Source organism: Wyeomyia smithii, chromosome 2, assembly GCF_029784165.1.
Source record: "Wyeomyia smithii strain HCP4-BCI-WySm-NY-G18 chromosome 2, ASM2978416v1, whole genome shotgun sequence".
Taxonomy (NCBI): Eukaryota; Metazoa; Arthropoda; class Insecta; order Diptera; family Culicidae; genus Wyeomyia; species Wyeomyia smithii.
Window position 1 is genome coordinate 279,381,595 of NC_073695.1, and position 288,358 is coordinate 279,669,952.

The 288,358-nt window shown below is 39.8% G+C and overlaps 14 protein-coding genes across 26 annotated transcripts; 6 read left to right on the forward strand and 8 right to left on the reverse strand.

Annotated features, from left to right (window-relative positions):
- Positions 1 to 11,832: 11,832 nt before the first annotated feature.
- On the forward strand, positions 11,833 to 13,989 carry LOC129720976 (organic cation transporter protein-like). The gene is made up of 3 exons (XM_055672961.1): positions 11,833 to 12,387; positions 12,447 to 13,570; positions 13,623 to 13,989. The coding sequence occupies exons 1-3, from the start codon at positions 12,224 to 12,226 to the stop codon at positions 13,982 to 13,984; spliced, it is 1,650 nt and encodes a 549-aa protein (XP_055528936.1). The 5' UTR covers positions 11,833 to 12,223; the 3' UTR covers positions 13,985 to 13,989.
- LOC129720978 (major facilitator superfamily domain-containing protein 8-like) lies at positions 13,972 to 48,214 on the reverse strand. 4 transcript variants are annotated; one of them, XM_055672965.1, is made up of 3 exons: positions 47,948 to 48,214; positions 47,237 to 47,892; positions 13,972 to 14,689 (listed from the first exon to the last, which is right to left on the reverse strand). In XM_055672965.1, exons 1-3 carry the CDS (start codon positions 48,128 to 48,130, stop codon positions 14,053 to 14,055), a joined length of 1,476 nt encoding a protein of 491 aa, XP_055528940.1. In that variant the 5' UTR covers positions 48,131 to 48,214; the 3' UTR covers positions 13,972 to 14,052. The 4 variants fall into 4 exon arrangements, with proteins under 4 accessions (XP_055528940.1, XP_055528937.1, XP_055528939.1 ...); XM_055672962.1 differs by lacking the exons at positions 47,237 to 47,892; positions 47,948 to 48,214 and adding exons at positions 37,569 to 38,224; positions 38,288 to 38,803; XM_055672964.1 differs by lacking the exons at positions 47,237 to 47,892; positions 47,948 to 48,214 and adding exons at positions 26,437 to 27,092; positions 27,157 to 28,108.
- A 326-nt stretch (positions 48,215 to 48,540) lies between these two features.
- LOC129720974 (major facilitator superfamily domain-containing protein 8) lies at positions 48,541 to 51,950 on the reverse strand. 4 transcript variants are annotated; one of them, XM_055672958.1, is made up of 5 exons: positions 51,776 to 51,950; positions 50,558 to 50,746; positions 49,834 to 50,492; positions 49,072 to 49,767; positions 48,541 to 49,010 (listed from the first exon to the last, which is right to left on the reverse strand). In XM_055672958.1, exons 2-5 carry the CDS (start codon positions 50,738 to 50,740, stop codon positions 48,842 to 48,844), a joined length of 1,707 nt encoding a protein of 568 aa, XP_055528933.1. In that variant the 5' UTR covers positions 50,741 to 50,746; positions 51,776 to 51,950; the 3' UTR covers positions 48,541 to 48,841. The 4 variants fall into 4 exon arrangements, with proteins under 4 accessions (XP_055528933.1, XP_055528934.1, XP_055528935.1 ...); XM_055672959.1 differs by having other exon boundaries at positions 51,820 to 51,926; XM_055672960.1 differs by lacking the exon at positions 51,776 to 51,950 and adding an exon at positions 50,998 to 51,021.
- A 1,326-nt stretch (positions 51,951 to 53,276) lies between these two features.
- Positions 53,277 to 55,362, reverse strand: LOC129723420 (feline leukemia virus subgroup C receptor-related protein 2-like). Its single transcript, XM_055677626.1, has 3 exons — positions 53,895 to 55,362; positions 53,657 to 53,834; positions 53,277 to 53,600 (listed from the first exon to the last, which is right to left on the reverse strand). Exons 1-3 carry the CDS (start codon positions 55,202 to 55,204, stop codon positions 53,409 to 53,411), a joined length of 1,680 nt encoding a protein of 559 aa, XP_055533601.1. The 5' UTR covers positions 55,205 to 55,362; the 3' UTR covers positions 53,277 to 53,408.
- Positions 55,363 to 60,476: 5,114 nt separating this feature from the next.
- Positions 60,477 to 61,416, forward strand: LOC129723781 (uncharacterized). Its single transcript, XM_055678199.1, has 3 exons — positions 60,477 to 60,641; positions 60,799 to 60,968; positions 61,034 to 61,416. Exons 1-3 carry the CDS (start codon positions 60,599 to 60,601, stop codon positions 61,088 to 61,090), a joined length of 270 nt encoding a protein of 89 aa, XP_055534174.1. The 5' UTR covers positions 60,477 to 60,598; the 3' UTR covers positions 61,091 to 61,416.
- A 2,103-nt stretch (positions 61,417 to 63,519) lies between these two features.
- Positions 63,520 to 66,901, forward strand: LOC129723779 (exocyst complex component 1). The gene is made up of 4 exons (XM_055678197.1): positions 63,520 to 64,388; positions 64,454 to 65,583; positions 65,642 to 66,152; positions 66,215 to 66,901. The coding sequence occupies exons 1-4, from the start codon at positions 63,699 to 63,701 to the stop codon at positions 66,560 to 66,562; spliced, it is 2,679 nt and encodes an 892-aa protein (XP_055534172.1). The 5' UTR covers positions 63,520 to 63,698; the 3' UTR covers positions 66,563 to 66,901.
- Positions 66,682 to 67,923, reverse strand: LOC129723780 (DNA-directed RNA polymerase III subunit RPC7). Its single transcript, XM_055678198.1, has 3 exons — positions 67,545 to 67,923; positions 67,354 to 67,482; positions 66,682 to 67,297 (listed from the first exon to the last, which is right to left on the reverse strand). Exons 1-3 carry the CDS (start codon positions 67,695 to 67,697, stop codon positions 66,917 to 66,919), a joined length of 663 nt encoding a protein of 220 aa, XP_055534173.1. The 5' UTR covers positions 67,698 to 67,923; the 3' UTR covers positions 66,682 to 66,916.
- A 939-nt stretch (positions 67,924 to 68,862) lies between these two features.
- On the reverse strand, positions 68,863 to 70,920 carry LOC129723276 (uncharacterized). 2 transcript variants are annotated; one of them, XM_055677397.1, is made up of 3 exons: positions 70,131 to 70,920; positions 69,468 to 69,991; positions 68,863 to 69,393 (listed from the first exon to the last, which is right to left on the reverse strand). In XM_055677397.1, the coding sequence occupies exons 1-3, from the start codon at positions 70,585 to 70,587 to the stop codon at positions 69,034 to 69,036; spliced, it is 1,341 nt and encodes a 446-aa protein (XP_055533372.1). In that variant the 5' UTR covers positions 70,588 to 70,920; the 3' UTR covers positions 68,863 to 69,033. The 2 variants fall into 2 exon arrangements, with proteins under 2 accessions (XP_055533372.1, XP_055533371.1); XM_055677396.1 differs by having other exon boundaries at positions 69,468 to 70,075; positions 70,131 to 70,919.
- A 7,052-nt stretch (positions 70,921 to 77,972) lies between these two features.
- Positions 77,973 to 82,446, forward strand: LOC129722809 (glucose dehydrogenase [FAD, quinone]-like). Of its 2 annotated transcripts, XM_055676577.1 has the most exons (5): positions 77,973 to 78,986; positions 80,767 to 80,987; positions 81,050 to 81,867; positions 81,924 to 82,164; positions 82,278 to 82,446. In XM_055676577.1, exons 1-4 carry the CDS (start codon positions 78,352 to 78,354, stop codon positions 82,119 to 82,121), a joined length of 1,872 nt encoding a protein of 623 aa, XP_055532552.1. In that variant the 5' UTR covers positions 77,973 to 78,351; the 3' UTR covers positions 82,122 to 82,164; positions 82,278 to 82,446. The 2 variants fall into 2 exon arrangements, with proteins under 2 accessions (XP_055532552.1, XP_055532551.1); XM_055676576.1 differs by lacking the exon at positions 82,278 to 82,446 and having other exon boundaries at positions 81,924 to 82,175.
- On the reverse strand, positions 82,356 to 88,745 carry LOC129720650 (glucose dehydrogenase [FAD, quinone]-like). The gene is made up of 3 exons (XM_055672139.1): positions 88,483 to 88,745; positions 82,821 to 84,453; positions 82,356 to 82,761 (listed from the first exon to the last, which is right to left on the reverse strand). The coding sequence occupies exons 1-3, from the start codon at positions 88,743 to 88,745 to the stop codon at positions 82,564 to 82,566; spliced, it is 2,094 nt and encodes a 697-aa protein (XP_055528114.1). The 3' UTR covers positions 82,356 to 82,563.
- Positions 88,746 to 109,893: 21,148 nt separating this feature from the next.
- Positions 109,894 to 113,950, forward strand: LOC129721786 (glucose dehydrogenase [FAD, quinone]-like). Its single transcript, XM_055674732.1, has 4 exons — positions 109,894 to 111,027; positions 111,526 to 111,746; positions 111,807 to 112,624; positions 113,031 to 113,950. The coding sequence occupies exons 1-4, from the start codon at positions 110,411 to 110,413 to the stop codon at positions 113,400 to 113,402; spliced, it is 2,028 nt and encodes a 675-aa protein (XP_055530707.1). The 5' UTR covers positions 109,894 to 110,410; the 3' UTR covers positions 113,403 to 113,950.
- Positions 113,592 to 236,625, reverse strand: LOC129721785 (calpain-11-like). Of its 4 annotated transcripts, none has more exons than XM_055674728.1 (12): positions 235,530 to 236,625; positions 221,789 to 222,778; positions 170,446 to 170,553; positions 145,663 to 145,701; positions 134,401 to 134,681; positions 134,135 to 134,337; positions 115,817 to 115,957; positions 115,602 to 115,755; positions 114,673 to 115,548; positions 114,150 to 114,612; positions 114,039 to 114,094; positions 113,592 to 113,975 (listed from the first exon to the last, which is right to left on the reverse strand). In XM_055674728.1, exons 3-12 carry the CDS (start codon positions 170,528 to 170,530, stop codon positions 113,949 to 113,951), a joined length of 2,325 nt encoding a protein of 774 aa, XP_055530703.1. In that variant the 5' UTR covers positions 170,531 to 170,553; positions 221,789 to 222,778; positions 235,530 to 236,625; the 3' UTR covers positions 113,592 to 113,948. The 4 variants fall into 4 exon arrangements, with proteins under 4 accessions (XP_055530703.1, XP_055530702.1, XP_055530704.1 ...); XM_055674727.1 differs by having other exon boundaries at positions 235,230 to 236,625; XM_055674729.1 differs by lacking the exon at positions 170,446 to 170,553 and having other exon boundaries at positions 235,230 to 236,625.
- Positions 119,807 to 133,961, forward strand: LOC129721787 (glycoprotein-N-acetylgalactosamine 3-beta-galactosyltransferase 1-like). Of its 2 annotated transcripts, none has more exons than XM_055674733.1 (5): positions 119,807 to 119,990; positions 120,056 to 120,756; positions 131,794 to 132,217; positions 132,276 to 132,502; positions 132,560 to 133,961. In XM_055674733.1, exons 2-5 carry the CDS (start codon positions 120,726 to 120,728, stop codon positions 133,168 to 133,170), a joined length of 1,293 nt encoding a protein of 430 aa, XP_055530708.1. In that variant the 5' UTR covers positions 119,807 to 119,990; positions 120,056 to 120,725; the 3' UTR covers positions 133,171 to 133,961. The 2 variants fall into 2 exon arrangements, with proteins under 2 accessions (XP_055530708.1, XP_055530709.1); XM_055674734.1 differs by having other exon boundaries at positions 120,265 to 120,756.
- A 41,248-nt stretch (positions 236,626 to 277,873) lies between the features above and the next one.
- Positions 277,874 to 281,021, reverse strand: LOC129722062 (somatostatin receptor type 2-like). The gene has a single exon (XM_055675284.1). It carries the CDS (start codon positions 280,252 to 280,254, stop codon positions 278,674 to 278,676), a length of 1,581 nt encoding a protein of 526 aa, XP_055531259.1. The 5' UTR covers positions 280,255 to 281,021; the 3' UTR covers positions 277,874 to 278,673.
- Positions 281,022 to 288,358: the final 7,337 nt, after the last annotated feature.

A 288,358-nucleotide genomic window follows, 5' to 3' on the forward strand; every position in this document is an offset into this window, starting at 1 on the left:
AATTTATAAGCTAGTAATCGTGTAATTAAATTATAATTGCGATTATCACTTATTTACATATGCACACTCCGAGCGTAAGCAGGCTTCGTTTACAGAAGCTCACAGTTCGCGGCGGCTGCCAACGAATCTTGATCGAAAATGTCCGTGCTACTAGCCAAGCTTGGATGTGGATGTTGATTGAACGGTGCGAGCAGTCCTGCATAGCCAGTAATTTATTAATGTTGTTCACAGGAGGACTCGCTATCGGTTCAAGATTTACGGTAGCAGCGTTCGTCACTTCCTAATCTCGTTAATCGTGAACGCAAAAATGCCGTTTATTTGACGATGATGGAATGGATAGTTTTTTTTCTGGAGCGACCTAACCTGTGTGATAATAATTAGTTGTGAATAACTTAAGATTATGGTGTTTACGCCTGACAAGATGCAAAAATATAATCTAAGTTCTAGGTGGCAAAAAAGGCAAAGTCTTGGTACTACATTCCAATTCGGAACTTGACCTTCTGTTTATTCATACACTGAATTCGCAGCCGACTGTTTAGTGTACAGGACAATTGCGGGACTAGCGCTACGATCATACTGACACTAACAGTCTCTCCCGAGCCGAGACTCGAACCTACGACGACTGGCATGATAGGCCAGCATCGTACTTCGAGACCAACTGGGTTCTAGGTGGTAACCAGCCTCAAATTTTTGTTCTAGAATAACATTCATGAAAGCCTTTTGGCATCAAAAGAGAAAAATTAGAAACAAGCAAACAAAGTTTGTCCACGAACTTCCTTTTTAGAGTTGTCATACATACTGTATAGCAAATGGGCAACCCGCGTAAGTTTTAGTGTAGAACCGCAAGTTTTTCGCTTATTATTCGTAAACGTCTACAGACGCAGTTTTCGCTACAATTATGAGTTTATAAACTGAGGAAATCTTTTTCGCGACTCTTCCTTACAATTTACATATTCTACAATTGCATTTGTACTTTTCAAGCTGTTCATGCATTTATAATTATTGTAACATGCAAATTTTCTGTACCCAAGAGCTTTTCTGTGCTATTTTATGTAATTAATTCAATCAAATTTATCAAGTTTGAATCATACGTTTTGATAACAACAGTTTTATTTGTCCAATATATGTATGGGGCCATCCACATTCCACGTGGACAGATTTTAAACGATTTTGCCTCCTTCCCCCCCGTGCTCATATAAATTCTAAAAGTTTTGTATGGATCGTGGACATTACAGTAGTTGTCAACAAAGGTTAACCTCTTAGAGTTTGGGTTCTACTCTTTTACGTCTACACCAAAGGTTATTTAGTTTTATAATGGCTTACTTTATCGTTTGACGTTGTTATGAATAACGTTTAGATATTCATCGAGAAATGACCAAGTTTTAATACAAACTGAACAATAAAGCTAGAGAAAAGATCGATCTTTCATATGTTATGCTGAATATGCAAATTATGCTTGCAGTTAATGAGTAATAATAGTTTGAAGGTTAGTTTTCGAAGTAAAAACTAATTCACTACGTGCGAAGTTCACTAAGCACCATTTTCATACAACCTAGCGCCCATGCGGTGCCTAGCGCAAACCGAAGTAACTTGCGTGCAAGTCACCAACTATGTGGTGTTGGATTGAAAACGAAACGAAGAGCCGGAATAGGGTAAACTGAGCTTGTCCGTACTGTCGGTTGTGGTGTTACATTTATCCACCGCCTAAATCGAATATATCGTCAGTTGACCTCAAAACTGGCACAACTCAAAATTTTGCAGTTTTGAGTTATCGATGGCAAACGATGCCAAATACTATAAAGTTTCATCTCACAGAGACCCGTTTCAAAATTCACAATGATTCCAGAAATATAAGTAGTTGTGCCTTTATTGCACAAATCTAAAATATCCCAAAAAAGGACGGTTAAATGAGGTTATAACTCCTATCACTTGCTTATTACATGCACATTATCAGTGCTGATAAAAGTCATTTTCCCCAGCAAAATTCTTCGAAAATTAGAGCCAATCATTTTCAATTTTCACTTCCAATGATCGCAGCACTCTTTCAGATACACTAGATTTTTGTCCTAGTAACGTGCTGTTATACTCAGATGAATTAGATCGCGCGCATCGTTCACGGTTACGGAATAAAATTTGACGACAAATCCAGCCAAATGATCTTCACTTCAAAACGAAAAAGAAAAACAAACAGTCCACTCAACCAAAATGAACCTCACCGAAACACTTTTTCACTGACACTGACCGATGCCTTGACAATCTTCGTTAACTGATAAACTGATTTTGTTGTCTTGATTCCATCGCATGAAATATAATGAGGTGTTTTGACAGTTCACTTCCATGCAAAAAGCGGGAAGGGAGAATTCTGAAAGGATTGTAAAAAAATAACGTTTATGGATGCTTTTTTTCACTTTCACTCAAGAGTGTCAACAAATATCAACCCTGCAAATGATAGACTCGAACAAGTTCAATTGAAATGGGAAGTCTTAAAATTGGATTTTTTCACGAAAATGAAAGAAGAAATTTTCGATGCAAATTTTCAAACGCGTTTTTCTCGAAACTATGAATTTTGAGTTGTGCCAGTATTGAATTCAACTGACGATATCTTTTGTCATCCACCATCCATTTTTCATTTCATTTCATTATTTTACTTTAAAAATCAAGCCGTTAGAATATGGATGGTAAAATTAAGTTTTCGATTATTGTTGTGGAAATGTCTTTTTTCGGAGTATAGAAATCAATACTTGAAACATTTCTTTAGACAATATAATGACAAACAACCGAAAAATATGGACAATAAATTGTTTTTAGGAGTAGACCTGCGCCGCCGAGCCACCGACTTTTTGCATACGCCGCACTGGCAGTAGCCATCGATAATTTACTTTGAAAAATAATTTAGAAAATGTGCTATAATATTGCGAAAGTGAGGATTTACAAGACTTGTAAAATGAAAGAAAAAAATTTCACAGATATTTTCCAGTAGGGCATGCAAATACTTAGAAATTAATTAGCTAACTCATATGACTCTCATAAAATAGAGTATAAACTGAAAGGAAATGTGATATTAAGACAGTTTTGTTGAACATAGGTTCGAAGGAGGCATAGTATGTCAAACAAGTTTTTTTGTAATTTTTCCTTATTTTCGGCAATATGAAAAACATAAAGTTCTGCGTTGTTCTGCTATGACACTATTATTGTACTAAAATACAAGGTATTGGCTAGTACTAAACCAAAAATCAGCTGCTACTAGTTGCGACTTACCGAGTAATTCAAGTTTTCGTAACGATTGTTTTCATGTCAATTAATGTAAAAAATCGTTAATCAGCAGGGTCCGTATTGATGTTTTTTGCCGGTGTATGCAACACGACTATAATCGTGTTCGGGGGTCTTTCAAAACTGACGTCCAGTAGTATGAAGACCCCTCAGAAATAATTATTAGCTCTAGGAAACAGTTTGTTATTGGATGACCAGTGTCTTAAACGAAAGTAAGCGTGTAGTATCTATGCCAAATGGAATAAAACATAACAAGAGGAGCTCTTAGAAAGGGAACATGACCAACTAATCTTTAATTGAACAATGTTCCTATTTGAAATATTTTGTCACAAACAATAACATTAAAATTATATTTTATATTGTTTCTCAAAAATGATGACACATTATAGGTTGGCAAAAAACGATACAAAGGCAACAACAAACTTCCAATAATTCATTTCATGATGACTCGGAAATTCGAATATATCTGAAATTGAAACATATGTACTTAAGTCCCAGCTATGATTCATTACTGAAATTTTGGGTTTATGAATAATGAAAATAATTTTATCTCGTTAACGGTCCGTCCTACAGTTGTAATATGTTCGACAACTTTATGTCTATTGATGATATAAACTTTCCCGAAGCAACAAAATGGCTAGAACCATTTATTCAGAAGATAGATGTCAGCGCCATCTGTAAAAAAAAATTAAAGCTGCCTGAATACATTTTTTAAAAAGTTGTTTCTGTGGTGAACAACATTGCCGAAGACATTGTGTGGTTTTGTCGCGCCAACGGACCAATTTGTCCCACTGTGCGCCGCCGCTACCGAGAAACTTTTTACACGCCGATTATGATTGTACATGCTGGATTTATTTCTGATTCTAGAATTATGAGAAATTTCTTCTACCGTTTTTCTACTATTTTTGTAGCGTTTTCTGGATACTCCTTCAATTTTCAAAATTAGGCTTTGCATTAAAATAAGTTTTGTGCCTTCATGGCAGTACCGCGTCACTGAAAAAAGACTTTCTAATTCGCGAACGGTATGTGGTCTGCAAATTTATAAATTTCACGACCTTATTGCCAAAAAGCACTCTCCACTACGTAAAATGTCATCATCAAATGCTAAATATTGTACAGGATGAGGCAAATTCATCAAATCAATGATTAATTTTTTGTATGGCTAATGAATATTTATTGAGAATGGCGATATTTCTATTTAATTTTACTGCAATCGGTTGCGAACACAGGCGATTCAGTTGAAAATTTGAAATCTTCATGTAAAACTGAAGATAATGAGGTAATGGTCTCGTTTGACGAAACGGATTCATTCCCTAGCGTTCCAGTCACTTGAAACCTAGAAGAGTTTATTAAAAGATTGGCTAATTTCTCAATATAATAGCATTTGGAAAAAAAAATTGTTTTACTTTTCGAGGTAAATTTTACAAAAAAAAAAAACAACACCAAAGAGAAATCCTCTTTCTGCCTTCTTATGTGTGCTTTTCAAGGCAAGCATAAAAAATAAATTGGGGATAAAAAACCTCTTACAAATCCGTTGGCAAGGGTATGTGAATAATATATATGGTATTTTTTGTAAAGGGGCGTAACTTGATTTTTTTTTCTATAATACCCACCAAGATATGTAGTTTACAATTGAAAAAGAACAAAACATTGCCTTTGTTTCCTAGACGTTGTTGATGTCAAAAAGTCTTAAGGACTTAAAATTTGAGATTTCAAGGAAGCCCACAAATACAAAATGGATAATATTTTTAACTTCTGTTCATTATTTCTAGCATGAAATGGCTTCCTTCCATTAATGACCCACTGGATGAAAACTTTTTTAGCCAAAAATAATGGCATACATTTTTTAAATCGACAGACTAATCGGTTACAACGAAGCCATTTTGAATAAAAAGAAGCAATCAAGAGCAACAATTGATCTCGAACCAGCGTGTAAGCTCTCGATTGAGAAGAAACGCAATAGGTAGGAATTTTTGCGATGATTCATGACAATAGATGTAACTGATCAATGTTACAAACACTTCTGAGTCCAATGGGACACCGCCGCTAATTTTTGCTAATAAATCACACCAGTGAGCGCAACTGTTTGTGTATTGCCATCTATTAAAAAATTGTTGAAATTATCGATTTTTTCATTCACACTAGAACTAGATGTCGTTGCTTGGCTAAGAGTATTAAAGCGGTTCATCGTCAGATGGAAAGGTTAAAACTTGATAGTAAAAAGCCAGAACAAAATTTTATTGCTTCCCTTTGAGCCCTTAAAAATTCTAAACTTATCGGAAGTCAATTACTGGTGACTCCGCTTATCGTATTGCATTTTAAATTTGTATGAAGATATCTAAGAGATAACTTGCTTTTTGAAACCTTGAACCACCTTAATGAGTATTGTGCGCATCTGCTTTCAACCACACAGCTCTCGCCCTAATTTTGATCTGTTGTCAAAATCAACACAACGGGCTCATGGACGAATGGTAGTAAGACTCAATGGAGTTATATAGGAAAAACATGTGTTTTGATAAAAATAGATTGCGTTTAGTGAAAGTAAGTACCAGAAAGATAGAATAAAATGTATAGAAGACCTTTGATAGCTGTACTCTCAGTCAATGAGCAAAATACTCGGAGAAATTTCGATTTTACTACCACTGAAAAAGCGCCATCTCTTGCCATTGAACATGTTTTCGGGTGTCCTATTGGCAGTCAGTAGAGTGCCTGGTGCGAGTTGTCCGAAGCGCTTTAAAACGCAGCAGTCGGTCGGTAAAGTTTTGGTTAATATTTTACGGGATTCGCAAGACGGAATATTCGTCGACTACCTTGAGCATAGTAAAACAATCTATAAAAAATATTATTACGCAATCTATAAACAATATTATTGCACACATTAGTAAGACAATCTATAAACAATATTATTGGACCGATGAAACGTTGAAATTAAGGACAAAATGGCCGCATATGGTGGAAAAAAGTGCTACATGCTAAAATTACGCTACAAATTGTTTCTCTCCGTTTTCAGCATTTCCTGTTCTCTCATTTAAAAAAGTGGCTCTTTGACAAGCAATTCCACTCGAATGAAGAGCAATGAAAAATCAAGTTTGAAGGACTTAACGCGCAGCACTACAAAATTGGCATCGGAGTGTTAAAGGATTCTATTTACTTATTATTTATTTATTGATTTATTTATAGTGAAATTAACATATGTCTTTCGTCACTCTAGAGCCCTCAGATAGAGACTATATTAAAAAAATGTTTTTAGATAAAAAGATTGTTTTTTTATTACATGGCCTGAAACTTTTAAGCCCATTTAGCAATCACCAAATATCCCGAAAATCTGATAGGAAGCTTAAACTGTTTTAAGCTCTATTCATCTGCTTTATCTATTCGACATCTCCTTCACTCCAATGATATATTATCGTTTTTTACGACTATTAAATAATACACATATTATAATACACATATTTGCTTTTTTAATAACAAAAACGCCGTATTGCTTTGAAAAAAAGAAAATTTCAGGTGTCAAAAAATACATAATTGCAAAATAACATTTGATGGTATAACAGCATTTTGTGTAAATCTATTTAGGGGATGGAATTATTGCGTATCGTTCTCAAAGCCAACAGCAATTAGGTACGGAAAGTGTTGGTTTTGGATAGCAATCATAACTAAATAAAAGTGATACCTTTGGTGTTAATGGCATTTTTGAGATTTGGGATTTCGAGCTGAAAATTCTAAATAGGAAGTCTGTTTCAATAGAACACCTGAAAAAATGTCCAATGGCAAGAGATGGCGCTTTTTCAGTGGTAGTAAAATCGAAATTTCTCCGAGTATTTTGCTCATTGACCGAGAATACAGTTATCAAATGTCTTCTATACATTTTATTCTATCTTTCTGGTACTTACTTTCACTAAACGCAATCTATTTTTATCAAAACACATGTTTTTCCTATATAACTCCATTGAGTCTTACTACCATTCGTCCATGAGCCCGTTGTGTTGATTTTGACAACAGAGCAAAATTAGGGCGAGAGCCGTGTGGTTGAAAGCGGATGCGCCAGGGGGGATCTATCTGTCAAAAATCGTGTAACCAACATATTCGGCAACATGGTGTTTGTTTTGGTTTTTGTTCCTTTTGGTCATGAAATTGATCGATGTGAAATATTATAGAATTGGAATGTTTTTCATCGACACTCGAGAAACCGCGGAAAACTTTCATGAATGTTGTTTAGCTATTCACATTTTCCCCCATTATTGTTCATAGTTACAAACATCATGGACCAACAAACGTCATGGACCAGAGTTGATCTGCGATAACACACACATATATGAAATTTGACAGCAGTGAATCCCCTCTGGGATGCGCACAATACTTATTAAGGTGGTTCAAGGTTGCAAAAAACAAGTTATCTCTTAGAAATCATCATACAAATTTAAAATGCAATACGATAAGCGGAGTCACCAGTAATTGACTTCCAATAAGTTTAGAATTCTTGAGGGCTCAAATGGAAGCAATAAAATTTCGTTCTGGATCTTTGCTATCAAGTTTTAACATTTCCATCTGACGATGAACCGCTTTAATACTCTTAGCCAAGCAACGACATCTAGTTCTGGTGTGAATGAAAAATCGATAGTTTCAGCAATTTTTCAATAGATGGCAATACACAAACAGTTGCGCTCACTGGTGTGATTTATTAGCGAAAATTAGCGGCGGTGTCCCATTAGTATTTAACAGCATTTACTGCAGCGCCCCTAGTTGTCACATCGAGGTACTATTGACAGACATTTTTATGTATACCGAGAAACGATGAAACTATTGAAGCCCACATTCTAAAGTTAACGACAATGGAGCGGGAGCAGAAATATGGTACTCAAACGTTATCGGGAGACCCTTACATTAGATCGTACAAAACAAATGAAGCGTAAAGGTGGAACATATGACCGGAATTTACAGGAAAGGTAATCCAAGGGACCCCCGGGCGTGATTAGGCAAACAACTTCACGGCGAAGCACAGTGAGCTTAGGGGAGCTTCGTACAGTGTTATGAAAATGACTGCAATACAATGACAGCAAATTTTTAACTGATTCGGCTCTCATTGTATTGCACAGCTCTCTCCGTTTCCCATACGTTCGGTAAACAGTCCGACAGCAACTGACGACTGCACACATGCAACTCCATACGGGCTGTTAGTTTTCATCTCCTTATGTCTGTTGTTTATTCCAAGCTGTCGTAAATGACAGCCTATAATCTTCCGACATCCTGCAGCACAAATCCGAGCGGGATGTCAGGTGATTATGATACACGACAGTAAGGCCGATGAAAGAATGAAAGAGAGATGGTGCGAAGCACGTTTTTCTTACGTGGAGAATAATATCAACAATGGAAACGGTTCGCTTTGTATTCCCCACCAGCCTGTGAAAAAGGAGAAACGAAAAAATGCGAGTCAATGACAGCCGCAGCCGATCAGCAGACTGTCACACTGAGCAAACTAGGCTGTCATGTCCGAAAGAACAAAATACATGCGCAAGAATGAACTGTCGTACGCAACACAAGACAGTTTCTTTGCCTTGTTTAAGCTGTAGCTGTATGTGAGCTCTCATGAACAGCTCATGCATGAGCAGCGTTGCCAGGTAATTTTTTAAAAAATCTGGAAAAGGCAAAATAAAAATCTGGAAAAAAACTGGCAGTCATTTCGTGGGGTGAAAGGTTAATTTTTCGGATAAAAGTCTTGGTGTACGCAAAATTTGAGGTGACAAAATTGCAAAATTTCGCGCCAAAATTGAAGTGATGACCTTTTTGCGGAACAGAGAAAATAAAATCTGGATAAAATCTGGATCATCCATGAAAAATCTGGATAATTTGACATCAAAGCTGTTTACCTGGATACATGTCCGAAAATCTGGATAATCCAGCTAAATCTGGATACCTGGCAACGCTGTGCATGAGGCTGTTAGAGTGAAAAGAGAGAAAAGTCATCAGTATAATGTCGCTTTCCAGTCATTCTCCTAAGCTTGGCTTTGTAGCCGCAAGGTTACAGAGTCCGCTTTGATAAGCGGGTGGTCGTGGGTTCGAATCTTAGTATAATCAGGCCGTTTGGTTGTCAAAGGACTTTAACATGAGTTTTTTTTATTCTCAGGCTCGCCACTACAAACCCTTCCTTCAATCCATCCTACAAAAAAATAGTCCCCTTATAATAAAACTGGTCTGAGTAAAAGCTCTCTTCAGGGGATTGTAATCAAGGTGCGGTCTAGGCTGGAGGAACGAGGTTTCGATAAGACTCCTTCCTCTTGACAAAGTAAGTCCTTTTTATAATAAAACTGGTCTCAGGAATATATATCCTCTACAGGCAGGGAATTGTAATTGGCGATATTGGCACGGGAAACGAGGTTTTGATAAGACTTCTTACTCTTGACATAATTAGTCCCTCTTAGAATTAACCTGGCCAGAGAGGAACGTTAGGTGAAGCCTCAGACCAGCGAAATGTAATGTGGTAATATTGGTAGGATAGAAAGAGGCTCGGTATAGTAGTAGTGATACTACCAATAATATGAAGTGCGAAGTACAGAAAACACCTTGGCAATATTACAATAGATCAAATGTCTCTGGTTGCAGTGATGAGTCCACACAGAGGAAAACGAAACAGTAAGGTTATGTATCAGGACCGGACTATCTTTTTAGATTTTCATATCACGTTTTCATCATTAATATCGCAAGTAGTCATAAAAAATGAGTTTATTGAAAACAGTCCATCTGTCTAGTTTACAGAAATAATTTGACTTGAATTTATTTTTATAGGTATATCGTTTTTTGTATCATAAAATTTGTATCATGATCGGACCACAAATAGGATCATAATCGGACCAACTTTTTTTTTAAATTCATTTAAAACCGAATTTTTCAGATAAACAATTTAGTTGTCTATAACTCTTCTGAATATTTTAAAATTGAGGAAAAAGTTTTTCTAACAAAAACTTTTTCATGAATTCTGCGTGAATTCCACCATTATATCAAGCATAGGTGAAGTGAGGCAGTGAAGTCTCAGAAGTAATCTGGTCCGATCTAGATCCAAACAGGTTTTCACATTTCACGAAAAGTTCCAACTATAAAGCAGATATTTGGGGAAAGAAGTGTTTCCACTAGCATTACTTAAAAAATCCTAACGAAACTTTCGGAACATCATCAGTTGGAGTTGTTTGATGATACTGGTAAATATTTATAGTAATTTTTCATTAAACAGTGGATCAATCCATTGGTACGATTATGGTACAACACGCTACAGTTCAGTGAATTAGCATCCATGAAGGCTTGCGGTTCGTGAAGAAATACGAACGAAAATTCAATTTATAACCGTTGCGAGTACTTTTAACTCTTATTCAATAAATTATGGTACTCAAGAAAACCCGTTTATAATTGGAGGAATTTTATTCTTGTTTGTACAGAATTTGTAATATTGTGTTACGGTGAGGTATGATGACTGAAGATCAACCCTCTTCTCTGAAGTCTTGTATTTCTACGGGCACCAAACAGTTTTCGCATGAATATTTTTATATATTTCACAGAGCAAAGTAATGTCAAATTTGTAGAGCGTTAATGGATCCGCTAATATCTAAATGTGGTAGTCAAATTATGTCTTATATTGAAGAAAACAGCCTTAGCAATCGATTGGTAGGTATCTGTTCCACGGAAAATGTCAGCAACATGTCAATTTTGCCACAATTCCCCCACAATATTGAAATAGATTTATCTCGACGTAGGATTGACTTAAGTTACAACAACAACAAATCAACATGTTTCTCCGCCTTTTGCGTTAAGAAAGTTTTTAATTGCATAATGTTTCTCAGGATTTTTTTGGAGATGTCTTGCTGCAAAAAATCGTTCTCAGGTCATTAATAAACCTTTGAAAAGACATCCTTTTATACGTTGTTTCTTCACTGAAACATGTCCTATTTTATGCGATCAAATCCCAACGGAAACAGGCTTTAACTTTGTGCCGTTATCAATTAAAAAAGTCAGTTCACTACCACTAACACTGTCTATAAACTTCCTACCAAATTAGCGATACTCCGCTAAATTACTATCTAGAGCAGGGGTTCCCAGATTATGCTACACGAAACTTTTGTGCCAATTGTCTTGGCTTGAAAAAGAACTCCGCCGAGTAAAAGATATGGGAACCTCTAATTTAAAGTGATAAAGTATGATGGCTAGACATTGAAAAATTCAGATAGCTGATTTTTGTATGAGGATTCAGACTACGCAATGGACGCAATTGACAAAAACTTGGTCGTATAACTGTCGTTGATTAAAAGAAAACTCGTAGTTTAAAAGAATTGTTTTTCTACTACTACTCAGTAAATGCTACCTCCAGTGGTGATTGACCCAGAATCGCCAGACAAAGATACTAACGAGTGAACCTCGCACGGGAGATAAAATCATCGATGCGCGTCAAAACAACCACCGACCTTAAAACAGCTGATAGCCACATTGAACGTACATTGTTGGTGGGATGGATTGGGGTAAATTACTGTGTCTGTGTTCATCGCATCGGCTCGGCAATATTCAGTTTGATTACAGCTACTGCCCCATTCAGTACTCACGACGATTCTTAGACAGCGATTTATTAGCCTAATTCTGCTGCCGGTCGGTGCGGCACAGACCTTTGACCGGCGCGATTCGCGGTTGATTGTTTTCAATTGTGTTTCAATGAATGTTCGATTTACGATTTTCATACACACATTCCAGTTGATCGGCAGTATCGGCTGGCACAGAGATTGCAAAACAGGTGAATGACAGTTTACTGCCCACGAGCATGGCAAGGCGCATGCGCTACAATTACGCTTCGTCCTGAAATAGATTCGTTCATTCCAATTTCGCTGTAAAATACGCATGAGGCAATCGTCGGCGTGAATGTCGTGTTTTGTCAAGTGAAAACATCGTATGAGGACGGTATTTCTTGTCGCTGATTACAATGCCACAATCCGAAGATGACATTGATCTTGACGGAGTGCTGCGCCAAATCGGCCAATTCGGTCGGTTCCAAATTCGACAATATGCCTTCATGGTTATTCCCATAATATTCAATGCTTTTTTCACTTTGAGCTACGTATTCACCGCGGGAAACTTGAATTACAGGTACGTAGGATGGTTCAACAATAAAATTAGATTAAAACATTCATGAGTCACTTTTGCAGATGCCAAGTTCCCGATTGCGATGATGTAGTTACTAGCTTTCATCCAGGATGGCTTAACAACTCTACGCCATTTCATGATGGTGAACCAGCCCAATGTGAACGATATCTTCAGATTAGCAATACGAGCTTAGACGATTTCTACTGTGATGCCAATGCCTTTGATAGAAGTAACACAATTAAGTGCGACAATTATATATATGAAGATGAAGAAGTAACAATAGTGAAAGATTTCGATATACACTGTTCAGAAAACGACTGGAAGCTAACCCTAGTTGGTATTATCAACAACATAGGACAGTTTGTGGCACTTCCGATTGCAGGGTACCTATCAGATCGCTTCGGCCGACGCTTGGTGCTGTTATTGAGTGTCGCCGGTAGTGCAGTATTTGGTGTAATCCGGTCGTACGCAACCAGTTACGAATGGTTTCTTATAATGGAGTTTCTCGATCCAGCCATCGGATCTACCATGTACACCACCGCTTTCATCCTCGCTCTGGAACTAGTGGGTCCTAAAATGCGCGTATCCGGAAACAACGTGATCTCTTGTGCCTTTTCATTCGGGGAAGCCAGCCTCGGTTTACTGGCGATGTTCTTCCGCAACTGGCGAACGCTGCTAAAAGTACTTTACATACCAGGCATTGTTTCGTTACCACTGTTATGGATGACGTCTGAGAGTGTTCGTTGGTTGATCTCCAAAGGTGAACGTGTGAAAGCTATCGGAATTCTTAAGAAAGCTGCTAAAATGAACGGAAAAACTTTACCACCGTCGACCCTCGAAAGCTTCTACCCGAGCCAAAGCAGTGAAGAAAAATCCGATCTGAAGGCTAATGCAGGGTTCTTCAAGTTACTGGGTGAAGCGTTCCGAAACCCGGGTCTTTTGTTGAGGGTTGCCAATTGCTCTTTTTGCTGGTTGACAAACGTTCTGGTTTATTACGGATTGAGTCTAAACTCGGTGACTTTAGCCGGAGATAAATATCTTAATTTCATTTTGGTGTCGCTGATAGAGCTTCCGGGATTTCTCATAATGCAACTGATATTAGACCGTGTGGGCCGCAGAATAACTCTGTGCACAACGATGCTGCTGTGTGGTTTATTCTGCTTCCTCTCCGAGTTCATTCCAACAGGTAATTTTACACCTTCATCATCTACCACAAATTTAAAATAATCTTACCCTAGGTAACGCTTGGTTGAGTCTGATAATGTTTCTGGTAAGCAAAATGACCATTACCATGTCATTCGGAACCCTGTACATCTACACGGTTGAGATCTTCCCTACAAACCTGCGTCAAAGTTTGCTGTCTGTTTGCTCAATGTTTGGACGAATTGGATCGATGATTGCACCACAGACGCCGCTGCTAGCTAAAGTGTGGACCCCACTGCCAATGGTTATTTTCGGTACGATTGGTATTACATCTGGTTTGGCAATTCTACAGTTTCCAGAAACACTCAATACTCAACTACCTAACACAGTACAAGAAGCAATGAGGATTAACATGACGGAAGAAAAAAATAATAAAAGCATGAATGAATTTTCCTAGTAAAATGAATTTATTCACTATTACACGAGTACAGATCACAGCTACAAATTTAGTGAGACCTTCTATTGTTAAACATTAAGTACTTTGAGTTCTTCTGCTGCCTCCACTGGCGCAGGTTGAGTCGGTGATAAACTGTTCCGATAGACCCACATCCAGAGGAAGATCAATCCAGAAAGTACGGCACTTGCTCCAAACGTCCAGTACGTTCCAAGTATCACATAGACAGTAACCGAAGCGGGGCCTACAATTCGGGCGGCACTTCCCGCACAGGTCAACAGCGCCATCCACGTTCCTTGTGGTCGTGGACCCAACAGCTTCGAGAATACGGCCTGACTTAGCGTTGTTCCGATAGAGAAGGACACACAGAGCAGCGTGTACGAAACCGTGAACTGTGCTATGCTAACCGGCGGTATCGACTGACACCATTCCTGAGACACCGGACAACCGATGGTACCATTAACGGAGTCCACCGATTCGCTGATTGTTTGCGTTCCGACTGGGATCATCAGCAGTTGGCTGAGGAACAACGCAAACATTGCACCGTACACAAGAACGTTAGTTTCGCCAAATCGTTTGCACAATGGATCCAGCAGCAGGAACAGTACACACGATATCAGGGCACCGGCTGTCATCAGGATACCCAAGTAGAACAGCGATTCCTCGTTGGTCCATCCGAACTGATCCAGGGCGACCGGGGAGAGAAGGCTGCAAGAGGAAAAGAAAATATATTCGCTTGATGAAAAAAAAACTTGCACTTGCGTCGCGAAGTCTTAACTGATAAGGCCAATGTCTTATCTGATGAGAGGAATTCGATGTCTGCACATCGTTTGAGAGTAACCAGTTTTGACGGGTGATTTGCAAGAATTAATCGGTTCAAAGAGTGTGATAATGCCACAGACTAACAAACCTAACACTTCGAATATGTTTACGGTGAAAATTCCATGTTAGATCTACGTAGATATTATCAGGCGAATCTAGAGAACACGTTAGTTGATATTGATGGCTTTTTCTGTTATATATGCATTCTAGTTCACCCAGTACTTATGTTTTCAAGATACAAAATTCATTGAAGAGTATATAAATTGGTTTTTCCATCTCAAGTGTGCACACCTCATGACCTTCTCACATTTGGCTCAAAATTTGAAAAATTGTTCACATGAGGTGACTATAAAAAAAATACCAACTTTGATGCCGATTGAACTCCCTCACTCCATCCCTTTTTTGGTGAAAGTGCAATTTTTCGTCAAAAATCCTTATTTTCTTTCTTTCATTGCTACAAAACATAACGTCTAGAAACAAACTGATACATGGTTTTCTAAGAAAATTAGTCAAGAAATCCAACTAGAATATCAGTTTCGGGCGGCAGTGTTGCCAAGTATTTTATTTCAGTATTAGAAAAATTGAACTGCATTTTCGACAAATGAGTTAATTTCAAATTTGACAACTTCACCGTATTCCTGAGAAAACTTTAGACGAAAAACATCTATCATCCCGAGGTATTATGAGCAGATCTCGAGTTACAGCATAGAAAAATAATGTCACATTTTCTCTGGTTTGAGTAATCCTCTTTTTTAAGCCTATTTTATATTCCCGGCTATATTATATCAATAGACATATTAAAAATCGCATTTTGAAGAAAATCAGTCAAGGAATCCTACAAATATATCGGTTTTGAAATGCAATGTAGCCAAATATGTTATTCGAAAAATTAAATTGCTTTTTTGCAAATGAATAGGTTTTACCAATACCCATCATCCTTAGGTATTATGAGCAAAAGTCGAGTATTTTCATTGAACATAATGATTTTTTTTCTAAATTATAATAATTTCAATTCTTATTTTGCTAATATCCTTGAACTATTATGATTATGGAATTGCAAGGAATTTGCCAAGAAATTCAGAAAATTTGAAAATTTGGACCGGAAGTGTTGTTTGGATATCCATGAAAACAGTTTTTTTATTATTTATAATTCCTGCGTTGTAACTCCAACACCATAGAGGAAGTTTTTTTTTCTGAAATTTCCTCTAAGAATCTGCTACCTAAACCTAAACTTGAATCCATTCAATTTTTTTCTCAGTAGATACAACATTGTCAGCAAAGAACTTCAAATTTCTGAGCTTCGGTAAAATTTCCTAGTTATTTTAATAATATTTATTGTTTGGAATCATTATCATTCATAAAATTAGAATATTTTAAATATGAAAGATTCAAGCTCTATAACCATTCTTGTAAATTTTCGTACCGTTAATAAAGCTAACATTCTCGGAGACTTTTATGAGTTTTCCGTAAGTAAATGTAGAAGCGACGAACTTGGTGTGCAATTTTTCTGCGGTCTTTTGATGCACTTCTGCATCTACTAGGGGCACCAAAATTCATAGGAATGGTTGAAAAACTATAATATTTTTAGGGCAAATTTTTTGAGCTTTATTGCAACTCGTTTTTTCGTTTCTGTTGACCAGTGTTATTATTCGTCAAGCATTAAATAATTTGAGAATCGATTCCTCAGTAAACTTTCATCAATAAAAAACATTTTTGAGATATTTTAACACTTCTAGTCAAAATTTATATATTTTCTGAAATTCTTGCCTAATTTACAGTTCCAAAGTTACTAGCAAATAAAATAGGAATTCTAAGCAAAACAGAAAAAAATAACTTTAGTTTTGCTCCTTATACCTCAGGATGAAATGTGTTTTTCATGTAAAATTAGCTCGGAAACACGAAAAAATTGTCAAATTTGAAATCAAAATTTACTCATTTGCCGAAAAGCGCAAAAATGTTAAAATAACATAGTTGGCAATACTGCCACATAAAACTGATATTTTTGTTGAAACCCTGGATTAATTTTCTTGAAAAATAATGAATCAGTTAGTTTCTAGACAGTATGTTTTTGCGGCCATAATTAAAAGGAAGCAAAGGATCCGAATGACAAAAGTTAAAAGATAAAAAAAGAAAACAATGGCTTTCGATGAAAAATTGCACCAATCGGCACCAAAGTTGGTAGTTTTTTACAGTGACTCTATATGAACAATTACCTAGTTTTGAGCCATATCTTCTCTCCTGCACACTTGAGATAGAATGGCCCATGTATTCAGCAATTCCATACTAAAGGAATTTACCCGAGCATACTGAAAATCGCCATAGTTCTTCTGTATCGAAAAATTTCAGACCAATACTTTTTGTCACAGAGTTGTCTAAAGATCAAGTTTTTTATAATTTTAAATTTTCAAAAACTTGTAACTCTTGAGCCGTTTAACCGATTTTAAATCTTTTGATATAAAATTAAATATAATTGTTGGATCTTTCTAGAAAAAATTTCACGGAGGTGTATAATTTAATTTTGGAGATAAAATCATTTCAATATTCAATGTCTGCCTCAACCACCATGCGTCTCCATTGGGAAAAGCCACTGTAATACAAAAATATCAAACAATAGATTCTCCTGGATCTTGAATTTTTCAAAACGGCAAAATACAATTTGTATCATGATACTGGATTGCAGTCGCTTTTTTCCATGAAGACGCATGGTGATTAATGTGGACATAAAAGATAGAAAAAATCCCACCTCCAAAATAGAAAATATATATGCACCTCTGGTAAATTTGACATTTAATGTAAACATTCCTGAGGAATCCGAAAAAATATCAAATGATGAGTTCACCTGGGTCTCAAACCCTCCTTAACGGCAAAAAAAAAACGGTTTGATCATGACTTTCACATGGTTATTGTTATTTTAAGCACATTTTGATAATATTTCAAGGATCCAATACTTATCATCAGTTTGGTGCCAAAAGCTTAAAAACCAATTGAATGGCTCGAAAATTTTGAAAAAAACTTGATTTTTTTATTTGAGTCTGTTTCGCATTGTAACAAATATGCACCATTTTGATTGTGCATAAAATTCAATAGTAGACTTTATTGCTACTATAAGCACAATTGCCGACATTTTATACTTTCACAACATCGGTTTTCACTTGTTTCACAGGTACAAAACAATAATGTAAAACAATTCCTGCGAATCCGACCAGGTTCTTGAAAACAATATCGAAAGTATAATGAATTTAAAATTTTTGTCCTTCTATTCGATGAGCATTTGACATTTAATTTGTTTATAATTACAATAAAATACAAAAGAACCTTTATCAATTCGTTGGATCTTTCAGAAATTAAAGAATCGAATTTTTTTCTAACAACTACAATGAATAGCAGGAAAATTCCTCCACACATCCAAATGAGTGTCAATTTTGTAAAAAGAGAAAGAGTCTCGTGGTTTCCAACGTCCCTGTCTGGAGTTTTAATGTCACTTTTTTCCTTGAAACCCCAATAACGACGTCATTGACGAAGACAAAAAGTTGAATATACAACCAATTGACACTCTAGAACAATATTTCATCAGTTCCAATTCAACCAATTAAATATCCAATAAATTCCAAGCCCGAATCACTCTACAGTGCGGTGTCGACTGGTTCGACAGTGTCATAAATAACCAAATCACTTACGTTTGATAGCCCACATACGCAAACATCAGCAGCGAAAATGCCACCACCATGGTCGTAATCGAGAAGTACTGCAGCTGGACCGACTTCCAAGTTTCCTTCGCGGTGGCAGCGCCTTGACTCTTCATTGCCTCTTTCACCGCGATTGGACTATCGACGAAAATTGAAGGCATCAACAGCACCATATTGATCAATCCCAGGATGGCACAAATCCATCCAGCAACGGTATACATATTGACCTGGAACCATCCCAAAAAACTGAAGCCATTCTCGCCTAGCTCGGCAAAAGCGGATTGGAATATTGGTCCCACCATCAATCCTAAACTTTGCGCCAGCGCCATATAGGAAATCGTTTTGGTTCTCTCCGACACTCTGGTAGCTGCCGAGATGTATGCCCTACATATCGTGACTGCAGATGTTCCGACTCCCACCAAAGCTCTTGACAGTAATAGGATGTATTCTCGATGGTCCTCAAACTCTCCAAGGACTGCGTACAGCACATTCCCAATAGTGAAGATAGTGGACAACAATAGTATCGGCACACGGATTGATGACAGCTTGTTAGTCCACCATCCGATAAAAGGACTAAATATAAGCTGCCCCAACGGAGGAACAGCGAACACATACGCCAAGAATACCTTGCTGACCGATGGCTCCAGCTACAATCGAAATTATTCAACTCAATCAATGAAGCCACTAAGTGATCAAATTTTCAATAGTTACACTTTTTAAATAAGGCCAAATCCCGGTGGCGACGATTCCAAACGCCAGAAACATAAGATATCCCGTGAAATACAACACGCGAATGGAAATCCAACGCTGTCGGTATTCGGCTTGTGTTTCCAGTCCAAGAATACGCTCCTTCTCCGGTTGCTTCAACGATATCCATTTCAAAAACTGTGCCATCACTTTCACTCAACTGACCTTCCCTAACAGGGAAAATTCGCTCACGAATAAACAACGTGAGTCAACACAATCAGAACGGGAGAACGGGTTTAAGAAAAAAAAAATACACCTTATCCGTTGTAATAACGCTTCGGTATTGAACGCTATCTTATCGATCGGGAGTGTCCTAATCGAATGTGCAGCCCGGCTCGCTCGACTACCTTTACTAAATTTTTTATCAAAGTAGCAGCAAATAGTAGTATCTAGCTAAGGCAGGAGAAATCTATAGGCAAAGGCTGCAGAATGTGTTCCGGCCAGCGAACCGCGAAAGCGCCCGAGTGTTACGAGCTTCGATACTGAAATAAATCATGAGTTCTAACACCGATAGGCAATCAGCGGGTTTCAATGTGGACGTACAGCGGGATACAGTGGTCAGAACTCGGCAGTGCGATAAAACCATTGTATGGTTTTTTTAATCTCACCTTCAAAAACTCACTATACACAGAATTCAATGCAAGTTGGACTTGAAAAAAGTGTGACACAACAAAGTTGCAGTACTTGGTAATTACCCTCACATGTTTTTCATTCAAATAGAAGTAAAGCCATATAAAGTAGTGATTCCGCCGCTTCCCAATCAACTGGATTCCTATCATAATACAGTATAGCCTTTGTTTCACTAACACAACATCCTTCTACCCTTGTCAGTTAGAAAGTTGACAGTAATAGCACGAGAAACAAATAGTGATGAAACTAATGTCATGAAAAGGGTTCAAACGATGAAGGCGCATGTGCTTTTTTGCAGGATAGCATGTGTTCGAAGCATGCACATCCATATCCTGTATAACGCATTATCATGATAGGACCATCAACAAACCCACTATGCGCAGCAATCAGCTGCCATCGATGACGTATTAGACGACATGGGAGATAACTCGAACAACATGACTTGCACTGACCGCCACAGTTGCCCACATATGCATATAGCTAAACGATTGAAAAGGGTAGAATCGACACGCAAACCAATTAACTACGAATTGAACAAAGTCCCGCGTTGTAGTTGTCGGACTAGTGAACGACCAACCGCTGCACTCTTCCCATAAATTTCTATGGGAATAAACAGACGCCGGTCTGGAACTCAAGTTCATATGACACATTTGATAACGGCGCGCGCAGGTACGGATATTCGGCAGCATCCGAAGTCACAAGTGCGCCCACTTTGCTAAATTGCTCCGTTATTAAAATGTGATCTTCATTTTAACTGATGCTATCGAAACCTGGCACGTGCTGGGAGCCGGTGTAGAAATGCAATTACCTCGTCCCTCGCCGTTTGCACCGTCATGCAGAATCGAGTGATGTGCCATTTTGTTGCACATCCCCTTCGTGTGCGGATTCCACTGAGTGGATGGTGATCGCGTCGTCGGGGTATCGGTGGATTAGAGTGATTCAGCGTTGTCTGTCGCAGGTTGGGTAGTTTAAAGTAATGGTAGGGATTGCATTTTAAAATGAATTTTGAACTCATTAAGCCTATCACTTCGAAAACTCAATTCTATTGAAATGCTTATGTTGAATGTTCTAAAAAACTTTAAAATTATTAGATATTCGAAAATATCTCAAATATCTGACATTTATACGAAAAAAAACATTCGAAAATCTTTATTCTTATTTTCTTTTTAAAAACATTAAAATTGTGTGAACGGAAATAGAAGTAGTTAGTTGCGATAAAAAATGTTCCTTAAAGGATTCACACTAGGCTATACTATACAAAGCGTAGGCAGTAAGGATCACGAAATTCCGTTGACAACCGAAAAATAAATTTATTGATTACGATGCTATAGTGCTCTCGGAAGTTCAACTCCAAGTCAAGCATAGCTCCATTGAATGGGATGTTTTTCTCCTTGCAGAAATTTTTACTGAGCATTTCGATATATATTCTGTGGCATCTGATAGTCGTCAGTAGGAAATTTTCTAGTCGTCAGCTTACACAATTTTGCAGCGGCCAAAACTGGTGAATATCAGTGTTGTCGAAATTACGACTGGACATTGAAACTATACCAAAAGGGATATTTCCAAGCGCGTCCTCAATCTGTTGATGGCTGCACACTGCGTCGTCAAATACACTAGTAGAGCGCTTCACAAATAAGTTGCAAATTCCTTAAACGGAGCTCGAAGTTTCGCTGTTCAAAAACATGCAAGTGCTCGCTTGCATAAACTGCTGTTTAGTGGCGGAGTTACGAATTGTTTGAGTACTATCGCAAAATTCTAGAACGGAGTTCAGACAGCGAAGGCATCTGTTGGTCCACGAATGTGTCATCCTCGGGCGACGAGTTGGTACGAATCTCGGGAAAAGCTTTGTGAGAGTTGCGTTAAAAATTGAACTACCTCGTTGACATCGGAAGCGTTGCAAACTCTCAAAATGAATATACTTGCCTATGCAAGCACAATGAAAGAGCTTCTCTCTATCATCAGCTTCAGAAAAAACAGCTCACGTCACGCACTGTCAATGCAGCTTACATTGTAATAAAGATATGAGTCCATGAAAATATAGGAGAAACGTGTTTTTTGCTATCATCAACGATAGCGCTTACCGTAAAACGCACCTGCTGCTTAGAAAAACCATTGCGTAGTTCAATCAATGGTGAATTCGAGAACATCATGCGAACTATTGTTTATCGAATGCCTATGGAAATCGACTTTTCGATTTTTTTCATTTTTTCGAAAAAAGTCCCTATGCAAAACTTCAGCTCAATCGTCCTTTCCTCGAAGCAGGTATAGTCAAAAAATTCTTCCCTACAGATAGACAGACATTCGATGCAACCTTCCGGTGCATAAACTGAAATAGTAAACTTTCCCGTCATTCCTTCGACGGAATGAAGTAGTGCTTCTAGACACCTTGTTTTCCATGAGAAATAGTGGCGATAGCATGTCAGTGAAAGAAAAGGCAACGAAAAATAAGTAGCGATAAGGTTCCTTTCTTGGTAACTATAAGTGATAGAGAAAACTCTTTTTGAGTTTTCAGCAGGATCTAGTGGAAGAAATGTGTTTAATAAAATCAAACTTGATTTCGGGCGGTCATTATTCTCTCTGCATGTAGGGGATTTATGTATTCTACGCCCTTGCCAAAGCCTGAAAAATTAAATTCGCCTTTACAATCGGGCCTCGGGAAGTCGTACATCTGAGTGATCGAAGTTTCAAAGTGTTTTTAAAACGCATAAATCGTCAATTCTGGGCTGAAAAACTCACAGAAAGTAAATTTTTTTCTAAACATTTCTCTGACGTAACATCTTTTACTTTAACATTTTTAAGACATTTGACTCTTAAGAAAATAGATTTCGACATTTTCATGAAATCTATTTACATAAAAGACAAGTTTTGTATGTATGTATGTATGTTCCAGCATAACTCTCGAATGCCTGAACCGATTTCAACCAAACTTGGCATGCTTGTTCTTTGTACAAAAGAAGTCGTCATAGAAATATTGGGCAGAGGGAGGGGCACACTCCAAAGGAGGATAGGGTCCTAATTGATAAGAAAATCAAGTTTTTTCATGCATTATGAGAACTTTGTGAATGAATACGATAATTTCCCGGCCTTTGGTCTGGAAGCCCAAAATTGATTTTCAGAAGCTGTAAATGGGGAGGGGCAACTATTAAAGAGGGAGGGGGTTTAATTGATAAGAAGGTCAGGTCTTATAATGCATTATGGGAACTTTTTGAATTAATACGATAATTTTCATGGCCAGAAGTTGATGGCTAGCGACCGGAATATGATGTCCGATGTTTTTCTAAAGAACAGATAGCGACTTTCGGTTTCTGGGAAGCTGTCTAAAACTGTGGAAAACGTTTACAAACCCCCCAACATTTGTATTTCCGGAACCAGGATGACCCTTAGAAACCAGAAAAAAAAGTCCAACGATATTTTTTAAATTCAAGATGGCGACTTCCGGTTTCAAAATTTTGCGAAAAACAAATATAAGCTCTTTTTGCTTTTGTCGACAAGCATACATACTCTGACAATCTATATGAGAGTTTACGTGAGTGAGTCTATCACTATTTTCTATTACTATAAATAAGTCACAGGGACAATCCATTAAGCAATGTGGAGTAGATTTAAGATCATCGTGTTTTTCCATGGTCAATTATATGTCGTTTACTCGAGGGTTGGCTCACCTGGAAATTTATTTATTTTAGCTTTTGATGGAGAAACGAAAGATGTGGTATAAAAACAAGTTTGTAACTAAAATAGAATGAAATATATAAAATGATTGGTTGGTAAAAAATATTTAAAAATAAAGAAATTTAAAAAAAACAGCAATTTTTTAACGAGCAAGGCCGGGTAAATTCAGCTAGTAACTAATTAAATTTGCATTTAACTGAGCATTGTACCATATCTTTTTTTAAAGGGGGGGATTTGTTAGAAGCTTATATATTCATGATAAATATTATTAAATAAATAATGTGTGTCCAATCACAAATGGTGACTTCTCAACACTGTTTGAAATTTGTAATTTCAATTGTTTTTGTCGAGAATTGTTAATAATTTTATTTGACATAGCTTATAATGTTTCAACACCAGTAAGTCTATGTAATTCGAGTGTACCAAACCAAGGAGGACGCTTCAAAATCATTTTCAGAATTTTATTCTGAATTCTCTGAAGCGTTTTCTTCCTTGTTGAACAGCAACTTGACCAGATCGGTACAGCATAAAGCATTGCTGGTCTAAAAATTTGTTTGTAAATCAAAAGTTTGTTCTTTAAACAAAGTTTAGAATTCCTGTTAATGAGACGACATAAACACTTTGTATATTTGATGCACTTGGCCTGTATACTCTCAATGTGCTCTTTGAAAATAAGTTTTTCATCGTAAATTAGTCCCAAGTACTCAACCTTGTCAGACCAACTTAAAATAACCCCATTCATCTTGATAACGTGATTATTGTTTGGCTTAAGGAAAGAAGCCCTAGTCTTATGGGGAAAAATTATCATTTGAGTTTTAAAAGCATTGGGAGAGATTTGGGAGTAGGAAGAAAAATTGGGAGTTGGCATTGGGAGTAGGAAGAAAAAATATCTAAACTTTTCTGCAATCGACTGCATATGACACAAAGACTTTTTCCTTTTACCGAAATGCTTGTGTCATCGCAGAACAATGACTTTGTGCATCCTGGAGGCGAATCAGGAAGATTTGAAGTGAATATGTTGTACAGGACTGGACCCAAGACTGAACCTTGAGGCACACTTGCTCTGACAGGAAATCCATCAGATTTTGAATTCTAATAGACAGCGTGCAGAGTTCGATCAGTAAGATAATTTTTTGAAATTTTGATTAGGAAAATTGGAAAATTACCAGTTTGCAATTTCACAATCAAACCTTTATGCCAAACACTGTCGAATGCTTTTTCTATGTCTAAAAGAGCAGCTCCAGTGGAATAACCTTCAAATTTGTTAGTTCGTATCATATTAGTAACTCTGAGCAATTGATGAGTAGTGGAATACCCATGGCGAAATCCAAACTATTCATCTGCAAAAATTGGATTTTTGTTGATGTGTGACATCATTCTGTTAAGAATAATTCTCTCAAACAGTTTACCTATTGAAGAAAGCAAACTCGTTGGTCGATAACTTGAAACCTCAGCTGGATTCTTATCCGGTTTTCAAATTGGAGAAATTTTAGCATTTTTCCATAATTTGGAAAATCTGCAATTTTCAAGCAGCAAATGAAAAATTTTACTAAAAATTCCATTGTACTTATAACTTCCATTACACCGGCTTCTTGCACAGGCAAAATATCAAAAGGGTTGTCGCTGCAGACTCTCGAATTGTCCGAGAGAGATTGCTCTCTCTTTCTCCTCGTAGTGAGCGCGGTTTCTTTTTCGCCCTATCATTTCAGGTGACATGAAAAAAGTTGAGAACAAATGTTAAATTCAAAAGTAGGTAGTCTTGATAAAGACTGATGTGGAATAACTTTCAGGTAGTCTTCAGAAGACGCACAGACAAAACACATACTTCGAAGCTATAGGCAGTCGAAGACCAGTCCACAAGCAACCGAAAACACGTCTGATCTGTAGGACAGTTCAAGACGCACTGATATACCATATCAAATGGCAAAATCTGCCAATCTCCAAAATGCATAGGCATGAATAACACTTGGTAATTTGCTTATATAGAGTATAAACGTATACGGAAATCGAAAAAAAAAGAAAACAAAATATAGTGTTCATACCTATATAAACTACATGCTTTGAAGAATTTTTCTCAAAAATTCAAAAAAAAAGAAAACAAAATATAGTGTTCATACCTATATAAACTACATGCTTTGAAGAATTTTTCTCAAAAATTTGTTAAGATCGGTGGAATAGAACCTGATTGATTGTCAATCTTCTTGCAATAAAATAAATCATTTAATTCAACTTTTAATAAAAGTATTGGAATTTGACAATCAGATCAGATTATTAAACACAGACTTTGCGGTCCATCAGTGTATAAGACACTTGCGTTCCTACTGACACTTCCGAGCCGAGATTCGAACATACAACGACTGTCTTTTGTTAGACTAGTATCATTCCTTGAGACCATTTGGAACTTTATTTGTTAGTTTTCTATTTTTGTTGCGAAACAAGGTTGAAAAATAGAATAGAATTTCAAACTGATATTACATGTTTAAGAAGTACGCCTTTCACAATATTGATCACAGCACGTGGGACAAAAGCGAACACGAGCGGCTAAAACTATATGCACTCAATTGAACCAAATCGCACATTCAACAGATTAAATAACAGATTGCTATGTAATAGTGAGGCCAGTGTTAACAACAAACGCGTCGATACATGGCAACTGCCGTTCGTCGCTCATGTATTGAATACTCAGCATTACACGTGCTCGAGTATCCGGCGTCTTTCTCTCACAGCTGCTTGCGCTCAACCGCGAGAGTATGAAAACTCGCACCAAAGACTACAAATTTCAAGAGTGTTCAACCGTTCGTCATATATAAGAAATTAATTATACCAATGTTGTTACATTGATTCATTCTTCACGTTATTTCACTATTGTTCCAATTTCAAATCACAATCACATGTACTCACGTTTGAAAAGCCGCATAGATGAGCATCAGTACAGCGAACGCTACACACATCAGAGTGATAGGCAGATAGCGAAGTTCCGTCGTTTTTGAGTCCTCCTTTTTCACGGTGGTTCCCTTACCGCTCATCGCTTCCTTCACTGCGATGTTATGATCACGGAAGATAAAAGGCATCACAAGAAGTAAATTTATGCATCCCAACAAAGCGCAGAACCATCCGACGACGGTGTGCATGTTGATGCGAAAAAGCCCAGGTATCCGAATGCCTTCCTCACCAAAGCCCGAAAAAATGGGCTGAATTACAGATGCACTAAGTAATCCCGTTGTGTGAGCCAACGACAGGTAGGACGTAGTTCTTGTTCGTTCCGCCAAGGTTGTGGCTGCTGATATGTAAGACCTGTATATTGCACAAACCACCATGGATATTCCAATCAGCACTCGCGAAAGCAGAAGAACGTATTTCTGCTGCGATTTAATTTCATCAGCTATAGCGTACACCAGTTCTCCTGCTATGAATGACAGCAGAAGTGGAACTAAGATCACTCGAACTGATGGCAATCTGTTGCTCCACCAGCCTAACACAGGACTAAGGACCAGTTGAAGCACCGAAGGTACTGCGAACAGATAAGCCAGAAATACCTTTCCGGCCTCTGGATCCAGCTGAAACAATTGACAATTGAATATTCAGCAACAAGAACTGCACTGGAATTTAAAAACTGCTCACAGTTCTGAGATAGGGCCACATACAAGTGGCCACAATTCCGAACGCTAGATACACCAGATATCCAGTGAAATAAATTACTCGGATCGAGATCCATCTCTGCCGGTACTCTTTTTCCGTCTCCAATCCTAGCAGTCGATCACGTTCTGGCTGTTTTAGGGCAAATATGTTGCTTAGAGATTCCATGGCTTTCGAGTCAGACAAACCCGCCGAACCAAGACAATTTCACCAGACACTAAAAAATCCGTCCGTCGTTATTGCGCTCCTTTCTACACTGACTGGTTTGGACCGGTTTTTCACGCCTCATGTAACGCCATGCGTTGTTCCCCAGTTAATAATGAACAAACGCGCACCACTAGATAAAGTGTTCAAAACGTTTCACATAACGAAAAGAAAAAAACAACACTGCTTGACCACATACATCTCGCTTGTGAATTTTGGGAAGGACAAACTAACCCACTAGAACGCCGAACGTTCCATGCTTCGGACGCCAGAAACGCGCACTGCTGACGCATGCGACTCTATTTCCACCTTTTTTTGGTGAATTCTTCTACCACACGCGGCAAAATGTTTTACTTTTAGTAACTTCAAAAGTGATTGAACAGCTATTGGTAAATATACGTTTGCGTATACGTCAATTGAACGCATGCTGCGGTGGTTCAAAATAGAAAGAAAATCCGCTGCAGCCAAAATTGACCGATTTGTATTATGCCAGCTCAGAAAGGCGCTGTGCGTGATAAGATCATACGCGTTGCAGCCCTTATACAAAATGGGTTAACGGGTAGAAAGAAAACCAAAAAAAAGATGATTACATAACGGACAAGTTTCATGGATACGAATGACACAAAATGTTGTACTGATGAAGTTTTTGAAAAACTTGGGATGCACGTGTTTCTGGTAGATCTCTTCCATGAATGAGTAGAACATCATGGTTCTCTTCCAGCGAAAACAGGTAGCAACTACCACTGTTGAATAATTTATAGTTTACAAAAGAAGATCATTTTGAACGCAGTGTTAGTTCTACAAGAATACAGTTAAAGATCGTAGGAACATCGACTGTCAAGTCAGTTATCTTACAAATGCGCATTCTTACGACTAAAGCCCTATTTAGAGTTCCAAGCGAAGTGAAAATCTCATACAAAATGTTCATTTTTTCACGCTCGTGAAAAATGCAACCTGCAAAAATTTCACTTCACTTGGAACTGTAAACAAATTCGATCCAGCGAAATCGAAGGTTGTGGATCTCATCTCTTTCCCTTGGGTTTACTTTTTTCACGCATGCAAACGCTAGTGAAAAAAGTAGCAGCAAGCCACAGCCAATTTTCACTTCGCTCGGAGTAAATTCGTGAATTTCGCTGCACTTAAACTGTAAACTGCAGGCTGGTGAAATACCTGCGTGTTCCACAAACGGGTTTTCACGACAGATTTCGCAAGCGAACATTTACGCTTTTTCACTTGTCAAATTTTTCACTTCGCTTGAAACTGTTAACTATGCTTAATTGACTAAGTGAGCAATAGTCAAAAAGTTATTGGCCGTGGGTTCACCACAACAAAACCAACTTTAATCGTTATATAAATAGTTGATTCATCCCTGTGAAACCTGTTCTAAGCGTCAGAAAATAAAAATTCAGCCGAATACGGGTTTAGGCTGGTATTATATTAAATCGATAAGCTTTCTTCTTTCGAAAAATATAATATAAATTTTCTGTCTTGATTTTCGAGAATCGCTATTATGATTTTGAGCGTAATCAGACCAGCATAAGTAAATAATTTTGAATAGCATAAAATGAAAAATAAAAAAACCTCTTCTTAATCTGACTAGCTTCAGCGAATCTGGAGAATTTTAAGCCTTTTAGTGATAAGGCTTAAAATTCTCCAGATTCCAGGTTTTCCCTATTTTCAAGCAATCGTAGAATACAGTCAGTTTTTTTACGCGGGGGATAAATACCCCCTAATGACCGCGTTAATTCAAAAACCCTAAATCCGAGACGCTCTACGACCAATATCTAAAATTGTCCCCTTTGACGGTCATTCCGGATCCTTCCTTTACTCAATAAACACTTAGACGTTTTCAGTTTCCAACTCGCTCAATTTCAAAAACCCGCGTAAAAAACCGCGTTAATTCGAAAATCCGCGTAAAAAAATTGACTGTATAGCGGAGTATTTGGAAAACCAGCAAAATTGTTCCCTCTTCCCTGGCCGCAGGTTTGTAAGGCTTCTCAATATGTGGAAAGCAGTAGCGTATCTAGGGGGGTGCGGTTGGTGCGGTCCGCACAGGGCCTACCACTCAAAGGGGCCCCAAAATCTTGCAAACACCGAACCGGTCAACATGCCCATCTGAACTCAACCTCATGTATTGGTGCTCGCCACTCTGCCCTCGCGATCCACACGGACAGATTAAATGTGATACCAATGTTCATTTTTAACATGATCATTGTGATTAGACTGACGCCGAAATTGAGTGTTTTCCGATCGCAGAAAACATTCGATGCAACGTGGAAACACGTAACAAAGGAGCGATTTTTTGCGATGCTGAAAACGCTATCTAGGGTATTTGTTTAATTATTCATCTCATTAGCCCGACGATCATGAAAAATGCATGGAGTAAACACCAGATTTACACGCAATCGTTGAACACATTAACAAAATATGATAACATGTTCCCACAGAATCGCCCATCAATGGAAATTTGGTAAACTTAGCTAGTTTTATCCTGAATTTTGTAAAACAAACAATTTTTCACAACACTCCTATACTCATCTCAAAACCTAAACCACTGCTCAATTACACAGTGCAACAAAAATAGATTTTTTTTCTGCCTTGGCTTCTATATATAATTTTTTTGTGTATTTTTATGCAAAACTAAATTTCCCCGAGTTTGAACATATTTCAACTTAAGGGGCAACAATGGCGCCATTATGAATTTTTGAGAAACCGGTAATTTTTGATGTTTTTTCGACGCCATTTTGTTTTAAGACCAAATATCAAAATTCTAAGAGTTTGTCCACATATAAGCATCTTTTTACCCACCTTTTGGAAAAAAACAGATCTTAAATCGGACAAAAACTGAGCTCAAAACGGTGATTCTACGAAAACAGTTTGGCATAATTTTAGTATATTTCACAAAACAAAATAATATCGATTATTTCTGAGCATTAATGTTATCAGCAGATGAACCTATTTTTGTATTGTAAGGAAAATGGGGCGAAATCGACATTTTGCTAACATTTTACGTAGATCAGACACCTACCATTCGATTTCTGAGACTTTTTTTACTCTAGATTAGATATTATTTGACTACCACTTTGAGATATTAGCGAATTAATGTTCAGAAATAATCGATATTATCGTTCTTTGTGAAATACACTAAAACTATGCCAAAACCGATTTCGTAGAATCACCGTTTTGAGCTCAGTTTTTATCCGATTTAAGATCTGTTTTTTCATAAGATGGGTAAAAATATGCTCATATGTGGACAAACTCTTAGAATTTTAATATTTGGTCTGAAAACAAAATGGCGAAATTTATTTTCGCATCTAACTTCATCAAAAAATCATACATAGAAGCCAAGGCAAAAAAATTGTTGCACTGTGTTATTCATCTCACGAAGCCCCCATATTCATCACACAGTTATTCACTTTGTTAATGAACGTAGCCGCATACCGCCGTAGTAGGTTACCTAAGTATCCGCTGTAGTTGTTTAAGCGCATATTGGTAGTCTCGGTATCCACTGCAGTGCAGTCGATTTATGTCAATTATGTAGGAATTATTCAAATTTAAAGGTAAACATTTTGAAGATTAAAGTATTCTTAGTGTGGTGAGTGATTTTGCTTAGTGATTATTACAAAATGTAGTCCGCAAATGATTGAAATACTACAAGGTATACAGCCCTAAAGTTGTATGAAATGGTGACGTGGGACTAAACACTGTAATTAGGGGATTTTTTGTTACAAAATATACAGAGTCTGCAGACAGAATCAATGTGTTTGCTCAGCGACTGTACGTATTTTTATTTTCAGCCTCCCTGGAAACCAATTTTTGGAATATATTCAACAACACTCGAAAGAATTTCATTTATATTTGGCGATATTATGCCTGTAGTATTTTTTTGTGCAAAAAATATGTATTTGACAAGGCTCAAGCATATCGTGCTTGTTGAAGAAGCACAAAAAAATTTCTCGTAATGCGTCAAAGTCAGAATTAACTCTATATCCTCAAAAACCAAATCCAATAATACTTACGTTATCATAATGAATGGTTTTGTCTTGTTTAACTCTAATTGAATCAAATCTATAGTATGGATCTTACTTTCAAAATAATATGGAAGCCTTTGCAAAGGTTCATCAATTGGCAAACAGAAGAAAATATTTTAAACAAAATTATTGACAAGTTCCAGCAAAAAATCGTAGCAATCCACATATACATTTTTTTTTTGCTTGACAATTTTTTTCATTTTCCTACAACTACATTCGCTGCATTACGAAGACAGGAAATATACGTTTATTATGGTAAAGCTTAGAATGATCATATATCATCTAACTTCTCTGAAATGTAAAAGAAAATATGTACGAATCTTACTAAAAAAACAAAAAAATCACAAGCATTCGCAGGCTCTCACTCTTCTATAAATGTATATATTTAGGAATTTACTCTTCCGATACTATCCGGTCACGATTATTTAGTGAATATCAAAGTTAAAATTAAATAAATATCCGTTGCAAAAATTTACAATTCATGTTGAGCAATTTATGGTAATCATATTTATGAGATAAACTTTCAATCACCATCAACAGCAGCATTGCAGTTTTTCCTCAATTGCATACGAATAGAAATGTACGAACAAAAGTGTACCACTGCAATACGAATAGTACCGCTGCAGTACGAATAGAAGTGTACCGCTGAAATGTACGAATAGAAGAGTACTACTGCAATCATAGACGACGAGAGACCTGCGGTTCTTTACTCCACTGGTACTGTTGCTTTTACCGGCATGTTTTCTTTCAAGACATCAGTTTTTATTAGGTTCTTCAGAACCTAACACGCAGGTTTAGAAATTGTTCAAGGATGGGTATTGTTTCAAACTTTTAGGAAAACTTTTACCTTCGAGACATCATATTAGTCTAAGCTCATGGAAGCAAAAATAAATTGACCTATTGGGACGGGGACACTCTGTCAATTTTTATTACGAAATTGATAAAGGGAATATCACAGGGAACGGATGGTGTCCATTCACGTCGTCTGTGCTAGGAATGCTCGCATGTAATTGGTTCATTATTCGCGTAAATTTGTTATTGAAATTTTTCATCAATTTTACCGCTTAGCAATGAAATTAGAGTGATAGTTAGCATATTACAAAATTGTTATACATTTTATCTATCCAACAACATATTGGTTATTATAATCCATCATGTGGTTATGCTGTTATTAACGTTTGAAATCTGACGCAACATTTGCCCGTTTCATTCCCAATTTTACAGAATGCATCCCAGTATAGTAAACAAAGACGTGTCCCATGTCAAAAAAACTTTGGTTGGCTGCTGAATGAATCCCGTTGTAGCCGTATAGAGCAATGGGTGGATTTCGTTTTCTTGGTTAGATGATCGAAATAAATGAGTTTTTCAGTGTAGATGCCCGACTATAATAACAAATTCAAAGATTTTAGGTAAGTTTTTGAGGATTCTACTTCATGAGATATCTGAAGTGAACTAATAAGAATCCATTCCATGGATCAAATGATTGGTTTAGTTAGAAAATATACGTTTTTTTCTAGTTTTTAATTAGGTTTACGTTTTATAATTATTGGTTGAGCTGAATAATGGAACAGTTCCCCTATCTGTGTTGTTGTGTTTCTAACATGAAACAGAGCGAGGGAAATAATCCGCGTCCGCGCGTGACTATATAATTTCTGATTTTGCCAATTAAAAAGCACGGAAAGTGAGTATCTAAATTAATCTTATTTTCGATTTTGCGGAAAACGGAATAAACAAAGTAGAAAAACCTAAATTTTTTGTTTGTCTCAATTCCTTTCATGAAAGAAACAACTGCCCAGTCATTTTCATTGGGGGCCCACATTTTTGTTACCGCACCAGGCCCACCAAACCATAGCTACGCCACTGGTGGTAAGAGCAGAGTGAATATTCGCCGCTTTCTTGTTGTCCAGCATGAGCGCTGCGTGTGGCAAATTTTTTCACCACTCTTCTTAGAATCAATACACTTGCTGCTTACACCACAGCTGAGCGGAACAAGAGTGGTGAATTACTCTAGTGAGCACTGCTGATATAAATTCGATAGTATTCGAAAACCAAACGGGCGCACAATGATCGGAAAATTAAGATTCAAATCCAATTGTTGATTTTCTACTGTATTTAGACGGTATCCATAAATTATGTAACTCTCATAGTGTGGAGGGGGTAGCACTATGATTTATTACATAGGAGAGGAGGAAGATAGGATCAACGTTATGTAACAAAAAATCTCTGGAAAGACTCTCTAAAAACGAGCATTTTTATTAAACAAATTCCTCTACTGCGTTACGTAATTTTTATGTGGGGGTGGGTGTTGGCGTTACGTTTTGTTACATATGAAGACTGGGGTCCATAAATTGTGTTTTTGCATTAAGTAATTTATGTATGTCGCCTTAGATGATTTTATAGTATGAGAAAATTGTTGGAGTACCAAGGGGCTGACCATACATTACGTGAATTGAGGCAAATCTCTTCTGTTTTTGTTTGAAACAATAAAATAAACTCGTTTGTGTATACAAAGAATAACTATATTAATTTTACGTTTTCTCAAGGTTTTTTGAACCACATTGGTAAAGGTTAAAATCAATAACTCTTCCTGTTTAACACTTGCGTACCTGACCCCTCCAGAGCCGAAAAAATAAAAAATCTTTTACCTGCCGTTCCGCAAGATCCAAACCGAATTTTATTGAACTTTTTTTTCAAAAGATCATGAATTTATCATAGTTTTTGGGACAGAACATTTCGAAATTTTCCGCTGTTCCAGATTCATCGAGAGGAACCGTGGGGTAAATACCCTTCCAGAGACACAGGCTATATTGAAAACGGTAGCACAACCTTACTTACTATTTATAAAACTTTGAGTTTTTGCAAAACAACACTATTGGCATTCGGTATTTGGCCACTTGGAAGACTAATGGCCGTTCCTGTCCGAGTTCTTTTATATGCCGCAAGCTAGGTTTCAGAACCATTCCCGAAACTCGGCCAGTAGTGGCCAAAACACGTCCAAGTGTCCAAATACCGATCACCAATAGTGTTGTTGTGCAAAAACTCAAAGTTTTATAAGTCGCAAGCAAAGTTTCGCTACCGTTTTCAGTCTAGTCTGTGTCTCTGGAAGGGTACTCACCCCACGGTTTCCCTCGCGAAATCCGGAACAAGGGAAAATTTCGGAATGTCCCCTACTGTTCCGTAAACTATGATAAATATGTGATCTTTTGAAAACGGTTTAATCAAATTCGGTTTAAATATTGCGGAATGGCAGGTGAATTTTTTTTTTTGTTCTAAAGGGGTCAGGTACGCAAGTGTTAAGGGAGATAATATAAAAACCCCTAATTGCCTGCAAACATACCATAACAGCTATACTAGGATTTTATTTAATCAAACATACTCAAAAAAACTGTTTTTCTTCATTTCTGAAAGAGGTAACTTTGAAAGCATTTTTTAATATCATGTATAATGCTTTCATTCAGAAATTGTGAAAATTGTGCTCACTTTTGAAGCTAATTTATACAAGTTGGAATCCGGCTTGAAAACGGTCAACAGTAGGCTTTCGCTCGTAAATGTAGAATAACCGTTGTCTCTCACACAAAAAACAGATGGGCAATTGACACTCGCGCATCTATGAGATGCACACTGTCATTCGTTTGGCGATGTTATTTTGGCCTATTTCTGTCTACTTCGTTCCATTTATGATGAGAAATTTTTTTACAAGATCAATGATATAAGTAATTCTCATTTCTAGAAAGAATGTCTAAGTACGCTTGAGAAAAAAAAACGTCATGGTCGCGAGTACTCGTTTGATATGTTTGTTCAGAATTGCATTTAAGCAGCGAACCTTGCCACCGCACAGTGGGGAATCGCTGGCCATCAGCCAAAAAAAATTTTTTTCATTAGCTGTTTCATAATATTTTTCCTTTATTGCTATAACATTCAAGTGTCTAAATCCAAAATTTGGGCGCAGTATCATAAAATCTGAATTTTTTATGACTTTTCAAAGCTGGGCGAACTGACGGTTTTTGTCTTTTTCTTGAAAAAAAGTACATTACTTTGAAACGCTCTGTAGCTTCAATGATAACTTGGATTTTTTTGACGTCAAAGGAAAAGTTGTTGTAAATATTGTGCAAAACAAACCCTTTTCATTAGATATTGTAAAATTGGTCATAGTAGGCCTGACACTAGAAAAAATAAAAAAAAAACGTGGTTTTATGTAGAAAAGTAGCTTAAAGGTTTAGTTGCCGCAGTTTGCCACGGTTGTGACTACATTCAAAATTTAGGTAAAAACGTAAGCTTTCAAATGCATACTGTCCGCTGCTGAGCAAAACTGCGCAAATTATCACTTTAGTGATAAAAGCGATAGCAGATTTTTTTAGTTTTTATTTTAGAAGTTGAAATTTCATCCAGGATTAATTTTAATCATAACCATGATACCCCACTAATGAAAATGTATGATATCGTACTCAATCCGTAAGGATAAAATAAAAATTTGGGCAAAAATCACAAAATTTATCAATAAAAAGTTGTAAAATAAGTGTTAAACAAGAAAACAGTAAACAAATCTGAAATTTGAATTATCTCAAACTTTATCACCTTCTGCAAATTTAAACGATACTAAAACCATTCAACCCTTTTCAACTTATGATCATGAAATTCGTTAAACTGATTGAAGTGTCAAATATTGGCAGCAAATTCATACCATCAAACTCCGGCCAACAATAGCCCGTTTGAAAATTGCTTTTGCTTCGCACTCGTTTGCATACAAAAGTAAAGCACACATTTTGCTTTATGAGAAAAAAAAAAACAAAGAACAGTCGTCGCCCTCCGCATCTTTTCGTATTCATTTAGAACGTTGTGTCATTCCAGTGTCTTAGTTTTCAAATTCATAAATTCGTTGAATTTTATTATGGAGCCTTCAACTTCAGCGGCACCACCTAATTCAATGTCTAGTAAGTTGTCAACTCATAGTGTTATACATGTATTTAAATGTACTCATTCAACCATAGAAACCGGATTAGGAAGATAACATATATACGAAACAATGGAACATCGAAAATTACTAGAAGAAATGAAAGTTGCAGCCAAAGACATATTTCCTGCTGATAAGTATAATGAACTTCATATTTTCTGGAAACAGTTCAACACGAGATTTAAGCGATCACAGCGAAAGATGATGATACTGTTGATGATTTTTCAATTTGTAATTAGTTTGTATTACTTGTGTTGTTTTAGTTTATTAAAAAAATATATATAAATTTAAGCAAAATTTGTTTAGTTCGAAGGGTCGTCCATAAATTAAGTTTTTTTTTTTTTCAATGGAAAGGACGCCCGGTGGCACTACTTGTGGTCAAAGATTATATAATTCTATAAAAAAGGAAAAAAGGGCCAAAAAATATTAAAATTGGCTTTCGTGCTTTATGGACGGCCCCAAACAAAAAATGGATGCCAAATTCGTGTTCAGCGCCCCAAAATTATGTAAATACCAAGTTGTTGTCGCATTTATCGACACTTTTTTTGCTTGGCCAGCCTTTGTATGGAGTCGCCCCACTGTGCACCGCCAGAAGAAAAAAAAAACAGATCTAATAAACATGCCTATGACACGGTCAAGCATAATACAACGACAATAAGAAATCAATAATCTCAAAAACTGTACCAATTCTAATCATATTTTTAACTGTAATGTGCTCGATGGCTGATCGAGATAATTTCCAGTCAAAACCGACGCTAACATCAGGTGTAAATTTTATTGCAGTCAGTTTCCGATAAACAAACAATCTTTCGACACGTGTTTTCAATGCAGTGGGTCATCTTGTTTGAGTCAGTAAATGCCAACGAGTGATTACATCATCATTTGAACACTGCAAGTATCACAGCTTGTTTTAATTATTAGCTGAAATAACAGCGTAGATAGGATAAATTAATCCTATTAGACAAATTGAAATTGCGCATAGCAGCAGTTATTAGTCCCAGAGCACTTGAACTACCCAAAAAGGTTTCATAAGGCATTTGATGTAAAAGCAAACGAAAATAACTGTTTTGAACAGCAACAACAAAAAACAAAACAACTTTTGCACCCTATGAAATCTCTATAAATTGAACTTATCACCAAAACAACGATTATTGAGGCAATAAAAGTGATAGAAACACAAGATACTATACATCTGTTCCATATATACTCACGTCTGGAAGGCCGCATAGACAAACATCAGCAAAGCGAACGCTACGCACATTAAGGTTATCGGGAGCCCTCGTAGCTCCATCGATTTGATACGATTTTTCATGAAAACTGCCGCATTATCCGAGGTTGCCTCTTTCAACGCGATATTGAAATCTTTGAAAATGAACGGCAGCATAAGAACTAAATTAACAACTCCCAACAGCGCGCAAAACCATCCTACAGAGGTATGCATGTTGACACGAAACAGTCCTGGAATGCGGAATCCTTCTTCGCCCAAGGCAGAGAAAAACGGTTGTAACACCGACGCACTTAAAAGGCCAGCCACGTGCGCTAAGGACAAATAGGACGTAGTTCTTGTTCGTTCGGCTACGGTGGTCGCCGCGGATATGTAGGAACGGTAAATGGAACAGGATATCATGGAAACTCCTACCAGCACTCTCGACGTTAAAATCACGTATTTTTGGTGACTCGTAAATTCCTCGGCAAGTGCGTAGATTATTTGTCCAGCGATGAAGCAAACCAAGAATGGAATTATTAAATATCTAACAGAAGATAACTTATTGCTCCACCAACCAAGCACCGGGCTGCCCACCAACTGCAGAACAGAGGGCATAGCGAACAGATAAGCCAAAAACACCTTTCCAGCTTCCGGATCCAGCTGCAATCAACAATATACAATTTATTGAACCACTTTTCCACTGTAACTTTCGATGTATCTCACAGTTTTTAAGTACGGCCATAAACAAGTCGCTGCAATTCCGAAGCCTACATATACCAAATACGCGGTAAAGTACATCACACGAATAGAAATCCATCGTTGTCGATACTCGGTCTCAGTCTCCAAGCCTCGCAAGCGATCACTATCAGGCTGATGAATGCCGAAAGTCTTTGCAAAAATTCCCATTTCTTCTATTTGAACAGCAGATTCACATTTAATCACATTCCAATACCCTCTGCAGGAGATGCTCACCGATCAGAGCCACAATTTACTCTGACATCGACGAATCGTTGCCAGAGTCTTTTCATGGCACATGTAATTAACGCCTTCATGGCAATAAAATCCAGCTTCAGATTAATTCGCGATCGTCATTCGTCACCGATAAGACAACTCTCTATCACACACTAGCTTTAGAAACCTGTCAATTGAGACGGTCTATAGCCCAAAAACATTTGTTGGTACCTTCACTCCCGTCGAAGTAAATTTTTTTCGTAACCATCCGCATAATATATCCTCGTAACCTCATTTGACCTCAGTCAGCTACTCCTATTGTATCCCCATATAGCTAATCCAGAGAGCAATGCTGAACAGTAAACACTATTCGGAATCAATTTTGCTCTCATTCTCTCTTTCTCTGTTGCCCGCGCAGTTACAATTAAACAAGCAATACTGACAGTGAGTGACTTATCCTAAGGGAACTATTTCTATGATAATCACATTTTGAAATATTGCAACAACGTTGCTGCCACTTGAATTCAAATTTATGTTACTGTTCAAATAAAAAAAAAAAATAACGATGCCACGAAGGTTATCGCTCCTGAAAGGCGTACGAACAACAAAATATAAATACTTACGGTGTTTCTGGTACATATATAACGTATACGTCTATTGCCAAAATCAAAATCTGACCTCCGTCAGCATTTTCCCATATAAATCAAATAGCTGTTCTGTCCTGTTTTGCTTACAGCACGATGATGGAGCAGTGGATCATCGCATCGGGAACATCATCAGGAAGGCAAATGAGCGGTGGTTTGTTTTTGTTTTGCAATCGAAGTCTAGTCTACTTCCTTCAACGGACAAGAGGAACACCGCACGATATTAATTATAAGTGTGCGCGCATTTTACCTATACTATTTCTAGTGCCCGTTCGTGGGTGTTGCGTGTCGATAACCGCATGCGTATGAATATCACCATATGCTAAACTGTCGCGTCGGATGACTTAATTTTTTTCTAACGATCACACAAACCGGCCGTGCGAACCGAACAAAATTTATTTATTTCCACCATCAGGAGAGATAGACAGATTTGCTCTGCCCATTCTTCACTGAACTTTATGATCACTCTTAAATTCTTTGTGTTAATTTGAGGTATCCACCATAAGTTTGATAATTGTTTAGTATGCTGAATTATTCAAAATTATATCATAAGAATGATAATGACGAAACCTTTTGCTGACGCTTCTAGCATAACGAAGATGCTACTCATGGAAACAATTATAGCAGACCTTGAACTAACGTGTGTTATGATACTGTTGCACAATACTTGTGCCGAATGAGTTGCAAGATGATTACCCAACGAAGAGTGCGATTTGATGCTCAATAAGAACAGTGCAAATTGAATTTGATAAATAATGGACCAAGGAAATCGTTCAAATTTTCTCAGAGAGTTCATGATCTGAGAGTTTTTTAAAAAAGCAAGCAAATTGTGTGCTGAATCAATGACTAAAAAAATTAGTTCGGAAGTTGCAAAATTCAAATAATTTAAGCTGATACCTTGACGATTCTTTTAACTCGAGTATCTTTAATCCTTCACCGACAATGCTTTTAGAAGTCGGTAAACAACGGTAACAATCAAAACGGTATCAAGTGGTTGTACAAATTTTGTAAGTTTATATCGTACAGGCGAGAAGTTTAGTCATCCCCGTTTTGAAAAAGTGGTTACCAGACAAGACGATTATTTCTTGTGGCAATTTTTTTTTAATTTAACAAAGATTCTATTTTTGTTGCAATAAGAAAGAGCAAGTCTTCAACATTCTCATAAAATCATGTGTGAACCGGTTCTTCAGATGCATATGTGAAAGTGCACACTTAGATTTTATTGCCGAGAACTCAACAGCTGATAAATTCAGCGAAATGTTCTACAAGTTTTCGGCAGAATTTTCAAGAACTTCGGCAAACAAAATTTAATACCTGCTGGTTCACGGTAGATCGATATATTTGCTGAATGTTCGTCGAAATATATTGCTGACATTTGTTAGAAATTTCGCCGAGCTTCATCAGCTGTTGGGAAGTTTGCCGAGATAAATTAAGTGTGTGGCAGAAATAAATTCAGCAATTTCAAGAAAAAAGCTCTATCCGGTTTTTTTCTGCTCCGATCATAACGTATGCGTTAAAAAATGGACTTCTTTCGGATGATGGTGAAAAAAAGCTAAAACAGATAATTGAGTATGATAGCAAAAAAATTCTTCGCCTTTCGGCCGTTAACCGGAACATTCGCCATGACGGACGAAAACATGCGTGTAGGCATGGTTTGTGGAAGAAACTTCAACTTGGTGCTCACTTCCTTTGTGGGAGAAGCAATATACGAAGTACCCTGCCAGTCGTTGCCATCCAGGGTTTTATAGGTTTCATCACCATCACCACCGCCATGTTGTGATTCGCCAGCCCTGAAACTAGTGGACGAGACGGCTGCTTCCTGACATGTATGTTCATGTTCGCCAGGTACTTTTCCTCTGTTTGGCCGGTTGCATCGACCTCCCGGCCAAGCCCACGCATGAGCGATGTAGTCACTTTTCCCTCGGTCTTCCTCTTCAGCTTCCTTTGGAGCTTCTTTTCACTCAAGGTCGTTGGCGGTCCGGAATCTGGCTTTCTTTTAATGCTCTGATTGTTGTCCATTAGAGCCAAGATGTTGTAAATACCGAAACGGGCGTATTCGGTGTCCACGAACTGCCCCACGATGTCCATTTTCGACGCGACAGGGTACCGTTCATTGAACGCGCACACTACTGAACGTATTAGCTTCACTGTTTTCGCCATCACGGTTACAGCTCGTCTGATAGAGTTGTCAATTTTTTTCTGCTGACTCATGGGTCAATATGATTGATGATGGCTGCATGCTTCCAATTCCGCGGGCACTCGGTGCTCTGCAGATCGTGCTTTATCTGGTCCACCTGTCTCGCTCTTTGCGCCTCTTATCTTCTTGTTCCTACCGGATTTGAAGCGAACACCAATTTTGCAGGGTAGCTATCCGGTATTCTAGCTACATGCCCTGCCCAGCGTATCCTTCCAGCTTTAGCCACTTTTTAAATACTGATTCATCCTACGTCTCCAGACTCCGTTCTCCGGATGGTTCTTGGCACCCGACGTTCAAAAACATCGAGTGGTCGCAAATCCTCCTTGAGCATTGTCCACGTCTTATGCCCTTAGCGAACGATACAGACTTGACGTGGAGACTCAGGCTTTGCGACCGTAGTTTTCTTATGGAGCCCATAGTAGGCGCGACTTTCTCCGATAATACGCCTTCTAATCTTCCGGCTGGTATCGTTGTTCTGAGTTACCAGAGAGCCGTGGTACACAAACTCGTCGAATATCTCGAACTCCTCTCCGTCGATTGTTACCGTATTACCTAATCATGCATTTCGCGCTCGGACCCGCCTACGAACATATGCTTTGTTTTCGACGCATTAATATTCAATCTGACCCTATCTGCTTCACGTTTCAGTCGAGTTTACTGGTCTGCCGCCGTCTTAAATTTTCCAGCAACAATATCCACGTCATTCGTAAACAAATAAATTAACCTGACTTGTTGAAAATCGTGTCCCGCATCCATCACTTTGTCGAAGCCCTGTGAGACTCGGAGAGTTTCGAAGTTCCACTCTAAATGCGTCTAAATCAGTCTTGTCTGCTCCCCCGGAGAGCCATTTTCGTTAAGAATTTTCCATAACTCTTGTCGGTTTATTGTGTCGTAGGTGTCTTTAAAATCAACCAAAGAATGGTGTGTAGGGGCTCTAAATCCGCAGCACTTTTGGGGGATCTGCTGCAGTGGAAAGATTTGGCCAGTCGTAGATTGTCCTTCTATGAAACCGGTCTGGTATGGTGACAGGCGTTGAGAGATGATCTGGGAAACACTTTCCTCCGGTAGCTGTAGTGGACTTGCTGCCTCCGTTTAAGTCTATATCGCTCCACATTCTAACGGGTGGCTGCGCTGCGTTCTTCTCGTCCAACACCTGCCGGCATTCTTCGTCAAACCACTCGTTACGTCGATTCGGTTGCACGTGTCCAAGAACTTTTTCCGCAGCACTGTTGATAGCTGTTCCAACAGCGTTTCAGCGATCGTCACCCTCTTCTGACAGCGCAGCTTCGAGTTATGACGTGCACTAAGCTGCGACGTCGTGTTGCTTGAAGCGCGCGAGGTTATACCGTGGCGAGCGACGTTATCGTATGTTATTCACAATGGATAGTTTTTGGTTTCTACCTTTGCGTGACGGGCAAGTCGACTTGCACGGCGCCGTGTAACGCTGTAACCAACGCAATGGGTGATTTCCTGATGGCGGCGAGCATCTTCACAACCTCCTCCTGGCCAACCTGAGTGTTTTAATCCCCAGGGCATTCACCAACTACACGTAAAATTCGTCTTTGTTATCATGGGTACTTCCAAGATGTGGGCACAGGGCACGTTAATAATACTATTGTTGAAGAAACGGCCTTTTTAGCGCTATGATGTTTTCAATTCCTCGGATAGCACGCGGATACTTCTTAGGAAGTTGAGAGATCGGCAGTTCCATGTTGCAAGTATCCGATCGTTTGTACGTTTTCGTTGTCTAGGTCATAACCGATTGTTTCGGTCCGTAATTAACGTTATTGTGTTCGCGTTCGTTTCCATTTTTTAATGGTGCGGGCTTGCAAAGCCAGCTACCAACATTGTTTGAAGTCCCGGGCACCACCAGGATATGGAAAAAAACATTGCGTTACTTAGAACGCTTCCGTTGGTGTTGATCCCAAGAAACTTCCTTCCGAGGAAGGAAGCCCCGTACCATGTCAGCATGCGACCAGCAGTCCCATCGGAGTTGGTTACCCGATCTTTCCACTAATGTTAGATCCACTTAATATTTGATCGCAACTTTCCAATTAACGGTGGCGCCATTGGTGGCAGCTACCAGAAACCAATGACAGCGCAGTGATGAGGAAGGTTTGTTTACATAATGGTGCAGGTTCATCAATTCGCGTTGACGGTGTTGCTGATATTTGTTTGGTTTTTGCATGCGAAACAGAAGGAAGGAAATATTTTTGCTTTTGTCATCACGCACATTTTGACAATTACATATGAGTGTTCACATAGGTGCGAACAGCCTTCAAAATCTCTTTCAACACGAATAACCCGAATGGAACATGAATGTCGAGAGAAAACTTTGCACACTCACGTTGAAAATCCGTCGTAGTCGGGTGCAAAAATTGCGAAGTACCTCAAATTCCCCCAATCAACCGTAAACAGCGTGCAGAAATGATTCAATGAAACTTTGACGCTGGATGGTGCGGATCACAGCAACCGCAGAAGTGAAACGATTGACAATAAGCAGCAACGATTGAAAGTCTGCAGGGCAGAACGGACAAACCCTGAGATCATCCTGCGCGATTTGGCTAAGAAGTTCTCGGCACCGTACAGCACTGTTCGATGGATCTGTTAGCGTGAAGCCCTGCGGTCGTTCCACGCCAGCAAACAATCCAACAGGACCTTAAGGCTGTATGAGCAAACCTTGACCAAATTCGACAGCTACATTTTAATGGACGATGAGACATATGTAAAAATGGATTTTGCGCAGCTTCCATGACAAAAATTCTATATGTCCAAGCGCAAGGGTGATGTCACCAAGCGGTTTCAATTCGTTTTTGCTGACAAGTTTGCTCCCCAAGTAACACACGTTGGTATAGAATAGTTGACGTTACCTATTCCATGACATCGATATCACCAGAAAAGCGCAAAACATGAAGGCTAGTAGAACAAGTACCGATAACTGCATGAAAGCAAGCCAACTTGGTATAATTAAGTGGCAAAATACATCTCGAGTACTAATACGGCAATGCGCAAATCTGTTGCTATGGCAACTGTTAACCAGCGCATGCGCAAATGTGTTGTGTCTGCGCAGTGCAACTAGATCGACAATTGCTTTTATCAGTGGCAGTTTTAATTGATTATGATGACAAAATATAATATTCAACCTTTCAAAAAGAGCTGTTTCTTTCGCTTGAATATTGAAATTGTTTTCACATAGTTTCAATGTTATCTGGATATAAAATCTAACAAAACTAGAAAACGTTGTTAGATATACAATAACAAAAAACTGAAGTGATATTGGTTACACTGCAAGCGTTTTGTTTATCTTTTGATGGCGCGTTTTGACCCGCTTCGAATAAAGAAATCGTTCATATAATTTAAGTGTTAATTTGATCAAGTAAGTTTAAGTCGGGTGCATTTTACAGGTACGTAGTGTTGTTATTAGATGTTAATATCTTATTAGTTATTAGTTTAATATCTTACGAAAAGACCAAGTGATAGTGATTGTCATTCTTGAACTCACGTTATTAAAAACATCTCCAAAACCAGAAAAACCGACCTTGTTTTCGAAATGCGGTTGTATTAATGATAAAAAACAACGTCAAACACAATATAATAACACAAGTTTTCAATTGCGCTTGTAGTACACTTATATGACTACTTTCGTTGTTACTTATTTTCTAACATGTTTTGTGTGTTACTTGGGTCGGAAGCTAATGGTGTGGCAATCATTAATGGCCAGGTATACAAGAAACAGTGCCTCCAGAAGCGGATTTCGCCGTTCATCCATTCACACGACGGTCAGGTGAAGTTCTGGCCTAACATGGCCAGCTGCCACTACAGCCGGAAAGTCGTGGATTGGTACAAGGAGAATGGAATTGATATCATCAAAAAAGGGTTGCCCAAAACATTGACTTTTTCAATTTTAAATTTTCAGGAACTTTTGAGCCGTTTACCCGATTTAGAATCTTTTGACGTCAAATTAAAAATAATTGATGGTTTTTCAAGGAAAAATTTTATACCTTACTTTAAATAACCTTAACTATGCGTAACTTATAAAGTAAACCGTTTTTTTTGGGATTTTGGAGGGTTTTATACTCAGAAGACCATATTGTTTGATATTTTTTTAGATTTCTAAATGAATTTCACCTAGACTATCAAACTTCCACGGAAGAATATAAGACCCAGAAGACTCTTAGTTACCATACCAATTAACTCCAGGCTGATTCCTTTCTGTTCGAAGACCAAGTCGTTCGAAGCCATGTCGTCTGCGGAGACCCCCGATAGGCCATTGTCCACTTGATCGAGCGGCTTTGCTCGTGTAGATACCCACTATATGTATCACACCATTTAAACGGATGTTAAATAGCAAGCCGTCTTGCCGTAATCCCCTTCAAGATTCGAAGTTACTCGACAGTGCTCGAACTACGCACACCATCGTCGACCTAACCAACCCAGGATACCCTATCATTTGATATTTTTGCATTGCGATAACTATTTCCAGTAGAGACGCATGGTAGTTATGGTGGACAAAAGCCAAGCCTTGGTGCTACATTCCGATTTGGAACTCGAGCTTCTGTTTCTTATACACAGACTTCGCAGCCAACTGTTTAAGTGTACAGGACAATTGCGGGGCTAGCGCTACGATCCTACTGTCACTAACAATCTCTCCCGAGCCGGGGCTCGAGCCTACGATGACTAGCTTGTTAGACCAGCATCGTACCTCAAGACCAGCTGGAAGGGTTACGGTGGACATTAATGAATAAAAAGAACTCTATCTTCGGAATAAAACAATTTACCTCCGGGAAAATTTAGTGTGCTATGCGAAAGTTTTCTAAGGTATCCAAAAAATATCAAACAACAGGAATTCATGACTCTCAACCTCAAAGAAACCAAAAACGGTTTGTATCAGAAAATTCGACGACTCAAAATTTATAAGTTTTGAAATTTTATGAAAACAGTCGATTTCTTTGGCAAGTGTCACCCTAAGGCCCAATAACAAAATACAGGTCCTACAATTTTTCGATGGAGAACAACTACAGCGATTCTAAGAATGAACGGAGCAAAATAATTTTATAATTTTTTGCATGAATTTGCTGAATAATTCTAATTCTCACTAGTAAAGATAAGTTATGAGTTTCGGGTTATACAGAACTGCCCACTGCATATGTTTGGATCCGGACGTGGATCAAAGTGTTAAATCTCTATGCTTAACCAAAATGTCATTAAATTAATTTGTTAGATTTTTCGTTTAAATCATAAGTAACTCAATCGCATTGCTATGTGATAACTAATTCATCACAGCATCACAAGTAAACGCAAGCCACACCCGCTAGAAGTTTTCGAGTGGCGCCTTGTTTAGAAATCCAATTTACGTTTACGAAAATATTGAACTGCATTAGGCATACAGTTCTGGCTGAGGAATTTCGATTTTCGTTACAATAAATCGCGTGAGATCTACAGGCGAATCATAACGAATACGACAAATACGTACAATTATCACATAACAATTAAAAGTGTTAATGTTTTATTTATAGCTGGGCACAGATTGATCTCTGTTTGTTGAGCTAATTTAAAAATAACCTTTTTCCTTCTCAAAAGTTACATTTAACGCTGTGACAATTTACAAGGTAAACGTAGAAATTATTACTTTGAGTACATCGCAAACTCATGGTTTACTCAAAAAACTTCTTTCGGTGTTTAAAACATCCTAACTCGCTGCAGAGTTACGCTAGTTATCACTGTCTCTTCGTGCATGAGATGATCATCAACGTCCACTAATTGAGCGGAACATCAAATCCACGTGCTGTTTACCGGATAAAGGTATAACCAAACCAACAACTTGAGTTTGCTAATCAATTCCACAAATACGATTTAAATATGTACTAGGAAGTGACTTACGTTTGAAAGCCAGAATAGACAAACATCTGCAACGCAAAGGCCAAACACATTAGACCGATCTGAAAATATCTCAGCTCCAGTGACTTCCATAAATCATTGCAGAGCCCGGTATTATGCACTTTCATCGCTTCCCGCACCGCAATATTGTGATCCTTGAATATGAACGGCAGCATCAGAACCAGATTGACGCATCCAAGCATGGCGCAAAACCATCCAACGGAAGTGTACATATTGAAGCGCAGCGTCCCGAACGCAAGGAATCCGTGTTCTCCAAAAATTGAGAACACGGGCTGCATTGCCGATCCTGCCAACAATCCGACAGTTTGAGCTAACGATAGATAGGACATAGCTTTTGTTCTCTCCTCGATTGTCGTGGCTGAGGACATATAGGCCCTATAAATAGTACAGGATACAGACGATAAACCTATGAGCCCTCGCGACAACACAAGTATATATTTTCTGTTTGTTGGAAAGCACTCGAGAATAGCATACAGCACGTGACCAACAATGAAAGCAACCAATAAAACGGCCATTGGCAGCCTTACTGATGAAAGTTTGTTCGTCCACCAGCCAAATGCTGGACTGAAGATCAGCTGAAGTACTGCTGGAATTCCGAAAACATAAGCAAGGAATACTTTTCCAGCATTAGGGTCCAGCTGAAAACATAGGTGTCGTTAATTTCTAAGAAACGTTCAAAAATATGTTACCTACAGCATTCAAGTAGGGCCACAGCATAGTTGCAACTACTCCAAACGCCAGGTATATAAGGAATCCCATATAGTAGATAACTCGAATTGAGATCCATCGTTCACTGTATTGGCGCTGGGTCTCCAAACCCAGTAGACGGCTACTTTCGGATTGTCGAAGAGCAAAAAATTTATCGAGAATATCCATATTTTCGACTGTTCTAACTATCACAGATTAGTGGAAGACATACTAGGTAAATCACCCGAACTTCGCTACCGAACCACATGTAATGCGCACTCGCACTAAGAAGGTGCTTGATTGAGTCTGCCAATCAATGCCGATTTTGAGTTTCGTCAGCGATAAGAGTGACACCGGTATCAGCGTACAACTTCAAGCAAAGTCATTACATCGTAGCAGTATATTATTGTTGATTTGTCATAAGTAAATCGAAACGACAGCAAGTAGAATCAAGAGGTAAGAATTTTGTTTGGGCTCAACAACGCCGTTACGTCATCATAAACCAAACTGGTGTTTTAGTTTTGGCATAAAATTAAGTAGTAACGTCAATGCAGCTGTTCACTGGCTCACTTCCTCACTATCGAAAAAAAAAAAAACGATTATGCAACCTACACATATTTATTTTGAATTCTCATTAGGGTAATCAACTCGCTAACTATGCTACGATAGATGAAGTATATAAATTCTTTTGGCATGAAATCGTCTGTAATTGTACGAATTTCTAAAGAAAGAAAAATTTACCTAAAATGTAACTTTTCAGACTTTACTCGTATCAGTATCACATTTTCGTACATACAACATGTATTTATGTCAATATCAACACTACCCAACACGCAGTTCGTAAAAGCTTCTAAAACATCACTTTAGAATAAGGTGAAAAATTGTCGAATCGAGTCAGACTCAACTGGGATTGTCGAAAGCGGGCTGTTTCTGATCTTTGTAGGATCCGTTAATGTTTAGTTTCTCTACTTCGCTAGGTTCTACCTTTCCGACGTTTTCCTTCCTATTCATTGTCTGCAACTCCCGGCCTGCCAGAGGATTTTCGCTGCTTATTGGAGTCAATCTTTTCCTACGCAATCGATATAAACATCTATTAGAGCGAAGAAATAATATTAACACTCAACACTTACCGCACAAACCAAAGCCATAGCATTGTGCCAGCCATCATCATTGCAGTTGAACCAAATGTCCAGTACAGTCCAAGTTTTGTATAAATCGTAGACAGAAAAACTGGTCCCATTGCTCGGGAGAGACACCCGGAGCCAGTCATCAAACCCATCCACGTGCCTTGCGGTCGCGGCCCAAGAACTTTAGAAAAAATGGTCGTAATAAGTGTCACTCCTATCGGATAACCAATCGCCGTGAAAGCGTATCCAATTAAAAATTGGGTGATTGTCATTCCTTTGGTGGTTTTGCACCACTCTTGTGATGGGGGACAGCCTAATAATTCGGTTGGCTCGTGCGGTCTACCAACTGAGGAGTTATCGCCGAAATCAAGTTTTGTCAAGTTGGAAAATACTTCCGAGAAATTAGAACCATAAACATTCATATCTGCTTGTTGCTGCAAAACAAGAGTTTCATTGTCCGGAATGGCCAACTTCGGTGGGTTGTCTCCCATCGGTATATAAACGGCGCGTCCCAACACCATTAGAAAAAATCCACCCCAGAGCAGAACGTTCTGTTCGGGAAACTTTTTACACAATGGCCCTATCAGGACAAAAGTTACGCTGGCAACGATCGCACCAATGGCCATTACCCAAGCCATATAATACAAAGCTTCTGCCTTGGTCCACGCAAACATGTCCATGGTGAGTGGAGTAGCTAGTCTAGAATTTTAGCAATTTTGTTAGATAGATGTATTATACTAAAAAACATATTTTATTGCTACTAACGTTTCAAGAAACACGAAATTAAAAACAAGAATGAAGAAAGCAAAAATCAACGACCAAGCTGATACATAGTCTGGCTTCATGGCTTTCCAAGTTTCCTTCTCCGTTTCCATTCCTTGTTGAATCATAGCTTCCCTAGCAGCAATTCTTTTCTCCTCAAATATAAACGGAAGAAACAGGCAGAAATTCATAATCCCCATCATCACGTTTATCCACCCGGTAGCCGTGTACATATTTAAATACAGTGCACTACCAAACAATGAAAAGCCACGATCTCCTAGTGGAGTTACGACTCCTTGCAATGCCGGTCCTACAATGAATCCCAATGTTTGTGCCAATGACACCATAGACACCGCAGCTGTTCGCTCTTTCAGTTTGGTGGCAGCAGATAGATACGACCGGCAAACAGCAATGCTGGAAGAGCTTACGCCGATTAGAAATCGGGAATACAACATCCAATACTTATGATGAGACGTGAAAAGTTCTAGTGTTGAATAGATTCCACTGGCAATCGAAAACAGCGCTAATGAACACAATAGTGGTAGTCTAATTGAGCTTAGTTTATTACTCCACAGTCCTATCAGAGGACTAAATATCATTTGTCCAACCGGATTGGCACCGACAATCCAGCCCATAAATTCTTTTCCAGCATGCGGGTCTAACTGCAAAAGTAAATGTTAACGTGTATTGAGATTGGCAATGAAATATATTTCGAAAAAATACCTACCTTATCCAGATAGGGGCACACGCCTGTCAAAATAATGCTAAATCCGAGTGACATCAAAAACATTGTGTAGTATATAATTCTAATCGAATTCCACCGAGCGGTGTATTCGGATGCTGTTTCCAGGCCATCAGCTAAGTCTTCTGGCGAAGGGCGCTTGATGAAACAGCGTTTGAGGAAGTCCATGGTGATCTGTAGAGTAAAATCCATACATTATTAGACATAACAAAATTTTACTTGTTCTTTATACACGTTTTATTCTACGCGAGAAACTACTTAATCGGCATATCATAATCAAGCTACAAACAGACGAATAAACTGCTGCACTAGATACAGTTTGTTTATTTAAAAATATCCGTCACACGTTTTGCCGACAAGCGGTTGGCAAACGATGTATCCTCTGACATTATCTTTTATGCACTTGTTGATCGCGTTACACTTACAAGCGCTCGTTGCGTCGAAAATAAGAAAACAGCTTAATTTGCAGCGTTGCAGTAGACAGCCATATATGCATATTCCTACGATATTCATGCACCAGAGCGTGTGCCACTAAAGTCTTTCTGTGAGACTATACACAAATGCACAGGGTAAAACCGGTTATTTATCACTCTACTCGATCATGCGGACGTTCCGCAATTGAATTTACATCTTGATTCGATCAAAACCCGCTGACGCAGAGCAATTAATAAACGATCGGTGAAATTAAATTACCCACTAGTTAGCAGTGATTGGCAGTGATTTTTTTATTTCGGTATTATTGATGGCTTCTGTTAAGGACTTTAATGCATTAATTCTCTGCAGCAGTCCCTAAATTCAGTAAACGTATGATGCAGCTTCCATAATCGCTGCATAGTATGTAGACCTTCACTTCCTATCTTGAATATGTTCAGCTGATAACGCTTATCACTGAAGCGAATAACTTATGCATATCTGCTGTTGTCATATTATCTTCTATTTCATCCATTTCATGCTGGCAGCTCAGCAACTGTCAGCGCACACCTTTGCAAAGTTTCCCCTTTTCTGTGACAATCTTTGAGAAAAAAAACCGTTCCTTTCGAACAAATGAGATACCAAAATAAAAGCTCGATATAGTAATCATATACACTTACCACTAAAAATAACTATTCTTCACCGTCGTGCCAGTTCTACCGATTAATTGGCACGTCAAGCCAATTACTTGTTTCTTATCATTACTGCAGAATGTACAGGATGAAATAATACCTATTTACTCCACCGATGAACCATACGACGAAAAAAAAACTCACTATCAGCGTATACTGGTCATCGTGACGGTGAAAATAGCAAAGCAGCACGAACGATAACAAACGCGGAAGAGTTGAACTTCCAGAAAACAAAAGAAAAACCCACCAGCACGCTCAACACCCGAAGCCACACTGAACCAAGGAAAAGCAGCAACACAACGGCTTAATGTGTGTAACTGTAAACCGTGTAAAACTGATTCAAGTGGGACGTGTAAACAAACAAATCCTCACAGGGTTATCACATACACAAGCATAACACCAGCAGCCGCGACCCAAGTATTATGACAGTTCTACAAGGTATGCTACATTTCTGTCTATCCACGCACACAAACAAATCTCGTTATGAAAAATTTCGCGTTTTGTATGGAATTCAGAACATTTTTGGAAATTTCTCGTTTCATGTTGTTTTATATCTGATTTTTTTGGTTGGAGAGTGAATCTCCAGTTGAAACACACTAGAAATTGATATTAATTTAGATTTAGTGTGAAAAATTGTGACAATATGTCGAAATAAAACATATAAAAATGCTATATTTCTAATAGTTGGAGCATAATCTTAGTCATTGTCATAGCTCATGACTTTTGTTACTGTATGAAACATAAGCGACTCTATTTAGAAGCGTTATTAGAGTACAAGAAAAAAACGAAAAGTGCAAAAAGGTTACCGGCAAATTGATGAAAAACAGCATATTTTACCTAAACCGCAGCATGTTTATGTATTCCCCACAAATAAAACATGTTTCAACATTATTTCTATAACTTTTCAGGTAAGTATGTTTTATAAGTTTAGTTTAAAATGCAAAATCATTTCAAATTTCATACAAAATTGGAAAAAGTTAATAACGATCACTAATACTAATGCATCGACGTGAATAGCATACCTTGTAGAACTGTCATCATACTTGGAGCCGCGACAGCTGAGTTCAGTCACATTTCGCCAGGTAGAACACAGATGCCAGATTTATTTCGCCGTTTGAGTTTAAAATTAAGGTTGATATTTGAATGTCCAGCAAAATATTTTTACGGAGTTCAACGTTTCAGTGTACTTATTTTTTCCAAAACTGCGATGAATGATAGGTTCACTTATCTTGAGTCTCCACATTGCATTTAAAAAACTTTTTTTTTCATAAGTAAAAAACGCAACATCTTGTAAAGTCACTCCACATATGTTCGGATTCCGGAATCTATGTCAATAGTATTGTCGCGCTAGCCTGTTCATAGTGAATAGAACTCTTTAATAACGAAATGTTACATCTAGAGCACAAAACGATCTTAAAAGTGATCGACACATAAAACGTGAAACGCCCACAAATTAATTTCTATGTACTTATCAATGCTTTCATGCTCACAAAAAGTACTTTAATTGTATAATAGCTAGAAAGTGGATTCTTTCAAGAGTTTTTCAGTTCGATTCAGTCGATAATATGATGTCATCATGAATATATGATTAGGAATACAAGTTGGAGTTGGTGAGATTACACACCTTCTATATTCTATCTGACGTCTCACAAAAAAATACTATCTCGGTCTTAGCTACCAGTGGGGTCATATAAACATTTACGATACGGTCGTTGTTTTGTCTTTCGACACCATTAGCTGCAGTCATCTATTTTGAACGTTAAGGGTGCCTCTTCGTAGCTTACAGTGTCCAGGAAGGCAGTAGCGTCCTCCGCTTGCTCTTTAGCAGCTTCCTGTTCGATTTCCAAATGAGTGTTATATCTTCGCAGTTCAGACTTAATCAATGATATAATATTCGCATCAATCATCAGAAATGCAGCAAAGACCTAAAATCGTAACATTTTCATTGATATTGTTAAAAATGCAAAATTTCAAGTTTTACCATGTTTCCTGTGAAATCTCCTAGTATTTCTTGCAAGCCGGAAATTAACAACGTAACAACAATTCCGAATATTTGGGTAGAAATGTTCAGAATTCCAGAGACGGGACCGTCGGGTTCGGGAAACGTCAGCTCAGCCGCAAACTCATACCCAATCGGCTGAAAGCCTGTCATAAAGAAGCTACAGAAAAAAAACTTATTTCGCAATGTAGGTTGAACTTTAACTTTGTTCATAACTTACCCAAGAAAAATAGATGCAACCGACACCAACTTTTTCGATCGACTCTCTAGAGCCAATGCAAATATCACCATAGTAACGGCCGACAACCGACATGCCCAGACTGCGGTGGCTTTATATTTATGCATCGTATCCAACAGATATCCGAACACCATTGAGCCGACCAAACCAAGTACAATCAGAGCCAACCCAATCCGACCAGCATCCGCTTCCCCGGTTGGAAAATAGTTAGTCACGATTTGATTTAGCAGCGTAGAAAAAGCATTAAAAATGCCAACATTGATTCCATAAGCTATCACTAAAATCAAGTAGTTGTCATCTTGTAGCAGTCTACCCACCGCGGGCCAATAGTCCTTTCTTTTAGGCTTCATCGTTCGTTGTAGAGCTTGCACGTGACTTGGTGCAAATTCAGGGGCTGATTTGAATACGGCAATTACCATACAAGCAACAACAGTTGAGATTCCTGCCACCGCCATCAGAAAAATTTTCATCTCTACTCCTATTCGAGCGATATCTTCATGATTGTTGATCACTATCGGGGTGAAAAAGAATCCGGCGGCAGTACCAAGTTGTGCTGCAAAGACCCCAAATGCACATACGGAAGATGCCTCTTCAGGTGAGAACCACGTCGATGCCAGTCTCGATGGAATGCTGAGTAGAAACACTTGCGAGAAGGCAGAAACGACTTGTCCCAAAATGACCATCTGGAACTGGGACGGACTGACAGAAAACACTTTAATCCACGCTCCAATCGCTGTTCCTACCGAACCAATTACAGCCGTCTGTCGCATATTACGGATATCCATCATGTAAGATATTGGAAAAACACATACAACATACATAACCATGAAAATCATCGATGTCCAGTCCACCCATACAGAGCTTATGTTGTAGTATCTCATTATAATATTAGCTACAATACTGTACTGAATCCACTGCACATACGAGATTGCTATGCTGAGCATTCCAAGTACTAGCATTGCCCATCGTCGCTTGTAAACTTGAATATGCACCGAGGTGAAACTGTAGTTCTCCGGTATCGTCAACGTAGACTGAGAGATACTCCGCGTTATCGAATGGTACGATTTCTCCACCGCAGTGTGCACAAGAATATCCTCGTAACCATTTTTCTTCTGCGAGTCCAACTGTTTAGGCTGGTGAAATCCATTATGAAGTAGAGGTACACACAGATAGTTTTGATTCTGAGTCGGAATAATTGATGTAGAAAGTGATTTCTTCCGATCCAAATTATTGGCGATCTTCAATGACTGCACCAGTAGACTCTTCTCGTGGAAAACTCGTTCGTTCTTCATAGCTTTAATTTCGCGAGTACAGAAATCGAACCGCGAGCGGCTCACTTCCGCAGCGTCAGCATGCGAGAGTTGCTGATGAGCAACTGGTCAATATCTTTTGAAAATGCATTTACAACTGCCATTCGTCAGTGCCTGGCGGGACAACTCAAGGTAGACGAATATCTGATAAATTTGTTTTCATTGCTTATCTACTACCGGTGAAGATGGCGGGCCACACATTTTCACTCAGATGAAGCTGGGGCGCATTTCTGTTTGCGCAGTGCGATAAGAGATATAACTGTATGAGCAGAGCAAGTATCTCTTGTGCATCGCACAGTGCAGCAAAATGTCGCTTAAGCGTGTACCTGGAAGGATTATTGCGATTTCACTTCTCCGAGAAGACGTCACGCGCTTGATAGAGAAAACTAGAACGATCATTCGAAGATCTTGTGACCTTTCTAAATCCTGCGGCTTAGTTTACACGTGCGAATGCGCTTGCTTTCGTTTTGGTTCGTTTTAGGCTGTGTCGGAAACGAACAAAAGCCTCTAGTTTTGATAGTCGGATGACGAATCGAAACGACTTTGGATTAGGACAGACACAAAGCAAAGACAAAAAATGGAGACGACGCAATCGTGACGACAACTCAACGCTGAATGTAAAATAGCTTGTGTTGACAATTATCCAGATTGTAGAATGATATATTACATTATTGTTTACACATGTTGCTACCTGTCGACTGGAGAAAGGTGAAATCTTATCAAGAACGTGCGTGAACTTTTAAATCGTTTCATTATAGCAAAAACTAGCCACAACACTCAACGAATAGGACTTTTTCTAACAACGAAGAGAACACACCTTATAATTTCACTGTTTAATAAGTAGTACTTAAGTAAACAATTCTATGTCAGCGACAACAAATTACCGAACAAATATGGGTTACCTTTCATTCAACAGGAATCTTTAAATGAAGAATGTCATTCCATTTTGATAGATTCAATGGATTGATCAAAAGAAATTAGCTTGTTATTGATTTTGAAGCTCAAATCTAGAGAGTGAACTAAAGAACATTGGCAACAAAAGTAAGTGTGCAGCACGTCACCAAAACAAACTAATCTATTATCGAACAAATTATGCAAAAACTTTTTTTTCTATTCCATTGCGCTGAACTTAAACTAAAACTTGGATGACGATTAATTGATTGATGATTTTGAAGTGAATCACAAGGTTGATGTAGAACTACATAAGGTTTTGTGTTACATTACTTGTAGTGAATATGTTTAAAATTTTGTGCAAAAGAGGAGTTGAAGTGCTACCGAATTTCAGTATGCACATACATCACTGAACAGTAATGAACAAACGTTAAACAACGCAAACAAGTTTCAACAGTCAGAGTGCATGCAGACTAAAATAACATTTTACTTTTATTTCTAGCACAAAACGAGAAAATATTAAATCTTCAATATTTTATTTGCTGTTCTTTTAAGGACAATTGTTTTTCAATTTCATAACATTATATATTGATTGCATCTGTATGCTACCCCGAAAGAGGAGATTAAGGCATTTTTTCTATAACACGATTGAAAGCTGTTTTCACACCATATATTTGGAATGCCAGCTCCCAAAACGTTTGTGTGTTGTCAAAATACGGCAACCACATACATACGACATACGTAACACTCAGGAAGAAATCTTCCAAAAAAGTTGGTACAAAATGAACTACTCGAATGGTACCACACCCTGAATAAAATCACTGTTTGAGTTGTTTTTGAAGGCAGTGTACCTGCGCAGCCCTGCATTTGTCTCGTTCCTACTCGAAAAATGCTGTATTGATTTTGTAAATAAATTTTTGACAGTTCCTTATGGGATTTTCTTTGTAGCTCAATAAGGCCGAGAAAAAGAAAATTCATTTTGATCATTATTTATCGAGCAGTTTGACAGGGCAAGGTACGGAGTACTATGGGGCAACGTGTACCAGAGAAAAACGCCAGTGTTACGTATGTCTTATGTATGAAAGTGCCGCTACACCAGCTGGCCCTGCCACTATCGCTGCTGATACCACTGCTGCTGCTGATGCTATCCGCTGCCATTGCTATCCGCTGCACTGCTGCTAAAGGCCCAGTTACACACACGGCGTTGACGCCTTCTCCATACAAAATAGAAGGCGTGATCGTCATCAAAAGGTGTTATTACGCCGTGTGTGTAACTGGGCCTTAAGTAAGGACTGTTGTGGTCGCTGTCCAGCACTAATATGAGCAGTTTCGGCTAAAACAGGCTCTTATATAGGCTAAATAGTACATTCCAAATTACTTGGTCTATAATTCTGTCGACCATGCTTGAGGAAGCAATTACATTACGGCCAATCAGGGGTCGAATCGTTTTGACAAAGATTGACAATTTTCAATAGTACAATAGTTCGAATAATAAAATTACAGTTTTCTGCATTTGGGAGGATTCTTAGAAAATTTTGCAATCGATTGCTGCACACCTTATAATTTCACTGTTTCACAGAACGAAGGAAATCCATCAAAAACTAACCGATTTATTAGCATTTGAAATTGGACATATTTTCCAATTTTTCCAGTTTTAGATTTTCATTTTACATCCCTATGTAGCCGAACCTTCTGAAAGACGTAGGTTTACGTCAAAACACAAACACTGTGGGCAGAGCTGGATTTAAGGGGGGGCCCGGGCCCCGGGCCCCCACATTTTTGGGGCCCCCACAAAACGAGAAAAAGTTCTTTCCTCTATCAAAAATGAGATTCAATCAAAAGTTCAATTTACAGCAAGAAAATTTGAACAGATACATGCCTCGTGAAAAAAACATGTTAATTCAGAAATCCGCTTGATAAACCGCTTTAATTCAAAAATTCGCGTAAAAAACCACGTTAATTTGAAAATCTGCATAAAAAACCTTTTAGAGAAAATCCGCGTGAAAATAAGCTAACCTTTTTAAATGTTAATTCAGATAAATTTTCAAACGCAAGTTTGCAAAGTTGCTTGGTTTAATAAGACCTACACACCCACAATATTCGATTGAATTCTGCTAGAGTGCTGCAAGCTCAAAGAAAATTAGTACCCAACAGGGAAAAAACCGCCAAAATCAACACCCATACTTAATAAATGCATACCTCGATGATTCCTTGGCGAATTTTCAATCTTTGGCTACCAATAAACCCGAAATAAATTCTGATTTATTGACAACATATAAACCTAAGTGAAACAGAATGTCAGAAAAAGTTCTACGCGTTGCAAAAATGTACACTTTGGCACACACTCCGGAAATCCGAAACATTTCCAGTGACCCTTGGTCACGTCCAGTTCTCAAGTAATACTAGGAAACTTGGACAGTTTTCCAGTAAAATGAAACCTGTTTTGTCAGAATTGATTCATTTTTCGTGAAGCTTTGGCCATTTAAAAATTGACAGAATTTTGCCTGCTTCAATTATTTCCCTTATTATACAACCTTCAAAACGAACTTCGGCTTGAAACTACTCCGTAGAAAGCACTCCCGGCGTAAAACCCGAAGACTTTCCAAAACAAACTGTTTAACTCGTCCAGTTGTTTGAATTTTCAATCGCAGTATCGTAAGATTTGTCATTCAAGGCCTTAACGTTGCGGTTGCGTTTGCGGCAATTTGACAGTTAGCCCATACATTTACTGTCACATTGACGTCAACGCAACGCAAACGTATCCATCCTATTTGGGCCATCTCTGTCTCTGTTTCTAACAAATTTATTTAGCAAAATTGCATTTGTCGAATAACGTTTGCGGTAAAAAAATGGACAAAAATTGCCGATTTTTCATGGGTTTACCTTTAACCGCACTGACGAAACTACTGATGCATCATCAATCATAGTAACCCATGAGTAAGCAAAAAAAAATTGACAGCTCTATCAGTCAAACTCTAACTGTAATGGCGAAAAAAGTGAAGCTACTCCGTTCAGAAGTGTGCGCGTTCAAAGAACGGTACCCCGCCGCGTCAAAAACGGACATCGTGCGGCACTTTGTGGACGCCGGGAATGCCGGTTCTGGCATCTACAACATCTTGACACTATTGGCCAACGATCAGAGCATCGAAAGAAAGTCCGGTTCCGGACGGCAAACGACCCTGAGCGACAAGAAGCTTCAAAGGATGCTGAACAGGAAGACCGAGGGAAAAGTGGCTAAATCGCTGCGTGCACTTGGCCGAGAGGTTGGTGCATGCTCTAAATCAGTGTGGAGAACATGGACATGCATGCAGGAAGCGGCAGTCCCGTCCACTGGTCTCGGAGCTGCAGGCAATGACGCAGCAACAGCGGTTGAATTAGATGGTCAAGTCGATTTTCCCGGTGAATCGCGGCGCGGCAGTGGTATTGGACGACTAGACCTATCTCACCCTGGATGGCAACGACTAGCAGGGCTCTTCGTATTTTACCTCCCCCACGAAGGAAGTGAGCACCGAGGTAAAGTTAATTTCACAGACCAAGTTCCCCAAGAAGGTGCGGCTTTGGCTGACAATCAGTGAGAAAGGGATGTCAAAGTTGCTCTTCTTTCGCTCCGGGCTGGCCGTGAACGAAGAAATTTATAGTACGAAAGTGCCTGACAGAAGTTGCGTCGTTCATCAAGGAATACCATAAGCGCGAAGACACGGTGTTCCTGCCAGATTGGACGTCGGCCAACTATTCGAAGCGATCGTTGGAGGAGATGGAGCGGCTGAATATCGATGTGGTATCAAAGTCGGCGAATCCGCCCAATGTCCCCCACCTGCTTCCCATCGAGAATTTCTGGACAAACTTGAAGCGCAAGACCTATTCCAACAAATTTGTCGCGAAAACGAAGGAGGAATTAATAAAAAAACGAAGAAAGAGCTTAAAAACACGGCTACACGCATGTTTTCGTCCGCCATGGCGCATGTTCCGGTTAACTGCCGGAAGGCTGCACGCAAGGACGTAATATTTTTTTGTGAGGAAGCTAACATGATAACCTTCCATGGGAATTAAATCCAACTGAATTATCTGTTATAGTTCTTTTTTCATCACCATCTGAAATATTTTTTTTCCATCACCATCTGAAAAAAAAATTTTTTTACCGCAAACGTTAGCTATCAAATTATCGATACTTATCAATAATATCGATAAAAGCCCCGGAATTCTCGATAGTTATCGATGTTTGTTTTGGGCGATATTTCCCATCACTATGTATGAAATCAACACCCCTTTTAAACCGCATGCTACTGTAAAAACTGCACGCCTCGAGCACTCAAGCACTGCAATCACTGCAATGCGTCTGCTCGAATACAGTGAGCAGCAATGCTGTCAGTTTTTGCCAGCTGTCAAATAAATTCTCATTCTTCCCGTTGCTGCTCGGATCAAACAAGGGCTTATATTTTAGTGCTGGTTGGTGCTAATTTTCGATTATTTCTTGGAAAAAGAAATATGCAGGCTGTACGTCCCCTTGCTAATTTGGCGGTACGCAACGGTAAGCAATTTAGCTTATACGAATAAGTTTGTGATGCGACAGTCACTAAGGGTTTTACACATTACATCGTTACATAACCCTTCGAGAATGTATCGTTTATCCCTTTGCTTTTGCGACACCAAATTGAAAATTAATATCATATTTGATTTCATTGCAGGTGCATTGCTCACTCGTAGCTACCATGGCCCCAGCAATTTCCGCGTGTTTACCATGAATGACATGCCCGTACCGGAGGGAGATTTCTTCGAAGAACATCGCCGCAGAAACCGCACTTATAACGCAGTACTTGGAGCTGGAATCCTCGTGTTCGGCATCACCTTCACTATCGTAAGTGGTTTGAGATATGAAACTAGTAGCAGTTTCTTCTTTTTCTCTATGTTTTCATTTTACAGGCGAAGGAATCTGGACTAATCTATTTCAACTACTCCCCACCAAAGAGCATCGATTAAAAAGTTACAAATTTTTATTCGTGTTTAGCAAGCAGCTGATAGCGCGTTGTAAATGTAATAAATAATCTCAGTATCCAGCTCTAAGTGCTTTGTAAAAATTGGCACCGCTTTGTGATGGAACACTTGAGTCGGAAGTCGGAAGTGATATATTTTACTTTTTCGCTATGTGTACATCTGTGTTCATCAGTTCTATTATTTGCCAAAGCAAGTTTAAAAGATTGGATAATATCGGAAGTTTCAATCTCTGTTGCACCCTTAAATTTAATAATTATTAAAATGGTAAGTTAGACTGGAAAAATATACTGAATTAACTTGAATTGCGAAAACGAATTTGTATTTTTTGAGTCCAACATAGTTCACAAAATATAATACGAATTAGTAGGCTTACCAGACGTACCGTTTTGAACAGGGCAGTACCGTTTTCTCGACCATATCTGATCGGCGTGCGACCTGACCGAACCAAGCGCCATTTTTTTGAAGATTGAGTTTTTAACACTAGTGGATGTTAAAATTGATAATCTATATTTCATGAAGAAACGAAATCATTTGAACAGTTTATAACGGGATTAAAACAAAATTTCTCTGCAGCAGCTTGCAGAAAGCATACGGGGTTAATAAACTTTGATCGCCGATTACTCGAAATAATGTTTTTGGCGCTTGGTTTGGTTTGGTCGCACGCCGACCATTTACCCGTCCCGTCTTTTCACCATTTTGTACCGTTTTTTGGATACTTTTTGAAAAATTTTCGAATGAAGCTTCAATGAACACAGAGTCGTGAAAGTTACAAACCGTTGGGTTCCAATATTTCACGAAATAGAAAATATATTTTTACTTTGCCAGGAATTTGTTGAAGTTATTGCATACTATTTGTGCCTTCCTGGTAGTATCACGCCTATTCTCTATCGCAAGCGGCATGGGGACTGATGAAAAGTAACGATTGCAAGTTGAGACCATGGGAGCCATGATAATTGTTAAGCAAAATTTCGTTCTTTTTTTGTGACAAATTTCACGATAATTTTTCAAAAATTTCACTTAACTATTACTTTGTATCGAATGAGGAAGGTTCAGCAAAACAGTCAGTGCTTTGGGTAATCAAAATTTTCAAAAATCTATCTTCCCAAGTGTCCCGTTTTTGAACCCATTTGTTCCGTTTTTCTTCCGAGAAAACCTAGTCAGCCTACACACTTAAAATAAAACACCGAATTCGGTAAAATTTTACCGGAATTACAACAGCTGAACGTTCGGTGAAATCTTCAGTGTTTTCGAAAATTACCGAACAGTTTGTGAAACCACCAACCGAGTGGTCGGTAATTTTCGCAGCTTTTTGGAAATGTTCCAAACCGAGCAGCCAGTAAAATTTACCGGAAGAAACTTGAAAAATGAACAAAAATAACGAACGCACCTGTAAAAACACCGGTGGCAGAAAAAGTCGGTTATAAATAAGCCTGCCGGTACCGTCTAAAATCCAACTAAATTAACCAGATTACTTACGAAAAATGCTAGCGACTCGTACATCCATTAACACTTTCCAAATTATAAATATCCTATGTTTACGCACAACAATTAAAACAAATCAGCAGCACCAGTAGAAAATATTCGCGTCTTGCACGATTGCACGTATGAGAAAAATGGCCACCACATTCACAGTTTGGCATTTTCACAGGTTTTTCGGTAAAAAGTTACACAAATTTCGGTAAATGTAAAATTAAGCCAATATTTCAGTAACAGTTAACAGAATTATGGTAAAACTTACAGATCTCACAGAACAGTCGTTAATTTGATGCTTTTTTGCAGGAATACCGGTATTATTACACTTTACCGATGGATTATTGTAAAAAAAATTACCGAACGACTTTTTTTGAATTAAGTGTGTACGAATTAGGAACCTTATGAATTTAATGTGGTTGAGACTTCATATGAAATCTCACCTAAGTCGCATTTATGACTAAGATGATAATCAGAATAACCCTTAGGCCGTGAACATACTGGCGCGGCCTGCGCTACGAAGGTGGCTTGCCTTGCCGCAGGTTAATGTACAGCTCTACTTAGGGCTGTATCACATACATAAGATTGTATGTGGCTATACATTAAGCTACGGCAAGGCGAACCGTCTTCGCAACGCAGGCCACGCCAGTATGTTTACGGCCTTAAGGCCCAAACGCAATGGATACGTTGCGGTTGCGTTTGCGGCAATTTGACAGCTAGCCCATACATTTTCTGTCAAATTAACATCAACGCTAAGCAAACGTATCCATTTGGTCCTTTACAATTCCCAAATAGCGTTCGCTTCAAAGTTCCCCTTCTCAGCTTTAGTCTAGCTGGACGTGCTTTGTAAATTACCCCAAGGCCATCAAGTACTGCTCATGAACTCATATAGTAGATTTCAGACAGATCGCGAATGGGAAAAGTTTATTCCCTGCTGTCAAATTGATAAAATGTCAACAATAACATTCAGTAGCTTATCGGATTGCAAAATTGTGTAATTTTTCGTCTAAATCTTGTTTCCAAAATCGATTTTATGCGATCTTCTGTTGTTTCCACGACTGTTGATACTCATTCCAGCGTCGGTTAGTACGTGCGTCGTAAGGCTGCATCGAAAAGTGCAGAAATGGCAGCCGGTATCAAGTACCACATCCAACGGGAAGTTTTCGACGCGTTAGACGAACGGATTCTGTCGGTATGCAATGTAAGCAAATTACTCAAGAAGAAAAAAGCATCCTACCTCTGTGTTGTGTCCACCACAAAGCCCAGGATTGTGATTTCGATTTGCCAAGTCAAACAGTACGACAAGGGCGTGTGGAAGAAGAAACGAACGTGGACGCTGGAAGACGTGAAGGGGGTGGACGGTAGAAATGAGTCACCAGAAACGCACGAATTTGATCTCAGCCTGGAAAAGGTTTACCGTTGGTTCGCGGCAAATTTGCACGAACGACAAAATTTTTTAACAGTTCTTTGGAAACAATTGCAAAAGTATGTTCCTGCAGAAGAGAGGCCAGTTTTCAAGAACATCCCGAAGGCTTGGCTCACGGAAAGGTCACCGGAAAAAACACTCAATGAAAAATTTGCTACAATGGGGGCGGGACCACCGGGAGTGGACGAAGAAGATGATGAAATGGACGAGGTGGAAAGTGAAGATTTCCATGCATTGACGGAAAAGGAAGAAACTAATCTGAGCAAATTAATTGGTGAGTGTGACTACGCTATTAGTAATGCAGAGCAATTTATGGAGCAGCTCGGAAAGAATCTACAAGAACTCGATGGAGCTAATATTCAGAGTGTATTAGCATCCGAAAAACAGGTGACATTAGTTTTGTACAAACTATCGATTCCTTAAAAAAAATCGTTTTATTTTTTATTTCAAAGGTAAATGCACTTATGGATCAGATCGAAACAGCAATTCTAGAAGCAGAAAAGGTCGAAAAACGATTAGACGATTACGACGAAATTCTTTGTCACATTCGAGATACTATGGAGAAAATGGGGGAAAAGAATCAAATGATCGAAATTGCCAACACTAACAATGTAAAGTTGTTGAGCGAACTGGAGAAAGTCGTCTTCCAGCTCGATTTGCCCCATGTTCACCAGCTGGCTCTCACGGACACGGATCTAACTCCCAAGGGCCTCCCAGCGGCTATTGCTGCTGGAAAAGCACTACAGAACTCAATGAACAGCGATATTAGTCCTGCGTTGCTTCGACTGACAGCTGTCCAAGATCAGCGTAAACGTTTCGAAAAATGGAAAGCAAAATTTTCACAAACAGTTAGTCGTCATCTAAACAATCTGTTCATACATTTGGGTAATCTAGGAGACTCACAGAGTACCCATTCGAGCGAATTATCACTACCGAAGCACAACTCTGTTCACAAAGAGTTAACCGCTTACGCGGAACTAATGCACTGGATGAAAGCAATGGACCGGAAAGCGTATGATGCACTAATAAAAGTTTATACAAGTTCACTGAGTAAGGTTTACGACCGAGATATTCGAATTTTCTTTGAAACGGCAAAAGCGTCGATATCGGTTAAACGGTTTGGATCACGAGAGGACTTGAACAGTAGTTCGATGAGTAATAAACTTAAATTGGGTCAACAGAGCAGTAAGGTTCCTTCGCAACCGTATGGTATTCTAGGGATCAATCGAGAACTTTGGGGTCCAGGTGCTGAACCTGCCGAGCGGCAAAAGTTCGACTCCATCTTGGAGAAAGTACTAGCGGAACTAGAACCGGTAGCACTCAGTGAGCAACACTTTTGTATTGCGTTCTTTCAACTGGATGTAATAAGTCCTACCGGAAAGAACACTCAGACTACGCTGGATGTAACGACTGCTCTCCAAGACAAGGAACGGGATGAGAAAGACACTGCTCTGGCTATACCACAGAAGCGACTAGATCGACAGATAAATGAGGAAGTACGACGAATGATGGGAGAACTGTTCAGCAATTTGGAACAGGAACTGAATAGTTTTATTCTTAGTTTTGAGAAGCTTGACAGCTAGTAAGTTTCTTCGCAGATATGAATAAATTCAGATTGAAAAAACTATTTTTCATTTCAGTTATTCATTGTACGTTCTGGTGCGTCTAACGCAGCACGTAATGTCCGCTCAGGATGCGCATTCATTTCTCAGCATGACATTTGCCTCAGCTTTAATACATGTCAAGCGAAATTTCGATAAATTTATGAACCTCCAACTGCAGTCAATTCAGGAAGCCAAAGTTCCGAAAAGATCCAAATGTGGACTATTACCTTACGTGGAGAATTTCGAAGAGTTTGCTGTCACCGCCGAGGCTATATTCAAGAAAACAGAACGGCGGAACGATTTGGATCGATGGTTTCTCAAACTGGTCGAGGCCATCTTCGAACATATTCCACTGCACGCTATGGAGCATCCTAAAACGCCACAGCAGGTAGTGAAAATGGAAAACTACCACAGAATGCATTCGCTGTTGTCACAGTTAAAAGTGGCTGTTCTAGAGCAACTAAAAAAGGACGCAAAGGTGCGCTATAACGATGCACTGAAAACATATGTGACAAAATATTTTGGGCGTCCATTGGAAAAATTGAATGTAAGTGAACTGAAATCGTCATTTTATGTTCTTACATGACTCAAAATTTGTTTTATTTCCAGCAATTCTTCGAAGGTGTCCAGCAGAAGGTGCAACAAGGTGTTAAAGAAACGGAAATCAGTTATCAGATGGCCTACTCGAAGCAGGAACTTCGCAAAGTAATCGCACAGTACCCAGCGAGAGAGGTGAAAAAAGGTCTTGAACAACTTTATAAAAAAGTAGAGAAACATCTCTGTGAAGAGGAAAATCTACTGCAAGTAGTTTGGCGTGCAATGCAAGAAGAGTTTATCGCACAGTATAACTCACTGGAACTTTGGATACAGCGGTGTTACGCTGGAGCTATGATCACTCTCGATTTTACGATCAAAGATATTCTGGACTTCTTTTCGGAAATTGCGCGATCACACTAACAAGGGTTAAAGATTATGCATCGTTTTTACTCGTAGATTTACATAGCAGAATGCCGCAGAAACATACTATTCCAGTCCTGATGCCGACTAAATCATTAAGTTCTAATTTATAAGTAATCTCTACTTAATGTTGCACCTTATTATATTTTTAACGTTATATTTACACACCTTAGAATCTAGCGTAAACCGACAACTGTAAGTAATCGAACAAATAACTATAAGATGCATCCCACATGCTGGAACGCAACACACAATTAACAATTATTTTGCTTTATACTGGAATCAATTAAATTGTATAAAACTGTTCAACTGTTAAATAAATAGGATTATAGACATTTACTGTTAGTCGAACGTTTAATAGACGGGCCCATCGTCTAGATTGTCGTCCTCCTCGTTATATGCCTCCCCATTGTCAAAATAATTATTTCCGTAGTCGTTTTCGTCGTCCATCTCTTCATCTACTACATCCTCTTCCTGCTCGTCATCATCCTTATCATCCTCGGAATCACTATGCTTTTCCTTCTTGACCTCTGCGTCAAGAAAAGATTCTTTCTTCTCTAACGCACTTAGTTTAGCGTTAATGTCCACAACCTTAGAACGCTTAGCAGACTTTGTTTCGTCACCTGCATTACCAACAGGTTTACTTCGTTTGAATGTTGGCTTCAGTTCGGCAGGCATCATGCTCCAGATGAAACCTCCATCCTGTTTTCGTTTAGGGTCATTTTCAATTACATTCTAAAAGGTTCAGGATAATTACTTAAATGTTCAGGGCCAGATTAAGCACAACCTACAACAACTTTGTCCGAGTATCTCTCGACAGGACTTTTGGAACATTTCACAGTTGTATAATATGGAGATTCCCTTAGGTACGAAATGAAATCTTCCTTCCACAGGATTTTGTAGTCCCGATCGGGGTTTGACTATAACACAAATCTTCAAATTAGCATAAACTGTGGATGATGATGGAATATTATAAATGTACCTCCAAAGGAACTGGTTTTGATTGTAGTATTGGATAAAGTGGTGGCGGAGCCGCCGAGGACACGGTTTGCATTTCATTTCTTGTCACTCCCATCGATTGCAGCTGTTCCTGGGTTAGTGTGCCGGTAGATTTACCACGACCCCTTCCAGCCATTTTTGAATCAAATAGTAACTCTTACAATTCTCGTTTGAAATTGTCTTGAAATGTGTACTATGAACACGGTACGATAACTATAGTTTTTTGTAAGACTACTTGAGAACGTAATGAGATCTCGACCGACTTTAGACAATGCAATCCATTAACCAAAATTTGGCGACATGGATCACAAACCTCGCAAACGGCCTCAGCCTTCTGCCTGACAGTAGTGAATTACGGTTAAAAAAAAAACATATGTAAACAATGATAACTCCGACAAACTTCGACTAATCATTCAGGCAAGAGTGAACAATTTCTAGCGTGAACCAACAAAAGGGCGTAGGTATGTGTAGAATAAAACAACCGTTTCTCTCGATTTTTGATTCAAGCACTTTGATGTCAGATCCTTTCCAAACTGAAGAACCCAGATTGAGCTTGAGCTTGACCAACCGCACAATTCGTAGTTGCTTTTTCGTAATGGATCTAAGTTAGTGACGTTGCATAAAGAACCGCATATAGATGGCTATCTTCCATGCACAACAGTTCAGTAGCTTATGCTCTTTTGTACGATCGATAACGGCGCCGGCTGTGTCATTACGATCGGTTAGGGAGGAAAGGAAGGAAGTGTTACAATCATTTCTACCAGGAACCGAGTTTACCTCTGCATCTCTACCGGTGCAATGAAAAGGAAGGTATTTTGTTACTAAGGAGTATTTTATTTACTAAGGAGCGGCAATTATAATTGGCTGTGGAGGTGTATCAATTCATTTAACTGAGTGTCGGGTCTACACAATAAAATTTAATTGCCGAGAACTCAACAGCTGATAAATTCAGCGAAATATTTTGCAAGTTTTTGGCAGAATTTTTATGAACTTCGACAAACGAAATGTCTATATTTACTGGCTCTTTAATTATGCATGAGGAAAGGGTCAAGGGGGAGGCCTAACGTGAGAATAAATCTATCCGTAAAATTCTCTAAACTGACAAACCCAGATTGGTTGACATATTATAAATATTCTTTATGATATCCACCATTGAATTTCTTTATGTGAGTATAAGATATTTTTATCTTCACCAACGTACAATCAGGTACATAGTTGTATGTTAGTCTAATGATTATTTGAATAAAACCAATCAAAATCAAAGTTTCTAATCGAAGGATATTTCGAAATTGTTTATTCAAAAATATTTTTTAGTTTAGCTACGTTCAGTCACAGAGAATCGCCACAGTGAGTCGTAAAACAGAATTGGCTATTGAGATTACATGCTAATGTCCCTGAAAAAAGGCATAAAAATTATTGCAAACTCTCAGCGTTTTTATTGTTACGACATTGGAACGGAGTATAGGAATACACTATTTCATTTTTTCAAACAAATGTCTAGAGCTTGATGCGCTCAGTTTTGAATCCCCATTCAGCATGTGCTTCAAAATACGCTTCTCAAACGCTTCCTTGGACAAACCTGTAAGTGCTTCAATAAATTTATCCATCTCGGAACTGAATTGTTCTCTGCTTTGTGTTGTCAATCCCGGTACGCTACTCATCGTCGTCGTCGTCGGAGCTGTGGTATAATTCGCCACCGGAAATAACCTATGCCACTGCCGGTTCAAGAAGGGCGTATTTAATCCAAACGGAATAATACGAAGGCCTTTCACACCATTCAGATAAAAGTCACCGCTAAGCAGCGTTTTGTTATGCCTAGTAATAGCTGATCTCTGCGGAACAAATGTGAATGTCGTTACTAGGTGTATACAAAATAATGAAAAACGGTTATTTCATGTTTACTGACCTTCTCAAACCGTCTGAGCTTGTTGTGAACATAGCATGTCCAATATTGCTCACTTCCAACGAATTTCATACATTCCGGCGTATGCTGATCGTGTAAAGTGAGCTTCAGCTGTTTGAACATATCGCAACTGGCAATTTGGCTGGCAATTTTTAAAGCTGATGATAGAATTTTAACGCTCTCTTCGTGGTCGGGAATGTAGTGTAAATCACCGGAGGAGTATATAGACGGCACAAACCCAATCCACAAGTGACTGTTCGAGTTTGCTTTTCCTACCAGCATGTTTAATCTAGCATCTGGGGTGTGTGTTCCTCTATCACGAGTTTTATTAGTGTTCAAATATAGTTCAGTAGTCAGAAGAGTCGGATTTTTCTGCAGATTTTTTCTCCCTTTCGTGTATAGTACTGGAGCCAAGATCGGACTTCCGAAACTTACATCCAAAGGCATCCCTACCAAAAGATCAGCGAGCATTGTTTCCGAGATGATTGATGCAACTGATAAGTGTTTGTAGTCATTCGAGCAGCGCCCTGAAATAACCATCTCTTCGTTCACGTAGATGTATTGCTTTGAATTGTTCAGTTCGATTTCAATGCCCAGCATTGACGCAGCGGCTGTTTAAAACAGTTATTGAAAATGACGATTGAAAAACACGTATTTTTATCTTACCCGGATTGTATAATAATCGAATAATTCTCGCCCCGGTTAATAACTTCAAATTTGGATCTATAGCGAGTAAAGTTTGATGCTCGTCAAGCACAGTTCCACTGGTGTTCTTATACACAACACCAACTCGCAGTCCTGGCGATAGCGGATCAACAAACTGGAACTTCAGTTGGTGGGCACTTTCGGCAAACTTACTCGTCAATGACAAAACAAAAGGATCCGATTCAACGTTCGAAAGCTCCGTAATGCAATCACATTGGTTCGAATTCAGCACAAGAACCGTTTTAAGCGGTTCGCGCTGAGCAAGATGAAAACCCAAGCTCTGTGCCACATGATCACTTCCAATGATTATATAGTGATAGCTATCTTCCAGCGTAATTTGGGAGGACTTCTTCGTGAAAACTTCTTCAGCACTGAATAGAATCACATGAATTAACAGAATCCATTTGCTGTTCGTCATTGGGGCGATCTTTCGAACGGTATTCACTTGTGTTATATAGAACGAGTACGGAGCAACTGTGATGTTATTTCTGATAGAAACAATGTTTCTAGGTTCTGAGAGAGTGAAAAGGTTTATTTTGAAATGGTTTGTTTATACAAACTAAAAGAGGAGTCGTGATTCTACTATAAATTTATAATTGTGTTAGAACTAATGCAACTTGATGATGAACCTAAACTCTCGAGCAAGAGAAAAAATCCTCAAATGTTGAGTTTGAAGGTAAAAGCCTCAACGACAACATATAAATTCAATGTCAATGAGGCGTTGAAAGCATATGGAAAGGGATAGCTTAAACTAGCATTTCTCTACTGCAAACAAATGGCTTCAATTTGCATAGTTTACCCTTACACACGTAATACACACAGAATTGACTTCACCATGTCCCTCCCATGCTCTATTTCCCTCATCACGGTGAACATGAACAACCACTTTGAAGGTTCCACACAAGTGTGGAGTATTCTCCAGCGCTACGGTCATATCTGATTCGCGCATAATTCATTGCAGCAAGTGTGAAACAACGATATCCATGCACACGGCTTTCTTGTACGTGGTCATGGCCCGTGTCCAAACGGCAATTACAACGGGACGCTAATGTACGCCCCTGTAGAGCAACACACGCGACTCACCGGGCGGTTCGACCAAAACAATAGCGAAACGAAACGCGCCCAGAAAGCGGTCAGCTGGTCACTACTGGCCGCAAGCCATCAGTCACAGTGATCTACATAGACACACAACAAGTGCACTTTGTCGATGACCGATAACGACTCCCGCCGCGCCGGTTGGACTGAGGAGCACAGTTGCGTACATTTTTTTCGCGTTAAACATCTAATTTCGCGGTATGCTGCGTGGTTCTGCAGACATGAACGGCGCGTAATTGAACAATTTCGTCTCTCTGACGCGCCTGGAGGCTTGTAATGAAGCCGCAGCACAACATCAATCAGGCACAATTTATTAAACACGCTTGGCTGGGTGGTTAACAGGTGGGGGAGGGGCCGCATGCAGCTGGTTGTTTATTAGTTTATGTGGTTTTGTATGTTGATTACCTATGTTTGGGGAGACGGCGTGAGTATAATTGGTGTTATTTTATTCCTAATTCAAAATATCAACTGCATTTGCAACAATGTCCTAAGAGTTACTATTCGGGAAACTCAATTCCATAAGCTGACAGAAATGCAACTAAAATTGTCACTATATATACTAACGACGTTGAAGAACCGGCATGACAGTAAAACAAAGATGCATACTAACTAATTATTATTTCATTGTAGGAGACAGAACAATCACCGGGACGATATTTGGAACTTCCTGAGTTGCTCATATTTCAAACTAAAGCTCCTGAACTGAACGGCTGTTATTAATGAACGATAATCCATTTGGACAGCAAATGCCAGTCTTGTTCTCACGGTTCACGTAAAAATTTTAAGATCTTAACACTTAATGATCAAGCATCTTTCAAAAAGCAATCTCATAATTAAAAATGAAGTTATATCAATCATTAAGCTGCAGAATCCAAACAAAGAACATGCAAATTTGTTAAGATATATAATAAAGTTGCCATTACATTAGATAAATCAAAATTTTGAATGATCCCTTGTTACGCGCTAGCCAAGCAAACAGAGGAAGCAAAGACCAAACGACTTTTGCTTTGGTAGAATAGTTCAGCACCTTTTAACTGCGAATAAACGATTCGTGAAACCGGTTGGTTCTATAAACTCGGAGAAGCGTAAGTATATTACCAATGCGCAGTTATTTGATGAATACTATGCCTTATGAAACAAGACTTTACGACGTAAAGCTGATCAGTGACTATCATGGGAATTAAAATTAACCCTTTCCCGCTCATACTACAGTTGACAGTAATTTTAGTTAGTCTACGAAGTGTTCAGCTTGAATTTTCTCGTGAAGCTATAAATTTCAATGATAAACCTTGTGAGCGGGAGAGGGTTAAGTTACAATTTCGGGCCGGTCCGATTTAATTTCGATGCGGTTCAGTTTCAACCTCTGGGAACAAAAGTGGCTAGTTATTATGAAGCGCTGCGTTGGTTAAGAAGCCAACATACTGTCTTAAACGAATAATCGAAACAGTTGGATGTATCAAATAAACAAACTTTTTTGCACAGTATTGTCACTTAATTTGAGTAGACTAAAAATAACTAAAGTCGAGAAAAAAAATACACTAAAGTTTTTTTTCCGCGTAGAAAAATCACGTTAATTCTGGAATCTGCGTAAAAAACCGCGTAAATTCCGAAGTCCGTGTAAACGAAACTTCATTCGCTAAAGGTTTTTAATCATTTCTGCTAAATACTTGCAAAAAAGAATCTAGATGTGTTATTTACACTTGCGAATCGAGAAGAGAATAAAAAAAATATATATAAAAAAGTTAGTCCGAATCATTTGTTTTCATGTTATTCCTGGAAAACTAACCACGGATAATCCCTTTTTTTTTGGAATTTGCCTCCATCGTAAAAATTTTTTTCAAGGTTAATTTTTTTCTGGGGAAGGTTTTGGTCATGCATCAATTTTGGTCATACTGGTATTCCATTATAATTGGTTAAAAGGCATGGTTAATTATTGGGTTGGGGAAAAAGAAGTATCATATTTTGTCAGTAGATGGCAACACTTAAACATACACGCAAAAGTTGGATGGTGCGAAACCAGTACAAAATTGTGCGTTTTAGCGCAATAGTTGATGTAATTCGGAACCAGTACAATGATGGCGTGTTGGGCATAACGCAATTAATGCTCTAGCGTTTCTCCAATGTATTTGGCAGCTCCAAAATACTACACCTAAACAGTTTCAACTGGTATCGAGCAGCATTGCAAAGCGAGCGAGAAGCAAAACCATTCTCCTCCTTTCTGCTTGAGAACGAGACATATGCTACGCTTTTCAAGTCTTTTGCACACACGCTTTCGAGATACTTTTTCTTCTTCATGCATTCCTCTGAATAGCAGCAAGCACGCACCGACAGTATGAGTTAGACTAACAACACTATGGCATCAAGTATGTACAGCACGGGTGTCTTGCTCATTTCGTGAAGCAACGAAGTTTCGCCTTGCGCGTCGCAATCCGAACCGAAAGAGAAGCGAAAGAGCAACCTGCAAATTGTATGTGATGTGTCTAGTCTAGTCACTAATACACTCGACGTGAGAAATAAAGTGTCGGTATATGATACATATTCTGATTTCATTCTATGTCAATGTATTCGCAGTACAACTGTTGCGTTATGCGTTTCACACATTTATTGTGCGATTTCTGTGCAACATTTGTGCGAATCGGGAAGACACAATGATTGTACAAGACTTCAACTTTTGCGTGTAAGAAGGACTTATTTTGTCAAGAGGAAGGAGTCTTATCGAACCTCGTTCCTTCTACCAACACCGCGTCACAATCACAATTTCCTGAAGAGGGACTCAATGCTTCACCTTTGGTCAGGTTTATTATGAGTAGGACTTATATTTTTGTCAAGAGGAAGGAGTCTTATCGAAAACTCGTTCCTCCAGCCAAGACCGCGTCATAATTACAATTACCTGAAGAGAACTATTATACGTTACTCAGAACAGTTTTATTTTAAGAGGGACTTTTTTTGTTAGGATGAAAGTCAGCAAGGGTACCTACTATAGATTTCAGCTTGAAGGAAGGGTATGTAGTGGAGAGCCTAAGAATGAACCCATGTTAAAGTCCTTTGACAACCAAATGGCCTGATTCTACTAAGATTCGAACCCACGACCACTCGCTTATCAAAGCGGACTCTGTAACCTTCCGCCTACGAAGCTCTCATCAACTTGTCTACTATTTCCGATTTGTATTCCTGGTACACTTCATGGTTCATGCATTTACGTTAAACACCATTTTCCAGTTTAACGCCGAGGATTGAGCGCATGATTCTACGCTTAAAAACACCAAAAGGTCGCCGACCAGCCTTTTCAGTGTCCATATTTCGTAGCCATAGAAGGCCACCGGAATCCATGGTCACAAATGTACTCAGGTGAATAAATTCGTCGACTACTTCAAAAGATTCTTCATCCATCACCACCGCAACACCAACATCCGACGGTCTACCACGCTCTCTACCAGCCAGAAAGACCTTAGTTTCGGCAGTGTTTATGACAAGCCCTTTTGAGAGGTCCAAAGGCCTCTTTTACCGCTTTACGATTATTATAAAAGATGTCGATATCGTCTGACAGGCACAGATTTACCAAAACTCACTCTCCCGAAAGAAGACCGAAAGGTTTCATTAGAAGAGCGGGGATTAACACGAGTGGCACGATACTCTAAAAGTCAGTTCAACTGTTTGGTTCCGCTGACGATATCGATATTGTGGCTCGGACCTTTGTGAAGATGACGGATACGTACATCGGATTAAGAGCCTAAGCCAAACTGATTGAACTGGTCATCAATGCATCGAAGACGAAGTACATGACAGTACTCCCACCTCGAGTTCAAGTTGGTGGTGATGAGATCGAGATGGCGACGAGTCCGTCTACCTGGGCTCACTGGGAACTGCCGACAACGATATTAGCAGAAAAATTCATAAACGTATTATGGTAGGGAATCGTACATACTCTGTTCTCCGGAAGACGCTCCGACAGAGTAGAATTCGCCGCCGTACCAAAATAAGCTTGGTTTTTAAACCAATTTGTCAGGAACGAGACGGAGAGGTGCACAGCGGGCAAGGTGGATCGATGAGGTGGAAGATGACCTACGGACCATACGCAGACTGCGGTGCCGCTTCTCTGCACGCCAGTATAGCACCTTCCAATGCGATGTTGAACTTGACAGCCCATCACCCTTCAAACCATGTAACGTCATGAAAGCGTCCAATGTCTGTCCGACTACGCTGGCGCTTGATGTGGAACCATCAAGAGTGTCTTGGATCAGTCTTATTAATTTTGTTGGAAAACCATGCTCCCGCATTATCTGCCGTACGCTGCCCTGAAGTCTCTGAAAAGTCTGCAAGCTGTGTTGTATAAATTTATCGAGAATTTGTCGCAAGACTTACATCTGGTCCGTGATAGAGAGTCCGCCTCGAAAACCATATTGGAAATTCGCCAACAAAGGTTTACTGCAACTGCCTAAGTCTATGGAACAGAATGCGGTAGAGAGTTTTGTACACGGTATTGAGAAGATTTCTGCCTCAGTAGTTACTACAAGCCAGGCGGTGGCCTTTTTTGTAGATCGGGCATACGAGACTCTCCAACCAGTCCAAGGGCAATTCTTTATTAGCCCACATTTTCAGTATGATCCGATAAATGGCACAATACAGTTGTTCGTTCCCGACTCAGAAAAGCTGGGTGAGAATGCCGTGCTACCCAGCTACCTTGCAGTTCTTAAGCTTTTTAACTGCTTTCTTCACCTCGTCCATGTTTGGTGGATCCACAGCTTGTCCATCGTTTTCAAGGTCAATCCTGCTCCTTTCGACGTCTCTGTCTTCCTAACTGTTCAACAGGACACTAAAATGTTGTTTTTAACACCTGGCTACCTCTGATTCATCGGTAAACAGATTCAACGTTTTTTCAACGAAGGAATCTATTTTCATTGGCTTTACCTGCTCTATATCTCCCTACGCTCTTACATGTCACAGCCGTAGCCAACGTGTGACTCTTTTCATACGAAGCTCTCAGTGTTTCTGTATTCAGCGACAGGGGCCGCGGAGCTGAAAAGGTAGGGAACCACTGCTCCAAACAAAAGAAAAGAAAAGTTGTATCTTAGTTATTTGCTACGCAAAACAGAAGTTTTTGACAACAGTTTCAATATTTGTTATTAGAAGATAAGAACTGTTTCCTGTCCCATGACCAGACTGGAAAAAAGTACATTTGCTGTGGATTGTAACAATACGTGACAGCAACCGCTCCCGAAGACTCGTACACACTGCTGTAATCTCTTGCTTCTTGTCGTAAGCTCGGCACGAACGCTTTTGGCAAGAAACCGCACCACGCAATATATGCTGCTATTTTTTTGTTAAACAAAATATTCTTAACATTTGATTTGGTCAAATTAATCGATCAATTAAAATACTGTTTAGGAGCTGGTGCTGGCGAAACTAGTTTTTGCTTCAGTAGTACAAAAAAGAATCTGAAGCTTAGTAAGACACTAAGTTATTGGGCTGAATGGTAGCAAACATTATAGTCATTTGGAAAAATAAATGAAAAATATAACATTATATTTATATTACTATTCTAAGTTACTAACTTACGCTGGGATAAAATACCACCGGATTGCCTGCGGGCCTCGTGCGATGCGTTACTCGATCGTCTGCGGCGAGTGGTCAAACTCAAGGGTGAACAAGTTGAACTTGACCCGTAAGTTTTAGAAAAGTGATATGTTTTCAAGTGAAATTGAAAGAATTTCAATTAAAATGTAGCACTTCAATTGCCGGGCCCTGTAGTTTCACTTCGATTTTACAATGTTCTGTTTATCAGTAATAAATTTTGAGGTTTTACCAATTGAAACTGTTATCTAAATTTGGGCTTCTTCATGAAATAAACACGAAATTCTCTTAATCCGAAACTTGTATAAAACAAATTCCTCATGAAAGAGAAGGACAACAAGAGGGAGAGCGAAAGAGAGAGCATTGGATATTATATTTCAATACATTTGCAAAATTATGTATGCAAAATACACTTAAACTGCGACAAAGTGCGTTCTGACGCAACAGCAGAATAAACTAAATGTTCAGCGTCGGAAAAATAGTTTGCTCGTATTTGACAAAAAATGCAACGCTCCAACCGCTTAAGCTGGCCACAGCTGGTCACTGATGCGCAACTGGCCAGTGTCTGACAATCCCAACCCGGTAAAAGCATCGATTCAACGCCTCAGCGGCCAGTGACTTCGATGAATCGTTTTTCGTATTAAGCGTTCCGATAATTACAAATATCCTTCGACGTATACAAGTGTAGGTTCTAATATTTGATTCAATGAAATAAGAATACAATTAAACAAAAATGTTATTCGATTGTCATCCAAGATTGAAAAGTAACATACAATAACTGGAGTTAATCAATGTATTGCTTTCGAATTGTTGGAACTCAATTAAAACAGGAAAGGCACATGGTCATCCGGAGCCTACAATTTTCATTTCAATTTAGCCCCTGCCGTTCGCCCCTCTCCCTCTACATGATTTTGCAGAGATTTGTGTGATGCACAAATTCGATCGCGTGGCTTAATGAAAGAAAAAAAAAAAACACAAATCGAGCCCACTTCATTTGGCTTGACTGCCACATTCTTACCTTTGCTCGTCGTTGAGTCCACCAGCTCTGTTGCTCCCCGCCTGATTATGACGGTACGCCTGCATATCTACCTGCAAGCAAACTTTAGCCTGCGGGCCAGTCAAACATTGCCTGTCCACCCAAGCCGACAGACGTACGGTCAGTCCGGTCTGGAGGCGCGATTGTAATGTGAGCAATTTTCGAAGACAGTGGCTCAAACCGTTGGTAAACGCTACCGCGAGCAGTGTGACCGTGTACGAGCAGACCATCGTGAGGAAAGAAGTTTTTTTTGCGAGTTGAATTTTATGATTTGTGGAAAGCAAACACGTTAGATGGAGAGTGGCATTTTTGAAAGCGAGGCTGTGATTTCAAACATAAAGAAGGTGATACACAAAAAAGTGCTTAGCGAATATTGCTGGAATCCGTTAAAACCAGTTGTGTTTGAGGTTAAGTGTTCTCTTGCCCCAGTTTAGATTTTGAAAAACTTACAACAGAATAAGTTTGAAAGACGAGCTCAAAATGATGGGCAAAACTAATCCTTTGAATGTCGTACTGATCGGACTGTTGTTGGAATTGTGTAGTTTTCGAATGTTCGTGAATGGATTTTTAAATTTTAGTTCTGTGTTAGGTATTAATTTTGGAATAGCTGATTTGTTTGAAATAAACTACGGACAGCCTGCTTTAAGACCGGCTTATGACTATGTGATTGTTGGCGCTGGCCCGGCAGGATGTGTTTTAGCAAACCGACTCTCTGAAGACCCCTACAGGACAGTGCTGCTTCTTGAGCTTGGAAAAGGCGAGATTCCGATAATCACGGACCCACCCTTACTTGGACCTACGTTGGCTTCCACTGACTATAACTTCGGATACCAAACTGAGGTCCAAAAATATGGTTGTCAAGGTATGCGTGGTAAACGGTGCAGTTGGGCACACGGACGAGGAGTTGGCGGATCTTCAATCATAAACAATGTGATTTATACCAGAGGTAACAAACGAGATTACGACAGCTGGGCACAAGCCGGAAACCCTGGCTGGAGTTGGAATGAGATCTTGCCTTACTATCGGAAGCTAGAGCGATCGAACATACGAGACTTTGGGAATAATGGCTACCATGGCAAAGATGGACCGTTGTCAGTGGAAGATTGTCCGTTCAGGTGAGTGGGATAAGCTTTCGATGTCAACCGATTGTGTAACAAGGCACGCGGCAGATATTTTTATTAATGTTTCGGTCGTTCGGGAGCTTAGTTGATGGTAATGAAACTGGATCAGTGTTGCGTAAAAGACGTGTTGTTCGAATACCAGTTTATACCTGCTTCAATTGGCGCCAGACCGGCAGCTTCCAAATAATCTCAAAAGTTTGGCTCTGAGGTGAACTTGTAAATTTAAGGAGTTGCGCAATAACACATACGTATCGAATGCAAGATTTGTTAGTGACAAAGCGTGACTGATTGTTTAGGAACATCAATCTTGATCAAATCTGTAGAGGGCCAATGCATTTCAGTGACGTTTTCATTTTTTTTTATTCTTTGTGTGACGAAAAATTGGTGTCATTTATTTTAAATTTTGAAAACACATTATTTTTCACATTTGACATCAAGTTCAAAATAACACGTAAAACAAATTTATAAAAGAGTGTTCTCTTTGCAAGACACTTGAAATTGACATTTAAAAAGGCTTCGCAAATAATTTCTACGCAAAAGATGTAAAATCAGAGCTGTCATACCAATTTCAACAAAGTCAATGAATTTATCTTCTCGACATCAAACTTATTCGATAACCATTTGGAATTACTTCTTTTAAAACGAGCTGCTCGAAAAAGGTGATAATTAGACAGTAAGCTTCACTCCGCGTTTTGTTCACGGGAACTGTTAATTGGTAGGGAAACATTTATATTAATTTGCATCGTAGGTTAGTCACTGTAAATTTTAATCGCGTGCTTAACGTCACATTGTAAATCAAATTGTTTAAATTGGTAATTGCCTTATATTTACCTTTTTTTAATTTCATAAGTTTGTTAGTTCAACAGCTATGATTTGCCAGTTTTCATACTTTCTCTACAAATCAGTAAAAGCTTCGAAACCTGGTATTCTTCAAATCAGATAAAGTCTTTCTTTTCGAAGTTTGAAATTAGAAAAAAAAAGTTCAGAAAAATTTATAGACTTGCGATGAGAAAGACTTTTGATGAACAAAAGATTTTCTTAAATGAATGTAATCAACGAAGTACCATGACTGAATTTAAATGCTATTGTAGCAATCACACTTGCAAAACATGGATCAACTCAGGCCAAAACGAAAGAGTTATGAATAATTTAAATGTTGGCAATTTCCCGTAGAATTGCTCTTTGTGTTTTCACTTACAAGCTTTCGGTAATACGCTGAGTCAAAGTGTAAGTTTGTATGTAACGTTCAAAGATCTTTTCTCCAGCAATTAAATAACGAGGCGATCAAACAGAAATTGTCTGCCAATAAACAAATTTGTTTTGATGTGATACTGTCAGACCGAATCATGACATATGGCAACACAACACTATGCAGAATGAATTTTAAAGCAGGTTCATACCAAATGAATCCAGTGTCTGAGATCGTTAGCTTGAATAAGCAGGGTTTCGTTATTTGTTTCTTCTTCTTTCCTTTTGTACTATTTTTCTATTCTTTAACGCATTAATCATGTATTCATCTATCACTTCTTGAACACCGATACTATTCGGATTTTTTTTATTTTATTTTTATTAATTATCCGTATTTGTTTTCAATCTTTGTGCTCTAATGTTGACCAACATTATATGTAAATTTAATTAACAGTATAGATACCCAAAAACACATTCAATACATCGTTCCTAGAGACTAACTGGCAGGTCAAAAGTGTTATCATAAAACTTTCACAATAATAAAATAACAAAATCACAAATTTATCCATTTCCCTTTTACTTCCAGAACTGAAATAGCTGGAGCCTTCGTAAAAAGTGCCCAACGGCTTGGCTATCCCTATCTGGATTATAACGCCGGGGATCTCATCGGAGTGTCGTATCTGCAGGCACACACCCTGCGTGGGCACCGTGCCACCGGCGGCAACGCATATCTGAAGGACATCGTCAATCGACCGAACCTGCACATCATGACTCGCTCCTGGGTTACCAAGGTTCTGATAGAACCGCGTAGGTTTGTACTTAGTATGGTTGTTAACAATGATACCGATGCTTTGCTTTAACACTTTCAGATAGCAAAGTGGCCAAAGGGGTGCAGTTCGTGAATGGAAAGAAAACCTTCACGGTTAAAGCGACCCGGGAAGTTATTCTTTCGGCAGGAGCTTTTGAAAGTGCCAAGTTACTCATGCTGTCCGGAGTGGGACCCGCAAAACACCTTCAGAAGCATAATATTAAAGTGATTCAGAATCTTCCAGTCGGTAAGCAGGTGACAGAGCACGGCGGAGTCTACGGACCAGTGTTTATCGTGCATAACGATCCGGATGGGTACACTAGTTTGGAGAACGTGACCACAATTCGAGAGTATTTGCAATTTATGAAGGGCCAGGGACCTCTGACGACAAATTCCGTGGAAAGTTTGCTATATGTGAAGTCACCAGTGGCGGAGGACCCCGATCCTGGACTGCCAGATGTCGAAGTAATGCAAGCATTCGTCTCGTTCGGATTCGATACTTCTCCATCAGTGAAATTTGCCTATCAGCTATCGGATGAATTGGATCAAGCGTACTTCCGTCCTCTGGCGAATAAGAGAACATTTATGTATCTACCAATGTTATTGAAAGCACGGGCCAGAGGACAGGTACGGTTAAAGTCAACAAACCCTTTCCATCATCCTGAGTTTAAATATCAGTACTTTGAAGATGAAAGAGACGTGGATGCATTGGTGTATGCGATTCTTCAAGTCATAAAAATAACCTCACAACAACCGTTTGAGAAACTAGGAGTGGAATTGTATAAAAATAAGGTCCCTGGTTGCAAGCACCATAAGTTCAACACATTGGAATATTGGCGGTGTCATGTCAGAACAGTGACCGCAACTTTTCAACATCAGGTAGGTTCGCTTGTACCCTGGTCGATACAACTAATATAATAGTGCATTTATTTCAGGTTGCGACTTGCAAAATGGGACCAGCTAGTGATCCGCAAGCAGTGGTTGATCATCGACTCCGTGTGCATGGTATTAAACGACTTCGAGTAGCCGACATCGGCATCATTCCTGATTCACCTACCGGCCACACCAGTGCTCATAGTTTTTTGATTGGTGAGAAGGCCGCGGATTTGATCAAGCAGGATAACTATCGATAAGGCTGTCGAATGAAGTCGTTATAGACTTTTTCGAAAGTTTTTAGTATGTATATAAATAAGATAAAATAAAAAATAATTAGAAAAAAATCAACAATTTATTTTGAGGATATTTACTGTTACAGGCAATTAAAAAAACTACAAACATTTTTTCTGCAGGTTCGATGTTTTGACCTGATTTTCACAAATGGACTACGCTACTTCGAACATCGACAACAACGCTACGCATTTTACACCGTTCACGCATATCAAAACAAATGTCCGTACCGTAATGAACACCGCGGCACGCTTCAGCAAACGGCCGGCTAATATCGAACATGCATTGTGGCCTCAAACTGTAAGTTCTTTCAACACTGATCCACTTTTATGATGCGGTGTTATGGGTTGAGTACGTAAAAAAAGTATACAATGCTATTCGAATAGCGTCGTGCATAATCAACTTTGATTAAAGTCCGTTGTCACTTTTAACCATATCTGCTCCTTTCTCCCCAATCATATACGCTATTGCGGCCGTGTGAGCTGTAGGAGGTGCTGGAGCTATTCCAGCATCGGCAACGCGAAGTCGGTTCACTCCATGCACTCGCAATCGAGAGTCGACAACCGCCGCAGGGTCCGATGAGGGCCCCATTCTACAAGTACCGACCTGAAAAAAATGGTTCAATTCAATTCTATTTTCAGTGTAATTCAAACTGCTGCTCTCACATAATGATGGTATGTCGCTGTTAAAACCCGGACATAACAACGCCAATACTGGTCAGAATTGAACTCAAATTGCTCACAGCCTGGCACCTTTTTGGAGTACAATCTAACGCCGAGGTCGGTGAAAGGTTTTTGGCTGGTAATGTTAATTGCTACTTTGATTCCGTAAACTAGCGCATCCAGATCACGTTCGTCTTCAAAATATTGATAATTAAAAACTGGGTGATCGTATGGGTTAGAAGATTTTAGCTTTAACGATCCTTTAGTACGAGTATGCATCAACACGGGAAGATACATGAAAGCGCGGACGTTGAAGAGTGGTCTAAAAAACGATTCGAGCACTCGTTTATCCAGTCGGAAAAAGTCCTGTACCCCTGGAGTAGGGTCATCTCCAACTTGAATGGCTATTTGGCACAATTCTACGTCTGGCCAATCGGGATCCGCAGGATACGGAGAAAAAGGAGTTTTTATATATGCTAACCCTTCAGCAAGGGCCGACGTGAATGGACCTTTACTAAATAAATATTTAATCACGTTTGGTACATTGATCAGAGCTTCAATGTTGATGTTTTCATCGATCGTTCTATCGACGGTGAAAACCGGTCCAATTGCACCCGGGTGTTCGTACAGAGTTTCTCCGACAGGCAAATCTTGAATAACATCCACTCCCATATCGCGTAAATGCTCTTTAGGACCAATGCCAGATAACATTAGTAGTTTAGCACTTTCGAATGTACCAGCAGATAGTATTACTTCTCGCTTCGCCTTCACTTTGAATGTTTTCTTATTCCTTGTGTATTGAACACCATTCGCAGTTTTTGTATTCGCATCAATCAAGACCTTAGTCGCCCAAGCTCTTGTTAAAACATGTAAATTCTTTCGTTTTCGAATAGGATTCAAAAGGGCCCGAGCTGCCGTCCATCTTAACCCGCGCCGTGAAGTGTATTGTGTGTATGACACTCCAATTTGATCTCTACTATTATAATCAATATAAGGCAATCCGACCCGTTGAGCACTGCTAATGTAAGCCGATACCAATGGAGTCTGATAAGGCGAATGCTCTACCGCTAAATATCCACCCTTGCCGTGAAATCCGTTGTATTGGAAATCCCGCAAATTCGCATCTTCAGCTTTTATAAAATACGGAAGAACATCGTTATAACTCCAACCTGGATTTCCGGATGCGTTCCATGAGTCAAAATCTCTAAAGTTGCCTCGAGTATAAATCATATTATTGATGATGCTTGAACCGCCAAGACCTCGACCATAATGCCACGGACATCGTTTATCTTCCATTCCCAAACAAGCTCCAGCTTGGGGCTCAGTCACATATCCAAAGTTATAATCCGTGCTGGGTTGGTAGAAAGAAAGTATTGGAATATCTTGAGTCAACAGAATTTCCGCTTTGCCAAGTTCCAACAATAGTACATTTACGCTAGGATTTTCCGACAGGCGATTCGCCATAACACATCCGGCGGGACCTGCTCCGATGATAATGAAATCATAGGATTTTCGTATCTTTGGATTCGGGTCTCCATAATCTAGTCCCCAAACACTGCTAAAATCAACGTAGTCTCCTAGTGTGGCATTTCCATCCTTTCCTAAGCTGGTCAAAATCTTGACAACTTCGTTGTAACTTTGATGAACTAGCGCAAAAAACACTAAAAGTTTGAAAGAATTGAACCGTGTCATAACTTATAACCGCACTCATGCAATTTAACAATCAAACTGAAATGCAACTCAATCTAATCCGTGCGTGCCTACCTACTAGCATAGAAACCGACGTTAGGTGTCCTTCAGACGCGATCGGTAGCTGTAAGCGGCGCGATGCAAAGGGGGTTGTTGTCATTAGTTCAACGGTTTGCCACTTTCAGCACAGAATACAACAATGTATAGTGTTCTTTGTCTAGCTTAGAGTGAAGTAATCAAAGCAGGAAGTTTCGACTCGGCATAGCTATGATATGAATATGATCGAACAACTTTCAAAAAGTGAAAATTGGTCCGAGGATTGGATTAACTGGAAAATTTCACACAACTTTGATTCTCAATTCATTCAGGTAGAAGATTTGCATCCCATCCGCTATAAAGTTCAGTTTAATAGTCAAGGCCTTTATTACGTTGTCATAAGTCTTCCTTTGTCTAATTGATAGAGAGAACCATGCAACCACAAACATTCTTCAATCTCGTGGTAAGTTGGGCATTCCACGAGTGACGCAAAAAGATATACCCACAGCCTATCGAAATTTACAATTAAATCTACTAATCGTCCATAAAAAATATGCGTAAGCGACACCTAGTGGCAAGCACGTGAACTGTTATGATGAACGCCTTCTATTTTGTATGGAGAAGGTGTCATTACGTCGTGTGTGTAACTGGGCCTTGAGAAGCAATCATTTCGAGCCAGACAAATCGAAACTGTGTAAACTTTAAAAGTTGTTTAACAGTTTAACCTTTGTAATTATAATCACATTATTTATGAAGCAAAGTTCTGATCTTTTGGCCGTTTTAGCTCTCGAAAGCCATATTTGTCATCTTTACAGAACAGCTAAAACATGAAGAATCGATTGAAAAATGACCGAGTTAAAAACAAAAATGTCAAATAGGATGTCGCTGTCGCAGATCTAATACCTAGTTGGTGTAGAAGGTGATGGAGCAACTAGCGTACACAGCAAGTGTTCAAGCTCTTCCGCTTCCGAAAGATCCGCTAACAGGAATGTCAGTTGAGAAGTTCTCCGTCTCGATGACGACTGGGTAGAATCCTCCATACAGAGGTCCCGGGTAATCGGCATGAACCCGCTGCCAAGGAGCTGTAGTCGGATACCGCGACACTCGTTCCGCTTTTGGCGAAGACCACGCTACGAATGTGCAGTCCAGTACTTCACGAAGCTAACGATCTCCTCGTCCAGCCACGGCCAATACAGGAAGCTTCGTGCGATCACCATCATTCGTTGTACGTCTGGATGGCTTTTATAGAGTTGAGTAAAGCACCTTCGAAAGATCGGAATTACCTGTCTGACCCCAAGCATAATGCCTTCTTGAACGACTGGCATAGCTTCTTGACGATCGTTGTACCGAGCCTTTAATTTCCGACCTTGATTTAGGTCAGCCATCGCGGATGAAACGAAGAACTAAGTGGCATTTGGTTAGTACTATCGACCGCTACTGACCACAAGTTTTCCTCCAGAGTGGTGCATGCGATGATCACGTCCCATCCGACTTGGTGTGCTGGTCAACGAGGCAGAACACTACGTCAGCGTTACCAAGTTTGTCGGTCAGAACATACTCAATGGAGAAAAAGAGTAGCGACAGTTCCCACCGCTTGGTCGATTGGCCAAAAACCTTAGCAGTGGTTGATGATCGATTTGTAGGTGGAACCGACTCCCGAAGATAAATTTAAGAAATTAGCGCTATTCAACCTGTGTAAGCGCTTGAGATGCATGCTGGATCAAAGTGATCGTGACCATTTGGGTACTTGTGGCTGATGGTTGCCCCAATACCAATGGAGGAGGCATACACCAAGACGACTATTTCTTGCCTCGGGTCATAACGTGCTAGAAGAAGCTCCAACGACAGTATTTCTTCAAAATTGTTGAGCATTTGCTGGCATTCGCGCGTCCGTACGAACGCCGTTGGGTTTTTCAAGAGCTCATCTAGCGGGAATCCGAGTAGTGATTATTGGCTCCCAGGAAGGAGCGTACTCTCGTGATGTCCTTTGGCGGCGGTAGTCTCCGGCCATAATGTGAATAATGTGAATCCGAGATTGCGCTGATATCGTCCTGGTAGTCTGCGGTACAGCTGCTGGAATGCGCCCGGAGCAGTTTTAACACCGGAGAGCAACCTCGTCCACTTCTATTTGAAAGAAAGCGTCCAATCAGTCAATCTGACTGAACACAGTGCGATTGGAAAGCTTTGAGGTGATGTCTTGCGGTAGCGGAAGGGGATACTGATGTGGCTGGAGCCGGTCATTCAATCCGGTCGAATAATCCCTACAGATGCGAACGCTACCCCTCGCTTTATGCACCACGACTATTGGAGCTGCCCACTCGGAAAAATCGACTGGTGAAATGACCTGCAGGCTTCATTGACTGTCGGCAGCAAATCTTGGTACGAAAAATGGGCTTGTACTACTCCACCAGCAAAAGTTGGACCTTAGTTTTAGTGAAAAGTCCCAGTTTCGAATACGCCCTTCTGCAGGGAAGCTTTACCTATACAGTATATGGTATCAGTATACTGCCTATATTCGCATATCAGTCCCATCTGGAAAATCATCGAGTTGAGAAAACAGCGCTTGAAGATATTTTTCTTGTTTTGGGCATTTCAGCTGTTTGGGGTGGGTTATTCCTATTTTTACGACATAATGTAATGAAACAGACCTTAATCATAACTTCTTCATTAAAGAATTGCCTTTTTCGTGACAATTACAATGTAAAATAAGGATCGAGTAGCAAAATAATCGCATACCAGTCTCACTTTCAACCGCTCGGTGTAGGAGTAGTCATATTTTTCTCAAGTATTTTGAATATGGGCATACGTTTATGGCCGCAGACAGCTTCTAAATATGCTGCATGGAGAATGACGGAGACGTCCACCCTTTACTTACCCCGACTTTAAGGTCGTCGTTGAAAAAGCAAAACATGAGGTTGAAGTCTTGGATATGCTACTGAATAATTTCCTTTCTTACGTCTTCAGTGTTTTCAAATTACGTGTAATACGTACTATTCCGCATTAGCCCGTGCATTTAGCAAATTGGAAAAGTGGTATTGAGAGAGGGAAGTTTCTAATTTCATTACAACAATGACTTGACGGAAGACGACGGCGATGAAAAGACGTGCAAGCTGTTTTTCGCTAAGCAACTAAAAACGATTTCTTCTGAGTTCTGACAATATCAACTTGAATGATCATTTAAAGTGAGCAGGTCATCCACAGAAAATAAACCCCTTACAGAAAACAGCATTGCTCAAGGCTATTATCCCTCTGATTGACGAAACCAATAACTTTTCGGGAACGAACTTTCAAAAAAAGTCGCAGTTTCAGTGTCTACTTAAAATTTACTTTTGTATAGAATTTATTTTGAACAACCTTGCATTTATTAATTATTTGATGAATTTTTAACAGTAAAAAGCCTGAAAAACAGCACCAGATATTTGTTATATGGATTGAATTAAAAAATATGACCAAACTCAGGAAAAACATTTGGTGGGACTGATATGCGATTATTTTTAAGATGGGACAATTTGACCTCACATTTTTTTCTGACTTTTTCAAACAAAACATACTTTTTTGTTTCCTCAATCGATAGTAGAGCAAGGAATAGATGGAATCTGATATTTAACTCAAAAACGATGAAAATCCATATGGGACTGATTTGCGATTATGGGCAGTATAGGCGTACCAACGTAGTTGCAAAAGTTATCCATCGGTAATGACTAGACCACAAACTTTTGATGAGATACAGCCACACGATACATAATCTTCCGTCGATTGCAGTGACGCTTTTTAACGTCCAACGTCCCGCGGGCCGAATAGTCCCTTTAATTTCAACACCGTCTCATTAAAACTGAAATCTCTTTGAGTCTTAGGTAAAATGTAACTGACGTACTTATAGTCTGTAGTGCTCGTTTGTCCTCAGCGTCTTTCTCGAAAAAGATCTTCGTATCTGGCATACCATTTGACAAAGGTAATTTGGTTTTCTTGATCGTACTGGAACTCTCGGATATTTCCGATCAACGAGTCCAGAACCACCTCCGGATTGGGAGGTATGGTCACTTTCATTGCTGCTGCATGAAACCGTGTACTGCTGAGCGAACTGTTGCTGCAGCTGAAGGAATTGATTGGTGACGGCCTGTTGTGAGCTGTTGCAAAATCTACATGATGATAGCATCCGTTCGTTGCTGTTGGGTCAGGGAACAGGCTGTTGCTGCTACACATTGTGCTGACAAGGTGGATTTATTCCAGGTGGCACACTTGGTTGTGGCACTGGATCCGTCATGGAGCTGTAGAAGCAAAACAATTAAGATTCTCGTGAATTTAACGAGATCACTACCGAGAATCATCGCCACTTTTATATCCGTGTGACGAGGTAATTAAACGGGTAAATATATTTGATTACGGTAGAAAGTAAAACAAAACTTATCAAATAATTAATTATGTTTTGGTGAAATTAGTACTTACTTACTTTTACTTACTTTGTTGGCTAACGGACCGTTTGCCGGTCTAGGGCCGAACGAATTAGAGATGTCCAGCTTCTTCTGTCTTGGGCAGCCGTTCTCCAGTCTCCTCGTACACCAGCAGATCGTGCATCTTCTTTCACCGCGCACATCCACCACGTGCGAGGCCTACCACGGAGCCGACGGCCTCTTCCTGGTTCTCTACTAAAGTTAGTTTTGGTCAGCTCTCTCGTCAGGCATTCTGGCTACATGTCCAGCCCACTGAAGCCTGCCCCGCTGTATTACCTTCACTATATCAGCATGTTTGTATACCTGGTACAACTCGTGGTTTATGCGTCTGCGCCACACTCCATCTTCTAGTTTACCGCCAAGTATCGATCGCAGAACTTTACGCTCAAAAACTCCGAGCACTCGTCGATCAGCTTCCTTTAGCGTCCATGCTTCATGTCCGTAAAGGGCCACCGGGAGTATCAGCGTCCTATACAGCGCTAGTTTTGTGCGAGTTTGCAAACTACGGGACCTTTGCTGGTTACGTACCCAGCAAACCAGAAGTCGTATAAGGATGTAAATTCTGAGTCGTTCAAATGTTCATGTAAAGTTTGAAATTACATAAGATCAGTGGTGGGCACCGCTAACCGAAAATTTAGCGACGCTAATCGCTAAGCCGCTAACCGGAAAATTTAGCTCGATAATCGCTAAACGCTAAACGCTAAACCTACATTAGCGGAACTTTCGCTAATCGTTAATCGCTAACTTATTAATATGTAAATAGTCGTATCGCTATATTCATTGCTCGTGGTTTGTTAAATTTGGATTACTTTAATCTTCTGTGGTAAAGCAAACGTAAAGGAGACAGTTACTTTAGAGAGCGATTTACAATAAAAGGATCACAAAACGGTGTTCATACAAAAATTATTCAGCTTGCATAAAATATAAATATTTTCATAAAAATTAAATTATTATCTAAATCGAAAAAGTAGAACCAAAGTTGTCATAATTCCAAGCGCATTGCAATCTACAAAAGTTCTTGGTGTACCGGAAATTGAATCAATACTTTGAGCTTGGACTTCAAAATGCTCCTGTGGCTTGTACGATAGCTGGAACTCCATTCTAGGGTAAAAAACTGACTTGCACTTGTGTCTTAAAGAGAGGAACTCTTGAAAGTTAAGACAATTGAACGTTGTTTGAATGAAACATACTTTTCAAACGTAACTTTCGCAGTAAAAGTATGTTCATCTCGGAATCGCTTCAATGACCGTTTTTTTATTTTTCATTTGAATGATATAAAATTTTTAAAAATCACGTTTTGCTCAGAAAGTTACACTCTTTTCCCTGATATGAAGGGTATTTTTTTGCTATTTGGTTTTTCGTGTATTCAGATTCACAGTTCACGCGGGAATTCTGACAGCTGTCAAAGTCTAATGTACTCAGTTTGGTTTGCCATTTCACCATGAACAGACTTACGCCTGAACAACGCTTACAAATAATCGAATTTTATTACCAAAATTCGTCCTCTGTGAAAAATGTTTTTCGCGTTTCGCGTTCAATGGCGAAGCTCATTTCTGGTTAAATGGGTATGTTAATAAGCAAAATTGCCGCATTAGGATCGAAGAGCAACCAGAGGCAATACAAGAATCACCAATGCACCCAGAAAAATGCACGGTTTGGTGCGTGTGAATCTGGAAGCTGGAGGCATCATTGGTCCGTACTTCTTCAAAGATGATCAAAATCGCAACGTTACGGTCAATGGCGCTCGCTATCGCGCGATGATTTCTGATTTTTTTTTGCCGGACATGGAAGAGCTGGGTCTTGTTGACATGTGGTTTTAGCAAGACGGAGCAACGTGCCACACATCACGCGAATCAATGGACATATTGCGGAATGAGTTCGGTGAGCAATTCATCTCATGAAATAGACCGGTGAATTGGCCACCTAGATCATGCGATTTAACACCGCTAGATTATTTTTCGTGGGGCTCTCGTCTATGCGGATAAGCCAACAACAATTCCACCCTTGGAAGACAACATTACACGCATTATTCGCAAGATACCAGCCGAAATGCTCGAAAAAGTGACCCAAAATTGGACTTTTCGTATGGACCATTTGAAACGCAGCCGTGGCCAACATTTGAATGAAATTATCTTTAAAAAGTAAATGGCATAAACCAGTTCATCGGCTCAAATAAATATATCATACAGTTTTGTAATTTTTATGCGTTTTTTTTTAAAGAAAAACCAAATTCTTGAAAAATCACCCTTTATAAAAATTTTAAATCCTTGAGTAGCTAAGCAATCCAATTCACAGTCTTTCTAAATAGTTCTATCGTCGCTGCCCTGCAAAATTTAGCGAATTAGCGGTTAGCGTTTCGAAGGCCAAAATTTTAGCGACGCTAACAGTTTCGCTAACCAGCTCAAAAATTAGCGAAATCGCTAAACTGCTAACTGAATATTAGCGTCGCTAATTAGTGATTAGCGAATTAGCGGAATTGTGCCCACCACTGCATAAGATGCAACATTAAATTTGTTTATATCGTAAAAAAAATTTAAATCCTATAAAACGCAATATTAGGTTATATATGAAGCAATTTAACGCGTCATATAAAATTGTAAAATGCGTCATTCCTCTTAGTCGTATAGAATGCAATTTGAAGTTTCAAATGAGGCCTGCGAAGTTATACAAAATCGTAACCAACTTTTTTTCACAATGTACGTATATATGTCATAAAAAAAGATAAAGAATAAAGAATATGGCCTCCAGATTTGTACACATAGGCTCATTTCATGCATCTTATATGGTCATTTTTTACCAAACAAGGGTTCACTTAACAGAGTTGAGCGCGAGTTATATGAACCAATTTGTTTGCAGGGTAGTCCGTAGAAGGCCCTGTTCGCAGCTGCAACTCGTCGTTTCACTTCACGGCTCATATCGTTGTCACATGTCACTAGTGTACCAAGATAAACGAATTCGTCAACCACTTCAAATCGTTCCCCATCTATCTCCACCTCAGCACCAACGCCACGGGGACTCCCACGCTCTCTGCCAGCTACCATGTACATCGTTTTGGCAGAGTTAATGACAAGTCCCAATCTCGCTGCTTCCCTCTTAAAAGGTACGAAGGCCTTCTCCACGTCCTTACGGTTGATACCGATGATATCGATGTCGTCCGCAAAGCCAAGAAGCATGTGAGATTTTGAATGATCGTACCGTTTCTTTCCACGTTTGCGATCAAGAGCGATATTAAACAGTAAGTTGGAGAGCGCAACCCCCTGTTTCAGTTCATCCAACGTTACGAATGCGGCTGAGTTTCACCAGCTTTCCGCACGCACGATTTTGATCCCTCCAGCGTCATACGACTCAGCTTAATTAGTTTCGTAGGGAAACCGTGTTCCAGCATGATCTGCCACAGCTCGTTTCTTTTCACTGAGTCGTATGCCGCCCTGAAGTTTACAAACAGATGGTGAGTCGGTAAGTTGTACTCCCGGAACTTATCGAGGATCTGTCGCAGGGTGAAGGTATTCGCCAACAAAGAATTCCGTTAACGCTCTCAGTCTGAAGAACAGGATACGGGAGAACACTTAATAAGCGGAGCTGAGCAACGTTATGCCTCGATAGTTGCCACAATCCAATCGATGGCCCTTCTTATAGATCGGGCATATGAGGCCTTTCAACCAGTCGTTCGGCATTTGTTCATCCGCCCAGATCCTTAGTATTGTCTGGTGGAGCTCATAAAACAGCCGCTCGCTTCCCGCTTTTAGAAGTTCGGCCGTTATATCGTCCTTCCCAGCGGCCTTGCCGTTTTTCAGCTCACTAATCGCCTTTTTCACCTCCTCCTGTTATGGTGACTCCACAGCTTGTTCGTCACTCATAATCGTAATCCTGTTCCTGCTCTGCTCATCCGGTTCCTCACCGTTCAATAGCGCCTGAAAATGCTCCTTCCACCTGGCTGCAACCGTCGGTTTATCAGTAAGCAGGTTGCCGTCCTTGTCATTACACATGACCGGCACAGGGAAATTCCTGCTTCTGACTCTGTTGACAGTTCTATACAATCTCCGCACGTCGTTTTGAGCATAGCAGCTATGATGAAATTAGTATAAACCTGTATAAATTTTTTAAGCTCTATCTTTTTCCTTTCCATAGGTTGAGAAATGACCGAGTGGAAATAAAATGGCTGAGATCAAGAAAACGGTATTTCGACCATAACTTCAAATTTGAAGTGTGTTTGGAAAATTTCTAGTATGAGCGAATGTTACACTCAACAAGATCTACACCCCACACTAGGTCACATCATAAGTTCTAAATCGCTGTAGCGTGTCATGTAGAAAACTAGAAACTGGTCTTTTTTGTCACTTACTATTTGATAGAAGGCAATTTTCTTAGAAAATTCTAATTACTTCTGAAGAAAAGATTGGTAGCTGCATGATGACAAGGTTTGCTTTGACAAGCTTCATGGTCATGGGTTCGAATCTTAGTAGAATCAGACCATTTGGTTACCAATTGACTTTATCTTAGGTCTATTCTTAGGTTCCTTACCCTTCTTCAGGCCAGATTAAACGCTGTGATACTTTTGATGACTTTCCTCTTGATAAATAAATCCCTCTTGTTGGCATAGCCTGGACTACCTAGGATGTGACTTAGGAAGGACAATCTTTTAAAAATATTTCATACGTCATTTAATCAAATCACTAATACCAAGAGCCACTTATTATAAAACTGGGCAGAGAAAGTCTTTCTAGTGAATTGACAGAAGGAAAGAAAGCCTAGTAGGGGAGGATTGTACAAAACGCACCAGTTAAGCATTTGCGCGATTTACAGCGCTTCAAATCATTTCAAAGAGACATTGAACGTGTAGGATGATTGTAGGATCTATTTATCATATGTTTATGACGAAGTTTATTATAAAATACTCGATTTCAATGCCTTGTTTGGTAAAAATTATCATTGCCGCCAAACAAGCCCGTGAGCAAAACGCACCACAACAAAGGACAGTATGCTCCAAAGCAGTGGGCTAATATGCCACTAGCAGAAATCAGCACGCGAAGTGAGAAGCGCTTGAAGTCTCGAAAGTAAAATCAAAAATAATGGAACATGCTCTAAATTGTCAAGCAATCTCCAGCAAGCTCTTCATAGTGCATTCTGCCCAATTTTAATTTTGATTGTTTTTAGGAAAAACTGACGAATGTTAGTGAAATAATTTAAAACACTCATAGTATTATAAACTCCAAAAGTGTGAAGGTTAGGGGAACCATAGTTTTTCGTATTATTTTCAAGTCAGTTAATCATAAAACCTTAAACAAAATTCATGAATAATTACATGCTGGACAAAGCCACAGCCAATTGCACAGTTTTTTTTAGTATTTTGGTCATTATGGCACACTTTTTTATATGAGAACTGTAGAGAAGCTGGGTTTTTATGATAAAAGCGAAGAATATCGTCATAAAAAACCACATGTGTAAGTATTTTGGGGAATTAATAGCATGGGCCATCTTACCCAACTGGTGCGTCTTGTACGGTTCTCCCCTATATAGTAAAGCAGTAAGCAGGCTTTGATTTGCTCCTCAGTCAAATAACCAAAACTATAATCCGTTACTGCTTGGATCCGGCACTTTGTTATCAATTGTATCAGAATCTGGGTTTAAAACGAAGTGCTTTCATTCAGTATAACAAAAATGCTCACCCTGCCTTCTCTATCGTTAATTTAAATAGCAACAAAGTGGAGTACAACATAGCAGTAACAGCAGCAGCAGCAACAGGGTTGTCTCACAGCAGTTAATTCCACTAAACAAACGCAAACGTGAAGCTCATTTTGGTACCTTGGTACAGTTTCTTACAGGATAACGGAAACTGACTGTATTCTGGGAATTCCAAACTCTTCCTACTTCCGAAAGTAACACAGCCTGTGAAGGATTTTCAGCTAATCAATCAGCAACCACTATTCCTTAACAACCACAATGAAATCATATGATTTACGGGAGAAATCAATCAAGTTTTGCTATTTCACCGCATGTACCGAAATCCTCGAACTTGACCTTAACCTCGAACTTAGCAGTAAAACGCCAATTATTAGCACAGCCGAACAGTTTGCCATTGCGTCGGACCCACAACGGGTTTTCTTCTCACTTTATGCTTTCAAAACGGATCGCGAGTTTGATATTGAACTGAAGTTGCTATCGAAGTGATAGCAAAAAATAAACGGCTGCTACCTGGGGTATTGGCATGCGATACTTTCCAGACTATGTGTAGTTATGCACAGAAATGATCATCGAATGTTTATTTTAATGTGATTTAAAACTGTCACATTCATACGTTTTATAGTGAAGCGAATCTGGACCATTGCAGCATCCATAAGCAATTTCAACATTGCATCGAGCTGTAGGGAGGTTTTTAGACACTGCTTGATGCAGTATTAAAACATGAAGCAGTTATTTATGAGCTGCTTTAACTCTAATCATAAACGTTGAATTTGACGATTATGAAATATAGCTAGATAGTGGAATTATTTTTGTAGTGAAAATTTACTGTTGAACAAATTCGAAAGTCCTTACTCTTGAACATAAGACTAATAGTTTACTTAGGCCAGAACCGTACCTTGAGACCAATTATTTCTCTACCGTTGATCGCAAAACAGTCATTAGATGGAATACTGATTTATCGTCTCCTAAGTAGACGAAAAGTATAGTAATCGATGCCTTGAGCTCCTTTCAAGCGGCTAAATATGTTACTCAATTTGCCTTTTTCATCCATATGACCCACTAGCGTCACTGCCTACTACTGAAACCAGCTCAGTGGATGCAAGTTTACTACCGCGTGTACTTGGTCTGAATTACACCGGCTCTAGTGCTATCGTTCTTTGCTCCTTTCTAGAAAAGCTGTTTAACCGGTCAACAGCGAGAGTGAAAAAGCGGGTACCGTTTATAGTGCATTTTATTGCTTTCTATGCGAAATGCAATATTGATCCCGCCCAGACACTAGGCTAATGCAGTTAGCCATCTGATGCTGGATGCAGTTCTATAGCAAACGTTGGCCAGTACGGTCCATAGAAAGGAAACGCGCGTAGTTCGTACAAAAAAGGATGCGTACTGTTTGACGGAATGCGTGCGGAATTTATAATTTTAGCTTGAAGAAACAATACAACAGAACGAAAAATGATGCTCGTGACGGTGTTACTCGCCTTATCGGTTATCTGTCAGACGATGGTTGAATGCTCAATCGGTGGTAGCGCGAATTTGACCATTGGGAATTACGTAGATTTCACCCGCTTCTGGGGTATTCACTATGGAGAGCCAAGGTTACGGAAGAGCTACGATTTCATTATTGTAGGAGCCGGCCCTGCCGGATCAGTACTAGCAAATCGACTGACCGAAGATCCAACGGTGACTGTTTTGCTGCTCGAAGCGGGGAAGGGAGAACTCCCCATATTCACTGATATCCCGCTAGCGGCTCCCAATCTGCAAGCGACGGATTACAACTTTGCCTACGAAAGTGAGGTGCAAACCATCGGATGCCAGGGATTGCGTGATAGGAAGTGCAGCTGGCCGCATGGTCGTGGTGTGGGAGGCTCCTCGATTATCAACTATATGATTTATACTAGAGGCAACCGACGGGATTACGACGGCTGGGCTCGAGCGGGAAATCCTGGCTGGAGCTGGGAAGAAATTCTGCCGTATCACATCAAAGCCGAGCGCGCTAATATCCGGGATTTTGACGATAACGGATTTCACGGTAAACGGGGTCCTCTGTCCGTCGAAGATTGCCCGTTCAGGTTAAGTATGCAAATCTAGTGCAAGGAAAATAGATTATAAATTGTTGTGAATGGTTGTTTCATGAATGGAAAGTGGTCTATGAGGTGATTCAGTCAGTGCAGAGAACACAACCCGAGGATTGGTTATGCAATTGAATTGCGTGCATACGTTATTACAAATAGAGAAAAATCGGTATAAAACAGGTTTGATCGTGCTATGCTGACATATTTTATTAGTGGGAAAACGCAACGGTCATTCTGTGCCGAACACGCATCAGTACTGGACGTGTTTGGTGATCGGTCCGATAGAGTATAAAACAAAAGACGTGTGAACAAGTGTTGGCATTGTTTGCCTGGTCGAGTGAAATAAATCCGGGTTCAAGGTCGTTCCTTTGTGCAACTGTTTCGCATCGTGACTGCCAGCTGGTGCGTAAGCCGATTTGGCTGCTGGCTGGATTGTGCTACAGCAGTGGACGAGACACAAACGAGGAAAAAGAAGAAGCCATCAGTGTCAGCGAGTTGTATCGCTGTGTGGAGTGATCTCACACCTGGCTCGCTGCTGGTGGCTGTTTGGTGCTGCTGTATTGGTGCTGCTGGCTGTAACGGCTGCTACTTCGAACGATCGGACAACCAACCTTACTGGAAGGGAGAAATAAAAAGGTACGTGTTCTTGTCAGCGCTAGTGCGCTAAACTTAGCGCGATGGATGTAGATCCCTCGCCTCCCGCGCCACCATCCCCGAACCCCTCTGACCCTGACCCTTCTGTTACCCCCTCCCCTGTTCATTCTTCAGTCCCCCCTCGCCCCAGGCTTTACCCAGACGGAGCCCAGGGCAGCTATACTGTTTATTTTCGGCCAAAGGCAGGACCGAAATCGAAAAAGTTGAACCTCTTGCAGATTTCTAAAGACCTGACGAAGGAGTACAAGGGCGTGACCGAAATTTCCAAGGTCCGGCCTAACAAGCTCCGTGTCGTGGTCGGTAACCTGAAAGAGGCCAACGATATAGCTTGCTCTGAGCTCTTCACACGCGAGTATCGCGTTTACATACCCGCACGAGACGTGGAGATCGACGGTGTCATAACCGATTCGAGTCTGTCCGTCGAGTGTATACTGCAAAGTGCCAAAGGGTGCTTTAAGAACAAAACGTGTCCCGAAGTAAAGGTGCTCGACTGCAAGCAATTGCGGTCAGCATCGATCATCGGTGGCAAAACAGTATACACTCCGTCAGACTCATTTCGAGTTACGTTCGCCGGGTCTGCACTACCAAGCCACGTCTCGATCCACCGGGTTCGTCTCCCTGTGAGGCTCTACGTGCCCCGCGTCATGAACTGCCTGAATTGCAAGCAGTTAGGCCATACAGCCGCCTACTGCTGCAATAAGGCACGTTGTGGCAAGTGTGGGGAGTCTCATGCGGAAGATTCTTGCAGTGTTAACGCTGAAAAGTGTATTCACTGCGGAGAAAATCTGCATGAGCTCTCGACATGTGCGGTGTACATGCAGCGCAGGGATAAAATAAAACGGTCTCTCAAAGAGCGTTCAAAGCGTTCCTACGCTGACATGCTGAAGAAGACCGTTACCACTTCTCCCGTTACTTCGAACCCCTTCGATCTGTTGCCCTCTGAGGAAACCGATTCTGACGATTCACCAGCGGGAACATCTTACGCCAATCCTGGGGAGTCTAGAAAGAGGAAAAATATTTCCTCTCCTAAACTTCCCAGAAAAGGTCCTAAGATTTCTCAAAGTGAAATGAAAGTTACAAACAAACCAAACAGTGCTGCGGAAAAACCGAAGCAAACTCCTCCTGGGCTGGCAAATTTAAAGTCCCAGAAGGAGTTCCCAGCACTGCCAGGAACATCTAAAACCCCAGTTGCTCCTTTTACACTCCCAGTTGATGAAACAAACTCTGGATTAGTGAAATTTTCTGACATTGTGGACTGGATTTTTGAAACTTTCAATGTACCCGATCCAATTAAAATTTTTCTTACAGCATTCCTCCCAACAGTTAGATCATTTTTGAAGCAGTTGACTGCCCAATGGCCTCTCCTTGCAGCGATTGTATCCTTCGATGCCTAATTCAACTGCGTATATGAAGGATTCTATCTCTGTCTTACAGTGGAATTGTAGAAGTATTTTACCAAAAATTGATTCGTTTAAAGTTTTGATAAATAAAAACAAATGCGATGCATTTTCCCTTTGTGAAACTTGGCTTACTTCAAATATTGATCTCAACTTCCATGATTTTAATATTATTCGCCTTGATCGAGACACCCCATATGGAGGAGTACTTTTAGGGATTAAAAAGTGCTATTCTTTCTATCGTATTAACCTCCCCTCGATTCCAGGCATCGAAGTTGTCGCATGTCAAATGACAATACAAGGTAAAGAGCTTTGTATTGCCTCAATATATATTCCCCCCAGAGCACAGGTTGGGCAACGGCTGCTCTTTGATTTAATAGAACTTCTTCCCTCGCCACGTTTGATTTTGGGAGACTTCAACTCTCATGGCGTGGCTTGGGGTTCCCCATACAATGATAACCGCTCCTCTTTAATCTATAACCTTTGCGATGACTTCGACATGACTATTTTAAACAACGGTGAAATGACACGTATCCCGAAACCTCCAGCGCGCCCAAGCGCTTTGGATCTATCCTTATGTTCGACGTCGCTACGGTTGGATTGCACATGGAAGGTAATCCTCGATCCTCACGGTAGCGACCATCTGCCTATTCTTATTTCAATTACTAACGGGTCAACTCGCATGCGACCAATTGACATTCCGTATGACCTCACACGAAATGTCGATTGGAAGTTATACGAGGAAATGATTTCAAAAGCGGTCGAGTCGATTCAACATCATTCACCACTTGAAGAATACAACCTCCTCGCGGGCTTGATTCTCGACGCCGCGTTGCAAGCCCAAACGAAGAAATATCCCGGCGTAACGATCAAAGAACGGCCTCCCACTCCGTGGTGGGACCAAGAGTGCTCCGATGTCTACACGCAAAGATCCGACGCGTTTAAGGCCTACCAGACGGGAGGTATACCTGGCGACTATTTACGGTATTCGGAGCTTGATACCAAGCTTAAAAGCTTGGCTAAAGCAAAGAAACGTGGATATTGGCGTCGGTTCGTGAACGAGACGTCGAGGGAGACATCGATGAGCACTCTTTGGAACACAGCCCGAAGAATGCGGAATCGCGTAACGGTCAACGAAAGCGAGGAGTCTTCAAGTAGGTGGATATTTGATTTTGCCAGGAAAGTATGTCCGGACTCTGTTCCTGAGCAAAATATTGTTCGCGATGCGTCTCCGGGCCACGACGCGATAGAATCACCTTTTACGATGGCAGAACTTTCAGTTGCCCTCCTGTCCTGTAACAATAACGCGCCTGGATTAGATAGAATCAAATTCAACTTGTTGAAGAATCTACCCGGCAATGCCAAGAGGCGCTTGTTGAACTTGTTCAATAAGTTCCTGGAGCAAAACATTGTACCGCAGGATTGGAGGCAAGTGAAGGTGATCGCCATCCAAAAACCAGGGAAACCAGCTTCTAATCACAACTCTTATAGGCCGATTGCAATGCTATCCTGTATCCGGAAATTGATGGAAAAAATGATACTCCGTCGTTTAGACCACTGGGTCGAATCAAATGGTCTACTATCAGAAACTCAATTTGGCTTCCGCCGTGCCAAAGGGACGAATGATTGTCTTGCGTTGCTTTCAACAGATATTCAGCTGGCGTATGCTCGTAAAGAACAAATGGCGTCTGCGTTCTTGGACATTAAGGGGGCTTTTGATTCCGTTTCTATTGACATTCTTTCGGGTAAACTTCACCGACAAGGATTTTCTCCAATTTTGAACAATTTTTTGCACAATTTGTTGTCCGAAAAGCACATGCATTTTACGCATGGCGATTTGGCAACTTTTCGCATTAGCTACATGGGTCTTCCCCAGGGCTCATGTTTAAGCCCCCTTCTTTACAACTTTTATGTAAATGACATCGACGAATGTCTGGCAAATTCATGCACGATAAGACAACTTGCAGACGACAGTGTAATCTCTGTTACAGGAGCCAAAGCTGCCGATTTGCAAGGACCATTGCAAGATACCTTGGACAATTTGTCTGCTTGGGCTTTACAGCTAGGTATCGAATTCTCTCCGGAGAAGACTGAGATAGTAGTTTTTTCTAGGAAGCATGAACCTGCTCAGCTTCAAACACAATTAATGGGTAAAACGATTTCTCAGGTTTTGGTACACAAATATCTTGGTGTCTGGTTCGACTCTAAAGGCACCTGGGGTTGTCACGTGAGGTATCTGATGAAAAAATGTCAACAAAGAGTGAATTTTCTTCGTACAATAACCGGACAATGGTGGGGAGCCCATCCAGGAGACCTTATAAGGCTTTACCAAACAACGATATTGTCTGTTATTGAATACGGGTGTTTCTGCTTCCGCTCCGCAGCAAACACACATTTGATCAAACTGGAGCGAATACAATATCGTTGTTTGCGTATCGCCTTAGGTTGCATGCAGTCGACCCATACGATGAGTTTGGAGGTTTTAGCTGGAGTACTACCATTGAAAAACCGCTTCTGGAGCCTGTCTTCTCGTATTCTAATCAAATGTGAGGTCTTGAACCGTCCCGTGATTGAAAATTTTGAAAGGTTAATCGAACTTAATTCTCAAACCCGTTTTATGACATTGTATTTCAATCACATGTCCCAAAATATTAACCCTTCTTCGAATATTCCAAATCGTGTCGACTTATCAAATACTTCTGATTCTACTGTGTTTTTCGATACATCCATGATAGAAGAAACTCGTGGAATCCCGGATCATTTACGCGTGCAGCAGATCCCTAAAATTTTTTCCAATAAATATCGAAACATCAACTGCGACAATATGTACTACACTGACGGATCACTTCTTGATGGGTCCACTGGCTTCGGTATCTTCAATAGCAATTTAACCGTCTCCCATAAGCTCGATAATCCTGCTTCTGTTTACGTCGCAGAATTAGCTGCAATTCAGTACACCCTAGGGATTATCGAAAAAATGCCCACGGACCATTATTTCATCTTTACGGACAGTCTCAGTTCCATTGAGGCTCTCCGATCGATGAAAGATGTTAAGCACTCTCCGTATTTCCTGGGGAAAATACGGGAACATCTGAGTGCTTTATCCGAAAAATCTACTCAGATTACCTTAGCGTGGGTCCCTTCTCACTGCTCGATACCGGGTAATGAGAAAGCGGACTCTTTGGCTAAGGTGGGCGCAACAAACGGTGATATTTATGAAAGACCAATTGCCTTTAATGAATTTTTCGCACTTGTACGTCAGAATACGATCATCAGTTGGCAAAATGCTTGGACCAGAGGGGAATTGGGAAGGTGGTTACATTCCATAATCCCCAAAGTATCGACGAACCCGTGGTTCAAGGGGTTGGATGTAGGTCGGGATTTCATTTGCGTGATGTCCCGGCTTATGTCCAATCACTATAGATTTGACGCGCTCCTCCGTCGTGTTGGGCTCGGGGAAAGTGGTATCTGTGCCTGTGGTGAAGGTTATCACGACATAGAGCATGTGGTTTGGTCATGCCCTGTACACCGTGACGCCAGGTCTAAATTAATAGCTTCCCTGCAGGCCGAGGGTAGACAGCCGGCTGTTCCTGTTCGTGATGTCTTGGCGAGCCGTGACCTATCCTACATGTCCCTTATACACGTTTTCCTGAAATCCATCCACGCCCCAGTCTAGTCCCGTTCCCCTCCGTCTACACCCAACAAAACGACAAGAACACGTTTGAACCTTAAGCACAAAACCAGCAACCAGACCCCGCACAATAGAACCAGGACCCAAGGACTACGAGCCTCTGTCCCAACTCACGACATCGTGGCTCAGCAGAACGAATCCATACATGCCATTCGACGATTATCAGACGACCATTGAACAACAAAACACTGATTGGAAATCCCATGCTAGTTTTAAGTTAGACTTAATTTCAGCTCGTAGTCGGCAGCGAGGATAAAAAATTTGCTTTAGTTTTTAAGTCATCAGATATAATTGGCGCCGTTAAACATTAAATTGTATTTGTGCCGTGTCAAATAAATGTTATGTGAAGAAAAAAAAAAAAAAAAAACGCAACGGTGAACAGGAATCTTTCATTCACTTCAAATCAATTCGCTTTTCACGTGATCTGAAATATTACCTTATTTATTGGTTTTTAATATTTTCAAAAGAAGCTTTTATTACAACACGCGCATGTACGAAGGATTATTCGTAAAATAATGAAGTAATAAAACGATAACTCTTCCGTTAACCTTTCATGACATGCTCACTGCAACAGCTGCGCAATCGTATAAAATATATCTCTTCAATGTATGATGTTAACGTTATTTCCGATCAACGAGTCCAGAACCACCACCGGATTGGGAGGTATGGTCACTTTCATTGCTGCTGCATGAAACCGTGTACTGCTGAGCGAACTGTTGCAGCTGAAGGAATTGATTGGTGACGGCCTGTTGTTATTGGAGCTGTTGCAAAATCTACATGATGATAGCATCCGTTCGTTGCTGTTGGGTCAGGGAACAGGCTGTTGCTGCTACACATTGTGCTGACAAGGTGGATTTATTCCAGGTGGCACACTTGGTTGTGGCACTGGATCCGTCATGGTGCTGTAGAAGCAAAACAATTAAGATTCTCATGAATTTAACGAGATCACTACCGAGAATCATCGCCACTTTTATATCCGTGTGACGAGGTAATTAAACGGGTAAATATATTTGATTACGGTAGAAAGTAAAACAAAACTTATCAAATAATTAATTATGTTTTGGTGAAATTAGTACTTACTTACTTTTACTTACTTTGTTGGCTAACGGACCGTTTGCCGGTCTAGGGCCGAACGAATTAGAGATGTCCAGCTTCTTCTGTCTTGGGCAGCCGTTCTCCAGTCTCCTCGTACACCAGCAGATCGTGCATCTTCTTTCACCGCGCACATCCACCACGTGCGAGGCCTACCACGGAGCCGACGGCCTCTTCCTGGTTCTCTACTAAAGTTAGTTTTGGTCAGCTCTCTCGTCAGGCATTCTGGCTACATGTCCAGCCCATTGAAGCCTGCCCCGCTGTATTACCTTCACTATATCAGCATGTTTGTATACCTGGTACAACTCGTGGTTCATGCGTCTGCGCCACACTCCATCTTCTAGTTTACCGCCAAGTATCGATCGCAGAACTTTACGCTCAAAAACTCCGAGCACTCGTCGATCAGCTTCCTTTAGCGTCCATGCTTCATGTCCGTAAAGGGCCACCGGGAGTATCAGCGTCCTATACAGCGCTAGTTTTGTGCGAGTTTGCAAACTACGGGACCTTTGCTGGTTACGTACCCAGCAAACCAGAAGTCGTATAAGGATGTAAATTCTGAGTCGTTCAAATGTTCATGTAAAGTTTGAAATTACATAAGATCAGTGGTGGGCACCGCTAACCGAAAATTTAGCGACGCTAATCGCTAAGCCGCTAACCGGAAATTTAGCTCGATAATCGCTAAACGCTAAACGCTAAACCTACATTAGCGGAACTTTCGCTAATCGTTAATCGCTAACTTATTAATATGTAAATAGTCGTATCGCTATATTCATTGCTCGTGGTTTGTTAAATTTGGATTACTTTAATCTTCTGTGGTAAAGCAAACGTAAAGGAGACAGTTACTTTAGAGAGCGATTTACAATAAAAGGATCACAAAACGGTGTTCATACAAAAATTATTCAGCTTGCATAAAATATAAATATTTTCATAAAAATTAAATTATTATCTAAATCGAAAAAGTAGAACCAAAGTTGTCATAATTCCAAGCGCATTGCAATCTACAAAAGTTCTTGGTGTACCGGAAATTGAATCAATACTTTGAGCTTGGACTTCAAAATGCTCCTGTGGCTTGTACGATAACTGGAACTCCATTCTAGGGTAAAAAACTGACTTGCACTTGTGTCTTAAAGAGAGGAACTCTTGAAAGTTAAGACAATTGAACGTTGTTTGAATGAAACATACTTTTCAAACGTAACTTTCGCAGTAAAAGTATGTTCATCTCGGAATCGCTTCAATGACCGTTTTTTTATTTTTCATTTGAATGATATAAAATTTTTAAAAATCACGTTTTGCTCAGAAAGTTACACTCTTTTCCCTGATATGAAGGGTATTTTTTTGCTATTTGGTTTTTCGTGTATTCAGATTCACAGTTCACGCGGGAATTCTGACAGCTGTCAAAGTCTAATGTACTCAGTTTGGTTTGCCATTTCACCATGAACAGACTTACGCCTGAACAACGCTTACAAATAATCGAATTTTATTACCAAAATTCGTCCTCTGTGAAAAATGTTTTTCGCGTTTCGCGTTCAATGGCGAAGCTCATTTCTGGTTAAATGGGTATGTTAATAAGCAAAATTGCCGCATTAGGATCGAAGAGCAACCAGAGGCAATACAAGAATCACCAATGCACCCAGAAAAATGCACGGTTTGGTGCGTGTGAATCTGGAAGCTGGAGGCATCATTGGTCCGTACTTCTTCAAAGATGATCAAAATCGCAACGTTACGGTCAATGGCGCTCGCTATCGCGCGATGATTTCTGATTTTTTTTTGCCGGACATGGAAGAGCTGGGTCTTGTTGACATGTGGTTTTAGCAAGACGGAGCAACGTGCCACACATCACGCGAATCAATGGACATATTGCGGAATGAGTTCGGTGAGCAATTCATCTCATGAAATAGACCGGTGAATTGGCCACCTAGATCATGCGATTTAACACCGCTAGATTATTTTTCGTGGGGCTCTCGTCTATGCGGATAAGCCAACAACAATTCCACCCTTGGAAGACAACATTACACGCATTATTCGCAAGATACCAGCCGAAATGCTCGAAAAAGTGACCCAAAATTGGACTTTTCGTATGGACCATTTGAAACGCAGCCGTGGCCAACATTTGAATGAAATTATCTTTAAAAAGTAAATGGCATAAACCAGTTCATCGGCTCAAATAAATATATCATACAGTTTTGTAATTTTTATGCGTTTTTTTTTAAAGAAAAACCAAATTCTTGAAAAATCACCCTTTATAAAAATTTTAAATCCTTGAGTAGCTAAGCAATCCAATTCACAGTCTTTCTAAATAGTTCTATCGTCGCTGCCCTGCAAAATTTAGCGAATTAGCGGTTAGCGTTTCGAAGGCCAAAATTTTAGCGACGCTAACAGTTTCGCTAACCAGCTCAAAAATTAGCGAAATCGCTAAACTGCTAACTGAATATTAGCGTCGCTAATTAGTGATTAGCGAATTAGCGGAATTGTGCCCACCACTGCATAAGATGCAACATTAAATTTGTTTATATCGTAAAAAAAATTTAAATCCTATAAAACGCAATATTAGGTTATATATGAAGCAATTTAACGCGTCATATAAAATTGTAAAATGCGTCATTCCTCTTAGTCGTATAGAATGCAATTTGAAGTTTCAAATGAGGCCATTTAAGATAGCCTGCGAAGTTATACAAAATCGTAACCAATTTTTTTTCACAATGTACGTATATATGTCATAAAAAAAGATAAAGAATAAAGAATATGGCCTCCAGATTTGTACACATAGGCTCATTTCATGCATCTTATATGGTCATTTTTTACCAAACAAGGGTCCACTTAACAGAGTTGAGCGCGTTATATGAACCAATTTGTTTGCAGGGTAGTCCGTAGAAGGCCCTGTTCGCAGCTGCAACTCGTCGTTTCACTTCACGGCTTATATCGTTGTCACATGTCACTAGTGTACCAAGATAAACGAATTCGTCAACCACTTCAAATCGTTCCCCATCTATCTCCACCTCAGCACCAACGCCACGGGGACTCCCACGCTCTCTGCCAGCTACCATGTACATCGTTTTGGCAGAGTTAATGACAAGTCCCAATCTCGCTGCTTCCCTCTTAAAAGGTACGAAGGCCTCCTCCACGTCCTTACGGTTGATACCGATGATATCGATGTCGTCCGCAAAGCAAAGAAGCATGTGAGATTTTGAATGATCGTACCGTTTCTTTCCACGTTTGCGATCAAGAGCGATATTAAACAGTAAGTTGGAGAGCGCAACCCCCTGTTTCAGTTCATCCAACGTTACGAATGCGGCTGAGTTTCACCAGCTTTCCGCACGCACGATTTTGATCCCTCCAGCGTCATACGACTCAGCTTAATTAGTTTCGTAGGGAAACCGTGTTCCAGCATGATCTGCCACAGCTCGTTTCTTTTCACTGAGTCGTATGCCGCCCTGAAGTTTACAAACAGATGGTGAGTCGGTAAGTTGTACTCCCGGAACTTATCGAGGATCTGTCGCAGGGTGAAGGTATTCGCCAACAAAGAATTCCGTTAACGCTCTCAGTCTGAAGAACAGGATACGGGAGAACACTTAATAAGCGGAGCTGAGCAACGTTATGCCTCGATAGTTGCCACAATCCAATCGATGGCCCTTCTTATAGATCGGGCATATGAGGCCTTTCAACCAGTCGTTCGGCATTTGTTCATCCGCCCAGATCCTTAGTATTGTCTGGTGGAGCTCATAAAACAGCCGCTCGCTTCCCGCTTTTAGAAGTTCGGCCGTTATACCGTCCTTCCCAGCGGCCTTGCCGTTTTTCAGCTCACTAATCGCCTTTTTCACCTCCTCCTGTGATGATGACTCCACAGCTTGTTCGTCACTCATAATCGTAATCCTGTCTCTGCTCATCCGGTTCCTCACCGTTCAATAGCGCCTGAAAATGCTCCTTCCACCTGGCTGCAACCGTCGGTTTATCAGTAAGCAGGTTGCCGTCCTTGTCATTACACATGACCGGCACAGGGAAATTCCTGCTTCTGACTCTGTTGACAGTTCTATACAATCTCCGCACGTCGTTTTGAGCATAGCAGCTATGATGAAATTAGTATAAACCTGTATAAATTTTTTAAGCTCTATCTTTTTCCTTTCCATAGGTTGAGAAATGACCGAGTGGAAATAAAATGGCTGAGATCAAGAAAACGGTATTTCGACCATAACTTCAAATTTGAAGTGTGTTTGGAAAATTTCTAGTATGAGCGAATGTTGCACTCAACAAGATCTACACCCCACACTAGGTCACATCATAAGTTCTAAATCGCTGTAGCGTGTCATGTAGAAAACTAGAAACTGGTCTTTTTTGTCACTTATTATTTGATAGAAGGCAATTTTCTTAGAAAATTCTAATTACTTCTGAAGAAAAGATTAGTAGCTGCATGATGACAAGGTTTGCTTTGACAAGCTTCATGGTCATGGGTTCGAATCTTAGTAGAATCAGACCATTTGGTTACCAATTGACTTTATCTTAGGTCTATTCTTAGGTTCCTTACCCTTCTTCAGGCCAGATTAAACGCTGTGATACTTTTGATGACTTTCCTCTTGATAAATAAATCCCTCTTGTTGGCATAGCCTGGACTACCTAGGATGTGACTTAGGAAGGACAATCTTTTAAAAATATTTCATACGTCATTTAATCAAATCACTAATACCAAGAGCCACTTATTATAAAACTGGGCAGAGAAAGTCTTTCTAGTGAATTGACAGAAGGAAAGAAAGCCTAGTAGGGGAGGATTGTACAAAACGCACCAGTTAAGCATTTGCGCGATTTACAGCGCTTCAAATCATTTCAAAGAGACATTGAACGTGTAGGATGATTGTAGGATCTATTTATCATATGTTTATGACGAAGTTTATTATAAAATACTCGATTTCAATGCCTTGTTTGGTAAAAATTATCATTGCCGCCAAACAAGCCCGTGAGCAAAACGCACCACAACAAAGGACAGTATGCTCCAAAGCAGTGGGCTAATATGCCACTAGCAGAAATCAGCACGCGAAGTGAGAAGCGCTTGAAGTCTCGAAAGTAAAATCAAAAATAATGGAACATGCTCTAAATTGTCAAGCAATCTCCAGCAAGCTCTTCATAGTGCATTCTGCCCAATTTTAATTTTGATTGTTTTTAGGAAAAACTGACGAATGTTTGTGAAATAATTTAAAACACTCATAGTATTATAAACTCCAAAAGTGTGAAGGTTAGGGGAACCATAGTTTTTCGTATTATTTTCAAGTCAGTTAATCATAAAACCTTAAACAAAATTCATGAATAATTACATGCTGGACAAAGCCACAGCCAATTGCACAGTTTTTTTTAGTATTTTGGTCATTATGGCACACTTTTTTATATGAGAACTGTAGAGAAGCTGGGTTTTTATGATAAAAGCGAAGAATATCGTCATAAAAAACCACATGTGTAAGTATTTTGGGGAATTAATAGCATGGGCCATCTTACCCAACTGGTGCGTCTTGTACGGTTCTCCCCTATATAGTAAAGCAGTAAGCAGGCTTTGATTTGCTCCTCAGTCAAATAACCAAAACTATAATCCGCTACTGCTTGGATCCGGCACTTTGTTATCAATTGTATCAGAATCTATGAAATCATATGATTTACGGGAGAAATCAATCAAGTTTTGCTACATCGGTTTACTGCATTCTTCACCGCATTTACCGAAATCCTCGAACTTGACCTTAACCTAAAACTTAGCAGTAAAACGCCAATTATTATCACAGCCGAACACTTTGCCATTGCGTCGGACCCACAACGGGTTTTCTTCTCACTTTTTGCTTTCAAAACGGATCGCGAGTTTGATATTGAACTGAAGTAGCTATCGAAGTGATAGCAAAAAATAAACGGCTGCTATCTGGGGTATTGGCATGCGATACTTTCCAGTCTATGTGGTGTTATGCACAAAAACGATCATCGAATGTTTATTTGAATGTGATTCAAAACTGTCATATTCATACGTTTTATAGTGAAGCAAATCTGGACCATTGCAGCATCCATAAGCAATTTCAACATTGCATCGAGCTGTAGGGAGGTTTTTAGACACTGATTGATGCAGTATTAAAACATGAAGCAGTTATTATGAGCTGCTTTAACTTCAATTTTAAAAGTTGATTTTGACGTTTATGAAATATGACTAGATTGTTGAATTATTATTGTAGTAAAAATTTACAGTTGAACAAATTCGAAAGTCCTTACTCTTGAACATAAGACTACTAGTTTACTTAGGCCAGAACCGTACCTTGAGACCAATTATTTCTCTACCGTTGATCGCAAAACAGTCAGTAGATGGAATACTGATTTATCGTCTCCTAAGTAGACGAAAAGTATAGTAATCGATGCCTTGAGCTCCTTTTCAAGCGGCTAAATATGTTACTCAATTTGCCTTTTTCATCCATATGACCCACTAGCGTCACTGCCTACTACTGAAACCAGCTCAGTGGATGCAAGTTTACTACCGCGTGTACTTGGTCTGAATTACACCGGCTCTAGTGCTATCGTTCTTTGCTCCTTTCTAGAAAAGCTGTTTAACCGGTCAACAGCGAGAGTGAAAAAGCGGGTACCGTTTATAGTGCATTTTATTGCTTTCTATGCGAAATGCAATATTGATCCCGCCCAGACACTAGGCTAATGCAGTTAGCCATCTGATGCTGGATGCAGTTCTATAGCAAACGTTGGCCAGTACGGTCCATAGAAAGGAAACGCGCGTAGTTCGTACAAAAAAGGATGCGTACTGTTTGACGGAATGCGTGCGGAATTTATAATTTTAGCTTGAAGAAACAATACAACAGAACGAAAAATGATGCTCGTGACGGTGTTACTCGCCTTATCGGTTATCTGTCAGACGATGGTTGAATGCTCAATCGGTGGTAGCGCGAATTTGACCATTGGGAATTACGTAGATTTCACCCGCTTCTGGGGTATTCACTATGGAGAGCCAAGGTTACGGAAGAGCTACGATTTCATTATTGTAGGAGCCGGCCCTGCCGGATCAGTACTAGCAAATCGACTGACCGAAGATCCAACGGTGACTGTTTTGCTGCTCGAAGCGGGGAAGGGAGAACTCCCCATATTCACTGATATCCCGCTAGCGGCTCCCAATCTGCAAGCGACGGATTACAACTTTGCCTACGAAAGTGAGGTGCAAACCATCGGATGCCAGGGATTGCGTGATAGGAAGTGCAGCTGGCCGCATGGTCGTGGTGTGGGAGGCTCCTCGATTATCAACTATATGATTTATACTAGAGGCAACCGACGGGATTACGACGGCTGGGCTCGAGCGGGAAATCCTGGCTGGAGCTGGGAAGAAATTCTGCCGTATCACATCAAAGCCGAGCGCGCTAATATCCGGGATTTTGACGATAACGGATTTCACGGTAAACGGGGTCCTCTGTCCGTCGAAGATTGCCCGTTCAGGTTAAGTATGCAAATCTAGTGCAAGGAAAATAGATTATAAATTGTTGTGAATGGTTGTTTCATGAATGGAAAGTGGTCTATGAGGTGATTCAGTCAGTGCAGAGAACACAACCCGAGGATTGGTTATGCAATTGAATTGCGTGCATACGTTATTACAAATAGAGAAAAATCGGTATAAAACAGGTTTGATCGTGCTATGCTGACATATTTTATTAGTGGGAAAACGCAACGGTGAACAGGAATCTTTCATTCACTTCAAATCAATTCGCTTTTCACGTGATCTGAAATATTACCTTATTTATTGGTTTTTAATATTTTCAAAAGAAGCTTTTATTACAACACGCGCATGTACGAAGGATTATTCGTAAAATAATGAAGTAATAAAACGATAACTCTTCCGTTAACCTTTCATGACATGCTCACTGCAACAGCTGCGCAATCGTATAAAATATATCTCTTCAATTTATGATGTTAACGTTTTAATCGGCTCTTCTGCAGGTCGAAAGTTTCGCATGCGTTTGTGCGGAGTGCCCAGCAAGCCGGCTATCGTTACCTGGATTACAACGCTGGTGAACACATTGGGGTATCCTATCTGCAGGCAAACACCGAACGAGGGTTTCGGGTGACTAGCGGCACCGCATATCTGACTGATGTAGTGAATCGCAAAAATCTGCACATCCTTACCAAAGCATGGGTCACAAAGTTACTAATTGATCCTGGTAAGAAATAATAAACTTTTCTTTCCTAACTATCGTTTTAATACATCTTGTTTATTTCAGAAAGCAAAGAAACAAAAGGAGTACTATTCACACACAACAAAGAATACATCACGGTAAAAGCAAAACAAGAAGTAATTCTTTCAGCTGGCGCCTTTGAAAGTGCCAAACTGTTGATGCTTTCAGGCATAGGACCGTATCATCATCTTAGTGAGCTCGGAATCCCGCTTATCGCAGATTTGCCGGTTGGGGAAATCCTTTACGAGCACCCAGGCGTGTTTGGTCCCATTTACCTCGTAAAAGCCCCGATTGATAATTTCATTCAACTAGACGACAACATAAACTTGAGGAATATTATTAAATTGCTCAACGGGCGCGGGGTCTTCACAACCAATTCCGTTGAGAGCCTGATGTATGTGAAGACACCTTTCGCGGCTAGCCCCGATCCTGGTCTGCCGGACGTCGAAATCATGCAAGCGTTTACTTCGGTAGACTTTGATTCAGGTCCAGGGACTGCCTTAGCGTTCCGGTTATCCAACGAAACATATGACGGTTATTTCCGACCCATCCGAAACATACGCTCCTTCCAGTACCTACCGATGCTGCTGAAACCACGTTCCCGTGGCAAGCTGCGGCTGAAATCGCAAAACCCGTTCCAGCATCCCCGCTTTGATTTTCAGTACTTCACGGATGATCGTGATATTGAGGCACTGGTTTACGGCATACGGGAGGCGATTCGCGTAACTTCACAGCAGGCATTCCGCAAGCTCGGTGTAGAACTCTATTCGCGCCAAGTGCCAGGCTGCGAGCAGTACCAATTCAACACGCACGAATACTGGCGATGCCATGTGCGCACTCTGACAGCCACTTTCCACCACCAGGTGAGTAACAGTCGGTCAAGTTTCACGCTTAACTGGTTTGCTGGGCAGGATTCTGTCTCCCGCCGCTCATGTATAAGCTGTTGACTTTTGGTTGTGTTGCATTTTTTTTACGTCATAGAAGTTCAGTATGCACTATGCTTCGCTAAACCGGCTTTTAGACGCAGCTTGATCGATGTGATTTAAAATACTTCACGCATGGTTATTTCCTTGTCCATTAGGTCAGCTCATTGATCTTGGCGCACGAGTTCAGTATGTCAGTTCCAACGGAACCTGTTTTTAATCGATGTTTGATATGTGTTGTTTTGCTTCAACAATAAAACAGTTAATGGTTGAAATGAAGTGCGAGAAATAATGACATTGAAAATTTGAAACAAACGTCAAATTATGGCTTTTCACTTCGTTTTAGGTCGGCACCTGCAAAATGGGTCCCGCTAGCGACCCGGAAGCGGTGGTTGATTCCAGACTTCAAGTGTACGGCGTCTCTCGCCTCCGCGTGGTGGATATCGGAATCGTCCCGGAACCTCCGGCCGCACACACAGCCGCGGTTAGTTTCGTGATAGGCGAGAAAGCTGCTGACATGATTAAGCAGGATTTGGCTCTGGGTACTATTGGCAAACGGGTGGAAAAATTGCCGGCACCATACTGGGAAGCGGATGTAGCGGCAGCGGGTGCAAACGATCAGTACCTGTATGAATTTGGTTCGCTGAATGAAGATGATTTTTTTGGTTTTACGAGGTTCAAACGATCGACGAATGTGTCCCAAAATAGGTGGAGGTGAAATTTTATTATGAAGTGCTCAAGAATAACATTACGCTTATTGTGTTCATGTGACAAAAAGTCAAAAGAAAACAGTTTGTATTATATGATCTCAAAATAGAGTGTTCAGTTGGAGGTGGAAAGAAATAAATTTCGGTCCGTTTTAGATTCTTGTATAACTCCAAGCTTCTCATAAATAACATTTATTACCATAACAACTGATTTCTGATGAAATATTATATATATGCTCTCTTCTAACAAACATATGTTAACTTTTAGTTTAGAACTAATCTTTTGTTATATAAATTATTTATTATTTATAGTTTTACAGAAATACTTTTCAGTTTTTAATACTTGCTAATTCATATTCTAGGATTTTTGCGTATATTAGGTTCAATTGAGTGTTGTGTTCAGTATAGAGACAATATAGATGGACAGGTTTTATGTTTTGGAATTTGTATTGCATTGCTACCCAGTTAGGCTTCTATTGTCACCGGTTTTGAATTTGCGTGTCGTTGTTATCTTTGGTTGTTTGTTGACAGTCGTCTCCCACAAATAGATTTCGGTCTCACGAGTAGATTGTCATCAGGATCATCTGAAAATCACAGTATTTTAAGTGGTTTACCCTTGGTTAATTGTCTATAGTATAAAACTATACCTCTTCCAATGACAACGGGCTAGCTTTCGCTTTGGCATCCAGGCTATGGTATCGTTCTGAAATTAAATTCATTAAATTGTTGCCTTCGAGTAAAGCCCAATTTATACCTACCGTGAGCTAAATGAAGTCTCGCCATTGACAGCAAGTAGCCTTCCAATGTGATTTGTCGATTTCTAGTGAATCTGCTGACTAAGGCTTCCAAAACTTTATTACTAGCTGTAGATCCGCCAGCCCACAGCAAACCCCGCAGACAGTATGAAGACACTTTCGATGCCCAAATTCCTCGGCTCAGCGTTGCTGTACCCGACGAAGATGGTCCACATCGTCGGAAGGCGGCCTTCCAGAATCGCATAAGACCTATAAGTGCGGGAACATGTTCGATAGAAAGTCGTCCTCCCAGCGCTGGATCACGCAAAGCCAACATTCCTCGGCACAGTTCCAGGGAGGGTCCACAATTAATTCCACCCAGCCCTCGAAAACCACGATTATTGCCCCCATGGGTTTTCAATATCGACTGCAGCTGTGTTGCGTCGATTTCGTGAGGATATCTCGCTCGAAGTTTGTACAAAATTCGCTGAAAAGAAACAAAATGAGTTTCAAAACGCAAGTCAAGAAAAAAATATAAAATAATTACTGCGTCGATCGTCCGTTCATCACAAAACTCCGCCGCAATATTGCTGATCACCAGGTTCTCTTCGTTGACCTCCCAAACGTCAGTATGCTGATCGGCGAAAATTCTCAGCAAAAATCGACCTTCGCGGTGTTGTTGTGAATGGGGCATAACAACAAAATCTCCCGAAGGCAGCGCAAAAAATGTGGCTATTTCTCTCAGATTGGACAACGGAGCGAAGTCCAAAGGCATCTGTTCGCTGACATATTGGGGTGTCACCCGTTGCATTCCTGGCGGAACTTCATAGATCGTGAATCCAATCTCGTCGTCCTCATAGTTTCTACTCCGGTAGCATTCATACTTTTGCGCTACCGCTACTACTACGTGTGCTTTGGCAGGGTGCCCCGCCGGTACTCGTATTCTAAACTGTGGATTTGTTGCCGTCGTTTCGATAAACTTGTGGGGCCCTCCAGCGTTGAAACCGGAACGCCATTGGCGTACCGCCAGTGCTGCTCTCCATGGAGTTCTCGTGTGCAGCCCTGGCTCAAGAGCCCAATCATCCGGTCCAATATGAGCCAACCAGATGACAACAAATCTGGACAAAAATTCACCGACGGACATCCAAAACTCGCAATCATTTGAAGACCTGGAAGACAGAAGTTCCCGATCTCGCTCGTTCAGTGCGTTCCATTCCCAGCTTCGTTCGGACCAGGCACCGCACCAAACTCCACCCCATTCGCCACCAATCCATGGGCTCCGTAGTCTGATTAGGCTGGTATCACCTGACTGGCCACTGACTTGCGAAGAATCGGAAGAATTGGCACGTACTCTCGCTAACCCAGTCACACTGTACGGATGATCCGATAGTAATCCTGAACGACGCCGTTTTGTTTCTTTTTCCTGAAATTATATTTTGTATTAGTGGTTATCAATCTAATGTTGAGTAATCCTACCACTCCACTGATTGCAACCAACAACGTTGATCTTGGCACGGCACCCCCTAGCAGGGGTCCACTCGGAGGTACACTTTGAACGACCGCTCCCGTTAAATCTTGCAGCGCCCGACCGACTGTTCCGAATTTGAGGAATGCGTATCCTCCGTATAATCTGCAAATGAAGTGTAAGCATTAGTAAAACTGTTTCAGTCTATAACCGTGGAGTATCTCACTTGGCATAAGCTTTCTCCAGTAAGGCAACCCAGAAGACGTCCGGTTGCGAGCAGTGCATGTGAGCAGGTCGGTCGCCTCGTGTCGGCAGCCGATCGTCGACGCGAACTTCGATCCATTTGCCCCATTGCCAGAAGCGGAATCTGAAAGAATTAAAAAAAAAACGTTGTAGCAGATTGCGATTCGCTAACATTTTAAATGTGAAAAGTATACACGCGGATTGGCTACTTGTGAGAAGTTATCGCACCAAGAAGAATTGATCATCATCAAGGTAAACAAGGAAATAATTTTCAGTTGACACTTCACCAATATTCGTTTGATAAAGTAGTTTTTTTGACGTAGGACTACGTCTTTGTTTTATATACTAGATTACACTTTGTGAAAATGAAAATGAAACTGGCAAATGTTGCATCAGATTTCAAACGGTTATAGCAAGCGAACGACTTAATGCATCTCAGTCATTTATATGTCGGTGGATAGATAAAATGTGTAACAATTTTTTGATATTATGTTCAACATTGTTGCTTTACTGCTTAATGGTGGAAAAAGGTGAAAAGTTTCAAGGTCAAGCTTTCCCATACATCTTCCTTGTTCTTGGCTTGCTTCCCAAGCACAGATAACAATAACATGGACGAAATAAATTCCACTGCCTACATATTTTGACTCAACAAAGTGTTTTGGTTTGTTTGTCTTTGTCTAAGCTGCGTGGCCACGCCTTAATGGTAAAAATCTACGCTGAACTCGATACAAAAGATTGCGTGTGGAAAATTCAGCTTCAGTTTAGTTTGTTCCACAATAGCGGGTGCGGTGCAGCTGTTAAAGCTTTGCGACATTGAGAAACGAGAGCTGCATACGAGTCAACTTCCAGGCACCGCGGAGCATGTTACCTTTATTCTGCACACGGCAGCAACAATAACCATCGTACGCTGCAGGATATTTTGCTGGCACAGCTGCTGGAGGGCACAGCGGAGAGCAAATTTTATACGCGGCCAACAAAATAATCGATGCTACCGGTGGTGGTGTGATTATAAGCATTCTGTAGCAGGCATTTCGAGCTGAAGATTATCGAATCGGTTCTTTTTAGATCTATAAATGCTCGAAGATAAGAGGTATGAGAATTTTCACAACTACTCCTAGTGTGAAATGTTCATCTATTTCTCAATAAACATTTTTACAATAACGACCAGGGCGCACCAAAGATAAACGGTAGAGTTGCCTATGAATAGTTTATCACAACAAGACATAACCCTCATTTCAAGAATTTTCACTGCTAAATTGAGTGATTTTCCGGTTTAATTGTTTGTTTGTGTTCACTCGAACACCGTTATCAGTCAAATATTAGCAACGATAATTAGTTAATCTAAGAACCAGAGTGATTTTCGCAGCGGGAAAGCAAAAACTTTCTTTTGGTGCTTATGAAAATCACTCAGTAGTATCGAAAGTGTTTTAGTTTGTTCCTCTTTCTCGAAGCTACGTAGCCACGCCTTAACTGCAAAAATCTGCTCTGAACTCGATACAAAAGACTGCGTGTACAAAATTCAGCTTCAGTTTAGTTTGTTACACATAAGCGAGAGCAGTGCAGCTGTTAAAGGTACGCGACATTGAGAAACGAGAGCTGCATACGAGTCAACTTCCAGGCACTGCGGAACATGTTACACCTTTATTTTGCATACGGCAGCAACAGTTACCATCGCTGCAGGATATTTTGCTGGCACAGCTACTGGAGGGCACAGCGGAGAGCAAATTTTATGCGCGGCCAACAAAATATTCATGGTGCGATTATCAGCGTTCTGTAGCACGAATTTCTAACTGAATATTATGGAATCGGTTCTTTTCAGAACTATAGATGCTTGAAGATAAGAGTTATGAGAATTTTCGCAACTGCTACTAGTGTAAAATTTTCATGTATTCATGCATCGTTAGTTTTAAAATAACGACTATCAAAAATAAACGGTAGTGTTACCTATGAACAGTTTAGCGCAGCATATAATAATATTTAGTTTAGCATATATTATATATTTAGTCCTACGTCACCATTTCATACAACCCCTAGGGCTGTATACCTTGTAGTATTTCTATGAATTGTGTGTCAAGATCAAACAGCTTCATTGTGATGGAAAGTGCGAATTAGTTTATAAAATTTGAATAAGTTTTTGCATCTTCTGAAACACGGAAATTCTGTCACCACGATGCAAATTCGTTTTTACATTAGCTGCGAATTTATTGATTACCAATAACCATACGTCACTGCATTTCATCGCTAGGGCTGACAGTAGGTCTGGCATCAAACGGTCGCGATTGCAAACTAACTAGCCGCACATCTTCTCACGCATTGAGATATTTTAATTGTATTTTAATTCCTAACCGACCTTGGCCGATCCGATTACCTGGTGCGATGGAAGACTCTTCCCTTGGTTACGACGGTGGAGGATATCTTTTCAATCAAAAAGCTAATAGAGACACGTCAATGCTCATTTGAAACTACTGAAACGTCACATTTGCAGCAGACGTGTGAAGGTTTTTTTTATACAATAAACAAACCTGTTATTCATTTATTCAGTAACCAATGCAGGCAATTAGGTGTTGGTGCTCATTAATACCAAATAGTGGAGAACGTAGGAACTGAACAGCTTAGAAATTTTTTTTAGGCTTTATATTTTCAAACGACGCAGCCGTCGTCCTAGGATTTTGTAGAACGCCAAAACGACAGAGGTCAGAGGTCGCATAAACGTTTTCAAGACCGCACCTTACTACATTAAAATCCGGTTGGACAGCGCAGTTTGGCGGGATATTTGATTATTAATTACTTTATTGGTTGCGTAATATGATGAGTGTTATATACCAACTAAACATTAAGCTGTCTACACAAGTCAGCGTCTTCTGGTGTCACGACACAACCGCTAGTTTGTATCCATAGAGGAACAAAAAATTCACATACGATCATCTTATAACCATTTCGTCTTCTTAACACCCTCAGATGGTACAAATAGCTTGGGTCATCAACGGGGGGATGATGAATCTTTATTTTTTCTCTATACACATTTTACGGTCAAATTCATTTCGACCTCTCGGCGCTGCAACACTCAGCTGGAATTGCCACTTGACACAACCAAGTATCTTTCGTTTGGTTCATCGATACAGCCTCTATGAGGAAACGGGCAGCGTTTTTCTTTGTTTAATCAGTCGTTTCGCTAACATTTTACTATGCATATTAGTTCTCGACCGGTTGGACAGTCTTCGATGACTCCATCGATCAGATCGAGCAGACTATCCTGATGCAATAAGAAGCAATGATAATTTTTAGTGCCGCTTAGTGCAGTGATCTGCCGATGAAATGCGAATTTTATTATACCTAATTAATATTTTATTTACATATATTTCAGACTTGGTATCAATAACTAAAAAAACAACATCAAATATCCCCGGTTTTTTAATAGATTTAAAACTTTCCATAGCAGGAATTTTGCTAGAGTAAAATATTTTCAAACATTGGGCATTGAAAGCAAATAAAAATGAACCTTCTCTACGGTTAATCTGAAAACGGGAAATATTCCCGAAATAAAAATCACTGTCTCTAGCACTTTAATCACTTTTAAATTGATGAACTTCAAATTCTCAATCGGTAGCTAAGTGTGTACCAAATATTTGATTATCTGTGCAATGCATTGCTATTTAATCTGTGCTTGAATAATACCGATACCCTCTTAAACGCTAAGATACTATTTAATGCTGATTTAGTCATTGACCGACTAATTCTGACTAGTTAATGGCTTTGTCATTTGATTTTATCGCTGAGGTGTTAATTGAACTTTGGTAATGTTAAAATGTAGCCGCCTTTGAGATTTAGCATCACAAGCGGTATTGATTACCGTCTGCCATATATGAACCAATCGTAGTGGTCATATGACGTCTGCCATATATGAACCAATCGTAGTGGTCAATGAATATTACGACACAAACATCATCTCGCCAGCAGTCAAGGTCGTTGAGTGTCCGGTTTGTCAAATCGTCACAAGATCCATTAGATCCCGGTTTCCCATTTGTTGCGATATATGTTAATTTGAAAACGATAGAATAAATCTACATTGATGAGATGCCGATTCTACCTTCACCCTAAACACCTCGAGCCACGAGTCGCCGTAAACGGTTCCTAATCACGATGTTATCCATAATTTAGTGAGTATTGCTAGTGTGGTTTCGTGACATCGTCACATCGCGGCAGTAATGTTTTCATATGTTAGGTCTTGCTGGAGAACACCGAATGAAATCCTACAATATTCGGTCAAATTATTGCTGACATGCAATTTATTTTGAAACCAATGCCATAAACAACTATTTAAAAACAATCAATTGCCGAATTTGGTAAATCGTGACACCAACAAGCAATTCGAACCAAAACTACAGTACAACCTAACCCAACTGCAACCTATTCACATCTGGTTCCTACTAGACGCAGCCTCTATCCGCTGAAACCATAGCCATAATCATTCGAAGAGGAACTAGCCTTACGCCAGTCGACGACACAGGGCGCGGAGAGCATCTTCAACCACCAGCAGAGACAAACCGCCAGGAGGAGGATACTCGTAGCTGGCAAAGCCGATTGAATAAGGAGGCATCTTCATTGCGGTTTCAAATCTCGCCACAGATAGAACGCTTTTGGCAAACTCAAGTGCACGCGACCGGTTCTTTGTGTGACTTTTAGACGTTTTAATTTATAAATTTTCGCGTTAATTGTTACTTGTGAAGCAGGTAACATGTTTAATCTACAGTTGATTTGTTCAGTGCTTTCAACCAATAGTTAACAAATCTATATTATTAGCACGAAAAGTGTTTCAAAGAATGAAAATTGCATTGAAAGCTAAAAATTGTGTGTTTCAATAAAACTTATAATGCTAGATAGTAACTAAAACAATGAGTGCCGCGCAGCTTAGTTTATTCCAAAGTGAGTATAAAAAGTGAAAAAAGATTGGTTTTACGAATATATTCATAATGAGTAACAAGGAACTTAGTGAGCAGTGGTAAATCATGAATCCAGTACACAATATCAGTGCAGATATTTTTCAGTGCTTTTGCTTGAATGTGAAAAACAATTGTAAACGACAGTGTTCCTTTCTATCATCACAAGGAGATATTTCACCTTCGTGCAATCCGTCGTTTTTTCATTATTCGTGAAATAATAAAGTTAAGTCATCCGTCAGGCGCAGTAAAAACGTGTTCGTTTGATGTTTACCGTTTCAAATTTTCTGAAAATTTATTGTTACTGTAAGTTTTATTGTGTGAACTATAATGTTGTGAATTCGGTTTGGGTACTGTACAGGGGCATCACGCGACTAGTGATGCATGGGAAAAATACTACCCCGAAAGAAACCGGCTTCGGAATGTCCACTCTAGGATCAATTTTGGTGTTTCATTTTGATAACACTTGATATTTGATTTTGATTTTTGCTTTATCGAAAGAACAATGAAAATCATTTGATTAGTTTTTCAGAAAATGTTATTGAGTGACTGTGAACGAAGCGCGTGAATTATTTCATCAAAGTATGACAGCTTGTTACAAGGATTAAAATTAACTGTGTCTAAAGAATGCTGCGTTCACTGGAAGTGAATATTAAAAAAGATTGGTAGTAATTCTCGAAAAATTCCAGTGAAAATGATTCTTGTCAGCACTGCACAGTATGCTCAACACTGGAAAATTGTTAAGCTATTGGATAAAAAGATTTCATATGTTAGCTCTATCAATTACCAATTAACGGCGATACATTTTTCGGTTAGTGGATTAATGTTTAGTGTCACTTAATTTTTCAATTTTAAAAACTAGAACAAATATAACAAACATATGGCTGCGTGAAATTTAGATTCACTTTGTGTCCAATCCAGCCTCTCTTAAATCCAGATATGATTTGGCGAACAAATCCGAAATTGTTTCAACTTAAATGTATAATGTCAAATTCAAGTTTACGAATTTCTCCTGTAATTGAAAAAAATATACCTAAATGCGAAATCCTTAATTCACCATTCTTTCAATATATTAGACATACCCCATCATATAGCATGAAATATGATTCATCAGTATAAAAAGGTACCAGAGTATCAATTTCCCGGAGTAAACCCAAATTTGCCAGCTAGTTACGGGGTGCGATACTGGCCTGTCTAGCTATTCGTACTATAAAATTCCGACACAGGAGAGACTAAGCCCAAAAACCGGGTGCGCCTCCAGGAGGAGCGGCCCTAACATCGTCTATACTCCAGAGAAGCGACAGAAGTAAGACATGCGATGTCTCGTCAGCTACACCCAAGACGGCAGCCCCGCCACGAGACTAGCCATCACCACCCTAGTAAGGTGATATGGCAAAAACAACACTTTACTACGATATTCAAGAAGAAAAAACGGATCGGAACAATCGGCAGTGACCTAGGCGACGAATAAAAGACACCGACTGGAAGCTCGGAACATGGAACTGTAGATCGCTAAGCATCCCGGATGGCGACAGGACAAGATCCTACTAAATCAGCTGGAACCCCGTCACTTCGGCATCGTAGCGCTGCGGGAACTTTGCCGGAAAGGAGAAAGTACGAAGGATGTGTGGTCACAGAGCCTAGTACTACCAGAGCAGCATCACAACAAATGAGCGGGGTATCGGCTTTATTGTGTTGGGCAGGATGCAAAGTCGTGTGATCAAGTGGCAGGTGATCAGCGACAGGATGTGTATATTGAGATTTAAAGGCCGGTTCTACAATTACTCCATCATCAATGTGCACTGCCCGCATGAAGGAAAACCCGATGTTGAAAAAGAAGCCTTCTACGCACTCAGATGGTGGACGTCTACGATAGCTGCTCGCAGCGAGACCGGTGATCAGACACGAAAGTCTGCATACCGAGACGAACAACAACGGGCAAAGATGCGTAAACTTTGCAGCTTCCCGAGGATTGGTATTCCGAGGTACATTCTTCCTCCGCAAGGACATCCACAAAGCAACTTGGAAATCATCTGACCAACGAACAATAAACCAAATTGACCATGTGCTCATCGAAGGACAGTTTTTCTCGAACATCACCAATATACGCACCTGCCGGAACACTTAGTTGCGATTTGTATGCACTAAAAACTGTCGACTGTCTATCAGTAACGACATAAACCGATCCCCGCGGCTCAATATCAAGCAGCTACGGAACCGCAAGCTGCCGAAGTCTACGCGCAACAGCTTGAAGCGGCACTACCCACGGTAGAGGAGTTCGGCGCAGCCTATCTCGAGGATAGCTGGATCATAATCCACACGGCCATCAACACTAGGAACAGAAAGGCCGAGTGGCAGAAACGACCGGTATGATGGGGAATGCGTGGCAGTGATGACAAATACTACAAGGTATACAGCCTATACACAGCCTATATACAGGTATACAAATACTACAAGGTATACAGGGGTTGTATGAAATGGTGACGTAGGACTAAATATATAATATATGCTAAACTAAATATTATTATATGCTGCGCTAAACTGTTCATAGGTAACACTACCGTTTATTTTTGATAGTCGTTATTTTAAAACTAACGATGCATGAATACATGAAAATTTTACACTAGTAGCAGTTGCGAAAATTCTCATAACTCTTATCTTCAAGCATCTATAGTTCTGAAAAGAACCGATTCCATAATATTCAGTTAGAAATTCGTGCTACAGAACGCTGATAATCGCACCATGAATATTTTGTTGGCCGCGCATAAAATTTGCTCTCCGCTGTGCCCTCCAGTAGCTGTGCCAGCAAAATATTCTGCAGCGATGGTAACTGTTGCTGCCGTATGCAAAATAAAGGTGTAACATGTTCCGCAGTGCCTGGAAGTTGACTCGTATGCAGCTCTCGTTTCTCAATATCGCGTACCTTTAACAGCTGCACTGCTCTCGCTTATGTGTAACAAACTAAACTGAAGCTGAATTTTCTACACGCAGTCTCTTGTATCGAGTTCAGAGCAGATTTTTGCAATTAAGGCGTGGCTACGTAGCTTCGAGAAAGAGGAACAAACCAAAACACTTTTGATACTACTGAGTGATTTTCATAAGCATCAAAAGAAAGTTTTTGCTTTCTCGCTGCGAAAATCACTCTGGTTCTTAGATTAACTAATTATCGTTGCTGATATTTGATTGATAACGGTGTTCGAGTGAACACAAACAAACAATTAAACCGGAAAATCACTCAATTTAGCAGTGAAAATTCTTGAAATGAGGGTTGTGTCTTGTTGTGATAAACTATTCATAGGCAACTCTACCGTTTATCTTTGGTGCGCCCTGGTCGTTATTGTAAAAATGATTATTGAGAAATAGATGAACATTTCACACTAGGAGTAGTTGTGAAAATTTTCATACCTCTTATCTTCAAGCATTTATAGATCTAAAAAGAACCGATTCGATAATCTTCAGCTCGAAATGCCTGCTACAGAATGCTTATAATCACACCACCACCGGTAGCATCGATTATTTTGTTGGCCGCGTATAAAATTTGCTCTCCGTTGTGCCCTCCAGCAGCTGTGCCAGCAAAATATCCTGCAGCGCACGATGGTTATTGTGGCTGCCGTGTGCAGAAAACAGGTAACATGCTCCACGGTGCCTGGAAGTTGACTCGTATGCAGCTCTCGTTCCTCAATGTCGCAAAGCTTTAACAGCTGCACCGCACTCGCTATTGTGGAACAAACTAAACTGAAGCTGAATTTTCCACACGCAGTCTTTTGTATCGAGTTCAGCGTAGATTTTTACAATTAAGGCGTGGCCACGCAGCTTAGACAAAGACAAACAAACCAAAACACTTTGTTGAGTCAAAATATGTAGGCAGTGGAATTTATTTCGTCCATGTTATTGTTATCTGTGCTTGGGAAACAAGCCAAGAACAAGGGATATGTATGGGAAAGCTTGACCTTGAAACTTTTCACCTTTTTCCACCATTAAGCAGTAAAGCAACAATGTTGAACATGATATCAAAAAATTGTTACACATTTTATCTATCCACCGACATATAAATGACTGAGATGCATTAAGTCGTTCGCTTGCTTTAACCGTTTGAAATCTGACGCAACATTTGCCAGTTTCATTTTCATTTTCACAAAGTGTAATCTAGTATATAAAACAAAGACGTAGTCCTACGTCAAAAAAGCCTGGGTAAATTACCTGATGGTAAGGACGAGAGAGAACCTGGTCAAGTACAGACGAGCAAGAAACGACATGACCACGATCCTGAGACGTAAAAAGCGACAGCAGGAGAATCATGATGAAGAGCTAGAAGAGCTAACACTTGCTAGAGCACTGCACTGGGTCATTTCCAAGATCTGGGAAGTGGAAAAAATGCCGGAAGAGAGGATGGAGAAAGGCATCTGATCTGCCCATCTATAAGAAGGGCGACAAGCTGGAGTGCTGCAATATCGTGGCATTACGCGCATCAACGCTGCTTATAAAATACTCTCCCAAGTATAAAATCTCCCAAGCTGCAATATCGTGGCATTACGCTCTTCAACGTTACTCATAAAATACTCTCCCAAGTTCTATTCCAACTTCTAACGACTTTAACCAGAAGGTTCGTGAAACAGTACCAGGCGCCTTTCATGGGAGCCCGTGCAACAACGGACCAGATATTTTAAATCCGACAAATATTGTAAAAATGTCGTGAGTACAACGTGTCCACGCATCACATTTTTATCGACGTTCATCGAGAACAGCTATGGCAGTTCATGCACGAGAACGAGGATATTTTCTCGGATAAATTGACGCGGCTGATCAAGGCTACCATGACTGGCTACGTGCGTGCTTCGAGGATACTCTCGAGTCCCTTCGAGTAATGCCGAGGATTGAGACAAAGTGATGGACTTTCTTGCTTACTTTTTAGCATTGCTCTCGAAGGTGTTATACGAAGAGCGGACATCGCCACGAGTGGCACGATTTTCACGAAGCGAGTTCAGCTCATAGGCTTAGCTGATAACTTCAACACCATAGTACGAAACTTTGTGACGGTGAAGAAAACCTACACCAGACTAAAAGCGGAAGCTAAGCGTGTTTGACTGCTGATCAATGCGTCAAAAACAAAGTATATGAAGAGAAGGGGCTCCAAGGAGAACAATGTTAGCCTCCCACCCCGGATTATCGCAGACGGCGATGATCTTGAGGTGGTAGACGAGTTTTTGTACTTAGTGCCGCTGGTGACCGCTAACAACAACACCAGCAAAGAGATTCGCAGATGCATTTAAGCGGGAAATCGTGCCTACTCTGCACTTCGTCAGACACTGAGATCCAATCGAGTGCGCCAGCGTACGAAGCTGAAACTGTACAAAAAAACTAGTCAGACCGGTGGCCCTCTATGGCCTAGAGACGACAACCCTGCTCTCAGAAGACCTCAGCGCCCTTGGAGTTTTCGAACAGAAAGTGCTGCGACTCATCTACGGTGGAGTACAGACAGACTGTAGAATTGGAATTGATGGAATAAAAATCAGCCTAATTTGAAATCAAAGTGTGCCGATAGTGAAAGCAAAGACTAACAGCCATAACACTTCGAGCAAATTTTCAATCAATACATCGTAATACATGATAACGGTAGTTTACGTAAGTAACAATAGCACCATCTGCCGTCGTGTTCGCGCTGCGTTCAGTATCTCGATAGAAGCACTAGCGTACATACATGTGTCAAACTAAAATCCACATAAATGTATGAGATTGCATGACAGCGCCCCAGACGGTGTTGTCGAAATGATCGTTTTTTGTGGTGATGGAGCTAGGTTCCAGTGTTACGTCTGGTAAAGGTTTTCACAATCTTCTCGGGATTTCAATGCATACTACGAAAAAATAATACTTTGCAGACTATTGTCCCCTTTCAAAATTGCTCATGATTTTTTTAATCATTAACAACCGGTTGCCTCAATACTGCCGTGAGATGATAAAGTGACGTAAAGGACATTTTTTCGAATATGGGTTTTTCGTGCCAATTTGTTCATTATTCGAAGACCTATCTTTTGGTATCTTCCTTTTCGTTGTTACTTATTGTTACTTGACGTCCGTTTTGTTCAAAATTCCCCTTAAATTCGCATTAGGATTTAAATCGCTGCTCCTGGAAACCCTCGTCACTCTTCCGTCACACTCGGAGTCGCTTTCTCTTGGACTCGTCCAAATAAATAACGCGCTTTCAGAACTCCAGCGGCTTGTTGAAAGGGTCCTTCGCAAACTAAGGACGATTTTTGTTCGTGGTGCGGGTCATCGGTCGCTTTTTGGCGAAGTAGCTCCTCCAAATGGTGCGATTGAAAAGCTCCAACCTTTCTTAAGTCGCCTGAATGGTCATTCGTGGGTTTTTCTTTATTTCCCGGATTATTAACAGGTCCGTTGTTAAGTCAGTCTTACGTTTCGGTCCTCTTCCCAGTCGATCGGCCACAGAAACAGAGCTGTCATGCGTCGTCGAAGTAGACCACACCCCATACTTTCCAGCAATGTGTTGTTGAGACTTCTTACACTGGAAGTCACGCACAATCAAATTTCAGACCTGTGTGGAGAATTTTTACCCTCTAATTTTTTGAAAGCTTCCTCAGCGTCAAAAATGCGTCACTACGCCCGAAAAGTTGACTAAACAGCAATGAAAATTGTGTTCTGTCAGATGTAAACAACCAGCTGTCAAAACCGAGGGGTACATGAATAAAAATACACGGTGAAAAAAATTCACGCAAGTAATTGTCATACCCCAAAAGTACCAATTCCGGATTTTTTGACGTAGAATTACGTCTTACTGCAACATACACAGGGGGCCAGTTTCATTACAGGGATCCAATTTCAAAAACCAAAAACATCGAGAGCGTCACAAAAATTGTCCATTTTCAACCGTTTTAAGCTCAGTCAGTTTCCAACCGGTTTTCGTCATTTTTGCAGCAAGCGATTGGAAAATCAACCAAGCACCCGTCCAAATGGAGAAAGTTGTAATCTGATTCTTCGAACTGTTGTACTATTGAAAATTGTCAAGCCTTGTCGAAACGCAAATGTCGACCTCTGATTGGTCGCACAATGCTTCTTTCCCTAACAAGGTCGACAGAATATACCTAGTTGACTAAGAATGCGCGCTTTGTGTTTTATGTATAATCCATTCCATGATTGTGCCGATACCACACGGACTGCTGGATGGCAGCAGATAACAGAAATGCAGCACTTACGCTATTGCGTCTTAGAACAAAACGGTTATAGTTCGACATCACAATTTCCACCTTCATACTCATGTCTACCGTCGGCAGCATAAAACATGCACGATCTGCTTCCATGCGACTTTAGTCATATCTATTTTTTCAGTTATCCCAATCCACAACGTGCAAAAAATCTATGTCAGAGCGGATATTGCGCGCTATCTGGACCATGAAGCATTTATGCGATAATTATACGAAATTTGCAACTACAGCAACCAGTCTTTTTCAAGGCTGCCAAATATATTTGGAAGAGCATAATGAATGATTATTGCTAAATTACAACTTTGATAACAGTTTGATGCTGCTGCAATTGCCCAGCAGTGTGATGTATACTACGATTCATTAACACTGTGCATCACAAGCAGTATATGCGAGACAAATCCGATTCCAAACAGAAAAGTTCAGCCAGTTCTGCTCACGGCGCTGAGTCCGTTTTAGAAAATTCATAACACTTCATTGACAAATATGTAACGTCTTAAAGAAGACGGTTGTTACGAGAACGGAAACATCTTCTTCCTTCAAGCCGTGCAACACACGATACATGTTATATTGTTGCCTTCATAAGGCAACAATAGGTTGACAAGAGGAATGTAACAATTTACTTGGAGCAGCAAACGTACGGCGGTCTGAGCCTTGCGGCAAGTGTAATAGTAGAACATTTGTTGTAATCCACCAACCGGGAGGCAACCGAAAATGTTTCTCCTTACACCGAGGTTTGACCTGTTGTGACGAATTTCCTGGCTCCTTTGTCGCTTGCCTCTGGTGCCATCTCAATGATGATACATTTGTTGCCAGGTACACAGTTGACGATAAAATAATGCGCTTTCACGCTCAAATTTCGCTTATATACCGACAATCTGTGAGCAGCGTAGCCCATCCTCTTTTTTACGAACGTGGTAGAATGATATAACTGGAAATAATTTTTCCAGTTATCTCATTCAAAAACGTGCGTAAAAAATCTTTGTCAGAGCGGATATCGCGCGCTATCTGGACCATGAAGCGTTTATGCGATAATTGAATGAAATTTGCAACTGCAGCAACCAGTCTTTTTCAAGGCTGCTAAATATATTTAGAAGAGCATAATGAATGGTTATTACTGAATTGCAACTTTGATTGCAGTTTGATGCTGCTGCAATTGCGCAGCAGTGTGATGTATATTAACACTGTGCATCACAAGCGGTATATGCGAAACATATCCGTAAATGTCAATTTACTAAGTTTTCATCATTACAAACCAGTCACTTCTTACAGCATCTCGATCATACTCATGGTTCATAACAATTTACAGAAGGGGCATCTTTGCCGATTGAGGATTCCGGCCTTTCTCTGGTTAAACTCCGTCTTCTTACAGTATCATGAAATACAAACAATCTTCATATTCATATACTTGACCATGAATTCCGACGATTCCTTCGGAAAATTAAAATTCTTTCTGCTTTGTTTATTTTAAACATTTAACAAGGCTGAAATTATTAACTGTTACTGCAAAGTTCAATTTTCTGGTAAATACAACTAATATCAAACATTTATGAATTGATTATACGATTTTTTTTATGTTTCTTTCAACAGAGTCGACTTGAGCACATCGATTAGTGCGTTTTCGACGTAGAATTATGTCTTACGGCAACATATATAGGGGTACAAACTGTAAAACCGAAAGCATCGAGAGCGTCACGAATATTGCCCACTTTCAAAAGTTCTGAACTCAGCTAGTTTCCAACGGATTCCGTTTATTTTTAAAGTAAAAATAATATACGAAACAAATACGGAAAAATATATCGAGTGTATTTCCAAAGCTATTGCAAAAAATTATTGACATAAGACAGGCTGTCGTAATTCTACGTTAACCTTGCGGTCGTTTCGTATAAACAACCTCTTCCACTTTTTTTTTTGTTATTCCAAAAAATAAATCAACGCAACTGGAATGGCAAAATAATCTGCTTATTACCTACTTTTACGTAATATTGACTGAAGCACGAGAAGTTTTAGAAAAAACTTTTAATATTGGCACATTTCGATTCCAAAAGGGGTGAAAGTTATTGCGCCTAGTAATAGTACAACAGACTAATTTTATTTTATTATCATTTAACATTCAGTAAAGTCGTTTTTTTTTTGAGATTTCACAGTCAGGCGCCAGCCTGGCCTTGATTTCTTCTTTCTTTTGAAAGATGTTGGTTTATATACGGTATCTGTACCAATTTTGTATACATCAACCTTACCAGCCATTGAATTTTTTTATCTGGAAACTATTGGCCGTTAGTCTCTAGATCACGTATTAATTTTAGTTAGTATTACTTTATAAGAAACCTTAATTAGAACACCTACCCCGTGACTGGTAGTATTGCTATTTGAAACATTATTTATTTTAAATACTTCTCAAATGTTATACCTGTAAAATATATCATGTTTCGTATGGTCACAGAGAACAGACTTCATCTTATTTGCAAAAGATGTGTAAAAACTTGCAACCGTCTTTAACCAGTAAGTGGTAATGCTCCCGCTATGTGGCGCTGTCGTCACTCACAAACCAAGCAATGATATCGATAAAACATCGATACTGCAATATTTATGCAGTGCAACTGGGGCACCACAAGACAGATTTCGTTAGTGTATTAACGTATTTTGATTCAAATATTTACACACGATTTTCAAATTTCTTTATATGAACATGAATGTCTGTTCTCTGTGGTATGGTGTTGAGTTTTTATAAATATTAATTATTTTCACAAACAAACATTCTCATTTCACCCCAACTAGCAGACTAACAGTTGACTGCGAGAGCTTCGTAGCCGCAAGGTTACAGAGTCCGCTTTGATAAGTGAGTGGTCGTGGGTTCGAATCTTAGTAGAATCAGGCCATTTGGTTGTCAAAGGACTTTAACATGGGTTCATTCTCAGGCTCTCTACTACATACCCTTCCTTCAAGCTGAATTCTATAGTACCCTTGCTGACTTTCATCCTAACAAAAAAGTCCCTCTTATAATAAAACTGTTCTGAGTAACGTATAATAGTTCTCGTCAGGGAATTGTAATTGGCTGGAGGAACGAGGTTTCGATACGACTCCTTCCTCTTGACAAAAATATAAGTCCTACTTATAATAAACCTGACCAGAGGTGAAGCATTGAGTGCCTCTTCAGGGAATTGTGATTGTGACGCGGTGTTGGAAGGAGGAACGAGGCTCGATAAGACTCCTTCCTCTTGACAAATTAAGTCCTTTTTATAATAAAACTAATTCAGAAATATTTACCCTCTACAGGGAATTGTAATTGGCGATATTGGCACGAAGAACGAGGTTTCGATAAGACTCCTTCCTCTTGACATAATAAGTCCCTCTTAGAATAAACCTGGCCAGAGAGGAACGTTAGGTGTAGCCTTAGTTAGGCAATTGTAATTTGGCGATATTGGTAGGATAGAAAAGAGGCTCGGTATAGTAGAGCAGTAAGCTTGAAATGTAAAGGTAAACTCTCACACACAAGCACGAATATAAATTAAAAAAAAACCGTATCATTCACTTCAATAGTGATACTGCCAATAATATGAAGTGCGGAGTATAGAAAACACCTGGGCAATATCACAATAAAAACAGTTGACTGCGAAGTCTGTGTATAACAAACAGCTCCAAGGCTGTGCTTTGGGATAAGTTAAAACAAAAGTACATTGGGGCAGTTCACGCGACAAATAAACACGTCACATATCGAAGTAATACAGAGACATGGAAATATAATCTTCTCATTAAAATCACATTGAAAAATTCAGCGGTTTTGTAATGCATTTTTGTTTTCTTTTCAGGAAAAACATCCATCTCCCGCCGACAGCTAACATTCCTTACCGGGATAACGGTAGCATGTTTATTCACTGTAGTATCATTACTGCAGCAAAAGCGAAACGATCTTCCCGAACCCTATCGCTCGGGATTCGCGGATGACCATCAGCCTACGGTCAGCCTAACCGATAGCGTTCGCATCCTGTGCTGGGTTATGACCAGTCCAGCTAATCACGATACCAGAGCGATTCACGTCAAACAAACTTGGGGAAGCCGATGTAACAAACTGCTGATAATGAGTTCAGCTGAGGATGAGAAGTTAGGAACGGTTGTCCTGAAGGTTACCGAGGGCCGCCGAAGTCTGTGGAATAAGACCCGAGAGTCCTTTCGGTATGTGTACGAAAATCACCTGAACGAGTATGATTGGTTCTTGAAGGCGGATGATGACACGTAGGTAATTCGAATTCAAAGCACTTTGTTCAATGTTTAATGAAAATATTCTTATTAGGTACGTGATTGTGGAAAATCTCAGATATTTTTTGTACTCATATTCTTCGGAGTATCCTATATATTTTGGCAGCAAGTTTCGCTTCCCGCAGTATGTCAGTCAGGGTTACTTTTCTGGTGGTGCCGGCTATGTGCTCAGTCGAGAAGCGTTAAAACGGTTCATAGAACAGGCTTTAGACAAGGCCGAAAATTGTTCCGTTGTCTTGGAGACTGAAGACCTCGAAATGGGTACGTGCATCCACTATTTTTAAATGAAGAATATTTTTGAAACGTAGTTCAATTCAGGAAAGTGCATGGAAAGCATCAACGTTACTGCCGGGGATTCCCGGGACCATCTGGGGCGAAAAAGGTTTTTGCCCCTGGAACCAAAATTTCACCTCACTTCGAATCCAGTGGATGATCCGGACTTTTGGTACAATTATTATTCATTCTACGAGCCGTTTTACGGGTTAAAATGCTGCTCAGACCTTGCCATCAGCTTCCATTACGTACAAGGTCCGCAGATGCACGTAATGGACTTTCTAATATATGGACTACACCCGTACGGTTTGGTTTATAAAAATCCCCCACTGCCACCAAAGAAAAGTTGGGACGAAGCGAAAGCCGTTGCTGGACCGTATCCTGCGAGAAGTACCACGGTTAGAACGACGAGTTCAAGTGAAAGCTCAACAGCTGTTGATGTGACCGAGAAGAACGAAAACGGAGTTTCGGAAAATGCTTCTGAAGCTTTGAATTTTAGTGAGAGTGCAACTGAAGCGGAATTCGTCAGCAAAAGTAGTTCTTTTGCTGACACTGATGGGATGAATCTGGACGATTTTGCCAATCGGATTGTCAACGACAAAATATTAATGCAAAAAATAATGGAAAAATTGCAGAGTCAGCAAAATGCAGCATAGTCCCAACAAAAAAAAACTGGATGTCACTGTTGTACATATCGTTTTAATGTCTTCGCCATACACAATGCAACAAAAAAAATAAATTTTACTTAGTATTCACACGCCTAATATAGACATAAGCGAACTTCTCCTTGTGAACACAAACTCTCTGATTTAGACATACAATAGGATTAATATAAAACATAAATACAAAGCGTGGCGCAACAACCTCGCACGTGTCATTGGATTCATTCGCTGACAGTTCGGAACTAAGCGAGAGCAAAAGCTTTGTAGTTTTATTGCATATCTGAAGGCGTTTTAAGCTCATTCATTCCAGCTGTTCATTCCAAACACCCAACTTAAGCCTACGGGGCAAGCCGGGAAAACGAACAATTAAAATCGAGCATTTTATAGACATAAATATAAGTAAAATTTATGAACACAATTTGCCAGCGCCGCTTCGAAATGACTCTTTCGAAGCAGCAGATTCAAGCAGGTTATGGGCGCGATGACTGAAGTCTCGCTCGTTTCGCAAGAGGACTACTCCGGAGATGGCGACAAAGAGGCATTGCTGGGAAACGCCAACTCGTACAAGTCTAAACGATGCTATTAAGTTGAAATTAGCTTGTTTGGTCAGCACCAATGACTATCTAACCATAGTGAGGTAGGAGTCACTGCGGTTTTTGAATCGCTCTCTCACCTATCGACACTGGGGATTAATTTATCACAACTATTAGCGTATTGAACTGCGACAAATGGTTGTCAGTAGTAAGAGTTAAACCTATTTAATACACGTTGCTCGGGTCAAATCATCGGGCAGATTAATATGCAGCTTCTGTTTGCTGTAAATGATGCAATGTTGCAAGTTGGTAAAACAATAATTGAAAAAAATGTTGGAGCAATAGTCAATCAAATTGGCATTGAGAAAAATTTTGAGCATCGCGTGTAAAAGAGTTTGAGACAAATCTACGTAAACGTAACTTACTTGAACATCCCACAATAACCATTTGATGTATCGAAAGTCTGTTCAGGTGGGACAACCCTTTCCAATAGCCTTGGTAGTTGGGATAAACAACCAAGTGCAGCCAGTAAACTAGGATCTCCTGGGCCGACAGGTTCCGGAAGCTCTCGTGCGGATAGTGGAGTACCAGGTGGGGATAATCGAAACTGGGGACGGCCACACATGTCCTACAAATAGATTGAAATCATGAGCATCGAATGTCGTTTTCATTAAAAATAACTGCATCTTACATGTGGCCTCATCCATACGATTTGTTTCTTTTTCGAAAGCGTTCTTGTGGTCGGTGGAAACTCTAAATCCTCGTGTAGACCACCGGGTCCCCGTGTGACTATTCCGTTAATTCCATTGATGCCGTTGTGGGGCCGTCCGTTCGGAATTGTACCGTTGACGCCGTTGATGCCATTATGACCGTTGATACCATTGGATGTGATAACTTCGGCCGAACGCGGCCTGGACAACGTCGAATTATGATCCGTTCCGTTCATCCAGGAGCGCACTTTTGGAACACCATCTAGAAAGGAAGAGTATTTTATTAAGTCACAAACTTTGATTTTACGCATGTGCTATTACAAAAATATTTGTTAGTATCTATCGATTTCAATACGACTAACTGTAAGAGCACACAGTGCAACAGCGATTTGGTTTGCAACAAGGTTCAACCCGAAAAATTATGCGAAGGCATCATTGTTGATAGCTTCAGCACACGTTTAAACTTATCTGTTGATCGGGTTGCACGTTTGTCTAAACTACTTATCAACAGTGAAAAATCGCTCACTTTACTACCTTGCTAATAATAATTGTTCAGATCAAAACGATAAAGCGAACAATCAAGGACTGTGCTCTATTTGTTAACCAACGAAATCAACAGCAGTTTCACTCTTTTAACAGCCCCATCACAACTCTGTGCCAACTGTGTTAAACCGATTACAAAGTGGTGGAGTATTTAAGCACAGGAAATATTGCAACGACGCTGAGAAAGATTTGGCAGAGTCTACACATTGCGTTACCATTAGATTTCAAAAGCGCGAAGAAGCACGAAATAAACAAAAATAGGTTATCTACTCAGCTGTCAGCAGAAGATCTCCGAAATTTGTAACAGTTCTATTAACTGGATTGCAAACTGTTTGGGTTTTGGTGACCGCACCTTAGCATACGCAAGTTAACACGGTAGTGCAAACCGATAATTTCAATTTTCATTTTAAATTATTACTATTATTAAACATGATCGAAATCAGTATTCATATGAAGAAAATTGAAAAACTTTGTCGTTTATAATGACAATGAAGGGCACATAAAATATTTGTTGGTGAATACAGTGGTAACATGATACTGTTGTAAGTATAAAAAAGTTTAACAAATAAGTTGGATTCGTTTCAACATTCACGTAATGCTGTTAGTCTCGACTTACATGATTATGGGTTGAGGGAGTAAATTCTGTAAACAGATTACAAGAATCGAAGCAAAATATAAAATGAAGGATTCTTGTAATCAATTGAATCAAACAGCAAAAAAGTGCAAAACATGGTACAGCCAAAAGATATACATACTTTGAAGCATCCCCTACGAATTGTTGGGAAAGCCTAAGAAGACAAAACAGAACATCCAATAGAAAATTCAGGTTCAAGTTAATGTGATGCAGATTCAATAAACCTTATTTAAAGTTTGACTGTCCAAAACCGTTTTTTAAAATATAACTTTTACTATCACATTTCAAATCAAGATTATTTTGGTTGATAATTAAACTGATTGATATTGATAAGAGGAAAGATTCACAATATAAGTAACTTATTCATCCTCCTTAGAGTTATTAGAAGTACACTTTTCTTTTCATATTGCTTTTGATCACCCTTCACGAAATTATTGCTTTTATAGTTACAACTACCGAGTAACGGGTGACAACTAATATTTGGGATTTTCTTTTAGGTTCTCCTACTCCACAACAAACACGATCAAAGAGATATGAGTGTAAAGCTCACTCTCTCCTCCTTACGACAGTATTTTTTGTGTTTAGGTGTGCTCAGTTCTGTTTAAAATAGCATCGAAACAAGAAGCATTGCGCAAGTGCATTGTACAGTTTCAACTGAACTGCCCAAAAATTTCGGCAAAAAGTTCACGGTAAATTATTTTAATACCGAAAATTCTCCGGTTTCGATTGTGTATAAGAGTAGTGCCAGACTAAAGGACTTTGTTCTTCTCGTCTGAAGCGTGGCTCAAACCTAGGGGTTTGGCAAAAATCAAGCTGTATACCACAACGAATGTTTGAAGAAAATTTTGACTTTATTTCTTCATAAACACCAGGTCCGAAAGCATCATCATAGTACGCCAAAATAGCTTGGTAAATGGCTACCCTAATAAGATAGCATATTGAAACCTAACCTAACCACGAGCAACGAAATTAGAAATACAGAACGGAATAATCGACAAAGACCTAGGCTACAAACACGGAAACAGAAAACGGTGAACGATTGGAAATTGGGTACTTGGAACGTCCGAGCTTGCTTGCTCGAAAACTACAGTTACACGGAGTTGAAATCACAGCGATTCAAAGGCTCGGTGGCCAAAGTGAATTCCGTGCAGCAGACTCTAGGGCACACACTTTTTTCAAGTACCACGTCTACTACAGTGGCAGTAAGGTAGCGGAACGGAACGTCAGTTTCGTAGTACTGGAAATCAGAGAACATGTAGGGTAATGTTCACGGTGCCTTGGTGGGACAAACAGTCTAAAATCAGCGAAAAAATAGTCGGTAACTTTTCAATAAAGCAACACGTACTTCAGACTGGACTCAATATAGAAGTGCCTTAACTGAATATAGCAATCAAACTAGAAATTGTGCAATTGTGTGAATCTAACGAAAGAACATCTGTCGTTTCCAGATTACAAAAGACTCCAAAAAGATCATTATTTTGATCTTGGCGAAAGCATCACGACGGAATCTATACTAGTTGTCCTCGTGATCAGTGGGAAAATGTACTAAGCGATGACAGTTTTTTGATGACATCCGAGAGCGTCCCTCTATGACAGTAGTGGTATCGGCAAAATAAAGACAGCCGACAGATAAAATATGTTGCGACTATAACATTGCCGTCTAGTTCCCCATACACGAATGTTTTTTTTTGCTGTTCACCCTATTCCCTTGTCGACGTTAGCATTTGTGGTTATATAAAATTCAGTATGCGATACACAAATCCTTCAGTGCACAGCCGCTCTATTGCCGAGTTTGCTTTTCTTTGCACGGAGGCTGTCGGTAAGGGGCCCAGCAGTCCTAATGCTTCTTCTTTCCACAGCATTTTTTAACAGCCGTCACATGACATTCATCCTAGGCAAATAAAAAAAAAGGGGGTCATCGGTGGATTCGGGCTGTAACCGAAACGCGCTGTTTGTGTAGTAAGGACACGAACGTCTGTATAAACAGCTTCTTCTCTTTTCTACATTCGCAATTCCGAAGACATCCTCCAAATAATGCCGAATCGACACACGGACTACATTTTTCGTTTCCTGATGTGATGCTCTGTTGCCAATACGTTCTCAATGTGACTACCGGACTGCCAGCGCGGATAGCTATGACGAACAAACAGCAACAGAAAACATATCCTTAGAAAACAGTAAAAAAAGTGTACCATTGAGATGCCTGCTCGTGTTACCTTGGATTTAATGATGGAAACGTATTTTCCAAGTTAAGTTGTAAAGGCGGACTCTGCTGTCTCTGTTTCAGGTGAAAGTTATTCTTTGCAGACTTACTCAAAGCCTGATAGAACAGGAAGACCTGTATCAGATATGGCGGATGAAATTTTTACGAAAACCAGAGTGGAAATGCGATAAGATTCCTTGAGCCTTTAAAATCTACAGGTGTAGATGAAATGTTTCCAGCATTGCTTCAAAAAGGTGAAGCAATACTAGTTTCGTCTCTTATTGAGATTTTCAAGGCAAGTTTGAGATTAAACAAAAAAACAATGGAAGGTAGTGAGAGTGATCTTCATACCTAAAACGGGAAAGTGTGATAGAACGCATACAAAATCGTTTTTATCGGTTTTGTCAAAGACTACAATACTGATAGAACGGACACGTAGACGGGATTATACAACAACACTTATTGCTCTTACTTAATATATTAAGTAAGAGCAATAAGTGTTGTTGTCTGGTCCCGTCTACGTATCCGTTCTATCAGTATTGTATTGTGAAGCTCTTACGTTAGCACTACAGTTGAATCGCTTTATAGCGACATCGCAAGGGACCGTCGTTATAGAGAAATGTCGCAATAAAACGAATAGTTTTTTATGAATGTAGAGCAGAAGGGATCATTGAGAATGTCGCTATAGAGAGATTTGTAGCTATATAAATTGTCGTAATAGAGGGATTCGACTGTACCTCAATAGCTACAAGTTGTCAAAGACTGTTGGAAAAGCATTGAATGATTTCATGAATCCATATTACATGCAAACAAAGCCACTTTCAAATTTCCAGACTTATCTGGTCTTCGGTTTGGACGATCTTCTGAGAAGCTTAGAAGCTTAAGAGTTCGAGGGTGTAGGTTTTGCGGATGACATTGTCATCTTGGTAAGAGGAAAGTTTGCAATATAGTTTCGGAGAAAATGCAAGAGGCTCTAAGCTATATCCAGTCCTGGTGTATAAAAGAGGGTCTTAACATCAATCGGACATATGCTGTATTCATACCTTCCACTAAAAAGAAGAAATTTAATCTAAAAACTCTCATTTTTGGGAATGGTGAAGTTCAATGAGTGAACAAATTTTATAGGAGTTATTCTCGATGCCAAGCTGAACTGGAGTGCACATCTTGCCTATGCAATAAACAAGGCAGTCAGTGCATTATGCTTGTGTTCCAAGACCGTTGAAAGGCTTGAGACCGAAAATAATGATGTGGATATTCACAGTTATATTCTACAGGGTGACAAAAAAGTCCGGTCACACAGGAAAAATCTCAATATTTCAAAGAATAGGAAGAAAATCAGAATCTGGCTTTCATAGCTTTATTCAGTAACTCATAAAGATACTTCACAGACGATAGGAAGAAAATCAGAATCTGGCTTTCATAGCTTTATTCAGTAACTCATAAAGATACTTCACAGACGATATCTCGGAATTACACCACCTTTCTCTGATCGCACCAGCTTCAGGCGTCTCGGAAAGTCGTCGCAAGCGGCGCGCACGTGCTCTATTGGCATCTCGTCCCAGATTTTCGTGGTAACTCGCTTGAATTGCTCCAAATTTGTTATTTTATAGTCGTTCAGTTTTGACATCATGTATCCCCCCACGAAATAATCCAGAGGATTCAGGTCCGGAGACGACGGAGGCCATTCATTCTTCGAAATGAAATCGGTCAAGTTTTCCTCACACCACGCCTGAACAACCTTTGCGTGTGGGATGGAGCGCCATCTTGCTGGAAGCAGTAGTAATCTCTTCAAACAATAGTTCAGCTTGAGGCAGAACATTTCTATTCGAAGGTCCAGGTCCAGATAAAAATAAGAGGCAGCTTACCTCTCTTGAAAATGACTCCCCAAACCATCACTGACGTCTTATTTTGGAGCCGGGAAACGTTCCGCTTGTCCGTAGGAGCTTGCTGGAGGCTCACACTCCAAACTCGATTTGGCGATTGACTGTTTGCTCCAAAACGAACAGCTTCTCGTCCGAAACAATAATCTCGTCATCTGCGCGCCAACCGAGCAACTCCCGCGAGTGTTGGTACCTCTTGTCCTTTGTAGCATTGGTAACCCCATGAACCACCTGTTTTTTGTACGGTGTAAATTTTAAATCCTTGCGCAGAAGCAGGCGGATTGATTTTCGGTTCATTTAAGGTTTCGAATCCGGTCTCGTATAATCTTTTTCAGCCTTGGAGTTCTCACAGACCTTGGTCGTCCAGATCGTGCCTTGTCCTCGGTGCCTCCGGTCTCTAGGTACCGATTTATGGTCCGGTACACGAATTTCCGGTTGATTCCGAGCGGTTTTAGGTGTTTATATATGTGTCCGGGTTTGTACCCTTTCACATATTCAGCGATAACAGCTGCTCTTAACTCTGCCATGGCTCACAACTCAATGTAAACAAACTGCACAGAAACGAAACTCTGCCACTTTGGGTAGCAAAGTTAACCCTTTCATTTGACATATAGATGGCACCAGAGAAATGCAACGTGTAGCCTACAGGCGACCCAAAAAAAATGTGACCGGACTTATTTGTCACCGTGTACGTTACAGTTATATTATACGTCCAAAACTGACCTATGCTTCGTTAATGTGATGGCTAAAAAACGAAGGGGCTACTGCTAAAAGAGAGCTAGTTAAAGTTCCACGACTTGCACGTAGGTATTACGGTAACAGGAGCAATGCGCATCAAAAGCTCTGGATGTAAATCTTCGTAGAATACGGGCAACTTGAAACGGAGAAGAGTGCTCTGAGACTAAAAGATCGAAAACTATCTTGCCAGGTGATCTTGTGGGTCACCTGAGTATAATAAACTTTTTCAAAAGAGGGCCAGTGATGAGTATGAATGAAGACTAGATGGAGCCTCATGACAACTATGACTGACTGGGAAATCGGAGTCCCTGATGTCCGTCCCGGCTCAGCGATATTTTTCACAGATGGCCCAAAAACATATTGAAAAACTGATGCAGGAATCTTCGGCCCTGGAATTAATATTTTAGTGGCAATGGGACACTAACCAACAGTGTTTCAAACAGAGATTTTTGTAATTTTGTTGTATGTCAAAAAGTGTTCCCAAGCTAAAAGATTTATAACACCAAACGTAAATCATTAAAAAAAGCTCTTAGAACTCAGCAAAAGAGCTCTTTGTACATACGTTGGCCTAGTGACGGGGTACTGTCCGAGTAGATATCATTTAAAGAACATTGGACGGGTTCAGGATGATATCTGTCGCCTTTGCAATATGGAAAGCGAGACATCGGAACATCTGCTGTGCAGTTGTGGTGCATCATTAAAACGCAGATCAAGGTGTCTTGGCAGTGGCTGTTTACAGCTCAAAGAGATTTGGTCTTTGAATCGCGGGAAGTTGACCGGCTTCATAAACTATATTTTACCTGACTGGGAGTAGTACCTGATCACTCAACAATAGTGGTCATTGCAAGGGGACAGGTATAGCATATGACAAAGCATGAACACGAGGAGCAGGTGTCAACCAGGACAAAGGACAACTTTGCTAGAAATGACGTACGGGTCAGAAGCAGAAAGTTCCCAGTGCCAGTGATGTGTAATGACTAGGTCGGCAACCTGCTTACGGATAAAGCGACGGTTACAGCCAGGACGAAGGAGCAAAACAGGAACAGGATGTGGATTATAAGCGAACAAGCTGTGAAGCCGTCAACTCAAGAGGTGCTTGAAAAGGCGATTAGTGTGCTGAAAACGGCAAGGCCGCTGGGAAGAGAAGTATCTCGGCCGAACTTCTTAAAGCGTGGAACGAGCGGCTGTACTATGCGATTCACTAATCATACTGAGGATCTGGGTGGATGGGTTAATCTGGTTCTCGACAGGAGCGTTCCTCGACGGATCAAATTTTCACCCCTAGACAGATCGTCGATAAGTTCTGGGAGTTTAACTTGCAGATTACTTGGACGCTGAGGGAAGCTGATCGACGAGTATTCGGTGTTTTTGAACTTAACCTTCTACGATTGGCAGGCGGTGATTGGAAAATGGAGTGTGGCGCAGGCGTGAATGAATAAATTAAGCAATCATGCCATAGAAGCAAACGTTCCAGAACAACTACTCGTCCCCATTTGTACCCAAAGTACGCAAGCCAACAAAACTGTGTCGTCCAATCGAAGATTTCTTTGGATGTTTCAGTTATTTGATCCCCAAAAATTACAGGGGAACAACGAACTGCAAATAGTTAATTGGTAGAATCAAGAGATGCATTCGTAGGTCGACGTGAAGGTCGTACACCACTCTTGCTCCGATGTCATGAAAAAACTTCGTCGGAAAGTCGATTTCGGACTTTTCGTTTTTTTTTTGTTAATAATGATGATAATAATTTATGAGTGTGGTCCCCGTGGCTCTGTGGTTAGCGATGTCGGTCTGCTAGATGTCCCACACGGGTGTGATATCTGCAAATTTTCTAGACTCAGCACTGGGGCACGGTGTATCGTTGTACTTATCCTAAACATGCAAAATGTGCCAAAAACAATACCGATAACGAATTTTCTCAAATAATCTAATCTAGTTGATCGAGACCGCTATCACCCCCCAGGCTAAGCGTGCGATATTGTTTTTATCTTCATGAAAAATAAATCAGTATTTAGCAGCTGTAGAATAAAAAAATCAACAGCTGATTTCTTGACGTTAACATTTGTCAAGTTCTGTCCATGTCTCAAAATACCAAATTAATTATTATTCGAAAACGCTAAGATTGGTTTTGATTACACTGCTTACAACTGGTTTTGTCCTTAGAGCTCAAACTGAGAAAATGAAAGATTTTATATACCGTTCCTGAGAATTATGGTGCTCTTGGCTGGATCAAATATGTGTCAAAAGGCCGCAGAGTAATAACTCGCCGGATTCGTCGTTTCTCCGCTTACGGGAAAACTTCATTGAAATCTCTTAATTTTTTTTTCGGTTGGACTCTAGAGCTCTAGGGCAAAACCTGTGTTGACTGCTGGTCGACCATTGTTATTTTTGTTATTTCCAGTCGGCCATGAGTTGATAAAAAGTGGAATTTCGGCACGTGGTTAAAAGGCTTGACGAGAAAGGAATCATTGTGAATCAATCTTTGAAAATGCAGTGCTAATTAGCATCAACGTGTGAAGTCTATCTTCAGATTGACCAAACATCCGGTAATCTACGGAGAAGAGAATGCAAATCAACCGACTGAACTATAATCTGATTTTTTGTTATTATATCAACAACAATTACATGCCAACTCCATTCGGAATAGTTTGCATAAGACCTAGCACCAAAAATTTTGGCATAGCCAAAGATATTCTACAAAGCTTTTCATCGTCATCTTTTCAATGCAAAATACAGATACGAAGCTGAGATAAATTTGCGAAACTCTTGAATAGCGTGAGTCTCATTGTCGATTTTAAGAACCGCAGGAAACCGCCATTAGAATATATTTTCTAATACGTGTGATCTATGGCGATGGGTCTTCAGTCCGCCTTTACCGGTTCCATATATGTCGTGCGGGCGGCCAAACCATTCCTTGGGAGTAGCTCAGTGAATGGTTCCGTTTCGTTACACCTAAACCCAATCGACGAAAACAGCAAGTCACTGCCTACTAGTCAGAACAATGCAGTCTAATTCACGACTCTTCGATTCTAGACAACTCCACCCCCCAAAAAAAAACAAAAATGAAGGCATGTTTCCCAATGATGTCATTGTGAGATATTTTGACGCAAGCAATTAGTTCACTGTGGTTTCCTGCTACAATATTAGTTCCGTTACATTTAAGACAATGAAATTCTATTTTTTTTGCAGAATTCTATTACACAGAAAAAAAAAATCGTTGAATAGTGATCGCAGCTTGTTTAGCTGTTACTTCTTCTGTTTTGACATAGCTTCGAATTGAAATCTTTTAAACACACTCCGACTCCGATGAAGGTCATAAATTATTTTATTTAAATTCATAATACAGTTGAGCTGTCATAAAGTCCATGTTTAGGCATCTAATATATTTAAATTCAAACCCCCGCGGAATCTGCTCGATGATACGTGGAATTCGAACGGTTGGAATCGAGATACCGGAGCAATGCCCCCTAGCCTTCTGCGGCACTTTTATCGTCTAAGAAATGGGGTAAAATTGCTACTCTGAAGAAGACACGTTTCGACAGCAATTCGACAGACAGTCATCCGAGTGTGCAAGGGACCACCTGATATATACTGCGTACGTAATCGGATACCAACGATGTCGAAGAAACGTGACGGAATGGCCAAGCGTGCGTCGTTAGCGCACGGTTCGCCGATCACACCGCAAGGTCCGCTGCTTTCCGCCGTGTAATCGAATCTTCTGCATTGTAGTGAGTGACTGGCCGCCTGGCCAGTAAGCCGACCACCGGCAGCCATCATGGCCCACTGTTGCCGGCGAAGAATAAGTCAGTAGGTCATGTGTACGAATGTGACTAGATGAGAAATGGAGGAATCCTCCGTGGAGGCGGTTTCTGGTGGGAAATTATCTCGCGAAAGGGAAAATGAAAGGTCTGCAATTGTAAGTAATGTTGCATTTGCGATGACCGTCTATGTTTATGCTTTCATTTATGTGCCGCTAAATTAATTTTATATGATCACGATATAGTAATTACTGGCTTGCCTAGAGGGCAACTAGTCGCCCTTTAACACTTTTTTTTATTCGTTTTCAGCCATTTTAAATCTTTTAAATTTTTAAAGTAATTAGTTAGAATGAATATAAGGAAACAAGCTACTCTTGGAGTGTCTCGCGCAGAAAATTTTCTCATTGCATCAATTAAAGATGTTTACATTTTACACATTTCATGCATCGCAACGGTTACACAATTGTACAGCAAACCAAACCCAGCTCGAGCTTTCTCTGTTAATCCGATTCGGTAGCGGTTCAAGACGTCCCTTTCCCTGCAGCTGACATCGTCATCATAATCATAACATCGTCGCCAGTGGTCAAACTATGTCAGCTGTTGTTGCGATGTGTCGGCATGAGGCTGTAAATTTATTCCAAGGTGTGCAATGGAGTACGTACATCAGCAAGCAACATAACTGAAGCATGTAGTCTCGTGGAACCAGCAGGGACACGGTTATGGGAAAATGTTGTAGAAGTAAACTTCCCCGAAACAAGCAGCAAAAATCATCAGCCACGGTGGAAAAAGTTACGAACTGGCGCTTACAGCCTAGCGCCACCGGCAGCTGTTGACCAGCGAAGGAACTGACAGGAGGACGAGGTACATAACTATGCTGCTGCAGTGGTGCAATCGAAAGTGAAGACTACGCGAGAGGGAAAAATATATCTGATCATATATTTGCTTCCTTATTTGGGAGATATGTTGTGTTGGAATGAATGCTGTGTCGGTTATAAGGTGCTGACTACAAATCCGTTGTGTTTTTTCCTTACTATCGTACTTAGCGAATGGGCACTGGTGGTGATCTTGATTTCGAGTATCGGACACCTTTTTCTGCTGGCAATTCGAACGAACAGGCGCAGTGTATTTCATTGTAACGATTGGGACTGTGACTTCAAACGGTTCGTTCGCGGACCGGCGCATGGGCAACTGTGGGAAAATTATGAATCCATTGAACCAAGCTAGTGTCTTTTCATAAATGGATAAAAAGGTAATTTATAAAGCCGATAAGTGAGAGCATTTCTGTTGTTTGATTAATGTATGTTGTGATTTGCTCAGACGGTGTTCAAACGTCGATTCCTACCATGTGTATTGTTGCTCTTTAAATATATCACATTATTAACTATTGAGAAGAAAAATGAAAGTTGTAAGGCAAATTCAATTTTGACTGTGAACTGCGCTTATATTATAGGCGATCGGGAATGATTGGTTTTCCGTTTGCTACTTACTGCCTTGGAATCCTTTATTATCATAGGCGGAAAATTCACCTGAAAAAGAAAGAGAAACTTTGATTACTATTTGCAACACCCCACGAACTACTTATTATCCGGATAATTAAAGTCACTCAAACTTGCAATTCATTAAACACACCTCTTCCCAAGCGACACCTGCTCAGGCTCACAAAGCAGCTCATTCGACACAACAGTGTAGCAGTAACTCTCAACCGCTGGCGAACAGCCAAGCAGTCATACAAGCGAAAGTAATTAACCCTTTCGCCGGCGCTAATGAGGGTGCCAAAAATATCCAGATACAAACTATTCAATCTGTGCAGTTGCTCACACTGTTAATTTTCTGTCGAAAATTTACATGACCACTAATATCAACCACCAACAAGAGCCTCGATAAATAGAGGGAGAAAGTAGTAAGACCGTACAGCCCACCGTCAACCTGTTTGATGAATGAATAAGCCGCACCGCGAAGAAAGCCGACGGGCAAAAGAACAATTAACTCGACTGCAGATTTTAGGCAATTGGAGAGCAAAACCCATTTTTTCACCAATAAGACTGGGAAGCTTGAGCCCATGGTCAAAAAATAGATAAAGAAACGGAAAGCGAGACGGAGATTTTTTCTGAATGAGTGTGATTAGACTAGACTGCGTGTGAAAGCAGGGGATTATTTTTGAATGTAACTGGGAAACAAACCGGAGGCGTTTTGGCGGGGATTGGCGAGAAAACCAACCTTGTCCCATGCGCACGTGTCACGGTCACAGCGAATCGAGACACGCATTGTAGATGCCCAGCCAGAGATGACTTTCACATTTTCGGATCAATTTTCAAGGGTACCCTAAGCGCGTCGTTCCTCAGCAGGCCTCCGGGGTGGGCCGGATTCGACGGGTTCGGAAATTATTGGCCGCGGGAGAAAATTACTATCAATCATTTGGCTGTGCGTTTAATTAATCTCGCCGTAGGTGCGTAACGTTTTCACACAGTTGGCACCTGCGACGCATGGGCACAAAAATTCTTACTGGTCAACGGGTTCTAGGGGGTATTCTGTGTATGAGCATTAACACCTCCGACACAGAGGATGATTACCAATGATGTTGCAAAATTAGAGACGGTTGGGTCGTTCTTCGTGAGAACGATTCACGGAATCTCGAACAAATCAACAATTCAAACGCTTCAGTGGGCGGTGTATGGAGGTATGAACTGAACGCCTTAACTTCGGAGTTATTCCGATTTATTTTTTCTTTCAAGTTGATGGGAAAAGTATCTTCCAATTGGAAGTTAAAAAAATAAAACAAACTGAAAAATAGAATCCTAGAAATTCCAATTTTTTAGTAGAAAGCTTTTATTATCTAGAAAGGTTTTCTAGAGAACGTCTTAAAACATATCTCAATATTTGACATATTTTATATTCCAAATAATAACGCTGAATGCTATTTACTGATTCTTTAAATTCATAGAGGCACAATCTGAACGTATCAAAATAGCAATTAATCTATTGGAAGGCTGGCCGGTTGCGCAGAGATCGAGAAATATCCATATCGGGCGCGAATTTGTGTAGAAAAGATCGCACCATCAACCTCGATGGATCCAGATCAATTCCTTTCCACTAACACTAATACCTTCCTTTGATACTTGTGGATGATACAGAGGATTCCTCGGTCTCTAGTAGCAACAAGTATTAAACTAACACTCCCGATATCCCTTCCTCTATTGATCTGCATTGGGCGTGGCCAGCTACGTTATTGACCAGTGAAAAGAAAAATCACCAGGAATTGTACACTGAAAATGGCTTGCTACTCCTAGGCACCATTTTGACGGTTCTTTGTGCAATTTCAGCTGATTCTGGTCAATCGCGGGCAACACACGGGCGATCAAATATGCTATGCTATGCTATGCTATGGAAAGCTCCAACAACAGTCACTGTCATTGAGATCTTCCTGGTTTTTCAAGAAAACTTTAATTCGCTTGAAAAACTAAATTACTCTAACTGTTGTTGCTACATGAAATACATGGTTTTTGAAAACAGAGTGTCGTAGAAACTATTACAAAAATTAATTTCACGTTTAATGGAGTAATTTTATCAGTTTCAATGCGCACCGAAGTAGCAAAATAGCATTTTGAATATGAATGTCTCACGTATGATTTTGAAAAATAGTAGGAGGGTAGTATCCAAGACAGGACCACATGGTAGACGTGGAACTACGTAAATTATTATACATAAATCTTCAGTTACATAATAATGGTAGCGCGGATGAATGAATATTAATAATGAATGAAGAATTTTATCAACCCGGAACTGTGGTTAGAAACCGTGAGATCAAGATGCGTGAGTCGTGTGATGTTCACCATAATTGAATGCATAGCCAGAGCTATATACCCTAACCCGATTTCAAACAGAAAAACTCAGTAAGTTCTGCTTCCAATGCTGACACAACACAAAAAGGATGTAACGTCTTGAAAAGACGACTATAGTTTGACATCACAGCAAAATTTCAAACTTCATACACATGCCACCAGTTAACGTCAGCGCGGACAGAATTTTCCCCCAGTCGCACATCGGCAATATGCAACACGCAACAGTTGCACTCTTGGTATATGCTTCTATCCGACACGAGAACATTTCGATTGTCTTTCTTCCAAGCCGCAACACGACACGATACGTGTTATATTGATGCGTTTGTGAGAGCTCCATTGGTCCGGCTCCGCTGGAAGCCAACATAAATTAAATTTATTTTGCGTATTGTGAAACTGGGACAAACTGTGAGAATTTTAAATAAAGGCGGAGTAAGTCAGAAGATAGCTAAAAATAAACACCAGGAATAGAAAGTGAGCTCATGATTGTATAATCGCTGATTTTCCAATTGATTTTTAGTTAATGTTTTCACTGGTTTGCAATAGAAAAAATGCGCTAATTATTCTATCAGAAGTTTAGGGAAAACTTCATCAATCGATCAAGTGTTCAAGATCTGTTTAGTAAAAGTCACACTTCATGCATGGCGCAAGGCAAGTACAATTCTGCCCTATACCATCATGTTCTCAGCTCTGAAAGCAAAATGGTGAATGGTTGAATGCTGTGAAACTCAACCAAAATGATTGGTTTCCAACTCAATGTTTCATCAAGTTACTATTGAAAAAATATGCTTATTATTATATATACACTTTTCGATCAAGATATTGGCGTTTAAAATCTCTTCAGGGGTATTGTAACATAATGTGCATTTTAAGAAGACATATTTTCCTCACAATGTCCACGGGATGCCACCCTACTAAAGTATGTCGTATCTCACGCCAAAAAAAAAAATTTCAAGTTAGTCAACGCAGGTTTTGCCCCAGTGTTTCAATGGGAAAAATATGAAAAATTATAGCTTTTCAGACATTCCTGTGAATTTTGGTGCCTTAGCTCGAAAGCGCGTCAAAAACCACAGAGTAACTGATGGCTGGGTTAGTCGCTCCAAAGTTTGCTTAGGGAGAAACTTTATTTAAGTCTCTGAAGACTTTGCGCACTTCCGACCTGGCTCAAGGCACCAAAATTTACTGGATAGAGCTTGAGCTTAGGTTTGATGACCGCACGTTTCGTAGTTCCTCCTCCGTGATCGATCTGATTTAGTGAAGTTGTACAAGGAACAACTTCAGTGTACAGCAATTCAGTAGCTCTCGCTTTGTACGGATCGATAACGGCGCCGGCCACGTCCTTACGAACGTTAGAGTAAAGAAGGTTGTTGTAAGGAAGGAGTTGTAACAGCCGTTGTTGTCGGAGACCGAGTTTAGTTCTGCATCTCCACGACTGCGACGGAAAGGAAAGGTGGTATCAGGTGGTGGTAAGTGACGAAATCGAACAATATTGCGAGCGAAGTTAGCTCATTACGCAGGCAAACGAGGTATCTTTAATGTCAAACACCTTGAATATATACGAGCGGCGCGCACGTAAATCATCCACCGAAAAATCCAAATGTTCAAACATTCGTTTATGTAACACTCTCGGGAAAGCAAACACTCTTCGGAAGACGCGATTGAATAGGTAGGTATACATTGCGTAGTTATTAGTTCAATCTCGATATGCATCAACAATATCGCACGCTTAGCCTTGGGGCTAATAGCGGTCTCGATCAACTAGATTAGTTGAGAGAATTCGTTATCGATATTGTTATTGGCACATTTTGCATGTGCAGGATAAGTACAACGATACACCGTGACCCAGTGCTGAGTCGAGCAAATTTCCAGCACGAAAAGATTCTCGACTCGATCGGGAATCGAGCCCGATATCACAACGGTGTGGGAGAGCTAGCCGACCGACATCGCTAACCACAGAGCCACGGGGACCACACAATATATGCATGCATCAACCAAACTCGATTTGCGACACGCTTATATAAAAGCAACGAGCAGGCGATCTTCGGCTGAACGGTTATGCCAAGACTGAGCTTATCACTGCTTTTCTTCTCTGCGACGAAGAGAAAGGAAACCTACTCTGAATCGCAACGTGCTGGAATAGAATCAACGGGCAAGTAAGCTTCGAATAAATGATTTCGTACATCTCGGAAGTCACAACACACCGGAAATCCTTAGCTAAACAAAGCTCACCCGGGCCGAAGACACGTTTACCCAAAGGCACAAAAATGCAAGTAACACACAAGTTATAATATTGTGTTTGAAGTTGTTTTTCATCAGTATTACCACTGCAAATTGAAAACAACTTCATTATTCTGGTTTTGGAGATGTTTTTTAGTAACATGAATTTGACAAACAAGAACTATGTCTTTTCGTTAGACATTACGCCATCTAATAACAATACTACGTACCTGTAAAATGCTTTTCTTGTGGACAAAGGTCTTAGCATTTCGCAGTCAACGTTAAATTACTTTATCAAATATTTGAATTATTTGAACGATTTCCATATTTATTCGAGACAGGTCGAAATCCGCTGCGGTATAAGAAGATATACAAAACGCTTGCAGTCATTTGGCTTCTCTGCTTTCGTTGCGATAAGAAGCAAACGAGAATCGCTCCGATATATACTGGTTCGAAAAATTAAAACAATACTGCATTGTACGCAGACGGTACGCGTGTGGTTTCTGTTTTCGATTTCGGTGCTGAAAACAAAAGTAATCCAGCAGCCGGAGCAAACTCCCCGCGCCGCCGGGCGCCCGTTACCCCCTAACGGTGCAGAAGACCGTGTATTTTGTATAGACGGTCCGCGTGTGATTTCTGTTTTCGATTTCGGTGCTGTGAAAACAAAAGCCAGGGCGAATTCCCTATGTAGCCCTATGAAGACTGTGCATTGTGTGCAACCGTTACCCATATGGTTTGTGCTTTCGGTACCAGTGGTAGTACTATATAAACTGTACAGCTGCCAAAGGCAACTTCCAGCATCCCGCACACCACCAACCGCTGGTTAGCCCCTAATGCTGCTTCAGCTGACCGAAGGAGACTGACTACTGGATTGACCCAACTATCAGCCAGGAAAGCCCGTAGACAAACACATAAAAATCTGGTGAAGTATTCACATTTATAATCCTTTTTTTTTCATAATTTTTTTTTTCAATACGATTTTCTTGTTTTTTATTCAATACATACTTTTTTGAAAAATTGTTTTTACTTTTAACATCAGTTACTTGATCCCCCCCCCCCCCCCCTCTCATATACGCATATTAATTGTTTGCGTGCTGTAGAGCAACACGCTCCCGCAAAAAATGAACAATATGCAGATGGAACTATTTCTGGATGTGGAAACAAATGGGGAAGAGATTGTGATCTCCCCCAGCAGTTCCCCTCTACCTTCCCCGGTACCACCCCCCTTACCTAGCCCTGTAACAAGGGCGCCAGAAGTACGGGTAAAAGCTTACCCAGAAGCCGCGAAAGGTCCGTTCGTAGTTTACTTCAGACCCATAAAGAAGGCACTAAATATAATCCAAATCGGCAAGGACCTGACAAAACAGTTTTCGGACGTAACCGAAATTACAAAGGTTAGACCGAACAAACTGCGAGTTGTCGTGAGTAGCTTGAAGCAAGAAAACGCAATTGCTAGCTACGAGCTTTTCACGAGGGAGTACCGCGTGTACATCCCTGCCAAGGAGGTGGAGATCGACGGTGTGGTTACCGAAGGAAGCCTCACGGTCGATGACATTTGGCGTCACGGGGTTGGCTGCTTCAAGAACCCCCTGATTCAAGATGTAAAGATACTGGATGTCAAGCAATTGCATTCAGTATCCATCGAAGAAGGGAAGAAGAAATTCCTCCCTTCGGATTCCTTCCGTGTAACATTCGCCGGATCCGCACTGCCGAACTACATCTCTTTGGACAGGATTCGTCTGCCTGTACGCCTGTTCGTACCGCGGGTTAAGCCTGTATCAGACTAACCGATAACAGCGGTCAATCGCTACCGTTCCGTTTTTTTTCGAACAATCAGAACACAGCGGTCGACCGTCGCTTGTTGTTGTTGCAAAAAATAGATTTTTTTTCTATTTTTGCCGCCGACCGTTCCCAACGGTTGCCGGCTGCTGTCATTGTCATGGCGAACACACACTGGCAATTGACTGGCACTGGTCAATTAGAACATCACTGGTTAGCCACGTACAAAGGAATACCTTCTATGATTTAGAATAGTTAAAAACAAAAGTGTAACTCCCATCCTCTCACCTTAAATCCCCACTAGCTCGTAGTCGGCCGCGAGATATAAAAAATGTGCCTCCCTCTTTCCCCTGCTAATTTAGAATTGAAAAAATGTACTTGGCTCAGTTAAACATAAATTGTATCGTGCCGTGTCAAATAAACTATTTTAAAACTAAAAAACTAAAAAACGCTTGCAGTGTTGCCAATATCACTCCAATTTTTGTTGTCATATACCTAAAAACTTTTTCTAGTTAGATTTTATGTCCAAATAATGTTGAAACTATGCGAAAACAATTTTAATATTCAAGTGAAAGAAACAATTAATTTTGAAATGTTGAATATTATTTTTAATCATCAATTTTTAATCAATCAAAACTGCCACTGATAAAAACGATTGTTGATCTTGTTGCACTGCGCATAACAACGCATATGCGCATGCACTGAGTAACAGTTGTCATAGCAACAGATTTGCGCATTGCCATATTGGTACTCGAGATGTATTTTGCCACTTCATTCTATCCATCAAGTGCCGGTACTTGTTCTAGTAGCCCTCAATTTTTGCGCTTCTCTGGTGATAGAGATGTCATGGAGTAGGTAACGTCAACTATCCTAGAACAACGTGTGTTTCTTGGGAATTCACTGGGAATCTTTCATTCATTTTCAGTTCGAGCTCTAGGATAAACCAGCGTCGACAGCTAATCAACCAAAGCGAGAGAAAAATTTGCTCGAGCTAAAACTGCAAAAAAAAAATATAGCCAAGTCGAAAGTGCGTAAAATCTTGGAGTTTCCCAGTAAGGGAATGTAGAGGAGACAAAGTCAGCTAGTATTACTCTGCAGCCTGTTGGCGGACTTTCGAGCTGGCCAGGGGCTTTCATGTGCTAAATCAGATAATTAAAACCGGAAACTGAAGGGTCCCGAAAATTTTTCTAAGGAGTTTAAGCGTTTACATAAGCTTTTTAGCATAAATAAACGTGATTTGTTTTTCACTTCTGGAACATTTTTTAGCGTTCTCTGAATTCTGGTAGTTTTATTTTCAGCTATTTGATAATGGTATGACTATGGATCATTGAATTCAGTCCTTAAATTAGAAAATTTAGTTTGAAACACTTGAAAAACTATGATTTGAAACGTAGTTTAGCATCATTTTTTTTTTTTGTTATTTTTTGTCTGTAAAGGTATTACAACAGTGTATTGATTTGAAAGTTAAATTTGAATATCGCCTTTACTCACAATCTATGGCCTTTGGAACATGTTTATTGTCGATTTTCAACTTGATTTGGAATATTTTTCTCTCATTTAACATGGTTTCATAGATATTTTTCTCGATGATTTCAGCATAGTTTGTTTTTGGCTTATGTTTTTAAACGTTTTCTAGCTTAATTTGAGCTCATATATTTATTTTGCATTTTCAGATCGATATAAGTATTTCATATGATATTTGAGTAAATTTTCTCGCACTTTCTGACATTTAGAGGCCTAGTTTTTCAGAGATTTTTCCAACAACTGTGGTTTAGTTTTGTGTTTTCTTGAACGTTGTTCAATCATTCTTTCATTGACGGTTTGATCGTTTTCTTAAACCATTTTTTTGCTTTGTTTTTACTCATTCATTTTCAGTTTTTTTCAACCTATTAAATTTTTCAACTTTTTGAAAATTATTCTGGAGTCGTTTTCTGTCCTTCTGTTTCTGCTCTCAAGAACCTATTTCTCAGCATTTTTAGCGGTATTAGGATCACTTTAGATCATTTTTAATATAATTTGCAAGTTTTTCTCATAACTTTTAGGTGTAAATAAATATGTTTTTTTTTCAGTTTTATAGGAACGCTTTGAAATATGTCCACAATGTTAAATAAATGGTAAACATTATTTTCTCTATTCGTAATTTTTTACCTCTGACAATGATTTAGGAATTTTATCAAAATACCTCTTCAGTAATTTTTTGGCATTTTTGAGTTCAATTTTGAAAGTAAAGTTTTTTCCCCAGCCTCGAGCTATTTCAAACCTTTTTTTGATACTTTTGATCTCTGATTTTTTGATACTTTTGATCTCTGATAGTATTTTTCAATGATATGGCCGTAACAAGTATTCTAGAACCAATTTAGGTTATTTTTCTGCCGTTCCTGACATTTGTAATCCTCTTCTTGTAGATTTACTATTCATAATTTTTACTCGGCCCACGTTTTATCTAGCGTTTATCAAAGTTAGACTTGAATTGATTTAATTTTAAGGAAATATTGAATTTTGAATTTTTCGATAGCGCAAAATGCTAAAATACGGAAAACAAAAAATAAATATAAAATAGATCCAATGAGCACCATAGATCGATGAATTATTTCATGTTTGGAGACACTGTAAGCCAAGAAAATCTCATAGTTCCTGTTGCTACATTTCGCATTCAAAGTTCGAGAAATGTTGTGTCAACAAAAAAGAACTTTCAAGTTTGTTCAATGCCTTGTTTAATGTGGCTTGGAGTTGTTTAGTAAAACTAGATGGCTAATGGAATGGAGTAAAATTGGATGGGTTGAAAGAGACGTAAAACTTAAAATTATATAGCTTAGATAATACTTTACTGGATTCACATTAGAGCCTTAATAGCCAATAGATATTTAGTCGTTAAGTATGTTTGCGGTTGGCTCTGACCGCTTACAGAAGCCCAACCAGGATGAAAGTAAAATTAATGAATCACACCCATTGAGTTATAAGTGAGTACTGAACCGTAACTCGATACTTTAGCAAACACAATAATCGCTTCATTTATATTTGTACTCATAAAATAGCATCCATTATTACAATACCATTGTAATCTTCAAAGAAACTATTGAACGCTACCACTATCAAGCGTGTAGCCATTCTAATATACCTTGGCAATTTGTGAACTGCACGATAATCGTAGAAATAAAAGTTCGCCAACAGAGCCTTTGATGGTCTCCGTTTACCAACCAATAAAACCAACGACATCAACGATTCTATCTTAGACCACGAACCGTTATAGTTAGCGTTTACCCTCTCGCACTGATTGTCTAAAGTCTAGAGCCTCGTTGTTCTGGTACATTGTTCTCGTGTGGCAATGGGATTGCCCTCATAAAGTATGGTGTGCAAGTTCAGAACCGTACTGAACTAGTACAGGATAAGGCATGTTTTGAAAAGTACGAACCGAAAGGAGTGTCCATCAGGAAGCACCAAACACATGTTATTTGCGCTTGTCGTTCTGTGGGATGAATCCTCTTGCGGTTGGTCCTACTAATCTGATTTAGATCCACAGTGGTACTTAAACTCAGTAATAAAGAACAAGAAAATGTGTTATGTAACCGTCATGCAGTTATCGCAAGGAGGTTATCGACAAGCCCATGCACACTCACCTGCGAATGCCGACCGACAACGGCCATAAAGCGAGTAACCGGGCCTAACCCAGCGAAAAGTGAAGTTTGTCTTCTGGAGTGGAGTACCGATCCGGTCGCCCTTATTGGTACCAGTAAAGGTATTTATAGAGCAGATACACGTTTGGGACAGCGAAGGTGTTGTCGTACAACCGTTTGTTATCGCTGGCAACAATCGACGTGGCCGGTACAAATGACATCAACACTTCCCCGTTTAACTACGAACCTTGCTCGCGGGAAGGTCCAGTGCTCCAGCTGAAGTGCTACGACTGTAAGCAAGCGGTAGTGAAGTAGAATTCCATAGAGCACCCAACCGACAGAGGGGTGTGGCTGTCAGAATTAGAACAGGTAACGGAAGGGGTGAAGTCGAAAATTTTTAAAGTTTGATTTTTTTTCTTACGGGAAATTTGTTCTTTTAGTTAAATTAATGATTTTTGAAATTATTTGTCATTTTCCACACTCTTCGCCATCTTTTGAAACCCTTAACCGAATGTGACGCTGTAACTATTGCCGCTACCTAAACTACTTGAGAATATGTAAATCGTCATTAGCAGAATAAATTATGCCCAAGGTTCGCCCTGATCAAGCGATCAATCTAGGTTAATAACGTTCAAGATACCGGAGACAAACAGCAGGGCAGGATAGAACGAGTAAGACTAGGTCAAACAGCAGGACCACCTAGCTTCGAAAACGTGCCGATAATGAAGCTCCCGTCCCGATCGGAACTAATCTAACGAAGGTGAACTGCCCTGGACCGGTACCATCTAACGATTCCACTGCCGATGTTGCACTGAACTAGTAGCAGGGTGTTGTGTTGTCTGCCGGCCCAGCCTGGCCGTGCTCGTGCCTCGTAAATAGCGCAGTTGGTAGCGCCCCAGTCGCCACATTCCGTGTAGTGTCAGCATAATTACAATTTATTGTAAGTATGCTGGAAGCACCAGGAAACGAACGGTATTTCGGGCTATGAAATTTTGTGTTAATTATTTGTAATTAAGATTGGATCATTCGCGCGCTGTTAGAAGTATCCGTTAAAAAAGGTCTCATGACTAATTATAATCTTTAATTTTGAGGTTTTACAGAAGTTGTAAGGCAGTTATTTTTCACTGAGATGATTAAAAAAAATTATCAAAAAAAAAACTAGCACAAATTGAAATCCACTACTGCAATCGTTTAGGTAGGGTAATATTTTATTGGAAAACATTTATTTTTGCAGTCAACAGCGTCCTACCCAAACTTCATGTTTACCTTTAAAAAAAAACTTGTGTTATAGTTCAAACATTCTTCTAATTCCTCAGTTCCAACCGCGGTCCTCATATTCTGGCGGACCAGGTCTAACGTTCCGAATATGTATACAACGCGCACTTGGTTGTACACCTCCAACCTTTTAGTCAAACAGAGCCAAATAGCTGTAAGTGCTTTTGTTTGCTTCCGTGCTGCCGATGCTTTGTGATTCCTACACCCATTATTATTTAATGCTTGCTCTGACCAATTAGCAATTTCCTACTCCCCAACCCGTTGCGCGGCTGCTGGTCCGGCAGAGCAAAGGTGAATCGCCCACCGTTCATAAACGGTCGGTGGGTATCAAGTATCACGCTTTTGTATTCACGCCCTCTCGTGCTAGCTACCGACGATGGTGCGAAAGGTGATGAGAACCAGGCAAAAATCGGCGAGTTCTACAGAAGATTTGTATCACAGATTGTCAGGCCGGAAAATGTTTTGAAACACACGTCACTTAATAAAAATCAACAAATCATTGCGCCAGAGCTGAAACTACCGGCATTGGCTGGGTCCCTTTTGTTTCGCATTCACGGGGCGATGTTCTATCTCTCAGCCATGTTTGATGTCGAGATGGTTGTCATTCGGGTTGTACACATGCCGGCCTATGAAGTAGGTATTTATACAACCACGGAAAAACGGTAATTTCGTTTGACGTATGACTTGATCTGCGGAGGATGACACGGGGACGATGACTACGACAACGACGACACGGGGCGATGCTAACGCGCGTTGTCAGCTTCACGTGGTGTGGGCAGCTTTCGGCTCAGCACGCTGTAATTGGCGGTTGTGTGTTGATCGTTTGCCTTCCGGACTCGATGCATCGTGTGTATGTGGTTATACGTGTGCTTTCAAAATTGTTGCTACACAGCCTGTTTACGGGTTGCGGCGGTGGTCCCATAGTAGAAGCGAGATTTCATTGAGACTTTTCGCACAGATCAATCAGATTGTTTGTGGCAGGGAAACCGACGATTTACCTGGATGCCATCGACAACAATAGCAATCAAAATCTGATTATATTAACGTTGATGTGGTCTTGTTTGCTTTCACGGCTCTGCTCGAGTGGTTAGTGTCCGTTGACTTTACACGGTTGGTTTTTAAGTAAAAGGATACCTAAGAATATCTGAAATTGACTTTCAGTTCATTGAAAATTTACGTAAACGTGGAAAAATAGATATCGATATCGGGTCTCATTCTGGATAATGAACAGAATTTGGCTCGGAACCGGTCGACAGTACAAGTAAATTTAATTTAAACTTCAAAAATTTAGAAGTGATAAGTCTTGGTGTCTAGCCCAGAAGACGCAAAAAGTTGAAAATAATAGTATAGTCAGCTCGTGATTTTTTACAGACTTGCAAATCGGTTCTGTCAACCGACAGGGAGGGTAATGTGACCTTGTGGTTTAGGAAACATTTTTCAGTAAACCGTTTGATCAAGGAAAATAATTTCAGGATAGATGAAAAATGTGTCTTATCATCCTTCAAAGAAGTTCAAACAACATTTACTACCCACAGACATGCTTGATATTCTCAATATGTGAGAAGAGCCGAGTGAATATTCACCGTATACTTCTTACTCACCATGAGAACTGCATGTAGCAATTTTCTGCACTACACTTTTCATTATGTTTTGTGCTTTATCTCTGTTGCTTGCAGAAAAACTAACACACTTGCTGCTTATACCACCACTGAGCAAAACAAGAGCGGAGAACCACTTTAGAAAGAAACACAGAAGTGAGCAGCGGCGTACACTGCTGAGATAAATTCGATGTGATTTGAAAAGCAAACATGCGCAATGGGCGACTGGATTTTTTTTTTCAGTTTAGAGATACAAATCAAACCACGCTGTGCACTTTAGTACCTAGATTTTCTGTTTTTTCATATTTAATTAAAAGACACACAGAAAAAGCGCTCCCGTGAGCTCTGTTGTGTAGTAATTAATAGAGAAAACAACTGCTCTCACACTACAGAGCAAATCAACGCACATGCTAGAAGAGATCGACGGATAATGTGAATCAGGCGAGCTTCCAAAAAGCACCGTTATGGAATGTGAAATCTCTTTCTCTCTCTCTCTCTCTCCCTATCTATCTCTCTTTCTCTCTCTTGAGAGATAATGAACTATGGTGTACTTTCTCACACGTATGGAGATTACGCACAATAATTACACTGTAGAGCTATCTGCGGTGCTTTTTACAGTTTGTTTCTTGAGCATGGCAAAAGAGGAAAAGAGATTGGATAGTAGAGGGAGAAACAAAACTGTCTGGGTTGCTCGTGCCGGTCGAGTTTACTTATGTCGAATTCGTTTTTACGGTTTAGCTACACGAGGACTACACTTTTGTCAAATTGTTTTCTCGCCAGTACACTGTGGTGTACTTCTGCCTATTCTCTTCAGAGTCATTCGCCTTCGCCCCTCTTGTTTCGCTCAGATGTGGGGTGAGCTGGAAGTGTGTTTGTCTCTCTGTGTCGAAGTGCAGAAAGAAGCAGTGTGGTGGAAGCATTTGTTACACGCAAGCACATACTGAAAAAGAAGTGCGCGGTGATTCATTTCTCCGCTTCTTCCACATACTAAGGAGAACGACGAGCATGTTTGCAGTGGCAAACTGTCCGAAAGCAAACACTACGCGGCAGATTCGGAAAAAATCACTAACATGTCTGAACATGTTCAACAGTGCTGTGCAGTAACGCGGTTCGCCGGTTCGTCTGTCTGTTGTGGAACGCTGCGATCGCTGCGGTCGGATCAGTTTCCAGTGAGAGCCCTCTTGCTGCAGTAATCGGTTATACAATGAAGACTAAATTTTTATACGTGACTACTGAGAGGCGTGTCTTTGAAGACGTAAAACAACAACAACATACTTTAGCGTCGGCTGTGCTGGGTAAGAAAGTTTTGTTTCAGCAGATTGGTCGAATCATGCGTTCAACAAGGCTCTATATTTTGCAATAGCACAATAGTTACAATCACAAAATCACAATTTTCCGCATTTTGGTGGGCGCATGGCTAATTTTTCGAGCGATCATTGTAAGAATGAAGGAAATCCGTTGGATCTTGATAAAGTTTTAGGCATTTAATAGTGGACAATTTTCATGGCGCTCTCGATGTTTTTCGGTTTTTCAATTTGTACCCCTATATATGATGCCGTAAGACGTAATTCTACAACAAAAACAATTTGTTGCATTCAACATTCATTCAATTATCTCATAAATGCGCTTACGGCATTCGCAATAACATAATATTACCGCGTGATTTATGTTTTATATGAATATTGTACCTATTTTTAAATTACACCATTCTCTTAGCTTCATTGCGTGGCGTAATGACTTTCTTCTCCTTATATAATAAGGGTGTACGAAAAATTAATACCTCTTTCCGTGTTGGCAAGCAGTGAAACCGGACTGATGGATGAATCTCATCCACACTACAATATAACATGTTGTTGACTACCATACTTTAGATAGGAAACGATTGAGGATGGAAATGTTGCTGTATATTGGACTGAACCGTTTATTATAGGGACGTTGAAGTTTTGAATGAAGAGTAGTGATTTTTCTCAAACGAATTCCGCATTCACATCAAAACCCGCCACTCTTTGTATATTCCACTCTTTATATGTCTGATTTATATATCTGATCAAATCAGATTTGAATCAATTATAGAATCATTCACTAAAATCTTCTAAATTTATATAAATAGTTTTGGAAATGGTTTATCAATAGTCATTTTAATTATCGCATATATGTACGCGTCATGGTTAGACCGAATACAATTTGAAAAAAACAACGCTCATTTTAAAATTACGTCATTCTCTTAGTTTCGTTGTGTGACGTTATAACGCTTTATTCCGTGTTTACAATCAGCAGACGCGTCCCGATGGAGCATAACACTATCAAATAGATGACGCTGTTCCGTTTGTATCCGCGGCTGTGGTTTGGAGTACAACCGAGACAACACGAATGTTGGCTAGTAGAAAGTTTATGAATAACAATTTTCGTAGTCCTACGTTAGGCCTGCGTTTGCCCACAAAAGCTGCAAATTCTGTTGTGCACATTTTACTATTATATTTTCTTTTAGGTAGTTTGTTTTCAAAAATTAAAACCGCTTAAATCAGATGTTTTCTATAGATATAAAAGTTAAAGGGTATGTGCTTGAGTGCACAAACGTAGGCTTGACGTGGGATGTGGGTATGTAACACACACCAAACGTACAAATACCATACACAACAATCCATGAACACTTCCCAAAAAACACATACACCTGTCATAAACCATAGCATACAAACTAACAGGAAAAATAATTAACTTGTTGCCTATAAAAGTATTCTGTCATAAATAAATTTACCTCGGATGAATGCATTTTTGCACACACATGTTATACACACACACGTTATTCACAAACACGCTATATACACACACACACTACTCACAAGCACACGCTCCTCAGATACACCCACGCTACAAACACAGACACACACACACACTCACACGCTACACACACACACATCCACCCTACACACACATCCACGCTACACACACACATACACACGCTAACGCTAGTCACACACACACACATACACACGCTAACGCTATTCACACACACACACATACACACGCTAACGCTACTCACACACACACACACACACACACACATACACACGCTAACGCTATTCACACACACACATACACATGCTTACGCTACTAACACACACACACACATACACACGCTAACGCTACCCACACACACACATACACACGCACACGTCCTCAGACACACACACGCTTGATATACGACACATTTTACCTACACAAATTACTATCGGAAGCATCCAAACGGCTTCCAAGTCTTCCAATGGTCCCTTCCAACGGCTTCTAATGGTCCCCAGTGCCGATCACGTCCAGTTTCGGGCTGTATTCCAACAACGATATCTGTATTAGATTACCACTGGTGGGGTCCAACTCAGATCGAAAGGATGCCGAACTGTTCGCTTTGACGGTCGACCAGGGAATCTCTGCTGCTGAATAGTCTTTTATTTTTGAAATTGTTTTTTTTTTTTTTTTTATTCTCGCTTATTTTCCGTCGGTCTAGTTCCGCCACTGTTGTGGCCAATCACCGACGCCCAGGGAGGCGACTCCACACCCAGGACCCTAACTCACGACCCGTTTATTAACGGACCGGCGCCAACGGCTTTACTTCCTCATGCGATGGAAGGCGTGATCCCAGAGATTTTTCGCCTCAGAAAATCTCCCGGTGTCGGCTAGGATTGAATCTAGACCAGTTGGGTTGGTTGTGAGTGGATCACGCCACCTCACAACCATCGACACCTATGTCGGCGGTGGGATTCGAACCCAGGCGTCGAGCGTGGTTGGCGGAGACGTTACCAACCACACTAGGCCCCCGCTCAATATTTTGAAATTGTTTACAGAGGTATAATTTATGACAGGATAATTGGTCAGCCCTAAAGGCTCGTCATCTTTGTTCGTAGTAGTGCATTTAGATTGGTTTTTTAAATTATCTTGAAGATTAATTTTACATCTTTGCCTTAATGGCACGGTAAGTTTATGAATTTAAATAAAATTGAATAACCTACCTAACTAAAACTATCTCAAAAACTAAATTGACAAAGATCGAATTGCCTCGTGAATTGACCTCTGGCAAGCATCCCTGAATCTAGACAGAATTGCCTGTTTGCGCACCAAAAGTGTATCTAGACCGGCTAGTTGGTGGATCTCAGAATTACGCGTTCTTCGAGGACTGTTAAGGATCATCCTTAGAATCTTATTTTGGATAACCTGTAATTTATCATGGTGATACTTGGCACAACTCTCCCAGGTTGGCAAACCGTATTCTGATACTGGCAGGATAATCATTTTATGGACAGCAAGCTTGTTCTTCAGGGGCAGTTTGGATTTTCTGTGTATCAGTGGGTATAGAGATTTAATTAGGATGTTGCTTTTGATTGATGTTATTTCCACATGTGATCTGAATATAAGCTTGCTGTCCAGAACAAGACCGAGGTATCCCACCTCTCTCGACCATTCGATGGGTGAATTATTAATTTTAAGCCTGACGTCGTCAGGCGGAACAAGTCGACGTGAGTTTGAGTGGGGAAATAAGATGGCCTGTGTTTTAGCCGCATTGATGCAAATCTTCGAGTTGTTGAAGAAGCCGGATAGAACATCCAGGCCTGCTTGAAGTTTTCTAGTCAGCGAACGGATCACTCGCCCTTTGTACATGATGGCAGTGTCGTCCGCGAACATGGACAGTACACCACCATCCGGAAGGGGACGAACGTCTGACGTAAAGATGTTAAAGAGGATAGGACCCAAGAGGCTACCCTGGGGGACCCCAGCATCAACATTAAATGTATCAGACTGGGAGTTGTTCAAGCAGACCCTAAATGATCTACCCGACAGATAATTTTTGATGATTTTCACAAGGAAGATCGGGAAGTTGCACCGATGCATCTTATAAACAAGACCATCGTGCCAGACGTTGTCAAACGCTTTCTCAACGTCCAACAACGCCATGGCAGTTGTTTTGGAAACAGACTTGTTCCGCCTGATAATGTTCGTTACCCGGGTGAGCTGGTGCACAGTGGAGTGCCCCTTCCTAAACCCGAATTGCTCTCTAAGGAAGATGTTTTTCTGATCAGCAAACTCTAGTATACGTCTCAGAATCAGTTTTTCGAACAATTTCGAAATAGATGAAAGGAGGCTAATGGGCCGGTAGCTTTTAGCGTCAGTGGGATCCTTCCCAGGTTTATGGATGGGGATAACTTTGGCGACCTTCCAACGGGACGGGAAGTAGCCAAGTTCCAAGCACTTATTGAAGATCTTTGCGAGGTGATGAAAGAAGTCAACGCTCAAATTTTTCAATTCGAGATTGACCACCCCATCGACACCCGCGGCCTTCATATTTTTACATGATTTGATGGCTGCCATTACCTCGTCTGCAGAAATTATAGATTCCTCTGGGACAACTAGAGGGGTCACAGCGATTCTGGACATTGTAGCTGCCACATCAGGCTCAAAGGGGCTCACCAGGGAACGACCAAGATTGTGAGAATTTACGAAATGCTGGCCAAGTGCATTAGCTTTTTCAGCTGGTGTTATTAGCTGAACTTGGCCAGCTTATTGATCAGAATGGGAGAGAGAAGGGACAGGTCTCGGCTTGTTTTTCAGAAGTTTAGTTAATTTCCAGAAGGGGTTTGCACAATCTGGGAGAGAGCGAATATGACTTTCAAAGCTTTTGTTTCTGAGATCCACCAACCGGGCCTTAATGATTTTATTAAGACGATTGCAGTAAGACTTTAAGTGAGGCAGGCCAGTACGTTGATAATGGCGCCTAGTTGTGTTACGAAGTCTTATATAAGATTTAGTTAGGCTGTCTAGATTCAGAGTGTTACTCACCAGGTCAGAAGCAGGGATGTGTTGGTCACGGGCTAAGGATAGAGCCTCGTCGATGATCTGCAAGCACTGATCGATGTCGTCCGTCGATTCAAGTTCTATGTTGTAGCGGATGTTGGCGTCGATGAACTGCTGGAACCGTGGCCAGTCAGCACAATGGTAGTTGCGACGACGAGCACGAAATCGATTGGCGGAGTAGCATACTTCGGCCACCACTGGAAGGTGGTCGGAGCTCAGTTCCTGGTAGACGATCGGATTCGAAAGGTTTGCCATGTTGGTGATGAAAAAATCGATGGTCGAGTGGACACCAGAGCGACTCAACCGGGTGGGGGAGTCTGGGTTCAGGATGATGTACGAAGATGCTTGTAGGTCATTGTGGACGACTTTGCCATTTGGGTTGCTTCGAGTGTTGCCCCAGGCTTGATGTTTGGCATTGAGGTCACCAGCCAAGATGAAGTTTTGCCGATGTCTGGTAAGCTTGACGAGATCTTGTTTCAGATTAGAGGATGAATCGTTCCTTGAGCTGACTTGCGACGGACAGTAGGCGGCTATGATAATAATAGGGCCGACAGGGGTAGAAACCTCGACCCCAACCGCTTCGATGACTTTTAAGTTGAAACTGGGCAGCAGCTTACAGCAGATGTTCTTCCTCAACGCGATGGCTACGCCTCCACCCGCTGAGTGGGTACGATCGAGCCGAACAACTCGAAAGTCGGGGAGGTAGATGTTGACGCCAGGTTTTAGATGTGTCTCGGTGATGATAGCTACGTCGATAGTCCGCTCGTTGAGGAAATCAGCGAATTCGATGGCATTGCTCTTTAACGAGCAAGCGTTCCAGTTAGCGATGTTGATGCATTCACGGGCCATATTTGGTGAGGATGGAAACTGCTGCCTGCAGCTGTTCAGCTCTGGTTTTACAGGTGCGAAGGGCTACGAATGCTTCGGCCAGGAGATGCACGAACTCTTCTGTAGTGAGAAGGGAATCTGCATTGTTTTCTTCGGCGTCTGTGCGGGTAAACTTCATTACAGTGGCAGGAGTTGTAAGCCCTGGGAGCCCCGGGGGAGGCGAGGAACGGCTCGATGCTGCGACATCGGCAAACGTGGTTGTAAGCCGATTATTCAGTGGGAGAGGTGGAAGCACTGGGATTACACGTCGCGATGTGATGACTGGAAATTTTGCTCTTTATTCACTGGCACTGGGACTTTTCTCCGACCGGGTTGGTTGTTGATTGAGGCTCTTTTGCGGATCTCAATGAATTCCGCCCGCTTTGGGCAGGTACGACTGGTGGCCTTATGATCAGCTCCACAATTTGCGCAGACAGGATCGGCAGTTTCCATCAATTGGCAGGTGTCGGGTGCGTGCGTTTGTCCGCATTTGATGCAGCGGTAGGCCATATGGCAGTTTTTAGTCCCATGTCCAAACAACAGGCAATTGGAACATTGGGTCACATCTCGATGAACTGGTTTGTAGCGCTCCCAGGCCACAATGATGTGGAAAAGGGCACGAATGGACTGCAAATCCGCCAAACATGTTGAATTTTTCTCCAGGTTGATAAGGTACAATTGGTCGCGGTACTTCCGAGTCTTGTTGTGGCGTGACAGCTTATGGATCTGTATTGGCTTGAGTCCATTTGCCTTCAGTTCCTCTAACAGAGTGTCAATTTCCATGTCTGGAAGACCACGGAGAACAACCTTGAGCGGTTTTTCTGCTTCAATGTCATGGGAGAAATATTCCACCTTACGCTGCTGCAGTATTACTTGCACCGCCTTGTAGTGATTCAATGCCGGAACCATCAGTTTGTAGCCGTCAGTGCACATACGGATAGTGCATTTCAGTCCTTTCTCGATGTAAAAGACAATTGCTTCACGAAGACCTTCTGGAAATCCTTTCACATAGAAGGGTGGAATTTTCTCTTTTTTCACTATTTCGGGGTCCGTGGAGTTTTCCAAGACAGCAAATCTGTTGTTGGCCAGAAGCTTCTTAGCCGCCGAATCGGGGGCATTTCCAGGTCGAGGCCGTTTACCCGTACTAGAACCGGTTTTCGATTTACCCATGTCAGGGTTCACCGTAGCGTCGGTTTCCAACGCGAAAATAAAAACTTACGAACGAACGTACAAAGTGAACGGAGCGAAAATAAACAACTGTACTGCTCAACACGCTAGCAGAGAATGATGATTGATGACTGATGAGCTTTTCTCAACACGGAATGTTCTTTTATAGCGTCACTCAGTGTGGGGAACTTGGGAGATTGGGGAAAGAACCAATCACGTGGAAGCATCTCTGCTTTCTTTCATCATCGCTTATGTTGGGTAATGAATGCGATGCCAATTGGCTGGCATTGATAGCCAATGACTGAACGCGTAAAATCATTTCGTCTATGTTTTTGAAGTCTGCGTTAGGGAAATATACCAATCGTATAAAAAATGTATGTGAATATTCGACCTTCAAACTTTTCCGCAATTTTCAGGGAGTAATAAGAAAATGGTAACTAAAACTATCATGTTATACGAATCTTGTATATTTTAGCTTTCCAACGGTATTCTAACTATTGAAATCGGAACAGTTGTTTGAGCGCTATTAGCATCTAATCTTCCATTCCGCCAACCAAAAACGTTACATGTTCAATCCAGTTTTCACAGAATGTACCTTAGTATTGTGAAGAAAGACGTAGTCCCCCAAAATCTACTGATATTTTTAAAAAAATTGAAAGTTGCAAGAATGTTAAATATGTTAAATATGTGCTTTCATAGAAAATTAAAAGATTCCACGGAGCAAGTATGAACAATTTCCCATAGTTTGAGCTGAATCTTATAGATTATTACGTGTTTAGACATATTGCGGAAAAAGATTTCAAAAGGTGTCAAATCTTCATGCTAGCTAATTGTATTCTAGACCAACTGGATTATATTTACAATGTTTGTGCGAAATCAGATCAAAACTTGTGAGAATTGCAAGTAAGCAATTATTGATTAAATCTGAAACTTTTGCACGTACCTGCCACAAAAGTAGCTCTATCCACCACAAACTGATTTTCCGCAGACTGACGGATTTTTGTGTTGTTCTAATTATCACTCTGTACTGGTTGCACTGCCGCTCATAGCAAGTCCGTCCCATTTGCGTTTTCGTGCTGATGAGAAAACAGCAATTAAAAATCGTAACGCTTTGGGCCAAATATTGCACTCTTGTGCTGTTTTAAACAAGACTATCAACAGAAATTGTTACTGCAATGTCAACTAAATACTTCAGCGTTATAAACCGTTCATACACACCAAAAGTTGATAAAATTATGTTGCAAACCATAAGCTGGGACCCATATGCGATTACTTTTACGATACCTAGCCAGAATGATAGCAAACCCATAGCCACCTACGACTGGTGATGAAAAACAAACTACTGCAAGCCGACTCCGGTGATAGCTTGCATTTGAAACAAATCAGCCGCTGGCCGATCACCTTCTCGCGTGCTTCCACAGAATCATTAAAACGATTTTGTAGTGAGACATGTATTACAATGTGTGTTGTATAACTTGCCCGCTTGATTCTTCATCTAATACTATGATTAAATTCTAAATCAGTTCAGGTGAGGAACCTGCTCTAAAATTTTTCGAAAGCGGTCCTTGTGTGACGGCGGCGGACAGCTTTCATGCATTAGGCAGGGAAACCAATATAACAAAGACCCTTCTATTACGCATTGAGATTTTTACTACGTTGTGAAAAAATCTAAGAAGCGTGCTGAAGTATTCGGTATGACTGTTAACACGTTCTTCAAAAAAAAAACCACCGTTTCTCAATTGTTACCCACGGCCAAACATGGATAAAATACGAGGGTAGTATTAAATTTATATTGATTGGTTGCTCTAATTATCAGTACAGTGACACACCTAACGGCGATGGCAGAAATGATTTGTTAACAAAAAAATAGATGAAAGAAACAACTGGTGGAATTTTTTCCTTGATGAAAACAGCGAGATCCACACGATCATAAAAAGGCGCACGATCATGAAAAGGCGACTGAAGGCAATTTTCGAGTTTTAAATGATGAGAAGAAGTATTTTTAGAATAGTCTACCAGTAAAAAGTAAAAACTTAGCTTATTTTTGACTGTAGAACTGATGATTTGTTCTATGGGTCCGACTTGCGATCATTTTTGCTATGGGACAAACCGATTTGCTATTTTTTTCATAGTTCCTCAGAACAAAGTATTCAAAATCATGTGTTCTACCGAAAGTCGATGTAAAAAGGTGATGATCCCACCAATAAAGTCAAAATTGATAAAAATGCAACTGGGACGGACTTGCCATGAGGGGCAGTGCAGCTCGCACACTGCCAAAGCTGTCAAAACACCGATTCGTCTCAGAAGTAGAGAGCCGGGCTTGGAACACAGTTTAACCTAAAAAATGCCCTCATAAATACGATCGTTACACATTTAAAGATAATTTTATGAAAGCCATTTCAAAAAACCGACTCACATTAGAGCGCCATTCGTTTTGTTGTCATTTCATGCTATTTCCAATTATCCATTTATGTTCATGAAATGGCACTTTGTTCTCATTGTGTGGAAAACGAATGCAACGATGATCATTGGATCAAATCAAAGCAACTAAACGCACTGCGGTCGTGAAAAATGTTGACATTCTGTTCTAAACAAAGAATTGGAGTGTGTTTTGAGGTCAAACTTATTTATAAAAGCTCAAATGTTTTTTTCGGACGATTAGATTATTTATGCTAATACATGTAGTGAAGGACTAAAGCTGTTTTATAAAACAGAAAAAAACCTTCTAAATTCTAATTACAATAAAAACATTGCTTTTGTTCGTTTGAGCTAACAAAATTATATGTCAAATGATACTTTTGCTTATATTCTCATTTACACGAAAACTGAATATGTTTCGAAATAACTATATCATTTGATTGGAATATCATATAGAGAAAGTTCACAGAATTTGAGAAATAGTACTATTGCCTGCCATTCAAAGTGGCCCCAAGTTCAACCATCTCTTTCTATTTTCTGCTCCAATCAGCTGTATGTATTTTACCATCTCTACTCTGCTCCTGAACTTTCGTTGCAAAGAAGTGAGATATTCGACCTTTGGCTTCAAGCCACATAAACCAGCTGATAAATGTCCAATTTTCTAAATTAACTCACTCTTAAAACGTTAGGCTCGAGCAGGAACTCGCCTCAATCACCTCGTCGCTCGTCAGGATACGAACCAGCTTCTGTCTGCGATTTTCAACACAACAGCCTCGCCAGCACTACTCGTGTCACAGAAGCGACGTGAAGAAAAGCGAAAAAATTTATTAGAAAAATTAGCCGAAACGCCTTCCTCGTCTGCCTTAGCGTTGCCTTGTTAGCTCCCCTCCACTAAACGGCAGGTAAAGCTCTCTCGTCGTCTAATGAACTAAAGAAATTGATACAATTTTATTACTCACGATCTCTCGCGGTTGAACTTCATCAGAGACCTCACGCCGCAGTCCACTTAGTTCTCCTTTCGGCTACACAGGCCCAGCTGAGTGCAACTCACAACAAATGCCGCTTGGGTTCATGCGTCGAGCTGTGGTTTCTCTGCGGTCTAATATGAATCATGATTCATTCATATTTATTGCCTCGGCGTTTGCCGCTAGGGTTATTTCTCGCTTCCCGCCTACAGATTGCTGGCACTATGAAAAGCGACATTTTCCCATGGTGTCTCTCTGCTCGGGTTTTGACTGACCGTTGCTTAGCTTGCCAAACGAAAGCTAATTGAGAGTTACCATTAAACGTTCGATTCGTTGCTGCTCTTTGCTGATTGATGGATTGGCTGCATGCTTTCGGTCCGTTCGACTTCGCTTGTGGACTAAATATTTCTTAAATGAGACTAGGCCACCGATGTATTTTTAAGCGAGAGTTGATGGAAATATTTCGCTGTTATTATCAAGTTGCAATATGCTCTAAATATACCAGAGAAATTTCACAGCAACGTGCTACATATTCTTTACTGATTATTTACTTATTGATGAGTTCACCAGAATTGCAATATGTACTACTAAACATAAATGAGATTACACAAAAGGGTGATTTCGTAATTAGTACACACAAACACGCAAACACATAACACGAATTAGACAGAGAGTTTTATCATTTGAAATGCATACATTTGCTGATGGTTTCCTCTGGTAGATCGATCGTCCCGAAGGAGGATGTTCCATCACGAATCAATCCTTCTTCTGACAGTGTCATTCTTTCGTATAGTCAGCAACGGCCTGCAAAAATTAAATCAAGCAATGAACAAGGACAGTTAAACGAAACGTTCCATATATTCGAAATTAAAATAACCTCACCAAACTAACCATTCTCATTACGAATCCACACCCTCGCAACCCCTTATTTATTGCTATGCAATAAACAATCAATACCGAACCCATCACCGTTCCTGTTGGGAAATCATCCAACACTTTATGGCATAAGTTCACCGTCAATTGCATAACCCCGCAAAAGCACGTTTCAAGCGCACTGGAGCCGCCCATTGGCCCCGGCAATCGACGAAGGCATTAGGACCCAGTCACCGACCAACCCAGAAATGGAATTTGCCTCGGTTGCAGTGGTAGCTGGAGTCTTGTGCATGCAAATCACATTCATTTTTGTTATTTTCTTTCGTTTTACCGCCCAGCGACGTGACTAATGGGAGAACGGTGGAATAAGTGTTATTTTTTCCATTTTTTTTCTAGGTGCTCAGTTCAGCTTGAATGTAATTTGATTAGACCGACTTCGCACCGCTGTCGAGATTCAATTTCACAAACCAGAACCTTTGCAGGGGTATCTGTTGAACTCAAATAGATCGCCTATATCTGTGAACCAGATTATCTAGCTCAAAGTTGGTTAATGATGATTTCCCGAACTTGCAAAATGAACCCTTTTAGCCGTTTTAGATAAGCAGTAGATAAATTTAAAACTAAAACTATAGCTCAATTTGATATTCGAATGGGTATGAAAATTTAGAATTTATTCAACTTGTGTAAGGTTCCAGTAAAAAAAACTGTAACAGGTATCCACAGTAAGGCTCCAATGGCAATACACAATCATACCTTGTTGAAGTTAACAAGTTTTACTTGAAAATAAACCTTGAAATAGCTACTTATATCGTTAAAACCGCATCCGTCTATTCAAACAATAAACAAACAATAAAAAATAACGTAAATAACGACAGAAGGTTGCAAAGTATGAACGCAGTAGCGTCAATGTAATATGAGAAATAAATGTAGTTTACGATTCCAAAAGACGTATTTTAATTTTTTTACGATTTATGCTAATATTAAGTATATCGTTTACAAGAAACACAAAATCCACCTTGCTTCTAAAAAAGTTCAACATCCTACCCAATTCACACTATTCGATTACACACCCCTTTTTTAGCATGAGAGAGAGAGAGAGAAAGATTTAACAACATTAAAACTGCTCGTTAAACAGCAATTAACGAGCAGCTTCGATGTCCGAAGCCTACACTCAAATTAAATGGACGGTACATGTTTGAGCACACTTTAAAAACTTAATTTATTTCGCCCGGCACTGCTTGATTATCGCGCTCTATGTGCTCTAAAGCTCATTCATAAACTGCTCACCGCTTGAGACTGTGCGCCGGCAACACTTCGTTGACTACCGGTACCGTTTTGCACAGGAATTAACCTTTCACCAGACCGAGCAGTCCAAAAAGGAATGCAAACTCCCCGTTTAATGTACATACTCTCGGTGCATACGCTGTTCAAAGAAGATAGCAATACTGAAAATTATTTATTGAAATTTCAGTCCACAGCGCTGTTCGGACGACTGGAAGAAATTGAATGCTCTGATTTATAGTGTAAGATCTCGAAACCAGTGTTGCTTTCTGGTGTAGAACAATAATCTGCTGGCTGCAGTAGATCACGGCAGCATTATTCGATTCTGCACACCTGTTTGCCTTTGCCGCCCGTTACCTACGACAACAGCCGCGTTGCTAAATGTTCTAGTTGCTAAGGCTCGGGCCGGGCATCGTCGGGCGCAGTCGGAACCAGATGCTTCACGGTCGGCGGATGAATGGCGGTAAAAGTCAACTCGTTCCCAGGCCAAGTGCCATATGAACTTAGCGGAATGCAGTTTTTTATCCGCCACTCGGTGGTACGGTTATTGAAAAGTTGTTTACTGATATCCGTACACGGAGCTGCTGGTTGGCCAAACAATAGTGTTGTATAATGCCTGTATCGTGTTCCTACGGTTATCGACTGATGGCCAATTAGAAATGGTTGCCGAGAGCTGATATACATTTGAGAACGAATATAAGCAACAACTAGAGTAAATCAAATTGTGGCACTTCTCAGTTGTCTTCCGTCTTTCAGTTTTTTTTTTGACCACACAATAAAGAAATACTTTCTTATCTTCAATTTCATCTAGTGGAACGTTAACGACCAGTTTCACTTTCAAAATCTCCGCACTCCTACGAAAAGCACGGCCACTTCGTTATTCAAAAGCCGAGCCCCCTCAATCATCCGCAATAATTATCCTATCCTATCAGTACACCCAAAAAACAGTCTCATAGACAAATCCTGTTTATCAACATTTCTGAAGATTCCCCGGTCTTCTTTTCGTGGGTGCACTTCAGATGCCACATAGTGGCAATAACATCTATCTTGAGACATGTGAAAAGAAACATCACAATATAAGTTGCTCTCCAGTCAAGTTGCACTACACCGAAAGCTGCAGCTACCAAAACAACGAAACCAAAAGTGAATAAACAAATTTCAATAACACCCTCGGTGAACGTAATTTAATTAACGCGTTCAAACTATCCCAAATGCGGATGATTCCTCATTAGTGTTTCGAATTAGGCTTGTCTTGATCGAAATCAAGCATCTTCACGGAGAAAATTACTTAAGCAAATAATAGAAAGCTATTAACTGCAATTGTCTCTTTTCATTATTTGACATAAAACCACAGCGAAAGTGTTCAGCTGAAACTGTCTGACCGGCACCGCGAAATTCTTCCCACAAAAGTTCATTCTCATAATTCCACTTTTCATAAAAACCAATAAAACAGCAACTTTCACTCGGCCCGCTGCTGGTTTGTGCGATTTGTATTAAAATTTGGTACCCAACTTAGTATGGCTGTGGCTCCAGGTTAGTCGCTTAGGATTGGAAAACCAACAAATATTCCTCAACTGGCAATGCGATGCCGATTTCAGAGATTAGGTCACGCATTGATCACCGAGCCGAACCGTAAGCTAGCGAGCGACATTTCGGTTCCCAGCCCCACAACTCGAGCCGCTTCGAGCGTTACGGGTTTTCGAAAACTGAACTTGTCCTCTTGACGCTCACCTGGACGGCAGAAAACGGAGAGAAAGAAAAATTACCACCTACATTCCTCGAGCCGACTCCAGACCGATTGTGTGGATATCTAAATATTCGGTGCCCGTTTAGCGAGTTGCCCACATTGTTTAGATAGCCCTGCATAAAGGGCTAACGTCGCGTTCGTCGGTGCGTCGCTCCCGTTTCGTGCGCATACGGTAGAAGATTATTTAGCCGTGAAATGGAACCAAAATGATTGCACGCTGTTTGAGGCACGCACAGCAAATTGGTTAAGACCAGTTTAAAATTCTTGATAGTCATGGAATAAATAGGGTTCGGGGTTTACTTTTTTCTATCTGCTATTAAGGGTGTTCTTCAAACGGAACCATACGCGCTTAAAGCTACAGCACGCGAACTGAAAAGATAAGTCTAAAGCATTAAAATGTCGAGTTGAAGTGTTCTACTTTCAGTGTAGTTGTACAGGAAAAATAACTCGTCGATGAAATCAACAACTTTATTATGTTTGTTTTCGATTTTAGTTGGCAGTTTGACTTCACAACAAAGTTCAACATCGATGTTAACCTCTAAATGTCTAGCTAAAACCGGTGGAGAAGTCGCAGCTGGCGGGTTTTGTTTAGCACTGTTGTTTAAGTCAAAGAAGATGAATAATTTACAGAATTTAGCTTCGACGACAAGGAAAATAATGCGGTTAAGGATTTCCCGCTGAAAGTGCCGTGGACTGCGATTTCAAGTATTTGTTGGTGGGTTCGTCGCTAAGAGATTCTAATAAGTCTCTTCCTTTTGCCGAGCAACCACAAAGAATTCCAAAAGCGTTGCCTTCCTCGTTGCGAAGGAAAAATCAAATAAGTAGGTAGATCGACTCTACAGCGGCTCGCCGAGAATTTTTGGCAACTATGCCACTTTCCTTAATTAGGGTATTTGTTTCTATTTACACCTATTTTTTTTTTTTTTCAATATTGAGACATTCCATGCCGAACAATCTATCGTCCAATATCGACTATTTATGATTTAAATGAAACTTCAGACTATTACAAAACAGAGTGTTTTTACTGGTGGAAAAAATGTAAGTATCAATAGTTTTTTTTAAAGAGCGTAGGTATGTATTCTAGCATTCAATCAGGTTTTTACGCGTTTATTACCAAAATTACCATTTCTTTGACTCAAAAATGGTAACGGGTGACAACTAAAAATTTGGATGTTTTTTCTTATGCTGTCAAAAAAAATTCGATGCTCTAGAACAAAAATTGATTCATTGCACTCGAAGATACGTTCATTTTTAACAAAAATATATTGATGAATATTTAAAAAAGGTCCAGAATCGGCTGTTCGACTAAGCTTTGTCAGGATGCCTGAACGAGAGCGTTGTACAGTATTCACATCGACTTTTTGGATGCATCGCTTGATTCTACTAATCAACTGTTTGCTGTTCCAGTTGTTTTTGTACACTAAGGAACTCAAAACCTTGGAAAAATTATCGATTGGGCGAGACTGAAGTAGATTCGTTGGGTTACGTATGGAGTACAAAGTACAAAGTAACCACGAGAAATCACAATCTAGGCATCGACCATCGCGGATTTGGCTCAAATTGTAGAAATTATTCATCTGGCTTCACTAACCAAGGAATGATTAAACCAAACAATCCAGAAAAAAATATATTTTTCTACCGAAAGTGTTGCCAGATAGATTACACTGGTCAACACAGGTGCACTCCAAAAGCTCAAATCGAAAAAAATAAGAGAATATAGCTTTTCAACCATTCCTGTGAATTTTGATGTCCCTAGACACTAACTTTGGTTCAGAGACATGAATGAGTTTTCTCGTAAACATAAGTCGACGAACCCGGCGAGCAAATACTATGCGAACTCTCACGTAAGTTGACGCGTTTTGGTTATGACTAGGAGCACCAAAACTCATAGAAATGGTTAAATAGCTTTACTCATTTCTTTTTTCCCGGTTCGAGCTCTTGGAATGCACTTTTTTTCATTTTGTCAACCAGTGTTATTTTTGTATTTCAAAACTAAATTTGCATATCGCGGTAAATACAATCATTTTTATTTTAACTCTAATAATATCATCGTAATCTCTGGAAAGTTTCACGGAGGAAACAACATTCATCTTGAACTCAAACTCGAGTTATACCCTTTTTACAAAACCAGTTTTGAATTTTTCAATTTTAAATCAAACAATCATATTCATTGGAAAATGTCTGTTTACTTTCTAACCAAAAAAAAAACCCAATAAATGATTTTTATGACTTTCCTGCCTGTCAAGAAATCCATATATATTTTTCGTTTTTGCAGCAGTATTGCCATTTTTTTTTTCTTCAAATGATTTCCCAGCATTACGATAGTTAATTGTAATTTCAGCTGAGCAGTCCTGAATAAGTAGAACGATCTGGTTTTCTACTGTCCTACGTTTCGTCACTGATCAGTGACATCTTCAGGGGAAACTGTGGGTGTTTATTAACGAATAGTGGCTGTGGTTGATGTGTCTGTGACTTACATAATTCTTGTTCGTTCCTTGTCTGGACGCTTTAAGTTTTAAAATTGTACCACAGACTTTTATGAACACACATATTGTAGAATTTACCCCGAATCGCCCCAATTAATGTTGACGATAAGCTTTAAAAAGCATCATTTTTAATGGTTTAAAAATACTTAACGGGTTATTTTGGCAAAATACTTCGCAAACACCTCCCAGCTGGTCCCGAGGTACGATACTGGCCTAACAAGCTAACGGTTGCGGTAAAAAAATGGACAAAAATTGCCGATTTTTCATGGGTTTACCCTAATCGCACTGACAAAACTACTCATGCTTCATCAATCATAGTAACCCATGAGTTTGCAAAAAAAGATTGACTGCTCTATCAGTCAAATTCTTACTGTGATGGCGGAAAAAGTGAAGCTACTCCGTTCAGAAGTGTGCGCGTTCAAAGAACGGTACCCCGCCGCGTCAAAAACGGACATCATTTGGCACTTTGTGGACGGCGGGAATGCCCGTTCCGGCATCTACAACATCTTGACACTATTGGACAACGATCAGAGCATCGAAAGAAAGCCCGGTTCCGGACGGCCGACGACCCTGAGCGGCAAGAAGCTTCAAAGGATGCTGAAGAGGAAGACCGAGGGAAAAGTGGCTACACCGCCGCGTGCATTTGGCCTAGAGGTTGGTACATGCGGTAAAACAGTGAAAAAGTATCTGGAGAACATGGACATACATGTCAGGAAGCGGCAGTACTGTCCACTGGTCTCGGAGCTGCAGGCAATGACGCAGCGACAGCGGTTGAATAAGATGGTCAAGTCGATTTTCCCGGCGAATCGCGACGTGGCAGTGGTGATGGACGTCGAGACCTATCTCACCCTGGATGGCAACGACTGGCAGGGTACTTCGTATTTTTCTACCCCCAGTCAGGGTACTTCGTATTCTTCTCTTAATGTCGAGGCCACTCTTTTTTCGCGCTAGACTGGGCGTGAACGGAGAAATTTATAGTACGAAATACCTGCCGGAAGTTGCGTAGTTGATCAAGAAATACATTAAGGACGAAGACGCGGTGTTCAGGCCGGATCTGGCGTCGGCCCACTGCTCGAAGCAATCGTTGTAGAAGATGGAATGGCTGGATATTGATGTGGTACCGAAGTCGGCGAATCATCCCAACGTCCCCCAGCTGCGTCCTATCGAGAATTCCTGAGCAAAAAAATGGACAATTTTGTCGCAAAACGAAGGAGGAATTAATAAAAAAAAAAACGAACAAAGAGTTTGAAAACATACCTACACGCTCGCAAGGGCGTAGAATTTTTTTTGCAAATAAGATAATATAATTTCCATTAATGGGAAATTTATCCAACTCAATTATCTGTCATAGTTTTTTTTTCATTTCCATCTGAAAATGTGCCTTTTTTTACCGCAAACGTTAGTCGTCGTAGGTTCGAGTCTCTGCTCGGGAGAGACTGTTAGAGTCAGTAGGATCGTAGCGCTAGCCCCGCAATTGTCCTGTACACTTAACAGTTGGCTGCGAAGTCTGTGTATAATAAACAAAAGGTCGAGTTCCGAATCGGTATGTAGCACCAAGACTTTGCTTTTTACTTCGCAGACTAATCAAAACTATTGGGAAATATTATATCGGAATATATATATATATAGTTTGCTTGTCTTTCAGTCACGCGCACGACAAACGAAAGTTACTCAAATTGCCTTTTCCCAAGCAAACTCTGAAGCTGAGGTACACTAAAGTTTGTTATTTTTTTGTGGGTAGCAACGCTTTTGCTTTTAGTCCAGTCGTAGGAAATCAAAGCTAACTGCGTCTTAACTAATAGACTATGAAAAAGTCAAGAAAATAATGGGGATTATAAACCTTTTTGCTCGAGAAAACAAGCAGTTTGTTTTTTTTTAAGTGTGTAGCAATTTTTATATACATTGAAATTGTAATTTTTCAATAGTACAGTTATTCGATAGCAAAAAGTTGACCGAAGACGTTAATAACGAACATTTATAAAAAATTGAAGAAACCCGGCTGTAACTCGCCAAAGCCATTTTATGCAAAACATTATATGGAGTGTCAAGTTTAGCTTATGGCGCGTGACAAGCCGCACTTGAAATCTATCCAACTTTCTCCCTATTACTCAAAGCTCTAACAAAATTTACAAAAATGTTCTCAAGAAGTTGTACTCAAAGATAAAGCAATATAATTTTTTTTCGATATTTTTAAAAATAGAAAAGACATTTAACCTACACAAGACATGCTGCACATATTGTACCCCAAATTAATTCTTTAAGTATACTACGACGTTCAAGATGTACGGAGAAAGGGATAATTATTTTGCTGATGCGTGAAAATTTTAGCTGTTTCAAAAAAACTTAGAGTATAAGATAAACCCATTCCCTACGAGAGACATTCAAACTTTGATTCAAGTTCAACAATTATATTTGAAAATTTTCACGATGAGATTATTCAGTAAGGTACAGATTGATCTTAAATTTGCAATAGTTTGTGTTAATTATGTTTATAGTTGATGAGTAATAAGAGTTTGAAGTTCATTTTTTGAGGTAAAAACTGATTTCTCTCCGCCGGGATCGGGTTGAGTTATTAGCCATTATTTTTGAACATTATGTAAAATCTGATCAACAGTTTTGATTTAAGATATTTTGATATATCGACATAAAATTTTCAAAGTTTTAAAAATTAAACATAGGTTTATCTACTATCCTGCAAATGCGCTACAGTAAGCCAACATTTTTATTATCTTTTATCAAATAATATTTGTTTGCTTATGTATAAGAAGTCGAAAACAAAGAAGTAGACAAAGGTGGTGGTGATGGGATGAGGATTGTTATGTTGTTACGCAATACTATGAAAGGTTTCTGTGATGGAACGCAGATGACAGATGTTTCATGCGCGTCATTTATCATGTGTGAAGTTTTATCGGAGTATTAGAAAGGGATTTGAACTACCCATCAATGATTAAAAGAGGACAGTACTTCGTTATTCCAAGTTTTACCATTGTTATTAACAAATAGCAGAGACAAACTTTTGCATGTGTGAATATTTTTTTGAGCAATCCAGCATTTTTTCTTGAGCAATGGTTTTTGTAAATTGTTTTTTTTTCGATCAAATTCATTTTTAGTTATTTTGTAAGTTTAGTTTGAATATAACATATGTAATATCATATGTAATTGAGAAAATGAACTATTATTCAAGTTATGAAATTTAAAAAAAAATGAATCGTTAGAAAACAATTTTTCGAAAATAATTATATAATGGAGAAAAAGTCTTTAGATATTGGAGAAAACAGCTGTGCAGTGGATCCGTATAAGAAGCGAGATGCAGATTCGTTTTCGAGTAAGCAATCAATCCACGATCTACTGAACGAAGGATTTATCGCAGTTTAGATAATTAATTAAGTTTTAAACCAGCGCTGGCCATCTGCATCGAATTGTCGATAGTGTCTTAGTAACATATTGAACTTCAACTCGATATTTAAAAAAAAAATTTCATTTTAGATTTAATACCAACTTTTGATAGTTCAAAATGCATTTGAAAGTGGCTAGCCACTACGGGCCAACTAGTTTTGAAATAAAAAGTGCAATTTGCTCCAAAGCACCTCTGCTGAGCATACCAGAAACTTTTTTTCACGACACGATAAATTTTTTTTTTGCAAGTTATAACTGTTTAAAATGCTTGTTTAAATATTGTTTAAAAAAAGAAAACAATGAGTTTTTTGGAGAGAAACTACCTTTACGACTATTTGATTAATTAACTATGATGAAATATGAAAAAAAAGAACAATTTCTCTTGCGATGATGATTGCATTGGAAACATTTTTGTGTACCTCTTAATGGGGACCAATCTGTTATTTCATCGTAACGGATATTTCTGGTAGGTATACGTTGTAATTGTTTATATACTGTAATCTACTGTACTGAGGACCATATGAAAATTTATGGAACAATCGAATATGAATAAAAATTGCTAATTATACGGTTTGTTACAAACAATTAACAATAGATCTACGTAAAACTTATTTTTATTACAAAATCGACTGAATATTGAGAATATGTTATGTTTCCATTTAATTCTACTACCAATCTCAATATTAAATTCAATTCTACTAAGACCATCGAGAAGAAATTCATTTGATGAAATCGATTGATGAGCTTTCCTCTACAAATTTTCTTGATAACAACTCAAACTTTGAATCAAACTGTCATTCGAAATGCCAAGTTGTAAATTTATTATAAATGAGACATTTTGGGATTTTTTCAAAGTTAAACAAGATGAATAATTCCCCCAACTTTGAGCCTAGCTTTGTATGTCCATACCGTTTGGATACTACATGCAATAAATTCTCATTTATTTTAGTTTCAAGATGCAAAACAAACTCGACAAAAACGCAATCTACTATCCTGCCCAGATGCTCACTTTATTTGATATATGCTCAAAAGACTCACTGTAAAAGCACTACACCTCACCTCAGTTTCCCGAGCAGGAGGAAACATCATAATGATTTCAAAACCTGATACTAAAAACTTGATAACAGACTACCTCATTTTGACCCTAATATGGTTTACATAGTTGGTAAAATAATAAAAAATAATATCAAAATATTGTTCTTTCAAGACTATATGAATAAAAAAAATCTTGATATTCTAATCACAAACTAATAACTTGCAATAAAAATCATGAAAATACCCGGTACAGATATTCTCGAAACGCTGGACTAGATGCATAACTGAACATATTATAATTAATCAATAACCCCGGACGAACACATACGATTCGCATAGATTCCCTAGGATTCCACGCATTGGAATCGTGAGCGTCCGTGAAAAGGAATCCTGAAAAAAGAATCCTCAGGAATGCCCTGTATATGGGACTAGGATTCTTGAATAAGGATCGTGTAGTGAGAATCCATCGGATTCTGCAGGATTCCACATTGGAATCCGAAACATTCTTATAACACGATTCTCATTCAAGGATCCCAGTTCCATATACAGGGCATTCCTGAGGATTCTTTTTTCAGGATTCCTTTTCACGGACGCTCACGATTCCAATGCGAGGAATCCTAGGGAATGTGGAAATTTTCGGAATCGGGCTGATGATGAATTTTTAATCATTTTTCGTGGCCTTATTTTGTTTTTGAAAGGTTTTTCAGACATGTTTTTTTTTGTTCACACAACATTTATTTGACACGGCACAAGTTTTCAGATATGTTGAAATACTTTAAAAAAATTCGAATAGGTTAAGATATAATCATTTTATTCTTGTTGACTGCGGTACTATTAAGTTTTCAGGATTTTAACTCTGTGAGGCGCTTCCAACTAAGCTGTGAGTTAAAATTAAAATCAGTTTTGTTTTTAGTCTGATCTATCTATGGCATTACTTTTAGTTAAATTTGAAATAACTTTCCTGCTCTACCTTTTTCTATCATTTAGAAGCGCTTTTCAACAATCGCGCTAAATTTTATCATTTTCGTTTTGGCCTTTTGTCCTAGTTTTAATTACTTTATTGATTTGAACCAAATTTAAAATAGTTTTCTTTGCATTTCTTCGTTTTATTTCTTCTGAATTCCAGGATCGTTCTCAAGCATTTTTAGTCAATTCGGAATGCAGACTTCGTTCACTCTTAACTACACGGCTGAATTTGTGTTACCGGAAACGTACTTTTTTTTCAAGAATTATTTTCACTTTTCAAGTAACTTATGCAACCTAGGCACTAGATAACGCCACCAATAGACTACCTTTCGGATTCACAGTCGTTAAAGGTGTCCCGGGACAGGTCAGTGTGTGGCCTATGACGATCTAGACACTTGATGATGACTAGGTACTCGAATAATTATTGGAATGGCACGGTTATAAGCACTGCTTTGATCATGACCGTTATATTACCGGAGCATATTACGGTCATACATCCGTAACCAGTTGACCGATTCCGGCCATCTGCATTGATAACATAAGGGAATTAATACCATCCAATTGAAGGCTGTTGGGCTTAAGTTAGCCAACAGAAAGAGGAGAAAACTACGAAATATTATTAAACATAACCGTTCGTTTTCGGCACATGTACAAAAATCGAAGAGTGTTTTTTACATGTATTAAGACGAAATATAATGTTCTCCTGTTTTTCTGTACCTAAGAAGCATTTTTGAGCCCAGTTTGGTCTTTTTGACCTTTTCTTAAAATACAGCGTTTTAAACTATCATTTCCATTGTTGGCTTTTTACAGCCTTCGAGGACGGTTTGCGATTATTTTGTGCCGAATTTGGAATTGATTCTGTTTTGTTATTTCAAGCCTTTCGAAGTGTTTTCAGAGTCGTTTCATAATCTCATTCAGCGGTCATTTTTCAGTCTCGCAGATGTCATCCCGGTTCCGAAAATATTAATATTGGATGGTGTTTGACCTTGCTTCATTTGATTGTTTTTATGGCCACTAGAAGCCCCAGTGGAATCAATTCCGGCAGGCACATTTCGAGAGCCTAGCATCAAAATACTCAAAATCATAAAAATACCCTGTAAAAGTAATTGTACTTTGAAGCAATAGTTATTAAATTCTGTCCAAATATTCATGAAATTCCTCAGTTTCGGGAAACGCTAATTTGAAAATAGATAAATCACTGAATCTTCTGGTGCTAGCCTTCGTAATCGGATGGAAAACGCAAAAGATACAATAATTTGAATTTTTGGATTCCGGGTACCCCACCGTGCTCAAAAAGGTTAAAGTGAGAGTTTTCGTATCCGAATAGTTCTCATTACACGATTCTCATTCAAGATTCCTAGTCCCATAGACAGAGCTGTCTGGAGGATACCTTCTCGCAGACGCCCACGATTCCAATTTGAGGAATCCTAGGGATTCTATGCGAATCTTATCGGTGCTACGAACGAACATATAAGTGTATTCTAACCGGGACGTCAGTCAGATTAAATAGTCTGTCTGTACTAGTGTCAATTGTTGAAATTTGTAATTTTGTTCGCATATTCAGAGAAGTTCCATTCTCATTCTAAGAAGTTCTAAGAAGCAACTTCGGCTTGAATGTTAGATAGACGTAAAGTCCATGATCAGTCGCAGTGTTCTGTTTTCGTCGTTAGTATATATGTTTGATTTTTAGTCTTCCTAAATATCATTTCAAATCAAATCAGAGAAAGCCGAATGAAAATATTGGTGAATCTAGTTTGACTGAAATTGAATTTATTAAATGAAAAATGTTCATTTGTTAACCATCAGTTACACGAGTGTTTGGTTAATATTACTTCCACACATAGGTTCTGTATACTTCCAGCACTGATTTAATAAGTTACAGGATTAATTGGCAAGTAAAACACTCTGAGAAAAAGATAATCTAAATCAAATTGAAGTCTTTTTTCCTCAATTAGATCCACCGTCTTCTCAGGAGCATAATTAAATCTAAAAATGGAAACAAGTTTACCATTTTATCTCTAGCAAGGTGTAAAATATTCGTGATGATGTTGGTTACATTCTTCAACCTCATCTGGAAAAGAGATAGACACATTACGATACGTATTGCTCAGTGTTGTGTGTTATGTTAGGTTTTCTGACCCGAGGGAAGCGTACCTCATAAAAATCCGCGTAAATTCGAAATTCCGCGTAAGAACGCGTTAATTGAAAATTACGCGTAAAAAAACGCCGTAATTCATAAATGTGTTATGCTATAAAGTCAGATTTTTTACGCGGGGGAAACGTACCTCACAAAAACTGCGTAAAAAAATCGGTAATTCAAAATTTCGTGTAAAAAAATGCCGTAATTTAAAAATGCGCATAAAATGAAACTGCGTAATTCAAAAATCCGCGTTTAAAAACCGCGGAAATTCAAAATTCTGCTTGAACAACATGATTGATTCGAAAATCTGCGTAAAAAATACGCGTTCAGTCAAAACACCGCGTAAAAAACTTCTGGCAAGCAAACCGCGTAAAATTATTCCGTCCGTATCGCAAGAACGATTCATCTCACGATTCTGTCGAAAAGTAACCTAAGGATTCCTACATTTAGATTTTTGAAGATTCCTACATTAAGATTCCATAATCGATTCGCACAGATTCTTTCCGTATCGCAGAAATGAATCCTCGCACGATTCATTTGGACTCTTGAGAAATCAATTAGAAGGTTTTCCAAATGCGATCCGTACAGATTCTGTTCGTATCGCAGAAACGATTCCTCTCACGATTCCGTCACCGAGTTATAGGTATCCTGAGAATTCCTACTCAGGATTCTCTGCGTGTTAGTTAGGGACGTATTATTTGCACATGAAACGCGCCTTCAATGAGATATTCGAAAATCAACTCACATATGTTATCAAAGGCACACCAAGGTATAATATTAAATTTTAATATTCATTTCATATACGTGTTAGAAACGTGAATTTCTCTCGAATTACACTATAAGACCTCATGACAAAATATGTTATTGATGAATTTGCTATTTAATCCTGCCCGGGTTACTATCTATCAGGAGAGATATATCAGATTCCATCAGTGTGATAGTAGATGTTTCCGCAGTGAGAAAATTTTTTCCTACACCTTAGTAATTCTCTGAGGAGAAACGACAAACCTGAGGGCCACTTTGAAAACGAAAATATATAAAACTGCCCCAGGGATTCAATGGTTAACTTTGACAAGTAGCCGAATCTTGTTAGTTGTTTTTGAGGACACGTAAACATTACTTAGTGTCATTAGATTAGTATCTTTGGATCAGTTCTTTTCATCATGAATTTTCATGCTTCTTCACCCCATTAATAAATTTTATCCCATTCCACGGTACTTAATAAACTGATCTCATTTTTCATCTTACAATTATATTTTATATTTTTTGAATCAGTCGGTGTATGTCTCGTAAATCTATACTTGTTGCTGGATAGTTACCAATAATTTACAAAAATACCTTTCCATGGGGAAATAAGGGTGTCGAAAATTCTATCGCAAAATTTACATATTTTTAATGTTCATTCATTTATTTTATTTTACACTTGTTTTTATTGTCTTGCGAAAATGTTGGAAGACTACACTATTACGACGGCATAAACTTAAAATTATTATTTTAAAATATTTTACCCGCAACAAAGCAAACTTCTACATAGCACATGTTTTTTTTATAGAATGGTCAAATTTATGAAGATGTGTTAGCTCCTCACAGTAATGCAAACCACATTCATCAAGACGCGGAAGACGATGATGCTATCACAAGTAAATTAATGCACTGGGAAACATAGGTACAATATAGCAAACGTATTCAAACCACCAGTGCATATCAAAATAGACTTCAACACTTGCAAGAATCCTCTCAAGAGAATGGAAGCAAAATATCCGAATTATGCAAATTGCCTCCGCGATGCTTATGGTCAAGTTTGGGTGTAACCTGTGAATAGCGCAACCTTTGCGCGAGAAGCGCACAACTCGAGTTGCTGGGTGTGACCACAGCAAACTTGAACATCACGGAACGCCATACCGCCGATGATGATGACCGTTTTGCTGGAAAGCTACATCGTGAAACCATAGTGGGTAATAAATAACCCGCTTTTCTGATGGATGTGAACATTACAGTGTGGTTGTGTCAGTGGCTTCCTTATGCCGTTATTTAACGATGCACCTGAACTTGACCCCCTCTTGGACAGAAAACAACGAAATGATGTCTTAATTTGTTGTTGTTGTTGTCGTTATTGTCCGAACCGGAGGGTCTGCAATAAACGGCTACCCCAGACGTCGTTGGTGAGTTGCGTTGATTGAGAAGTACAACACTCAACAGTCGCACAATTGCTATTCGTTACTAGTGAGGCAGCCGTAAAGCACGATTTGCATTCCCATATTTATCGTTGCACCACAAGACACTCGCGAAACGCGACGGAAGAGGAGGTGAGGTCTGTGTAATAGGTCAGATGTCTGTAAGTCTTTTTCTGCCTCGGCCTCTTTAGCTGTTCACGCGTGTCACAGCAATTACCGGTTCGATTGTTTTCTCTGCTACCTTTGAGTCTTCACATCAGTCAGTCGTTGGCAATTAGTTTTTCATCCTTACATCACTAGAATACGAAAGCGCGTTGATGTTAGCTAAGTATGGGGGAAGAACTTTCATATATGTATACATATTCATATCTTGTTTAACTATAGCTAAATTGCAATTTCATTCGCGATAACAATCACAGCAACTCCTTATAATAATAGTTCGACTCAACAACAGCAGTCATATGTTTTAAGCTTGACTGCGGCGGCGTGCCGAATTCATTTTTCAGAAGAACGATTCAATTCAAGATATTCAGCTGAAACCCGTCATGAAGGGAGGAAATCTGATGCACAATGCATTAAGTGAAAAGCAAACCAGAGAAAAATCACTCATCGTCAGCTACTTGTGCCGGTATTGTTCCATGTTTATAGTCCTCCATTGCCATACAACCTTCTTCCCCAAACCCACGTCACAAAAAAAAAAGAAAACGAGAGAAGATGGGGAAAAGTGTAAACTGTGGAAAAAGTACGCCGTAAAAAACCGGTTCCGCGAAAGGGAATCTTTTTGCACTCTTTATTACCCGCCAATGGTGCAAACCGGCTCCATTCCAATGCCACAAAGTGATGCAGTCAGGTGCACTACCTTGTGGTAATCCAGAAACATAAATACCGATGTCCGGTTATGAGCACGATCGTGTTGAACCTCCATAATCATCCAGCTCATCACCGGTAGGAAGCTCCCTGTTTCTGGAGTGCGTTTGCTAGTTTCACGAGCGAGTAAAGTGAAACTGGTACGAACCACCCAGCAAGACCTCATCAGCAGGATTTGTTCGGACCAATAAACATAGCAAAAATAGTTATTAAAGCAAATCGTGCCAGTTCATTTGTAGGTATGTAGCTTCAGCATTTGGTGCGTGCTTGCACATGCAGGCTTAAACTGTCAGCTTTCACATCGATAGATAAAGCATGCTAACAGATAATCTTTGGCTCTGCTTCTTTGTAACTATGGAAATAAATTACAAATAGTATGTCACTGAGTTAGATGTGAAATTTCATAGGATAGCTCGCGAATGCAGATTTCTGAATAACATTAGAATAATTTTACTGTTTCTCTATCAGCTTGTCGAACAAAATCTCCTATTCTAGCTTTCCCATTCAAATTTTAGGAACATCTAGGAACAAAACACCCGTCTGGGATGAACAACAAACGAAACAAAACTATTCGAATGCTACCTTTCTTTGATGTGCAAAAGCAAAGCACTATTAACCTAGTTTTCAGACACCATCGGAACAATTAACCCACTCGAAACCACTGAGATCAACAATAGCAGATGTTTAGACAGCAACAGTCATAATATCAAAGAAGTCACTCCAGCCAAGAACTGAAACAGCGACTTCCACATTTCGCCAGTAGGAATCCCCCCCGTTTGGTGAAAGGAAGCAACATTTTAAATTCAAATGCTGCCACTGCTTGATCTTTTCACATCGTGCGTCTTCCAGCTCTTCGTTAGACAATATAAAATGTATATCGTTTTGCCTTATATAACAATCGTAGAACTAGGTCTTACCATCAGAAATCACGCAGCTTACGACTGAACAATGGGTTTCCACATTTTGTTTTACATTTTTATATTTTTGTTTTTTCTCTGTTTCGCAGAAAATCGCGCTTCTCTGACAATCTCCACTGTTTATCACTAAAAGTCACACACAAGTGCACGGGTCAACAGCGAACATTTGATACAATAGGCTCCTGAAAAGCTCAAGTGCCATTTCGGGTCTGGGTCAACGTTAATGAAATCAAATCGAAGCTTGACCCGGTAGCTGCGCTGTGATCGTGAAACGAAGACCCTCCATCAAAACTTATACTTGTCGTTCGTGGATTTCTGGAGATTTGTACTAATGCTGCTGTGTAAATTTTAGATTAATGCAGATATGTGCAACTATTGTTTCGGTCGAAGAGAGAAAAGAGATCAAATTCTCCGCTCGAAACTTGCCGCAAGCCAAGCGACGAACCTGACTTTACTTGGCGTGCGACAACGAAACCATTAATCATCATCAAACAACATGAAAGTGAGTTAAGATTTCGTTTGGCATATTATTTAAATCTAACATATAGTCGAGCTGTTACACACGTGATAAAACAACGTTACCCAGTCATGTCGGCTTGGTGGCGATTAATCGTTCCACGCGGGTGTGCGAAGGTTTACCCCGCGCGGCTGACGGAATTCAGCGCGGACAAGTGCTGTCGGGTTCACAAGCGAAAGGGTTAATGCCACACAATAATGGTGCCAGCAGCTGAGAGCAATCAACAAGTGAAATGAGAAATTGTTTCGTCTCGGCTGTGTCGGTGCTTACACGCATCGATTGTATGTGTGTGACAGCAAACCCGAGCAAAGATTTACTGCTCGCATGTCATGATGATGCAAATATCAACTCGTTGATCACTGAGGTTATTTTTAATGAAAAGAAATTTTTTGAACTACAAAACTTTACGTCTTCTCAACCTTGTTACAATTCGAAACAATTTTGTTACTAGGAAAATTAACAAAATTGTTTCAAATTGTAACTTTGTTTCTAAGACAAAAAATCTAACTAATAATAAAATTGCGTCAATCGAATGGTTAATTCATGGAAGTTCATGCAGTATATCGAAAAAATGGCGCAATTTTCGATTCAAAACTCTGTACTCTACTAACTGGACGCGCCTTAGAAGGAAATTTTCATCTGCGCCAGATTCGGTTGCGCAGCCATTACATAAACAGCAACATACGAGTTTTATCAATTCCAGCAGACCTTGAATTGAAACGTTGCAAATCAGCACCGGTAGTAGCAATTTTCTAACGTAACGTGTTCAAACATGTTCGACTGCTCACTTCCGTCATGCTGTTTGCGAATTTTAGCACGCACCAGTTGGTCAAATTTTCCTAATTCAACAAAGCTCAGTGATAATGGCTTGCGTTGCCATTAATCACATCCACATACAGATAGCTTAAACGAAATGCAGCAGCGGAATGAATATTCAGTTCTCACGCACCACTGCCGATAATGACCATCCCTCCGATGCGAATCGCCTATTAAGTCAATTGCAACTTACACCTGAATTGAGTTTTCCTAGGCCTGTTTGTGATACGAAAACATCGCGATAGGTAAAGTAAAAAATGAGTTATGTAAATATTGCACCCGATTTAATTCGCACAGCCGGCGATCAGTGAGCTGTTTATCGCTCGCTTCCTTTATCCCAGATCTAATCTCGGATATCAGATCAGTCAGATGTTCATCATGACGAAACGCTTACACTGATTTTATAAAAAAGGTATTGCCGTCCACTCATATAGTCTTTTTATGCAAGTATAATGAATTTGTTATCCAACTCAAACCAATTTGAAAATCAACTGCATTACAATGTAAAACATTACTCAGCCTATAATCATTACAGAGCTCAAAATTGCACTCATGACCAGTGTACCAATTTGATCTGCAAATAAGGTTCATCGTTTGCGTGCTTGGATTCGGAACGCGTAGTTTGATGTCTGGTCAATCGCCAAAGCACGTACAATGGATATGTGCTGTGCACAGTTACATGACAGTGTTGTCATACGACAATCTATCAACGAATGCAAATTGCGACTTAATGGTGTACTTCTATGGTATATGTAAAAAAACGGAAGTCAACCGTTTCAATGGATGTACAGTTCAGTTAAATGTTGCTAATATATTGACGTAAAGCAGAAAATAAGTGTAACTTAAAATGGTCATTCAATATACCGAAAAGACATCTACTGGCGGAGGTAAACCATACAGAAATCTATATTTTCGACAGCCATTGCCATGATTCATGCACACGCGCGAATGCAACATGCAGAGTTCACACCGCAATGCTTGCCGGAGGATTCTCTCCCACGCCAGAATGCGCTGCTGGTGGTCCGATTACAATTCACCACCGCAAACAGATGCGAATGGGCCTTCTGCCGTGCAAAATAATAAATTCTCCACATAACCATTTGCGCGGCAGCAAACAAGTGATACCTCTCGGCAATTTCCTCTCCTGTATGTGTGTTCCGACCTAGTCTCTCGGTAAATGTTTACCGACTAAAGGTCTATAAAGATACCATTAATACGATTAGTTTTTTTGATTTAAATACCCACCGGTGATGGATTTTCTATGCCAGCTGCTGCATTCGTCAAATTGTTACTGCAAATTGCACCCCACATACAGGTGGGATTTATTGCGTTCCCTCCCCGGTGAAAGACACAGCACATGTGAGCAATTCCATATAACATTGTTTCTGCACTCCATCTGCCGGAATGTGTAGGAAGAACCATTAGCTGACGACGCAGAACATTTACAATTGCGCTGTGATCTTCTGTCTGTGTGATCCACTAAAGTGACAAGTTGTTGATGCTAACCAACCTGGACTTGAGCTGCCTGGAGGCAAGACGGTAACTTTTTTTCCAGTCGCAGCATTTCCATACAATGAAAGAATCTCTTTTCCAAAACAGTTCGCTTGGTCGCCTGTCAGCTAAGTAGGCCGGCCAGAGCAGAGGAAAAGTTTTCTCAAATCTCATTCTAAGTAGGTCGCACCTATTCGGGAAGACAGGAAAGCTGGAAAACGATACCTCACTGATTGAGCCAGCCACACGGCACGAGTCATGGCTGCTCCCGCACGAATGGAGAGGCGCATCTGCATCGTAATCGGTGGAACCAACAGCGCATCTGTACCTGCTCGCAGACCTTACAGACCATCATTTCAAGGTATTTTTTGTTTTCTGTATTAATCTTTTACAACATCACAAGCCCATTGAACCGCAGGATATGAATATTCATTATCGTGCATTACCGTTTTTTCTTGTGAAATCCTAAATAATATGTTCCTAATTTGGAATCGCCATACCCTATTTTCTAGTTAACCGCCGAGTATTGATCGCAAAATTCTATGCTCAATGATCCCAAACGCTCGCCGATCGGCCTTCTTCCACGTCAACGGTTCTTGTCTTTAGAGTGCCACCAGGAGTATCAGGTTCCTATAGAGTGCTAATTTCTTGCGGATCTGTAGACTGCGGACCTTAACTGGCAACGCAATTTAATATTTGCCCTGTTCGCTGCCTCAATCTATCTTTCTACTTCACACGTTCGAAAGTATCTTCATCCATCAAAGGGAGCTTCGTAGCCGCAAGGTTACTGAGTCCGCTTTAATAAGCAGGTGGTCGTGGGTTCGAATCTTAGTAGAATCAGGCCATTTGGTTGTCAAAGGACTTTAACAATGGGTTTATTCTCAGGCTCTCCACTACATACCCGTTCCTTCAAGCTGAATTCTATAGTACCCCTGCTTGACATTCATCCTAACGAAAAAATAGGTCCCTCTTATAATAAAATTGGCCTGAGTAATGTTTAATAGTTCTCTCAGGGAATTATAATTATGGCGTCCACACAGAAGGAAGAAAAACAAAACCTTCATCCATCAGTACCGCAACATCAACGCCCATGGAATCACATTCTTTGCCAGCCACCTTCGTTTTGGCAGTGTTTATGGTGAGCTCAATCCTAGTAATATCGATGTCGTCCACAACGCCTAGAACATAGGAGACTTCGTGATGACGATATAGCACCTTCCAAGGTAGTATATTAAACATTAAATTCGAAAGCCCGTACCATTGCCTCAAACCATTCGACGTCATAAACAATTTCGCCCGCTGTCCTGACCCTTGATTTGAAACCGACGAGAGTCACATGTATCAGCTTACAAACTTTTGTTGGAAAACCATTTTCAAGCATAATCTGCCGCAACTCGTTGTGTTTCACTGAATCGTACGCTACTTTGAAGTCTATAAACAGATGATAAATCTACAAGTTGTATTCTCGCAACTTGTCGAGGCCAGAATGCCGGAGGAAACTTTATATGCGAAATTAAAGAAGATTATGCCTCGATAGTTACTGCATGCAAAAGTTGGATGGTGCTAAACTACATGAATATGTGTAATTAGCCGAACTGATGATTAGAATTAAAACTTGTACAACGAATGTGCGTTTGACACGACATATTTGATGCTCTTTTTTTAGAGGTGCCGGGTAAATCTGCAAACAGACATCTGAGAAGAGAGCTCAGGGTATGGGAATGAAACTGGAAGAGTGATGCTTCCGGCCAAGACACAAATTGCATCGCATGACACTGTACGGTACGCACTCGCAACTCTCAGGCGCTGAACCTGTAGGTACTTTTCTGTTTACCATGGTAACTGTTAATACCTAGAGCTCTGGAACATACTAGCCCATCATACCTGACCGTCATCTCGATCCTTCTCGATAGACTCGCCGCAGACCTCTAGTGTTAGGTCATCTGCTAAGCTGACGACAACAAATTCTACAGGAAACTCAAGTTTCAACGCACCATCACACATGACATTCCACAACACCAGGCCCATGATAGAACCTTGCGGAATCCTGCGGTGATTGGGACACACTTCTGACCCTCCTCCGTATTGTAAACATGTACTCGATTCTGGAGGTAATTTACCAGAATCTTGTACAGCGACACCGGTACCTACATGGATGCTTCTGAGCGCAAGCGCTGTTGCGTCCAAACTGGCTCTCTTGCACGCATTCTTCACGTCGAGCGGGACGTGACGATTGCGCAATAGCGTATGCCACTTTTCTTGCGCTATGCCCCTTCTCTTGCACTTCTCCAGTCTGTTGAGGATAATTTCCTCAAGCATCTTGCCCGCAGTATCCAGTAGACAGATAGGTCTGGCGGTTTCCCAGCTTTAGGCAGTAAGATCAATCTTACTGCCACTTTCACCTCTCAGAGAAGAGGTAGACATCCAGGCACCTCTGCATGACTGCACGTAACAGCCCGGGAGTCGTTTTTCGCCAGCATGATTGCCAGGTTAAGGATTCCGGTGCCTTACTCAACTTTAGGGAGTTGACGATCTCGACGAGTTCCTAATTCGTAACCCTTGTTTCTCCTCTACCTCGACACGGCTGATTGGTCGACCATCTCTGGTCTGTGTCTGAGATACTAAAACGTCGGACGTAAGACTCGACTGATCCCTCGATAATACGCTCTGCAGGCACCAACATGCCTTTGGTGTTGGCCATTACGATCCTGAAGGTCCTGATGGACACTACTGATATAGCTACCGTCCTGTTTGTGATCGTCACGGCAATGATCGACTCCGCACCATTTCTGCTGCATGTACACTTGGTCTCAGCGTTGTGCAGATCTAGGTTGCAATTTGCCAAAGCCTCCAACAAGATCTGACTCCTCTGGCTCGTAGAGGGACTCCCCACTCCACAGCCCAAGCATTGAATTCGCTCACCGCCACCATCGGCGTTAGGCCCGTTAGTTCTATGGATAACAGGTAGACCATCTGGGTAAATCTTTCCGTAACCCAACGTGGCGGAGCATAGCAACTGTAGAAGAACACTCCGTTTACCTTGACAACCACTACTCTTCTTTTGAGGTTGAAACAACCTCCTGAACCGATAACCTGCTCGTGGACCATAACGACACCATGCTGGACTTATCCGCAACCCAGTTACCGTTTCCGGGAGGGATGCAGTAGGCGTTCGATACGATGGCAATATCCGACAAGGACTCAGTGGCTGCATGGTATAGCAGCTACTGAGTTCCGCAGCTCATCACCGGTAGGAAGCTCCCTGTTTCTGGAGTGCGTTTGCTAGTTTCACGAGCGAGTAAAGTGAAACTGGTACGAACCACCCAGCAAGACCTCATCAGCAGGATTTGTTCGGACCAATAAACATAGCAAAAATAGTTATTAAAGCAAATCGTGCCAGTTCATTTGTAGGTATGTAGCTTCAGCATTTGGTGCGTGCTTGCACATGCAGGCTTAAACTGTCAGCTTTCACATCGATAGATAAAGCATGCTAACAGATAATCTTTGGCTCTGCTTCTTTGTAACTATGGAAATAAATTACAAATAGTATGTCACTGAGTTAGATGTGAAATTTCATAGGATAGCTCGCGAATGCAGATTTCTGAATAACATTAGAATAATTTTACTGTTTCTCTATCAGCTTGTCGAACAAAATCTCCTATTCTAGCTTTCCCATTCAAATTTTAGGAACATCTAGGAACAAAACACCCGTCTGGGATGAACAACAAACGAAACAAAACTATTCGAATGCTACCTTTCTTTGATGTGCAAAAGCAAAGCACTATTAACCTAGTTTTCAGACACCATCGGAACAATTAACCCACTCGAAACCACTGAGATCAACAATAGCAGATGTTTAGACAGCAACAGTCATAATATCAAAGAAGTCACTCCAGCCAAGAACTGAAACAGCGACTTCCACATTTCGCCAGTAGGAATCCCCCCCGTTTGGTGAAAGGAAGCAACATTTTAAATTCAAATGCTGCCACTGCTTGATCTTTTCACATCGTGCGTCTTCCAGCTCTTCGTTAGACAATATAAAATGTATATCGTTTTGCCTTATATAACAATCGTAGAACTAGGTCTTACCATCAGAAATCACGCAGCTTACGACTGAACAATGGGTTTCCACATTTTGTTTTACATTTTTATATTTTTGTTTTTTCTCTGTTTCGCAGAAAATCGCGCTTCTCTGACAATCTCCACTGTTTATCACTAAAAGTCACACACAAGTGCACGGGTCAACAGCGAACATTTGATACAATAGGCTCCTGAAAAGCTCAAGTGCCATTTCGGGTCTGGGTCAACGTTAATGAAATCAAATCGAAGCTTGACCCGGTAGCTGCGCTGTGATCGTGAAACGAAGACCCTCCATCAAAACTTATACTTGTCGTTCGTGGATTTCTGGAGATTTGTACTAATGCTGCTGTGTAAATTTTAGATTAATGCAGATATGTGCAACTATTGTTTCGGTCGAAGAGAGAAAAGAGATCAAATTCTCCGCTCGAAACTTGCCGCAAGCCAAGCGACGAACCTGACTTTACTTGGCGTGCGACAACGAAACCATTAATCATCATCAAACAACATGAAAGTGAGTTAAGATTTCGTTTGGCATATTATTTAAATCTAACATATAGTCGAGCTGTTACACACGTGATAAAACAACGTTACCCAGTCATGTCGGCTTGGTGGCGATTAATCGTTCCACGCGGGTGTGCGAAGGTTTACCCCGCGCGGCTGACGGAATTCAGCGCGGACAAGTGCTGTCGGGTTCACAAGCGAAAGGGTTAATGCCACACAATAATGGTGCCAGCAGCTGAGAGCAATCAACAAGTGAAATGAGAAATTGTTTCGTCTCGGCTGTGTCGGTGCTTACACGCATCGATTGTATGTGTGTGACAGCAAACCCGAGCAAAGATTTACTGCTCGCATGTCATGATGATGCAAATATCAACTCGTTGATCACTGAGGTTATTTTTAATGAAAAGAAATTTTTTGAACTACAAAACTTTACGTCTTCTCAACCTTGTTACAATTCGAAACAATTTTGTTACTAGGAAAATTAACAAAATTGTTTCAAATTGTAACTTTGTTTCTAAGACAAAAAATCTAACTAATAATAAAATTGCGTCAATCGAATGGTTAATTCATGGAAGTTCATGCAGTATATCGAAAAAATGGCGCAATTTTCGATTCAAAACTCTGTACTCTACTAACTGGACGCGCCTTAGAAGGAAATTTTCATCTGCGCCAGATTCGGTTGCGCAGCCATTACATAAACAGCAACATACGAGTTTTATCAATTCCAGCAGACCTTGAATTGAAACGTTGCAAATCAGCACCGGTAGTAGCAATTTTCTAACGTAACGTGTTCAAACATGTTCGACTGCTCACTTCCGTCATGCTGTTTGCGAATTTTAGCACGCACCAGTTGGTCAAATTTTCCTAATTCAACAAAGCTCAGTGATAATGGCTTGCGTTGCCATTAATCACATCCACATACAGATAGCTTAAACGAAATGCAGCAGCGGAATGAATATTCAGTTCTCACGCACCACTGCCGATAATGACCATCCCTCCGATGCGAATCGCCTATTAAGTCAATTGCAACTTACACCTGAATTGAGTTTTCCTAGGCCTGTTTGTGATACGAAAACATCGCGATAGGTAAAGTAAAAAATGAGTTATGTAAATATTGCACCCGATTTAATTCGCACAGCCGGCGATCAGTGAGCTGTTTATCGCTCGCTTCCTTTATCCCAGATCTAATCTCGGATATCAGATCAGTCAGATGTTCATCATGACGAAACGCTTACACTGATTTTATAAAAAAGGTATTGCCGTCCACTCATATAGTCTTTTTATGCAAGTATAATGAATTTGTTATCCAACTCAAACCAATTTGAAAATCAACTGCATTACAATGTAAAACATTACTCAGCCTATAATCATTACAGAGCTCAAAATTGCACTCATGACCAGTGTACCAATTTGATCTGCAAATAAGGTTCATCGTTTGCGTGCTTGGATTCGGAACGCGTAGTTTGATGTCTGGTCAATCGCCAAAGCACGTACAATGGATATGTGCTGTGCACAGTTACATGACAGTGTTGTCATACGACAATCTATCAACGAATGCAAATTGCGACTTAATGGTGTACTTCTATGGTATATGTAAAAAAACGGAAGTCAACCGTTTCAATGGATGTACAGTTCAGTTAAATGTTGCTAATATATTGACGTAAAGCAGAAAATAAGTGTAACTTAAAATGGTCATTCAATATACCGAAAAGACATCTACTGGCGGAGGTAAACCATACAGAAATCTATATTTTCGACAGCCATTGCCATGATTCATGCACACGCGCGAATGCAACATGCAGAGTTCACACCGCAATGCTTGCCGGAGGATTCTCTCCCACGCCAGAATGCGCTGCTGGTGGTCCGATTACAATTCACCACCGCAAACAGATGCGAATGGGCCTTCTGCCGTGCAAAATAATAAATTCTCCACATAACCATTTGCGCGGCAGCAAACAAGTGATACCTCTCGGCAATTTCCTCTCCTGTATGTGTGTTCCGACCTAGTCTCTCGGTAAATGTTTACCGACTAAAGGTCTATAAAGATACCATTAATACGATTAGTTTTTTTGATTTAAATACCCACCGGTGATGGATTTTCTATGCCAGCTGCTGCATTCGTCAAATTGTTACTGCAAATTGCACCCCACATACAGGTGGGATTTATTGCGTTCCCTCCCCGGTGAAAGACACAGCACATGTGAGCAATTCCATATAACATTGTTTCTGCACTCCATCTGCCGGAATGTGTAGGAAGAACCATTAGCTGACGACGCAGAACATTTACAATTGCGCTGTGATCTTCTGTCTGTGTGATCCACTAAAGTGACAAGTTGTTGATGCTAACCAACCTGGACTTGAGCTGCCTGGAGGCAAGACGGTAACTTTTTTTCCAGTCGCAGCATTTCCATACAATGAAAGAATCTCTTTTCCAAAACAGTTCGCTTGGTCGCCTGTCAGCTAAGTAGGCCGGCCAGAGCAGAGGAAAAGTTTTCTCAAATCTCATTCTAAGTAGGTCGCACCTATTCGGGAAGACAGGAAAGCTGGAAAACGATACCTCACTGATTGAGCCAGCCACACGGCACGAGTCATGGCTGCTCCCGCACGAATGGAGAGGCGCATCTGCATCGTAATCGGTGGAACCAACAGCGCATCTGTACCTGCTCGCAGACCTTACAGACCATCATTTCAAGGTATTTTTTGTTTTCTGTATTAATCTTTTACAACATCACAAGCCCATTGAACCGCAGGATATGAATATTCATTATCGTGCATTACCGTTTTTTCTTGTGAAATCCTAAATAATATGTTCCTAATTTGGAATCGCCATACCCTATTTTCTAGTTAACCGCCGAGTATTGATCGCAAAATTCTATGCTCAATGATCCCAAACGCTCGCCGATCGGCCTTCTTCCACGTCAACGGTTCTTGTCTTTAGAGTGCCACCAGGAGTATCAGGTTCCTATAGAGTGCTAATTTCTTGCGGATCTGTAGACTGCGGACCTTAACTGGCAACGCAATTTAATATTTGCCCTGTTCGCTGCCTCAATCTATCTTTCTACTTCACACGTTCGAAAGTATCTTCATCCATCAAAGGGAGCTTCGTAGCCGCAAGGTTACTGAGTCCGCTTTAATAAGCAGGTGGTCGTGGGTTCGAATCTTAGTAGAATCAGGCCATTTGGTTGTCAAAGGACTTTAACAATGGGTTTATTCTCAGGCTCTCCACTACATACCCGTTCCTTCAAGCTGAATTCTATAGTACCCCTGCTTGACATTCATCCTAACGAAAAAATAGGTCCCTCTTATAATAAAATTGGCCTGAGTAATGTTTAATAGTTCTCTCAGGGAATTATAATTATGGCGTCCACACAGAAGGAAGAAAAACAAAACCTTCATCCATCAGTACCGCAACATCAACGCCCATGGAATCACATTCTTTGCCAGCCACCTTCGTTTTGGCAGTGTTTATGGTGAGCTCAATCCTAGTAATATCGATGTCGTCCACAACGCCTAGAACATAGGAGACTTCGTGATGACGATATAGCACCTTCCAAGGTAGTATATTAAACATTAAATTCGAAAGCCCGTACCATTGCCTCAAACCATTCGACGTCATAAACAATTTCGCCCGCTGTCCTGACCCTTGATTTGAAACCGACGAGAGTCACATGTATCAGCTTACAAACTTTTGTTGGAAAACCATTTTCAAGCATAATCTGCCGCAACTCGTTGTGTTTCACTGAATCGTACGCTACTTTGAAGTCTATAAACAGATGATAAATCTACAAGTTGTATTCTCGCAACTTGTCGAGGCCAGAATGCCGGAGGAAACTTTATATGCGAAATTAAAGAAGATTATGCCTCGATAGTTACTGCATGCAAAAGTTGGATGGTGCTAAACTACATGAATATGTGTAATTAGCCGAACTGATGATTAGAATTAAAACTTGTACAACGAATGTGCGTTTGACACGACATATTTGATGCTCTTTTTTTAGAGGTGCCGGGTAAATCTGCAAACAGACATCTGAGAAGAGAGCTCAGGGTATGGGAATGAAACTGGAAGAGTGATGCTTCCGGCCAAGACACAAATTGCATCGCATGACACTGTACGGTACGCACTCGCAACTCTCAGGCGCTGAACCTGTAGGTACTTTTCTGTTTACCATGGTAACTGTTAATACCTAGAGCTCTGGAACATACTAGCCCATCATACCTGACCGTCATCTCGATCCTTCTCGATAGACTCGCCGCAGACCTCTAGTGTTAGGTCATCTGCTAAGCTGACGACAACAAATTCTACAGGAAACTCAAGTTTCAACGCACCATCACACATGACATTCCACAACACCAGGCCCATGATAGAACCTTGCGGAATCCTGCGGTGATTGGGACACACTTCTGACCCTCCTCCGTATTGTAAACATGTACTCGATTCTGGAGGTAATTTACCAGAATCTTGTACAGCGACACCGGTACCTACATGGATGCTTCTGAGCGCAAGCGCTGTTGCGTCCAAACTGGCTCTCTTGCACGCATTCTTCACGTCGAGCGGGACGTGACGATTGCGCAATAGCGTATGCCACTTTTCTTGCGCTATGCCCCTTCTCTTGCACTTCTCCAGTCTGTTGAGGATAATTTCCTCAAGCATCTTGCCCGCAGTATCCAGTAGACAGATAGGTCTGGCGGTTTCCCAGCTTTAGGCAGTAAGATCAATCTTACTGCCACTTTCACCTCTCAGAGAAGAGGTAGACATCCAGGCACCTCTGCATGACTGCACGTAACAGCCCGGGAGTCGTTTTTCGCCAGCATGATTGCCAGGTTAAGGATTCCGGTGCCTTACTCAACTTTAGGGAGTTGACGATCTCGACGAGTTCCTAATTCGTAACCCTTGTTTCTCCTCTACCTCGACACGGCTGATTGGTCGACCATCTCTGGTCTGTGTCTGAGATACTAAAACGTCGGACGTAAGACTCGACTGATCCCTCGATAATACGCTCTGCAGGCACCAACATGCCTTTGGTGTTGGCCATTACGATCCTGAAGGTCCTGATGGACACTACTGATATAGCTACCGTCCTGTTTGTGATCGTCACGGCAATGATCGACTCCGCACCATTTCTGCTGCATGTACACTTGGTCTCAGCGTTGTGCAGATCTAGGTTGCAATTTGCCAAAGCCTCCAACAAGATCTGACTCCTCTGGCTCGTAGAGGGACTCCCCACTCCACAGCCCAAGCATTGAATTCGCTCACCGCCACCATCGGCGTTAGGCCCGTTAGTTCTATGGATAACAGGTAGACCATCTGGGTAAATCTTTCCGTAACCCAACGTGGCGGAGCATAGCAACTGTAGAAGAACACTCCGTTTACCTTGACAACCACTACTCTTCTTTTGAGGTTGAAACAACCTCCTGAACCGATAACCTGCTCGTGGACCATAACGACACCATGCTGGACTTATCCGCAACCCAGTTACCGTTTCCGGGAGGGATGCAGTAGGCGTTCGATACGATGGCAATATCCGACAAGGACTCAGTGGCTGCATGGTATAGCAGCTACTGAGTTCCGCAGCAATGGTTCAGGTTTAGTTGCGTCACCCTTTAGGTCCTTGGCTTGCCGGCTGGGCACCTTGGGCCTCCTATAAAGTGTTTGGCATCCCGTTTTCCAGAACATACCATGTACTTGGAAGATCCCACGCAAACCTTCACATCATGGCCTACAGCATCTCAACGCCTGCATAACTGGTTTCTATCGGGCCTCTTGCAGGTCCAGGACTTATGTCCTCCCTCAAAGCACTTGAAGCGAATGTCTGGTTGCTGAAATATACCCAGAGAATATATTGACCAGCCGACCATAAGCCTGCCTTCCTTATGCTCCAGGTTCGCATCCGCCAACTCTAATCGGAAGGTGGCCACCTGGGTCCCTGCTGGACCCTTTTCGGAGGCGGATTGACTCAGTGCCACCTCCACTCCGCACTACACTTTAAGAGCTTCTGCAACTCTGGAATTTCGTTCAGGTATTAATGCTAGAGTACTGCCTTCGAGGTGAGTGTCCGAACTTGCACCTCCACAAGTAACACACGTTGTTATAGAATAGTTGACTTTATCTATTCCATGACATCTCTAACACCAGAAAAGCGCGAATATTAAGAGCTACTAGAACAAGTACCGATACTATATGAAGTATTACATAACTGCAAATACATCTTGAGTACTAATACGGCAATGCGCAAATCTGATGCTTTGACAACTATTATTCACAGTGCAACTAGATCGACAACCTTTTTCATCAGTGACAGTTTTGATTGATTATAAATTGATGAAAAAAATAGTATTGCCTTTCAAAATGAGTTGTTAAAAATTGTTTTCGGATAGTTTCAACGTGATCTGGACTTGAAAAGGTTGTAAGATATACGATAACCAAAATTGGAGTGGTATTGGTTACACTGCAAGCGTTTTGTTTATCTTCTGATCCTTGGCGATATTGCTCCCAGTCGCTGCGAACTCGATGATCGCTTCGAGCTGCTCGGACAGCACTGCCACCCTAGGTCCTTTATCCCCAATCTTTCCGATGACCTTGACTAGCAGGGGGCCGTCAACCGTTATGCCCGGTGTGGAACTAGCGTCTTAGCTTTTCAACTACCAGGTTTAACCGCGCCCTTTTTTCTGCGGAGATCGCTGATGCCACCTGGCGCGAAGAGACTTGGTAGTCACTCCACACCCGTCACTTGCTTTTTGTCTGTAGTATTCATCTTGTTTAATGTCCTATCTTTGTCCTTTTGAATAATTTTGACGCTTCCGACCGGCGTAAGTCAGAAAAGGGAATCTGCTCCTAAGACTGATTACCACCATCTAATTCTTCTTCTGCCGTGGTGATCCTTCTTCGATCCGTGGTGACGTGCAGCTCTTCCGTACATTTGATGCTCAAGCGTATTTTAAATGTATTACGCTGCTCCACACCACTGCACCTTTAAAGTATCAACTGGTGATCAGCAGGCTTGTATCGTTGAAGCAGTGCAGCCAGGCTGACCCAGAAATCAATACTGATAAGTTGGGTACTGACTAAAATCAATTAGTAATTAACCTGTGAGTATCTGATCGATGCACCCTCATGAATCCGGTCATTTGAAAACATCATTGAATCATTGACAAATAAAACATTTTAAGTTTAGTAAAGCGGGCAAATTGCATACATTGCCCGCTTTACTAAACTTAAAATGTAAGTCATATGAAATTAGTTCGTTAAATAAAACATTGACATTAGATTTGTACAAAACATGTTGCAATTAACTAGGGGAACTGCTCCATTATTCATCTCATTAAGCCGATATTCACGAAAAATGCACGGATTAAACACCAAATTTTCACGGAATCATTGAACAAATAAACAAAATACGCTTACGTACTCTTTTGGAATCGTTTAGCATTGTATATTTAGTAAAATTAGCTAGATTTATCCTAAATTTTGTAAAACAAAACCCTTTTCACAACGCTTCCATATCCATCTCAAAACTCGAATCACTGCTCAATTATTCATCTCACGACGCCCCCATATTCATCACATTGTTAATCATGAAAGAATCACATTATGATGAATGAACGTAGCTGCAGCCCGTCGTAGTAGGTTACCTAGAAATCCGCTGCAGTTGTTTTCGTGCAAAACTGGTAACCTAGGTAACCACTACAGTGTTGTAGATTTATGTCAATTATGTCGGAATAATTCAATATTTTCAGTATGATTTTTTGCGTATTAACAGGAACTGATTCGACAACTCTTGATTTTCAACAACGCAGTGAAAACAGATGAAAATACATACAGTTGAAATTTAGAAATTGTAGAAATTCATCTCATATATTTCTGCTAATTCAAGCTTGTTTTAGGAAATTTGAGGTGAACATTTCAAAGATTGAAATATTCTTAGTGTAGTGAGTGATTTTGTTTAGTGATTGAAATAAAAAGTGGTCCGCTAGTGATGAAAAAACTTTGGTTGGCTGCTGAACGAGTTCCGTCGTAGTAGTATAGAACGATGCTCGGATTTTGTTTTCTGAGGTAGGTGATTGAATTAAATGAGTTTTCGAGTGCAGATGCCCGACTATAATATCAAATTCAGAACTTTTAAGTGAGTTTTTGGGAATTATACTTTGTGAGGAATCTAAAGTGAACTAAGAAGAATCCACTCCATGGATTAGCAGATTGGTTTAAGAAGAAAGTATGCGTTTTTTCCCGTTTTCAATTGTGTTTACATGTTGAATGAGATGAATATACGGGCTGAGATGAATAATGGAGCAGTTCCCCCATGACCCTGTTTTTTTTTTCATACACATTCAGTTCTGCGTTGTCCCCGTGACTCTGTGATATCGGGTTCGATTCCCGATCCGGTCGAGGATCTTTTCGAACTGGAAATTTTCTCAACTCAATACTGGGGCACGGTGTATCGTTGTACTTATCCTACAACATGTAAAATGTGCCAAAAATAATATCGAAAACGAACTCTTTCAACTAATCTAGTTGATCGAGACCGCTATTCTGCGTTACTAGCACCACCGTCAATTAATTCTTTGGCAAAAAAACGCTTATGGTTGTGAGGGATGACCAATCATTTATATGTTTATGTATATTGCTAGGTTTTAATTGAATCACTACTGATGGAACATATTCCGGAATGACCTTTTTTAGCCATATCTTTAAAGCACTGAAAAATCAAAGGAATCTCCCAAATTGAATGCATTATTCTGACTGAATGCTCACAGTGAAAGATATTCCCAGTCAGTGTAACTTGCTTTCGAAATTTCTTCTCGCGCCGTCATCATTCCCGATCTCATCAAGATTTCCAAGTATTTTCGTTCCATCAAACCATCATCTATAGCAACGACCGACGAGCCCTCTCAAGTGTTTTGTGCTATTTTCACTCTCTTTTTTCAACGCCAACCCATGCACTGTGCACTTTCTACTTAGGCTTTGTCTCCGCGATACAGGGCAGGTTGTAGACCTAATGAATTAGTATTCACAGCATGAGGTGGCGAGAGCGAAGCGAGAACAACGGGTAAGACGCGCACATTTTCAACATCGCACTTATGTAGCATTTTGTTTTTCTTTCCGAACTCGCGGGCTGCCTGCCAGCGAACGATCTGTTTACGTTTTGCACCTAGAGCCGCGGGCATATGAACTGCCTTCTTCTTCCTTAACAAGTCGGTAAAGTGGTAAAGAGTGTTTGTTCGCCTTCGCAAAATGCACAACACTTCTTCAATCGATCATCCTCGACGACGGCAGCCGGCTGGAACGTGCCATTACAAGATCCCCGCTTCGCGGTGTAAGATAGAACACAACGAGTAAAGTGGGATGAATCTTGAGCAGCCTTCGTAGGCTTACAACGAATTCACCTGAGTGCACAGAAAAAAGGGGCAATTGATTGACAATCGCCGTTTCTGGTCTCTACGGAGCCACTCAACAGATCCGACGATCGCCTGTCACTTCCAAAGCACCCGTGTGTGGCATTCCATATTTATTAATTTATGAGCCGGTGGAAAGAAAATAGGTCAGCAAGTCGACATGTCTTGGCGCAGATGTCAGTGCCGATCGTCTGCCCATTAGGGTGCCATCATCGCTGGCGGCCACGACAGACAGACCAACAGGTTGATACTACGAAGCATGATCTGAAGATGCACCGAGGCATAATCAAGCATGCAGAAATAATAACGTTGCGACTGCTGGATTATAATGAAGCAAGCGTAGTAAATAACACAATGTTGCAGTTCATAGGAATTTCCCACTATTTATTGCCCCGTAAAACTCTCACGATATTTAACCAAAACTTCTCAATAGCATCCTTATTAATTCGTAAATGTTACTTACTTCATAAATGTAATCGATTCGCTTCTATGAATCATCCATTCTCGGACAGTCTATAGATTTATTATTACACATCGTGAGTACCTGTTAGATGCACTCTCCAATTTTAGAAGCTCATTATACCTTCCATAAAACCACATAATCGTTATTTACCTATAAATTATAGCTCTGAGCAAACAGTCTAAACCAGACGAGGCACGCGTGCGCTGCCTGCCATGATCTTGTGCCTGTATGAATACCTCAGCAGGGTAACCATCAGACTTAGCTATGATCCGCAAGTCGGCACTCGGCACAGCAGCAACCAGCCTCTCTGGGATCGGTTACCATATGCTACGTACACCTAATATCGATTTTCATCAATTAATTTTTACTCGTTTGATTTATTGGTGGCCACATGGAAAAGCACACGCGCACACAAGAAGTAACCGTTTGCATATCTGTGACCTTTATTGGGTACGAGTTCACTAGAACGGTAGAGAGCCACACGCTGTGAAAATGTTGCAATACCAGCCAGCAAACCAATTCGTACTGCCGCTACGTTTGGCGTCGTCGTCGTCGTTGCCGCCGTCATCGGACAGTCGATTCTAATGGCGATTGGCTGGTGCGGGGGAGCTCTTCAAAATACCACGAAGTAATACGTTTGAGGGTACCAAATCGAAGCAAATCGTTACCCGTGTAGTGGGTGAGCAAACTTTTTATGATTCACACTTCTCGGTGTCGGGCGTTTGATGCAGGGGAGTCAATGAAAATGTTTGGATTGTTGCATTTAAATATATTAAACCTTTATTTTTATTTAAAAAAATACTTTCTTAATATCTTTAACATTTACCTATAAGGGAACTCAAATTATTTGCTATCAACGTACACCACGATGTTTGTGCCTAAATGGTGCCTACTTAATATACTTCTCACGAACAGGAATCAACGCCGTTGTACTAATTTCCATGTTTCATTATTCCATTCCCAAACTGCAGCCAAATCAACGTCTTTCGCTCAACGGTATCAAAGTCAGCAAAATCAAAGTTCACGCTTAGAAAAATTGACTTGTGAAAACAATTCAAACAAATTTCTTTCGATAGAGCGCGAAACGATTTAAAATTCTTTCAGTTGTATGGAAGCAATCCTCTCAGCACCTTTCGCTTCTTGTTTTGCAATGTTCGCTCAATGGAGAGTCTAATTATATATTCTTCACATCACGCTATTTATGCTTCATTTTCACAATGAATTTGGCTCGATTCCGCTTCGAGTTGCAGTTGTATAGACCGCAGTGATCAACCGTGGAATTCGCTAGGTACCCTTACAGATATAGGCAGGTACTTGAATTAGCAACTACAGTGTCGTACAAAGGCATGCGGAAAATTTGGAGCAGATATGTCATCTTATTCACTTGCATGTAGCTCTCATGCCCCTGAATATAATGGAACTTTCACGCTAATGGACAGTTTCGAGCGACAAGGGCTAGGTGATCGAGACTCTCACTTTTGCTAACTAACCACGACTTGTGCTTCACTGTTCACCGTAGAGACAGGTGAGCAAAGCGACACGAGCATCTTTTATGAAGAGATTTTTTCATTGATTAAGCCTTTGTTTTCAAGTAAATTCCATCAGCGTTACACCGATGTAATATTTGTGCTGCTTCCTCACGATCAGTTCGTCGCTGAACTAATTATTAATGTTTCTAATTCCTTTCGTATACATTTCTAAATAAAAGAATTTTTGGAATTGAACACGATCATAAATATTAATATGTGCCACCGTTCGTTCACACAGAAAACAGCATGCGCCATCATCTCGCAGCAGCGCTCATAGAAAATTCAACATTCAACCCAATTTTCCAACTGAATGCACTTGCCAGCAACTAATGCCTTAGGCAAGAAAATGATCCAATTATGATAAAACCAAAAATATTGCTTGCAGCACCTTTTCCGTTCCCTGTCTAAATATATGGGTCAGGAGAACACTGCGCAAAACTTTCACACGCTTGGATAGCGCTGAAATAATCACGAGCCAAAGCCGGGGATCCTTCTAATCATCAATCGATTAACATTTTCGCCATCCGGCTGGACAGTGGAGTGGCTTGGCTTGGCTACTACTGGACGGTTCAGCATGCCCGGCCAACCCGCGCGCGATTTCGTGACATCCAATCATTACACCATCATCAACATCCCCTGCCTGAAACGGACTGCGGGTTCGTCTTCTGGAGATTTTTTTATCAACGAGAGACACATTCTTTCTCGCCAAGGTTACGGTTCTTATTAGGCTAATTTGAGAAACAAAAAAATGTTTTCGTTTAATTTTAACTAGAATAAATTAATACAGCATCGATTCTTGCTGTTTTTAGATTTCTTTGATTATTTTTACGTTTTCAGAATAAAAAAATAAACACTTTATCATATTTGGCATGCATTTTCGTTGCACATTGTGAATAGCACCGAATTCTGCTAGGACGATAGCTAATAACGTTTTTGCTGTCTCAGCTCGCAATTATCTGCCGCCGCTCGTCCCGGCGTTGTTTTGGACTTCGAATCATAAGCGCGAATCTCGACACCCATTAATTTTCCCTTCGATTTATGTCTTATTTGCGCTATAGCAATGTAATTGTAAGAGACGGACCAAAATAAACAACGACCGCGGTCGACACGCCGCGATGATACACGCTCCGATGCGAAGAAGTTCATCGCGCGAACGGGAAAGCATCGTGAGTGGCCAATAAAAACAAAACCTGTGGAAGGCGGATGAAAAACATGACAGCGGAATGATACACTTCGCCCGAGCGTTTGTTGCGTCTGTCGACATGATATTACCGCAGTGCTGCTCTGTCTCTGAGCATGTTATGAGGCGAGTCACCAAATCGGATTAAATTGATAGATTATGCTAAAATTTCTCTCTCATCTAGCAATTTGCATATTTTCTCTTCATCAAGCTGGTTAGCGCAGACTGAACGTCTGCATAAAGGCATGAGATGCTAAATAAGTTAAATACTTCCTCTGATTCGTGATATGATTGCAACTAAGTCGGGTTTGCTTACGGAGGAGAAACTTTTCCAGTCAGTTTTTTTTTTTTCATTTAATCGACAGATGGACAGAAATGCATGCGATTTGCGACAATACAAAAAAATATCCGTCATACGTGTTGAATTGAACAGGCCATGTTTTCTCAACTAATTAGTAGTAAAATGCTATGTTGTCCCATCCACTTTATACCTCATGCCTTAGTTTAATTGCATACACACCAGAAAACAACCCAATTGATAAAAACAACTCCCATAAAATCTTATCAGATGTTGGCCGGGAAAAATAAATATTCTATGAACCCTAAACACGAAAGTGTCTGGAAGATGTTTTAGACAGAGTGCTGTGATAACAATCATCTAACAATTGCAACCGTTTCTGATGACATGCAAATAAATATAGTGCAAGCCGTGATCTCCAGTGGCAGATAAAGCGCAAATCCGAAAGAATTGTGTGCGCTCAGTCTTTTTCAGTCTTTTAATTGTAGCGTATAGGGCACCAAGGCTTAACAACCACATTAGTCAAGCAATACTGCATATGCAGGTAATTATGGGAAGCGAATCACACATTATTTATTATGAAAAATCCAGATAGTCATGAACTTGGTCGAAACGAGGAGGTTGATAAACTCTTCAGTGACGATAGAATGTTGTCTTGTTAGGATGAGAAGGGAGATTTATTGCAATTGTTATCTAATAATTGCACATCAAACTTATACGAGTCTATCAGTGGAATGTCATCGAACTTGCGGACATAAGTTAGTAAAACCTTGTTAGTTATGAATGGCAACTCTTCTTCTAAAACGCACGTATTTCGTTTGATGAATGAAAAAAAAAAACATAGAGTTCTTATGGTGGTTCAAAAAGTTATATACATTATACTACGGTTGAAGGTGTTGATGAATCACTTTAACGACGTAGTAAATAGTGCTGCCTAAAACATTATACATATGCCTTCTCTAATTAAAACACAGGTGGGACCGAAATTTACTACTGACCGGTTGGCTAAGTTTGGGGTTTCCGGTTGGATTATTAAAATGGGTCGTATAAAATCATTCTTTCGTGATCTGCATAATTTGTTTTATCTGATTCATTTAGTCGCACGCGCATACTATCCAAAGTTTCCCGTATTCAAAACTCTTCATCAACAATTTCCATATATACAGCGATATCTGAGGACAAAATAAGTACTTTAGGTATTTCTCTTCTAGGCAACTGTAAACGTAACACTCAAGGACTGGTTATGTACGTTTTTCATCTCTTTAATACCTCTAAATTGCATGCCTTCTAGCACTGGTCCGATTGCATGTCTGGACTAGAGTGTCATTAACCTTCCAGTAGCATCGCGTCGCAAAATCTAGCGCAGTCCAGCACCAGCGCGGCCAACTTCAATCGCAACAGCGCCGGTGAGAATCGATAAACGTATGCTTCACTTCAGCAGCGTTTGCTTCGAGCAGAGAGGCATTTTTACGATACGATGAGGATTTTTTTATTATGGCTTTATCGACGCCAGACAGAGACCCTTTCCCGAGACTGTCTTTCTACACTATGCGCCATGCTCTAATGGCTGGACGCCGCGCCGTCGCCGTCTTTGTCTTATGATACTGGCAACCGTGACAATTGCTTCGATTTCCTCTGACGTTTCTATAACGACAATCGTACTGGAAACTTAATAACAACGTTAAATATCACAGGTACGTGTCGACGATGGTAATAATACTGGTACCACTCATTTTCTGTCAAACATCAACCTCGAACGCCATTGGAATGTCAAAAGGACCATCAGATGATATGCAATCCAGCAAAAACGCTCAATCAAGTGGTAATACATTCCAAAAACTGTATGTGTGTCTCACTGTCCACTTTTGAAAACTGCCCTTTCCAGTGTGAAATTTCCCATCAACTTATGAAATTCACCAACCTTGGAGGCAATCGTAAAATATCACCAAGCCTAAACCGCGGCCTAATAGATACATCTGCGTGCACTGGGACACCACGTTTGCGTCATCAACACCGTTCTAGGCTGTTTGAGGCAGGTATGGATTCGAAAATAAATTCCATTTCTGAGTTGACTGCCACACATAAATTCCAGCACAACAAAGTGCAGATCGAACTGCACCGATACACATGCAATCTGCTAATCAATCAACCAGCAGCAACCGCCACTAGAAATTACCATATGATTATGGACCATGGCTTGCACGATTTTCATTCCCTTCCGGCACCCGCTGTGACCAAAGTGCCAACTCCTGTGGGTACTGGACACAGGCAGCAGTAATACCAGAAAAATGAAGGCAAATTTAAACTAACCTATCAACACTTCACCAAACGAAACTGGCTGACCTGGTTGCTGTAGCTGCCGCAATAATTCTCTTAGCCAGTTTTCCTCCCGCACAGGAGGAAAACTGACAAGTGGAACTCCTTTTATCACACCGACCAAGTGCAGATGATTGACTATCGATCGATTTGTATCGCTTTTCAGACTTGGACGAATTGCGCAACGAATCGAAAACCAGAGCAAGTACTTTCAATCAATGAACGGTTGCGGTCCGTGTAGATGCATTCAACAAGGTTTGGTACAGCCGATTAGCTGATACCGCAACTAAACTAATTTGCTCAAAGTCTATGATCAGCAGTAATAGTCATGTCCTGGACTACTGGTTAGACCTCTTTTCTGGCGATGTGGTGCAAATAAATAGTAGTGTAGTCAGTAGCGCTTCCCACCTCCCCGACGTGTAAGGTGGCTGATTACCGATTTTACAGAGCGTATACTCATCAAATCGGAATAAGCGGGTTGTAATATCTACCGTTATGATTTATGGTCAGGATAACTGCGAACATGACGATTTGCACGTTATCGGGATCGATTGATGGCATGGAATTTTTCGTATGATTGAGATGTGCGAAATATTTCTTTCAATCCATTATGCTTTTGAGCATGTTGAAACACATGCAGCTCCAATATATGCTAATATGAATGCTTAACCTACTTATTGTTTTTATTACTTTCTGTTTGTTCTGAAAAAGTATATAAAACATATGAAGGAATTGTTTAATTACCTATCTTAGCCCCTCATATCTACAGGGCGAAAAAAAAACACCATATCGCCACGAAGGAGAAAGAAGAAAAAAACGGAAGCAAAAACAAAAAAGCGACTACCACCTATACCGTAGAAGATTCTTCATAGTTCAATCAATATCTGAAAACATCGGATAACCGTTTTCCGTACAATTGTACTATGTTTTATCATTATGGAATTTGATCGGCTATTTTTCCCTAGGGCGGATTCAAATCGGCCTTCAGAGGATGAAAGCAACGTACTACTTTTTTGTTAAGATAAAATTCTACTCCCAAATTTGTTCTGCTTAGTGTGATCTACATTTTTATGTTTGCGAATATAAAACTGTAAATAGGTTATAAATTTAATCTTAAAAACAACCTGATTCGAATAAGCAATAAGGTTCTACGTTTATATAGTTATAGCCGCCCTTTTCCTAAGCTTTTTGCATATTTATTTCATCCAACTTCAATACCATAACCGTACGCTTGCACCTTACGCTTTACTCGACGCATTAGGTTCTGTACAACAACTGACTGCAACTTCTTCTGTACGGAAACCCACATTTTCTTCATGTCTTTCTCAGTTTTGACCTTCTTGGGATGCTCACAATAGCCCTGTATTTTATGGTGAGCCTTAATTTCAGTGCGTTGGGGAAGAGGGGTCCTGGTCCAGGGTATGAAAGTGACCATGTTAACTTCGTACCTCTCCAAGACATAATTTGAATAATGGCACGCAGAGCACACTCCTTTTGCCACATGAGCAGATCGCTTGCCAAATCAGATGTTTTTTGACAAACTTTGAAAGCTTCCGCTTCCTTACTTTCTCCGGAAAATCAAATTTAAGTTGGGTGGCAGCTGCCAAAAACCCCTTCTTGACGTGAATCTCATCATCCATGATAAGACGATGAGGCTTCGTCAGCATCTGGAAGTACAGTTCTCGGGCCCGTGACTTTCTCACCGTATTTTGCCGTTCATCAGGATTTGGTCTTTTCCAGTCCTTAGCTCTCTGAACGGAAGACTTCGACAAATGTAACTTGTTGGCCACATCCCTAAACGAAGCATCGGGATTCCGCGTAAACGCCATAACACGGATGTGATCCTGATCACTAATAGAACATCCATTTTGACCCAAGCAAAGAACGAATAGAATTAGAATTTTTTGTAGGGAAATATTTAATTCAAATTTTGGAAAAAGACATGGGATATAGAATGTGTGGATAAAGTGAGAAAATTTGGCGAAGGTGAAAAACATATCACTGAATGCAGTATTTTACAACGATATAACCATAGGCCAATTTTTTCTCACATGGATCCAAAATGTTTATTCTTAATTGGTCGGTGTTAAGTCAAACCGGACCAAGTCGCAAAATTGGAAAAAACGAGTTAACGATAGTATTGGATAAATATTTTCTTAAGCTACATCACACAACAATCAGATTTTATTTATCTGTGAAACAGCAGAAATAACAGCATGATTTTTGTCTGCATGACCAATGAAAAGCGATTGCAGTGTTCAGTCAGAATGGACCAAGTGTTTATTTTCAACGAGATTGCCTTCGGTCAGCTATTGATAAAAGCGAACGAACGGAAGAATTTTCAAGCGTTTTTCCGGATTTCTTTGTATCAGAGAACTCTTTCACTCACCCCCATCGAAATCTGTAAAGTTTCGCGCACTGCCGTGGTTTTGAATGTGTTTCCGGACCGTTTATTGCTGTCACTTACATGACCTGATATCATCCTTATAGTGTGCAGACAGTGTGAACCATGTGTTAAGCAGAAAAAAGTTGAAATTATCGGAATTTACAGCATCGGTTTGAAGTCAACATAAATGAATTTCAACACTATCAGGCAACTTATCGGAAAGCTTCTTTGCCCGTTAGTCAAAAAAGTATACTTTACCAGTAAATGAGGAAAATGTACATGGTCCACTCTGATTGAACACGTAAATGAGAATCGTTAGTCATTTGTGTGGGTGACACAACATTCCACAATATCAGAAAGAAGTTTAAGTTACAGTAGTAATACTGACTTAAAACTTGATGATTTAATCAATGAATTATATCCTCAGGAGGTTGAAATAAGTGGTAAGTGTATGTTTGTTACTGTTTTATGCAAGCTAATTAGATTTATGCCCGTAATGAAATTACGAAGCTAATGACAAGAAAAATGTATGGAAATCATTTTTTAAATGATGGATATCATTTTCCAGGATCCTTTTAAGTACTTGCTGTGTTAGTGTAGACTAGACTAGACTAGTAATGAAATTACGAAGCTAAAGGCAACACAAGCGATTGTTTGGGGAAGTCCTTTACGAGAAGAAGCTGACTCGATTGACATTTAAGTGTGTAAAGCATGTTGTCAATATCTATTCAAAATAATTTTCTAATCAATAATGGAGAACCTGTGTCAAATTTTCATGCTGTCATGCTGTCCTAGAAGCACTATATCCAAACGTGACAGAAATTCCCGAACCAAAACACGAGGAAACCATCCAGTCCATTATCAATTCTTCGGCAATTTTGGCCAAAGTTGCAGAGAAAGTGGATGATTACGAATAACTTAATTGAGTGAATGAACCATATTTTTGTTCCATTAAAACATTCCGCTCGTTAAAACAAACACAGTTTAAAGTTTATTCAAACTATTTTTAATAATTGTTGATGTCGCAGAAGCTAACCATGTGGATTAAAAACTTTTTGACTGTTCGACGATCAATGGACTAAAATTATTTGTTCAATTGTTCAGTCATAATGGACCAAGTCATTAATGATTCTTCTTTGATTCAATCAGAGTGGACCAAGTACATTTAATCAGTTACAAACCTGTCTTTTTTGAGCACATGGCATTTCTTTTTTTCAATTGTCACATTGCATGATACAGTTATAGAGTTACTCCAACTTATAACATCAAAACTGCGCAAAAATATTGAGAACTTCAAAATTCCCAGAGCAACAAACTTCAAACTCGTTTTTCTCGAAATGATCAAAATGTCACTTGGTCCGGTCTGACTTAACACCGACCAATTGATCAATAAAAATATGGTGTTAAACTCAGGCAACATTGATACTGAAAATATATTTTCTTACGTCAGATAGGTTATACCCGGAATGGGCACTACAAAACGGGCCTACGGCCCTACAGGAACATTGACACAAACATATTTTAGAAAAATATGAGAATATTTCTGCCAAAATTTATGAGATTACTCCAGGAGTCGATTCTCCTCCATGTTGAGCCCATCTGACGAGTTGAGCCTGGAAAAGCCACTCCGAAGCAGGTTCCCATAGAGCCTTACCGAAATCTGCCTCTTTCGGGAGCCAACTCATCAGATGAACTCAAAATGAATATAAAACAGCTCCTGGAGTAATTTCATGAATTTTGATAACGGATGACAACTAAAAATTTGGAATTTTTTTCTACAGTTGTCAAAAAAAGGTGGAAGAACTTGAACAAACTGATATATTTCTCATGAAGATACATTCATTGTGAACTAACAAAAAATGTTGAACATTTGAGGAAGGTCCGTTACCGGCCTCCTGACGAAGTTTTCTTATGATGCCGAAACAAGAGCGTTGTACGGCCTTCAAGTCCGCTTTTTGAATGCATCTCTTGATTCTACCGATCAAATTCCACAATTCGATGACCTCCAGGTATTTTTGCCCCGAAGGAACTCAAAATCCTAGAGAAATCTTCGGTATGACTACACTGTTCAGAAATAAAACGAAAGACTATCGCTTTCAAAATGGTTTACCAAGAACATTTTGACAAAATTGTTGTGCAGTTCATAACGAACTGTACAATGCACTTGCGGAGTGCTCCTTGTTTGGACGCCATTTTGAACCGAACAGAGCATGTATAAACATAACAAAAAATACTAGCATAAAGAGGAAAGATAGAGCTTTCATATACATATTCTCATTTCTCTCCGAGCGTGTTTGTTGTGAAGTAAAAAAGTTCCAGAGAAAATATGGATTTCCTTGAAAACTCCTCAAAAGCCAACCACGTAAAATTGAGGAGATGCGTCAGGCCGGACTTTCTAATGAAGAGACTCGGTTGAAAGTCTTCGCGAAAGCGAAAAAAATGAAATTCAACCACTAGAAGGAAGGCTGGCCAGAGTAGAAGCGGTGCTGTAGGAATCAGAGGCGTCCAAAAACGACCTACAAGTTCTGCGACCAAATCCCACTCCGATGGTCGCTCCTGCAGGGATGTAGCTAGCCTGGTGAAAGTTGGAATAATCCTAAGAGGATTTTCCGGTAACCAAATGACAACGACAAACCTGGACGCTGTACAAGACGCTCTTTTTCTTAGGGTAGAAGAGCAAAGGTACGAAGTGATAAAACCGAAGTTTAATGTAGTTACAAGAGCGGTTACACGATTCTTTACTGTAAGGACCAGGAAATCGCCTTATGGCTGGAGGATGTAACTCGGCCACATGCGCCTTGGGAGAAGGCTGAGCTGGTTGCCTTATACGTGGAAAAAAATCCGCGTCCAGAGGCCTTTCAAGCATTCTTCCTCCTGAACGCAGACTTCAGCAATAAGAGAATAAAAGGACTTATAGCAAGCCGAATTTATGGTTTGAGTACATAAAGTTGGTAAATCATAAACCGTACAAATGTAAACAGACACGCCGAATGGAGACTGCATGTGGACGAGGAATGGCTACAGACAGGGCCGGATTTACGATTGTGGGGGCCCGGGTCCCAGTTATAGTGGGGGCCCCAAAATAAAACAAAACTGTTTTTTATCGTACGAGTTAAAAGCATTTATTTGCTATTGAAAAATTACCAAAAATTTGTTAGAATTTTTTCTTAGGCCCTATTTAGAGTTCCAAACGAAGTGAAAATCTCATACAACATGTTCATTTTTTCACGCTCGTGAAAAATGCAACCTGCAAAAATTTCACTTCGCTTGTAACTGTAAACAAATCCGATCCAGCGAAATCTATGGTTGTGGATCTCATCTTTTTCACTTGGGTTTATTTCTTTCTTTCTTTGCAAGCGCTAGTGAGTTTCTATTCTGTCAGTTGCAGCCAATTTTCACTTCGCTCGGAGTGTAAACTCGTGAGTTTCGCTTCACTTAAACTATAAACTGCAGGGTGGTGAAATACCTGCGTGTTCCACAAACGGGTTTTCACGACAGATTCCACAAGCAAAAATTTACGCTATTTCACTTGTCAAATTGGAACTGTAAACTATGCTTTACGAGTTTTTTTGCAGAAAACTTATCAATTAAATAATCAACATTAAACATCTTCAGTATACTCGTACTCGAAACTTAATAATGATAAGTTTGACTGCCTTTCATTCTTCACAGTCGCACGCAACCTATTTTAATAAGTTTCATCTTCAAATTTTTTTCTTGATACCTGAAAAAAAAAAAACTACCGCAATTTGAAAAAAATGCGATCCACAGGCAAAAATTTGCACACAATTTGAGAAAGACTGCGCAAAATACTCTAGGCGTTTAATGCGCGCTGGTTCGATTCGAATGGTGTGTTAATGTGTGTCGTTCCAAGAGAATCCAAGGTGAACTCTTATGGATGTAGTTGTGATATTGGCGCTCGCGAAAAAATAACACTGAAGCAAAGTGTCAGATTGAAATGGTCTGTTAAAATTTTCTTACTGTAAATCGAACTTTTGATTAAATCTCATTTTTAAAGAGAAAATATCTTTTTGTCGATTTGTGGGGGCCCTAAAAATGTGAGGGCCCGGGGCCCGGGCCCCCTGGGCCCCCCCATAAATCCGGCTCTGGCTACGGATCCTAAGAAAGCGCAACTTCACACTCAATTTCCGATTCTATGAAACGCAACTTCGCAAGAAGAATTAACGACCACGTCAGACTTCCAAGCCAATGGACAAGAAGTCCGAACATTTTCTGATCACGCTAGCATTCCGCCCAGTGACTCAAAAGCAGGACCTAGCGGTGCCAAATTGGTGGCTCCGAGATCAGGTCCTAAAGACAGAATTGATGGTAACGGGAAAAAACGACTAGCGAAAAATGCTCACGAGAGACACGAGAAGCAGATTCCAGCAAACAATGACACCAATTAGGTTTCTGCGAGTGAACTTCCATCACGCTAAAGGTGCTTCCGCTGTGTTGTGTAGGAAGTTCAAGAAAGAAGAGGTTTGACATACTATCATACAGGAACTATGGTCCAATAAAAGCAAAATTCTTGGAATTGTAACGAACACATGTATGTTATTTTATGCAAAAGAAGCAGAGCTCGCTAAGAACTACAGTTCTCGCTAATAATACACTAAAATGTTACCCTCTTACGGAGTTTTTTAAACGAGACACCGTAGCGGTCATGGTGGAGGTACAAACCATTAGGAGAAAGGCTGAGATCGTTTTGGCCTCAGCCTACTCTCCCGGTGATGCTCCTAAGGTCCCTCCTGCACACTATGTGGGGTAGTACCGACATCAATTGGAGAGGTGAGAGTCTTTTTAATTATCTTTCAGCCAACAACATAGACATATGGGTCATTCCATACGAATTGTGTAAGTCACTTGGACATGACCATCACAGATTTTTCTCAAATTAAGGGAATTATTCATCTCGTGTCACTTTAGAAAAATCCCAATTTCGGTGTCGATTGACATACTCCTATAGTATATGGAAATTTAAAACTTTTTTCGTAAAAATGTTATATCTCATATTACCTCGGGGTGATAAATGTTTAATACGTAAAATTTTCTGAGAAATACGATGAAATGATCAAATTCAAAATAAAATTGGCTGCATTTTCCGAAAAAGGCATATTTAGTTTACAAAATAATCTATCTGGCAACACTTTCGTTCAAAAATAACATTTTTTCTGGATTCCTTGCTTTATTTTCTTCAAAAATCACTTATCACTTATTTCTGGACATCTTTCATCTGTAAATTGTAGGAAATAGAGAAAAAGGGTTTTGACAAAAAAATGTGTTATTTTGCAACAAAGAAAGGGTCCCACAGAGCGGGGGGTATTCCAAACGAGACCAAAATTGGGATTTTTTCAAAATGACACTAGATGAATAATTAACCCTAACTTCGAGCAAAATCAGTGATTGTCGTGTCCATGTTTGGCCAATATGTAATGTAGGTAATGAATTGATATTTTCGTATGAAATCAGCCCAAGAAACATTTAAGGTTTTAAAGCAAGTACAAAATAAGTTTTAAGAGAGTCTTCAACACCTTGATGAAATTTAAATTGTTACTTGGGAGGGGAGTCTTGGATCTAACAATGTGCAATTCTTTAATTTCTGATAAAATCCAGAATTGGCATGTCTCAGACGAGATTTCATTATCTGATTATGAACACATTATCTTTGAATGGGGGAGCAACAGAAGATCAACGGCGTCATATCGCGATCTCAAGAAAACAAACTGGGATCGATGTGCTAATCACTCGAGTTCTGCTGCTCCCACAAATCATAGTAGAATCAGTTCAATCGAGAAACTTGAACAAGCGAAACCGCGGAACATCCGCTATGCAGCTGTGGTGCATTATACATGAGCAGCCTAAGCCTTATTGGAAGCGTGTCAAGGCAACCATCCATCACGCGATCAATAGTGGCTGACTGGTTATCCTATACAGCACGTAGAGTACGGTAAGGATGATATACTACAAAATTAATGGACGCAGTAGTCTAATTACAAAACAGAGAAAAATCTTCAATAAAATCAAACAAGTGTGAAAACTTTCCACTAAAGCATTGACTCATGAACTAGCATGGACCTACCAAAATATGAATAGAACCATACCTGTATAAAAGAGTATGTGCAGAGGCCCACGAAATAATAATGATATGTGAGATCACTAACCATACATATATATTTCTTAGCAACAATTTGAATCAATTTCTTTTACTTTTTTGTATAAATTAAAAAAAAATGTTTTAATCCAAGCATTTAAATTCTGTTATTATGTTCGTTTTATACCCAAGAATTTACTAACAAATTTTGTAAAAAAAGAAAAGAGAAAGAATTGAAAGTTTTATGAAGTCTGGTTTCATCCTTGGGTAGAGAAATCTCGTCTTCTCGAAGAAGGTCCCTATGTAAGGTTTCGGTCTAGTCGGACCTCCGGTGCTCCAGGACAGACAAGGTTTCATTTTTTCAATTGATGAAAAAGTGCACAGGTTCATGAAATGTTCGATGACCAAATTTTTTTTCATTTGATATCGGATGTCTTAGAAGTCGACTTCCCAGGACGTAAAGATTAGGATAGTTTCTTTGTTCCAGAAGGTCTATTTTTACAAAGCAGGTATTTATGGAGTATCGCCGGATCTATATATTTTTGTGTTTCTGGACCGTTTGCGATCAAAAAGGGAATTTTCAATATAGAACATTTCATAAACTACTGCCTGTGCTTTTTTTTATCGGTCAAGGAGTGAAGCTTTGACCGATTTGAGACGCCACTTCCCGAGATCTGAAAACTTTCGGGTTCTGCGAATGATAAAAGTAAATAAATCCCAACAAATTTAATTACAAATTCCCAATAGTGTTGAGGAAGTTACCGTTTGTGATTGACTACACAAAACAATTTATTAATTGATGAATTATTATAAAATACTTGAGTAACAAACACAAAATTAGTATGAATCCCATTGCATCAAAAATACAAGTACTTTGACATCAAAAAGAGTTCCGCCTAGCAAAAGATCTGAAAATCCATGCTCTAATACATCCAAACGAGCTCAGACTAAACACTTACCACCCTTGTTCTCAACTATTTGTATAAGCTCTACAACAGTGATCAAGTTCTTGCAATCCCAGGTTCATTTTTTTGCGGATAAATTCATATATAAACCGACACAATCGTCATTAACTTCATTTGACTTTCTGTACGGAGTTTACAATCGAGAAATGTCCTTTCGGTGCGAAATTTCTGCTCTAATATTTGTCAAACATTACGTCGCCGAATTAATTGATAATATATAAAAGTCACATTTCGCCCACAACCACAACCCAAAATGAAACAAGTGAACATTGAAACGGCAAACTCCGTTAGTCAAAAACTCAAAATCCTCCCGAAATCACCTCCGTCCAGCGTCGGATTTCAATCTGGGTTTGACCCGAAACAACAGCACAACGACCAGAAATTAGCTGCTTCTTTCCATCGGGCACCTGGGCCAAGCCTTTTCTGCTGCTCGGTTGCCGTTGCCGTTCACTGACTCGTGGAAACGAACCGGCACAATAAACAAGCGTTCAATATCCATAAAATTTACTTCGAATTGATAGTGACCACGAATGGAAACGATCCGCGGCTAATGAATCTTGGATGATGAGGATAATCCGTGCCGTGCTGCCGAAAATATAGAATGAAGAAGGCAGCAAGGAATGCAAAACAAAAACGGAACGAATGCTGGAGGCTCCCGGGGCACTGGCAATAGCCCATACAGATTAGAATGATATGATGTTTTTGTATGTTTTTCACCGTCTATCTAGTTTCTTGGTCAATGTTTGCAAGACAACTGTGGACAAATAATCACCGCCATCATCATCATCATCTTCTACTTCAAATAATAATGATACGTTTAAGTGAATTAAATTATGACAGTCTATAGATGTGTTTGAAAAACAGATCGAAAATCTGCACTACCATCAAAGATTGACAAATTCGCGTATAATTAAACCGTCTCTTTGCGACCGAAAGGAAATCCTGGTTCGGAGCGATCCAACAGTATATAATTTCGCGTTTGTTTGAACAACAACAAAATACAGGATAGCAGCTGTTTACGGTACATATTTCTTGTTTCCAGAACCGTCTGCGACGGTAGCGACATTGAACTTCGTTTGTTTACGACCTTGCTCTCGCCATTAAACGGCCGATCCAAGTTCTTCAAGAGGAGAGAAACTTAGGATAGTCCGCCAGGGTGCGTCGATCGTTCGTTGACGCCTGCTGTGGGCTGCGTCTGATCCGATGACGCGAGGAATTTCGAAAGATTTTTTTGCATCATCAGCTTTGCGGTTGTTCGAGACAAGTGGAGTTTCTTTTTTTATATTTTTTGCGAATGAATAAAACTGATGTGGGTGAGTCTGAACCGGCTGTATGCCAGCGGTAAGATTACACAGAGTAAGCCAAGCTAAGTTTGGCTTGAGATTTCCTGTATTGCGGAGATAACTAGTTGAGTAACAACTGAAATGGGCATTGGAATGACAGTTTGCGATCTACATTGTTCGTAACTTGTTGTTTGCTTTAAACATTAGCAGCACTTATCAAACAATAATTAGGGTCGATGAACTTGCATTTATACGATAATCCAGTAATTGCTGGCATGGAACATTCAGGCAGAAATGCATCAAATTTGTCCCATTTAGGATTATACAATAACTAATCATCTTTGGGCTCTTTTCATAAAATAACAATCAATCAAATCGTCTAGCTTTTACTAGCAAGCGACAAAACCCATCCGTAAGATTAATGCCAACAGTTCGTCAGTATGACATCTGTCCTCACACCTCAGGCTTTGTTAACGGAAACCTTTGACGGTACGATTTCAACAGAAACTCGAGCAACTATTGGTATAAACTATCAGAAATCTTAAACACCCATCAAAACAGTCACCGCTCGTCTAGCAGGTCGGCCAACAAACACAGACGGTTTACGATTTGGTAAAATATTCAAACGACACGCATCGCTACTTCTATAGTTTTTTTACGATCACAAAACTCATTCCTTGCCTCGAGACTGAACATTATTGTTAAAGGAAGGCTTTAGCCCGACTATCAGCTATTCAAAAAAAAATATCACTCAAAACCTGCACACAACAAACCACAACACCTTTCACCACACATTGAATAGCTCAGCCAAACTAATGCGAGCGAACAACAGAATGTACGATACTTACTTATATGGCCATTAGTGGGATGAATCATCCCATTTGGTCGATATCCGGAAGGCATCTTTATCTCATTTATTTATAAACTGTTTAAACGCCTAATATTTCCTCGGCTTATTGTGCTGCGAATGCCCACAGAACCCACACGGAACAAAAACGTAAGTTTGCTGCGTTTCTTCTGATGTTCGGATTCACGCTTTTTCTACGCCGTCTAACTCGAACGGCTTGGCCGAGACTTTTCCAACCCAGTTGCCCAAGAAACCACTAACACCGGCACGCATGGACGATTTTTCACCGGGTGCACATGCACGTAATAATCACGGCTCGGTTTATGGATGGCTGTAGGGCACAAACTCTTTTTTTTTTCATTCGTTGCTTTGCAATGTGTAGCGTCTTCTGGTATCCTCCTCCAGCACCGTCACTAAGTAGGGGCGGATAGGTCCGGCTGCTTAAAACCAGAGCTCCTTCATCTTGATTGGGAGTCACACCACGGTGGTTAGTGTGAGAACTTCCCCCCGTCCAGCATTCCATTAATCACTAACATGCTCATATCGGGACACAGCCTAGCCCTCACCCACCGCACTAGAAAGGACCATTTTTTGCGAGTCCCACGAAGCCGTCTTTACTTATTTCATTGCTTTATTTTCACTTACGCGTTTCGTCTGTTGTTTTCTAGCTATTTTTTCCTCTTTCAACCAACGAACATTTATTTTTTTAAGCGATCTAACAACAGTTCTGCTTTTTTTCTATTCAGAGAGCTCTTTTCTTTCGCGGATAGTGTTTATTGCCACCTCGAACTATTTGCTTGGATTCCTACGCTTGAACTGTTCGAAGCGAAGCAGCAGCTCGTGGTACGGCAACTGTTGGCAATAGACAGAGGATGCACCTTTTTTGGAGCAAGCCCGCGTTGTTCCTTTTCCCCCTGCTCCACCTTGTACCTGTCTGCTAGTCCAAGTGTATCTTCTTTTTTCTTTCCGCTGGCTGCCGAGTTGCCACAGTCTGTAAAGAGAACGGAAAAAGAGGATCATGAAACGACATGGCGCGAAACGTATCGGATTCAGTTCATCTGCGATTCGTCCCAGTCAGCTCAACTGACTACTACTTGTTTGATGTTTTGCGTACGCAGTTGCAAGCAATTCCGTGTATCAAACGTATGCTGGTGGCGCGTTAGTGATGTTTAGTGGCAAACATTTTGGCCACCAGGTCGTGTGCTATCGAGAAAGCCTGATGGGTGAGGGAAATGTAAACTTTCAGTGCATCACTGAATACCTGATAATCTGATTTGTGATATCTATAATTGTTCGATTTGTTCAGGCTTGTATTCTTTCATTACATGTATTGAAGGTAGCAAAAAGGGTGAATTTAACAAGCTTGGTTTTTCATTAGGTTTGCTCACCATAAATTCGCCTGATTTCTTTTAAAATCAGTTAAGTTAAGAATAATGGAGTTCCGCAAATTCCTTGCATAAATAGCAAAGCCTTGGTACTACATTCCGATTCGGAACTTGACCTTCTGTTTATTTATACACAGACTTCGCAGCCGAATGTTTAGTGTACAGGACAATTGCTGGGCTAGCGCTACGATCCTACTGACACTAACAGTATCTCCCGAGCCGAGACTCGAACATACGACGACTGGCTTGTAAGGCCGGTATCGTACCTCGAGACCATCTGAGAGACCTTGCATAAATACTTAATTTGTTTTGCGTAGTATATAAATCTTCTTTTTTCATTCTGTGCCGAACACGCATCAGCATCGGTTGTGCTTCGAAATCGCTCCGATAAACTTCAATACGTGTGTGCAAGTGGTGGCATTTTTTGACCGGTGTCTTTTGTCTAGATTGCTGTATTGCAAGGTCAAGCGCCTTTGTGTTACTGTGTCGCTTTGTAGCTGCCTGCTGTCGAACGATTTGGTGGTGAGTGCAGTGCACTCCAACACGAAGGAGAAAAAGAAAGGAAGGTACTTGCTTCTTGTCTGTCCCATCGGCGCGCTAGGTTTAGCGCGATGGATGTAGACCCCCCACCTCCCGCACCTCCATCCTCGAATCCCCTCGACCCTGTCCCTCCTGCCCCCCTCCTAATATTAATTCCTCAGCTTCCTCAAGTGTCAGATTGTATCCAGATGGATCGACTCTTCCGGTGGCAGTTTACCTCAGGCCTAAAGCGGGGCCGAAATCGAAATCTTTAAACATTCTACAGATTTCGAAAGACCTGACGTCACACTTTAAAGCTGTGACTGAAATTTTAAAAATCAGGCCGAACAAGCTCCGTGTTGTGGTCAATGACCTTAAAGAGGCCAACGATATAGCTTGCTCCGAGCTTTTTACACGGGAATACCGTGTCTATGTACCCGCTAGAGATGTGGAGATCGACAGTGTCGTGACCGAATCGAGTCTGTCCGTCGAGTGTATATTGAAAAGTGCTAAAGGGTGCTTTAAAAACAACACATGTCCCGATGTGAAGGTGCTCGACTGCAAGCAATTGCGGTCGGTATCGATCGTCGGTGACAAAAAAAGGTTACACTCCGTCAGACTCGTTTCGAGTTACGTTCGCCGGGTCTGCACTACCAAGCCACATCTCGATCCACCGGGCTCGTCTTCCTGTGAGGCTATACGTTCCCCGCGTCATGAACTGCACTCATTGCAAGCAGTTAGGCCATACAGCCGCCTACTGCTGCAATAAGGCACGTTGTGGCAAGTGTGGGGAGTCTCATGCGGAAGATTCTTGCAGTGTTAACGCTGAAAAGTGTATTCACTGCGGGGAAAATCTGCATGAGCTCTCGACATGTGCGGTGTACTTGCAGCGCAGGGATAAAATAAAACGGTCTCTCAAAGATCGTTCAAAGCGTTCCTACGCTGACATGCTGAAGAAGACCGTTACCACTTCTCCCGTTACTTCGAACCCCTTTGATCTGTTGTCCTCTGATGAAACCGATTCTGACGATTCACCAGCGGGAACATCTTATGCCAATCCTGGGGAGTCTAGAAAGAGGAAAAATATTTCCTCTCCTAAACTTCCCCGAAAGGGTCCTAAGATTTCCCAAAGTGAAATTAATGGAACGAACAAACCTAAAAGTGCAGCGGAAAAACCGAAGCAAACCCCTCCTGAGCTTGCAAATTTAAAGTCCCAGAAGGAGTTCCCAGCACTTCCTGGAACATCTAAAACCCCAGTTGTTACTTTTGCACATCCAGATGAAAAATCAAATGCTGGACTGGTGAAATTTTCTGACATTGTGGACTGGATTTTTGAAACTTTCAATGTACCCGATCCAATAAAAGATTTTCTTACGGCATTCCTCCCAACAGTTAGAACATTTTTGAAGCAGTTGACTGCTCAATGGCCCCTCCTTGCAGCGATTGTATCCTTCGATGCCTAATTCATCTGCGTATACGAAGGATTCTATCTCTGTCTTACAGTGGAATTGTAGAAGTATTTTACTAAAAATGGATTCATTTAAAGTTTTAATAAATAGAAACAAATGCGATGCATTTTCCCTTTGTGAAACTTGGCTTACTTCAAATATTGATCTCAACTTCCATGATTTTAATATTATTCGCCTTGATCGAGACACCCCATATGGAGGAGTACTTTTGGGGATTAAAAAGTGCTATTCTTTCTATCGTATTAACCTCCCCTCGATTCCAGGCATCGAAGTTGTCGCATGTCAAATGACAATACAAGGTAAAGAGCTTTGTATTGCCCCAATATATATTCCTCCCAGAGCACAGGTTGGGCAACGGCTGCTCTTTGTTTTAATAGAACTTCTTCCCTCGCCACGCTTGATTTTGGGAGACTTTAACTCTCATGGCGTGGCTTGGGGTTCCCCTTCTAATGATAACCGCTCCTCTTTAATTTATAACCTTTGCGATGACTTCGGCATGACTATTCTAAACAACGGTGAAATGACACGTGTCCCGAAACCCCCAGCGCGCCCAAGCGCTTTGGATCTCTCTTTATGTTCGACGTCGCTACGGTTGGATTGCACATGGAAGGTAATCCTCGATCCTCACGGTAGCGACCATTTGCCTATTCTTATTTCAATTACCAACGGGTCAACTCGCATGCGGCCAATTGACATTCCGTATGACCTCACACGGAATGTTGATTGGAAGTTATACGAGGAAATGGTTTCAGAAGCTGTCGAGTCGATTCAACATCATCCACCACTTGAAGAATACAACCTTTTCGCGGGCTTGATTCTCGACGCCGCGTTGCAAGCCCAAACGAAGAAATATCCCGGCGTAACGATCAAAGAACGGCCTCCCACTCCGTGGTGGGACCAAGAGTGCTCCGATGTCTACACGCAAAGATCCGACGCGTTTTTGGCCTATCAGAAGAAAGGTATACCTGGCGACTAAATACGGTATTCGGAGCTTGATACTAAGCTTAGAAGCTTGGCTAAAGCAAAGAAACGCGGATATTGGCGTCGGTTCGTGAACGAGACGTCAAGGGAGACATCGATGAGCACTCTTTGGAACACAGCCCGAAGAATGCGGAATCGCGTAACGGTCAACGAAAGCGAGGAGTCTTCAAGTCGGTGGATATTTGATTTTGCCAGGAAAGTATGTCCGGACTCTGTTCCTGCGCAAAACTTTGTTCGCGATGCGTCTCCGGGCCACGACGCGATAGAATCACCTTTTACGATGGCAGAATTTTCAATTGCCCTCCTGTCCTGTAACAATAACGCGCCTGGGTTAGATAGAATCAAATTCAACTTGTTGAAGAATCTACCCGGCAATGCCAAGAGGTGCTTGTTAAACTTGTTCAATAAGTTCCTGGAGCAAAATATTGTACCGCAGGATTGGAGGCAAGTGAGGGTGATCGCCATCCAAAAACCGGGAAAACCTGCCTCTGATCACAACTCCTATAGGCCGATTGCAATGCTATCCTGTATCCGGAAATTGATGGAGAAAATGATACTCCGTCGTTTAGACCACTGGGTCGAATCAAATGGTCTACTGTCAGATAATTTGGTTTCCGCCGTGCCAAAGGGACGAATGATTGTCTTGCGTTGCTTTCAACAGATATCCAGCTGGCGTATGGTCGCAAAGAACAAATGGCGTCTGCGTTCTTGGACATTAAGGGGGCTTTTGATTCCGTTTCTATTGACATTCTTTCGGGTAAACTTCACCGACAAGGATTTTCTCCAATTTTGAATAATTTTTTGCACAATTTGCTGTTCGAAAAGCACATGCATTTTACGCATGGCGATTTGGCAACTTTTCGAATTAGCTACATGGGTCTTCCCCAGGGCTCATGTTTAAGCCCCCTTCTTTACAATTTTTATGTAAATGACATCGACGAATGTCTGGCAAACTCATGCACGATAAGACAACTTGCAGACGACAGTGTAATCTCTGTTATAGGAGCCAAAGCTGCCGATTTGCAAGGACCATTGCAAGATACCTTGGACAATTTGTCTGCTTGGGCTTTACAGCTAGGTCTCGAATTCTCTCCGGAGAAGACTGAGATAGTAGTTTTTTCTAGGAAGCATGAACCTGCTCAGCTCCAGCCACAATTAATGGGTAAAACGATTTCTCAGGTTTTGGTACACAAGTATCTTGGTGTCTGGTTCGACTCTAAAGGCACCTGGGGTTGTCACATTAGGTATCTGATGAAAAAAAGCCAACAAAGAGTAAATTTTCTTCGTACAATAACCGGATCATGGTGGGGAGCACACCCGGGAGACCTTATAAGGCTTTACCAAACAACCATATTGTCGGTAATTGAGTACGGGTGTTTCTGCTTCCGCTCCGCAGCAAACACACATTTGATCAAACTGGAGCGAATACAATTTCGTTGTTTGCGTATCGCCTTAGGTTGCATGCAATCGACCCATACGATGAGTTTGGAGGTCTTAGCTGGAGTTCTACCATTGAAAAACCGCTTCTGGAGCCTGTCTTCTCGTATTCTTATCAAATGTGAGGTCTTGAACCGTCCTGTGATTGAAAATTTTGAAAGGTTAATCGAACTTAATTCTCAAACCCGTTTTATGACATTGTATTTCAATCACATGTCACAAAATATTAACCCTTCTCCGAATATTCCAAATCGTGTCAACTTATTAAATACTTCTGATTCTACTGTGTTTTTCGATACATCCATGATAGAAGAAACTCGTGGAATCCCGGATCATTTACGCGTGCAGCAGATCCCCAAAATTTTTTCCAATAAATATCGAAACATCAACTGCGACAATATGTTCTACACTGACGGATCACTTATCGATGGGTCCACTGGCTTCGGTATCTTCAATAACAATTTAACCGTCTCCCATAAGCTCGATAATCCTGCTTCTGTTTACGTCGCAGAATTAGCTGCAATTCAGTACACCCTGGGGATCATCGAAAAAATGCCCACGGACCATTATTTCATCTTAACGGATAGTCTCAGTTTCATTGAGGCTCTCCGATCGATGAAAGATGTTAAGCACTCTCCGTATTTCCTGGGGAAAATACGGGAACATCTGAGTGCTTTATCCGAAAAATCTTTTCAGATCACCTTAGTGTGGGTCCCTTCTCACTGCTCGATACCGGGCAATGAGAAAGCGGACTCTTTGGCTAAGGTGGGCGCTACAAACGGTGAAATTTATGAAAGACCAATTGCTTTTAATGCATTTTTTGCATTTGTACGTCAGAATACGATCATCAGTTGGCAAAATTCTTGGACCAGAGGGGAACTGGGAAGGTGGTTACATTCCATTATACCCAAGGTATCGACGAATCCATGGTTCAAGGGGTTGGATGTAGGTCGAGATTTCATTTGCGTGATGTCTCGGCTTATGTCCAATCACTATAGATTTGATGCGCATCTTCGTCGTGTTGGGCTCGGAGAAAGCGGTATCTGTGCCTGTGGTGAAGGTTATCACGACATAGAGCACGTTGTTTGGTCATGCCCTGTCCACCGTGACGCCAGGTCTAAATTAGTAGCTTCTCTTCGGGCCGGAGGTAGACGGCCAGCTGTACCTGTTCGTGATGTCTTGACGAGCCGTGACATACCCTACATGACCCTTATATACATTTTCCTAAAATCCATCCATGTCCCAGTCTAGTCCCGTTCCCCTCCGTGTACACCCAACAAAACGATAAGAACACGTTTGAACCTTAAGAAGAGGTTTTGGAATCAACAACTGCACCCCACACGAGTTCACCAGGACCTGAGAACCCGAGGCCTTCAGTGATATCTTGGCTCAGCGGCACATACCATAGGCCACTTGAACACCAGCGAACAACAACAACGAACCATAACCAGCAACTAGCCCCCGCACAATACCTTCAGGACCCGAGAATTACAAGCCACTCTTCCAGCTCATGACATCGTGGCTCAGCAGAACAAATCCATACATGCTGCATATTCATGGCCATTCGAAGAGCATCAGACGACCATCAAACTACAAAACAGTGATTGAAAAATACATCCCAGTTTTAAGATAGACTTAATTTCAGCTCGTAGTCGGCAGCGAGGATAAAAAATTTGCTTTAAGATTTTAAGTCTTCAGATATAATTGGCGCCGTTGAACATTAAATTGTATTTGTGCCGTGTCAAATAAATGATATGAGAAAAAAAAAATCTTCTTTTTTATATTTTTTTATTTGGGGATGAAGGTAGAAAAATGAATTAACTAACCTTGTGGATTCAAGTCCAACCTGCTGAACTATATTTTTAAAAGTTTCCAAAAGTTCATCCCTACATATACTGTCGAAAAGAAAATAATAATAGCTTGACTTGTTTTATAGTCAATAAAAAAAAACGATGCTTAATTGTTATTTCATTCACATCTGGGGCAATGGTTGACGTGGGTAGTACGGGAAGTAGAATCCACTTGGAAAATATTTTTAAGAAAGCTCAATCACTAGAGACTGTCGAACAAAACTAAAAATTCAAATACTTTCTACGTTCGAAATATGACATTGCCAATGTCTGTCAATTTTGGTCAATATCTGTCAATGTCTGTCAAAGTCTGACAAAACCTGTCAATGTTTGTCCATGTTTATCTGTCTGTCTGTCAATGTCTGTCTGCCTGTCAATGTCTGAAATATGAAATTGTCGATGTCTGGCAATTTTTGTCAACATCTGTCAATGCCTGTCAATGCCTTTCAATGTCGGACAAAATCTGTCAATGTCTGTCTGTCTGTCTGTCTGTCTGTCTGTCTGTCTGTCTGTCTGTCTGTCTGTCTATCAATATCTGTCAATGTTTGTCAATATATGTTGATATTTGTTAATGTCTGTCAATGTCAGTCTGTTTGTCGATGTCCGTTAATGTCTGTCAAAATCGGCCAATGTCTGCTAGTGTCTGTCAATGTCTGTCTGTCTGTCATTATCTGTCAATCTCTGTCAATATCTGTCAATGTCTGTCAATGTCTGTCAATGCTTGTCAATGTCTGTCAAAGTCTGTCAATGTCTGTCAATGTCCTTCAACGTCTGTCTGTCTGTCTGTCTGTCTGTCTGTCTGTCAATATCTGTCAGCGTCTGTCTGTCTGTGTTTGGAGAACAACTTAAAATGATCCAATCTCTGAGTATTTCCGTAATTAGGATGATGCTCAGAGAGCGAAAATCGACTGCTCAGAAACTTCAACCAACCAATATTATGTAATGAAACAACATTAATTGTAAAGCGTCTAATAGCCAATGTATTACAAGCAACAATATTTACGTTTACGTTTATGTGACCAACTTTCTAGCCGCAAGGTTACAAAGTACGTTTTGACAAGCGGGTGGTTGTGGGTTCAAATCTTAGTAGAGTCAGGCCATTCTTTGTCAACGAAGTTTTAAGCATGGGTTTATTTTCTGGCTCATTCCATCGGGTTGAATCTACAAAACCTCGACAAATACCTCTTGACAAAAATAAGTCCCTTTAACGTAACTGTTGCGGAAAAATGTTGATATAATACAAAACTCTTTAGAAGTTTCATGAAGGCTTTCTTCTACAATAGTCACAATAGGTACTAAGCAAAGCTGACTAATTCTTGTTGAAATATTTCTTTTCTCGTAAAATCTGAAAAAAACTCGAAACGTCTGCAATGTAGGATAACGATTACATTTGATGAGAGGGAAATGCTGAATTGCATCACCGGTCGATAAATTGCTGGCTACAAAACTCTGTGCAGATAATAATAATTCACATTTATACATGCAAAACTTATTGAATAATTGAAATTATGTCAGTGATGGATCGGCAAATGATAATGGGGTAACATATAAACGAATGGAGCCGCGATGACGGACGGAGATGAGGTGTGGATATGTTTTGGCATGCTTTGATGAACAAATTTGAGTGATCGATCGATCTACTGACCAATTGGCTCGACGATCAAACGGGTAGCCGACAAAGGAAAGAAAATAATAGAAATATCCAACATTTTTCGTTGTACGAAGCAAGCCACGAAAGATCTGTGAATACAGAGAATGACCAAAACATGCTAATTAGCTTCAGTTTCATAATTATGATGGACAGACAAACGTTGCGCACTATGCTGCTGTAGGGTACTGCTGTGCAATTTTTCGCCACTTTTGGCGATATCCTTCAAAAGGTTTGGTGCTCTACTTTTGTTGTTTTTTTTCCTCCCAGCGTTATGAACTCAAGAAGAGTATGAAAACTATTTGAGTGGATTAATCCAACTATCGAGATAACTTATAAATTTGATTGATTTTTTAATAAATATAGAATAGCTTGAATGTCAAAATAACCTTTTTTCTATTTAACAAACATTTGGTTTCGAATTTCCATTTAGACCACGTATCTCAGGCTTGGTCGGATCGTCTTTACGCTCGAATGAGGTGACCAGCCCACCGCCACGCAAAACGACTTGCCTGTACAGTTTTAGCTCAACCAACCAAGCCAGGCAGCCCGTCACTGATTTGCAGTTCTTCGATTTTTTGCAGACTCTTCATTTTTCACATTTGCTGCTTACAAATGGTGGCTGCTGGCTACGGCTCAGGTGTGTTGGGTTGGCATGGGAGTTCTGCACAGTGTTGATATTTTTACAGGAGCTACTTTTTTATCGGTTGCAACCTCCCAGCCGAGATGTTTAAATTTCATCGCTCTGATTGATGAAGCAATAGAGCGCGAGAAAAGAGAGTTGATACATATTTAATTTCAATAAACCATTTTTTCTGCAGACCGAAAGTGTAGTAAAACAAGCTGAATTCATGGTTATATTTGGTGTCGTTAGAACGATGGATATCAGTTTACATTCACAATTTTAACACAATTTATATATATTCTGCATTGCAAGTAAAATTTAAAATGTATATCTATGCAAATTTGGTAACGAACAGTATGAAAGTCTCCACACAGTTTTTTCCTTCGTTTAGAAATATAAACATGTGAAAGTGCGATCAAGCTTGTTGAACCAGAAGTGTCAAAGGAGATTTAGTATCAACAGGACAGACACCAATCATTAAATTTTCACTTTTCTCAGCGGCTAGTAAAACCGGCACTAATCTCCGGTGAAGCCCCTTGGCACCTATCGATATGGATGGTCAACGACCGATACCGTGTAACCAAGTGGCCAGCGCATACCATTCCCATAAGAAATACATTGGGTAAGCATCGTAGCTGACGTGCCGACGACGGTAGAAAGAGCGACAATTATAATTTTTAATTGTGGCTTGCCGCTTTTGGCCGCTCACGCGCGTTTGCCGGATGGATGTGAGTGATTTTTTAAGCGGATCTACAAGCTGGTACGATGTTGTTGTTTTTTGTTTTATTCGTAGCTAGCTGTAACCATCAACCAGTGCAAGTAAAAATTTCCTCATATGTAAGATCACTTTGCCGAATGAGGTCGAATTTCTTTGCGTCTACGTTTGGCACAGACATAACAAATGAATTTGATACAAGTTCCAAATTCAATTGATTTATCTCAATTATCTTTGCTACATGTAAAGTCACAAAGAAAACTGTTCTTCTGTGTTCTCGTATACTAACATGCAAATTTCTCGAACGGATACGTCCATCTCCAACGAGAAATCGATTTAAAGGTTCATCATATGAAAAAGGCGATACAAGTACAAAACATAAGCACCATGAACGAAAATAAGCAATATCATTACCGACTAATAATGACCCGATCGGGACCGGAAAACGAAAAAAAGCATTAAAATGTAGCACAAATTAATCGACCACATTTTCCGGCGAACACGGAATAAACGCTTCCCGCCCGAATCATTCCGACTGTATCCGATTATGGGCTTCAAAGATGGCACAAAACATTTTCTTGGCCGAGTAACGGAAATCGGGTTGTATCCGTCAACGAAATAGACAAAAAAAGGGTACAATGATAAAACAGTTCAAATCAACAGACAAAAAAGAGGTAAACAGTGATATACAGCAACAGCGGCACAGAAGCTCCCAGCTTGCGCGTCGTCGCGTTGGTTCGACAGTAGTGGCACAGGGGTGTCAATGCCAATGAATGGTGCTAATCAGGAACTGCACGAGGCACGACCAGAGCAGCCGCTCTTTATTGCTTCATCGCGATGGCAAAATATGCTGGAGAGTTTCTAGGTCAATGAGTAAGGTGGAAACTAATTATTGTTTTGATTTTGTTATTCTGTCGATGCAGTGGGCAGTACAAGACAATGATCTGGCTTTTGTCTGAGAGCAACGATTGCATGACTCGAGTTTAATTACAATCAACGTAGTTTTACTAGTGGGGATAGATATGAACTATAAATTAAAAATAGTCCATGGCCTAATTATTTTTTATTTTGGGTAAACTTACGTTTATTGGTTGTAATGTCAACATGAATAAAACTAAATGATTTTAGCTTTTCAAACCATAATATTCGCATAGATTGGTTACGTTTGTACGAAAGCTATATTTCTGGTTAGCATACCCATAAACAGTTGACCTCAGCAGACCCTTCGAAAAGATCAGGTTAAAGTACTTCAAACAAATCAATATTTTGTAGCTGTCAGCCCTAAACGTGCGTGACCTAAAAATTCCTTTCATCTCTATAATAGGCTTGCGCTTTCGGGTGAAGGTGGCGGCCACAGTTGTACCGTTCAGTTCGCACAGTCTTCACACATGTATGTATGCAAAGCAACAAATCGTGCGCCGGTCGATGTCCCAAAATGCAAGCCACGAACGGTGGTCAACGATTCATGGCCGCAGTCATGCGATGCTCGAAATAAACTGCTCTTTACCTAAAAAGAACTCGGCTTTAATTCAATCTATAAACCTCACAATGCGCACCGCCCCGAGACCTCCTCCGATGGATGATGGACCCTCCTCCAAATCGAAAACGTAGGTAATATTTACATTCAATACGCAAATGCTTCCACGCCTGAACAATTAATCATTATTTGTAACACAAAGTTGTACAACCGAACCTTAGAAACCCAAATGGGCGCAGGAGCCGATAGGATCTCCCTAGTTTAGACTAAAATCGGTCCCATCAATGGCTGTATCTGCCTTCCCAAAAAAAGAATTGCGCGCAGTTGAGCAATCCCTAATTGCATCTGGTTCGATCGCATTATGAAAAACAAGAGTTAGCCAATCAAAAGTAGACCTCAGTGACACGTTTTTTAGTTGAAGGCCCTTTTGTAACCCTCTGTTGTTACAGGTTTTGTGCATCTTTCTAGAGAATGGCAAGATACAGAATTCCAGTAAAAGTCAACATTCATCAATTCTTTAAAACCAAAACGCCATGGACAATCCAACTCGGCTTCTGTAACATTCGTGTGAAATTTGACCATTGAAACAATCCAACAACGACGAACGTACAGAAATGAACTTTGTTTGAATTCTCCAGACCAAATGCAGCCACAGTCCGTGTTGCCCACAATCTCGCGGTGGGATGCCTGAAAGTTCTGATAGCAGTTCCGGATAATTAATTGACTTTGATTGATTTATTATGACGAAGCGTTCGGCAACTGAGTCAGAAAAACCATAGCCGAAGAACGATAAGCAGCGTAAATTTAAATGAACTGCAGTAGAGGATCACGTTGCGGTGTGCGAAAAAAAATTCTACCAGGCGTTCTCGTGCTCTTCCGGACCTTATTAGCAAGTATGCTGCTAGTGTTCTCTTCGGGTTTTTTTGTCGCTCTTCCAAACAACCACAATGACCCTTGTCCGATATTTGATTGAGAGCCATCGAGCAAAATTTCATCTTCTCTTTCAGCAAACCTAAAATCAACGAACAGCTCGGCCGGGTTCTTGCAGATTTATCATAACAGCTTGAGTGCGAATTCAAAGATTTCACAGTCAATAGAAGATCAATTTTCATTAACTAGTACTGTGAGAATTTTACAATTCTCATGATCATTAAGAAATGTTTGACTATTTTTAAACAAACGTTACCATCCTCAAAAGGACGTCCAATCACTAACTTTTCGCCCCACTACGGAGAAAAGTGATCTTGACCTTGAAGCGTGCTGGCCGGTCGCATAGTCGCGCAAACTTTATCTGTGCACAATCGGCCAAGCGGCCAACATAAAAAGTAACACTCACTTGATGAATCACGTCTCGCACGATCTTCTCGCAGCATCAAACGGTGATGTTTCGCCGAGGTCGAGCAATTACAACGTATACCTCAGCTTCCTGATTAATATCTTTTTTTTTATTCACTGTAGCATAGAAGATTACCATTGAATTGCTGTTTCTCACTGCTGTGTGGTCAGAGTTCTTTACAACACTTTGCAACAATCTACAGAGTCCCACGATCGAAGGTCGTTAAATCGCTATCTTCTTCGCCATGAGCAGAACTAGTTCTTCTCCGTTTGCGGGACCGATCTTCTTCTATACACTCACCTCATAAACGGTTACATGACCAACCACCAGATGGTTGATACGATCAACACTAATCTTCTTCTGTGGTGACCAGTTTCTATCAGATGGGTTAGACTAAAATGCCTTCTTCATCACCCGCGTCCTAAATGCTTCACAGCTTCTCCGCTCGAACGAAAAATTAATATTTGAAACACATAAAAACCATTACACGAAGTATCAACAGTCAAATATTTAAATATTCCGGGCAAGTTATTTATTGTTTTATTTCATTCATTCTCGTCGATGGTCTCGTTGAACGATAGTTTCCACTAAAGTTTATAACGACTTATTGAATCGATAGTCTGTTCAAGCTGCAAACAGTGTTTATGCTACGCCTCGAGTTTTCCATCAGATCCGACCGGTCCTCGTCGATGGTTCAACAAGTTCCGTCTGTTAGCATATATTTATTTAATTCGCTTGTTCTTGTCCCGTTTTATCTCAAAATGACTGTTCTACTGCCAATCTAGCGGAGCCAAGGCTCTTGGTCTTTTTCTCCACTTATAGAACACAAACACAGTCACAAGATAACGCGCCAACCCATTGCCTTCGAAAAACCATTAATGAAGCAAATACAACTCGCCAACAAGCCCTTAAGGGCCGTTTATCAGCCGTTTAACATAGTTAATTCGATTTATTTTATATTTTTAATAGCGTTTCTGCATTTAAACGCCCGCGCACTTTCTTTCAAACAGCGGCACACTCGGCTCGCGCTGCCACGCGATCTTTTATTGGCTAATTAAAGAAATCACACCGCGAATCCACACACCGCTAGAATCACTCCACTAGAACGTCTTTAGCCCGCCTTACCGTTTCTGGCACTAACCTTCCCGAGCTGCAAAAATACACTGTTCCTGACGCTCAGTCGAAGAGTCTACCGCCAGCTGATCGAACTACGCGCCTTATTATTATTCCATGTTTCTTCCTGTCCACCGTCTCCGTTTTATCCAACCCGTGTACAGAATTCGATTGTCGGAAAGCACACAGAATACAAACCGGCATCGCGTTTCGCGCCGCGCGAGCACGTGATGGCAACCGGGAACGACAGTCGTGTATTCACTCTTCAATCGTTGCCGCAAGACTGAACCACCCGTACTCAAAGCTCCACTGGTAAAGGTGCTCAACCCACTCGAAAGGCGGAATTGTTTTCATCGGCTGAACGGGTGAACGCGGAGTTCATCTATGCCAGACGGATAAATTTTGTTATGCTATGGGGTTCATGATGCACTCTCATTGCATTGTGATACAGTAGACCAAACAAGTTTAAATGAATCATATTGCTACAAAAACAGATGACTTGGATTTGATTTCTCCATCAGCTGATTTCTTAGGAAATTGGGATGTCACTTTAAAGATTTTGCAAGGAGTCGTAACTGTTTTAGTACCGTAAAACGTGGTGATTAGAAACAGTCTCCGATATTCTTGCAGTGCACAAAAAATACTTTGAATATCTAGAACGAATATGAAAGTTTTAAAACATGGGTCTTGCCTCCCTTTATCCAGGGTGTAACTATCATTTCAATACAATGAGAAATTAATTCTTTTATTGAAAAAGTGTTGCATGTTTCTAATCACCCGCAATGGGGCGAATAGAAATACTCGTCAATCGAATTCGTTTTCATCGTTCTGATGAAAGATTCGAGTCGAATATGTTCTATTAGAGTCCTTATAAGGAACAGGAGGATTTGTGGTTGAGTCAAGCATTTACACCGGTTCGGGATCTTTCTGTATTTCGTCTGATACACGACGTTTTTAGCAACACTTTGTCCTGGTAGAACTGAAATCTTGGTCCATTTCTCTCAGGTTTTTGATATTTACGTTGGTCCATGTCGAACAACACGAAGCAGATACAGTCAGGTTCTTTAAAGCCGAGGAAACATACCTCGTGAAAACCTCGCGTCAAATCAAAAGTTCGCGTAAAAAATCGTGTTAATCAAAAAATCTGCAGAAAATAAACTATCAGGAAACACCCGAGATGCTCTAAGACCAGCATTTAAAATTGTCTTCTTCGACGGTCATTTTGGATCTTCCGGAAAGCGGAAGGATCTTTTTTGACTAATTATTTTACTCAATAGCACCTTTTTGGTTCCCAACTAGCGTTAAATCGAAAATTCACACCAAGCTTTCGTCACGTTGTTGGCTACTGGTTTCCCGAATAATGTAAGATAACAGCTCTCAGGGAATAAAGTAAGATAACAGCTCTCAGGGTATCTGAATAACAAATCATGGCATTTTTGGATTCATTTTGTTTTTCTCTGTTATCTAAATATAGAATATCATGTTATAGGATTTGGCTTACTTGATAACAAGGCATCACATTATGTTATCGTTTTGTTGTTCAACTTTACTCGGGTTGGTTGTCTGCTCGATTGGGTTCTAAGGATAACATCTGATTAATAACGAAGTATTTGATTCCATTTTTTTCTATTTTTAAAAAGGCTTTGCCTAATTAGGCATTCGCCTGTTCCGTATTTCATGATTGCTTGCCAAAGCGACAGTTTTTTCTGTGTAAAATCTCAACAACTTGCCTCAGGCGGAACGGATACATTTTTTTATACTTTTTTGGACCTGTTAGGTTGTTAGTCCAGACCATGGTGGGCTGAGAATGTACGAAACATGTTCCAGGCATCATTTTACATAAAAAAAGTGATAGAATTTTTCAAATCAACTTGTTTTTTGTGCAGGAAATATTCGTTATGGCGTTATTTCTTTTTGCCCCGTAAATCTGAAAACCAGAGCCTCCATTTTGTAATTTTTTCAAGCTAACCGACAGTAGTGCTGCTAACTGATAAATAGCTGTGCGGGTTTAAAAATATTGTCAAAAACTTATAAAGGGTGTACGGCCTCAAATTGCATCATTTTCAAACGGATATAACTTTTCACTCATTGGGTATTTTCTATTGAACATTCGGGAAAAATTTGTTCAATGTGTATTGTTGACACTGTGTAAGTTGCACTCAGCTGCTGGTGCTATCGTTGCGAAGATGGAGTCGGAAAAATAGAAAGAGCGTAAAGAAATTTTGCTCACATACCTCGGAAATCCGATTTTTTTTTTTTTTTGGAGCTATTTCTGTCCGGAAAACCCATCACTCAGTCACCTAGCTTTAAATATCTCGTAGTATAGTATGACTCTAAGCGCACATGGGAAAAACATGTCAATTACCTGAAGCAAAGATGCCAACCGAGAATTAATTGTCTTCGGATGGTAACAGGAACCACATGGGGAACTCATCCAGAGGATTTGGTACGACGATTCTGCCCGTAATACAATATGGCAGCATATGCTTCAGAGGTGTCGCAGCCTCACACATGCTGAAGCTAGAGAGGATACAATACCAATGTTTGGGTATCGCTCTAGGCTGCATGCAATCAACGCATACCATGACTCTAGAAGTCATAGCTGAAGTGCTACCACTCAAAGAGAGACTTTTTTAACCAGGCCCTCCGTTTTCTCATTAGATCGGAAATAGCAAATCCAATCCTTATTTCGATCTATGAGAAATGTTTGGAAGCTGTTCAGAAACCTTGTATGTCAGTATACCAGCGGTTCATGTCCATGGAGATAAACCCTTCGGTTTCAAACCGTGAGATTTGAACATCGCTCAAAAATCATTCTGTTGTATTTGATTTGACGATGAAACAAGAAATCCATGGAATTCCCGAACACCTTGAACCAATAGTTTTCGGCAAATGTCGGCCACCTCCCAGAACAGAATTTCTTTTTCACGGATGGATCTGTAATTGATGGACACTCCGGATATGGCGTTTTCTACGCGAATCATCGCATATCGCGCAAACTGGCACAGCCTTATACGTAGCTGAATTAGCTGCCATACACAATTCGCTGCGAATTGTCGAGCTTAAGATACCAGGCAATTATTTCTTCTCCGATCGATTAAACCGGTCAAACATCCGTTCTATTTCCTTCCGGAAATAAGACGGATATTAGAAGTACTGGTTGATCGGTCTTTCATTTTCTGCTTAGTGTGGGTCTTTTTATATTGCTGAATCCCAGGCAATGAAGAAGCTGATTTAATACCTTTTTTCTGTGTGGACTCATCACTGCGACCAGAGCTTAAATCTATTGTGATATTGCCCAGGTGTTTTCTGTACTCCGCACTTCATATTATTGACAGTGTCACTATTGAAGTAAGTGATACGCTTATCTTTCATATCCGTGTTTGTGTGTAAATTTTACCTTTCCGTTTCAAGCTTACTGGTCTACTATACCGAGCGCCTCTGTCCATCCTAACAATATCGCCTAATTACAATTCCCTGTAGAGAACTTTCATACGTTACTCACACCAGTTTTATTATAATAAGGACTTATTTTTGATAGAAGGAGAGTCAACAGGGGTACTGTAGAATTCAGATTGAGGGAAGGATACGTGGTGGGGAGCCTGAGAATAAACCCATGCTAAAGTCCTTCGACAACTGAAACGAGTTTAAGAGCGTTTCATGACTAACATCCATCTTAAAGAAATAGTAGTAGAAAGTAGGTCGCCTGTGGTCAGGCAACCCACGATACAGTGAAAAGAAAATTTTGGATTGTAATTATAAATTTTATTTTTCCAGAGTTTGTTATCAAGTGAAAATAGTTAATTTATTGAAGCCTTGAGTCGAGTGACATTATTAAAATTTTAACGAGTGAGTTTGTCCGTTTTGTTGTCTAGAATTTACATTTAAATTGATTCAATTGTAGCTAGAGTACAGAAAAGGATAGGAAGTGAGTCGTGAAATAAGAACAAAGATATCTGACAAAGCAGGTAATGCAGTTCTTTTTATTTGAAATACTTGGTGTGCTAATGGGACATTTTCGGTTCGATAGGAGACACGTGATGGCTTCCCGCTGTTGGAAATCCAGTTATGGATCGCATCCTATCTAATTGCAGCCGCAGACATCCCGGCATTGAAAATTGGCTCGGCCGCACTACCGCTGGCGTGCTATCGGATCGGTGGACCTGGGTGATCCCCTAAGTGTGCCTATCGCCTCGAGGTTGCGTACCTCTGTAGGTACATTTGGTGAGCGTTGGTCATCGTTCAGCATCTCGGCATCGCGAGCACCACTTGTCATTACAGTGGTTGCAACACACCGCGAGCGTGTCTATCTGGGGAAAGAATTCCCAACGCCAGTGAGATCCCCCCGACTCACGCTAAACCGAAAAAAGCCTTCCGAAGGTCCCGATCCTCGAACGGACGAAGCCGTTTGTCTCCGCCTGTCTTCGGTCTGTCAGCCATCGTCCTCATAGCCGCGTCGCTCGAAACCGCATCGGCGCCAACGCCGAGCGACAATTCGATAGCCAGCACTGCCAGTTTCTGCCTACCCAGCCGCCTCAGTATCACTCGACGGCCGCCGCAAACCGCCACTGGGGTGGTTAGAACATCACTCGGAAGAGAGAACCCGTGAGTACAATACCCCACCACGAACACACACCGGAAAACCTGTAACCGTAGTAGGGAACAAAATTGTCAAGTAGGGGGAAAACAGTGTGGCTAGGAAAAACGACTCACGCAATAGACGAAACAGTGACGTCACACAAAGGGCACTAAGAAATAACCAGACCGATCGTTCCCGTTGGCTAGCAAATACGCTCCGGGAGATCAGCTGATTGTTCCTTACAGGGACCAGAAAGATAGGAGAAAAAGGGGTTAGGAGAGTAAGAAAAAACAAAATCACATAAATTCCCAAACTATTTTCATCTGCCCCGACAACTGGCTCTGGCAAACTGGCAGGAAAAGTGGGGTTCTGGCGATTTGGGGCGATGGATGCACTCCATCTCGCCCAAAGTGTCTAAGAAATCATAGTTTAAAGGGCTCGATTTACCTCGGGTTTTTATACGAATTATTTCACGCCTAATGTCAAACCATTACATTGCAAATGCCCACCTCTATCGAATAGGAATAGTCGATAGCAACCTTTGCGAATGTGGTGGAGGGTACGAAGATATCGAACACGTAGTCTTCGTATGCCCCAAACACCACAGAGCAAGGAAAAAACTTTTCGATTCCTTCCGGGAACGGAATTCACCATACGCAATGCAAGTTCGGGATGCACTTGCCAGCCATGATATTAGTTCCCTCACCCATGTTTACCAATTCATCAAAGATATACATTATCGTATATGAATCCTTTTTCTTTCTCTGTTTCTGTCTATGCCTCTTCCTATATGTAAATCTTTAAGGATAATATTAATCTTTGTTTTTCTCTCTCTATTTTTCATCTTAGGTTATGATTTCCAAGAGACAAGATCTCATCATTCCTCAATTTTTTTTACATAACTATAAAGATAGATCGTTCCTCATATAGATAAGTATAGATAGATGTATATATAAAGAGTTTTTATGCCTTTTTGAGGAGGAGCAGTCGGGATACCGGCTCTACTCAAGCTGGCTTTTTCCTACTCCAAAAAGACATTCGGCCCCGTTTCGCTTCGCGGTTGGGCCTAAATAAATATTAAAGTTAAAAAAAAATCGGTACAAGGAGCGTTCGACCATCAACCGGAGAGAAAAAAGTGACCAAAATAAATCTCCGTATAGTGTAATCTCTCACACTTTTACAAGCGGGTATTTCAAATTTGGAATATCAATACCGAGCGTCTTAGCAGAGTGATTTATAAAATCAAAAGAAATAATTATCGGTTTCCGTTAGACTCTACTAGAAATTTGGGAAATAAATATTGAAATTCAGTCCGTGCAAATATATATTTCAAGCTTTTAAGAGGAATCCGAACAGTTCAGTTAGAGATGTGGCTAAAAACTTGCATTTGAGTAAAACTTTTGTTCAAGATGCGTAAAAAAGTGAAAGATCACACACGTACGAAGTTTAGAAGGCGCCAAATCGCAATGAACGTCAGAATACGGTGGTGTGGTGAAAACATGTGCACGTAAGTCCTATACTCTACACCCAGATGTTGACGAAACCACATTGCCCCGTTATGGATGGCGAGACATATGTCTGTAAAAGCAGACTACCGGGGCTACAGTAATTCACCGCTCATCATAAATTCGAAGTTCCTGACGACGTGAGCAAGCAGATGGTGTCAAAGTTTGCCAAAAAGTACATGGTTTTGCCATTCAGATTACTTTTCGAACAGTTCAACGCATGACGTGCGGCCAAAATTTCCACAATTTTATGATTACCACCATTAATTAAAAGTATAAAACAAATATTAAACTAATCTCTTTTTATTTTTGGACGTATAAAGTAATGCAAACCCGTTGTGCAGCTCAATGAAGCTTACAATAAACCAATTTAAACGAAAAAGCTTCTTAGAGCGAGAAGCTTTTTAGCTTATACAGTGTTTGCTGGAAGCTTTACAGTCCATAATTTACAGCGGAAAAGCTCACATTCGTCTATTTCAGAGACAGAATTGGTTGGTAATGTAGTATTAACTGTGATAATCCCTTTTACACAATTTGGATGTGTTTGGACCAAAGCAGTTATTAAAAAAAATATAAAGCAGGTATCAAAAAAATAATATAATAAATAATAACACTGGGCGATAAAAACGAAAAAAATATTGCTCTAAATACCTAGTTACCCTGGAAAGTTTTAAGCTTATTGTTTTTTTGAGAGAAGTTTAAAATAATTCAAATGCGTAAATCCTGTTGCATTGAAACCGATTTTTATAATTGAAACTACAGTGATCACCCGATTATATCACACCCTGATGATTTTTGGCGTGATAAAATAGGGAAAGTGATTAAATATGGAAATTTTTAAAATTTTATTTTCTTTATTGAAGATGGTAAATCAATAACTAAATACGTAAAATCAGTGATTTTAATTTTTTTTTTTTGAAAATTTATCTGTACAAACATATGAAAAAAGCTGCAATTGTTTTTTTATAAATCGATATATCTGAATAACGACAAAAGATAGAGAAAAGCTGTCAAGGGATGAATTTGAGAAAACTGTCTGAGCTTTTATAAAAAAATATTTGAAAAATTCAATTTGAGATCCTGTACTGAAAAAAAAATTCAAAAACAAAAAGTGACTATAAAAAATCGATCATCACTATTTTTTTAAAAAATTTTTAGATAGATAGTTCAGTTGCCTAAAACTTTTCTGAACAACCTAAAAAAAAAACCTAAAAAAATCGTTGTAAAGTTGCAAATAAATTACAATTAAGTTTTTTATTCGTTCATGTTTTTGTTTGAATTGGTAAAATGAATTACTTGCTTTTTTGTAGCGCAGTACCATCAGCAAAATATTAGATGTTCTCACAACACCAAACTTTGCCGAAGACAGCATGCTGATATCTCTCACATATTGCAACCAGAAAAATCCTAAAATGTAAATACCGATTTTTAATGCCTTCTCATAGAAAACTTTATGTTGCTTGCAATATGTAAGAGATAGGAACATGATGTCATCTGTAAAGTTTCTTGTTTTGAGATCACCTAATACTTTGCCTAAGACACCAAGCGTCTATCTTTATCTAATGAAAAAGTGAATATTCTATCTCACTTTAAGGAGGATTGATCACCCAGCATTCTACATCAAGAGATACATTTTCAAATATTTTGAAACTTCTCCGAACATATTATACGGTTATTAAAAACATTTGTATCACTATTCAATTATTCGCACGAAAACAGCAAAATGTAACATTGTTCATCAGTTGAATTTTCAATGTAATCCTGACACTTTTTTAATGAAATGTTTTATGATGATAAAATCGGGTGAAAAATGTGATAAAATCGGAGGCAGATAAAATCGGGTACTGATATAATCGGGTGATTACTGTATCACTTTTTGTGTTTCGCCTTACACAAAATCTTATTTCTTTTTTTTTCTCCACTCAACTCTTTCAGTAGAATTTGAACCTAAATTAAAGACGGTTATTTTGATGTAGAGTTCAGACCTAAATTTGATAACCGTCTTTGATGTAATCATTCACATTAGGGGTCTTCACGTCGAGTTCGTATACAAATTCCTAACCGTAAATTGCGTATCTTCTATTATTCGTCAATGGAGGTTAATATTTTTACGGCTGGGTATACGAAGTCGATCTTTTGTAGTTTAACTCTCCAGTTTAACTATTTGTTCCCGACCAGAGTCACTGACTTCTGATTTTTTGTGTCTGATACTACAAATGCCATATTCTATCCACATACTCAAACAGGTACAAAACTCGTACCACATAATGGCAGTACGCAGCTCCTATTACAAACCGATCTGCTCATCAATCATTTTTAAGGTCGGCAACATATAAGCAGGCTCTAGTGTTGAAGGGCCAAACGGTCGTCGCCGTATTCATGTGCACTCTAAATTTTATCCCTCAGCTGTGTGTTAGACGGATATCATGATTTGTCATAATCCCAAAATGGCTTACCGAAGACAGATAAAAGCCAACGCAAACGCCGCAGCTCCCAACGCGTATGGTGTGTTGAAAGTGATGATAACACAGATACAACGGTGACTTGCAGAAATAATTTTACCACTTGATTCATCAACGGGACATTTTTGCTCTATTTCTTATTGCTTCGAATTCCAGCTTGTCCCTGACTACCCCGTTTGTTAAAGGTGCGGTTAGCAAAAGAGGCACTTTGGTGCCGAAAGCTTTTTCACCTCTTAGGTGTCTGCTGTTGTGTTACCTAGTAATTAGGTACCACTCTCACCCCTTTACTTTGTGTCCAAGTTTGCGGTTTCGACATATTACGCTCCTGTTTAACCTAAAGTGGCAGAATTCAAACCGAGTGCAACAGTTCGGTAGGAGCAGTAACTAAGTAGTTTAGTGGTTTTGTGGGATCAATTTTGTTTTCTTATGTCAATCAACTTTTTCAACTACAGTACGTTAATCGAGTAGGTACCTAGATTAACCACAATAATACAATAAGACTACAATACACATAATAAAAATCTTTCACATTGGCATTCGACCCGATAAACAACTCAACTCGTTCCATTAAGCGACACCTTCTGAACCCGGAAGTCGCTTTGAAATAGTAATGCAATCGCATTTGCAGGAAAGCAACCATTATTTGACACGACCACAGCATCCGTAAACAAAAACAACACGAACTAACGATGCATAAAGGCTTCGTTAGCAGTGAGTGCCGTCGAATGTGCTACGTTTTGCCAATAACCACCGCATTTATTCCAATCACTGAGCCTTGAAACTGAGGCAATAGTTGTGAGATATTTTAAATGTTTTCACAATTTTCAGTAGAATTTAATTTGAGAAATGTTAAAGCTCTTTTATCACAATATCAGATTCATTGCAGTTCAGAAAATTGTTTGAAGCATACAATGATAAACCAGAGAACAGTACGTAAATACAATACGGAGGAAATCTCGTATTGTCAATTCAAAGAAATCAGTTCACATCGCATCTACCGGGAATGTTGTCGAAATTGGAATTGCCATTGAAACCTGTCTCGACGACGTTCTCAACAAAGATGACATACCGCCAGGGGACTTAATAGCCTACATCAGGCTATATTGACGGAGCAGTGAAGAGTTTTCGCTTCATTCTGCTCAATAACATTTTTTTTCGCTCACAACTGATGGCCATAGAAACATTTGACCAAGTTTCGCTGTGAAAAACCGCCTACACTTGGAACCAATACAAGAGTAATATATTTCTATTCCCAGCACCATTGCTATTTTTTGTTTTTCTAATCGCGTAGTTTTCATAACCCAACAATCAGAACAACAAAAACACAATTGACTCAATAATTTCCGATCAATCACACCTTAACAATAGCTCCACGCAAGCCAAAAATTGCTGTAATCTATTTCGGCCCACATCAGTAAGGGAGCCCAAAAAAAATACTTTCCCGCGATGCTGTTCGTTGTCGATTCCTTGATAATTGATAGCCGTTAAATTCACAGCTGCAACAAATTGGTCCATTTGGTGCGTAAGGCAACTGCCTCCACTCCAGTGTAAAACATCAGCCGCTCGATTACACTGCACATCGCCATCGGCACCGGTTGCATTATTCTGACAATTACATCTCGGTACGAGCTGCATGGGGAAAGTAGGAATTTGGGGGTAGGTGCGGAGTAAAAATATGTCACTATATCGCATATTCAATAAATTTTCGGTCGTGAAAAAAATGAGTTCTTATTTTTTAATGCTTTACGTACGTGTGGGGTACACACATTATTGGGAGCAAGCTGCAAAATTGCGAAATGTGGCGTAAAAAACGTTGTTCGGGAAATTCATGAAGGCGTCATTGTATGTTATTTTTATTATTGGTATGATATTAAAAATTGCTTCTTTAATCATTTGTTTAGTTGACAACAACAATATCTCAATACATATGATGGTAAATAATACTTATTGTTATTTCTGTCATCCACCGGACCGATTATTATAATAAACTTCTACAGTTTGGAAACGAATGTAGAAGATCTTATGAATACATTTTGATATTTACATAAAAACCTGAAGATTGAGTTTTCTACGTCCAAATTTCGAATGTTTTTTAGAGATTCAAAATTTAATTTGAATTCATTTTATTTTGTACATTTCTCTAGAATTATTCTTGAAAATTTCAGATTGAATTCGCTACCAGTTTCGTCGTGTACCACTTTTTCAGGCCTCTTTTAACATTTTCTAGCCCATTTAAATTCGTACTGAGATTGGAACTTACACTTCTACACCTTTATAGTTTCATACTTTTAAGTAAAGGTAATTTCTAAGTTTTCTTTGTATCCCTCGTATTTATCTCAAGCGATTTGAGACTTCGTTACTAATTTTCAACACCTTGGGCGAATCCAAACTCAATTTAGGACGATATATTTTCCTTTTCTGTCTCCCTGATTCCTGGATAAATTTGAGACTGATTTCAAGCAAAATTTGTACTGTATTACTTACATAACGTTTGCATTAAAGAAATGTACAAACATTGTCAGTTTTTTATGAGTTTACCTTTACACGCACTGACGAAACTACTCATGCAGTATCAATCATAGTAACCCATAAGTTGACAGAAAACAAATTAATAGCTCTATCAGTCGAACTCTTACCATGATGGCGAAGTCATTCCGTTCAGAAATGTGCGTGTTCAAAGGACGGTACCCCGTCGCATCGAAAACGGACATCGTGCGGCACATTATGAACGCCGGATACGCCCGTTCTAGCATCTACAATATCTTGGCACTATTGGGGAACAATCAGAGCATCGAAAGAAAGCGTAGTTCCGGATAGCCGACGAACCTGAGCGACAAAAAGCTCTAAAGGATGCTGGAGAGGAAGACTGAGAGCAAAGTGGCTACAACGCGGCGTGCGCTTGGCCAGGAGGTCGCTGCAGCCGTCTAAGTGAAAAAATACCTGGCCAACATGAATATACATGTCAGGAAACGGCAGTCCCGTTAACTGGTCTCGGTGTTCAGCTCCAGCAGATGGTCAAGTGGATTTTCCCGACGAATCGCGACGATGGACGACGAGACTTATCTCACCCCGGACCCACCCAACGTTCTCCAGCTGCGTCTCACCGAGAATTTCTGGACATACCTGAAGCGTAAGATCTACTCCAAAAATTTTACCGTGAAAACTGAGGAGGTTAACTGCCGATTAACTGTCGGAAGGCCGCTCACAAGGGCGAAGATTTTTTTTTGCAAGTAAGCCAATTACTGTCAGGCCTTTTTACGCTGAGTTACCCGCGCAAAAAAACCTAACTGTAACTTACATGGGAGTTACCCGCGTAAAAAAACTTGACTGTAACTTCCATGGGAAATTTATTAAAATAATTTCCTGTCTTTTTTAATACCATACGAAAAAGTTCATGCAAACGTTGAAAAATTTCAATTATTGAGATTTTACTATTGTAATAATTGTTTGGCCTTAAGAATTTGATTCAACTTAACTTAAGAATTTGTTTAAACTCGCTCAATGTGCGATTTTTCCGTCATTTTTACTTAAGTTATTTAACGGGTGTACACAATTTCCAATCGATTATGGAATCTTTTTCCTACTTGTTTTGACCCTGAGAAGCGATGCATAGATTGTTAACAACAACAAACAATTTGAGCGCTCGAAGGCACGTTTTTTTTTTCTTGCTAGTGAGGATTGGGGAGTGAATGGAGGACTTAAAATAGAACATGTGGTAGAAAGATTTATTTGAAAATCTCACAGTGCGCAGTGGTCTAAACTAAATAAATTGTGATATTGGTGTGAAGTGATTCGTCTGTGAAAAATTAATTTTCTGTACTCAATGTCTTCGACAAGTTTGTTTAATAAAACAAGGCCTTGTTGTTGACGTTTTCGGTATGAGAGCTGGTTTTATTGGTATGTTATCTTCAGGATAAACGTAGTATATAAAAAGCCTCATAGTATGTCAATGAGTTTGTTCGAAACTCCGCCGCTGGTGGCACTGCAAAATCTAACTTTTCAGTCAGTGTTCTCAACAAAGTTGTAGATAACGTTATCACCAAAAACTTAGACAAAGACACTTTTCTTATAAGTCTTCTTGCTTTGAAGATATAACGTTTAATGTAAGACTAGTTTCTAAAATTAGATTTTTTGTAGCATTTTAAAAACTGAAGTATTCATAAGGCAACAATGTTGTGAATATATATTTGTACATCATCCAAACGCACAATTTCATGGAAGACACAAAAAAGATAGCTTCTACGCAAACCGAGTTTTTGCCAAAAAGTGTAAAAAAAATCATTTTTTGTACATCCTCAGATTATATTTAAACAAAAATGAATTATTATCATAATCACTCCGCTAAATTGATTGAAACGTTTGTCCCTGCCAGCCTGATATGTAATCCAAAAAGACATATTTTCTTACATTTGTTGGCAATAACACGGTCTGTGTAAAAGCTTTTTTTTAGTCTTATTCAAAGTTGAGTGTTTGGATGATATGCAAACAAAAAAAAAAACAAAACATTATAAAGCAACATTATCTCCAACTTTGTTGAAGACACCATTTTGCTTAAGTGCAATACTGAAAAGTTATATTTTGCAGCACTTGTCGTTCTTTGAGGTAATTTATATACCATTTTTTTTCTGAAGATAATAAAGCCAGTATTTCGAGAGAAAATGAATAAAGTTCACGATTTCAAGCTACCAAAACTCGCAAGAATAGTTAGAAAAAAAATCTTATGGCAATTTTCTCGAGCTTTTGTCGACCAGTTCATCTCATTAAGCTGACGCCCGCTAAAAATGCACCACATCAACACCAAATGTTCTCGAAATCATTGAAAAAGTAAACTTACCTGCTCTTGTAAAATCGTTCAGCGGTGAAAATATAGAATTTATCTCAAATTTCGTGACACGAAATATTTTCCACAACACTCTCATATTTATCTTGAGACATAAAAAGCGCTGTTCCAATGTTCATTGTACTACCTATACTAATGTTTTCTATAAAGAAACGTAGCTGCATAACGACATAGTAAGTTACCTAGGTTACCGATTTCTAATGTAATTTAACAACTGCAGTGCTGTCGACATTACAGCAGCAAACAAGTTGTATAAAATTATTGAGTCCTAGTTTTGAGGTATGCTGTTAATAAATTATGATCAATCAAACAGATAGCATACGTCTTTTATAAGAAAACAGAAATTCGCAGCGCCTTATAGCATTTCGATATATGTCAATAATGTCGAATAAACACAACTTTTTTGATTTTTTCGTGTTATAAAACTGATTCGGCAACTTTTGATTACCTTAAACACAGTAAATACGGATGAGAATACGTTCAGTAGGTAGAATTTCAAGATTTGCAAAAATTCATCTCATATAAATCTACCATTTGAAACCTTTTTCGAGAATATGTGCTGTGGAGCAGTGCGACGAATCTTTTCTTTCTGAGGTAAGTGATTGAAATGTTTGAATAAAGGAGTTGAGATGAATAATGGCTCAATTCAACTAGCCAATAATAGATAGAGTGTAGGTTGAATAAGATGGGGTTCAATGCCTAATTTGTAATACGTTTTAATTTGTGTTGTTGCCTCCAGTACCCTTCGTGAAGTACTAATTCTTTTGTTCGGCTTTACCAAATTTGCTACTGAAATCTCAACTCCTCTTATCAAAATTGACGTTCATTATCACTTCTAATTGCACATCCTCTTGAATCGAACAAAGAACCTACGTCAATTTATCAAACCTTTCTAGAACGGGTCCGCCTGCATGTATTCATTCATCTGATGAGCACACAAGTATCCGTTTATCGAATAGAAGAAATGCTGCCTAATGCCATGGCTCAATAATGACTAAACATATTGTGGCAAATGCAGAGCAAATAATTAAATCACTCCTATGTCTAAGCACGTGACACTGATATCATCGCCTGGCTGATGAATAGATGAATATTCCCCCATAAATTGTGCTCTCATCTGCAGAAGAGATTGCCGCAGCCAACCGAAGTGACGCCTGCGAAAGTGATTTTGCTAAATATCGAGAAAAAATTGCTATTAACAATGGAACGATAACAAGTTTTTTATTAACCCAAAAAAAAAACTTTAATTGAATACTATCCATTTTTACATATTTGCTCAAAATAAAACAAAAGTTTTAAATTACATATATAATTCGAAATTGTTCACATTTTGACCAATCGATAACTAAATAATTCCATGATCTGCTTCGCGTAATGATGTCTGAAATTCGGTCCTCGTTGTGCGTGACAATCGCAAGATTCTTCTTCCATGTTCATGGAAAAAATATCCAGGACAGTAGCTTTTCACTGGCAGTTGAACAGTGGACAATTTTTTTTCGTTTCCTAGATAACTTTTCTTTATTGCTTTTAATTTGGATTGGTTACGATTGATGCCATGGATCCATCATATAAACTTCACAATACTTGAAAATATCAACCGTGACAATAATTCGTACCACCCAACACCGCAGCCTCCCTCATCGCCGTGTATCCGACGATTTTCTTCCAGACCGGGTTAAGATTGATGATCGTAAATAATACCGGAATGTCGACAATCGCTCTCGGTTTGCCCGCCTGCTGATGCCCTGGGAATTGGTCCTGATGTAGTTACGCATTCCATTTATTTCACTGCAAAGTAGAGGAAAAATTGGGGCTGTCTCTGGAAATAAAAGCATCCCGGCCTGCCGCAATGACCCAGTTTTGGCGATGCCTATCATACACGTCGTAAATAAAAGTTTTTCTTCTGCAGCTTTCCTTTTTTTCCTCTCAAGGGCTAGCAGGATACGGTCTATCGATACATGTCAGTGTCAGTCAACAGAACAGGCCACATCTCAACCGGTCCAGCAACAGGGGGACCTGAATGACAAATCGTCATGTGGTTTGGCCCACGCTATAAATTGAAGTCGTTGTTCCTAAAAGTAGTCCGGCCTACATACTGCTAATGGAAAAGGATGTGTTTATATTGCCTTATGAGGTTGTGAGGAGATTTTTATCGACGAATAAATGCTTGAAAATAAATCCTACGATCAATTCGATTTGTTTCCAAAGTCCAGAAAGCTATTAAATGGATCCACCATCTGTTATCGATGAATTTCTACCATAACGGCTTAACTATTTTGAAATAGACGTGCGGGGAGCAGTATTGTTACCTTTAAGTAATTGTTGGTTTTCATGTGGATCAACAGAATAATAAACTGCAAGTTCTACCTATTACTTACCTGTTGGCTCAGCCACATTAGAAAATTTCTTTCAGAAAAAAGTCAATCCGGGACATGGTTCAAAATAGGCAATTTATTAAACTGGTCACTGCTTAATACTAGCTTCAAACTCATTGTTATACATGCAAGCCTTCGCATGTTTTCTACTTAATATAAATATCTTTAACTCCCTAGAGTATTTTCACAGACTTACTGTTACATTACGAAATTCTTTGTGTTTTTTTCTTGTTATTTTAACCTACTCTAAGATCCAAACGAAAACCGTCGTTACAGACATTTCGTTTGAGATTAATTTAAAAGCACTCTGCGATTTCCCCTTTTTTATCGTTGAATATTATACAATCAATCTTAACAATTCCACACTCACACCCGAACTGCTATAGAATTAAACAATAGAAAAAGGACACTGAAAAGGGCTCCATTCTGTGTCCTCTTTCGATTCAATCGAATCAATCAACATTTTTATGCTGCTCGTCTAGAAATTCGTTCACTCCGAATTCACGATTGCATTGCAGTACAAGTTTTCATTTTTATTTACTTCTCTTCCCCCAATAACGCTGCCTGCCTGATTGCGTATGCATTCCGCTGTACTCAATCGTGACTGAAAATAGTTCAAACAGAATTGTTGGAATTCGTTGCGACTTTCAGTTTGCACAACTGAAATGCGCAATCTGTTGATATTGTTGCTAATCATATATCGCTACAGATAGTGACATTACACAACGTATTCTCATTAGGCCTACATATAAGTTGACAGTTCTGTTATGCGGTTCGTTCTTCTATTGTGAATATGTAAGTGATTTTACACACATTTTTCCTCGATAATTAAAGTACTCCCTGAAATGAATATGTATCAATACGGCTAGGGCCATCAATTGTGTTCGATTTATGCGCCACGTGTTGAATTATGTTCGCATTAATTTGCTATCTCGGTTGTCAAACCGAATTAAAGGTTCTCAGTGCATTACTATTTATTACGGTTTAACCACTAACAAGCAGGAAATGGAACGATAAAGTATAATTTTCAATTGATAACAAATTGTTTCGGTTTTTAATCCGAAATATGACAATACTGAATATTTTTACCATTCTAATGCGAACCTTTAAAAAGCACAGTACGAGCTGGCGATTGGATGACCACGCGCCCTCATTATTCAGTATCTGAATGATTTCAATATGACTTGTTTTAAACCTGAATTAAAATATTTACTACCTGTTTTTTTCATTTTTTTGACAAACCATTTAGTCTTTTACTCTTTATAAATATCCGTCTCAATCTTGCTGTCATTCTCAGTCTCACTCAAACCCTCGCATTCTCTTACTCTCTTATTTTCTCGTTTTCATCCTCATCTTTCTCCACACTTCCTCTTTGTCATCCTGACACTCTCTCATCCTCATAACAGCTCACTGTCTCGCCTTTCCCCGCTCATTCTCGTCTGCTCTCACCTGCAGTCTTTCTGTCCTCACTCTTGAAAAATGAGAAAATAATATTTTTTACGTGTATGTTATGAAAAAATAATACTATTTATTCAAAAATATCAATAGAAATAAAAAAGAAGGTACATTTTCCAGTTTTATTCATTGGTGTCGAGTAGTAATAAAATCTTAAAACAATTCCCTTTCGATTCTGATCTCGCAAACTATTAGCGATGTAAGAAATGAAGAAAATATTGATTTTTACGCTCAATAAGGAGTGAACAATCTGAAAATCAGCATGAATTAAGCTAAAACCCTTCACAAAATTGATTTCGAGATGCTGCAAAACCACGAAACCAACCGGAAGGCAACGGCACACACGCACAACTAAATGTTCCCCCATAGTTTTCTCAGTCATTAATCAAATGGTATTATAGTTTAGGGCGATTGACTGGCTTCTATCTGTCTCTAATATATTGGTAATGGATGATAATCGGAAGTGTAGCAACGGTCCTTAATTAATGGTCTGGTTTTTTCAATAACTGAATTACTGGAACGTTTTTGAAGTGCGTAGGTTTACACAACTGTTATGGTTAATTTTAAAACATCGCGTGATTCTTGCAAGTAGAAAGCCGAAAATTTCAAAAAAGTGCTCACTATATCAATATATTGTGTAAGCCTATTATATCATAATAACCGGTGTGGTGGTTTCAAATAGCTCACATTATCTATGCTAATGTTGAGCGAACTTCGTTGCCGATCTGTACACCTGCATCCAACACAGAAAACCACAAACGTGATCCTTTCGTGCTTTCTCTCACAAGTCTGCTACCAGCGGTGAAGGAAAATCGCCTTAACCTAAAGCATTATACGGGTGTGACTTCATTGGCAGCCTTTTCCCTTTTTTTCGATTACAGCACCAGGTGAACCCACATCACTAAGATTATGTGATTAAGCAGAGCCTCGCCGAACTAATTACTGGTTTAAAAATCGCTGAATATCAAGGAAAAAAATGCAGTCAATTAATGATAACTGCTACAGGAAAAGGTTTAGTTGATTCATTACTTTATCGACAAGCCTTAAAACTTTTGTTGGTATTTTATGAAACAAGCATGGTTATTGTTTGCTATCAGTTCTGCCAATTTTGTGCGTCAGAAGCCTGAGCATAGACAAGTTGGTAATAAATTCAAAAAAATTATCTCCAAACACCGAGAAACATACAATTTTTCCTAAGAGCGTTTTAGCTAAAATTGTCGATAAAAAGTTTGCCTTTTCTTGAAATGGTGCCTAGCGGCACGGTGACCTGTTTTCTTACAATCAACAAATGGTTTTTTTTTTTCGCGAAACAAAACAGAAGAAAATTCATCTGAAGCGAAGGAAAATAAAGCCGACGGGGCGCAAAATTGAACAACGAGGATTGAAAGATTTTAGGAAGTACAGTTATCCTTCAAAGAGTAAAATGATTTGAATAACAAAAATCGACATGAAAATTAATTCCGAAAGGTTAGAGTAATTATCAAACTTCAACCAGCCAACATTCTAATGATTTCAATGATTGGTTTATTAGAACAGTATCACGCCTAAAGAACAACCTGACGTAAATGTGAAATGAAGGCATCTTACAAACCGCCAATATCGATTCGTCTATCTCACAGAAAAAAAATTGCGAGATTCCAGGGTGACATTCGAAAAGTTGGTTTCCCTAGTAATCCCATCATATTTCAGCATATCCAATCGTTGTCCATATCTTTTCCATCGCAATTATGATCCCACGTTACTATTGGCATCCGGTTTCCAGAATTTTCACCACATAAACCACGGTCTTGAAACAATGCTTTCGAAATAAAGTTAGCAGGGTTTGCTCAGCATCATTTCCTTGTTTTTTACGCAAATTCAGCTGGGGGCGGTATTCGTCCTGCGATGGCAAAAACGCTGACGAAAGTTCTCGCTCGAGCTTCATCTACGTTGTGCAATTAATATTAATTAAAACACCCAGATTGGCCACGGCTGATCGAACTTTTCAGTTGTCAGAGAAGAAAAACTTTTCCTCTGTTGACTCACCGGATGACCTAACTGATGGTGAATTCCACACCCTAAAAGGTAGAATTCATTTTCTCGAGCTTCAATTTATTTTAACTTCGAGTAGTCGGGAATCTAGAAGGTAAATGCGTGGGAGCACTGCAGACAAATATAGAAGTGCACGCAAAAACGATAATTATGAGCGATAGCAAAATGCACCTAGCAAAACTTTGATATGAAACAATCAATATCTACATGAAATGATTCAAATTACTTGAGAAAATCACTGTGCATTCGACAAACTTTTTATTGTATTGACGGATCCAATGTAGTTTTCCTTCGGCTTTAGTTCGGATTAATAGGTGGGCACAGCATCATCAGGAAACACCCATATAGTTACTACAAAGTATGCCTTATCGAGACACTCGAAGTGCTTTCGACGTGTCTATTGTACAGTAACAGCCCTGACGGTAATTGCTGTCTCCTCCTCCACCTGATACATAGAAATTGAACATTGCTTGGCCTTTCACCGCAGGGCAACAATGAACGTCAAAGATACGCACTTCTCTCGCAGCATTCATGTGGCAGGAAAAATTTAATATTAGGTCACTGACCAAAATGATGAATTTCTTTCCCGAGTTTTTTTTTTTGCGTTCACATTATCTACCTTGTTGAATAAATCACACCTAGCAAAAGTTTACCCCCAAGCAACATTATGCCCAAAGTTTCCCATCGTTCCGTAATCCGTATAATACCGCCCATCATTTTGCGGTACAACAGTCTTGCTCTATTTTAGGCCTATCTATATCCTTACTCCAAACCAGCCAACCGGCACTGGGTGTGTCTTTGTCGTTGAACACACATGTGAGGAATGGCGCGGAAATCAAACTTTAGGTACTGCCGATCGTGCGTGACTCGAATCGAAGCTGCTGCAAACAAGAAGCGCAAAGACTGTAATTCTTAAAGCCGACGAGTTTTCTACATTGTTACCGCCCCAGCATCGGAAGCTTACGAATGTTAATCTTACCAAGGAACAACATAACTAAATACATTTACAATGCGCACCTTGGTGATTTCCCACACCCACTCTAGTGAGCGGAATGTTTGCATGGGTTGAGAATTTCACAACAACCGGCTTTAGTAGTTGATAAGGCTGATGACGATGTCATTCAGTTTCGGGTATTACTACAAACATATAAGTGAGCTTTCCATTTCATTAATTTGACATAGTATGTTTTTATGCGGATAATTCAGCTTCTAGTTTCAGTTGTAATTGATTTGTTGGAACGAAAACTGAGTTGTTTTAGTATGCGTGATACGTAATAACATAAAATGTAACTGGTTTGTTCTGAACCACCATGAAAAACCTTATGAACCGTGCGAAAAAAGTTTTCTGTTTGTAAAACTATCAAATTGTGCAAAATATTTAATAAAATCTCCATTGCATCCTCAGTTTCAATATTGGCCTTTTTTGCTGTATTGTTTACACTTAAGCTTGTCAGTTAAGAAAGTTTCAGCAGAAGTTGAGTTCCTTGAATTGTTGAATAGAAATCGCAGAAAGACCGGAGAAGCTCGCGAGATTGACGAAGTTTATTAACATTCTACAACAGTACGCAGTCTGAATCCTTCGTCGAAACAGTAAACACAGACAAAGAGAGCGATGCTGCTCACTTTTCCTCCTACAACATAAACCTATTCAGTTGGAGTGAATATTCCACAGCAACACTGGAACTTGTTGGCAAGAGCCATGGAAAATCGTCGTATTCAACAATTAGTCAAAAAGTTTTCGAACAAATCGTCTCTCGCGTGGTAATCATAAATTTTCACTTTTAATTTTTTTTTATACAACAAATACATTTAACTATTAAATCTGTTGAAATTCATTTGAGTTTTTGTTTTGCTTTGGTTCATGATATCGAATAGCTAAAATAAGTTTAACAGAACAATATCCGCGTCATCTAAACATTTACACGATTCAACCTATCCCGTTTATACGTGTATGTACAAATAAATCGTGTCCATTCGAAAAAAATTTTGCTTTAAAATGATATAATGTATAGAATTCTGATCACGCTTTCATAAATATTTAGTCCATTTCAAAGGGTATTACTAATTATTGTATAATTAGTTATTATACATCAGATGCGCAACTAAGTTCTGCCTACTTGTCAATAGATAGCATAAGTAGTAGGTACAGTAGGTTTCCGTTTTTGGCATGCTCCGTTTTTGGCACACTCCGATTTTGGCAACAAAGGGTTCCGTTTTTGGCAACATTTTTTAGTACATAGTATACAATGATTTACACAACAAACTGAGCTGATTTTGACACCCGTTCTAGGTTGAAACTGATTCAACTAAAACTGAAAACATCTAACGCCTGATGGTTTCTAACGAGCTCAACTACCAACACTATTGATATGCCGCACAGTGGAACACTTAGAACATCAAACCTGATCATTATTTTTTTTTTTGCACTGAAAACGTATCATATAGTGATAACCAGGCCCGGATTTGAGGGGGGACCAAGGAAGCAAATGCCCCGGGCCTCTCGACTCGAGGGCTCGTTACCTTCTAGCGGTTGTGAAGGCGTAGCACAACAAAAACAGGCCCCACGAAAAAATCTGCCCCGGGCCCTCCAGCGCCCAAATCCGGCCCTGGTGATAACAAAACTTATGAGTGGAAGTGGGCATATTTTTGCATAGAGTTACCCACCTAAAAGTGATATATGCCCGTTCTCATAATAAATCCTAAATTAAGTCATGTTCGGCTCAGAATTCATCCAAATACGTTAACCCTTTCCCGCTCATGGTGACTCTAAAGCACCAAGAATTATAATCATCATATTTTGACATAAAATAGTTTGTTGTGCTTACGATTGTTCCATAAACTTTTATATGCTGCCTCAGAGCATCACTGGGCATTTTCTTCAAAATACTACAGTTGACAGTAATTTTAGTTAGTCTACAAAGTGTTCAGTTTGAATTTTCTCGTGAAGCTATAAATTTTAATGATAAACCTTGTGAGCGGGAGATTAACCCTCTTATCATTAAATGACTTTTCGGTACACTTTTCCATCGTTTGACAAAGTTTCATTCTTGTAACCATGGCTACAACTATCCCAGAAGCGAAAAAAAGATTATTTCTTGATTATTTTTACATTTTTACATTGATACATTTTTACATTGATTATTTTTGCATTTTTACATTTGCGATAAAACACAAAACCGGAATAATCCGGAAGGTTTTTTTCACCAATATAACCCAAAATATTAGCACGAACACCAGAGTATTTGGAGAGAAAACCTTACGCGCTAAGTACCCATCTCTGTTCGATTAACCTTCTTTAACAATCTCCATCGTTGTTATGTTTAGAAATCGCTTGTTTATCTTCGAAACGTTATATATTAGCTAATGGTATCAAAGCGTAACAATCATCCACAAAAAACTGTTCAATTGCGGTCGGTTCAAACCTCTCGTTACGACCGTAAACATAACTTTTGGATGTTGACAAGCTGTCAAATGATCAAACAGACATCACACTTCAAAATGAAACACTACACAACAAAGTTGACTTACTTTGAGTTTTTCACTTTTGCTCAGGGTTGAAACATATTTACTTCTATGTGTTCCGTAGACATATGCTTAGTTATGTGGGGACTGTTCTGTCAATAATTTTGTAACGATAGAATTCCTCCACGAGGCCTTTTGTCTTCTTTTTTATGTATGTTTACATGCAAAGTATATGTTTTTCATAGTTTATTTCAAATAAAGCAAGGGTGATTAAATGCAGTTCCCCTTAAGTGATATTTCACAAAGCGCAAAATTCAAATTTTGAAAATCAATTAAAAATTTATCAAAAGACTAATTGGTAGCTGTTACTCATCAAATGGGTAAAAATTTTACTCAATAAAAAATCGTGCAACTTTTTGAAATTTGGGTGAAAATTTTCTTATTTATGTGTAACTTGAATTAAACGTGTATTTGACTCCAACTGTAAACAACGCACTGTCGTATATAACCGGTCTGGCAATTTAAAACCAGCCGTCTTTTACACTCATTTGCTTCCAAATTGAACAGAGAGTTTGACGTGACAGACACTGTTGTACAAGCGCTGCGAGAGAATAAAAGCGACGACAAATTTGAAATTTATTATTACTGTTTGTTTATAAGACTAATTTTGTTAAAAACCCATTTAATCATATAAATAATTAATTTTCATAATAATTTTGAAGTCTCAAATTGAATTTATTGATGACAAAAAAGGTTCCCTTTTTTGGCACGGTTCCAGTTTTGGCAACTGAAATTTAAAATTTTGTTGCCAAAAACGGAAACCTACTATACTAACAAATTTTGACAACGGATCGACGGATGTCTTTTTTTGTGCCAAAAGATTTATCATTTGCTTGTTGCTTTTCTCATTTCATTCAAAGAAAGCGGCAACTGAAGCGCATCGAGAGTTGGAAAAATGTTTACGGAAATGCTACGCTGAGTGAAACAACGTACGATAACTAGTTCTGTCGGTTTGAAGACGGGAATTTCAATGTTGACGACAACTATCCTTCGAAAACGCTGAATTGGAGGAATTGCTTGGTTAGGCTACACACCAAACGTTGGAACAGCTTACTTCGGTATTAGGAGTTACCAGTCAAACCATTTCCAAGCGATGACACGCTTCGGGAATAATAGGGGAATTGTTCCATTATTCATCTCAGCCTCTATATAATCATTCCATATTACACGGTAGCACAATTGAAAACTAGAGCGAACGTATATTTTGTAACTAAATAAATTTACTACTTTTTCTTATTACTTCTCACTCTACTTTAGATTTCACATTGAGTAGAATCCTCAAAAAAAAACTTACTTAAAAGCTTCTAATTTGGCTCCTAACGGGCGTTGTGAGATAAAAAATTGAGCAATGATTTAAGTTTTGAAATGAATATGGGAGAGTTGTGAAAAATGGTTTGTTTTACAAAATTCAGGATAAATCTAGCTATGTTTACTAAATTTCATTGCTGGGCAGTTCCATAAGAACATTTAAGCATATTTTGTTTGTTTATTCAATGATTTTATGAAAATTTATTGCTCAATTTGTGCCTTTTTCGTAAACGGTGGCTTAATGAGATGAATAATGGAACAAATACCCTAAGTAACTTATGTTTCTTATAATTTGAGACTTTGAACGTCGTTTCGCCTTTCTCCTTGAAAGGTATAGCAATCACTGGAAAACTAAAGGTATGAAAGTGCTCCAGAGGGCCGAATGTCGTATATCACTCGACTTAGCTCGACGAGCTGAGCATTTTCTGTATGTATGTATGTATGTGTGTATGTGTGTGTGTGCGTGTGTGTGTATGTGCAACTTTTTTTTCTCACTCGCTTTTCTCAGAGATGACTGAACCGATTTCCGTGAAACTAATTGCAAATGAAAGGTGTAGTTACCCCATAGGTTGCTATTGAATTTCATTGTAATCGGACTTTTGGTTTAGAGGTTATGTATCAAAATGTAAAAATCACGAAACATCATCATCTCAGAAACTGCACAACCGACTTTAACAAAACTTATGTCAAATGAACGGGCTAGCTTCAGAACTCTTAACTTAAAAATTTCATAAAGATTTAACATATGGTTCAAAAGTTATGTAAGGAAATGTTTTCCAGAGGCTGTTTAAACTCACTCATTTTTTTTCAGAGATGGTTGGACCGATTTTCTCAAAATTAGTTCCGAACGAAAGGTCTAAATGTCCCATAGGTTGCCATTTAATTTCATTGTAATCGGTTAGTAACTTTGTCCGTTATTTATAAAAATGTCAAATCACGTTATAAAAGCAAAGCATATACCAAAGACTGCTTAAACTCACTTACTTTTCTCAGAAATGGCTAGACCGGTTTTTACGAAATAAGTTGAAAATGAAAGGTCTAGTGGCCTCATAACACCCTATTGAACTTCATTGTAATCGGATAGGCACCGTGTATCAAAATGTGAAAATCACGAAATTTCATTATCTCAGAAACTAAACAACCAATTTTAACAAAACTGGTGCCAAATGAACGGCCTGTCTTGAAAATCCTTAACTAATAATTAAACATGTGGTTGTATAAATGATGTTTAAAAGATATGTATAAAAGAAGGAAATCACGTTGTGAAAAGAAACATAATCCAAAGACTGCTTAAGCTCACTCAATTTTTTCAGAATGGTTGGATTATCACTAAAATAGTCTCAAATAAAAGATCTAGTTGCGCAATAAAATCTTATTGAATTACACTGTTATCGGACTTTAACTTTGTCCGTTATGAATCAAATTGTAAAAATCACGAAACTTAATTAGGTACCACAGAAACTACACAACCGATCGAACATAGTTGAATTCAATGGACAAAATAAACTTGTCTTTAAAACCATCATAATGTTTAAGCATGTGGTTTAAAAGTTATGGAAAGAAAAGTGGCTCGGAGACTGTTTAAAACTATAGAAACGATCAAAATATGTGGCCTAAACATTTTCCAAATTTGATATTGTACTATAACCAGATTAGGCAGAATTTGGCCATTTTAGGAAGTATTCCGGCAACCAGTGAAGTAGTCAGGGAGACTGCGGGTTCAAGTCCCGTCTGGATGCGGTATGTTTTTTTCCAAATCTGTATCATATTTTCAGTTCGCTTATTTTTCGCTTCCCCGGCTGCACACACTGTCTCCCTTTAATGAATTTGAATGTTAACGGGTAAAAGCCGTTGTTAAAGATAGAAATTAATTCGAAAAAATTTAGCCCTACGGAGCACCTTCCGTTGTTGTGTTGCACTCGCAGGCATGACTCAGACTGGCTTTGGTCTCGATCACACACGTCTATAAGAGTTATCAGCGTCAGCTGACTCTCCTGTGTGTGATGAGAAATTTCTTTCAGTCGCATAAACAACGCCTGCACAGCAGTGTGTGTAGTTAGGGGTGAGCAATAGAATAAGTCGGCAGTGGATTTATCGCGTGATGTATTTGAAACATATTTATTCCATGGTATGTGTGTACATGTGTGAGTGTTAATGTATGCTCATATTTGTGTGAATGTTAGGTTTTGAATGTTCGTTATAGTTGTGCTGTTGGCTACCAGAAATTCGTTGATTAAAGTGGAAAATAAATCCAGCAGAAATTTTCAAGGTGTATTTTTTTAAATGGGAGTGTTGTGTAATTCTATTTGAACAAATAATAAGTTCCAATGAGAAAGGCTGGGTCTCACCACTAGGTGGATTAATTTGAGTTTTTTTGCTTATGCACAACAGCGGCAAAAAAAGGATGGGGTTTCTTCATCACATCGTGATAGGGGATGAAGAACGGATTCATTATAGCAACCCAACAAATAGAAAGTTATTGGAACTGCTCAATCACTTTTCTACGTCGTCAGCTCAGCCGAATATACACACTGTACATTTGGTGGGACCAGATCGGTGTTATTTATTTTATTATGAGCTGTTAAACCAAACAAAACCATCACTGTAGAATGGTATCGACTTCAATTGATGTGATTAAACCGAGCACTACGCGAAAACTGAGCACAGTACGAGCAAAGACACGAAAAAGTGATTCGACTGCATGGCAACGCTTGGCCTCATAATACCAAAGTCATTAAAACATACATAGAAACGCTCAAACGGGAATTCCTACCACGCCCGCCATATTTCCCATAAATTACACCGTTCGATTATTGCAGGTTCAACTAGATAACATATACACGGTGACAAAAAAGTCCGGTCACACTTTTTTGGGGTCGCCTGTAGCGTACACGTTGCATCTCTCTGGTGCCATCTGTATGTCAAATGAAAGGGTTAACTTTGCTGCCCAAAGTGGCAGAGTTTCGTTTCTGTGCAGTTTGTTTACATTGAGTTGTGAGCCATGGCAGAGTTAAGAGCTGCTGTTATCGCTGAATATGTGAAAGGATACAAACCCGGACACATATTCAAACACCGAAAACCGCTCCATATCCCTCCAACCGCGACCATAAATCGGTACCTAGAGACCGGAGGCACCGAGGACAAGGCACGATCTGGACGACCAAGGTCTGTGAGAACTCCAAGGCTGAAAAAGATTATACGAGACCGGATTCGCCGAAATCCCGCCCAATCTGCACGGAAGCTGGCCAGGAACCTTAAAATGAACCGAGAATCAATCCGCCTGCTTCTGCGCATGGATTTAAAACTTACACCGTACAACAAACAGGTGGTTCATGGGGTTACCAAAGCTACAAAGGACGAGAAGCTATTCGTTTTGGAGCAAACAGTCAATCGCCAAAATGAACGAGTTTGGAGTGTGAGCCTCCAGCAAGCTCCTGCGGACAAGCTGAACGTTTCCCGGTTCCAAAAATAGACGTCAGTGATGGTTTGGGGAGCCATTTGCAAGAGAGGTAAACTGCCTCTTATTTTTATCGATAAAGAGGTCAAAATCAACGCAGCGTACTACCTGGACACGGTTTTGAATAAAAATGTTCTGCCTCAAGCTGAACTATTGTTTGAAGATGATTACTACTGCTTCCAGCAAGATGGTGCCCCATCCCACAATGCAAATGTTGTTCAGGCGTGGTGTGAGGAAAACTTGACTGATTTTATTTCGAAGAATGAATGGCCTCCGTCGTCTCTGGATCTGCATCCACTGGATTATTTTGATACATGATGTCGAAGCTGAACGACTATAAAATACCAAATTTGGAGCAATTCAAGCGAGTTATCACGAATATCTGGGACGAGATGCCGATGGAGCACGCCGCTTGCGACGACTTTCCGAGACGTCTGAAGCTGGTTCGATCAGAGAAAGGTGGTGTAATTCCGTGATATCGTCTGTGAAGTATCTTTATGAGTTACTGAATAAAGCTATGAAAGACAGATTCAGATTGTCTTCTTATTCTTTGAAATATTGAGATTATCCTGAGTGACCGAACTTTCTTATCACCCTGTAGTCTAGCTGAAAAGCAGTTCTGCTCATGGGCAATTCTCGCTTTACCAGGCGAAATAATAAAACCAGGCCACTATTGACACGAGGTCTTTAAAATTTAATAGTTAGTTCACTTATTGCACTCAGGTTTGTTCCAATTGGTTGACCTCTCGTTCACTAATGGGTGAACAAGTCGCCATAATTTTGAACACTTTATATGATTTTTTCTGCATAATGACGAGCTGTTTGTACATGGTTTTTGAGCAAAATTTTGAAATAATAAGTTTTATTTGTGGAAATGGTAACACATTATTTTAACAGCGCCGTTCCCGACTTAAATATTAAACTGTTTGTTGCAATGTAAGACACTGAAGTGTATACCATAACAAAGGTCCCTTTCACCATTGGGTGAGTTGAATATGTTTTTTTTTTTTTCTCTTATGAAAGAGATTGCAGAATAGTTTCATTCTGGAATCGACTGTAACAGTCGTGGCCAGAAAACGATGTGCGATGTAGTACAATACGAAGGCGGTAATCCTTAATCAATCTTTCCCAAGCATAATTGCATTTCACGTTATTCAACGGCTCTATTAGTGATGGAAAGCTGCGAGTACGAGAACAGAAAATTGAATTTTTCAAACAATACTGTACCACCAACGTGCAATTCTGGGTAATGCTGGTTTTATTGAATGATAAAAACGTGGAACAGGGGTTGCCGTTTTACTGACATTGACGAGTGACTGTATCAGGAGTGAATAATCAACACAATTAATTTAGGTGAATTTCCTGTAAACAAAAACGCAGTTGAAACAGCTGCATATTGTCATTTTCATTGAATCGATTAAAAGGCATTGAAACATACATTCATTTCAGCTGAAACGGAACGTAAATGGCAGAATACTTCAGACTCCCCCCTCCACTTCATCTTTTAATAATAATTGCACTAATGTTTAACCACATATTGTCACCTCTGAGGCTGTTTTGCGATTGCTTGTAAAATGAGCAATTTTTTTTTGTTTCATCCTGAATACAAACATGAATTATGCTTTCGATTTATTATAACGTGAAAAAAACCCTCACTGATCGTAAGTCAACTGTGGTTTTTGAGGCTAGACATAGTCTAGTCATCAACCCTCGCCCTGCTCAAAATACTCCGACGCAATAAAGGTCGTTTTGGTAGTAACATGATGCCTTCTGCTGGTTATCCCTTTCATAGCCCGCGTGCTGACTAATAAAAGCGGTAAATTTTAATTTCGAATCCTTCAAGTTAGGCACTGTAACATTAGCTAGCAACATAAATATGGCTCAGTTTAATGAATCAATCATGTCCCTATTCCTTCTTTGTAGCGTTATCGTTTCTTTTCAGCGAAAATGGTTTCGTTGAGAATTCTGCGAATATTCCACGTTTTGGGCATTTCAGATTTTTTTCATTATCATTATCATACCCTGCCAAAGCTGAATCGATTTCCTGTCAGTTCTACCGCATCAGATTCGCCGTTGAAAGAACATCAATCCTAATAAGCCAACAATAAACACCTTTCAAGTTCAATCAACACCACATTCTCAAAGGCAATTTTTCTATCGAGTCGCTCTCTTCTAGCCGTGGGTGAAGATTACACCAAAATCCATTAAGTACGCCTTCCACTTCGTCGATGCTTCTACCGGTGAAATAATAACGCCAGCTGTGAACCGCCATCTACTCCTCAAGTAAAGCGATACCACCGATCATTGCTATCTTTCTCCAATCATTTATTAACCTTTTCACAATGTTTTTGTTTTTGTGTGGCATCTTACTTCACATTCCATTCCCTTGTTTTCTCATTTTATGTTTCAATAATATATATAAATAATGCCGCTGGAAAACTTTTCTGTTCCCAGAAAATGCTTCGATCAAAGTTCATAAAATTTTTAATCAAAGCTCTTTTTTTAGACACGCAACAGCAAAAGAAACTGTTATCTCTCTCCACTGGTACCCTTGGCAAAATTCATCATATTACGCTACAAAAACTTCAAATGTAATCGAAATCTTAACCGTTGTCTACGATTTCCACTCGACCTTTTTTTTCGCTACGAAAGACTACTTCAATGCCAATATTGAAAATAGAAACACTAGAATGTACTTCTCTTTTAGAAAATCGATTGCTTTCATCAATTAGGTTGAGTAGAAGGCCTGCATGCCTATAAAAAAAAAATTGAACCAAAACGCCAACGCAGCCAAAGTAGCTTAATGTAGCAGCTAATGATCAATTGTTAGATATAGAAAATCATTCCACTACTCCATTCGACACCCACTTCGAAACTAACAATAAAACGATTCAATTTAATTTACTCTTTTCACCAAAAACATGTTGAATAATTAACTCCTTTGGTGGCATTATTATTCTCTGCTGGAAACAGTTTCACCAGTTTCGGGCTCGAAAAGTATAACCAAGCGAGGATAGTTGATAAAATTTCATCTGATATAATCGGCTGCTGACAGCTTTCAATGCAAACGGTTACAGTGGCAATGGTACTGATTTGATAAATGTAAATTTTTACCACATCTATCGGCATTCATCACGCATTTCTTCATCTCATTATGATATTTCAGCTTGTAGGCGTAATAGGCATTTGCTTGCAACAATAGATTAGCGGTGGTGGGATAATTCGCAATTCTGTGAACCGGCTGAAGCTAGAGATTATTCATTATTTGTCTGGAAGTCTATTACGCGCTAAATTTTACGGATAGGCTCTTGTGTCACCAGGGAAACAACCTACTTTTGTTTTGTTGAAAAAAACGCACTTACGTTATTCGACAAAAACAAATCTAGCAGAGAGATTCATATTTTCAATTTAGGTTTACCATTTTTCTACCATTAAAGTTTTAAAATTTATACCAAAAACCAATTGAAAAAAGGATTATTATTAGTTTTCCTAAGCTAGAATCTCCCATGTTTCAACGATAAATTAAAATAGACTAAATGAAAGCCGACATAGGCTTTCTCATTCTTCCCTGTTTCGCTAATAATACCTCACCGTTTGTGTAACACAGTTTCAAAAGCCTGTCAGACGGGTAAAAATCCGCCATTAGTGGTACCGGAAAACTGCTTCCTAGTAAGAGCTTAATTTTACAAAACAGAATTCTGTTCTTTCGCACATCACCAACAAACTAGAAGGCTCAAACGGGTGCCGGCTCACCGGTTAACCCCAAGCGATTACGTCGGGCCTGCTGGCAGCAAGTTTCCGTTGTATACTGAATAGAAGCTTTTGCAATGACTAACACACAGCACTAACAACGCTGATGGCAACATCCTGTGCTATGTTTTACAGTCCCGGCAAATCGGCGAACCTGTTGTCGTATCCATAAGCCACGGTGCGATGTGCCACACTTTTTCCCCAATCCAATAGACCCGCTGTCAAGTCACACCGTACCGGATGATTTAACATGGGACGCGAAATCGGAAGTTATAAATTAGCTTAGGAAACAAAACAGCAAAAAGTACACCCGAAAACGGAAGGCACTATTCTCTGCCAAGCGAACATGAACCGGAATTTATGGACTTTTAAAGTAACACGTCGCAGCCACATAAGCACTCTATTAAATCATTCTTTCAAACAAGATAAGTTATTGGTTTCACTATTTTATCATACTATGTTCGCATGAAAAAAAAACTATTAAAGTTTCAGTAATAGTACGAGTATGAGTATCAATAAGTGTGGAGATTTTTTTCCGGATTTCAGCTCAATTATTAGTTAAACATTTAGTCAAACCATGAGTAAACATAAACAAAGCTATTAATCATTTACTGGTTCAAATTACCATGCGACCCCATGAGAACTAGGCCAAACAAACTAGCGACGAAAATGCATTAATTTAGCCGTACCATGATAATTGATACGTTCCTCGGTACAGCAGCAAGGCTCAATTATCTGCCTTTCGAACACTATCATTTGATAGCAGCGTATCACACGGTATGGCCGGGTTTTAGAGACAGGAGAACTTTACACCCCAGCGCCGAAGAGTACGAACACCATGGTATAGATATCTCTGATAATATTGCGCTCCCATCACGAAGCCGAAACCGAGAACCGACTTCCACCGCAGCACCACAGGCAGTGTCCCATTCAGTAGACCAATGATGTGTAACGGGTAAACGAGGTCATCAACGTCGGGAAAGTTTGCCGACTGGCTCAATCACGCACTAGTGGGTGTTTCCTTTGCTGCCTGTACACGTCACCCACCCACTTGTGATAGCGTGGTACCGAGTGACAATGGATACAGAGCAGAGGTGCCTGCATGACCACCATAGCGACGATGCGGTCGTTTGCCCACCCGTCGGCACCGTTTAACCCCGAAATATTACCGAAATCTGATTGCTGAATTGCGACCCGTTGCCAACGAATGATTCCGGACGACAAAAATGTTTTAATTTTCGGAAACGATAATCGCAATTGACGTTCAATCGTGATGCGATGCCATCATCGCTGAGGTGTGCTCAAAATTGAAGGCTGCTAAAAATAAAGCCCAATTTGTGTGGGCTTCAGGTTTCGTCATTGCTTTTGATTATTACATCTGAAACTTTACTTCAGTAAAACTACAGTCTTATCATTGAATAGTTTTAGAAATTTGTGTAATCATGAACGTTACAATACATTAATGCGTAGGGTATTATGTTCATCTGCATTCTTATATATTCTTTTGTTAATAACTAGGCTATAATCTAAAGTTAGTAATATTTACAATATCATTGTATCATTACGATAATAGTTCGATTCTTTTTTGTACTCAAAAATACCTCCAAAAGAACTGAAATAATCCCGAGTAGTGAACCTAAACAATAACTTGTTGAGCTTTGCGCTGTAATAATACGTTTGAACCGTTATCCTTTTTGTCGAACATGTGTTAAGACAAATAGGTACTTGAAGTTGGGTTGCCACCTCAAAACACAACATTATTTTTTATTAAACTGTTTGCTTTCGCAGTAGTTATTTTTAACACAAATCAAAAGTATATTTGATTAAATGATAACATAATTAAAAATCATGTGAGGGGCCATGCAAATTCTACGTAGACACAAAATCGTCAGTTTAAACATTCAGACAATCATGGACATTAATGAACTCGCTCCCCCTTTCCCAATTTGTTCACGTGGACATCATTTTACAAGGATATGTTGATTGTTGAAAAGGCCAGAGAAGGAAATGTTCCCAGATTAAGCTCAGAATAGCTGATAACCCCTTCTAAAAGCAAGAAAAAGACGAAATAGATAACGACCCCAAATTGAGCCCAGATAGGATGAAAACCACTTCTAAAGGCCAAAATAGAAAATGATCCCATATAAAACTCAGAATCGTCAAAAACCCCTTCTAAAAGCCAGAAAAAGCCAAAACATAAAATGATCCCAAATTAAGCTCCACATGGCCAAAAGCCAGAAAATGCAAAAATAGGAAATGATCCCAAATTAAGCACAAAATCGCCGAAAACCTCTTATAAGGCCAGAAAAAGCCGAAAAAGGAAATGATCCCAAATTAAACTCAAAATGGCCGAATTCCAAATTAGACTCAGAGTGGCCGAAACCCCCTTCTGAAGGCCAGAAAAAGCCAAAGAAGAAAATGAACCCAAATAAAGCTCAGAATAGCCGAAAACCTCTTCTGAAGGCCAGAAATAGCCAGAATAGTAAATTATTACAAATTTAGTTAAAAATGGCCGGAAACCCCTTCCAAAGGCCAGAAAAAGCCAAAATAGAAAAAGATCCCAAATCAGGCTCGAAATGGTCAACAAAGAAAATGATCCTAAATTGGGCTCAAAATGGTCGGGAAACCCCTTCTAAAGACCAAATAGGAAAATGATTCCAAATTGAGCTCAGAATGGTCGAAACCCGCTTCTAAAGGTCAGAAAAGGCCAAAGAAGAAAATGCTCCTAAATTAAGCGCAGAGTGGCCGAAAACCCCTTTTAAAAGGCCAGAAAAGGGCAAAGTAGAAAATTATCACAAATTGAATTAAAAATGGCCGGAAACCCTTCTAAAGGCCAGAAAAAGCCGAAATAAAGACTGATCCCAAATTAGGCTCAAAATGGTCAACAAAGAGAATGATCCCAAATTAGGCTCAAAATGGTCAACAAAGAAAATGATCCCAAATTGAGCTCAGAATGGCCAGAAACCCCTTCTAAATGTCAGAAAAGGCCAATAAAGAAAATGCTCCTAAATTAAGCTCAGAATGGCCGAGATCCCCTTCTAAAGGCCAGAAAAGGGCAAAATATAAAATTATCACAAATTGAGTTAGAAATGGCCGGTAATAGAAAATGACCCCAAATTAAGCTCAAAAGGGTCAACAAAGAAAATGTTCCCAAATAGGGCTCGAAATGGCCTGAAACCCCTTCTGAAGGCCAAATAGGGAAATGATCCCAAATTGAGCTCAGAATGGCCGAAAACCCCTTCTAAAGGCCAGAAAAGGCCAAAATAAATGCTCCCAAATTAAGCTCAGAATGGCTGAAAACCCCTTCTAAAGGCCAGAAAAGGCCAAAATAGAAAATTATCACAAATGGAATTAAAAATGGCCGGAAACCCTTCTAAAGGCCAGAAATAGCCGAAATAGAGAATGATCCCAAATTAGGCTCAAAATGGTCAGCAAAGAAAATGATACCAAATTGGGCTCAAAATGGCCGGACACCCCTTCTAAAGGCCAAATAGGAAAATGATCCCAAATTGAGCTCAGAATGGCCGAAAACCCCTTCTAAAGGCCAGAAAAGGCCGAAATAGGAAATTATCACATATTGAGTTAAAAATAGCTGTAAACCCTTCTAAAGGTCAGAAAAAGCCGAAATAGAGAATGATCCCAAATTAGACTCAAAATGGGCAACAAAGAAAATTATCCCAAATTGGGCTCAAAATGGCCGAAAACCCCTTCTAAAGGTCAAATAGGAAAATGATCCCAAATTAAGCTCAGAATCGCCGAAAACCCCTTCTAAAGGCCAGAAAAATCCAAAATAGAAAATGATCATAAATTGAGCTCAGAACGCCAGAAAACCCTTCTAAAAGGCAAGACAAGGCCGAAATGGAGAACGATCCCAAAATTAACTCAGAATGGCCGAAAACCCCATCTAAAAGTTAGATAAAGACAAAATAGAAAATGATCCCAAATTTAGTTAAGAATCACCGAAACTCCGAATATTGTCCCCCAAACGTTTTAGGAAAAATGGGGCAACAGCTTTTGTAATTGAGTAACTATTTCTTTTCATAGAAAAACTTTTGCGAATTTTCTCACAAGAGTCACTAAAGTTTTCATTAAAAAACAAACTTTTCTAATTGTTGTCTCTGTGACAATTGAAATAGAATTTCCGAGTTTCTCTTTAAAGAATCACAGACCAAATTACTGTTCTTTGGAAGTAAGGGTATTTTTATCATTAAGTAGCCACGGTGATAATTTGAAGAACAAAAGGCATTTTATCCAGAGAAATAGTTTTCCCAGATAGCCACTGTAACTTTCGGAAGGAAATATACAACAACAGTTTTGTTTGAAAGAAGGTGTGACCTTTTGAAAAACTTATAAGTTATTAGCATTGTCATATTGATTTTGGTAATCATCTCTTTTGGTTGGAGCTGATATCAGGAAAAGAAAGCATCAAGCTTTGACCGACAAATATCACTGTTTGATCACCGTGACTTTTGTCAGAAAATATATGTCAAATGTTGTTTTAGAATATGTGAACCTTTTGAAAAAAATATATCTTATTAACATTGTCGCATGAATTTATGAAATTATCTCTTTTCGATCAAATAGCAAAGAAAACATTACTTCAATATAACATATTCCCTCCATCCAACGTTCGATTAGTATTGTCTCACAAGAGTCGCTCCGTATCAATTGATCGTCATTAAATAATCTATGATCATTATCGAAAAAACCTAAATTAATCCACCTAGCGGTCAGATTCAGCCTTTCTCATTCAAACTTATTATTTGTAAAAATAGATTTACATGAATGCTTAAATCCAATAAAAGGGTATATTCACTCTTTGGGTTCTAAAATATTGATGTTGTAATTAAAGCGTAAAATATGAAATTTGACGCAATGTTAGTGTTTAAGAAATCGCAAAATAAAAGAAATGACTCTTAATTTCGAACAATTTAATCACGAGCGATACCGGGAACATTCAGATAGTACGATACCACATTTAAATCATGTTGAGGGCTTATATATTGATCAAAGCAAGTATAGTGTTGAATAGTCTTTGAATTTCTTTTCTTTCCAAAACTTTTGAACGGTATATCAATTTGTTATAAAGTTTGTTATTTGTAAGTTTGAGAGATGTCTTGTTTGTAGGACACTAGTTATATTCAAATGAGTCGTGTAATACTTGAGATAATAGACTTTCGTTGTTTTACAAATTAAAACAAAACGGTTGCTTAAGTTTGATTACAATCAAATGAAAAGGGAACGTATAGGGCAGAAAAACCACGTGTTCAATCAAAATTCATCAGTTAACCCTTAACTAACCTGTTCATTTGATATCAATATTGTTCAATTCGGTAGTGTAGTTTCTAAGATAATAAAGGTTCGTGATTTTCACATTTCGATACATTACAAACGAAGTTACAGTCCGAATACAGCAAAATTCAATAGGGTGTTATGAGGCAGCTAGACCTTTCATTCGATTCTTATTCTATGGAAATCGGGTCAACCATCTCTGAGAAAAGTGAGTGAGTCCAAGTAGTCTTCGGAATATGTTTCTTTTCATAACTGGATTTCAAATTTTTAAACATAACAGGCAAAGTAATAATCCGTTTGCAAAAAAAAATCATTAGGGTCTTATGGGGCAACTAGACCTTTTATATGACACTGATTTTATGAAAATCGGTCCAGCCATCCCTGAGAAACATGAGTGAGATTAAATAGTCTCCAGAAGACGTTTTTTTTTTCATAACTTCTGAACCACATGTTCAAGCTTTGTAAAATTCAAAAGTTAAGGGTTTTTTAGGTAGCCCGTTAATTTGAAACCAATTTGTTTCAAATTGATTGTGTAGTTTCTGAGATATTGATGTTTCGTGATTTTTACATTTTGATACATAACCTCTAAACTAGAAATTAGATTACAATGAAATTCAATAGGGTCTTATAGGGCAACTCGACCTTTCATTTGCAATTAATTTCATTGAAATCGGTTCAGCCATCTCTGAGAAAATCGAGTGAGATTGTGAGAGCGTTACACACACACATACACACATGCAGAAAATGCTCAGCTCGTCGAGCTGAGTCGCAAGGCCGCGAACATTGAAATAGTACAACATCAAATTTAAATGATGTTGAGGCCACATATTTTGATCGTAGCTATAGTTTTGAACAGTCTGCGGGTTACGTTTCTTTCTATAACTTTCAAACCACATGTTTAAACATTATGAAATTCATTGTTTGAGGGTTTAAAAGCCCAATAATTTGAATTCAACTATGTTCACAGCTTCTGAGATATAAGAGCTATTTTCACATTCTGACGCAGCGCCAAAACTAAAAGTTTGATTACAATGAAATTCAATAGTAATCAAAGCGGCAAATAGACCCTTCATTTGACACCAAGAGAGAAAGAATCGGTCAGACCATCTCTGAGAAAAGTCAGTGCGAAAAAAAAGGTGCACATACATACGTACACACCCACACACAAACATATACACCTATACATGCATACATGTTGAAAATGCTCTATTCGTCGAACTGAGTCGAGTAGTATATGACATTCGGCCATTTGGATCACTTTTCTACCTTTTAATTAGTTAGTGATCGTTAGGAGAAAGTCAATATGTTTACTCTCATTATGTGATTTCACATTTTTATCAACAACGGACAAAGTTACAATCCGGTTACAATGAAATTCAATAGCAACCTATGGGGCAACTAGACCTTTCATTTGACACTAATTTTATGTAAATCGTTTCAGCCATCTCTGAGAAAAATGAGTGAGTTTAAACAACCTCAGGATAACTCTTCTTTACATAACTTTTGAACCATATGTTCAATCATAACGAAATTTAAAAGTTAAGGGTTTTGAAGACAGCCCAATCATTTGAAACCAGTTTTTTTTTAAATCAGTTGTGTGGTTTCTGAGATATTGATGTTTCGTGATTTTCACATTTTGATACATAACCTCTAAACTAAAAATCCGATTACAATGAAATTCAATAGCAACCTATGGCGCAACTAGACCTTTAACTTGCAATTAATTTTATGAAAATCGATCCAGCCATCTCTGAGAAAAGTGAGTGAGAAAAAAAGTTGCACATACACACACACATACACACATACACACATACATACATAAATACATTAACTGCTCAGTTCGTTTAAAGCGGTCGAGTGGTATATGACATTCGGCCATTGGGACCACTTTTATACCTTTGGTTTTTCTAGTGATTGCTATACCTTTCTAGGAGAAAGGCAAAACATGTTTTGAGCGCTAAAAGTTGCATAAAAATTTTTTCGACAAAGTTAAACTTCGTGTATTAAAGAAGGATCGTTAAACGATCAGGGAATTTATCAACGAATATTTAAAATGATGAAGAAAATCGATTTAGTAGTTTTACCGCCATCGTAAACACGGCAGTCATTTTTTGAGAGACACCATTCCTAGATAAACGCATAAAAAGTTTCAAAATTAGCTTATGCGGCCGTGACAAGACGCGCTCCAAATCGATTTAACTTTCTTCCTATTGCTCAGATTCTTAAGAAAATTCGTGGAAATGTTAAGATAATGCAAAAAAAATTTCTCGATTTTCTGAAAACTTAAAAGCATGCTTGTCATTCTCCTCAGTATGTAAAAAGAGAGGAGGAAAAAATTCACCGCGCACTTCCCTTCTCGTATGTGCCTGCGTGTAGCAAATGCTTTCACCACACTGCTTCTTTCTCATTCCAAAGTGTCTCAACCAGCTTACAGAGAGACAAACACACTTCCAGCTCACCCCACATCTGATAGAAACACGAGGGGTGAATCACTCTACAGAGAAAACGCAGAAGTGCACAACAGTGTCCACTGGCGAGTAGTCCGGAAGGTGAAAAAAATCCTACCGGGCAAAAATGTAATCCTCATGTAGCTACGAACGAATTCCACCAGAGTAAATTCGACCAGCACGAGCGGCACGAGCAACGCAGTCTATTTTTTTTCTCCCAATCTCTTCCTCTTCTGCCATGCTCAAAAAATCAACTGTGAAACGCACCGCAGATAGCTCTGCAGTGTAATTATTGTGCGTGATGTCCACACGTCTGAGAAAGTACACCATAGTTCATTGTCTCGCAAGAGAGAGATTTCAGATTTCACCGCAGTACGTTCAGGTAGCTCAACAGATAGAAATCGTTTGTCGCTCTCTTCTAGCATGAGCATATTGATTTGCTCTTTAGTGTGACGGCAGTTGTCTCCGCAGTGCAAGATGTTCTCCTGCACTTTAGAGGTTTACTGAGGAGAAAAGACAAGCATGCTTAAAAGGTATATACCGTGGTGGATCGAAACCCGTACAGTATCGAAATCCGTACACCTTGATGTTTTTCTTCAGTTTTAAGCATTATAAAAATGAAAATTCATTTGATAGTTACATGCATATGTCCGTTGAGCTGTTGGCCTTCTGTTAAATTAAATTATGCGCCAGTAGGCCATGAAATAAAAATATTAAAAATGAAAAATCAATCGTGAATCGGTTTCAGTTGCTAGTGCTAGTGCAGTGCTACATTCCGATTCGGTACAATCCTACTGACACTAACAGTCTCTCCCGAGACGAGACTCGAACCTACGACGACTGGCTTGTTAGGCCAGCATCGTACCTCGAGATCATCTGGGAGATTTTATCATCGTCATTTCGTTGTATCGTTAGAGAATTTACTAAGGAAACGTTCTTTAGATAAAAACGTTTTTGAAGTGGGATATAAGTGTTTTACTCTGTGAATCATTTTGAAATTGATGGAAAAGGTAAGTCTTTGTCATTTTCGAGCTGTATATTGTCTGGTAAATAGTGTAAACTGTATTTATTCAACAAAAACTGTGCCGTACGGATTTTGATCCTTGTTAATTGCTTGAGTTGAAATCCGTACAGCGTGTGTATCACGCATATATTGTTGAACTTTCTTCTTGTTTTCAGCATATAATGTAAGAAAACAAGTATAAATATACGACAAACAATTTCGAAGGAGCTGTAACTGAGGTGCGCAAGGGAAAGTCGTACCGGAAAGCTTCGAGAGGTTCCGGCGTTCCGGTTACTACACGTAGCGCCGCTACGAAACGCTACGAAAATTGCACTATTTCAGCTGACATAAAAAATTAGAAAACCGTGTGTAACTTTAGGAACCAATTGATCCTCAAAATATATTTATTCGTAAATTTAAAGATAAACTTTAAATAAAAGATGTTCATATTTGTACTTCTATATCTATACGGATTTTAATTCATTGCTGTATGGACTTTGATCCAGTCTATATCGCGTGTGTGCGGATTTCGATTCAAAAGTGTACGGGTTTTGATTCAGATAAAAAACTGTGTACGGATTTCGATTCAACGGAACATGTGTTCTGTTTAAACATGATTTTTTCGAGTTTCAGAGTGATTTTTATCATTTTGCTTGAAAATAGTGATAAAATATAAGTAGACCTATAAGTAGACCTATAAGTAAACATGTCAGTTTAAAGCAATATGTGATTTCTTGATTTTATATTGACCGTCGAAGTTTATCATGTGCTTAGGTGTATGGATTTCGATCCAGCAAAAACCAAAATCGATGGATAGGGCATAAACCCATTCAAATTCTTTCTGATACCAAACGGTCTGATTTTACTATGGTTCGAACTCATGAGCAATCGCTTTTCAAAGCGAACTCTGTAACCTTATGGCTGCGAGCTCCCATTTCTTAGGTGGAAACAGGAAAACATTAAAATTTGTCTAAAAAAATTTCAAAAAATTCTCAAAAACGGATAAAGAAGCCTAAGTATTCCAAAACAAAAAAATACCTGAGAATGCTCCTGAAATCTAGGTGAAAATTTAAAAAGCTCTTTGGTTTAAATTAATAATTGGTTAAAATAATAATATAATTAGAAACAGAGGGAAAGAAAATAATAGATTCAATTCACCCTGAAGACTGAAGGATTCATCTAAATAAAAACAAAGGGCATAGCAAAAATTGATTCCAAATTTAGCTGAAAGTGATTTCATAGATGGATGAGACTAGAAACAATTCTGATTCCAAACTTAGCTCACAGCTCAATTGAAAGTGCCTCAACGAGTTCAAATGAGGTTTATAAAAAATGTATCTCAAATATAGCTGCAGTTTTCCATTTGTTTTTGGAAAAACACACACACACACACAAATGCACGCATCTACCCATATATGGTCGGCATGCGACCAGACCGAACCAAGCGCCAAAAACATTATTTCGAATAATCTGCGATCAATGTTTAACAACCCCGTATGCTGCAGAAAATTTTTGTTTTATTACCATTATAAACTGATGAAATTATTTCCTTTATTCGTGAAAGATAGATAATCAATTTTGACATCAACTGGTATTGAAAGTTCAATTTCAAAAAAATGGCGCTTGGTTCGGTCTGTTCGCACGCCGACCATATACACAATCGAAATTGTACCAACAATTCAACAACAAAACCATATCTCTCTTTGTGAAAAGGCGGTGTTCATAAATTCCGTAACGCTTATAGTGCGAAATTGAACTTATTGTTTTAATAATATTTCAAATTGATACAAAAACGTAAGCATGAAACGGTTTTAATGAAAGAAATGAATGAATGTTTCAGAATATTTATTACATCACAACTGAAGAACTTAAAAAGGTTACACATCAAACTGAAAGAGTCTAATTCCCCATTCTGCTAAAATCTGAACTTGGGGTAGAAATAACGTCAGTCACAGTTTCACTTTCGTCCCCAGCAGTCACCGTGAATCATATAACTCTATCGTTGCACTTCCCGCCTTTCAAAAAGCAATTACTTTTTACGCGTTTCCAATTAAGTGACGCGATTAAAAACGATTACTTTCATATTTCAGTTGCAGGATTCGGTTTGACGCTCACCTATCATGGCTGGCCGTTTACACGCCCACGTACCGTAACCTGCGCTGACAATTTAATTTGTTCGATGTTGATATTGTTTCTCTGAGTAAACTTATTCTACGAAAGTACGCACGGTACCGGGGCACAAATCACCAGTCTGCTCCATATATTTACTTCAACTCACAGCAGTAACAACACTCCTCGGTGCAGCTTATAGATCGGTGTGCAACACGGGGGGTCTCGCACTGGCATCGAAGACTTTGCTTGCAATCGGCACTGCGTTGGCCGTTCCCGTGGTCGTCGTAGTTGTGTTTCCGTTGTTTCCGTTATTTCCATTGCTGGTTAGACCTCCTGTGATGACACCAGCGCCACTGGCCCCGCTGCCACTACCGGTATTGTTTCCGTTTACGTTTGTGTAGTTGTTGACGGTGTCATTGGGGTTGTTCTGATCGGCAACCTTTTGCCGTCCAGCGGGTAAAATCTTAGTCGAATTGCCCCTCTCGGAACCGCGATTGCGCCCGAAGCGAGGAAAAAAGCTGTTTTCTATCTGCAACTGTGCGTTAATGTCCTTACCCTTGGTGCAGGTGCAAGCCTTCAAGAAACTTTTTTTAAAGTTATCCGATAGAAAGGCGTACAAAATCGGATTCATGGCTGAATTAGAATATCCGAGACAGCTGACCAAGACGAAAACGGTGATTTCTAGTCGCGATTTACAGATATCCGGCGGTGAATGTATGAGTGCTACTTGTGATATCCAGTACGGCAACCAGCAGAGCACATATACCGTAATGACCGTCAATACAAGCTTGGTAACTTTGCGATGCGAACGTTTCTTTTCCTTTGATTTATTTTTCGGGCCAACGGTTCGAAGCTTCTTTATTACAAGATAGTAGAACATCAGAATTAGTGAAAGAGGAAACGCAAATCCAAGAAACAACGAGTACAAGGTGAAGGTGGTTCCAGAGTTACCGGCGTTTTCCGATGGCCACACAATGTTACACGAGAGCTTTCCCTTGTCGCGTTGAATAGTGTTGGCGTAAAGCATCACTGGCAGCATAATCAGAGCCGACATTGTCCAGGCGAAAAACGATACTATTTTTGACACTAATGGTGTTCGAAAGCGTGGTGATGAAATTGGGTGGCAGACCGCAATGTACCGATCGGCAGACATGATGAAGAGAAATATAGACGACGTGAACTGCGTAATCGAGGTGGATACCATATACGCTTTACACATTCCATTTCCAAAGGTCCACTCGCCCAGGTGCATCGTTGTAATGAGGAATGGGATGCCAATCAGAAAGCACTGATCCGCAATTGCAAGGTTCAGGATGTACATGTTGGTTACGGTTTGCATCTTGGAGAATCGCAACACCACATAAATTACCAATGTGTTTCCGAACAGACCCACGATTGCAACGACGGCATAAAGGATCATAGAGATCAGATTCCCTATTGGCATCTGAATAGAAGGGCAGGAATCAAATGCCGAATCGTTGTAGAAGGGAAAGAACGGATAGGGCGGAAATCGTCGTGATATATTGAAATCTGTAGATGTCGATGTTAGCGCTTTCGTGAAATTACTCAAAAGATAGGACAAGTTGTTGGAGGCGGAAACGGTGGCTGTCTGGCGAATCAACGTGAGCAAATCCGAAGGAAATGTCAGCCCGGCAGCAGGTGGTGATAGTGCTGGCGGGATCACATCTAACCTAGACGTTGTTGTCGCAGTTGTGCCACTGCCGGAGTCTGCGATGGTAATCCCGTTCGTACCGTTCCTGTAATCCCACTCCATTTCACTTTAGTTGATGCAAACCTCACTTTGGTTCATGAAAATTCGTTACTGTATGTAACGTTTTATTCTGTCATTACACCTCGGGGATAGATTAATCCGTAGTCTTATTACTGTCCAACTGAGCTTGCTGTTAAACTGTTGAAATATCACATCTGGAGCAGCACACACTTATTTTTAGCGACAACCGCTTATTGGCGGTCACCTTACCGAGATCAACGAGCGGGTATAAAATTTCATTAATTCGTCTTTTCACCCGATTTTTCATTCCATTTTTCATCGTGTTGAGCGAGTGCGTAGAACAAATAAATATTTTCCAAACAGACAGCGATCATTTCTGTTCTCAATCTCCTCGCTCGTGAATTCACACGCTTCACCCTCGCTCGCTTTTCGATGAAATCAGACCATGTTTATTGAACTCATTATTCAACACCTGGTCGGACAATCCGAAACAAAGAGCATCAGCATTTTATCTGCGATTTCTTTCACACCTCGCGTACGTTAATAATAATTTATGTTATCCCACCGTTCGGTTCGTTATATACGTATATACACGATTCACGTGTTTTCTTTTTCAATCTAAACACATAAATTCGTTTTCTATCTTTCCTAACCAGGAAGTTACACGCAGACCACATATGGATATCACTTTCATCTCACACTCATAGTACGGCATGTGTAGCTTCAGAAATATCTCTAAGACAACAAGACATCTGCTCCGAGCACTTTGTCTCTGTCTGAAGCTGTGCCGATTAAAGCGTCTGACCGGCGCGACATCCAAACGAAAACTGATGTTAGGCACGCTTCCGTTCAGTAGGAAAATTTACCGCCACAGTCGCCGCTTGATTGCATGTTATTTTCGAAAACGGAAACACGAACAACAAATACCGTACCACGTTCGGCACCACTAGAGAAGTACTAGAGCTGTATACCTAGTACCACAGTCCTGCGCAGCCCGAACCGTAGGTACTATCAGCTGGATTGCTCCTACTTTCACTTTCATTCATCGAAGCTGAGCACGGCTGAAGCGATACGCACCCACCGCTTTTCCGTCAGCGAGGGGTACAGACAGGATACGGGGAGAAACACAGGTAGCAGAATATTTGTTTTTGTTCGAACAGGAAACTCGATCAATGTTGGCTGAATGATTAAATATATTGACGGTGGATGATCCGGCTATAGTGATAATAATCCAGGCTATTATGATAAGAGCGAAAAGTTTGTTCCACAAGCACTTTCGAGAAGATTATCTCACATATACATAAAATGCCTAGTTAAATTACTGATGTCAGTGGTATGTAATTTTCGGTCTGTTGAGATCCGTTTGGAATTTCGGGTTCGACATTGATTCCTATATTTTAAACTTTCAACAGAAAGTTCAATTTTTATTTCAAAATTTTTCATTTTTATTAGCATTTGCTTCATAAGACAAAATACTTTGGGATTTTTTCCCTGTTTAAATGTTTTTAGTTACATTTTAAGCAACATAATGACTTGAAGCCAACAACTGCAACTATCAAACGCACGTGCACAAATTAAACCAATTTAGTTGATTAATCCTTCAGTAGAGCTTAGCACAAGCGTTGAAATACACAACTGTTCTTCATTCTCTAACATTGCGTTTCAGCGATGCTCGCCGCATTGACAGGACAGTCTTTACATGTTATTTCGAAGTATTGTCACGTCCACGTTGCGGCAGACCACTGCGAACTGCAGACAAGTAAAGGTGCCCATTAAGCAGCTTTCGATGGAAAAAGCTATAAAATTGTGACTATACAGCAATTACCAAAAAAAAACTACTAAATTCTTGCTCCAAACTATAATGCATATTCATATAGGTACTATTGGCGCAAGCAATACGGGTATATTGTGCAAGTTAAAAGTATGCTCGTAAAATTACTTTTCAGTTTGAATTATTTATCTGCAGTGATTTACAGCGCACAACAGCTCCCCCGAAAGGTTCTAGTGAAAAGTGATATTACAGTCTACTTTTCAAGATCGTTATCTTGCCTGCTGTCGTCTGCTACGAGTTCTACAGAGTAATGAACAGAAGCGACATGCCGCACATCAAGAGCCAGAATTGAGAAGTGAGAAATCTGAATATCAAATAATGTAGTAGGTACTACAATATGTGGCAATAATTGTTTGGTCGTGAAACTGTAATGCTTGATTAACAACAGTCAACAAGTGAAAATCGCACATCATTTCACTCTGTGTAAAATTCGACTCTGTTAGCCTTTCCAGCCATCACGCTTGGTTGAAATTTATTCAACCCTTTCGAAAAAATTAATATCTCATATTCAGTGTTCCATTTCACTAGGCACATTAATTATTAGTTCAAGACATTAATTATACAGGTGGCTTCTTCCACTGCACTTGAAAATCTTATCCATCACTGCAGTTATGCATCCAAGCAATTATCTAGGAAACGATATAAACTGCTCAAATTGTGTAAATATTTTCTGCTTGAATGGTATTGCTCTCTACCGTGTTGGAGCGATACGGAGAGATAACAATGTACAACATAAATATCAGACTAGCAACATTTTACATCTGACTAGCAGATAAAAGCTAATTTATGGTTATGAATCTCTTCTTGTTGCTTATTCCTTTGTCGTAAGCGCAGAGGTGAAATCTGATGGTCAGTTATTCTTTGCTAAATTTAAATCTATCTCCTAAAATCTCTCTAAATTTTCGGAGCTTTTCAAATGATAAGATTTTAAAATGTTTGAAAAAAATCACAAATGGAACCTATGCATGTAATGTATTCTTCTGTAAACAGTAACATTTGCTTTATCTCCCAGCTCAATTACAGGACTCCAATTTTCAACTTAAGCATGATTTCCGAGTGCCTACACACAAAGCTCAATCAAATTTATTTGTGTGTTCGCCCACACAACTTGATTATTTATTCGTAAGCGAACTCTAAGTTTGCTTAGGTCTTCACTCATCCTATTGTCAGGTAACATCCTTCGAAAAAAAACGAAACCATATTAGTTAGTTAGCCTATACACCACAGAGACGCCGAGACACTCACCGTTAAGGCAACTGTCAACATCAAAACGGGCGATCTGTATAATTTTGCATTGCCGTTATCCGTTTTGATGTTGACAGTTGCCTTAACGGTGAGTGTCTTGTCATTTCTCTAATATAGGTAGCGAACCTATACATTAGAGAAATGACAAGACACTCACCGTTAAGGCAACTGTCAACATCAAAACGGATAACGGCAATGCAAAATGATACAACTCGCCCGTTTTGATGTTGACAGTTGCCTTAACGGTGAGTGTCTTGTCATTTCTCTAATGTATAGGTTCGCTAAATATAGGGGAAAGTAGGTAAAGACGGACACCCTAAGGTTTAATCTTAATAATTACTTAGGTATTGTTATTTAGATCGCAGTAGTCATACAAATTGAGACTTAAGGTCATTTGTTTTCATAATCATTTTTGGTATTAGTGAACTTACTCCAAGTTTCATGTGTTCTGGGTCTACAAAAATAAGACTACAAATTGCTGTTTTTTTACATGGTTGGGAAAGACGGACACTTGGGGTGGGTAAGATGGACACTACGAAGGTAAAGGTGGACACTCACAAAAAAGATGTTCCGTTTTGACTCAAACTTAGAACAGTCTCAAACTTCGAACACTATGGAATAAAAATCACATTATTATAGCTAGAGTAATCAAAAGTATGATTATTATATACCATTTCGTTCCTCGGAATGTCTTTTACCAAGGGATGTATAGCTCTTTACTGTAGTACCACTTCCAGGGAACCAGCAGGCGTTGAAAAAAGTGACAGTCAGTGTTGAGACGGTGTGCCTATCTATCTCTTAGTGATTACATTGAAGTGTTCGGAATTTGAATCGAAGCCGAGTTCTAAATTTCTGGTAATTTAATAAACAAAATATGTTTTATTCTATATAAATAGCACTTAATTGCAACAAAAATAAATTAACCAACATGTTGAACCTTTAAGATCGACGAGAAAACTCATTTTTAGTTGTTTTTTTAGTGCAAGAAGTTACATCATAGCTTAAGTGTTCGAAATTTGATGCACTACGGTAGTACGTTGAGTATTCTTTTGATTTATGTGTTAAGTGATGGCCATACATTACTCTACGTTATTAGAGTCCATCTATACATCACGTGAACAGTGTGAGAGGATGGGTTTCGATAAAGGCGAAAATTCTCCGTCTATATGGCCTGTTCTAACTGCTAAGTGATTAATATCTGCTGGTTTCACTCGCGGGTGTACTTTGTGAACATCTGTAGTACACAACAGATGCTACATGTGAAAATTCTTGGAAAATCCGTGTGTCCATCTTTTCCTACCTTAGTGTGTCCGTGTTGCCCGACCTGGTTGTAAATTTTTCAAACGATCGTAGCGCTTCATCGGAACATCGAAAATTTGCTGGATTTTCACTAGAAACCCGAGGAAAGGCTAATTAATCACTTTACTATTGTGAACAAATGAAAACACGTAAGTTTCACGATTTTTTCACTATTTTTCGTGGAATGAAAATTACATCAAATAGCGCTTTCACGAAAATATTCTTTGTTTTACTATCAAATTTGACAGTTTGCTTGCTGAAAACCGATGATGCAACTCAAAAGCATTAACACACTATAAAGAAGGTATTCGCATCACTTAACTATCATAATACATTCTAGTTTGTGAAATATTAAAAGTGTCCATCTTACCCGCAGTGTCCGTCTTTACCTACTTTCCCCTATAGGTTCCCTAATATTAGTAGAGCCATTTACCGGGTAAATGCAAATAAACCACTAACTAAGCAAACCGTTGCTATCTAACAGCCTCGTACCCTAGATTGGATGTAATCGATTGAGTGATTGACGGGTAAATATCCAATAGCAAACGGTCTTTTTTTCCGAGACACCCACACGCCTACTCAGACAGAATAATGGTGAGCGTCGGATAGAATGAATCAGCCATCGATATCTTTAACGAATTAGGCTGAGTGCATGTTATTTGACACTCTTGAATTGTCTGCCTATATTTACCGTCTGCAATAGTTTCTGTCAGCCTATATAAGTGATAATATTCGGAATTGAATGCATTGATCGCAAATTCTAGGCTCATGCATTGTTGTCCTTCTTTACAGTTAGTCTTTAAAGGTTTTGAGTATGTCAAAGAATACGTGTTTACACCTTTTTGTTCACAGCAAATCCAATGCAATAAATCTACATTAAAATAGCAACATGAGTAACTTTATTCTGACGCAAACAGCAGAGAGAGTACCACTGAACAAAAGCTACATCCACAGAAACCTTAGGTTCTGTAAGGTGAATTGTAATCATCCTACCTACTACATTGTTCGAAACAGTCAAAACAAGCAAGTAGAACATTGCTAAGAAATGTTCCCATCCGCATGACAACCGGGACAATAAAACAGTGGATGTCGCGTACGCATTCACATGTGCTGTGAATCCCAATTTGACTCTCGAATCGGTTCCCAGAAGCCAAACTTAAATTGTTCGTCTCGAGGAGTGTGCTCCTTTCGTTTCCACTCATATATTAAAGCAGATCTGCTAGATGTAAGCAGAATGTAATACAAGTAGGTAGGTGTAGGAAAATTTTGAACTCATCAACCTTTTACCCAGTTTTTCATTATCCATCACTCCGCGCCACTTCAGGCGTGAGTGAGGATGTTTCCTTTTAAAGCGTCATCGTCTGTCAATGATTTTCTCAGTGATTTTCGTCCGGTTGCTTTTGAAAATCTCAGTCCCAGTGGTTATGATGGGTTATTGATTTTAGAGTTTTATTCAAACTCAACTTGAAACGTTAAAGTCGACTGTTCAGAAACAAAGCAGAATGATACGGTTTGAAAACGAAACCAAGAAAAAAACAACTTTAAGACCTGGTGTTTCTTGTTCACACTTTCTAGTTTTTCTAGTGCCATTTTACAACGGAGTTAGGTATATAATTACACGTAAAAGATTTGGTAATTTTATTGCTCATTTATTCAATGACACGATATACCCTGACAAAAATTTTGTCGATTCACAGCTTACGGACGAACCAACGCTATTTGTCTGTTTATGTTTGAGGTTACGACGGCAATTGCTGAAAAGCTTTAACATTTTAATAATTACCTTACGAGACAGCATCAAAATGTATCACTGATAGCATACAATTCAGAACGAAAAACTTACTAATCAATCATTTTAAATTGATTTAAATTTTTGCTTCTTCTTATTCTTTCAAAAAATATGTTTTTTCACATGTTGAAAAATATGTTTTTTCACATAACGTTTGCATTGAAAATGGACAAAAATTGTCGATTTCCATGGGTTTACCTTCACACGCACTGACAAAACTACCCATGTAGCATCAATCATAGTAGCCCACGAATCAGCAGAAAAAAATTGACAGCTCTATCAGTCGATCTCGTGACGGCGAAAACAATGAAGCAACTCCGTTCAGCAGTGTTAGATTTCAAAAAACGGTTCCACACCGCATCGAAAACGGACATCGCATCTACAACACGCTGGCACTATTGGACAACAATTAGAGCATCGAAAGAAAGCCCGGCTCAGGACGGTCGACGATCTTAAGCGACAAAAAGCTCCAAAGGATGCTGAAGAGAAAGCCCAAGGGTAAAGTGGCTACATCGCTGTGTGCGTTTGGCCGGGAGGTCAGTGCAATTGACCAAACAGTGAAAAAGTACCTGGCGAACATGGACATACAAGTCAGGCAGTCCCGTGCGCTGGTCTCGAAGCCACAGGCAATGACGTAGCAGCAACGGCTGAATAAAATGGTCAAGTCGATTTTCCCGGCGAATCGCGACGTGGCGCTAGTGATGAACGACGACCTATCACATCCTGAATGGCAACGACAGGCAGAGCACTTCGTATTTTAGATGAGATGATCATTTCACACACCAAGTTCCCCAAAAAGGTGTTAATCAGCGAGAAAGAGATGTCTTTCGCTCCAGACTGGCCGTGAACTGGGATTTATAGTGCGAAGTGCCTGCGGAAGTTACGTCATTCACCATAAATGCCATAAGGGCAAAGACGCGATGTTCTGGACGGATCTGGTGTCGTCCCACTATTCGAAGCGATCGTTGGTAGAGAAGAAGCGGCTGAATATCTATGTGGTTCGATGTGGATCCCGCCCAACATCTCCAAGCTGCATCCATTCGAGAATTTTTGAGCAAACTTGAAGCGTAAGATCTATTTCAAAAATTTTGTCGCGGAAAGTGAGGAGGAATTTATAAATAAAAGGAATAAAGAACTCCTAGAACGAAGAACGGCCTAAACGCATATTTTCGTCCACCATGGCGAATGTTCCGGAAGGCTGCTTGAAAGTACAGGTTGTTCAATAAGTTCGAACACACTTTAAAAGCCTGTTGAAAAGAATGAAAATACGAGATTCTTTCCTGAATCAATTTTTATTGAAGCAATGTTTATTAAGAACCTTTACGACATATTAGATGATAGCACACCCCCTTTCATTTTCAAAAAAATCAAAAATTTTAAAAAAGTCGCACGCGGCACGCATCTGGTTCATCGGGATCTCGTCCCAGATCTTGGAAATGAGCTTTTTAAATTAGTCCAAAGTGCTCACTTTATGTTCACTCTGCTTGGCCATCATGTAAGACTATACATAAAAGTCCAGGGGATGGAGGTCCGGAAAGCGGAGAAGCCAAAAAGACTTACCGAGAAAATTATTCCGGTGTAGACCGGTTCATCGTTCTATTGAAGGACGTAATGATCCTTCCCAGCAAGTGCTTCCCGCTTGGAAACATCACTAATATGGCGCTGTGGAACCGCAGGATGTTTACGTGGAACGGGAGATGCTGACCAACGTCAGCGCCCACAGCTGATCATTTCGGACATTGTGCGGCTGTTGCAAGACCAAGAGTTTCTCATCAGAAAGCACGAAATTCTGAACTGCGAGCCGCAAACAACTTTTCTACGACGTCGCGGTACTCTCCCATCGCGGTAAACAAACAACAAATGTCAGCAAGTCGACACCATGCGCGTCGGTTGGCCTATATATGAGGCTAAATCTGAAACCAATACTAATACACAGAACGCACATGGTGCGCATTTACACAACAATGAAAGTGTTGAATGTA

Excerpts from the sequence above, each read along its gene's own strand:
- LOC129720976 (XM_055672961.1), top strand. The coding sequence starts at position 12,224 with ATGCCACAATCCGAAGATGACATTGATCTTGACGGAGTGCTGCGCCAA. Across the intron at positions 12,388-12,446 it reads GCGGGAAACTTGAATTACAG|ATGCCAAGTTCCCGATTGCG; the intron begins GTACGTAGGATG and ends TCACTTTTGCAG. Across the intron at positions 13,571-13,622 it reads CTCCGAGTTCATTCCAACAG|GTAACGCTTGGTTGAGTCTG; the intron begins GTAATTTTACAC and ends ATCTTACCCTAG.
- LOC129720978 (XM_055672965.1), bottom strand. The coding sequence starts at position 48,130 with ATGGATATTCTCGATAAATTTTTTGCTCTTCGACAATCCGAAAGTAGC. Across the intron at positions 47,893-47,947 it reads TGTGGCCCTACTTGAATGCT|CTGGACCCTAATGCTGGAAA; the intron begins GTAGGTAACATA and ends CTATGTTTTCAG. Across the intron at positions 14,690-47,236 it reads GTCTATTCTGGCTTTCAAAC|CCTTCTCTCCCCGGTCGCCC; the intron begins GTAAGTCACTTC and ends TTCCTCTTGCAG.
- LOC129720974 (XM_055672957.1), bottom strand. The coding sequence starts at position 50,846 with ATGATATGCCGATTAAGTAGTTTCTCGCGTAGAATAAAACGT. Across the intron at positions 50,493-50,557 it reads TGTGCCCCTATCTGGATAAG|TTAGACCCGCATGCTGGAAA; the intron begins GTAGGTATTTTT and ends TTACTTTTGCAG. Across the intron at positions 49,011-49,071 it reads CTATGGCTTTGGTTTGTGCG|GAAAAGATTGACTCCAATAA; the intron begins GTAAGTGTTGAG and ends TCGATTGCGTAG.
- LOC129723420 (XM_055677626.1), bottom strand. The coding sequence starts at position 55,204 with ATGAAGAACGAACGAGTTTTCCACGAGAAGAGTCTACTGGTGCAGTCA. Across the intron at positions 53,835-53,894 it reads GTTGCATCTATTTTTCTTGG|CTTCTTTATGACAGGCTTTC; the intron begins GTAAGTTATGAA and ends TTTTTTCTGTAG. Across the intron at positions 53,601-53,656 it reads GAGATTTCACAGGAAACATG|GTCTTTGCTGCATTTCTGAT; the intron begins GTAAAACTTGAA and ends TTACGATTTTAG.
- LOC129723781 (XM_055678199.1), top strand. The coding sequence starts at position 60,599 with ATGCAGGCTGTACGTCCCCTTGCTAATTTGGCGGTACGCAACG. Across the intron at positions 60,642-60,798 it reads TAATTTGGCGGTACGCAACG|GTGCATTGCTCACTCGTAGC; the intron begins GTAAGCAATTTA and ends ATTTCATTGCAG. Across the intron at positions 60,969-61,033 it reads TCGGCATCACCTTCACTATC|GCGAAGGAATCTGGACTAAT; the intron begins GTAAGTGGTTTG and ends TTCATTTTACAG.
- LOC129723779 (XM_055678197.1), top strand. The coding sequence starts at position 63,699 with ATGGCAGCCGGTATCAAGTACCACATCCAACGGGAAGTTTTCGACGCG. Across the intron at positions 64,389-64,453 it reads TATTAGCATCCGAAAAACAG|GTAAATGCACTTATGGATCA; the intron begins GTGACATTAGTT and ends TTTATTTCAAAG. Across the intron at positions 65,584-65,641 it reads TTTGAGAAGCTTGACAGCTA|TTATTCATTGTACGTTCTGG; the intron begins GTAAGTTTCTTC and ends TTTTCATTTCAG.
- LOC129723780 (XM_055678198.1), bottom strand. The coding sequence starts at position 67,697 with ATGGCTGGAAGGGGTCGTGGTAAATCTACCGGCACACTAACCCAGGAA. Across the intron at positions 67,483-67,544 it reads CAAAACCAGTTCCTTTGGAG|TCAAACCCCGATCGGGACTA; the intron begins GTACATTTATAA and ends TTTGTGTTATAG. Across the intron at positions 67,298-67,353 it reads GATACTCGGACAAAGTTGTT|AATGTAATTGAAAATGACCC; the intron begins GTAGGTTGTGCT and ends TGAACCTTTTAG.
- LOC129723276 (XM_055677396.1), bottom strand. The coding sequence starts at position 70,587 with ATGACGAACAGCAAATGGATTCTGTTAATTCATGTGATTCTATTCAGT. Across the intron at positions 70,076-70,130 it reads TCGATTATTATACAATCCGG|CCGCTGCGTCAATGCTGGGC; the intron begins GTAAGATAAAAA and ends TGTTTTAAACAG. Across the intron at positions 69,394-69,467 it reads AGCTCAGACGGTTTGAGAAG|AGATCAGCTATTACTAGGCA; the intron begins GTCAGTAAACAT and ends TTTGTTCCGCAG.
- LOC129722809 (XM_055676577.1), top strand. The coding sequence starts at position 78,352 with ATGATGGGCAAAACTAATCCTTTGAATGTCGTACTGATCGGACTGTTG. Across the intron at positions 80,988-81,049 it reads CAAGGTTCTGATAGAACCGC|ATAGCAAAGTGGCCAAAGGG; the intron begins GTAGGTTTGTAC and ends TAACACTTTCAG. Across the intron at positions 81,868-81,923 it reads CCGCAACTTTTCAACATCAG|GTTGCGACTTGCAAAATGGG; the intron begins GTAGGTTCGCTT and ends CATTTATTTCAG.
- LOC129720650 (XM_055672139.1), bottom strand. The coding sequence starts at position 88,745 with ATGTGTAGCAGCAACAGCCTGTTCCCTGACCCAACAGCAACGAACGGA. Across the intron at positions 84,454-88,482 it reads CAAATTACCTTTGTCAAATG|TTACAACGAAGTTGTCAAGA; the intron begins GTATGCCAGATA and ends AGTTCATCAAAG. Across the intron at positions 82,762-82,820 it reads CAGCGACATACCATCATTAT|GTCGGTACTTGTAGAATGGG; the intron begins GTGAGAGCAGCA and ends CATTTTTTTCAG.
- LOC129721786 (XM_055674732.1), top strand. The coding sequence starts at position 110,411 with ATGATGCTCGTGACGGTGTTACTCGCCTTATCGGTTATCTGTCAGACG. Across the intron at positions 111,747-111,806 it reads AAAGTTACTAATTGATCCTG|AAAGCAAAGAAACAAAAGGA; the intron begins GTAAGAAATAAT and ends TGTTTATTTCAG. Across the intron at positions 112,625-113,030 it reads CAGCCACTTTCCACCACCAG|GTCGGCACCTGCAAAATGGG; the intron begins GTGAGTAACAGT and ends ACTTCGTTTTAG.
- LOC129721787 (XM_055674733.1), top strand. The coding sequence starts at position 120,726 with ATGAGTGCCGCGCAGCTTAGTTTATTCCAAA. Across the intron at positions 120,757-131,793 it reads GCAGCTTAGTTTATTCCAAA|GAAAAACATCCATCTCCCGC; the intron begins GTGAGTATAAAA and ends TTTTCTTTTCAG. Across the intron at positions 132,503-132,559 it reads GACTGAAGACCTCGAAATGG|GAAAGTGCATGGAAAGCATC; the intron begins GTACGTGCATCC and ends AGTTCAATTCAG.
- LOC129721785 (XM_055674728.1), bottom strand. The coding sequence starts at position 170,530 with ATGACACTGTCAGAAGAAGGATTGATTCGTGATGGAACATCCTCCTTC. Across the intron at positions 134,338-134,400 it reads TCGTATGGATGAGGCCACAT|GACATGTGTGGCCGTCCCCA; the intron begins GTAAGATGCAGT and ends ATCTATTTGTAG. Across the intron at positions 114,095-114,149 it reads GAGACTTCATTTAGCTCACG|AACGATACCATAGCCTGGAT; the intron begins GTAGGTATAAAT and ends ATTTAATTTCAG.
- LOC129722062 (XM_055675284.1), bottom strand. The coding sequence starts at position 280,254 with ATGGAGTGGGATTACAGGAACGGTACGAACGGGATTACCATCGCAGAC.